General features: G+C 46.8%; 8 protein-coding genes across 11 annotated transcripts in view; 4 read left to right on the forward strand and 4 right to left on the reverse strand.

The window, feature by feature from the left end:
- Positions 1-850: 850 nt before the first annotated feature.
- On the forward strand, positions 851-2,517 carry NRL (neural retina leucine zipper; the record flags this gene model as incomplete). Its single annotated transcript, XM_082649186.1, is given in 3 exon segments — positions 851-1,249; positions 2,186-2,486; positions 2,489-2,517. Coding segments are annotated over 3 exon segments (711 nt in total). The 5' UTR covers positions 851-868.
- Positions 2,518-5,957: 3,440 nt separating this feature from the next.
- On the reverse strand, positions 5,958-12,070 carry CPNE6 (copine 6; the record flags this gene model as incomplete). The annotated part of the gene is made up of 16 exons (XM_082649386.1): positions 11,982-12,070; positions 10,525-10,725; positions 9,919-10,098; positions 9,491-9,565; positions 9,265-9,339; positions 9,022-9,105; positions 8,842-8,931; positions 8,389-8,493; positions 8,078-8,164; positions 7,780-7,839; positions 7,381-7,514; positions 7,250-7,304; positions 7,106-7,157; positions 6,643-6,776; positions 6,294-6,530; positions 5,958-6,095 (listed from the first exon to the last, which is right to left on the reverse strand). Exons 2-16 carry the CDS (start codon positions 10,690-10,692, stop codon positions 5,958-5,960), a joined length of 1,674 nt encoding a protein of 557 aa, XP_082505512.1. The 5' UTR covers positions 10,693-10,725; positions 11,982-12,070.
- Positions 12,071-14,480: 2,410 nt separating this feature from the next.
- CARMIL3 (capping protein regulator and myosin 1 linker 3) lies at positions 14,481-31,167 on the reverse strand (the record flags this gene model as incomplete). The annotated part of the gene is made up of 40 exons (XM_082647964.1): positions 14,481-14,563; positions 14,687-14,797; positions 14,969-15,143; positions 15,235-15,353; positions 16,796-16,885; positions 16,990-17,056; positions 18,028-18,156; positions 18,489-18,804; positions 19,444-19,544; positions 19,943-20,151; positions 20,256-20,319; positions 20,598-20,735; positions 20,876-20,963; positions 21,754-21,929; positions 22,380-22,493; positions 22,683-22,811; positions 23,245-23,343; positions 23,432-23,525; positions 23,736-23,804; positions 24,046-24,218; positions 24,299-24,353; positions 24,502-24,598; positions 24,727-24,808; positions 25,249-25,318; positions 25,413-25,517; positions 25,597-25,673; positions 26,234-26,311; positions 26,437-26,546; positions 26,755-26,841; positions 27,069-27,163; positions 27,610-27,698; positions 27,779-27,854; positions 28,089-28,162; positions 28,266-28,336; positions 28,566-28,663; positions 28,868-28,983; positions 29,069-29,128; positions 29,233-29,283; positions 29,589-29,683; positions 31,128-31,167. 40 exons carry the CDS (start codon positions 31,165-31,167, stop codon positions 14,538-14,540), a joined length of 4,113 nt encoding a protein of 1,370 aa, XP_082504090.1. The 3' UTR covers positions 14,481-14,537.
- An 879-nt stretch (positions 31,168-32,046) lies between these two features.
- On the reverse strand, positions 32,047-43,853 carry LOC309818816 (dehydrogenase/reductase SDR family member 4-like). Of its 2 annotated transcripts, none has more exons than XM_082648764.1 (9): positions 43,745-43,853; positions 43,473-43,633; positions 42,225-42,402; positions 37,842-37,943; positions 35,513-35,583; positions 35,366-35,417; positions 34,875-35,062; positions 34,427-34,482; positions 32,047-32,564 (listed from the first exon to the last, which is right to left on the reverse strand). In XM_082648764.1, the coding sequence occupies exons 2-8, from the start codon at positions 43,601-43,603 to the stop codon at positions 34,449-34,451; spliced, it is 756 nt and encodes a 251-aa protein (XP_082504890.1). In that variant the 5' UTR covers positions 43,604-43,633; positions 43,745-43,853; the 3' UTR covers positions 32,047-32,564; positions 34,427-34,448. The 2 variants fall into 2 exon arrangements, with proteins under 2 accessions (XP_082504890.1, XP_082504889.1); XM_082648763.1 differs by having other exon boundaries at positions 34,928-35,062; positions 43,745-43,851.
- LOC309818817 (uncharacterized protein) lies at positions 43,272-128,625 on the forward strand. 3 transcript variants are annotated; one of them, XR_014296382.1, is made up of 5 exons: positions 43,272-43,416; positions 47,862-48,040; positions 68,477-68,625; positions 69,041-69,155; positions 128,137-128,625. XR_014296382.1 is itself a non-coding variant. In XM_082648765.1 (5 exons), exons 1-5 carry the CDS (start codon positions 45,904-45,906, stop codon positions 74,327-74,329), a joined length of 480 nt encoding a protein of 159 aa, XP_082504891.1. In that variant the 5' UTR covers positions 45,815-45,903; the 3' UTR covers positions 74,330-74,581. The 3 variants fall into 3 exon arrangements, 1 of the variants encoding a protein (XP_082504891.1); XR_014296383.1 differs by lacking the exon at positions 43,272-43,416 and adding an exon at positions 45,809-45,909; XM_082648765.1 differs by lacking the exons at positions 43,272-43,416; positions 128,137-128,625 and adding exons at positions 45,815-45,909; positions 74,299-74,581.
- A 137,568-nt stretch (positions 128,626-266,193) lies between these two features.
- On the forward strand, positions 266,194-273,924 carry JPH4 (junctophilin 4; the record flags this gene model as incomplete). Its single annotated transcript, XM_082648851.1, has 6 exons — positions 266,194-266,233; positions 266,762-267,312; positions 268,056-268,827; positions 271,905-272,023; positions 272,379-272,911; positions 273,841-273,924. Exons 2-6 carry the CDS (start codon positions 266,934-266,936, stop codon positions 273,922-273,924), a joined length of 1,887 nt encoding a protein of 628 aa, XP_082504977.1. The 5' UTR covers positions 266,194-266,233; positions 266,762-266,933.
- Positions 273,925-275,819: 1,895 nt separating this feature from the next.
- AP1G2 (adaptor related protein complex 1 subunit gamma 2) lies at positions 275,820-284,621 on the forward strand. Its single transcript, XM_082647677.1, has 22 exons — positions 275,820-275,850; positions 276,287-276,497; positions 276,914-277,038; positions 277,182-277,323; positions 277,450-277,546; positions 277,720-277,796; positions 277,915-278,010; positions 278,416-278,496; positions 278,790-278,888; positions 279,064-279,119; positions 279,290-279,403; positions 279,589-279,729; positions 279,814-279,868; positions 279,949-280,071; positions 281,661-281,750; positions 281,840-281,967; positions 282,451-282,555; positions 282,886-283,009; positions 283,091-283,226; positions 283,914-284,077; positions 284,302-284,400; positions 284,487-284,621. The coding sequence occupies exons 2-22, from the start codon at positions 276,288-276,290 to the stop codon at positions 284,586-284,588; spliced, it is 2,364 nt and encodes a 787-aa protein (XP_082503803.1). The 5' UTR covers positions 275,820-275,850; position 276,287; the 3' UTR covers positions 284,589-284,621.
- An 852-nt stretch (positions 284,622-285,473) lies between these two features.
- The window catches only part of THTPA (thiamine triphosphatase), a 2,501-nt gene continuing 1,601 nt past the window's right edge, over positions 285,474-286,373 (reverse strand). Inside the window, exon 3 of the mRNA XM_082647676.1 lies at positions 285,474-285,605. Coding sequence (XP_082503802.1) covers positions 285,493-285,605 — 113 coding nt within the window. The 3' untranslated portion in view covers positions 285,474-285,492. The remainder of the gene's footprint in view (positions 285,606-286,373) is intronic.

The following is a 286,373-nucleotide window of genomic DNA, read 5'->3' on the forward strand; positions in this document are numbered from 1 at the left end:
GACCCCTTCTTGGATATGTCTCAGACTTCATGTTTCACAGAACACTCTCTGAGAAATGTTAAAGTCTAACTACCTTCCTTGAACAGAAGGGGAAACAAGGGTCAGAAGGGGAAGGTGACCTGCTCAAGTTCATACAACATCGCAGGTCCTGGATGGAAGGAGGAAAACCAGTCTCGGTTGGTTTCCCTTGGAGAGATTAGACTTGGGGAAAGATGGTCACCACTCTGTCCTGATCTTTCTAGAACTGATTCTTGAAAAGTCTCTTGCTTCTAGAAAAGGGATTCATTGATTAATCCATAGAATGAATGTGCATTGAGGGTCTACTATGTGCAAGGCATTGGCCTGGGTGTTCTGAGAGAGAGAGAGGGATTACAGCATGTTATCCATCTATTTTAAAATCCACAGCATGTGTGCCTTTCCATTGCCTTAAAATATACACATACTCTGTCACAGTTAATTAAGCAACATTTTTTAATTGCTTGGAAATGAAATGATGCCTCTTGAGATGACAGAGACGCTCAGCATGTCCCAGCACTAGAGTTGGGAGTGCTGCCACAGTCTTCTTGTTTTTCGTAGATCCCAGAGGCACCAGTGGGCCAGAGGCTCTGCTATCCTCTTCTTCACTCAGGCTTTAAACTGCTTTCCCCCTGGTCAGGAGCCCCTGCCACCTAACAAGTTGTCCCTCAGCCCGGAGGTGACTGTGCAGGGAGCAGGCTGCACCATCACCCCAGCTTTCCAGAACTCTGTCCCCAGGGCACTTGGGCTTTGGGGGAAGCGGATTTTGGTCAAGGAGGCTGGCAGGCAGCCTCCAGGTGCTCCAAACCTGTCCCCTTTTTTGCAGGTGCACCCCTCCTAATCCAGCCCCAGAATGGCACTGCCTCCCAGTCCCCTGGCCATGGAATATGTCAATGACTTTGACTTAATGAAGTTTGAGGTAAAGCGGGAACCCTTGGAGGGGAGATCTGGCCCCCCGACAGCCTCACTGGGCTCCACACCCTACAGCTCAGTGCCTCCATCACCCACCTTCAGTGAGCCGGGCACGGTGGGGGCCACCGAGGGCACCCGGCCAGGCCTGGAGGAGCTGTACTGGCTGGCCACCCTGCAACAGCAGTTGGGGGCTGGGGAGGTGCTGGGTCTGAGTCCTGAGGAGGCCGTGGAGCTGCTGCAGGGTCAGGGCCCAGTCCCTGTTGAAGGGCCCCACACCTACTACCCAGGGAGCCCAGAGGAGACCGGAGCCCAGCATGCCCAGGTGAGTGATCAGCGAGCTGGTCCGGGGGGTGGGTAGGGTGAGGGAGGAGGCCAGCCCAGAGAGGAAGGAGAGTCCCCGGAGAGGGTTACTTATTGGGAAAGGGGTAGAGGACAGGAGAAGGGAAGAAGGACTTTTAAAAGATATCAGATAGAGAAAACTGTTTTCTGGCCCTTCTTTTTTTCTTTTTTCCAAATAGAGAGAAATGAGTAGGCTGAATCAGGAGGAAGAGGGAGAAGACAAGGTTAGAAGAGGATCGACCAAAAGGGGAGAGCTGAGAATTAAAGGGCGTCAGGAATGGTTGATTAAGGGAGGTATATAGATACTCAGTCTGGGGAACCACGGAAAGGGTTGTGCGTGGAATGGAGCAGAGCTGAGACTGTAGGAACCGGAGTGAAGTTGGCCTTTTCAAGACTTCGTGCTGCCCCAGCCCCCAACCTTCTCAGGAAGGATTGGGACTCATCCTATTAATTATAGACACAGACAGGGGTGTTGAGGGCATTAAGATGTAATCCAAATCCTTTGAGGGTCACAGGGTTGCAGCCTTCAGGACAGGGGAGCGAGGTGTGTTGGAGGGGAAGGGTCTGTCCGGCCCGAGCCCACGGGACACACGTGGGCCAGGAGCCGGATGCTCATGACCCCTCTAGGTCAATGTGGGGTTCAGGGGCGCGACTGGCTCGCCCGACGGTGGGTGGGACACGCAGGGACCACCCAAAGGGGTCGGGGACCCGTGGCGGGGGTGCGGGGCAGGGAGGGCGTGTTGGGACCTGGAACGGGATCTAGACTGCGGGACAGATTCAGGGGAAGGCGCACATTCAGGTAAAGGTGGGAGCCGGGGGCGGAGCATTCCCGAGGGCGGGGCCGGGTGGGCGGGGCCACCCGAGCTTGGAGCAGGGCGGGAGCCGGCGCTGACTCGGGCTCTGCCCGTTCCCTCTGCAGCTGGCCGAGCGGTTTTCGGACGCGGCGCTGGTGTCGATGTCTGTGCGGGAGCTAAACCGGCAGCTGCGGGGCTGCGGGCGCGACGAGGCGCTGCGGCTGAAGCAGAGGCGCCGCACGCTGAAGAACCGCGGGTACGCGCAGGCCTGTCGCTCCAAGCGGCTACAACAGCGGCGCGGGCTGGAGGCCGAGCGCGCCCGCCTGGCCGCCCAGCTGGACGCGCTGCGGGCCGAGGTGGCCCGCCTGGCCAGGGAGCGCGACCTCTACAAGGCTCGCTGTGACCGGCTGGCCCCGAGCGGCCCAGGGCCGGAGGCCACGCCCCCTTCTTCCTCTGAGCCACTGGCCGCGGAGTGGTGGAGTCGGTGGGCGGGCGGCGCGCACCACCCGGGAGGCGGCTGTACCATTCACTAGATGGTTACTGAGCGCCTTCTGGTGCCAGACACTCCTTTGGGTGACCACACAAATATCCCCAAACTTCCTGGACCCTCAAGGCATGCTCTGAGGTTAGATGCCGGTCATTTTCTGGAAGAGAGGTCCCCTTCCCTCACGCAGGACGTGCACAGAAACCCTTCACCTTCTGCTCCACTCCATGACCAGGTCACTGAAGTCTGCAGGAGTCAGTGCCAGGCACTTGGGGGGGGGGCGGGGCGCAAGGAGGTGTGGATGATGCACAGTGAATGGGAGGTGAGGGAATGGTGCAGCTCCCGACTCAGCTTAGATTTTAATTCAAGGTTTTCAACCTGTAGTGCCCTAAGGTGGTAATTAGCAATGAGGCTATGTTTTCATTCCAAGGCTTGTAACCTCCCCATTTGAGGACTACTGCATTTTCAAGATCTCAATTCCCAATATCAAGACAGACCAGGAACTCTATTCAAGAGGCTTTCTTGCAGAAAGCGCGTGGCCTCCAGGGCCCAGAGCAGCAAAGGCCTGAGGAGCTCTGGGGGTGGTTGGTGTGGGCTGGGAGAGAACCCTGGGCAGGAGTCTGAAGCCAGGGCTGCTAGTCTCAGCTCTGCCACGGGATACCTCGCAGTCACCTTGAGCAAATCACTTGCTCCCTGGGTCTCGATTACCTCATCTAATCCTCATGTGAATTGGACGACTTCTGACACCTTTCCAGTTCTGGCCTCTCCTTAGTGTGGGAGCCCCAGTGGTCTCCCCAAGAAGCCCCGAATTCAGCCTCACCAAAGGGACTTTCTGTCCTGCTCCAGCTTGCTGACGGCAGCATAGGCCCATGCACTGGTCCTCTGTTGCTCCCTCCATGCTGCCTTGGCCTCCAGACCTGCATAGGGTGCCCCTGCTCCCTCCTGTCTCTCTGAGGGCTGAGGTGAGACTTCCCCCAGCCTGACAAGGAGCTGAGAGAATGCAGCTTTTGTGAATTAAACTTGAAGTCTAGGCACAACTGTACGCTATTGGCTAGATGTTCTTGCAATTTAAGAAGTGTTTATTCTATATCCTTGCTCCAGGCCTGTGTGTGTGTGTGTGTGTGTGTGTGTGTGTGTGTGTGTGTCTGTGTGTGTGTGTGTGTATGACAGAGAGAAAGAGAGGGAGAGGGAGAAGGAGAGAGGCTGGATAGCCCCCACCTGGGCGGAGTGCAGCATCTCAGTTCTGAAGTCCCAATGGAAATGGGGGGGAGGGGTGGGGATTGGGCCAGATGGAGCCTCCCCCTCCCACCTCCACTGCATAGAAGCCCAGGAACAGTAGTGACCCGGCCAGGCCTGCCTGTGGCTATCCTGGCGGCTCACAGTTGCCATGGTAACCCAGCCCTCTAGTTCAGCAGCCTACAGAGAGAGTGGGTGGGGGCTCTGGGCAGAACAGAGGCATTGGGCTGGGAGCAGTTACCTGGGAGCAGCCTCTGTTGTAGGTCCTCTAAGGGAAATAATAAATGGGGAGAAGGAGTTGGGTGTGGGGGAAGAGGCTCCCATATGTCTCTCTTCCTTTCTGCCCCCTCTACCCACCCCCTCCCCAGCTGTCTCTTCCCATCCCCGTTCTTGTTCCCTCCTCCCCCTCCTCTAGCCAAGCTCGTCCCTCCTCCACTCAGGAGCCTGCCATGGGAGTCCTTTCCTCTATTTCCACCAGGATTTCTTTCTCTTCTCTCCCTTTCCCACTACTGGCTACTGGCCACCCTCTTTGACTCTGGCTCCTCTCTCTGAGTGGCTCACGGCACCTTTAGCCTCTCCTCCTCCATCCCCTTCCACGTGCATCGTTGAAGGGAGAGGCTGGGGCAGGGAAGGTCCTTCTAGGAGCCCAGCTCTTCTTCCCTCACTCTGGATATCCCTCAGATCCTCACCTGCTCTCTACAGCTGTGATCCAGACCCACTACTGCTCTTGCCTGCCTTCCTTAACTGGCTGAGGCTCTGCACGGCACACGTATGGGCAGAGACGCCCATCCATACGCACCTCCACCCTACACACAACCGGGCCATGTTTACACACACTTGGGTCACAAGCTGAGGGTCACACGGATTCACCTCAAACAGAAGTTGCACACTCATGATTAAATGTGGGTCCTTTCGTCAGATGGGCCTGGACTCAGGTTCCAGGCTTACCAGTTCTTCTTTGACCATATGGGTGAGCTTCAATCAAGCTTCATTTGCTTTGTCAGGAAAATGGGGAAAATAATGGTAACTACCTAGTGAGAGTGAACGCATTTAAAACACACTAAGTACAAAGCTTCACACATGCTAAATGGCAATGTTTGCTATTGTTGGCAATGTTATTAAGAGTACACAGGGAGTTCCCTGGCGGTCCAGTGGTTAGGACTCAGAGCTTTCACTGCGGGGGCCCGGGTTCAGCCCCTGGTCAGGGAACTAAGATCCCACAAGCGTAAGGTGCGGCCAAAAAAAAAAAAACAACAACTGTACACAGCTGGACTTCTGAACCACTAAAGGCCACACTCTGGAGAGTCAGGGATATGCAAAGCATGAACACACACACACACACACACACACACACACGTACACACACACATTCACACACCAGGAAAACCAGGCTGCAAAGACCTTAGGTACCCCCTCTGTATTCATAATTCGCTAGCAGACCTGCTGCCCTCCTTCAGTCCTGCACCCCATCCCTCCCGCCCCTTCTCAGGCTGCCTCACAGCTGTGTGAGGGCTGGAGTTCAGCCCCTGGGGGGATCAGCTGGGCTTCTCTGAAGACAGCTTAAGAGGGCATCAACTTGCCCCCTTGACAGCCCCTTATTACCCCTCTATCTCTGGTAATTAACCCCCAGGGGGCCTGGGCCCCCCTGGGGTTGGGAGGTGACGGTAGGGACTCCTCAGATCTCACTGGCACATAGTTGGGGTGAAACTGCTGAGCCACCAGGCTGTCTGGGGAGCTCTGGCTCAGAATTCAAAACGTGCTGGTCCTCATTTCTTAATGGTGTGTGTGGGGTGCTATGGACTGCCCAATGGGCATCTGAGGCATGATGGGTAGAGGCTGAGGTGCTAGGAGTGGTTCCCTTTATTAACGGCCAGAAAGTCAGGATCACTGAAGGAAGTCACTGAGGGGCCACAAGGCTGAGGGGTATGGGGCCTGGAGAGATGGCGCAGGGCTCACCACTCACTTCCAGGACCCAGGGGACACAGCTGGTCCAAGAGGGAGAGGCACCGGTCACTTGAGTCACAAGGGTCAGGACAGGCACCTGGGGGAGAATGGGATAGTCATAAGCACCCTCGTCTACACCACACCCAGCCGAGATGGACTCCACCAAGATCCACCCCACTAGCGTCCCAGGACTCACTGAGAGACTGAGGGAGTGTCGGTCCGGTTGTCGGCTGTCACAGGCTAGGGCTGGGCGTCGTGGCTGGCGTGCAGGACCTGGGAGGCCCGGGGCTGATGCCCTGGCTGGCGTAGTACTCCACCACCTGCCGGGGCACCTCGGCCAGGACGCACTTAGCTAGCGCAGAGGGTGCGGCCTGGGATGGGGACGGGGGTGTGGTTAGGGGCGGGAGAGTGGGGGAAGGAGGGGCTCAGGTAAGAGGCGGGGCTTCGGGTGGCCGGCTGAGCTCCAGCGTCCTTCGCAGGACATCAATCAAGTGAGAGAGACTGGTCAGATTTGGGCGGCAGGAGGAGCTGAGGAGTCCTTCAGCAGGGAGGGGCCTCCGGGCACTCACGTCCTTGAAGTCCCGGAAGGGCACGAACTGGACGATGTCGCGAGCTGCGGGCACCCCTCGGGGGCAGCGCAAGGGACCGTCATCGCCGTCCAGCAGCCGCATGTCGGAGAAATCGGCGTTGCCCACGCCCACGATGATGATGGACATGGGCAGGCGGGAGGCGCGCACGATGGCGGCGCGGGTCTCAGCCATGTCGCTCACCACACCGTCCGTGAGCACGAGCAGCACCGAGTACTTCTGAGGGCAGGCAGAGGGGGAGGAAGGGTCAGCTCTGCGGCCTTGGCACCGGCTCCAAGCCCGGGCCTCACCCGAGGACACCAGGTTGCCCGCTTCAGCTGGGGCTCCTCACCGTGGCTTGGCCAGTGCTCTGCTCCCGCTGGGCTGGCGCCGCCACGCGGTTAATGATGGGGGCCACGTTGGTGGGGCCATAGAGCTGGATCTGGGGCAGGCAACGGCGATAGGAGGTGATGACCCCCGAGATCTCTGTGGGCAAAGAGGTGAGGAGGGCAGAGATTAGCGGGAGCCCTTCCTGAACCCGCTTAAAGCAAGGAGGTGCTTCTCTGTCTGAGGACTGCCCTGCCACCAAGTTCTTCACTAAGCAGGAGAGTTGGACGGTCCAGGTGCTGGCAGAGTTGGGTGGGCAGATACTGGGCCAGGGGCTGGAAGTCTTACCAAATGAAGGCGGGTGTTGGATGGGTGAAGGGGCAGGGAGCAGGGCCCAGGGGAATGGAGTCTGTGCTCCTGCATGGGGTGTACAGGAGTAGGCAAGCTGCATGCAGGGAGGCGGGGCTGGTGGGAATCTCCTCTCTTACCTTCACACTCAGGATTTTCCGGGTCAAAGTTGATAGCAAAGTCGTGGGACACCTGTGAGGGTAGGGTGAGGCCAGCCAGGGCATGTTTTTCCTTCTCGTCTGACCCTCCCAACATCTGCTCCCTTCCCCTCGCACCCAGCCTACCTCAAAGTTGGGGGGGATTCGAGCCCCAAAGCCAAACGCTGGGAACCGTTTGTCACTGGGGAGAAGAAAAGTCTGTGGGGGCCCATTGGGCAAGGCGTCCCTGCCTGTCCAACACCCCGACCTCCTGCTACCTGTCGTAGTCCTGGCAGATGCCTCCCACTGCACGCAGGGCCTGCAGGTAGTGGTTGGGCTGGCGGGGGCTCAGGCAGTGCAGGGACTGGCTGCTCCTCGGGTCCCCGTTGGAGGCGGTGAAGTCAATGGCCACCTGGTGGAGATGGGGAAAGTGTTATGGTGCATCCGTGAGCGCCAACAGAGAGGCTGGGCCAGAGCTAGGGCCTGTAGGGAGGCCTAAGGTGAATCTAAATAAGCCCACCGGTAGTCTCATCATAGAGTCGGGTGAGGGGAACAAGCTGGCCACGCTAAGGCTCATGAGAGGTCCAAGGAGGGGCAGTGGGGATTCTGAGCTCTTTCTGTTCACTGTGGGCCGAGCCCCTCCCCCTTGGCCACGTCCCCGTCCCCTGGGCCTTTACCGTGAAGTTGATCTGGCAGCCGCCCATGATGTAATCCAGGAAGGTGTGCACCTTCTCCACCTGGTGGGAAGGGGGGAGTAAGGTGGAGGGATGGTCCCTTGAGGAGGAAGCTGGGTGGGGCTTCTGCAGCAGAAAGGGTGGGGCCAGAGTTTTTGAGGTTGAAGTTGGTGGTAGATAGGGCAAGGGTTCTCAGTTCCCAGGAGCAGAGAAATGATCTTTGAAATGAGGGCAGGGTTGAATCTGAGGTTGCCTCGGGGGTCGGGGTGGGGCAGGGCTTGAGGCGGGCACTGGAATTTACCGTGCATTGGGCCAGCACTACGGTCCCTGAGCTCTTGTAATTCTTCTTCTTGTCCCGGTACTTGGGGTTGATACAGTCCCACTGCATCTAGACCCCACATACCCCACAAGCCCAGGGTCACATCACGTGACCCTTCCTCCCCCTTCCAGCGGAGCCTCCCAGAGTGAGACCGCCATGGCTCAGTCCTCAGGCTGAGCCCAGGGCTTTCCACCCTCTCCACCTCCTATCACGTGTGGGGGGGCTCTTCAGCATCACCCTCGGGATTCTCCCAGGGATCTTGGTGGGGTTCTGGCTGAGGGTCTTTGTGGCACCTCCTGCCCAGGGTTTGCTGTTCCTTCCTGCATCTCCTGGAAGGTGCTGGTGAACTCGCCAATGAAGTCATGCTTCCCACTGGAGTCATAGTCATACACCAGGAACTGAGAAGGCAAGGGGGGTGGGGTGGTCAGGGTCGGGGAGGCTTTGCAGAGGTTCCTGGGGGCAGGAGGAGGGACTCAGGGTGGTAGGGGCCCAACAGTCACTAGGTCCAAACAGATGTCCTCAACCTGCCTAGAGAAGCCACTTGCTGAACTTCATCCTTTGTCTCAGTCCGGCAGGGACTTTGGCCTCTGCTAGAAGGCACACATATAGGAACATTGAGCTGTGACTGGTTCTTTACCCGCAGCGGGAAGGGGTATCACATGGGGGAGAGGGAGGGGGGGTGGGGGAACGGTCTCCGGCAGAGGCCGGATGCTCCAACGGGCCACCCTTGTTTGCAGGGGCCTCACCTTGAGAGGCCGGTGGACATCGCAGCTGCACAGCGAGTGCAGGGACAGACGGAATGGCTCCCAGCTGGGGTTCAGATTGTTCTTCACCACCTTGAAGAGGCACAGAGAGCTGGTCACCCCTGATCTAGTTTCCCCTGCTCTGCCCTTCCTCCCTCCTTCCCCCCAGCCCCAGGCACCAACCTCTGTCCTCCAGACCAGCTGGTCGCTCTGGTCCCCATTGGTCTTATAGATCTCCATGAAAGGGTCAGACTTGCTGAACAGATCCTGGGGACACGGGGGAAAGCGTCCATGAGCCTGGTGAGGTCTGAGGGGGAGCTGGCTAACACCAAGAAGGGAGCAGAGCTGGGACCTGGGATTTGTCCTGAGTAGGGGGGCTAGGCTCCCTAACAGTAGAGATGGGGACCTGGACTCTGGGTTTCCAACCTTGTTGTCCAGCTTGTGGGCTCTGAAGGTGAGCTGCACATAGTCATTGGTGCCAGATACCTCTTCGGCCACGATCTGCAAGGTGGACACAAATGACGGGATTCCCCCAACCCACTCCCACAAGGCCCTTTCCCTTAGGTGGGAGCTAGCCATGATGTCACCATGGATGTCCATGCAGGGGCATTGAATGCCCTGCCCGAGGGTGAGTACAGGTGACTTTGCCTACCGTGATGGTGGACTTGCCCGCGTTCTTCCCATTCTTCAGTAGCAGCGGCTTAGTGACCTTGGTCTGTGACACAACCTGGGGATGGAGGTGGAGGGGGGCCCAGCTGTGACACCCCCACCTGCTTTGGCCAGGGTACAAGGGACAGGGTAATAAGGGCCCTTTGAGCTCTCACAGGGGCTGCGCTTGGGCTAGGATTGGACTTAATTTCCGCAGCAACCTTAATGGGTAGGCACTGTGACCCGCATTGTGTAGATGTGGAAACTAAGACTCAGAGAGGTTAAATATCTAGCCCAAGGCTGCACAGCTGGTGAATGGTGGAGACGGGGTCCAAGCCCCGACTGAACTAGCTCCAGAGCTTATCCTCTGTCTTTTGGCTTCCAGAGGCAGAGCGATGGGGGTGGGGGTGGGGGTGGGGTGGGAATGCAGACCTGGCCCAAGGTGCACTCGGTAGAGCCGAGGAAGGTGTCATTGCGGGGGCTGGTGGCTCCGTCCTCGGCGTCAAACACGTGGAACTGCAGGGGCTGCTTCTCCTCAAAGAAGTACTCGAGGGCCAGCACCCGGGAGAAGACAGGGCTGGAGCAGGAGCGCAGCACCTCTGTGCGCTCCACCTGCGGCAGAGGGGAGCGTGTCCTCTGGGAACCTGGGCTGCTTTGCTTTGCCCTGGACCGCCCCGGGCTTGCCTGCCTTCCTCAGGCTTCCGCACCCCAGCGACTAGCTCTTCTCTCCCTGGGCTGAACCCCAAGCTCAGGGCGTTGCCAGCCCCCAGGACCATCAGCCCGCTGGGGCTGTCATATTTGGGAGCGGTGCCACTGACTTCGGGGGCGATCTCAGGACCCAGTGGGACTCTGTGGGCTTTGGAATCTGTAAAACGGTCTGTGTGCGTAATGATGGCATCCCCATCCGCGGGGTTACCCACACAGCCTGGAAGAGGGCCCTGGGAGTCCTGACAGTCCCCCACGAGGCTTTCACTGCCCCCACCAGCCTCCTCCCTCTCAGTCCCGGAGGTGAGTGAAGGAGATCCCAGCCGCTCTCACCTCCACCCACTGCTCATCGGAGTGGAGCTTGAGCAGCACGCAGGGGTGGGGCTTGGTGAGCGTGTCTCGGTCTAGGAGGCCGTGGCAGGACACCCGCAGCTCCACTCTCGAGGCCCCCAGCGTCATGGCTGGGGGCTCAGGCACCCATGCCATCTCCGGGTCGGACATGTCACTGTGGGGACAGAGCAGATGGCCTGGACACTGGAAGGGGAACCCCTGCCAGGGGTGGGGTCTGTCTCTGGGAGCCACGGCCCCACCCCTTTGCCCTTCTCCCTGAGGCCCTGGCATCTCATGGACCTGCTTCCCAGTGACCTCGCTCAGCTTCCCCTGAGCACTGAGCTGGCGAGGGTGGAGGACCCGAGCCCCCCACTCCTGCACAGTCCAGTGCTCCTGTCACCCCTGCTGGCCTCATATGCGTGGATGGGGCTGGAGAGGGCTAGAGGGCTGGGGGGGGGGGGTTCCTGGCAGCCTTGCTCCGAGGCCATCAATTGATCTACACTTTCTGCTACCTCAGCACCTTCTGCTATTTCCTGACTGATGTCTGAGTCAGCGCTGCACTCAGTCTTGGCTCAAAGGAGCTAAACTGGGGCAAGGGGTCCCTGCCAGTCTGAAGAAGATGGTCAGGAATGGAGGCTGCAATGGGCAGGAGGAGGCAGATTGGAAGGTACCCTCCGGGGCTGTCCCCATCCACCTCCCCCGACTCACCTTCTGGTTGGCTGACGGAAAGGGAGGGATGGTGGGCTTGCAGAGTGAGAAGCAGAGCCCAGTCCCTGCTGAAATCTCCTCCAGGTTCCTGGCAGTGGCTCCCACTATGACAACGCTGGCTTTCCTCCCCACCTCCCCTGTTCTCACACTTCTTGGCAGCACTGGCACTGTCTCTTAGCGACAGGATTTTTGGGGAGCCTCGGCCCCCTCCATGCTGCCCGTGGGATGCACGCACGCCACCCTCCCCCAGCAGAGGCACCAAGCTTCGGGCAGCAGCAGGCAGGGGTCCGCTGGCCTGAGTTCATGGCGGGGCCATCCATCTATCTTTGTCTGTCCACATCTCAGGGTGAGGCTGTCTGATCCCATGTCGTGCTTCCCCAGCGAGTGTCCGTTGGTGTGTCTGAATGCCCCCACCCCGTGTCTGTCCCCTAGTCGGGTGTCGGTCTTCAGGAGGGTGTGACAGTTCCCCTACCTCCCTCAGAACTGGGACCCTTCCCTGGCTGGGTCCCCCCCTCCCCACAGCGTGTGCCTTTCTGGATACGTGAGGGAGGGTCTGAGTTGAAGGGGTCCTCTGCATTCCAGCCACAAGTCTCCCAGCTCTCACAGGTCCCCTGAGTTGGGCAGGGGCATGTGATGATGAGGGTATTGGGCAGGACTAGAGACCTCTCTGGAGGCTGGGGGCGATGTTGTTATGGAGACTGGGCCAGGCTGGACCGGGCTGGGGCTGGGCTAGGGAGGAAGGGTGGGCTCACCTGGGCTCTAGGCGGGGGCTCCTCTCTCCAGCTCTCTGGCCCTGGCCCTGACTCCTTTGGTGTTCCAGCCGCTGGCGCAGGCTCCGGCTCCGGCTCTGCAGCTATTTATGGGGCCTGGATGGGGAGGGGTGGGGGGGGCCGCAGCACCAGCTCCCCCTGCACAGACCGGTTGGGAGGGAGAAGAGGGGAGGGGCAGGGCCACTGCCTAGGAGGAGCCACAGAGCCGGAGGAGGAGGAGGGCGGGCTGGGGGTGGCTCAGACGCAGGACCCCTGCAGACAGTGACACACATCCTCCCCTTCATGCCACACCCACACCCCGCATCACAGAGATGCACACGTTGCGGTGGTGCGTGCACACACACACATTCACGCCGGGAAATGATGGAGACATATGCACACACGACTCACAGGCTCACACGTATCTTGACACAAACAGGTGCCAGCACATAAACTCACTGTGACACCATGACAGTTACAGCCCTACGCATACACATAGGGAAACACACCCGGTCTCACAACACTCTCTGTATCACATTTGCTAAGGACATTCACAGTCATATAGAAAAGAACACTGGGCTATACTTGTCACACACAACATACTCTCATTCACGCCAACCAACCCGAATACGACAGAATGGAGATCTTCACGTGCTTCTTAAAAACCATCATGTACCATGCTAAGGCTCATAACTTTGAGAATTCAAAGTTCCCTAGCCACCTTTTAACAGGGAGACGAGGAAATGGACACAATCGCTTAAGGGAACACAGTGTCACATCCTGGTCGCGAAGCCCCCTGAAGATAGGGGGAGATGTGCTGGACTGATTCCTGAGGCATCTTCCTGGTACCCACAACTCCCCCCTCCACCCCGAGATTCAACTCATATGGCCACATCCTTGCGGGACGGGCCGTGCCACACACAGATCTCGAGGAAACAAGACAATCATTGTCTAGTGAGGCCAGGAGAAGTGAGCAATCGCCCGGGAAGCTGCACGCCACGCGTGAAGACATTTGGGTACATGGTGATCTGGGATGAGTATGACAGAGGGGTCACCAAGACGTCTTCACCCGCCATCCCCGAAACTGCTTGTGTATTAAGGTAGCAGCCATTTATTGAGCATCTCCTGGGTGCCAGGCACTGTGCCAGAGGTTGGGGCTACACAGGTAATTAAGACCCAGCTCCTGCCCCTGGGGGAGGTGCGTGTATATGGAACAAAAATCACACAGAGATGATCAGCCAATGCACAAATGCAATGAGGTATGACAGGTGCAAAGTACGGACCTATTCAGGATGTAGCGGGCCACAAAGAGGGAGGGCTCAATTTGGATGAGTCAGGGGAAGGCATCAGGAAGGGCTTCACAGAGGAAGAGGCTATTGAGCCCAGTCTTTTTTTTTAATATAAATTTATTCATTTATTTATTTTTGGCTGCGTTGGGTCTTCACTGCTGCACGCGGGCTTTCTCTAGTTGCGGCGAGCGGGGGCTACTCTTCGTTGCGGTGTGCGGGCTTCTCATTGCGGTGGCTTCTCTTGCTGTGGAGCACGGGCTTGGGCTTCAATAGTTGTGGCATGCGGGCTCAGTAGTTGTGGTGCACGGGCTTAGTTGCTCCGCGGCATGTGGGATCTTCCCGGACCAGGGCTCGAACCCGTGTCCCCTGCATTGGCAGGCGGATTCTTAACCACTGCGCCACCAGGGAAGTCCTTGAGCCCAGTCTTGAATGCCAAGCTGGTATTTGTTAGTACACTGATGAGAAACGATTAATTTTAATTATCGATCTTCTCCTGCTCTAGGCACTTCCGCTCACCTGCAGGCCACTCTACTGTTGAGATTTCTGACTACTGATGGTGCCCCCAGGATGACACAATACCACTTAATTCCACCATTAGTGAGCCTGCCTGTGCATAAACATATATATACACACACACACACACGGAGCACACTGCTCCCCAGTCTCTTCCTGGGACACTGGGATCTCCCCAATCCCACTGCACCTCCCCAAAGCCCAGCACACACTGGTGTTGGTGCCCCCGCTGCTCCAGCCAGCCCAGCCAAGACCCTGCACGTAACAGCCACCCTTCTTGGGGACTTCTGAGTCCCCTCCCATCCAGCAGCTCTCCAGCCTTTCCTACCTCTCCCCTTAGAGCTCTAGCCCCATCTCTGGGGGGGATGTTCCCCACTTTTCCCCACTGTGGGGCTTGAGGGAAGGGGAGCAGCTGGTGGGAAATGGGAGCAGAGAATGGGGAGAACAGCAGAGACTCGGGCAGGCGGTGATTTTGGTTTTTTTATTCTATACAAGTGGAGAGAGAGCCCCTGGGGACAGAGGGACAGATCTGCCCTCCCAGGTGAGGAGACACCCCCCACGCCCCAGGTCTGCAGAGCAAGCAGAACCTCTCTCTCCAGGCTGCTCCCTCCCTTCCTGACCCCCAGGCCTCATCCTGCTGTACTGCGTCCGGGGACAGGGGCTGGCAGAAGGGCCTGGAGGTGCGGGGATGGGTGGGGGTCTGAGTCCTTGTGAGGCACATGTCGAGAGGAGGGCTGGGGGGGTGCTGCAGCGGCTGTCACCCTGTTCCTGGCTCGCTGGCTCCTGCTGGGGGAAATCCAGGGAGTCCTGTTTCCCAGGCAGGGAGAGCCAGCCACGCCGTGTGGGCGGCCTCGTCACATGGATGGGTGGGAAGGGGGACCACCCTCTAGCCCCCCCCTCTGGCACCTGTGGGGTCAGGGGGCTGTCTTCTATCAGGCTCCAGCTTGTCACAGGACTGTGCCCGCCGTGTCCTCTTGGGCTTCAGGGGGGCAGTCCGGCGGCCCGGATCTGGGGGCCCTGAAATGACAGTCAAGGCAGGCCTGGCCCATGAGTGGGGCTCACAGGCTGGGCACTCATCCAGGCTATGACTTCTGGCTGTCTGTCACTCATCCCGTGCCCAGGAAGGGACCCGATGTGGGCAGCAAGGCCCCAGAGGTGCCCCACACCCCCTTTAGCCAGGTGGCAGACCTTGGACCTCAGGCTCCTCTTGGTCCTGCTGGGAGCCCAGCCTCAGTCGGGGTTTGTTCATTCCTGGGGCCGCATCCCCAGTCTCAGCCTCCTCCGTGCCCCCTGGCTCCTGGGGGAGCCGGCGGCCCCTGTGCACAGCCACCGGCTTGGGGGGCCGCAGAGCTAAAGGAGGGTCCTGCAGCCGGCACAGAAGGAAGATGCTCAGTCAGTCAGTTTGTCCTTCTGCCTCCTCAAAGTGCCCTCCCCGCCGCCTTGCTGGCTCTCACCTTGGCGTTCCTGGCGGGAACTGTCCTCTCTGGGAACAGGGCCCCCTCCTTCTCCTCCTCCCCATCTTGGGATGCTGGGCTGGGGCTCTGGCAGCTGTGGTTGGGGGCGCTCTCCTCAGCTGGGGGATGGGAAGAGAGAAGAAACTGCAGGAAAAGACATTCTTGCACAGCCCTCCCTGTCCCTTGTTCCTGTGAAGCCCTGGAGGCCAGGACCTTCCCCTCCAAGCCCACTTGCTCCCATGTCTCTGCCTCGGATGTCCCCTTCTGCTCTCATGGTCCCCAGGATCCTCCTGAGCCTGTCACCTCTGCAGGGGGCTCTGGCTGACCCTCTTGAAGAGCAGGGACAGAGCCAGGGCCCGCGGCCTGCCGGTTCCACAGGCATGGCTGCCCATCCAGGGCTGCAGTGCCCCGGCGCCCTGCCAAGGCTGCAACCTGGCACTCCTAGAACTCTCCGCCAGTCTGATTTAGATGGTGAGTCTGGAGGAGAGGTGCCTGGCACCCTCACCATTCCCCCTACCCGGCCTCCGTGGCTTTAGGCACCCTGGACCCCAGGATGTGCCACGTGTTTGGGGTTGTCTGTGTGTGTATCTGTGAGGTGCGGGTGAGGAAGCCCAGGAAGGTGCCGGCGGTTAGGGTGTGTGCAGGGAGCACCCGACAATCACCGTCTCCTAAATGAAGGATGGAGCCCCTCTTCCGGTGTCTTAGCTAGTCTGTGTGGGGGATGGGATCATCAGCGAAGAGGACCCCGGCGCTGGGTAGGCCTTGGAGGACGGGGCAGGAGCTCAGGCACTGCCAAGCCTCGGGCCAGCCTGGCTCCGCACCGCGCCCTTATGCCCGAGCCCTGGGGTGGGAGTGGAGGAGGGAAGGGAGTGTCAACCTCTCCAGGGAGATTTGTCCCTGTCACTGTTGTTGGAGGGTCACCTTCCAGACCTGGGGGAACTGAGGCTGACGCCAAGCTGACCGGCTTTCCTTTAGCTGCTCCCTAAGTGAAAGGTGCTCTGAACCCAGCAGAAGGGAGGTGTCATACTATGATTCCCCCGCCCTTTATTCTGGAAGGTGAATAACCTGTCAACACTGTGGGTGGTGACTGAGCCAGCACTTAACACCCAGGGTGTCTGACCTCCGAGGCAGGGGGCTCTTGCCCCTGCTCTGGGGTACCTTTCTGCGTGAGCGGAGGATGGCCTGGTGAACTATTTTGGGGGGAGACTGGAGTGTTGGAGGTGGGCCTGGTATGGCTGGTACTGCCCACCCTTTCCCCAGCTGGGGTGCAGAGAGAGAGTCCTTCTTTACAGAGGGTGCCGTTCTGCTGGTGGCCCCCGCTCTAGAGAATTCCCCGAACCACCCACGAAGTGTTGTTCCTTGTAGGCTAAGCCTGGCAAAGCCACTTCTGTTCTGTGGGACCTTTCTTTGGATTGGGTTGTTTCTTTTGGATGTAGTTTTGTAGCTATACTGAAGCATTTGCACAGTGTTGACATTTTACTGCTCCCCCTTAGTTGGCTTCTGTCTCTTTGGACATAACCCGGGCCTTCAGAGCTGCTGCCAGAGAAGAGGCTTTCCATACCTATGTGCCACGTGGCCTCTGCTCGGCGCATGGCACTGAAGCTCGGCTTGGTGCTTTGGGGTGGTGGTGGGGGCTTCCAGGCTCCAGGCCCTGGAGTGGAGGGAGGGGATGGGAAAGGGGAAAGGGGAAAAGGCATGTTAGCAGGGGCCCTGAGAGACGGGGCAAAGGAAGGACGTGAGGGCGATCATTCTCACCTGCATCGTCCGAGGAGCGCCGTTTCTGCCAAGGCTGGACGCTGCCCTCCAGGTCTGGGCCTGGGCCCTGAAAGGACAGCTGAGTCAGGTCATTAAAAAAGTCCCTTCTGCGTGGGGACTGCAGTTAGCAAGGGGCTTCTGCTCTAGCATCTCATTAGTCCCTAGACATTCGGACTGTTTTCTCCAAAGAGTGGCACTCATACCACCCCTAGGGGCATAAGAAATGGTTTACACGAATGAACATACGGTTATTTTAATATGTGTTTATTTTATGTGTAGTAGAAAAAAACATGACTAGTACAACAAGCCTGTGATTCTGAAGATGATAATGCTTAGGTCCAGACTGAGTTTAAAAAGGTGAGTTGAGGGATTTCCTGCCGGCTCAGTGGTTAAGAATCCCCCTGCCAATGCAGGGGACACAGGTTTGAGTTCTGGTCCGGGAAGATCCCACATGCCGCAGAGCAACTAAACCCGTGCGCCACAACTACTAAGCCTGCGCTCTAGAGCCCACGAGCCACAACTACTGAAGCCCATGCGCCTAGGATCCGTGCTCCGCGAAAAGAGAAGCCACCGCAATGAGAAGCCCGCACACCGCAACGAAGAGTAGCCCCCGCTCGCCGCAGCTAGAGAAAGCCCGCGCGCAGCAATGAAGACCCAACTATAAATAAGTAAGTAAATAAATAAATAAATTTATCTTCAAAAAAAGGTGAGTTGATTTAAATAAAAATATTATGTAAATAATGCCGTGGTATGTGGAGAAGGTGAAAAGCAGTCATAAAAGTGGTAATCAAATCAAAATTTGGGAAACAGCTCTAGAGGTAAGTATTTTTAGGGCCACACAATTTATAAGGAAGCAGAGGCTCCAGAGTGAGTTGTCCAGGGTTGTGCAGCAAGTGTAGGGGCAGAACTGCAGCTGACACTTTCTACTCCAGAGTGTCACTCTCTCCACTGACCTACCAACTGCAGGGCCGTGGGGAGGGGAGGGTGGTATGCAGGGACCCACGGGACCCTCAGTTCGCCTCCCCAGGTTCCGCTCACCTCTCGTTTCCCATCGAAGCTCCAACCCTTGGCTCTTCCCAACCCAGGAAGGGCGACACTGTGGACCCTTGGCTGCTGTGCTGTCCCAGGGGCCCGGCCCCCCTCCCCAGGCTCTGCCCCGTCGGTGCCCTGAAACAAGGTTTCGGGTTTAGAATCAGTTCCCGATGGAGAAGGGGCTCCACAGGCAGCAAGGGAGCAGGGGAGGCCCCCAACCCCTCAGAGCCCTCTGCCTGGGGAAGCCCTATCCAGACCCTCTGAGTCTTTCCACTGCCCTTATTTGCATGGTGGACTCCCAGCATGCGCTGCGTCACCAGGCTTAGCCCAAGGAGCCCAGGAGCGAGGAACTGGAATGACCAAGTTCCCGAGTGCTAACAATCTCCCGTTAATTGCCTAGCGTGGGGTGCGTGGATGGGCTATGTGTGGGGCAGCAAACCAGGACTCAGCACCCCTGCCTCACTTACCATCTTCTCGCGGAAGGAAGGCCCCCGGCCCCCGCCAAATGCAGGGAGGAGCCTGCTCTCCTCTTCTGGGCTCCAGCAGGGGGAGGAATTATTGCCGAGGCTGGGGGGATCTGGGCTGGGGGGGCTCTCCTGAGTCGGGGGCGGGGGCGGGGGCGGAGGGAGGAGGAGCCCGATGGTGGGGGACCCTGGCCCCCTGTCCCCCTTGAAGCTCCGGGGCCGGCGAAAGTGAAACAAGCCTCGGCGCCTCTTCTTCTGGAGTGGAGGGAGTGGCGGCTCCGAGGGGCCTGGCCGCAGGGTCCTCAGAGTCCGGGGGTAGCTGGGCAGGGTCGGGGTGGGTTAGTGACAAAGTCGTGGGGAGATACCTCGGTCAGATGCCGAGGTCGTTCAGGGCCCAGGGTGGTGCTGGCGTTAGGCCAGTCCTGGCTCTCCGGAACCTCCAGCCATCCTGTCTCATCTAGTCTTTCCTGCCGTTCCATAACCCTTTCCACCTATTCTCAGGGGATGGTGTCCTCACCTTCCCTTGTCACAACCCTCCAGCAGCCTCTTCCCTCCCAGGCACCCCTCCCCCCATCTCCTCTCAGCCTCTCCAAGTGACCCAGTTCCTTCTGGAGAGATGCCGGGGAGTGTGTGCAGGACAGTGACAGAACACACCCTCCAGGCCTGGTACCACTAACCGTCACCCCATTCCAGGGCCTGCTATCCCCCCAACCCCAACTCCGCTGTGGTGGTTCACTCTGGTCCCATTCTTTTCTGCTGTCATGAGGGGATTCAGAGAACATTCAGAGAACATGGGCTAAGGGCTCGGTGTGGAGGAAAGAGAACGTGGGGGAATCTCCCAGAGAGACTGGATTTGGAGCACTGCCATTGGAGAGGGCTCTCTGGGAGATGGGTGGACACGGGAGCCCTCCAGGGCCTCGGGGCCTGCTGAAATTGGGGGTGTGCCTGGGCACCACACCTGGAGCTTTCATCCATAACCCTTCGGCTGAAGAAGTCCTCCAGCCCCTCATCCAGGCGGGTGGCCGTCCCGTTCTCCTGACGGGTCCCAGGTACTGGCGCCTGCTGGGAGGAAAGTCCTGTAGGATATCCCATCTGGGTGAGGAAGCCCTCCTCCCATCCACTCAAGGCCTTCCCCTTTGGACTTGGACTTGCCTCTCCTTGGCCCCATGGAAACTTAGACCTCAGGATACCTGGGCATTTCTTAAACTTGGTGACTCTTGACTCTCTCTCACCGAAAGGAGAACTGCCACTGTCTAGCAGACAGAGATTTCCTATCTGTGACAAGGTCTAGCTCCATCCAATCTGGATAACTCCTCTTCTTCGGTTCCATGGCCTGCCTGGGCCCCTGCCGAATCCCCCAAGGCTAGTACCTCTGGCACTGGTGTCCTAGAGCTAGAATCTCTGGCTCTGGCACTGCTAAGTGGAGTTGGTCCTCCTGTGGGGCTTTAGGGACTCACGCTGGGCCGACCAGGTCCTGGAGGGGTGGTCCTGGGGGGCCGGGGCCTCCCTTGTGTTTGATGCCTTAGTTTGTAGCCATGAGTGGGCAGCTCAGATAGACCTTCCCAAGAGCCACTAGCTGTGGGCTGGCTGCTCCCGAGTCCTGAGAACCAGCCAGGGGGGATCCCCAGGCTCCCCAGCTGGCTTTCCACGTCCTGAGGGCTCCCACCTGTGGGGAGAGCAGCGTTAGAGGGACAGGGAGAAAGCAGGCTGGAGAGGCAGAGATAAAAGAAAGGGAATCAGGGCCATCAGTGCGGAGGCTGGAAGACTCACTGATGAAGGCAGACACTGGCCGGATCTTGCGGCAGCGTTTCTGCTTTTTGATGGCCATGGTGTCCTGCAGAGACGGAGGCATACGGTGGGGCCAGGTGGCAAACGCCAGGAGCCTCGCCTGGAGCCTCCCATTCCTCATAAAGCCTTCTCTTTAGAGTCCATCCCGCTTCCCTGTCCTTAGGCGGCTGAGGCAATGGGACAAGGGAAGAGGCTGGGCGGGATCGGGGCAAGGGGATGAGACCGGCGAGGGGCAGAGAGTGGAGTCCAGGGAAGTAGAAGGGGACAGTGTTTTGCAGGGGCAGGGGCAGGACCAAGGTTAAGGAGGGGAGTGGGGGTGCTCACGATGTTGGTCCCAAGTTCATCATCTGTGGTCTCGTCACGGTCATGGTTCCGGCCTCGGCCCCGGGAGGACAGATCCTGTCCTTGGCACGGCCCCCCTGGCGGATCTGACAGTGTCTTTAGCTGGGCCAGGTGTCGGGCCTAGGGAAGGACAGGTGTGAACAGGATCCCAAGGAGGCCGCCCACCGCCCAGGACCTTGACAGGGAGGGCCGGTGGGGGAAGGTGCAGGCGATGCGGGTGGAGGACATGTCTGGGCCTGGCTGAGGCCCAGAAGTCTTACCAGGCTCTTGTGGGAGTGGTACAGCTCCTGCAGGATCTCGTCTACTATGGAGTTGGTCAAGTAGGTGACAACTGAGAGCTTCACTTCACTGTGGGCACAGGGGCGTGGCTCAGCTCCTCCTTCCCTGCCCCTGAGCCTCTGCCCCAGTCTTCCCCAGACGCCTGAGGGGGCGGGCCAGCCGCCCCGGCTGCCCACGGAGAACACAGCTGCTGTATGAGGCACCTGGGATCCACCACCCAGCTCCACCCACAGCCCTTCCAGCCTAGGCGTGTGTGGAGGCGGAGGGTGGACGAAGACGAACTGAGGGGAAGGAGGGGCAGAGGGGCTCTGGGTCCGGCCCCTGGAGCTCCAGTGGGACAGAGCAAGGTAAACTGAGGTGTTGAGTGAATTCTGCCCGTCTCTGCTGTAAGAGCAGGAACCAGCACTTCTTGAGCTTGGCCATTTCACGGGTTTGTGTAATAATTTTCCTTCATTTTAGTGAGAGGTGGCACCCAGACTGGAATGAGAGAGAGCTCTAGGGGCCGTGAAAACTTGGGGGGATGGGCAGCGCAGTCCATGCACCCCAATTCTTTGTCCACACCTCCGAGGAGGCTGTGCTCTGTTTCTAGAGGTCAGTTCCTGGGGGTATGTGCGCGGCTGTGTGTACGTGTACACATGTGTGCACTGTTCGGACTCCTAAACCCCAGCTCAGCATTTAGACTGCTAGGGCAGAGATGAGTCAGACCCTGAATAGCAAGGTTGCAGTTGGTTAAAGATTCATCCCTCGTAATGTAGATTGTGTCATTCATTATTCATTGCTGATGGCTGGGCCCCCCCAAGTTCCTAAGTGCTCCAGGCCTAGTCCAGCCCCCCCCTCCAGTCCCACCCCCCCCTCTCACTCCAGCTTGTTCTGAATGTCCTGCCCCGCCTGCTCCAGCAGCGCCCCTCGGATGAAGTTCCGGGGCACAGTGACGCGCTCAGCCACATTGCTCAGCATCTTGTTGTGCCCTTCAGCCACCCGCATGGCCACGGGGCATAACTCTTGCGTTAGGCTGACCATGGACTCCAGGATCACCTAGTACGTGGGGAAAGGAGGCCAGAGCCCCAAGGAGGGCGGGGTCAGGGCTGGCCCCACAGTGGAAGAGACTCCAGCCTGTCTATTCCAGCCCCCCGTGGGGAGACTGAGGGGCCGGCCAAGGTCACAGGGCTGGTTAGCAGCAGAGCCTTGGACACTCAGGCTTCCCCACATCCTGGTCAGTGTCCTTTGCATCCTACCACATGGACACATGGACAGGGGAGAGTCAGTCCAAGGATCAGAGTCCAGAGGGAGAGCTCAGGGTTCAGGGGCTAAGGTTGAAACGAGCAGCAAATATCTGAGGCCGGGTCTCTAGCAATGCCTTGGCACAGTGGGAGTGTAGGTGCTCTCAGCTCTGCAACTCCTTCTTGCCCACGGTAATCCTCCCGTGCTGGCCTCGGCCCGTGCTTAGGGCCTTGGTCAGCACCGGGCTCCCTCCCCAGGACTTGCCTGCAGCTCCTTGTCCACAGCCTTGGACACCTCGCTGGCTACTGACTCCAGCCTCTGCCTCACGGGTCCGTCGTTGGCCAGCATGTGGCCCAGCTCATAGAGGCTGGGAAACAGCTGGGGAAGAAAGGGGCTCTGATCAGTAGGTCACAGTCTGGCCTCGCTGGGTCCCTGGCCTAGGAGGCCATGAAAACTTGGGGGGACAGGCAGTGCTGTCCATGGGCGCTCCTGGGCCTGGACACTCCTGGGCTGGCCTTCTTGGGCTCTCTAGACCGTCAGGGGAGGGCGGGGCTGCGGAGGGCTCACCGCCCGGGAGTTCTTGGCATCCTTGATGAGGTCCCGAGCATAGAGCAGCTCATCCTGCACGGGCTCCAGGGGGCACAGCCTCAGCGCCTGAACCTCCTCTTGCACCCGTCCGCACAGCCGCTGCAGCATCTGCATCACAGGCGGCAGGAGTGTCAGGGGGACTCCTGCATCTCCACCTTCCCAGGCGGGCCCCCAGGCGCCCCATTTCTGGGCCCCCTTGGGCAGTGCTACTGGTGCTGGCACCGACAGGGGTAAGGGTGATGTCTCCCGATGGCCTGTTCCCTCTTCTTCTTGGGATGCCCTCTTGAACACTCAGTGGAGCTCCCACAGTCCTGGGACCCCTTGTCTGGGACCCCCGCTGTTTGCACACATGTTCTCTCATGTTTGGGGCCCACGTTCTGCACGTCCTGTCTTTTTGCTCTCCCACATGCTCAATCCACTTATGGGCACCACACGATGCCTCTCTCATGACCCCTCCCGCCCCGACCTGCGCTCCATCACATCAGCCCTGTGCCCTGCATGCCCCACGTGTGCCCCCTGTGTCTCGGAGGGAAACGTTTACTTGCTCGGCGCTGCTGGTCACCAGGCCCTGCTGCAGCCTGAAAGCCTGTTCCTGCGGGCACGTCTGAGAATGGTTGTTCCTCACCAAGTACCACTGGATCTGGAGGTGATGATGGGTGGGTGGGGTGAGGGCCAGGGGATGTGGGCGGGCCCCTGCCCCTCAGGTTCCACCCTGCTCAGGCCGCCACCTTCTGCCAGACGTCCTCGGTACGCTCAGGGGCGCTGCGGTAGGCTTGAGAGATGTCGCTCACGGGGAAGGACATGAAGCGCAGCGTACGGTTGCTGTGGGACAGAGTGGCTCAGCTGGGTGGGACAGAACCTCCTGCTCCCCAGACCCCACCTCTTGCTGACCATTTCCCTCTTCTGTGGTCCTTCCTAACACTTCTATGCAAGTAGGTCAGGTGGACTGGGGTGGGGCTGGCGTAGTTCAGGCCTGGTCCAGGTACAGGGAAGCTGGGGGCTAGCATCAGGGCAGGGCCCTGGTCTACTCACCTCTCCAGGGCCCTTGCAATGTCCAGAAAGCCTAGGGCAGATGTATTGTTCCGATCCCATAGGATAGTTCTGGGGAAAGGGTGAGCATTAGCGTATTACCCCTCCCTCGGGGTCTCTCTTAGGGGGAGGGGACACATCCCCCTCGGGAGCCTTCCCTCTTTTCCTGGGTAATGAGGCTGACTCAGAGATGGTCCTGGGACTAAGGGTCTCCTGGAAGCTGGGGTACAGGCAGCGAGGCAGCAGGGAGGGCATGTATGTGCGTGGGGGAGGGCTAGGGCTCCAGGTGAGAGGGTCCAGGTGTGGGCCCCACCTGAGGGAGGAGTTTATCTGCAGGGCCTTAGACAGCATCTTGGCCCCGATGTCCTCCATGCCATTGCCGCTCAGATCCACCTTCGCCAGGCAGGTGTTGCTGCCCAGGGCGTTGATGAGGATGCTGGTGCGAAGCTTCAGCCGGGAGTCTGCCACTGACAGTGACTGCAAGGACTGTGTGGGCAAGTCGGGGGTTTGGCCCAGTCCCTGCAGCCCCTGTCACTGCAGGTCCCCTCCCAGGCCCAGGCACTCACACAGTCCTCTTCCTGGATTAGCTGCACCAGCTTGTGGAGGATCTCCTCCAGGGTCCTGCGGAGAGTCGGGGCTCAGAGTAGGAGGGGAGGGTGCTGGGGTCATGTTAGTGGAGCAGTGGAGGGGCGGTCAAGGGGAACACAGTGAGCCACAAGGATAGGTGATGATGGAGTGAGGGTCTGTGGGTATAGGCAGGGGCCCTCACTTGGCCTTGACGTTGAAGTTCTTGCCCAGGAACAGGTGCTTGAGGGACTTGTTCTTGCCAAGTGCGGGCACCAGTGTCAGGAGGTCTGAGTCGAACCCTGGCCAGTAGATGGGAGAGGCCTGGCCTTGAGGCCCGAAGCTCACTGGAGTCTCCTTAGGGCTTCTCCCCCGTGCTCTAGGCCCCTGTCCGCACCTGGCCCCCAGGAAGGGAAGCGCCCCCACTCACCATTGTCTGACAGGTCCAGGCTGCCCACACAGGTGACAGCCCACAGCTGCTCCTGCAAAGCCTGGGCTCCAGCTGAGCGGAGCTGCAGGGACAGGGTGTGGGTGGAAGACAGGGCACCTTTAATGCTTAGAGATAAGAGGTGTCATGCCAGGATTCAAGGTCAGACCAGGTCTTCTCGGGTGTGAAATCTGGAGGCCCCTGCTCTATACCAGATCCTTCCCTAGGGCTCTCTCCCCTCCCTTCAGCCAGAAAAATATCCAGGCTGCTGCTCTGGAGACAGCTCGCTCCTGCCATCTGGTGGGAAAGCCTGGTATCTCCCACCCCAAAGCGGTCAGCGAGGAGATCTGGAGACTGAAAATGACCTCTAGAAAGAGGGCCGCAGACCACAGACGGAGAGGGGAAAGTGGGGGTGAGGTCAGGGCGGGGGCGGGTCGCTGAGGGGTAGCGCGGAGGCAGGACGGAGCCAGAGCTTGACTTAGGGAAATGAACGGTGGGGTGATGGGTGGGGGACTGAGGGCTCACCTCACAGCTGCTGAGGTCCAGGTGCAGATCACTGAGGTGACTGTTGAGGGAGAGGCCCTGGAGCAGCGCCCTGTGGGAGGAAGGTCAGCAGGCCCGCCTTTACCCCTCACCCCCTTCTCCCAGGGTTCCCCCTCGGACGCCCCCCAACCCTGCACCCACCCGACCTGAGGGCCTCCAGGGGCAGCCTCGTGGCCGACAGGTTGATGTGGCTCAGGGTGTAGGTGCTGCTGAAGAACTGCTTGAAGGCAGGCGGGGCCTCCCGACCCTTCCTGCGGAGATGCCTGGGGTCAGCAAGGGAGGGGGTGCCCACGACTTGCCCCGCCCCTCCCTGCACCCCTGTGCTCCCACCTGTGGGAGCAGCTGTTGCGCGCCAGGTTGAGGTAGGTGAGGTGGGAGCAGCAGCCGTGGAGCAGGGCGCCCAGAAGCTGTGGGGTGGAGACAGGGTGCGTCTCACCGGGCTGGGAGGGCTTCTGGGAGGGGCGACGAGGACTCCCTCCTCCCCCCCAACCAAGGTCCTGGCGCTTCGTCCTCTGCGGTCAGTCTGTGAGGGCCCCGCTGCGCCTGCCTACTTAGCCTCTTCAAGCCTCAGTTTCCCCTCTGTGGAAAGTGGGTCAACTCCCACCTGCCTGGCCCCCAGGGGGTGAGAGGCTCATAGGCAGTGGATGTGTAAAGCCAGGGTGCCCACAAGCTCATAAGGTGCCTGGTTCAAGTTAGGGAAGGAGTCCTTTCCTCCGGTGGACTCAGCGCTACGCTGGGGCTCACGGCTGAGGAACAGATCCGGGCTGGCTTTCAGGCACAGCCAGCACAGCCTTGGCGGCGCACGGATAAAATGCTGCACAGGTGTGAGCTTTGGCGTTGATTTGTAATTCAGCTGAACCTGAAGCCATCCTGCCAGCTCTGCCCACCTCTGTACTCAAGGAGGGGGTGACCCACCCCAGCCTCCCCGGATCACCACAGGCTGGCTGCCCCGTCACCAGCCCCTCACCAAGTCGATGGCGCAGTCAGTCCCCGCCAGGTCCAGGTGCACCAGGGCATTGGGCTGGGCCAGGAAACTGTAGAGGGCCTGGGAAGGAAGGACAGAGGGGTTGCAAGTGAAGGGGTGACAGAACCCCTCCCCTCCCCAGGACCTCAGGCCCTGAAACCCGAGTGGGCCTCTGCAGGGGCTTGAGGCTATATTCGTGGACTCACGTTGGCCTCATCTGTGGCGAGCAGCCCAGGGTTCTTGCTCAGGTCCAGGTATTGAAGGGAGCTGGCAAAGGCCGGGTTGGCCCCGAAGGTCTGGCCCAGCGCCTGGAGCCCTGAGCACAGCGGGCACTGGGCTGGGTTGGCCACCCCCATGAACTCTTCCCCTTGCATACAACTCTTCCCCACTCTCCAAATGTGGCTCCTTTCCCTTCTTTGATCCCTGGGATGCCATGTGAGTGTATGGGTACACCTCTGGGACTCGACACCCAGGCAGTGCTGGGGGAGGGTCAGAGTCAGAGGTCGGGGTCCCGGGGCAGGTACCTCGAGGGGAAATGGCAGTCTTGGCCAGGCACAGTTTGGTGAGGCCAGTGGGGAAGCAGAGGAGCTGCTGGCTCAGGCTGAGGAAACCTGGGGAGTGGAGAGAGAAAGGGGCCCACTGAGAGATGGGCAGTGGGGGCAGGTGGTGCAGAGCCAGACTGGGCGCTTGAGTGGGGTATGGGCCTGGGGTCAAGGATGGCATATTGGGGCAGGGGCTGGCATCAGGTCGGAGAGCCCCTGTTCAGACCGGGTTGGGCTCTGGGCTGGGATAGGGGTCTGCGTTGTGATGGGGGGTAGGATTCAGGGCTGGGGCTCACCCTTGTCCTCGATGGGGTTGTGGGATAGAGTGAGGGCATGCAGCACACAGCTCCCGTTCTCCCCAAATACCCCGGCCAGCTTCTGGACAAAGTCCCTTCAGGGAAGGGGAGGAAGGATGTGTTTGTCCCAGGCCCTGGGCTTCCCCTCCTCCTCCACCTGCCTGCCTGGCTGGGGCTGCAGCGTTTGGAGGCCCCCGCAGGTGGGGAGCAGCTCGGGGCCTGCCAGGGAGCTTGCCGTCACTCCGGAATACCTGGGAAGTTGTGCTGAGACAAAGCCCAGCTTAGGGTCCTCGAGACTGGAGCAGCGCACTCTGCTCGGTGGCTGACGGCAGAAGGGGACGGGGCATGGAGGTACGGGGGAAGGCTGTGGAGCTGGGGGTCAGGAGGCTTAGGCTGGCTTGCTCTGTGCCCTCTTTGGGCCTCTTCTGTACGGTGAGGAGCTGGATGAGATGGTGCAGAGGCCCGTATCATGCTCTGAGGTTCTGGGGCCCTAAGACTACATCAAGGGGGTACCACTGCCCAAGGAGGAGGCTGGCCTCACGTCTTAAGCCCGGCGTTGTCCAGCACCAGCTCTTCGAGGCTCCCCGACTTGCTCAGGGTGTGTAGCACCTGTTCTAGCACTTCAGAGCCCTGAGGACAGAGGGGGTCATGTGACCAGGAGCCAGAGAGGGCAGTACTCTCCCCTCCCCACTGCCCCTCCTAGACCCTACCAGCCGCAGGTCCTTGCAGTAGAGTTTGGTAAACCATTGGTTGTAGGCCAGGGCTGCCACCATTAGGGCCAAGTCTCTGTGGGGAGATTGAGGGCGGCAGAAAGGTGGTGAGCAGGTGGCTAGGGCCGGGAGGAAGAGACTAGGGCTGGGGTGGTTGGGCTGGGGAAAGCCTAGATGGGTGGAAGGCAGGGGGGGTGGGGGCTGGGAGACACAGCCTGGGCTGTGGGTAGGACCAGAAGGGAGAGCCTAGAAGGGCCAGGGCTGGGCTGGGGCTGGAATGGGGGCTTGAGTCTCTACCCCATCTGCTTACCGGCTCTCCAAGTGGCTGAAATCCAAAAGATTGAACTCCCGGTTATCCTCGGCATGATAGATAGTGTCCACATCCTTGGAGAGGTGGAACTGGCTCACACCTGCTTCCCTCCTCCTCCTCCTCTGCCCCCTCCCTCTGGGTCCCACCTGCCCGCCTGCCGGTCCTGGCCCAACGCACCCATTGCACCTCCTCACGGCAGTGCAGCCCATTGTAGTCGCACAGGGCGGCGTAGGTCTCGGAGAAGCCACCTGTGGGGCAGGAGATGGGCTGGCTCCTTGAGCGGTAAGGGGGTGGGGAACAGGCTTGGAGTTCAAGGAAAGGTCAAGGTCACTTTATGCACCAGTGTCCTGGGTTCATGAACCTCTGAGGTCTGGGAGCCGTGGAGTCTCAGGGCAGGCAAAGGCCCGTACACAGAGGACTCTGAGCAAGGGGCAGGGTGGTGTAGGCCCCACTTTCCTCAAGTCTGCCCCTGCTCACCGCAGACGCTGTGAGCGGTGGACGTGGAAGTCTCAGAGTTGGGGGACGTGTCACGGGGCCCTTCTGGGGTATCTGCATTTCCACGCCGGATTAGACTCCTGGAAAATGAACAAATCCATCCCAAGATGGGTGGAAAGAGGCTCTCAATTCTTACCCTGTTATAGCTTCTGGATCCCCAGGAAAAGCAGGAATAGGGACACAAGAGCTCTTCGCCTTGATGTCTCGGGGGCCCAGGGGAAGGAGGGAGGGAGGAAGGAGGTCTCCTTGTCTGACCCCTGAGAGACTCCTCCTCTGCCACTCACCCAGGGCCAGGGCAGACCTTGGAGAGGGCAGAGCTCACATGTCGCGTCACCTGGTCCACACTCTCGGCCGATGGCAGCCGCATGCTCACCATGCCACGCTCTGTCTCCACTAGGATCTGGGGGAGAGGAAGCAGCAGGGCCTCAGGTGCGGGCTCCCTCCTCCCGCTGGCCCAGGAGTGGGGCCCGAGCCCTGGTGCTCACCTGGTTCTGACTGAGCGTGTTGAAGGCGCGGATCTCCAGGACATTGAAGGAGCTCTCCACCTGGGGGGAGGGGACACGGGGATGCCCAGCTCATGGTCAGGGCCTGGCTGCCGGGCTCAGAGGGGAGCACGCCAGGTGCTCTCCGGCTCATCGGCCCAACTCACCTTGGCTGGGACTTTAAGGGGGAAAAGGTGGAGGCGCCAGGAGGTCAGGGCCTTCAGAGAGGGGAAAAGAACGTCAGCAGCAAACGGCAGCTTCCTGGGCCCTAGTCACCCTGCCCTCTGTTAGCCCCCCTCAGCCTGTGTGCACCCCCTGCCAGCTGACCCTCTGCTCTGGAAGTCCCCCCTCTCTCACATGCCCCACCCTAGGCTCCTAGACATCCACCCCGTCCAGGCTCCCCCTGCCCCCAGGCTATGTCTTCTCAGCTCTCCCTCCACCTCTGTCTCCCCTGTCCCCCCAGGCTCCTTGCCCTCACCAGCCCAGGTGCTCTTGACCCCCCCCCCCGGCCCAGTGTCCTCACCAGCACTCGGTCCTCGAACTTCTTGGGCTTCGTCTCCAGCTTGACACGATGTTGTTGGAGCACAGCCGCTTGGCTCAGGGACCTCCGGATGCTGTCTGCAGGTGGGTGGTGGGCTGCTCAGAGCTCCCCTGACCCTGGCCGCCCCCGCAAACCCGAGGCTCTCCAGGGGCAGGGGCAGAGGAGAGGAGAGAGAATCAGAGAGAGACCGAGAAGGACAGGGACCAAGACCTTTCCTTCTTGGGTGACTTTTCTCTTTCTATTAGAAAGGCAGTGGGGTGTGGAGAAAACTCTGGCTCCTGACGTTCCTGAGTCGGGGGACAGTAGCTGAGTGACACTGTGGGAGAGTGTGAAGGATTTTTCCAACCCGTGCACTCCAGCAGCTGTCAACACATACAGAGTGAGTCAGTGTGTAGGGGTGTGGAGGGTATCCCTTCGGCTGCATTCTAGGTGGTCTGGGTGTGAGTGTCTACCTTTTACTACGCATGTAAAGAAGATGCCAGGGAGCCCGTGTGTGGCATTGGTGGGGATGGGTAAGTGTGAATGAGTATGCTGTGTCTGCAGTTGTGAAAGGGGCACAGAGCCAGCCAGCTCTGGTGTGGGTGGGAGCTGCGGGGTAGGAAGGAGTTAGTGTTTAAATGAGTTCCATACCCATCTGCTGGCAGAATCATCCAGATATCCCAGTGTGTGTGCGTGTGCGTGCGTGTGTGTGCGGCTTCTGTAAAGATGTGTGTACACACATCTCATGATTGTGTTTGTGTGCCTGTGGAGCTGTGGGAAATCGCCACGGGGCAGCGTGCCTCTGAGTATCCTTGAGCGTCCTGGTCTCTGCGTGGGCTAGCCTGTGCTCCTGCCTCTGGGGGTCAGGGTTGGCAGTGCTCAGGGGTCGGGCCTTGGTTTGGTCTGAGTCTGAGAACCAGGCAAACAGGAGAGGCCGTGAGGTGTGGGTGTGGGGTAGAGAGAAGGGGGCAGGCTGGGATGCGGGCTGTGGCAGATAAGCTTCAGCAGACCCTGCTCCTGGTTTTAGTTCCAGTCCAGGCCCTTTTCCCTGACTCCCTTCTTTGCCCCACTGGCCGGGGCGCTAGGGGGGCTCTCGAGCCAGTTCCGGGGCCGGGCCCAGAGGAGGGAGGGTGTTGAGGCCAGAGGAGGTCAGGACCTGGGGCAGCTCCCATCACCCGGCAGGGCTGGCCTGGCCCCGCCCGGCGGGGAAACGGGGATTCTCCGGAGGGGACACTGGATGCTTCGCCGAGGGATGGGCCAGAATCGCTGAGAGTCGGCCCCAGGGAGCGTGAAGGGACTGCACCTGTCACTGAAGATCAGGACGGGCGGCTCTGGGACACGTAGGTTCTGACGGGGTGAGGCGAGGGGCAGCGGAGGATGCTCTGGGACAGCGATGCCCCGAGCTGGGATGCAGGGGCAGGGAGCTGCCTTGGAACCGGATGCATGAGGGGCGGAAGGCACCGGGGTGTACCGCGGGGAGGAACGCACTGGGTCTGGGAGGCTCCCGGACGGGGCGTCCCGGAGACCACCGCAGCCTCGTACCTTGCAGCTCGCGGGTGAGCTCCGCGCTGGACTTGGCCATGGCGGCCGTTGCTGCCGCTGTTGCTGCAGAGGAGCCGCCGTCGCCACCGCCGGGGAGACGCGGCACATGCTAGACCCGGCTCCGGCAGGGCCCCGGCGCTGAGCGCTGCAGCAGCCGCTGAGCCCGCTCCTGTGAGGGGCGGCTGCGCGAGCGCTACTCCCCCCGCCTCGGAGCGCTGGGTCTCCCGCCCCGCCCGGAGAGGTGCCAGACTGAGCATGCGCGCCGCGCCTCCGAGCCGCGTGAGACCCTGAGAGCTCTCGCGCCCACCCCTCCCGCCGGCTCTAGCGTGCTACGCCCTGTGCGTGTCGCCTGCAGCCCGGGCCATCTCCCGGAAGGGGGGCAGCGTCCCCAATTTCCGTGTCACTCACTCCTCGGGCACCGTGAGCAGACCCCACTTCTTTTGTTCGTAGGCCTGGGTACCCCTCGCCGGGTCATCTTTGCAAGGCTCCTCCCTTTTCACTGCTTGCTCGGGACCCGTCCAGCGCGTCCTCGCTGACCCTCGAAGGAAGAAACTCTAGGCCGAGGGCGATGCCGGCAGAGGACATGGTTGAATGTGGGGGACTTCGTCCTTCATTTTCCGCTTGCCCAGCCTCGGGGATCCCTGTGGTGTTCTTGGCACCATCCCCGCGGGTGTGAGGCTGAGAGCAGCACCTGGGAATTCCCGTGCCACTTCCTCCCAGCTGGCAGCTCTGCAAACACCTCCACACCCAGCATTACGCTCAGGTCCTGGAGGCAGGGAGGAGGGGTAGGAGGATCCAGACTCAGTATCTGGGGGGATCTTAGGGGAATCCAGTCCACTCACATTTATGCTCTCTGCTCGGCTACCACACCTATGCACCCTACACTGAAAAACGAACACACTGATTCAAAGCATCGTGATGATCTGTATTTTATTTGGACCTCATTTGCGAGTTGTTAATTTCCAACCCTGTTCCTTCCACTCCAGGTTCCTTCTCTCCCATCTCCCTCAAATTCCTCTGATGCCCAGAAAAAAAATATTAGTCTTTGCCGCCGTAGACTAAGCCCTCTCAGCAGGCCTGCCCTGTGCTCTCAAGGGAAGTCTTTATCCAAGGCCACAGCAACAGTGAGAATCTTCATAACCACACCTTGACCCCAGAGAATGCTGGAGCTTTCCACAGGGCAGAATTGATATGGGGGGGGTGGTTAGGGTGTAAGGTGAGCAGTACGCTAGGCAGAGGTGGGAAAGGCCAGTAGATGGATGCTGGAACAGGACCCAGGAGATGGAGCCCAATCTCTGTGCTGGTGGATGTTCTCCAGGTCCTCAGAGGCGGGATGGCATCCCTCCAGCCACCACCACTGTCTCCCCAGTGATATAGCTGGCGTCTTCGGAGCAAAGGAAAGATACGATGCCCGCACAGTCCTCTGGCTTGCCTATCCTGGGGAGGAGGGGAAAAAAAGAAGGGAGTAAAAATCAACCTGGGAATGAAATTTGCTTAATCAAGAAGTATCAGGTGATTTTTCAGGACCAGTGTACTGCCCATAGGGTAGGGGCAGTAATAGGGTTACCATGAATATAAGCTGTTATAGTTCAGTATAAGCATTAATACTGTACTCTGCAAAAACCACTGCACATTATATTCATATAATATATACTTTGTTTTTTAGAGAACTCAGGACATCAAAATCCAAAGTTATATAGATAACCTGGTGAGCAGCTATTTCACTCTTCAGAGAATTTGTTTCACATGTGTGCATACTATTCGAATGTCAGGGAGTCTGTGAGACGGTAAATGATTTGTTTAAAACGATTCCATTTGTACAGCTTCAATTCACAGACACCTTTTTCAGGAATCTATTTTTGTCCCTTAAAGTCATTTTGTGAGACTGTGCTAATTCTCAGTGTTTGTATCAGTGATCGCATTGTTAGGGAACACTTCAACCTAACTGCTATAGAATGCTCTAGAGGTGGGTAGAGTGGGTACCTCAAACCTAGAAGGCTTGGATTAGTGGTTCTCCATCCTAGCTGCACACTGTAGTCGTCCGAGAGGCTTAACTCTCCCCACCCCCACCCCCGCCAAAGATGCCTAGGTTCTACCTCGGACCAATTGAAAAAGAATCTCTGGGAGTGGGGTCTGAGCATCTGTGGTTTCACAAGCACCCCAGCTAACGTGCATCCAACACTGAGAAGCATGGGGCCGGATCATTCACTACGGCTCAAGGGTGACAATACCCTGACTTATTAATGAGTTGTGAACTAGGCCAGCAGCTCATGCCTGACCTCAGAATGGCTTTGGGAGCACTTGCGGGTGTCTCCCCCCTCAAGCAGGCATTGCTGATGTGTGTCCTTGAGGAGACAAGGCGGAGGAGCTAAAGACAAGAGAGTTCCCAGAAGCCAGAAGCTGGAGAGAGGCAGGGAACTTAGAGGAAAGAGAGCCAGATGAAGGTACCTGAACAGTTCGGCCAACCCTTTGGGGAAGAGGCTAGCTTTCTTAGGCAAGGGGAGTTTGGGGACTTGGTAAAGCTCTTCATTCCTTTTATTTGGATTGTAGGATCGCTAACCTGAGCTTTGGACACATGACTTTTTATTCAAGGGGAACTAATAAAAGCATGTTTTGGTTTTGGTTTTGGTCCCTCATCCTTAGGGATGCCCAGAGGTGGAGGCAAACACCCAGGTGGAGAGAGGGGTCAGGGCCTCCCCCAGGGCTCTGCTCTGCTAAACCTGGATGCCTCTGTGTTTCGTTTTTGCAGTGGAAGCAGACTCCTTGCACACGCCACTGTAGTAATGCTGTGTTCAAGAACTTGTGAAATCTGTGTGTTTGAAGCAGAGGAAAGCATGCCTGTGTTGTCTGCAGGACCGAGAGTCAGCAAGCCGTGGGCTGTGAGGGACCATCTTTATCCCTCCTTGCCCTCCCCTGTGACAGCCTTACCTTTTTTTTTTTAATTAATTTATTTAATTTATTTATTTTTGGCTGTGTTGGGTCTTTGTTGCTGTGCACGGGCTTTCTCTAGTTGCAGCGAGCGGGGGCTACTCTTTGTTGCAGTGCGCAGGCTTCTCATTGCAGTGGCTTCTCTTGTTGTGGAGCACAGGCTCTAGGCGCGTGGGTTTCAGTAGTTGTGGCATGCAGGCTCAGTAGTTGTGGCTTGCGGGCTCTAGAGTGCAGGCTCAGTAGTCGTGGCGCACTGGCTTAGTTGCTCCGCAGCATGTGGGATCTTCCTGGACCAGGGCTCGAACCCAAGTCCCCTCCATTGGCAGGTGGATTCTCAACCACTGTGCCACCAGGGAAGCCCCCAGCCTTACCTTTTGATCTGCATGGTTGCTTTTAGGCTCTCCAGTGTTTCCTGGTCATCCCACAACTGCAGGAAAAAGGGAAATCTCTTCCTGTGAGGGACGGCGAGGGGAGAAACTGCCTGCCCTCACATCAATTGAAAGGGCGATGGAGAGGCACCCCCTGCACTTCCTAGACCTTCCCAGCTCCCAGTCTCTACCCTCTTCCCTCTTCTGCTCCATTCTCTTCAAGTTCTAGTGAGGCATTTTCCTGGCTCGCCCCAGGTCTCACCTACTTAAGGAGATATGAAATGGCCTGAGTGGTATCTGAATTCCTCAGTCTCACTGTGCACCTCAGGAAAGGATCATGTGGGGGTCTGGTCTGGACACATGGCTGGTATGGAGTGGGGATATGGAAAAGTGCAGAGATGGGGGGTAGAAGTGGTTGGGAGCTCAGGACCAAGGAGCTGGGCTTTTCTACCTGAGAAGATGCCTTTTAGGGTCCCAGTGGGATGCAGGACTCCCCTTCCTCACCATACGGCTGAAGCTAGTCTTGATGAGTCCAGGTGCCAGGCAGTTCACCCTAATGTTGCTTTGGGCCAGCTCTACGGCCAGGTTCTTGGTGAGGCCCAGCAAGGCTGTTTTACTAACATTGTAAGGGCCCAGGCCCTGGGGAAAGGAGAGAATGGGTTATTCTCTTCAATTCCAGTTCATTCTTGGTTCTTAACATAAGATATAAAGGGTTATAAACAGATAATAGGGTATCTCTTGTAATGGAGGGTCCCAGTTAGAAAACTGTCTTGTGATTAAACCTCCCCTTGGTTAGTGTTTGTAGAGGCAAGACCTCTATTTTGTTGGAAGGTACTTGGTGATGTGATTCCAAAAGGGGAGACAAATGTCTTAGGGTGACTGGAAGGGTAGAAGGTACAAGATGGAGGAAGGGATAAAAGTAGCAGAAAAGGAGGTGCTTACAGGAAATGGTCTGTAGGCTCCTACGGAGGCCACGATCACCACTGAGCCGCCTCTGGAAAAAGAACAGAATGACCCTCTTCCCATGGACACCCTCCCCTCAGCCTTCATGGGGCCCATCGAACACAGGCTCCCTCTTGCTCTCTGTACCCTCGTTTCTCCATCTCTGGCACCACTGCCTTTGTGATCAGGGCTGTGGCCTTCACATTAATGTCCAGAATCTGAAATAGAGAGAAGAGGGGGAGCGGCATGAGGGAAGAGGGCGGCACAAGGCAGGGCAATGGGGAGTGAGAGTGCGGTTCCCAGGATTTGTTTGTTAGGGCTGGCAGAGATCCTAGGGGTGATCTACTTGGCCTTACAAGTGAAGAAACCGAGGCCCAGGGAGAGGTGGCTTTCCCCGGTTTATTCAGTTAGAGGATGACACATTAGGTTCGGGTGCGGAAGAATGGAGCCCGGTTCAGCTAGTTTCCTAAGTATGGTTTGACCCAGAATGGGGCTGAACTCTCAGGGCTGCCTTGGACGTGAGCTGGATTTTCGGTGTGTCTTCCAACTAGGGAGAGCCTGGAATTGGACGGCTTCCTGGACCTGCCCCGGAGTGCGCCGTGTTTCTCGGGGGAAATGTGGCCGGACCTCAGGCACTTGGGGCCGTTCCAGCACTTTTCTGGCTTCTGAGCTTAGGGAGTGAGATGCTCTTGGCCCTCCAGGATGGATTGTCTGGCTGGACATGTATTGGCAAGTGGGATCGTGAGGAGGCACTTCTGGGGGAGCTGGAACATAGTCTACAATCAAAACCCCACATGTGTAATTGAAAACAAATGCGTGACCCTTGTTTACATTGTTCCAGGCACTGCTGGGATAGTCCCCTCCCATACCCCCCATGCAACTTCTTATTTAGAAAATGTTCACTCTTACAGAAAAGTTGAAATAGAACGACAATGAATATCCAGATATCCTTTACCTACATTTACCAACGGTTCACATTTTGTACCATTTGCCCTAGCTATGTACCTATGCAGTTTTTTCCTTCCCCTTGGAAGGTAAGTTGCAGACATGCTAATGCTCTAGCCCTAAAGACTTCAGCATTATTTCCAAAGACTAAGGATGTTCTTCCACACCACCATCCATTATCACACCCTAGAAATTTAACATTGATAATCATGATTTTACCTAATATACTGTCTATAATAAAACTTCCCCAATTGTCCCCCAAATGTCCTTATTTTTTTTAAAGTCCAAGGTTCAATCAAGGATCAACCATTGCATTTAGATTTGATATACTGTGATATTAAAAAAAAAGCCAACTAAACCGGTTTGCAGGGCAGAAATAGAGACACAGATGTAGAGAACAAACGTATGGACATCAAGGGGGGAAAGTGGCAGGGGTGGTGGTGGTGGTGTGATGAATTGGGAGATTGGGATTGACATGTATACACTGATGTGTATAAAATGTATGACTAATAAGAACCTGCTGTATAAAAAATAAAATAAAATTCAAAAAAAAGCCAACTAAAAAGAAAAATTACTAGTTTTATAACTGATTTTCATGTGGTCTCTGTTCAGACTGCTCATGAAAGATGTTTCTCTACTTTGAAGAATATCAGTCAGGAACTGATTCACTGAAGAGCATTTTGGCACTTTGGTCTCTATGTCTGTGAAACACTGATAAACGAGAATAGTTTAGTATCCTTAAACTTCAGTGTTGAGAAATTATGGATGACGTCAGGGTAAAAAGCAAAACCATGGGAGATCATGAAAAATTTAGCATTTTCAAATCAGGTGGGACTATTAACTTCAGTAAAGAAAGACAAATATTTTAATTAAGGCTTTATAATTAAAGAATGTAGGTGTGTGAAATATATTATAAATATAATGTAATTGTACACATTCACATGAAAACTAATATTCTCGTTCTTGAATTTAGACATCTGGATCTCAGATGTTCTAGACATTGGAGTTACAAAGGAAAAAGCGCAGGTCTTTTTAAAAGGCTGTATGTTATAAAGCAGCAACTTAGTTAATTTCATGAGCATTGATATTTCACTTAACTAGCAGCTATTAAAGTTTTCCAACTAATGAAAAATCATTCTTTTTTGGCAGCTGAAAAGGGGAGGGGTGGCGGGTAAGTCTGAGCGTACTAGTTATTGGCATATTAGCTGCCCTGTCTGCTGGAAATAAACCAGGAAGAAGAGCCTGGATAAGCCCACGGGGTCGGGGGTGGGGGAGATGGGGAAGGGAGGCAGAAGACGGGTTAGCAAGGAGCAAATGAAGACAAAACTGGGGAGAAGCAGAAATGAAAGAGAAGGGCAGGGACAGAGGAAGCCCCCCACCCCGCCATTCGCCCTTTACCAGGTGCACTGCAGGCGTGTGGCAAATTGCAAGGATCCCTCACATTTACACTGCACTTGACAAATACATTCTAAAAGCAGACTGAGTGTGTGTCTTCTGAGGCCCACCCCCTGCTGCTCTCATCCCGTCTCACCTTGTCCCATACCTCCTCGGTGACATCCATTAAGTTTCCAAAGAAAGGCATGACGGCAGCATTGGAGACCAGGATGTCCACGCCCCCGTGAAGGTTCACAGCCTAGAGAGGAGTAAGGTCTGAGTTAGGGCTGCAGGACAATAAGGGAAGTGCATTTACCAGTGTCGATAAAGAATTCCTTCTTAGGAACCGTTGTCAAAATGACCTCTTTTCCTTAAAACATTTTCTCTCCAAAACACCCCAAGCTCTGCTGCTAAAACATTTAAGGTCGTCTCATTTCTTTGGCAGTCTTTTCTTCCTGCCCCCACTTCTGAGGCTGTCACTGACCCTTTTTTCTTTAGACTTTCCCTTTGGGATCTCCTTTATTCTCATGGCCTCAGCTCTCACCTCAAAGTCCATTTCTAGACCCTTCCTCTTTTTTCCCAGCCCCATTTCTCCCAGTGCTTACTGTCCAGTTCTCCTTGAATGAGTTACCATTATCTCAAACTCAGCCTGTCTACACGTACCTGAACGGAGAAACAAGTTTAAATAGACCTATAGGGACTTCCCTGGTGGCGCAGTAGTTAAGAATCCGCCTGCCAATGCAGGGAACATGGGTTTGAGCCCTGGTCTGGGAGGATCCCACATGCCGCGGAGCAACTAAGCCCGTGTGCCACAACTACTGAGCCTGCGCTCTAGAGCCCGCGAGCCACAACTACTGAGCCCGTGTGCCACAACTACTGAAGCCCACGTGCCTAGAGCCCGTGCTCTGCAACAGGAGAAGCCACCGCAATGAGAAGCCCATGCACCACAACAAAGAGTAGCCCCCACTCGCCACAACTAGAGAAAGCCCATGCAGTCACGAAGAATGAACGCAGCCAAAAAAAAAAAAATTAGACCTATAGAAAGTTGCCACTCGGGCCTTTGAGATCACCTAGCCCAATGTCCTCATGGTGAAGGTGATGAAACTGAGGTCCAGGGAAGTTAATTTCTTAAGGTCATATAGCTCAGTAATGACATATCAGGGCCAGCTAAGAAGAGGAGGCCTGCTCATTCAGTCTCTGGGAAAGGTGAAGTGATTTGCTCAGGGCACAAGGCTAGTTAGTGGTGGCAGAACTTACACTCTAACCCAGAGCTAATTCATAAGAGTCCTTCAAAAGTGCGTCGGGGTCACTATGAAACTGGCTACCCAGGAGAGCCAGGATGGAGAAGATGCCGGCCTGGGCTTAAAGCAGTTTCACACTCGGTTATGAAGCCATTTCTCCCTTCCCCCCACCCCTTGCTTTTATTTTTTTGGCCTGGAGGCATGGAAGATTCAAGGCAGAAACTGAGATTTAAACTGGGAAAACTAAGAGAGGCAACATCTCACCTCCTTAATAAATTGTAAGTATGTGGTGAAGACACATGCTGGAGTAACGAGTAGCCAAACAATCTGCCAACATGATGCCATGCTGCAACCAGACTTCGCATTGGCCCAGAATTGGGAATTTTGATGCCTTGGGCAAGCGGCACTAAATGGGCCCTCCACCAACTTTGTGCTTCCGGATTTGGCACACAGAGGTGTGTTATTAACAATCTGCTAGCTCCTGTTTTAACTAATTATTCTTGCTAACTAGGTGCAAAGCTCAGTTGCTTCCACACTACTGAGGGGATGCCTGGGCTGTCAACATGTAAATTGAACAAATTTTAAAATCACATAATCTTTGCAAACCTGTATCAATAGTCTCTTGGCACTCTCTAAATTTTGATGTCCCAGCACAAAATCCCAGTCACCTGCCTTGGCTCTGTGTAAGTTTCATGATGAGGAAAACACGGTATGCATTAGAAAGTGATGTGTGCTGGGCCGTGTGCGGGTGTGTTTGGGGGTGGGGAGATAGTGGATTGCAGCAGAGCCGCCTGGAGCGCTTTCCCACTTCTGCTGTGTATCCTGTCCCCTTCTTTTTCTAGGCCTATCAGCATAGAGAGGAGGGAAGGCTGGCTTTTGCCTGAACAGACAGAGAACACTGGAAAATTAATGGCAAAGCTACTATGACCACCCAGGTGTCTTCTAAGGCTTGCTCTAAATTGTGTGATTGCTACTCTGTGTTCTGACAGGTCCATTTTTTATTTTTTTAATAAATGTATTTCTTTTATTTATTTATTTTTGGCTTTGTTGCGTCTTCCTTGTGGTGCACGGGCGTCTCATTATGGTGGCTTCTCTTGCTGCAGAGCACAGCCTCTGGGCGTGCGGGCTCAGTAATTGTGGCCTGCGGGCTCAGTAATTGTGGCACGCGGGCTCTAGAGCACAGGCTCAGTAGTTGTGGAGCCCCAGCTTAGTTGCACGCGGCATGTGGGATCTTCCCGGACCAGGGATTGAACCCGTGTCCCCTGCACTGGCAGGCGAATTCCCAACCACTGCTCCACCAGAGAAGCCCAGTTCTATTTTTTTTTAAAAAGTAGAATCAAGTGGAAAAGCAGCTAATCTGGTTTCGGCTCATGACACCTTTGAGAAGCTTTGAGGTGCAGATTAGGAGGCCACTGGGGAGTAACCATCCTCAGGGCAGCAGATTCCCTCATCACAGGTAGTGGCTGGCAATAGGCAGGACGCATCTCAAACTGCTAACAAGTATCCTATCATTCTCCACTTGACACTGGCCAGTCAAACTACTTGAGAGTCAATTTTGATTCATCTCTCCTATTTCCTATTTCTTGACACCAGCCAGGAAAAAAAAAAATCTTGGTTGGTTCCCACTAAATGTCTCTTGGGCGCATCTGTTCTGGTCCTACTGCCACTGCTCTTACCTAAGTGACAGCACCAGCTTCCTCCCTGATGTCCTTGGCTCAGAGTCTTCTTTTCTCCAATATATCCTTCCTCCCAGTGCCAGATTATTGTCCTTTAATAACCATTTTCACCTTGCTCAAAACCTCACATGGCTTCTTATTTCCTCCAAGAATGTCTAAACTCCTTTGGGAGGCCACAGAGGCCCCTGTCCCCCATCCTTCCCACCCGGCCCATTTCCTACCAGCCCTCTCAAGCCTGTGCTCTCTCTCTGCTGTGGGTTCACAATGCTCCCCTCTCCCCTTCCGTCCCTGCTTGGCTGTCTGCTCATTTTGCAGGGTCATCTGGAATCCTGGCCCTATGCCATCTGCCCAGCCCCACGCACTCTTCAAGGTCTAGTTCAAACCCCGCTTCTGGGCCAGAGCTGCAGGATGGGTAAAGTGGACCTGGTGAGGGTCCAGAGGTCATTTTCCCAGCAGGATTTTGACACTAAGTGGCCACGTACATGTCATACAGCTAGTCACTAGTTGGCCCAGGATCCCAGGTGGCTCCCTCACCCTGAGGATCAAGGTCTCAATCTCAGGCTCTGTCCAGCTGCCTATGCCAGGCAAGGTGGCTTTCTTGGACCCCCAGTTGGCTCTCTCCAGTGCACATCTGAGCATTTGCCAAATGACTCCTGACAAATGGAATAACCTTATGCTGTCTACTACACCACCACCTACCATCATTTCATGTCCTCCTTGTCTAAGATTACCCAAATTATTTCACCATCTTTCATTCTGTTAGCACAATATCCTTTGCTTTCCATTCTCGGACAGATTCTCCCTTTTACTCCAAGAAGTAAAGGGTGTGCCCTGAGCCTAGGGAAGAGCAGCCTCCTTTGCAAAATGTTCATATTTTCTTGCGCAGCTGGAAGACTGGTGCCAAGCACCAGCTCTGACACTGGCTTAGACACTGTCTCTGAGGCTAAAGTCCAAGTGGGCACCTAACGCCTGACCTGATGGGGAAACGCCTGGTAGTCTGTAGGCAGCTTGGCAATTCTGGGTTGGCTCACAGCTCTTCTCTTACTACCTGTGGGACCTTGTGATGTTGATCCAGCTTTCTGAACCAGTCTTTAAACAGGGAGACTAATCCTGGCCTTGCTTGGGTTGTTGTTTGGAGAGAGCCTGCAAAAGGCTCAAAACAAAGTGCATGGCACACAGTAGGTGGTTGAAACCTGATGGGCTGCCTCCTGTAGGTTCCCGGAGACTGGACTTTATAAGCTGAAAAGCAGGGATTGATGGTTTATTAGCTCAGAGTGGGAATACCTATTTTGCAATTGTATTTACCCTTTTTATCTGCCCAATTAGATTGGAAAGCCAGGACCAGCTGTTTTTTTTTGGGGGGGTGCCCCAAGGCACAATGCAGGGTTGAAACAGTAGCGTGTTTTTTTGATTCTCTGACTGAGATGGGATGATTCTCAGAGGCAGGACAGAAAGGCACACAATAAAAATGTGCTGGTGGACTGGAGTGGGTATGCAGATCGCACTGGTGTGTTTTAGTTAACAGTGCTGGCTTGGATTACACCCGTGTTGTCCAGGAAAGCCTGCTCAGGCTGGCTCCCTTCTGCTACCTCCTGGCTCTGCGCCCATATCCTTGCTGCTCACCGTGGCTACCAGCCGCTCTCGGTCTTCGCCCTTCCCCACATGGCACACGGTGCCCGTCACACTCAGCCCCTCCCCGTGCAGCATTGCCACTGCCCGATCCACGTTCTTCTGCTTCCGGCTGCTGACCACCACGTGGGCCCCATCCTGGGCCAGACGCCGGGCGATGACGAAACCGATCCTGTGGGCAGAGAGAGATAAGGACTTTTAAGTTGGTACAGGAAAAGAGCGTGAGAGCGTGGGCTCCTGAATCAGACTGCCTGGGCTTTGAATTCCAGCTTTCTCTCTGTAGGACCCCCATGTGTTACATAGGGTTAATGACACAGCCATTACCATACAGATGGACATGCTTAGCATATTTTTGGCACTGGTTTACTTATTTTTCTTATGGTTTTGGCCTTCAGTCTAGGTTCCCAGGAAGTGATATCACCTTCCACAGGTGCCACCACGGGTCACAGTCCCCATACCCTGTAGGGACTGAGGAGAGAGAGATGAGCTAGGGGTATAACAAGCAGCAGCTATTTCCGTGACTGGAGGGTCTCAGGTACATGTGAAACTGGGGGTCTCCAGTTACAAACGTAAATTTTTTACATACTCCCCTGGGAGAAAGGGTTACACATTTTGCATTTAGCCATTAGCATTTCCCATTCACTTGTATTTTAGATTTGTGAAGAGCTGGCATCTAGCAGGGTTCTGTGGGAGTGAGAAACAGGGTAGACAACAGTGGTTGGTGAGACACGGGCTGGGCAAGAGAGGCCAAAATGTACTGAACTAAACAAGAATGTGGACACAGGGCTTTCGTGTCCCCTCTAGGTAGGGGCGCAGTTCTATGAGACTAGTGGGGTGCCAAAATGGGGTGCCTGGATCATTTCCACCGTCGGTGCAGGCAGTGGATAGGATTTTTGGAATCTGGACTGTCCTGGAATTCCGGCGTCTGGTCTTCCCAGACTCTAGGTGGAGCTAGTTGACCCGGGCAGCCCAGAACCCTGGGAGATGGGATTGACGGGGGGCGGGCAGCACCCAGGTGGCACAGTCGAGCCAGAGGCAGCAGTGACAAGAGGGCCGGCAATTGCAAGGTTGGGGGGGAGGCGATTCCGAGGGGACTGCAGGCCAACCACGTAGTTCCTTTCTTCCCGGCCCGACTCTGGCCACACGTGACGCCTGAAGATGGGGCACGGGAGGCCAAGGACAAGGGGTTAGTACCTGTTTGCAGACAGCGGGGGCCTCCGAGACTCGGGCTCGGGCACTCACCCGTCAGTGGAGGCCGTTACTAGGGCCACCTTATTCTCAAGCGGGTTCCGGCGCGCCACCGCGGAGCTGGCCATCCGCACGGACTTCCACGTCCGCGCACAGGGACGCAACAGTAGCCCTGCCTTTTGCATGGAGGCGGCCGGTTCAGGGTTCTGCGCCGCCTAGGGGAAGTGACAGAGGGGCGGGGTGAGGGGCAGGGCGAGGGGCGAGCCACCTTCCCGCCCGGCTGCCCGCTCGGAAGCCAGATCCCCTCCCCGCTCCCAGCTCCCCACCAGTTCTAGAGCGGGACAGCTCGTCCCGCTTCGCGCGGGCCCTTGGCGCAGGGAGCCGGCTGTGGCCGCGGCGCCCCTCAGTCCCCTGCTCGGCCCGGCCGGCCGGTGTGGGACGGTTCCGTCGGTTCCGGTTCCCTGGAGGGCTGCTCCCGCCTCCGGGAGTCCGTTAGACTTCCCTGTCCTCCCGCCCCTCCTTCCACATCTGCTTGCCCACGTCTTTTCTTGGGGGAGAGGGGACTTTGAGTTGGTTGCTTTTCCCTCCCAGAACCTCAAGATGGACTTTGTTTTCCAAGAAAGTCTGGGTCCACATTTGTGACAGCCCACAGGAGGGCAAATATTTTGAGATTGCCCATGGGGGTGAGACCCGTAGCCCCCATGGAGCCCACCACGTGAGGGTCTCAGGTGAGGCTGCAGGAGCCTGGGAGAGACACGAAGAGGGGAGCAGCTGGGTAGGCCTGCCCTGCCCTTCACTCTGGCTCAAGTTCTCCTCCATCCCCACAGGCCTGGAGGGCAGATTCTGATCACCAGTGGTAACCAGTGTGCAGAATTAAAGATCCTGATGGGACAGGATCTCTTATACCCTCCACTGCAAGGGGACTTCTCCATTTTCAGGCCCCAGTGGTAGCAAGGAGGCTAGAGAGTCCCCCAACAAGTGGTGGAAATTCGGAGAACTCAGGAGCACTCAAGTTCTCCATAATCACTATGTCCCCAGGTCTTAGCCTCCATTCTAGTTCAATAAATATTTGTTGAATGTAAAAGCACTTTATAAACTGTAAACTACTAAACACATAAGTAATTATTGCCACCATAAAATAATTATTATGTCCGCCACAGGCCAGGCTCTTCGTTTGTAAACTGAGGGTGCTGGAGTAGATAATGGATAAGGTCCTCTCCAGCTATAAATTCTGTGTCCGAGACTTCAGTCTCCGCTTCTGCCAAGTGGGCTGGAATGATCTCCCTCCTGGGTTTCTGGGAGAACTAATAAATCTGTATGGCTTACGATACACTGTAGAAAGGCCCCGACAGACCCAGTGTCAGCATCTGAATTGGTTTAACCCAGTGGCCTCCAAATGCCAGCCTGAGAAGTTGTGCAGATCCATGGCAAAGTTTTCACTAGTTCAAGGCAAAAAGAGAAAAGGACAATATAGCGTTTCATAAATCTAAGCTTATTTAACTTAACAGGTAGTCCTTTATTTTGGGATATGCTTTTGCGCCTTTTTAATTTTTTTGGTGTTAGTCTTTTTGTTAAGAGAAGATGATGAAAGCAGATGGGTAGGTTGAGAAAAGTGTTGTTAGTTGGTGAAATCACCAGTCTCACAACCCGATGTCAGTCCCTACAATTAGAGGAGAGAGAATCCTGGTTTGTGAAATTCAGTTCTGGGGATCGCTGCTTAATGAAATTCATACTTGCTAAAGATTTTTTAGTATACGTGTAAGTCAACTGAGCAGCCGAAAAGGATTTCAGCATTCAAAAGGGGGTGTATGAGCAGCGAATGATATAACAAGCATGCACTGGATCTATAGTTTATTCCTCAAACTAGATGTTACAGCTGTGGTACTCAGCTCATCCTGATGAGATAAGAGAGCTTGAGTCTAATTTTCCCCATGTCTGGGGAAAACTGACTCTCTGACTGGTGCCCCTCAGTCTGAACCTCATGAATTATTGACAACAGAGGCTGGATAGCATGACACTCCTCTTCTTCCTGACTTGTTCAGAGCTAATGCACTGTGGGAACCCTTCCCAGTGCTCTGCACCTGCCTGTGGGGCTGGGGGAGGGGATGTAGGCGGCCTGGAGCAGAGCCTCTCAGGGTTTTAGTTCAAAGGGACAGGCCTGCAGGACGTATTTGATCTCTCTTCACCTCCTGTCCAGAGGTGGACAGCCAGATCCAGGGTTTGAGGTTGGCAGTGGGAGGCTGAGGGAGACCACACCCCAAAGAGCAAAGGGTTTGGGGAAAATAGAATTCTGGCCTGTGAGCTCGTGAACATCACATGGCCCCTCCCTGTCTGGGCGGGGTTGATATTTGGCCTCCAGCACCATTTCTTTTGGGAGAACACAGGGGACATGAGGGAGGGGATCTGTGAACAGAAAAGGGTAGAGGGAAGGCAAGAAGAGTGGGAGTCTCCAGCTCCGACTACACATCAAGCTGGTTTGTTGGAGATGAGGGTAGGAAATCTTTGGGGGAAATACATATGTGTGTAGGAGTCTCTTTGAAATGGGGATTTTAATAGGTAATGGGATTGTTCTTGTATGGAGGTGGTACCATCTGCAGATCTTGAGGAAATGCCTCCATGATTGAGGACTACACTCCCATCTTCTGCAAGGGCTGTGTTGACTTAAAAAAAAATGCACAACATGAGAGTTGCGAGTTAAGTTTTATTTGGGGCAAAATGAGGACTGCAGCCCAGGAGACAGAGTTTCAGATAGCTCTGAGAAACTGCTCCAAGGAGGCGAGTGGAGGAGCCAGGATATATAGGAGTTCTGCAACAAAAGGCAGGTAGTCGGGAATGTCAAAGGATTATTGTTAATTAAAGAAAACCAGATATCTCAAGTTAAGTAATTTAGCGCTTTTCTATGTATGGGAAGATGCAAGAGTCTGGGCTCACTGAAATCATTCCTTTGATATGCACCTCAGCTATCTGGGGCCAGTATCCTGTGTTTTCATATCTTGAGTTTCCTCAGGTCTCAGCATAGGGAGTGGCTGCGGTCTGTTGGCTGCTAGATGGTATTCTTTACAGCCCTGAGTTTCCTCAGGGCTCACCGGCTCCTGTTGGAGGGTTACAATCGTTGATGACTGTGACATCCTCTGTTTACTGATATGGCAGGAAATATTCCATATATAAATATTCCATTCCATTTATAAATATTCCATTTATCAGCTGACTGCAGTCTGGAAGGAAATTCACCTGGGTTGGAATTTAAGTCTTGCATCTTGCAACAACCATTCCACATTAGTCATTGACTCATGCAATATTGACACAAGTCAGGCTTGGGTGGTGTAGGAGGGCTGTGTGATAACAACGACTTTTATTGAATACTTACTAAGTGCCGACAACTGTTGGGTGATTTTTATAAATTTTATTGAATGTGTCTAATCCAGTGAGGTAGGCAGTTTTATTTCTATATATGAAATCAAAGTGAGTTATGACAGCCTGACCTGCTGTCAATGTTGAATAGCTACTTTTAATTTTTCTGACGTTGTTAGAGAATGACAGTTTTCTTGGAAATTAATTTTCTCTTAATTGGAATTTTACTTTCTGCCTCAATTCATTTTTGTTTTAATCATTTTTTAAATTACAAAAATAACACATGTTCACAATTTTTAAAAGAGACACAAGGTTATAGAGTGAAAAGTAAAAAAGTAACTCTTCCCTATGCTTCCTTTACCTGCTCCCCATATAGCTCTTGGTCTTGTGTATCATCCTTCCAGAAGTTTCCTATGCATTTACATACATATTTTCCGTTTAAAATGTTTCCCATGAATGGAATGACACTATACATAATGTCCTTCAAATTGCTTGTTTCTTTTTTCTTCCTTTTCCCCACTTCTCTCTTTCATTTCTTAAAATACATTCTTGGAGAGTGTTCTGAGTCGTACACAATAGATCACCTTTATTCTCTCTCTCCCTTTTAAAAATAGCTGTACAGTATTCCATTGTGTGGATATTCCATAATTTATTTAGCCAGTCTCCCACCGAAGAACGTTTAAGTAGCTTCCAGTGTTTTGCCATTTCAAACAACGCTACAATGAACAACCTTGGATGGATATATATATATATATATATATATATATATATATATATATATATATATATATATTCTTTTTTTTCCGGTGCGCAGTCCTCTCACTCCTTCTAGAAAGGACTCACTCTGGCTGCTGGGAGTCTGATTAGCTGTCGGCTGCCAGCTGGCAGTTAACTCCTTCCAAGGGTGGCCCCAGCCAGTGACTGAGCAGGATGGTGGTACAAGAACCTCACCACTTCTGCCTAACATGGGGCTCCTCTAAGGGGCCATCTTTGCTTTGGAGCTTCCTATTGGGCTGGCGTTGGTCAGATCTGCATCTCAGGGTCTCACGGATCCTCCTTCTCAATCCTGCTTCCTCCCTTTTCCTTTCACAGATGTTACTCCTGAAACCATGCACCTCAGATTGGGACTTGAACCCACGTGGCAGGGACTCAAACCCGGCCAAAACCCACGGTCTTCCAACTGACATCACACACCTGGTTTCAGGACTTAATGAAGCTCAGGTTCTTGATGTCTCATCGCAGAAAGAATTCAGTGAGAGACAAAGTGACAGGTAAGAAGTGGATTTATTTAGAGAGAAACACACTCCACAGACAGAGTGTGGGCCATCTCAGAAGGTGAGAAAGGCACCAGGTATGGGGTTGTCAGTTTTTATAGGGGTGGGTAATTTCATAGGCTAATGAGTGGGAGGAGTATTCCAACTCTTTGGGGAAGGGGCGGGGATTTCCAGGAATTGGGCCACCGCCCACTTTTTAATCGTTATGGACAGTCTGGAACTGTCATGGCGCCTGTGGGTGTGTCATTTAGCTTGCTGATGTGTTACAGTGAGCGTATACTGAGGCTCAAGGTCTAGTGGAAGTTGACTTGTCTGCCATCTTGGGCCCACTTGGTTCTAATCAGGTTATGTCATGCCCTTGGGCTATGTCATTCTTTCAAAGGTTGTGTTCTGTCCCCCTCCCTCTTGTTTCACTCCGACTAAACACTTTGGTCTCCTAATTCCATCTGAAACCGATAGGTGCCGTGCTGGGGGGCCTCCAAGGTGTTCCAGTCCTTTATGTCTCAACGCAGAAAGAAGCCAGAGGGAAAGTGATAGATAAGAAGTGATTTATTAGAATAGACGCTTGTGAGGTTTACAAGTGGGTGGGCAAGAGGTGCTGCCCGAGAACTTAGTGGGGTACAGTTTTAAAATCAAAGGAAAAGTGGGGAGGGAGAAAAGACCACCTTCTTCCTCATTCTTTTTTTAAACATCTTTATTGGGGTATAATTGCTTTACAATGGTGTGTTAGTTTCTGCTTTATAACAAAGTGAATCAGTTATACATATACATATGTTCCCATATCTCTTCCCTCTTGCGTCTCCCTCCCCTTCCTCATTCTTAAGTAGACGTCATGCTTCCATCATCAGCTCCTCCTCCAGGTTGGGCAGGGGAGTTTTCTTGTCCCTACATGGTCAAGTTAGGACTATCGTGGCACTATGAAAAAATTATTTTAGGTCTCAGTACAATGAGAGACTTTCACTTTGAAATGTCCCCTTTCCATAAATTATTGCTTTTTATGTGTACAGAGAACATGTCTTAAGGGTCATTAACTTACTGAGCTCACTGGGCAGGATGTGGGTCTCATGCCACCATTGTTTTATTGTTTTGGGGTATGTCTTGTGCTTCTGTTGCATGGTTTTGTTGTTAAGCAAGCCTGTTTGGCTTTGTGGTTAAGCAAATCTGCTGTCTTGAGTAATCATTAATTTACAGGGGTGTCTCATACTTTTTTCTGCTTACAATCCCCTAGTGAGATTAACTATTTAATTGCCTACTTTGTCACTTTACTCTATCCCAATCACAACCAGGCATCTGCTTTGCTGGGGACTCACAGTTTCTTTCCTTCAGAATCTTTCCAGTGTACACCCCCACTCTCAACATACAGGGGATGTTCTCCTAGAGGATCTGTCCCTTCCCCCCAAATCAGAGCATCAGTGCGCTCTGAAGCAAGAATCCTCTGTAACTGCAGTTCCTGCCCGTTTAAATTTTTCTGTGGGGGCTTGAGTAGAAAATTGCAGGGTGAGCTTTGGCAGTGTCAGGCCAGCACAATAGTGCAAGGCCAGTCCTGGAGCTCCACATGCTTTCCTTGAGATCTCTCCGCTGGTATGAGATGAAGAAATGTTCCCTGCCCACCCCCCACCCCTGAAGTATTTCATTTTCCTGTAAATTTCTGGATCAACTGAACACACACATAAACACACACACACACACACACACACACACACACACACACACACACACACACACACACACACACACACACACACACACACACACACACACACACACACACACACACACACACACACACACACACACACACCTTCCAAGAACCATCAACAATTCCTAGGGACAAGGCAGTCTAAATCCACAAAAGAAAATGAACCATTTCCCTAGAGGGTGCCAGCCTGCCCTCTCTGGAGATAACGTTTGCCATTATTATGCAAAGCAGTTTCACTTACCCTGTCCTGCTTTTAGAGCAGCATAAGAGGCCTGTGGTATGAAATGAATAAGGCCTACCACAAACCTTGCTGAAAGAAAGGACAGAGCAATCTGCTTCTGAGGGCTCTCTCTTTGTTGGGCCAGATCAAATTCTTGAGCAGCATGCATTCTTTTTAATCTCTGCAAAGGAAGTAGGGGTACTTTAAGAATTTCTTCTCCTTCTGTCTCAAGCAAACCCTTAGGCGTGAAGGGGGTGGGTAGGTTTGTCCTTCTAATTACATATGCTTTTCTCACTCATTTTGAATTTAATGACAAAGGGACTGTTCTTACCTTTTGATATTTTGTAAAAAAACCAAGGAATCACACAATACACACTTTCTGCACCTTTTTTTTTTAAACTTTTTATTTCGAAATAATTATAGTCTCACAGTAATTATAAACTCAGAAGTAATACATAGAGTCCCTATGTACCCTTCCCCCAACTTCCCCCATGGTGACATCTTACAGTGGGAACATCTGTAGTACAATGTCAAGACCAGGACACTGGCATTGGTGCAATGCTGTTAACTAGACTATAGACTTTACTTGGTGTCCATCATTTTTTATGGGCACTCATTTGTGTGTGTCAGTGCATGAATGTTCCGTAGCTTATTGGCATGTGTTGGAGATATTTTTTTTTTAATTTTTATTATTATTATTTTTAATTTAATTTTTTTTTTTTTGGCTGTGTTGGGTCTTCATTGCTGCGCGCAGGCTTTCTCTAGTTGCGGTGAGCGGGGGCTAATCTTCGTTGTGGTGCACGGGCTTCTCATTGTAGTGGCTTCTCTTTGTTGTGGAGCATGGGCTCTAGGCATGTGGGCTTCAGTAGTTGTGGCACGTGGGCTCAGTAGTTGTGGCTCGCAGGCTCTGTAGTTGTGTTGCACAGGCTTAGCTGCTCCGTGGCATGTGGGATCCTCCAGGACCAGGGATCGAAGCCATGTCCCCTGTATTGGCAGGGGATTCTTAACCACTGCGCCACCAGGGAAGTCCCTGTGTTGGAGATCTTTGACCAGCAGTCCATACTTCATCATTATTCCTTCTCTCATTATCTGGATAGACAATCATTTATCAGTTACCCACTGAAGCCCACTTCAGTTGTTTATGCCTTTTCTCTGTCGACTTAAGAAATATTGCACAACGTGAGAGTTGTGAGCTAAGTTTTATTGGGGGCAAAATGAGGACTGGGAGAGAGTCCTCAGATAGCTCTGAGAAACTGCTCCAAGGAGGTAGGGGGCAAGTCAGTATATATGTGATTGTGGTGAAGGGGGAAGACATGCAATCAAGCACTTTTTTTTTTTTTTTTTTTTTGCGGTACGCGGGCCTCTCACTGTTGTGGCCTCTCCCGTTGCGGAGCACAGGCGCCGGACGCGCAGGCTCAGCGGCCATGGCTCACGGGCCCAGCTGCTCCGTGGCATGTGGGATCTTCCTGGACCGGGGCACGAGTCCGTGTCCCCTGCATCGGCAGGCGGACTCTCAACCACTGCGCCACCAGGGAAGCCCCAAGCACGTATTTTTTGTAGAAGTTTTCTGCTAGTCGCGTGAAGGTTACTGCTAGTCATGAGGAGCAGACGTCACCATGAAGGATTTTAGTGTTTTTCTAGGTATGATGAGATACAAAAATTAAGCTCATAAAATCAGCTCCTGAAAATATTTAACGATCTGAAGACCTGTTCTGCCAGTTTTTCCCAGAGCACAGAGGGCCTCATCTCTGCTCTCCACCCTCCACACTTTTCAGGGGGTGTTGAAAGTCAGCAGCTGCAGCAGCGCATGATTAATCCTTGTAGAGGTAGATGACGAGTGCCCATGGTGAGTGGCAATTGTAGTTGACATCGCCCATAAATATGATGTTGCAATAGCATCTTTGTTCACTTAAGTAGGATAACTTGTCTGTATGGGCCCAAGTAAATAGTTGAAGCAATAGGGCAGAGGGTATGTGCCTTTGACATTTTGAGAGAAATTGCCAATTGCCCTCCAGACAAACTGTGCCCTATTCCAGTCTCAGACACCCTTCCTGAGAAGGCAGTTCTGTGTGATGGTATCCATTTCATCCCACCCTCAGAGCACTCAGTTTCACCAAACATTTTAACTTTTGCCAATCTGGGCGAAAAAACTATTTTTGATTTATATTTCTTTATTAAGATTACTTTTTCATATGTTTACAGGTATTTGTATTTCTTGTTTCGTAAACTACTTGTTCATGTCCTTTGTCCACTTTTATTGTTTTCTTATTTATTCTTATAAACCCTTCATGAAAGGAAATTAACCATGTGACTGTCACGTATGGCAAATATTTTTCCCAGTTTGACTTTGGAGTTTATGTCTTTAATGTCATGTAGATGTTTTAAATCTTTACGGAATCAAACTTATTTGTCTTTTCTCTTATGGCTTCTGAGTTTTATGTCATGCTTAGAAAGGCCTTTCTTACTCCAAAAATATAAAAAATTCACTCATGTTTTCCTATAGTTATTCAATGTGGGTTTTGTGTGTGTGTGTGAGTGTGTGTCTGTTAAAATCTTTGGGCCACATCTGATATCTGCTCTTGTATGGGAAATGAGGTAGAGATCCAGGTTAATTTTTTTTTCCTAAAGGGTTAATCAGTTATCTCAGCACTGTTTGCATTATCCCTCTATGCCTTGATTATTTTTATTATTCCCATATGTATTTAAGCCTATTTCTGGATTCTGTTTCATTCCATTGCTTTGTCTATTTGTTCCCATGTCAGGATTTTAATAGATACTGCAAAGAGGAAAAAGGAAAGTGGAAAAAGTTTTATAAAATAATTTCAAATAGAATAGCATGTCAATTCAGAGGAGGGAGAGAGTGTTTTTAGTTGGGGTGGTCTGGAAAAGCTTCATGAAAGAGGGACATCTAAGACAAAGCTTGGACAATGAGTGACATTAGTCAAAGGGAATAAAGAGCTGAGGCATGGAGTCAGGAGGTGGTGAACATTTGTGCAGATGCCCAGTGTATCTCTGCAAAGGAGCCCATACTCCACCACTTGTGTTTTTATGCACGCATGTCTTGAATACGTCAAGAACATACAGACATTTTTGTATTACTTTTTCCAGGTATTTTGAAGATATATTTTTTAATCATAATAGCTACAAGTGGAGTACCTACTGTTTGCTAGGGATATCTATATCGATTCTGATTTTCATCACAATGAACAAAGTTGATAGTTATTCCCATTTTAGGAATGAGGAAAACCCTCAAACAGGTTAAATAACAGCTCATAAGTGGCTGCACTGATATTCAAATCCATGGCCAACAAGTTAAAGAACAAAACAAAACAAAACCAGAGTAGAAAACATCACAGATTATCACTCATGTTTAGGGTGTTTGGAGCAGGCGCTGTCCCTTCTGCGACCATGTCACCTGGGATTCCTTTACCTTTTCTTTTTTTAAATATTTATTTATTTTCTTTATTTTTTGGCTGTGTCGGTCAACTGCAACTAAGGTTGCAGCACGCGGGATCTTCGTTGAGGCATGTGGGATCTTTCGTTGCTGTGCATGGTCTCTTCATTGCAGCACTCGGGCTTCTCTCTAGTTGTGATGTGCGGGCTCCAGGGCGCGTGGGCTCTATAGTTTGTGGCACGCGGGCTCTCTCGTTGAAGCACGCGAGCTCAATAGTTGTGGCGTGGGCTTAGTTGCCCCGCGGCATGTGGGATCTTAGTTACCTGAACAGGGATCAAACCCACATCCCCTGCATTGGAAGGCAGATTCTTTACTACTGGACCACCAGGGAAGTCCCCCTTTACCTTTTTTAAGAAAAAATTTTTTTAGAGTTTGGTCTAGGAGAGAAACTTTTTTTGTCTTTTTTTTTGTCTTCACTGCATGGCTTGTGGATCTTAGTTCCCCAGCTAGGGATCAAACCCATGCCCCTTGCGGTGGAAGCGTGGAGTCCTAACCACTGGAATGCCAGGGACTTCCTGGAAAGAATTATTTTTTAAAAAATATTTTATCGAAGTATAGTTGACTTACAATGTTGTGTTAGTTTCAGTCTCTTTATCCTCTTTGTGCGCATCAGCTGAATTCCAGTGTGCGTGGCCCTTGGCCAATGACTGTTGGAGACGGGGATGTACACACTCCAGCTCTATTGCCCTCTCATTGGGATGATTCTGACTGCAAGTCATTGTGACCCACAGTGCCCCCCAAGCCCTCTGTGGGAATGAGTCAGAATTATCCTCCGTGTGACTTGGCTTGATATAGGACCCTTACTCGGCCCCTTCCTGGTGCAAGTTCCTCATTCCTCTCTTTCCCCTGGAAATATTTCCTAATAAATTACTTTCACATGCATCTTCCTCTAAGGCAGTATTGTTTCAAGAAACTTTTGTTTCAGTTATGTGGAGGGGTGTGTGTGTGTGTGTGTGTGTGTATGTGTGTATGTGTCTGTCTGTCTCTCTGTGTATTGGGTTGCCATATAACGTGCATTTCTTACTATGAAGCTAAGAAGTTTGAAAGCCACTGTCCTTTACCACATTAAACTGTCTTTCTATTTGTGTATGGTTCATAGAGCTGGAAAGTCTCCTGGACGCCCCAGGATCAGAACTACAGATCAGATTCTAGGTCTTATTGCCTGTTTGAGCACAGCGACTTAAAATATACTGGATAAAAAATATCTTAGTCACGTGTCTAGAGAATGCCATCAACTTTGACACAACGGGTTAAGCTGTTCTTTGAACTTCTTTGGGCAGTCAAGCCTGCCAATTAGCTTTCAAAGTCCAGATTTCCCTTTGCTAAGGTTGATAAATGTGGTATAAAGGTCATGATGGTTGATTATTAATTTTTTGTGGACCAGCAGAAGCAGGAAGACCAAGTTTGTCTTGTAGCAGAGTCAGATGGTGTGCCTGACCACGTGGCAGGGTTGCCATCCCAGAACCCTGGCCCTAGGTTTGGCTTAGATGGGGAGAGTGGGGTGTTCAGAACTGCTCTGCATTTACCCCCAAAGACAGTGCAGTTAAAAAGGAAAGAGAGCACAACACACACTCACTAACAACCAATGAAACCTAGCTAAGAGGTCAGGCAAGTCTCTGTCGGTCAGATCTGCAGGAATCCTGGGGCAGGCCTGGCTGCAGGGATCCACTGGAGGCCATGAGTGGAAGGCAGAGAGCACCGATACCCAAAGTACAGTGGCAATGAGTTCTGGAAGGCAGGGCAGGGGAGAGGGCAAGACACCCATCTTCCCAGGAAAACCTTTCAAGCCCTGCCATCATCGTGTCAGCTGAAGATCCTTATTTGTCAGTACATATGATGTAAGATTGGTTCCATATTTAGAAAACAACAAAAATATGTTGAAAACCCAATGGCATGATTAAGGAAAAAGGAGGCAACCTCAGCTTGTCAAGTTTAGGATGAAGACTGCTGTGAGTTAAGAAGAATTCATAGGGTCTCTAGTGTTGTCCCAGGGAAGAGCTGTGCTTTCTGGTCGACGTGAGACTCTGGTTACCCCGAAGGTGTGCTGCAGTGTGGGGAGTGGTTGCTCTCAGCACGGTCAAGGTCTGGTTGGAGGACCCTCAGATCTCTCCTGATTCCAAACTCACTCCGCTGCCTTCTGATTATCACTCCAGGTAGGAGGTACGGATCACTGACAACTTTTTCTTATCACGGCAAGGGCTTGTTCCCTACCAAGACTGAGTCCATTGGCTTTTGAGACTAAATCCATTTCATGTGTGTTTGGGGTATGAGCGTCAGTACCACATCCCCTTGAGGTGTTGACTCTCCAAGTTCCTGGCTGACCCGTCTGAGAGCCACGTGGGGCTCAGGACCCTGTGGGACTTAGCCCGCAGTCAGATCTCACAGGCTCCAAGACCATGGAGGAGTGCCAGCTCCTGCCTCATCCTGTCTGAGCTGAGACCCCGGGGTTCGGCAGTACATGCTGATTCCTGACTGGAAGTAGCAAACCTGGACTGTTGGCGAGACTCTGAAGTCCAGCACGAAAGGGGTGTTCACATGGGGGTGGGTGAGAGAGACCTTTGACTCTTGGTAGCAGAGCAGGAGCGGAAGGAAGATGGGGTGGGGTGGGGGTCAGTTTTGTCCTCAGTTTCTGTCTGGCCTGCCGTTCCTAGAAAGTTAGGTGAGAAAGAAGTCTTTGGGCTCTGTCTCCAGGGGAAACTCTGCTCAATTTCAGTGGTGATGAACTTCTCCCTTATTCAGGCTTCTCTGTCAGATGTCCAGGGTGGGGTGGGTGGCTCCTATGAGGCCCAGTACGGGGTGATGTGGGGAGATCCTTGTCTCGTAGCACACAAGTAGTCAATGTTTTATTTATTTATTTAGGGCTGTGCTGGGTCTTCGTCGCTACGAGTGGGCTTTCTCTGGTTGCAGCGAGCGGGCGCTACTCTTCATTGCGGTGCGCGGGCTTCTCATTGCAGTGGCTTCTCTTGTTGCCGAGCATGGGCTCTAGGTGCACAGGCTTCAGTAGTTGCAGCACACGGGCTCAGTAGTTGCGGCATGCGATCTCTGGAGCACAGGCTCCGTAGTTGTGGCACACTGGCTTGGTTGCTCCATGGCATGTGGGATCTTCCCGGACCAGGTCTCGAACCCGTGTCCCCAGCATTGGCAGGCGGATTCTTAACTATCCAGTACTTTCAAATAAACCTTACACTGTAATTGTTGCAAGGATACACCATTTTTTTTCCCCACCAAAGCAGATTCTAATTAATCAACAGTATGCTGATGAAGCATCTGTAGGAGAAGCGCTGGGCTGAACACTGTAGTAGATTAAAGATTTACAGCATAAACAGTCCTTGCGCTCAAGGAATTTACAATCTAGCTGCAGAGATCGGACATGTCAATGAAACACCTAGAAAACAACAGTTTAAAAAAGTACTCAGCTAAGTGTTATTTGCATCTCCTTTCCACCCTTTCCACTGCATCTGCCCCATGGGGAGGCTCTCCCTTGCCCCAGGTGGTGGAACCCTGGAGACAGTGGGCAGATAATAAGCATCTTCCCTCTGTGCCCCACCCCCTCCTCAGGCTGTGGGACTTAGTCTCCTATCTTCCCATTGAGCTTAGCACCCATGGCTGAGAGTAGGGTTTTGTGTGGAGATAATTCCAGAAAATGGACCCTGCAAAGGGGATCCAGCCCAGATGAAAATAGGTTTAATTCTTCGATCATCTTCTGTTAAAATTGGATGGGTTAGGCTAGTTGAATGGTCAGAGGGACAATAAAAGGCCATCAGGAGACCCAGGTGGGGACTTCTTGGGGGCTCCTCTGGTTGTTTTGCCATGTTCTCTCACTATGCTTTAATACCCATATTCTTAAAATAAACATCCCCCCTGCCCCACTTGTGCTAATGCTTGTGGGTGGAACCCTTTTTTTTTTTTTTTTTGGTTGCACCCTGCAGCTTATGGGATCTTAGTTCCCATTCAGGGATCCAACCCGGGGCCCCAGCAGTGAGAGTGCCGAATCCTAACCACTGGGCCGCTGGGGAATTCCCCTGGGTGGAATCATTCGTGTATGGTCCTTTGAATCAGACAGGTTCAAGAGAGTGACCAAAGCATTACTGGGACCAGCTTCTGCTGTTGGGCCAGGCTTTCTCAACAAGGGTTCCAGGAGAGAAGGAAAGTTTATAGAATATTATGAGAGTGACTATTTTCTCAATTCTCCCAAGGACGGTACATAGCTAGTACCATTCCGGAAGCATAAGAGTTACAAGTTAATTCATTACATATAATAGATGCCTTAGGGCTTAGTTCTCTCATGGAACCCAGATTGAGAAGGGCTGCTCCAGGCCCACGTGCCAGGGTCTCAAGCAACACCTGAGCTCCCTCCTTTCCTTGGCCTGCCTTGGTTGCCACAACTGACCCATAACGGCTTCTTGAGTCATGAGTTTTGATGGTGTAGATTAAGTATAATTGGAGTTCGAAGGAGAGACCAGAGACCTGTGGGTGGTAGTATGCTGAGTTACAACGTTTTCAGATGTGCTAAGTTCCAGTATTGACCTACAGTAGGCAGTGAGCTGGGCGTGGGGAGCAGATCCTCAAACTTTGCTCTCTCCCTCCTTCCACACTGGGAGCTCCGGCAAGGCAGGGTGGCTCTGAACGGCCATGCATTTGAGTCATGATTTTCCTCTATAGTATGGAATTGGAAAACCTCCATTTAAAAAACACACTTTAGATCTGGTAAACAGTGATTTAAGTGGCAAAAATGAAGAGAGTATGCCTCTCCCATCTGACACATAAATCCAGAGCTTTTATGATTTGGCAAGAGGAGCCCAGGTGTTGAGTAAATCTGGAATTCTTCAGGATGGCCCAAGATTCTGGTTTCTCCCCTGCCTGGACCAGGCAGAGCCTAATTTTCTTGGACCCCTGAAGGCTGCTGGAATAACTCCATCTCTGCTTCTCTGCCACGACTGTGCACTGAATCCTGCTTGAAACCCCTGACTTTCTTCTTTCACTAGGGACCCTTTCTTTCTCCCCTGCTGGATCCAGGAAGGGTGAGAGGTAGCATTAAAACTTGCTGTGCTGCAGCCACAGCTCATGGGGCTATGTCTTTGTGTAAAGACCCATTGACTTAGGGTTTCTAGTGTCACCTATAGAACTATTCTTATTCTAGGTTAGGTCTCTCTGCTGTATGTTCTTATATACTTCTCTTTTGAAATACTTATCGTGCTACTGATGGCTGGTTTAACATTTGTTTTCCCTGATAGACTATGAGCTCCATGAGATCTGGAATGGAGCCTGTCTTGCCCACTGCGATATCCTTATTACCAAGTACAACAAAATCATCCTGGGCATTTCAAAGAGGGAATTTAAAACAGGGAATTGACTACACAGGAAATGCACAGAGGTGAGAAGCTGAATGCTACTACCACGAGGGCTTGAAGGACACAGGAGAGGGATGGTGTCACCAGAATCAGAGGCTGAGGCTGTCCCATGGCTGGGACTGGCAAGGGCCCTGGAGGGAAGGGCTGTCTGATGGGGAGCTGGAACCACGATAGGAAAATGATGCTCAAAACAGAGAGAGAGGGCCAGCAAAAAGAATCTGGCTTCTCCTTACTTCTCAACCTCCAGTCTCTTGCCAGTGCCTCCCACTGGCCATTCTTGCTGGAAGATAGCTGGCAAGGATAAACAGGAAACTGTTTTTAGGAGAAGGACAGGGAAGAGATCTGAGAGCAAACAGGCAATGACTAGTACAGTATGAACTAATAAGTATTTGTGGTTTGCATGAATGAATAGGCATAGAGACGTGCATTAAACATTGGCTGAACAATAAAGTTGTCACAACTCTCCCATTCTCAGCCTGTCAAAATAATTCCATACCTCACTTTTCTGCTACTAGTTGCCACAGATATCTTTTTGAGACGTGAGTTTGGACAATGTAAACGAAGTGTAATTGAAGTTCAAAGGAGAGACAAGAGCCCTGAGGCTGGCAACTTCATTCTGAAGTACTTGAATTTAAGTGTTTTTCTTCTGCCGGGAGAGCCAAAATACTAGTAAATATGTAGGCCATTTAACATTACCCAGTTTGAAATCCAGCCTAGTTTTCTTGAGCCTCAGATCTAACGGCTGCAGGGATGGTGTGCCTCAGAATGACTCGAGGCACCATTTGCAAGGCAAAGACCTAGGGTTTCAGGTCATGGGTGCCTTTCTGGATGTAGAGAAGGCTGCAGTTCCTCAGTGTGTCCACGAGAGGGCCGCAGGGTCTCCCCTCGCAGAGTCCGGACTGAGCTGAGACTTGCTGCCCCATCCATGCCTTGGCTGCCTGTGGTGTCTACTCTTAGGTACCTCGTGTGTTGGAGTACATCTGGGGATGCAGAGGCTGCCCTGATTCCAGAGGGAGGAATTTCCTATTTACTTCCCTTATTTTCCCTTTCACTGGTTCATTTTATGTTTAATAACAGTTGATTTGAAAAATGTACAAGTGGGGAAATCGAAGTAGGCCTGTGGGGCGTGTGTGTGTGTGCGTGTGTGTGTGTGTGTGTGCGTGTGTGTGTGTGTGTGCGCGCGCGTGCGCGTGCGCACATGCACACAGACCCATATGTACATTTTGAAGGTGGGTTATGAGGAAGTGGGGATAATTCTGGTTACCAATTCATGCTTGAACCTGCAGCTTAAGTATTATTTAATGTAGAAATTCAGAACTGGAAAAAGACCTTGGAAATAATTTAGCACCCCCCTCATTTATAGCTAAAGAAACCAACCAGCCTTTGCTGCTTGCAAGATGCCTGGAAGGTTCAGAATGCAGTTAATAAGTAGAGCTATTAAGGGGTTCGTGGTAAGATCTTATTTCAATATTCCATCCTTGCTCCCCCTTTCTTGGGCCCAGCCTGAGCCTTGACAGCAGCACCAAAGCACAAAAAAGCATCTTCCAGTTTTCTATTAAAAATGCTTGGCTCTCAGTTTTTTTTTTTGCGGTACGCGGGCCTCTCACTGTTGTGGCCTCTCCCGTTGCGGAGCACAGGCTCCGGACGCCCAGGCTCACGGGCCTAGCCGCTCCGCGGCATGTGGGATCTTCCCGGACTGGGGCATGAACCCATGTCCCCTGCATCGGCAGGCGGACTCTCAACCACTGCGCCACCAGGGAAAACCCGGCTCTCTGGTTTTAATCCCATCTTTCGTCTGTGGAATCTTTCCAGACTCTATTGAACCAGAGGATAGAAGGATCTGACACGGTAGGAAAAATTTCCAGGAAGACGGTGGAGCGAGTAGAAACCCAGTCAAACTCCTAATCACAAATTCTATCGAAATCAATCAGAAATTTTACTAAAGAATTTTCAGTAGCAGAGCAGACATCAGTCACTAAGGTAACTTAAGGGAGAATGCAGTAAACTGGAAAAATTAATGTGGACTCCCTGAAAAAGTTTCATTACTCCAAAAAGACCAGAGAGTGTACAGAAAACTTCTTAAAAATTAATTCTGCAAAAGAGCACCTGCAGGGAACCACGCAGAGAATTCAGAAACTGGTTGGAACCTTTTTTCAAAGAAATGAAATGGACTCTATCTCTTCTCAAGTGAGTGAAGGTCAGAATGAAAAAAAATGAAGGTAAAGAGATCATTGCAGAAGACAGACTGAAAATACTGTTTCAGCTGCACACAGCAGAAATGGCACTTAAATAAGTAAAAAGAAAACCTGAGCAATATAACCAGAATTTGAAGAAGCTGAGAAATGAAACATTTCGGGAAGGCAGATCTGGGGTGTAGAGTTCAGCATTGCAATTTCTGAATGGTTAGGCTTCCTGAATAAGCAATCAAAATCAAAGGCACGAAATCAATAATTAAAGATGCAATAATACATTTTCCCAGAACCAGTAAGAGATTGGATCCGAAATAGAGTCATATGGTCTAATAGAACACGTATGAACATTTGAAGAGTGACTTCAATTTACAAGACAGTTCTCCTGTTGCAAGGACCATATGGTTTTTATCCTTCATTTTGTTAATCACACTCATACATCTTTTCTTTTGATCTTCACAACAACTGTGTGAGGTGGACAGATACTATTAATCGCTCATTTTATGGATAGAAAATAACCTCCGAGTGGCTAAATGATTTGCTCGAGGGATAGGACTAGTAAGTGAGGAGCCCTAGGTCAGGTCCAGGTCTTGCTCTCCAAAGTGTGAGGGTCTTATACACATTTTAAACAATACGGAAAACACATCTGCGATAACAAACAAAAAGAGAAGAGTACTTTTAAAAGCATGAAAATTAGAAAGACTATTGCCTTTTCTAGTAACAAAAAAAGAACTGGGTGGATATGGAACGTTAGCACCAAGAATGAGAAAGAGAGAGAGATTGTTCGTTCTTGACCTTGACAAACTGCCCTTCGTGTGGGATGCAACAGAGTCATAAGCTCTTCAAGTTCTTAGAAATCTAACCAGTCACTCACCTTATTCCACTTGGCTCTAGGGACTGCTTCTAACGGAAGTCTGCGTTAAACACAGGAACCTAAGTAGATATGGTGGCAATTGACGCACCTACATTGACACATCATCGCCTAGAACCAAAAACTACTCTAAAAAAATAAAATCTGGGCTTCTCTGGTGGCGCAGTGGTTGAGAGTCCGCCTGCCGATGCTAGGGGAGACGGGTTCATGACCCGGTCCGGGAGGATCCCACATGCCGCGGAGCGGCTGGGCCCGTGAGCCATGGCCGCTGAGCCTGCGCGTCCGGAGCCTGTGCTCCGCAACGGGAGAGGCCACAACAGTGAGAGGCCCGCGTACCACACACACACACACACACACAAAATAAAAGAAAATAAAATCTATTAATTATCCCCCCACCTGCAACTGTAGACTTGTGTATGTTGCGTAAGGAAGTATGTGCAACTGCGTACTGCTGTGTTTTGTGGAGACAAGCAGCGCTGTCTGGAGTGTGACTCTGACTCTGGACCCCTCTCTCTGAGTTGCCTGGCAGTGAGCCAGCTCTCAGACTCACTGTCCCACAGGACTCGAAGTCTCCAAGGTCTGGAAACTGCCGAGGCATCCCAGAGAATCCCCCTAGACAGTGGGCACCTAAGATAAGAACCGTAAATCCCCAGGTGAGGCCACTTTCATACACATCTCATAAAACAGAAGCGTCCCAGGGGTGCGTCCGAGCCTTCTGCGGCTCTTCTCCGTAGCACTTGCCTTTCACTTGCCCCGGCACACCTCTCCACAGAACACGGGGACGCAGGGACCTGGCCCCGCTGACCCTGCTCCCGTTGAGTCCCACCCGCACCAGGGGACACTGGTGGGTGTCCATCCTGAGCCCTTTACAGAACAGCTGTGCTGTCTTAGTTCAGATCCTGAGGAAATACATGATTTCTGTAGATAAAGGGACAAACTCTCTCCTGTGACTTGCGGTATGGAAGTCCATTTCAGCTAGCAGAGGAGAATTTACTGTTTCATCTCATAACACATATATTTTAGTTATTCCCACTACCAAACTGAACAAAGCCCTAGAGTTAAAGTAGAACGAGGATTTTCTGAAGACCTTGTATAATAAGTGAAGTGAAATATTAAGCGAAGTGAGTCAGACAGAGAAAGACAAATATCGTATGATATCACTTACATGTGGAATCTAAAAAAACAATATAAATGAACTTATTTAAAAAACAGAAATAGACTTGCAGACATAGAAAACAAACTTATGGTTACCAAAGGGGATAGCGGGGGTTGTGGGGGAGATAAATTAGGAGCTTGGGATTAACATGTACACACTACTGTATATAAACTAGATAAACAGCAAGGACCTACTGTATAGCACAGGGAACTATATTCGATATGTTGTAATAACCTATAGTGGAAAAGAATCTGAAAAAGAATATATATATATACATAATACATAAATACATACATATATATAACTGAATCTTTTGCTGTACACCTGAAGCTAACACAACATTGTAAATTAATTATACTTAAATTAAAAAATGGTTAAAAAATAAAGTAGTACAAGGATTTTCTGAAGACCTGTATAAGTTCCAGCCATATCGCCCATTCACAGAATCTGAAAGACAGCTAATTAATTTTCTTACTATTTTCAATGGGAAAAAATTTTTTAGATCTCTTTCTCCTCAGGTCTCCTGAATAATGGGGGTGTATTTTCTCTCCAGTGGCATGGAGAAGGCCCCTCTTCTGCTGACTTTATTGATCGGGTTTGAGCAAATGGTAGTGGTTTGTTTGAAGTAGATTTTTGTATGTGTTTGTTTGAGGTAAAATTCACGCCAATAGACAGGTGAAATAGTCCTCTGGGTTCTCGCTGTGACCAAGAAGGTTTTATCTTTTTTTATTCCCCTTTCTTTCCTTTGGGAATGAAAATAACACTGAAAAATCTTAGTTGGCTTTGTAGTTGGTCCAATTATTGGAGTTCAAACAAATCTCATCAATGACATTACTGGGTTTAATATGACTACATTTATATGATGACAAGGACCAGTTGTATTTAAAAAACATTTATTTTTGATGAAAACATAAATACTTTTTAAAGCACTCTGACTTTCTTTTTTCTGGTGACTACTACCTGAAAATATCTCTGAATACTGTCCGTAAGGGAAAATATTTTGGAAAAAGTGAAAAATTATGTGAGAAGATATAGAAATCACATGCAAATTAAAAAGAACCAAAATATATAACCAGTATGTGTGTGTGTATGTTTGTGTATCTATATATAGATATACACACACATATAACTATATGTATATATAATATGCCATATACTTTCTTCCTTCTGCTCTGCAATAGAGAACATTATTCTTGTCTTGTATACTCAGGAACACAATTAGTAATGACGTATTTCTAATGATCCCCTAGAAATCTTGATAAGGTTGACTAAGGGTAGGAACCTGTAATTAAGCTTTGTGTTGGTGGCACGAAATAAAGAAGGTGGCACAGGAAGCTGAGGGCAGGATCCGCTATCTCTTTCTCTACGCTGTGATTCTATGCGGTTCTTGCAAAACCACCCTTAGGCTGATGACAGTAGTGACAAGGATGTTGAACCTGGAGATGAATCAGAATGAGGCCTAGAGACTGAAATATCAAGAGCTCTGCACCCAGTAGAACATGGAGGAAAATGCCAGTCAAACCTTTCTTTTTCTTTTTTCAACTCCCCCACATTAAAAAAAATTATTTTTTTAAGTGTTTTTCTGGGAGGAATGATTAGAATGTCCAGGGTGGAAATGGGGAGAGAAAAGTGGTAAAAAAAAAGCATTTACTATAAAGGGAAATGCAGAAAAAAACCCACCAAAAAACGGAATTGCTCTGTGGTTGGTGGAGTTCTTCCAGCTCTATCTATGAAAAAGACAATGGACAGTTGGGGATTTTCCTTCTGGACAATTATTACTGCGCTACTACTGTGATCAGAAGCATTGCCGCTGTGGATGCCTTTGAAGAGAGTTATTATTGAGAATCATTTGTAATGGGATTTTACTTCTAGTTATGGAAAACTGGATAACCAAATTTATAATACAAATGACTAAAAAGGCCAAGAAATCTTTAATGGCAGAATTTGTTAAATGATGTATTAATCATAAATACCAGTATCTTTCTAACGCATGTGCTTCGCTTGGACATATTGAATGTGTAACCTGTGATCTCTCTGGACTGAACTAGGCCGTGTTAAGACAGCATTCTGGAAGAGACTTTTTTCTCCTGCCCACTACTAACCTGAAGTTTTACTGTAGTCATGTCTAGAAGATATTCAACAAAATTTCTTAGATTGATTGCAAGCATAATTCGACATTTATTAATCTGTTAGTGGGGAAATTAAGGAGTGGGCTGGTCCAGAAAGGGTATGAAAATGGAGGGTTTTAGAGTTGGCAAACAACGTTTATGTAAGCAGCTAGTTTAAAGAACTATGAAAGGTTGCAGTTTCATTTCGAAGGTCACCACAATATCTAGTCTGCATTGTTTGTTGGAAAGGAAGCCCACACAGGATGGCCTGAGATGACAGGCATGCAGACTCCCAGGCCCGGTGAAAGTAACACATCTCAGAAGCAAATGACAAGGGGCTGCAGTATGGCCAGTAATGGAAAAGCAAGATTTGACCCCCAAGTTACATTAGGGCTAATAACCAGCAGGCATGAATGGCATTGAGCCTCCAGGGGAGCCACCAGGTAACCAGGTCAGAATTCTGAGCTGCCTGAAGCCAGTGGTTTTTCTCAAATGCAGACAAGTATGTCCATTTCTTAATTTTGGGACACTTTTTTTTTTTAAACTCCTTTTGACAAAAGGCTTTTTTTTTGGATGTTGGGAGTAGGAGTTTATTAATTAATTAATTAATTTTTGCTGTGTTGGGTCTTCGTTTCCATGCGAGGGCTTTCTCTAGTTGTGGCAAGCGGGGGCCACTTTTCATCGCGGTGCGTGGGCCTCTCACTGTCACGGCCTCTCCTGTTGCGGAGCACAGGCTCCAGATGCACAGGCTCAGTAGTTGTGGCTCACGGGCCTAGTTGCTCCGCGGCATGTGGGATCCTCCCAGACTAGGGCTCGAACCTGTGTCCCCTGCATTAGCAGGCAGATTCTCAATCACTGCGCCACCAGGGAAGGTCCGACAAAAGGCTTTTTGACTTGAAACTGATTGAGAATGACTAAAACAAAATAGCTTGGATTCTGTTTCAACTTGCACTGGTCTGACACCACCCGGTGTACTGCAATCCAGTTGTGATACTAACCCCGTGGAGTTACTGCAGACCACAAGCAGGTGGGAACTCAGTCCTCCAGAAGACGGCCCCCACTTCAGATGCCAGGCATACTTCGGGGGTTCCCAGGTCACCCACACTTTTGACCAACAGGTTACAAATCCAGGAGGTTCCCATGACCCCCTCAGTTTTGTTAGTTCTCTGGAATGACTCATGGAACTCAGGAAAGCACTATCTGATGATAATTTTATTATAAAGGATACAGATCAGGACCAGTCAAATGAAAGACGCACGGGACAAGGTCTGGGAGGCCCCTGAACGTCAAGTTTCCCTGCCGTCTCCAGGGGAATCAGGACAGGTCACCCTCCTGGCACATTGATGTGTTCACCAACCAGGACGCTCCCCTGAGCGTCAGTGTTCAGCTTTTGTTGGGGCTTCATTACAGAGATATGACTGATTAAATCGCTGACCAGGTGACTGAATGCAGTCGTCAGTCCTGTTCCCCACCCGGGGATAGGGCTGGGCTGGTCGCACATCATTTAAAGACCTAACCTTCTGATCGGGTGGTTGGTCTTTTGGGTGACCAGCCCCCATCCTGGAAACCCCCTGAGTCATTTAGGAGGCCCCCTGAGTATCTTACTAATATAAACTCAGGTATGGTCCTGAGTTTGGGGAATTCCAAGGGTTTTAGAAGCTCTGTGCCAGGAACCTGGGACAAAGGCCAGACAAATTCTTCATTATACCATAGCATGGGAATATAGGTAAGGTTAGCATGTTTTGACATAACTTTAAATGTCCTATAGGGGATTCTGATACATGTCCCAAAATGGAACCAGAATGATCTTTTCAAGCCAATATCTAGTCATGTCAGCCCCTGCTTGAAACCCTTCAGGGGCCTCTTAACGATCTTAGAATAAAGAGTAAAATCCTTAACCAGGTCTCTGAGGTCCTGTGTGCTCTGCCCCCCGTCCTCATGGCCAGCCTTGGCTACCACACCCCTCTCCCTTGCTCTTAGGACCTGGCATTTTAGTTTCTTGAATGTAGATTGATTGTTCGGTCTAATTATTCTACTGGAAAGTTATAGGAAACAGACACAGAGAATTAAGTAAATCTTACCTGAGCACACACAGCTAGTTAGTAAAACAGTGGAAGTAGAATACCAAACTCCTGACCTCATAGTTAATGGTCCTTTCTAGTCTACCCCTGAATTGGTTCACATTTGTGAGCAAATGAGTAGAAAATCATGTTGACGATCTTTCTACCTAACAAAGTGTGTGGAACCACAGCAAACATTTTCCTATTAGTTTCACCTCATTAGATTCTTGGACTGCAGGAATGGGAAGAACCAATTAATAGCAACTTTTCTTAACTGTCCCCTTCAGAGGTTCTGAGCAAAGAGACAAAAACCCAGCTCACCCGAGAGCTCCAATTAAAGGGAACTTGACTGCATACCCAGATGTTAAAATTGTTGCCAATCACCCCAAGTTTCCTCTTCAGTGTCCACTTTGTGAAAAGTGGCTGGTGAATTCATCCATACCAGACACTGATAGGTTCATACCTTCAGTTTTTATTAAAATCAATGCGAAAAAGACCTCGGTTTACCCACCTGAGATAAGAAAGGGTTCTAAAACTATCTTTTTATGAATGACTTGTTTATGGACACCCAAAAGGTTCCATAAAAGATGAAATACAGATATAATTTAGGGAAGATGGGAGATGAAGTTTAGGGTTTTATGAGATTAAAAAAAAGGATGCAGAGAAAGTTTCCAGCTTTTCTAGTAGATCAGACGGATGACTGAGGTCTCGATCATCTTGATCTATCACCAGCAGTCTTCATGTTGAAATGAATAAAATAGAAATGATTAACCCAAAAATAGGCAGGTCATCTGACCAAGAGGAAGAATAACCATCTGCCGAGAGGACCTGTCCTACTAAATCTTCTGCATCTCCTCTAAGGTTTAAAGACATTTGTCTTTCTCATCAAGCTTCTCCGGTGTCCTTGCTCAAGCCTTCCTGCCATAGACACCTGCTTCCTTATTCCACATTCACACAAATCCACCAGTACCGTGTTTCATGACTTAGATGGGTTTTTCCCTTTTTAATGAGGATGCACTCAGGATGAGATCTGCAACAGCAGCAGTTTTAGAATTAATCATTCTCCTTGTTTGTTTTTAAAGCCCAAGTTAATAACTCCTTCAAAATAAATCTCAAAACTGAGTAAACCAATTATAATCAAAATTCTGGTGCATAGCTTTGCACATCACAAACCACTGCCTTCCCCAGGTGTGCTTCTTAATCATTATACATTGTTTTCTCAATCTGTTCATGTCATTAATAGAGGCAGATGGAAAAGCAGCTTAGCTCTTTGTCCTTTTCCTCTGTTGGCTCCTGCATTAGTTGTCTTCTTTTTGTCCCTTCAGACCCACTTTCCACCCATACACTCCCAGCCAGGGAGGCTGGCGCATATGGACGTTATCAACATACTCTGATGCCTCCAGCTTCTGGTTGAGATCGGCTGGTGGAAAGCATCAGCAGGACATGGAGATGGAGGACTCGGAGGAAGGTGCAGGTATTTACTACACTGGTTTGTGCCCTTCCGGTTCAAGAGGGATACCTGCATCCCACTTCCCATGGGTGGCCCTTTTCTTGTAGCTACTCTCTGGGTGCCCCAGAGCTCCCTTTCTGAGGCTCTTCAAGCCAGAGGTGGTATCCATTGCAGTATCCATTGTTGGATACTGCCAAATTCAAAAATTCCAAATTCAAATCCAAAAATTCTTCCAAACCGGGAGTTCTCCAGTGTATGACCTCCTCCAAAAGGGAGAGTCACACACGAAAAAGACAAATACAAGACTTGAATGTAGACTAGAGATAGCTAGTGGTTGAACCTTGGGTGTCTCTAGCAACGCTTTTAGGGCACACAGGGTGGTTCTTAGTCTGTAAAGTGAGTGGGATGGGCCACATTTACAAAGTACTTTCCTCTATAGGAGGAGAAGGGGAGAAGGTCCTATTTGTCCCTGCCTGCTGCCCTGATGGGCAGGGTTTCCTCCACGTGGGACAGAGCCTGGCGGCTCTGGCTGTCTCTCCTACGCGAAGGATCAGGTAAGTGAGATGCGGGGGGCCTGGAGAGACAGGAGTGTTGTGCTTGTGCGGACACAGCTGAAGTTCCTTCCCTTGCCTGAAGGGGTCAGCAAAGGCCCAGGAAGGGTAGACACATCTTGCCTCCCAGGAGAGAGAAAATTCCTGATAGGCCATTAGTTCCCAAGGGATAGGCCCTAACTAGCCACTGTGTGATTTCTCTGCTTGGGTGTGGACCGATCCTCCCACAGGGCTCCCCTAACTGCATGGAGATGCTGGCACTGGCCCTAGCTGTTTAAGAACGGGTATCTACGTGGGATACAGGAACGGGAGTGGGCCCGAGGGCCCAGATTGAGGGGGGCCACAAGGGTGTAGAATCCCCCAGCTCATCTCTCTTGGACACTTTCCCTGGGTTGTCTGTGCCCCATCCAAAGCCTGTAATCAAGCCATCAAAACTAATAGTATGATCTCCACATTAAATGAAATTGTGGATGAAGAATGGGGATGGAGGAAACCGACTAATGGTTCTAATGTTTTTTCCCCAACCTTTCACTTCTCAGTAAAGTGCAGTCATCTGACTCCTTTGTGTGCTAAGGAAATGATGAGTCCTCTGAGAAGCTCTTAGCAATAATCATTTTCTTCCTTGTTCCCTCATGTCTATTGGGTGGGTTCAGGCAGGAGAAACCATGGCAGAGATGGGCAGTAAGTCACAGTCTGCCCCTTCGGGGAGCTTCTAGCTTCCCACCAGTTTCACTGCTTGCCATATGTGTAATAGTCAATAATATTTATTTTTTAGTTACAAGAGTATGACAAGAATACTCTTTTCTTTTGGCCACGCCGTGCAGCTTGTGGGATCTCAGTTCCCCGACCAGGGATCAAACCAGGGCCCATAGCAGTGAAATCGTGGAGTCCTAAGCACTGGACTGCTAGGAAGTTCCCCAAGAATACACTCTTATTAAAAAACAGAGGGAAAACAAAAAACTTCTTTTTACTTGACTCCTCTAGTCTATTCCCTTCCTCAGAAGTATCCATCATTGTTGATTTGGGAAATTTCCTTCCTTCTGTATATACGTCATGGTTTGAAAATACATCCACAATTATTTGATACTATTCTTCAAAAGGTGAAGACTAATCCCCCACACCTTAAGTGTAGGAGGTACTTCGTGACTTGCTTTCAAAGCAAGTGGTGGTTTGTGGTGTCTGAGATTAGGATCAGAATGGTGTTTAGTCTTTCTCCTCTTTCTTGCTCTCTGGGACCACCTGCTCTGGGCGGAAGCCAGCTGCCATGTTGCGAGGATGCTCAAGTAGCCCTAAGGAGAGGCCCATGTGGTGGGGAACTGAGGCCTCCTGCCAACAGCCATGTGACTGAGCCGTAAAGAAATTATTATAATATTAGGTTCTGCCTCTGGTGAGGGCACAGGTTCTCTTGAGTCAGGGTTCCCTGTTCGTGGGAATGAGAAGAGGACAGAGCACATAATCCCCAGGGACATTTTTCTGTTGACAAGGATACCTGAGGGTTTATACAACAGGTATATTTAGCTCCAGAGCTTGGGTTATGTGGTGGTTGCCTATATTTGCTGCCCCAATTACCCTTCAGGATTAGAAGATTTATTATCTCAGCTGCTGGGAGAAAGCCCTCAACAGTCAACCCCTTGAGGGATTTCTTTAGCTGAAGAGCGCCCTTCTTCCAGCAGCCCACATCCAGTGATCGATGAATGAGTGGAATGGAGCCCAGCCCTCTCACTCCAGCTCAGGAGAGCTCTGAAGGGTCATCCCATCTTCAGAGCTCCCCGCAGGACTGACTGAGACGTTCCCTTGAGACTGCATTCAGCTAGACTTCATTCTTTGCCCAACCCTGCTTTCCTCTCCTCCTAAAAAACCTCCTACATGTTAATCTCCATCTCAGAATCTGCTTCCTGGGAAACCCAAGCAGGGATAGTGGGTACCCAAGAGTGGTCTAAGAAAACAGATGGTGAGACAGGATTTTAGAGCGGGATTACTGGCCACCCAACTGGCGTCACTGTTAGGAGTCGTTGCCTTTCAGGAATGAAATCGGCAAGTTTTTTTTTTAAAGAAAAATGTATGTCTTTCTGTGATATTTGACTTATCATGTCCATGTATCATATTGCTTTCATTTATAAATGGTTAATTGCAAATGTCTGAGATGTGGTGTTATAAGCCATTTAAATTTTATTCTTTACATTTTTTGTTTTAAAAATGATTGAATGCTATTTAAGAATATCGAGAAATCAGGAAAAGAAGTGGGGAGAGGGTTAATATTTTGTTCCTGCCTTTGGGGCTTCAAATCATATGTCAATTAAATTCTAAAACTTCAGACAGTGCAGCCTGGTAAAGAATCCATTCGTGTGTCTTCACCTGGCAACTTCTCCAGCCCCCACTCACCACCTCAGCCTTCCCAGTAAGAGAAGCCACCTCCTGGTGGGTTCTGTGTGGGTATAAAAGGTGTGCGTGTGTATGTGTGTGTTGAGTGGTGTGGAGAGATAATGCCCTCTCCCCTGGGTTACACCCGGTCAAAGGGTACCACGTAGTGACTGACACAGCCTCCCCCACGTTACCACTCAGAGCAGCCCTGAGCCCTTCTGGTGGGGCATAAACCTGATTTGGGGCTGACAGGGTCAGGGCAGGTTCTGGCATCAGTGAGTCCTCTTTCCACCGCGACGGCCTCCTTCTCTCCCTCCACGATTCTCTCTCAGGGGCTACACCAGTGGTCCTGCCAGCTGGTCTTGGTCAGGGAAACCCCAGCTCCTCAGAGATACTGTAGGAAACTTGGCTGTCCAAGGGACTCAGCTTCCTTCCTCTCAGGGGTCCTGCTTCCGTGTAAATGTGTAAGAGCAGAGAGATATGTATGGGTTTGGATGCCTGAGAGCATCCAAGAATATCATACAATATTGTACATACGTACAATATCATATTCCAGTGGGTATATCAGGGGAGACTGATGGGACACCATTTGCCTACAGAGTCTGAATCCAGGCCCTCATTCAGGTTAATATCCTTTTACTGTTATAACAGTAATTCACAAAGGGAGGACTCACTCCGTTGTTAAATCCTGTTACATTCCTGGTAACCAGGGTTAGATTGGCCAGGAAATTACTAGGTTTGGTCAGTGCCCTCAGGTTACATCTCTCTTTGTCTCCCTGGGAATGTCATGCCTTCCCGGAGAGTATCAATTCCTCAGAGGCCCTGGGGGAAGGTTAATGATTCTGCATCTCCCGCATTTTGGCTCAGACACAGGAAGCATAACTGGACAGTGTGTGGGGCTGGGGAAAGGAAGAGTTCTTCCTTCTAAGTTTGATGCCAGCACTTCATGACTCTGCAGCTGTCTGTGGAACCCCTGCTCCTGCTGTGGGATCAGCTGTCCTCTTTCTGTCTTAGAATTAGTGTGGCCACTGGTTTCTCTTCACAGCTGATTTGGAGATGCTAAGGGTGTGCCTCTAATCCAAGCCCTCTCAATTATCCCTAATGATTCCACAGAAATTTATCAGGTAGCCCTATGTGATGGCCAAATGACCCCACACTGCCTTAGGCTTAGAAAGTTCATATGCCCTTGGTAAACAACATCACTCAAGTGAAAAAACAAGGCAGGTGTCCAGGGGTGGAGAAGGGCATCCAAGAATCTGCTTAGAGCTTCAATGCCTTCAGGGCATGAAGCCACAGGATAGCTAGGATGGAGCTAGGAAGGATCAGGGCAAGCTCTAAATTGGAGGAATAAAGAAATCTACATGTACTTAACTCTTATCCTGGATGGCCTCTGGCAATAGGCTCCCAGCTCCCGTGCCCTGGTGGAGAGCTGTCCATTGTAGTATTACGGGCATCTGAGTCTCTGCATGTGCTTCTCACCTAAAGCTGTGCTTCCTCCTGAAGTTGGTGGCAGGTGGTACCACCTGGGAAGTCAACTGGGGAGGCCATAGCCCTTGTGAGTAGGAGGGATTCCGCCAGAAGGAGAAGTCATGGCCATCCTAGTGACTGCCACCAGGGAGGTGAGAGGCCATTAGGAGACTCCTGCCTCCAACTAAGACCTGCCTAGGGAGTCCAGTTCCTTCCTTTTTCTGGGCTTCAAGGAGTCTATGCTCGAGGTCACTACTAGTGGTGGGGAAAAGTGGCTGCCTGACCCTCCTCCTCCACACTTGCTTATGGTAAGCTAGGCTATGTTAGATAATAGGCAATCCCCAAATCTCGGTGGCTTAAGCCAATAAGAATTTCTTGCTTGTGTCACAGTCCAATTCAGGGTTTGTGGCGCTCCTGGGCAGCTTTTCTTCAAGTAGAAACTCAGCAAGTCTGGCTGTTGCTATCTGGCAACTCCATCATTTCAGAATCCTTCACTTCCAACCATACAAACTGGAGAGAGAGGGTGGACCAAGGTTCTTGTGGGACATTTTAGGGGACAGGCACAGGCAGAAATTGTGACATAGCTTCAATATAGTTGTCAGGGAGGCTGAAGCTGCAGCCTTTCCACGTCTGCGGGAGAGGAAATGGGATGGTCAGCATCACACCAGTCTCTGTTATATGCATGCAGAGGCTTCAGTCCCCATGGTGATTGCAACTACTAACAGTTTTCAGAGGACCTTGCGGACCTGTCTCTCTCTCCATTACAGCGTATGCATTCTTGATTTTTTAAACCTTAATGGCCACCTGTGTACCGATGGCACATCAACATTCGAAACCTAAGGCACAGCGAGATACCACGGCCGCCACATTAGTAGTTGTTTCATGTTTGTTTAGCTGAATGAATGGAGAAGGGTAAGGACGTCTGAGTAGCCGTCTCTGAATCAGATTTGAAGAAAAGCCAGATTTAGAGGTCAGACTGAGCCAAAGGCAAGAAGAGGTCACCACTTCTGCCCGCACGTGGAAATGGCTCCAGAAATCCTAATCCTCTGGAATTCTGCTGTGGCACAGAGAGGCCAGAGTATATGAAGAACTGTGGTCAGTGGCAGACACAGAGAATTCTGGTTTAAAGGTAGTAACTCTTACCTCCACGGCCTTGCACACAGGCCTGGTTATGATTCCCTGTGCTTGAGCCAACCTTGGGTTAATTCTCTTCGTCCTCAACATCCTTTTTGATTTGGTTTGCCCTTGTGTGTGTTGGCCTGGACTTGCTCCTCTGGACTGACTGATACAGAACATCCTTTCTGGTCTTTGTCCGCAGAGTGAGGGCGGGTCCCTGGAGCCTGAGCTAGGCTGGGCCTGGCCAGTGTGAACCTGCTTCTGGCAGGTGCTGAGTTGTAAACCTATTAGTGGCTGCCTGAATTATCAACACATTTGATCTGCCTGCTCTTCTTCTGTACTAGGATATTACTATTACTAGCAATAAGGAGCTTTACCAATAAATGTAAACGGCCAGGATTTAATGGTGTCCTGCTTACCTCTCTGTGGTGTGGGCTTTGGTCCTGTGTATTTTCACATACTTTACTGAGGTATAATTGACAAATAAAATTGTATATATTTAAAGTATAAACGTGACGACTTGATATACATATACATTGTGAAGTGATTACCACTGTAGAGTTAATTAACACATCATCACCTCATGTGACTGCATCTCGGAGGATAACCTCTGAGTACTTGGAATATTCTTCCTGATAAGAGTGTTTTTGCATGCCTGAGGTTTTGGATACACTGTGTTAGTTTGACCTCTGGTGGGTTGGAGGCTGGGTAGCTAAGATCAGTCATGCGAGTGTTTTATGACTGACTCCCAATAAAAACTCTGGACACCAAGGCTTGGGTGAGCTTCCCTAGTTGACAACACTTTGCACATCTTCAATATTGATGCTAGAATTAAGCATGACCCCATACGACTGCACTGAGAGGGGACACCTTGAAGCTTGTACAGGGTTGCTCTTGGACTTCATCTCATGTGCCTTTTCCCTTTGCTGATTTTAATCTGTACCCTTCCACTGTAATAAACTATAACCATGAGTATAACAGCTTTTCTGAGTCCTGTGAATCCTTTTAGTAAATCATTGAGCCTGAGGGTGGTCTTGGGGACCCTCAACACAGTGTGATACCCTTCTCCTGCCTTTACTTTCAACCTTCTTGTATACCTCAGATTTTATTTTTAAAGTCTCATATGTGTTTATATGGTTGGATTCCTTCCTTCCTTCCTTATCCAGTTTGATAATCTTTTTCTTTTAAGTAGACCATTCAGTCCATTTACACTCACATATATATTTGGGTTTATATCCATCCTCTTATTATTTTGTATTTTCCACTTATCCTATGTTTGCTATTTCTTTTTCTCTTTTTTAATATTTATTTTTATTGATTTATTATTTATTTATTTGTTTTCGCTGTGCCAGGTCTTAGTTGCAGTACGCGGGATCTTTGTTGAGGCATGTGGACTCTTAGTTGCGGCATGCAGACTCTTAGTTGCGGCACATGAACTCTTAGTTGTGGCATGCATGTGGGACCTAGTTCCCCGACCAGGGATCAAAACTGGGTCCCCTGCACTGGGAGTGTGGAGTCTTACTTACTGGACCACCAGGGAAGTCCCCTTTTTGTCTTCTTTCTTGATTTCTTTTGGATTGATTTTTTAAATCATTTTATTTTTCGTTGTTATTTTGTAGCTATATATCTTTTGTTTCACTTAGTGGTTACTGTAGAAATTGCAACACATTAGCTTAACTGTTAAAATCTAAGATTAATGACTTGACCATCCTCCTAGTCCAGTTGGACATCTTGTTTATCCTTCCATAACCACTTCCCCCCCTTTCCTTCTCTGCTCTGTGCTCTAGGAGACTGACCTGTACAGGCTGATCAACAGGCTCCCTCTGGCCTCTGGTTGGATATTTATTCCCCCAACTCTGTCTCTGCTAGGTCACAATGTGTGGGCTGGGACTCTTTACCTAAGTCCAGGGCTCCTGTCAGTTGGCTTCTTCCTTACAGCTACCCTTTTCAGTCCCTGCATCTGCTCCCTCCTTTTTTCCTTTGGGCCTAGAAGAGGTGCTGCCCCCTCCCCCAACCATTGGTTTCCTTAAACCTTGACCACACCTTTGTAAGTGGTACTTTTTGTGTGTGTGTGTGGTACACGGGCCTCTCACTGTTGTGGCCTCTCCCTTTGCGGAGCACAGGCTCCAGACGCACAGGCTCAGCGGCCATGGCTCATGGGCCCAGCCTCTCCACGGCATGTGGGATCTTCCCAGACCGGGGCATGAACCCGTGTCCCCTGCATTGGCAGGCGGACTCTCAACCACTGCGCCACCAGGGAAGCCCCCTGTAAGTGGTACTTTTATTAAACCTTCTCAAATCACTCAGTTTAAGAGTTTGTCCGTTTCTTGCTAGGATCTTGACTAATACATAAATATGAAAATCTAAAATACTCTCTCTTTACTCCTTTCCAACTTATATGTCATTTTATTTGTTATTTTTCAAATTATGAAATCTTTTATTTGTATTACAATGACTCAAAGCCAAAGTCCTACTCACACCTATTATGTTTTTAACATTTAATTGAGAAACATGATATATGTACAAAAAAGTATGTAAAATATATACGTAGAGCTTAATGAAGTATTATAAAAACCAATGCCTATGTAACTATGTACCAGGTCAAGAAACTGAAGTGGGGAATGTGAGACCCTGGAGGGAAAATAGTCAACATTAATGTGCAAATTATCACTGTAACAGGGCCTCATTCTTGCCTGGCACTCTCTGAAAATCCAAGTGGGGAGGCTGGCATTGATCCATCAACTCCCATCCTCTATTGGTGAGGGTGACCTCTGCTGGTGTTAACTCCTCTGTACTTCTGGCTTGTTATCTGTGTACAACCAAGCCATCTCCTATTGTGCTAGGGATGTACAGGTACTTGAGAAACCGTCAGTGTGCCAGGAACTGCCCACAGCTGCAAATGGGCTGAGGCCATACCCCTTCTAGATTCCCTTCACCCTTGGTCAGCATGTCCTCTGGTCTAGGCTGCTCACCTGATGGCGTGGCCCAGACTTCATCTCTGAGAATGCTGCTCTCTTGGTAACTATGCTGTTGTTAGGCCATGGTTCCTAATAACCAAGGTGGGAAAGGGGTGAAGAAAAATGAAAATACTCAAAGACAGTTTTATATTGTAAACTTTCTTTTCTTTCCTTTACTATTTTACCCTCTGGTGATTCTGAACTCAAAGTGTGTATATTGAGCACAGGCTTGTCATTAATAGAGGTTTTCCAACACGGTGGCCCAGAACCACATGGGGCCTTCACATCAAGAGGCAAGCCTGAGCTCTGTGCTTATACCCCTCAGAGGTGGGGGAGAAGTTGGGCACCATGATGTTCTTGCCAGTGATGTAGCTGGCATCTGAAGAGCACAGGAAGGACACCAGCTCTGCCCAGTCCTCAGGCCACTCCACTCTGCACAGAAAGAGGAGGTGGGGCTGAGAGTGGTGACACCTCCCCATGAGCTCTGGGTTCCTGTGGGATGCTGTGAAGTCAAGACCCTCATGGGGATGAGTGGAGGGCTGCAAATGGAGATATTTGGGCTCTGCAGGGACTTATACTCATCCCAGGGCTAGGCGGGTGATCAGATCTCAGAAAGAGGAATGGGTAACAGCCTGCAGAGTGATGGCATGTGATCTTTTATCCATCACAAAGCTTCTAAGGTCACGTTAATCCAGATCCGGATGGATACTGCCTCATCACAACATACCTCTGTATTCCATGGAATCTTTCCAAACAGTTCCACAGAGTTGGGTCCTCAAAGAGCTAAAGCAAAGAACAATAATAGGTCATTGTGACTCAGACAGATGCAGTTACATTGGGAGCCACACCATGCACGTGCCCTTGTGGAAGCATGACTCTGCTCAGAGGTGAGGCAGGTGGGGGAACATTCCCTGCCCCTCCCTTAAAGAATCAAAACCCTAAAATTGAAACCCATTCTCCTGTATTGTGGGCAGAAGCTGCCAAGTCTCAAAGCTGTGGACCAGAATCTAGGTGTGTTGGGCTTGAGGATAGAACTCCACGTTTGTGAGCGTGGGTCTCTTTGGCTAAGGTCTTGCCTGGGGAAGACAGCAATGGGACAGTGTGGGAGGGTCCAGGAGCTGCCTTTAGTCCTCACCATTTGACTGCAGTCTGTGTTGATGATTCCTGGCACCAGGAAGTTCACCCAGATGTTCTTTGATGCCAGCTCCACTGCCAGGGTCTGGGTGAGTCCCAGCAGGGCCATTTTACTGACACTGTAGGCTCCTGTTTTCTGTGGGCAGAAAGGGAAATAGATAAATAACCTAGAACTGAGAATAAGGGAATGTCACTTGGATCTCCTGGGTTCTGCCTGGGAGTTCATCCCAATAGCACCTCCATATCATCACAATGCCTGAAAAAGAGGGTAAGAGGCTCCCACTAAGTGCATTTATGTAAAAGGCAAGATCTGTGACACCCAGTGATGTCATGTCTGCATGTGGGGAGTCCTGAGGAGCAATTGTCAAACCTTGGATATCTCTATGCACCCAATCTTCCAGATGAAATGAGAGCAAGTTTCCTCTTGGCTCACCTAGAGCCACAGACAGTCATATTTACGGCAAGTGGAATATAGGCTGCCACTGAGGAGACCAGGACCACTGAACTTTGCCTGGGAAGAGAAAGATGGGGTGGCATGTGAGCTGAAGACACTTGTGTGTGACTGAGAATGGAGACTATGTGGATGAGGGGGAGGACTGTGAGCGTGAGAGAGGTTGCTGGTGCAGGTATATCTCTCCTTTTCCTTTTAGGTCTTCAGTGATGTTTCTCAAGTTGTATTGCCAGTAAAGACATTTGTGTTTGGATTTTGTTTTTGGAGGAAAAAATTTGACTATAGATCACATTTATCTAATGGTAATATCATGTAATATAATAGGTATATAATTTTAAAGAATTTGTCCATTTCAATGCAATTCCAGTTTAGGTTTGGAATAAAGATCTCTGTCACTATCATTCTCTTAGTGCCTTTTTATTGTCTTCAGGATCCATATGATGTCTTTTGTTTTTTAATTCCTGATACTGGTTATTTGTGCCTTACCTCTTTTTTCTTGATTAAACACACCATAAACTTGTCAAAATCATTTGTTTTTTTAAAAAATAAACTTTTGGGGACTTCCCTGGTGGTGCAGTAGTTAAGAATCTGCCTGTCAATGCAGGGGACACGGGTTTGATCCCTGGTCCGGGAAGATCGCACATGCTGTAGAGCAACTAAGCCATGTGCCACAACTACTGGGCCTGTGCTCTAGAGCCCGTGAGCCACAACTACTGAGCCCGCATGCCACAACTACTGAAGCCTGCACACCTAGAGCCCGTGTTCCGCCATAAGAGAAGCCACTACAATGAGAAACCCATGCACTGCAACAAATAGTAGCCTCTGCTCACCACAACTAGAGAAAGCCCGTGTGCAGCAACGAGGACCCAACACAGCCAAAAAAAATTAAAAAAATAAACTTTTAGTTTTCTTAATCCCTATGTTATATTTTGTTTTCTTTTCCATTAATTTGTGCTCTTTATTATTTCCTTTCTTCTTTTTTTCTTTTTTCTTTATTTTTTCCTTCTTTTTTTGTGTGTGTGTTTCCTTTTCCCCCCCGTACATTCCAGTTTTGGTTTTTGTTTAACATTGACAATATAATACTCTGCTAACCACTATCATTTACAACTCAGAGATATATATTTACTTCAATGTCTGTAAAGAGGAATCTAAAATCTGTATTTTAAGCACAGCAGTTGAGCTGAGTACATTTTATATAATGTACTGAGGTTCATCTGTCCTAGTTCAAACGACTTTTTTCTTTTTTTAAGTTTTTAAAAATTAATTAATTAATTTTACTTATTTATTTTTGGCTGTGTTGTGTCTTTGTTGCTGAGCGTGGGCTTTCTCTAGTTGAGGCGAGCAAGGGCTACTCTTCGTTGTGGTGTGCGGGCTTCTCATTGTGGTGGCTTCTCTTGTTGCGCAGCATGGGCTGTAGGTGCATGGACTTCAGTAGTTGTGGCACGTGGGCTCAGTAGTTGTGGCTCACAGGCTCTAGAGCACAGGCTCTGTAGTTGTGGTGCATGGGCTTAGTTGCTCCACAGCATGTGGGATCTTCCCGGAACAGGGATCGAACCCGTGTCCCCTGCATTGAAAGGTGGATTCTTAACCACTGTGCCACCAGGGAAGCCCAAACAACTTCTTGATTCCTAGTTTTTTCTAGAATTATACCTTTGCTAGAACTACAAACTCAATAGTCAACAGAAATGAAAAACTTAATAAAACATATCATTGTTGTCTAAAGTAATCACATTTCCCCCTTGTCATACGGTACTTTTTAGGTTGGCCAAACTATTCAGTGTAAACTGATAGCTTACTTTGAATGAACACAGTTTGAAATACTTTTCCTTTATAAAACTTTTTTTTTTGCCATCATGACAAAAAAAAAATAGCCTCACATGTTATGAACATAAGGAATATCTTAAATAATTTCACTGTAGTGCTAAAATTTGACAATCTTAAATCCCTTAAGAGAAGACCAGTGTTTCTGGCCTGTCCTATCCTATATAAAATGGTCACGAATTTGACCACTTGGGGTTTAGTTAGCTATTATTATTCCAGTGTCTTAAGATGGATGCCTAGCACACTAATTTTCTTTTGTAAATAAGCATTTAAGGCTATCAACTTCCTAAGAACAGCTTTAGTAGTTTATGTATACAAGAGCAATTTCATTGAGTTCAGCAGGAGACGGCTCACAAAGCCCGATTGGATTGGTCCAGGAAAGAATTTGGGGTAGGGGAAAGCAGTCAGGAATTGAACACTGACAACTTTTGAGAAGTTTTTCCTAAAAGGGAAGGAGAAAGGGGGTCACTCCTGCAACAGCAGTGTGCAGAGCTTTGCATAAGCTCTCTCCAGGGAAATAACCATGAATGGTGAAAATTATTCTTAAAAAAACAAACTGGAAATTGTCCTAAAGGCATATAGAGAACGATGAGACCTTCATTCAAGAAAAATCTACTGTCTTGGTAAGAACTCCATGAACCCAATGAAACTGCTCTGATCAAGGTTGCCCGTGCCTTTCACATGGCTACGTTCAACAGCCCAATCCCATTTTCATCTTACTTGGCAGCAGTATTTGACACAGTTGATCTCACCTTGAAGGGCTTTCTTTGCTTTTGGGACACTACACTGTCCTGCTTCCTAGTTCCTGGTAGTTTTCTTCCTGCCTCATTTATTTCTCCTTCTCGGTCTCCTTTTCTGCTGCCTCAGAACCACTCCTTTGACCTCTCGTCCTTTTTATCTACGCTCACGTCCTTGATGATCTCATCCGGTCTCATGGTTTTCAATAATCATCCATTTGTTGATGGTTTTCAAATTTGTATCTCTAGACCAGGCCTCTTTTCCGGACTGCATACCCATAATATACTGCTTACTTGACATCTCCACATGGTTGCGCAATAGGCTTCTCAGACTATTTATCTACAAAACAGCTCCTGATCTTTCCCTCCAGGTCTGTTCCTTCCAGTCTTCCCCATCATTGCAGTTGCTCAGAAACCATGGCGTGTCATTGAGATTTTTCTCACTCTGTGTCTAAACTGTCAACAAATCCTTTTGACTCTACCTTCAAAATTTATTCAAAATCTGATTTCTCCCAGTCTCCACTGATGCTCCTTGTCTCTTGCTTAGATTATGTTGAGAGCTGCCTAAGGGGTCTTCCTGTTTCTACCTTGCCCCCCTTAGGCTGACTCTGAACAAAGCAGTCAGAGGAATCCAGCTACCTCTTTGACCTCATCTCCTGTTGCTGCCTCCCTTGCTCCAGTCATACTGGCTTTTTCACTGTTTCTTGAATATACAAAGCACACATCGGCCTCAGGGTTTTTGCGTTTGCTGTATCTTCTGCCTGGAGCACCCTTTCCTAAATTTATCCCCATGGCTCATGGCTCACTCCCTCATCAGGACCTCTGTCAAATATATCTTTCCCTCTGGTCTGAAATTCTGCAATAAGAGAATCATCTTCATGGACTTTATAGGAATTTCTTTTCAAAATCAAATATACTTGGGGGACTTCCCTGGTGGTCCAGTGGTTAAGACTCGGTACTCCCAATGCAGGGGGCCCGGGTTCGATTCCTGGTCAGGGAACTAGATCCTGAATGCTACAAATAAAGATCCCGCACTTGGCAACTAAAAGCTCCGGTACGCGGCAGCGAAGATCCCACACGCAGCAATGAAGATCCTGAGTGCTGCAACTAAGACCCGGTACAGCCAAATAAATAAATAAATATTTTTTAAAGAAGCTATTAAAAATCAGATATATTTGGGAGGGATAACACTGAATCAATATTAGACATAATACCCTAACATTAAGAATTTACTGTATTGCTTTTTCTTGCAGATAGCTAGCTGAGAGCAGAGTAAGAATAGAAATTCGGTAAATTTTTTTTTTTTTTTTTTTTTTTGCGGTACACCGGCCTCTCACTGTTGTGGCCACTCCCGTTGCGGAGCACAGGCTCCGGACACACGGGCTCAGCGGCCATGGCTCACGGGCCCAGCCGCTCCGCAGCATGTGGGATCCTCCCGGACCGGGGCATGAACCCATGTCCCCTGCATCGGCAGGCGGACTCTCAACCACTGCGCCACCAGGGAAGCCCGAAATTCGGTAAATTTTGAATGATGCTCTTACCCAGTGAGGATGAAGAGTGAAAAGCATGAATGGAGGACCCTGGGCAGACAGTGAAAAAAGTACATGGGGAATAAGGGAGGTCATTGGGTTAGAGGAAGTCTCAGAAAAGGAAGATGGAGAGAAGATGGAGAGAAGAAGGATGTGGAAGACACACTGTCCCTTCTAAGACTTTCTACACCACCACTTTAGCATAGGGAGTATAAACAGCATATTAGAAGTATAGATGCTCCAAAATCCTTTGAGGAAAACCAGGTAAAACTAAGAAATAGATTAAAATGTATCAAAAGTACCTGAAATTGGCTCCACAAACTGTGGAGGGCAAGTTTAAGTTCTACTTATTTTGCTACTGTGTAAGCCTCCCAGTTCTAGATTCTGCCATATATATGTCTCTTGTTTGGCCGGTTCTAATTTGTATTCTTTCATTATAATAAAACTATAATCATAAAAATAGTTTATACATATTTTCCTTATAATTCAGTTCTAGCTATTTTCTAATTTCAATTATAATTACCAAACATATGAAGTTTTAAAAAGTAACTTTGTTATTTATTTCTAGTTTAATTGCATTGCAGTCAGAGAAACTAGTACTTTTTATTCAATAACTTGAAGTTTGTTGAGGCTTCTTTTATGGCCAACATTATCAAATCTTGTAAATATTCTCTCTGTGCTTGAAAAGAATGTATATTCTACAGTTGTTGGTACCTTTTCTATGTGCATTCATTAGGTCAAGTCTGTTAATCATGTTATTTTAATCCTGTTTATTCTACTGATATTTTTGAGGGTACGGGCCCACTTGCTCTAATTAACTACTGAGAGAGAGGTGACACTATCTAGCCCACTCTAATTGTGGATTTTTCTTCTTTTCTTTGTACTTCTGTAAAATTTTGCTGTATATGTTTGGAAGCTGTCAGTGTATATAGAGCAATTAAAATTTTTATATCTACTTAGTGAATTGATCCTTTCAACATTTCTATCTTTAGCAATGACCTAATATCTCTTCCATCTCATATTACTATAGGGATACCAGCTTTCCTTTGATTGAAATTTACCTTTCATTTTTGTCACTCTTTCCTTTCAACCTTCAGTAATGGTTTTTTTTTTTTTTTTTTTTTTTTTGCGGTACGCGGGCCTCTCACTGCTGTGGCCTCTCCCGCCGCGGAGCACAGGCTCCGGACGCGCAGGCCCAGCGGCCATGGCCCACGGGCCCAGCCGCCCTGCGGCATGTGAGATCCCCCCAGACCAGGGCACGAGCCCGCGTCCCCTGATTGGCAGACGGACTCTCAACCACTGCGCCACCAGGGAAGCCCAGTAATGTTTTAAAAATATATTTCTCTTGAACAGAGCATATAGTTTGATTAAGAATTCTAGCTCGGCTATCTTCGTATTTTAACTGTAATTACTGATACATTGGAATTAATATCTAACATCAAATTTTGTGTTTTATTTTTTATTCCCCAGTTCTTTGTTTTCTTTCCTTTTCCTTCTTGTTTTCTTTTGGATTATTTTTCCTTTTTCCATTTCCCTCCTCTACTAGTTTGAAAATATATTGCGTACTCTCTTGCCATTCTTGTAGCTGTTATCCTAAAAAGTCAAACAGGCCTGTTTACCTTATTAGAGTTTAAAGGTAATACCCTTACTCTCTCTCTCAAAGAACATGAAAATCTTACAACACCTTAACTCCATTTCCATTCTCCTGATTTGAGTATTATTTTCTTTGTATATTTTTATAAAACATTATTATTGCTTTTTATAGTAAATGGTTATATTTGTTCATACGTTACTATATTCTGTGCTTTTCAATCTTATTTTCATCTTAGATTTTCCATATGGGCTCTCATTTTCCTTTCTGCCTGCAGTACATCATAGACTTTCTTTTCATAAAGGTCTTCTGAAAGTGAACTCTGTTTTTGTATGCCTGAAAATGTTATTACTTTGCCCTTGTTTTTGAAATATATTTGTAGGTATAGAATTCTAGGTTGATAGCTATTTTTTTCAGCATATAGAAGATCTCATTTCATTCTTTATGATTTCTTTTGTTACCAATGAAAAGGCAGTCTAACTACAGTACCTCTGTTCCTTTTGAAGGTAACCTCTCTTTTCTTTTTGGGTGTCTTTTAAGATCTTTTCTTTTTCATTTGTGTTCTGAAATGGCTCATGATAATTCTCAGAATCATTGTGATTTAAGTGTAGAATTTAAAAATATATATATTTTGCTTGACATTTACTTCTTGGATATGTGAATTGGTAATTTTCATTAGATCTAGAATTTCTCAGATATCATCTCTTCAATTATTGTCTCTTCTACTTTTATTTTCTGTCTGTTATCATTGTGAGTATTACTTAGATGTTAGTGTAACTTTCTTGCTTTCTCCTCCATGTCCTTAACATATTTATCATATTTTCCATCTTTTTGTATTTTTGTTTTACATTCTAGAGTAATTTCCTTAGTTCCATCTTTCAGTTCACTGATTCTCTCTTTGGATGTGTCATATTTGTTCTTAAGTCCATCCATTGCATTTAAATTTGAATAATTATATTGAAAATTTCTAACATTCTTTTTCTCTACATTTCAAGTTTGCCTGGTCATTCTTTATAGTTCTTTTGTTCTCTTAACACATTTCCTAGCTTATCTTTTATTTCTTGAAAAAGAAGTATATTTAATTATTTTATAATCTGTGTCAGATCATTCAATTATTTAAAGAACTTGAGGGTCTGTTTCTGTTGTCTGTTGTTTATGCTAATTTTTGCTTCTTGCTCTCTGTTTTTTTTTTTTTTTTTTTGCGATACTCAGGCCTCTCACTGTTGTGGCCTCTCCCGTTGCGGAGCACAGGCTCCGGACGCGCAGCCTCAGCGGCCATGGCTCACGGGCCCAGCCGCTCCGCGGCATGTGGGATCCTCCTGGACCGGGGCATGAACCCGTGTCCCCTGCATCGTCAGGCGGACTCTCAACCACTGCGCCACCAGGGAAGCCCTTGCCCTCTGTTTTAATTATTATTTTGAATGTGAGCTGATCTTACCTTAACATTTTATTTTTAAGAACTATGTAAGGTCTGTGATTAAGGTAAGTTCATTTAAAGAAGTTTTTCTTTTGCCTCTGTTAAGCACCTGGGGCCAATATTCGCCTGGGATAACTTTAAATTAAATTTTTTTTTTTGGCTGCGCTGGGTCTTCATTGCTGTGCGCAGGCTTTCTCTAGTTTTGATGAGTGAGGGCTACTCTTCATTGTGGTGCACAGGCTTCTCATTGTGGTGACTTCTCTTGTTGCAGAGTACGGGCTCTAGGCACGCGGGCTTCAGTAGTTGTAGTACATGGGCTCAGTAGTTGTGGCTCGTGGGCTCTAGAGCACAGGCCCAGTAGTTGTGGTGCACAGGCTTAGTTGCCTCACGGCATGTGGAATCTTCCTGGACCAGGGATCAAACCCGTGTCCCCTGCATTGGCAGGTGGATTCTTAACCACTGAGTCACGAGGGAAGTCCCTAAATTAAATTTTTGACTTCTTTTTTTTTTTTATTGCTTGTTTGTGTGTATGAGGTGTGTGTGTGTGCGTGTGTGTGTTGAGTCATCTCGGTAGCAGGAATTTAGACTAAAAATCTGCATGAGAGCATAACTTGGGGTCCAAATCCTTAGCCATGTTTTTCTTTTCCCCTCCATTGGTTTCTAACTTTGCAAAAGCTAATTTTCCTTGTAGTCTTCCAGGGGTCTATTTCTAGTTCATCTTTTAATTGAGGGGTAGTTATTTGAGGTCCCAGCTTCATGACTGGAGTGTCCCCTACTGGACTTTCTTCCTTGGGCAGGCCTTTTTTTGGTCTCCTATATCCTGCGAGGCCATGGAAACAGAAGCTAAAGGGTTTGGCATTTGTCAAACAGGATTTGGAAAATACCCACAAGGCAAAAGCTGACTGCAGGGCTCAGCTTACTTCTCAAGGCTCCTAGTTTCACTTAGTTTTTTGGTTTAAGACTGTTTAACTTTCTTGCTTGTGTTTAAGATGATACATTAAAACTTTTTTATCTTTGATTTTTAAATTATTTACCTCTGCTACATTGTGTCCTTGTGGTTTCTTCCTCTTTCTGGCTGTTTATACTGGCTCCCATAACCAAGGTCCTTTTTCTCTTCATACTTAAAATTTAGAAGGATGGATGAAATATGCTCAAGATTATTAAAATACATGATCACGTGACTTCTTGCTAAAAAAGTCAGAGCCTCCTCCCTGCCTACTGCATAATACCTAGACACCCAGTATTAATACTTGTTTCCTTGTTTCACGCTGTCTGACCACTTCTTTTTATTTCCCAGTGGTTTTTCGGGTTGCTCTTTGAACCTTCTCTAAGCTTCCCATTATTTTTTCAATTGTTTCCATTTATTCTTATCTACTTGTCAAAATCCTAACTACCCTTCACAACCCAATTTAAATAGAGCTTCCTTCATGAACTCCTGCCTTGCCCACAAGGCTGGAGAAAGTAAGCTTTTACTTGCTCAGATCCTGTAACTAGTAAGAATAGTAGTGGCCCCTGTGCTTATGCCCCTTCTAGCATTTATCTCACTAACTCTAAGTGACTGTGTTGCATTTATCACTTTTAACAGGGTGCCCACCACCTAGTAATTGCTTAATAGATATTTGTTAAAGGAATGAAAACTATGAATGAATTGAGATTTGGCTGCAGTGAGATAGTGATGTTGTAGGGGCCCTCTAGACCCATGAGTTAAATTCCTTCGCCACACTCTTCCCCTCTGCTGTCCAGTTGTGTCAGTTCAGCTCTGATCTGGAAACATTTACTTTCAAGTAGCCATTCTTGGTTTTTAAGTGCTCAGGCTTTGAATGGCATCAGGACTTGTGTACACAGTGAACTTGTGTTTTCCTGATGTTTAGGATTCTGACCCTCTGCTCAAATCTCCACAAATCTATAGCTATGAACTGATTTACATAAAACCAATTCCCTTATTTAAGCACTTAAACTTTAGTAAATCTTAGGCAAATGTCAAAGCAGATAATGCTTTCGAAGCAAATATACACAAATTCGTAATCTTTTTTCTCAGAAACTTAGCTCCTGTGGTTCCTATTCATTCATTATGGTTCCTTACCTCTCCTTCAGCCAAGGATTCAAAATAGAAGGGTTTCCTTGTCCTCCTGCTTAACTTTTTCTCAGTGTCACTCCAGGCAGTTTATTCTTAAATCTCTGGGGCTTCATCTTGTCCAAGGACAGAATCACTTTCTCACCTTTCCCCAAACCATTTCTCAGTCTTTCTGACAAGGAAGAATCTGCTTGGGGGAAGCAAAAGGCTAAGTATTTCTTTTCTTCTCTCTCTCTCTCTGCTTCTCTGCTCCCATCACATCTTTATTTTGGAAAAAAAGATACAGAATCTAGGAGTACTAGTTTCTTCATTCTTTCAACAGACATTTAATGGGAACCTACTATGTACTGGGCACACAGAATATAAGGATGACTCTATCATAGTTTTAGTTTTGGTACTCAAAGCTCTCATGTTCTGAACTGGGCCTGCAGACACAAAATGGTAATTATCCATTGTGTTAGGAGATAAATATGATTAACACAGCTTTATGGGGACAAAAGGGAAGGAGGGGTACCTCACCTAACCTTGGGGTTGGAGTGGTTAGATAAAATATCCTGGGGAAGACAATACCTGAATGGACTCAGGAAAAGGAGCTTCTATTATTATTATTTTTAACTTCTTTATTGGAGTAAAATTGCTTTACAATGTTGTGTTAGTTTCTGCTGTATAACAAAGTGAATCAGTTATATGTATACATATGTCCCCATATCTCCTCCCTCTTTGCATCTCCCTCCCACCCTCCATATCCCACCCCTCTAGGCGGTCACAAAGCACGGAGCTGATCTCCCTGTGCTATGCGGCTGCTTCCCACTAGCTATCTCTTTTACATTTGGTAGTGTATATATGTCCATGCTACTCTCTCACTTCATCCCAGCTTACCCTTCCCCCTCCCCATGTCCTCAAGTCCATTCTCTATGTCTGTGTCTTTATTCCTGTCCCACCCCTAGGTTCATCAGAACCTTTTTTTTTTTTTTTAAATAAATTTATTTTATTTATTTATTTTTGGCTGCGTTGGGTCTTTGTTGCTGCATGCGGGCTTTTCTCTAGTTGTGGTGAGCGGGGGCTACTCTTCGTCCTGGTGCACGGGCCTCTCATTGCCGTGGCTTCTCTTGCTACGGAGCATGGGCTCTAGGCACGTGGGCTCAGTAGTTGTGGCTCTTGGGCTCTAGAGTGCAGGCTCAGTAGTTGTGGCGCACTGGCTTAGTTGCTCCACAGCATGTGGGATCTTCCTGGACCAGGGCTTGAACCCGTGTCCCCTGCATTGGCAGGCAGATTTTCAACCACTGTGCCACCAGGGAAGCCCAGAACCACTTTTTTAAGATTCATGCTTTTTTACAAAAAAGGTTCACTGTAAATTTTTTTTTAAATATTTGGGAAAATTCATGAGAAAATTCAGGGAAAAGTTGTGAAAGGCTTCAAAGTGGATCCCAACTTTGAAATGGGTTGGGTGTCTTCAGTGGAAGACCAGGCTTTGCCTAGCATACTCTTCCAGGTGATCGGATCCTGTGGGGGTCACTACACCTTTCATTACCTTTGAGCTATTTACAACTCTATGAGTTATAGATAACTGATAGCCATGCAAATGATTCCCATCCATAGATGCAAATAAATGGTATCTGGAGCAGAGTCAATTGGTTTCCCTCCCCCACTGTGGAAGAAATCAGCTTTGCATCTATTAAGCAAATTTATTTTAGTCTTCCTTATGGTCTCTCTCTATGTGTGGTTCTTTGAATTAACTTTTGAATCATTTATAATATCTTAGTGGTTCCCTTCATGAATTATTGAGTTAAATAAAAATTTTGGTACTTGTTCACATTATATTTGCATGACCGTCATGACTTTACCTTTTAAAAAATTATCCTTCAACAGAAGAAAGTAAAAATTTGATGTCATGTTAAATATTGCTTTTTTTTTAAAAACAATTCCCCTAGTTACCTCTCTACATATCCATTCTCTTTTTTTTTTGCGGTACGCGGGCCTCTCACTGTTGTGGCCTCTCCTGTTGTGGAGCACAGGCTCCGGACGTGCAGGCCCAGCGGCCATGGCTCAGCAGGCGGACTCTCAACCACTGCGCCACCAGGGAAGCCCTCCGTTCTCATATAATATCCATGTATTCAATTTTGCAGAAAGGGTCATAGTTCTCATGGCTTTTCTTTGTTCCTTTCTCCATCCCTCCCTCCCTCTTCCTTCCTTTCTTTCTTTCCATCCTTCCTTCCTTCCTTCGTCCTTCCTTTCTTCTCTCTCCCTTCCTTCTGTCCCTTTCTCTCTCTCTTTCTTTCTTTTCTTCTTTCTCTTCCTTCCTTTCTCCCTCTTTCTCTCTCCTTCTTTCCTTCCTTCTTTCTTTCTTCCTTTCTTTCCTTAGCTGGTTCTTCTTTCTTTTTATTTTATTTTATTTTTATTTATTTATTTTTGGCTGCGTTGGGTCTTCATTGCTGCGTGCAGGCTTCCTCTAGTTGCGGCGAGTGAGGGCTACTCTTCGTTGCAGTGCGTGGGCTTCTCATTGCGGTGGCTTCTCTTGTTGAGGAGCACGGGTTCTAGGCGCGCGGGCTTTAGTAGTTGCAGCATGCATGCTCAGTAGTTGTGGCTTGTGGGCTCTAGAGCGCAGGCTCAGTAGTTGTGGTACACAGACTTAGTTGCTCTGTGGCATGTGGGATCTTCCCGGACCAGGGCTCGAACCCTGGTGTCCCCTGCATTGGCAGGCAGATTCTTAACCTCTGTGCCACCAGGGTAGCCCTCCTCAGCTGTTTCTTAAACGAAGAATGAAATACAGAGTTTGGGAATACAGGAGGGCACATCAAGCAAGGAAGGTAGCATGAATCGAGGCAAGGAGAGAAAAGCACAGTGGGAGAAACTACAACAAGTTTGGTATTCCTGGAACATCCAGTGTGAAGTGGGGATAGGCTGGAGATGAGGCTAGAGAATTAGTCAAGGGCCAGATGGTGGCAGTTATTGAACGCTGAGACAGAGAACCTGGGCTTTATGTAGACGGCAGAGGGAGACACTGAAATTTAATAAGAGCGGTGAAAGGGTCAGATATTGACATGGTTAGATTTTTGCCTTATAGAAACAACTTCTGTGTGAGTTTGTGTGTGTGTGTGGGGGGGTGCGTGCGCCCACGTGCGCACGTGCGCACACATGCATACACTCATGCACAATTAAACTTTCCATCTTTTTTTGCAGAGGTGAGAGGTAGGAGGAAAACCAGGCATTTGGCATCCCCAAAGTCAAGTGAAGATAGCATCTATGGAGAAGAGTTATCAGCTGTACCAGATGCTGCTGGTAGCTGAAGTAAAAGGAGGACTGAGTACTGACCCCTGGATTTTGCAAGGTGGAATTTACTGGTGACCTTGACAAGAAAGGTTTCAAAACATGATTGGAGTGGGTTTAATAGAGAAGGGGAAGATAAAAATAAGAGACTGTAGTCTTTCAAGTAGTTTTGTTGTTTAAGAAAAAAAAAAAAGGCAGAGAAGTAGGGCAGTTGCCAGATGGAGAAGATGATTAAGAGGAGAGAAAAATCAACACATCTGTAAACTGATGTGGATGGTCTCAGTGATCCAGGATAGAGGGTAAGATGATCAATGTAGGAGAGAGAGCAGATCACAGGAGGAATATCCTTGAACAGGCAGGAGAAGATGGGACCTAGAACACAAGGAGTGAGCTTTTAGCTAAGAGCACCTATGATTCATCCGGGGTAAGAGGAGAGAAGATAAATAGGAAGAAGTGTGCTGGGGGCTTGTAGAAGGTCTCTCTCATTGCCTAATTTCCTCACGGAAAAATGAAGTGAGGTCTTCATCTGAGAGTGAAGTGCTGGAGGTTTGAGGAGAAAAGAGAGAATGAAACAGTTGTCAAGAGAGTGAGAGAGTAATGGAACTAGAGTATGATGATGGGCAGCGTTAAGGGCTCGCTTAAGATTGGTTAGTGATAGTGGCACTGGATTATGTATTTTATGATGCAACTTGATAAAATAAGCTTTAACTTATTTTAACTTATTTAACTTTCTGATAAATTCATATTGACTCTGAAGAAGACAGTTGGAATTTCTATTCATGGCTTTTATTTAATATATCTTGAAATTTTGGTAGTATTAGAAAACAGTCTAAAGAGACAAGGGTCACTAAACAGTTCAGCTTCATTCGTCCAAAGGTGACTTTTTTCTTAGTAATGACACAATCTAGGGATTGAGTGTTGAGAAGAGCTGAAAAGAATTTTTTTTTTGGCTGCGACAGGTCTTAGAGGCGGCGCCTGGGCTCTTCATTGTGGCGCGAGGGCTTCTCTCTAGTTGTGGCATGAGGGTTTTCTCTCTCTAGTTGAAGCGCACAGGCTCCAGGGCTCGTGGGCTCAGTAGTTGTGGTGCGTGGGGTCCAGAGCACATGGGCTCTGTAGCTTGCAGCACCCGGGCTCTCTCATTGAGGCACGGGAGCTCAGTAGTTGTGGCGCAGGGGCATAATTGCCCCATGGCATGTGGGATCTTAGCTCCCCAACCAAGGATCAAACCCGAATCCCCTGCTTTGGAAGGCAGATTCTTTACTAATGGACCACCAGGGAAGTCCTTGAAAAGAATGTTTATTTTTAAATACTTGGAAACGCTAGTTTCAGCATTTGCTATTTTGTATCAATGCTATTTTTGCTTTGCTCCTGTAGAACTCTCCCCCATTATGTGTTCCTTGATAAGAACTGAGGTGTGGAAAAGTGTTTAAATGAAAATTGTCCACACACGCACTGCCCCTGACAATGTATCTGAATTCAGAACATCCCAACACAGGCTAAAACACTTAATTTCTAATATACCAGGCTACACTCTTAACAAACTTAAGTATCAAAAAGAGAAAGGTAAGAAGCCCTAAGGCATTTAAATATTAAATGAAGTATCCCAGAAACCAATATGTAGAACAGTCTTTGTTGGCAACTGGGAGGTTTTCTCATTCTGAACCAATACATCATAGTAGAATAATATAACTTTCTTCCCTTTTCGAGATTGGCTAATGGTAAGGGGAGGTAGGAAAGGAAATTTTACATAACCTTGCACATAGGTGCTTTCTCAGGCAGATCGTTTTTAGAAAGGACCACATCTAGAAGGTGAAGATCTGGAAGTTGATTTCTTTTTTAAAAAAATTTATTGAAGTCTATTTTACTATAAAAATTAAGTATACAATTGAATCATTCTCAGTAACTTTGCCAAGTGGTGCAGCAATCTCACTAAGACATTCTTAGAACATTTTCATCACTCCAATAAGATTCTACAAGCCCTTTACAGGTAATTCCGTTCTTACCCCCAGCACCAGGCAACAACTGATTTACTTTCTGCCTCTTAAATTTTATAAATTTGCCTTTTCTGAAGCTTTCATATAAATGAGAAAATTGATTTCTTAAAAGATATGTATGCCTACTTGTAAAGTCTTTACATATGTATTGTTCTACAGCATTCTGTTGCCAAAAGGATGGGACACTTGTCTCAGGCATATGGGGTTTTGGGAAGAATATATATCTGTATAAAATATTCTATATATACTTTAAAAAATATTTATTTATTTATTTATTTAGCTGGGCTGGGTCTTAGTTGTGGCACATGGGATCTTTAGTTGTGGCATGCGGACTCTTAGTTACAGCATGTGGGATCTAGTTCCCTGACCAGGGATGGAACCTGGGCCCCCTGCACAGGGAGCGTGAATTCTTAACCACTGGACCACCAGGGAAGTCCCGATGTATACTTTTCTTACCTTGGTGGTGAGTCCCAGGTGCTTTGCTCGATGCCTGGGGAGAATCCGTGTGATAATAATAGCTCTCAATGTCGTGCAGGTCCTCGGGTGTCTGGGCTGCTGCCACTCCTCTCCATGCTTTAGGTCAGGCCATCCCTTTCTCCTCCTCCCAGGACACACCCACAAGATCTCCATGTCCTCTTTCCAGCCTTTACTTTTTTGAGTCATCAGAGCCCCAAACTAGGATGGAGGTTCCTATTGAAAGACACAAAATCATGTTCTGTCTGTCCATCATGTAGGGCCTCTTGAACACCTTCCCTTATCATCACAGCGAACAGTGACCTCTGTGACTTTCTATAGCACTGTACTCATCTGCTTCCAGGACCACTGTTTCTTTTCTTGTATTTTATGTTAACCACTATTCATTCAGTTGTCCAAGTCAGAAACTTCAGAGTCAGCCATGATTCTCCCTCTCACTTCTTCCACATCCAACTGTCACCAAATCCTGCCAATATTATATCTGCTCTACTTAAGTCAATCTTCTCCCCATCCCACTGTTGCTATATCTTATTGCGGTGGTCATGTATCTGGCCTGGAGTGTAGTTGTAGCTCTTTTCTGCTGTTACTTCCAAACTAAGCTGGGGTGATCTTTCCAAGGTGAAAAACTGATCAAGTCCATCTTGTTGCTAAAATTCAACAATGGCTGTCCATTGACTTTTATGATAAAGTTTAAATTCTTGGCTTCTTGTACTAAGATTTTGTTGATTTGTCCCTGACCTCTCTCCCTAGCTTCATTTCCCTTTGCTTTCACAAGCTCCTTTTACTAGAAACATAACAATTTCCCTGTATTTCTATGCTTGTATCCTCATCATCTGGGTTGTTCCTACTCTTTCCTCAAGACTCAGCACAGGCATCATCTCCTCTGGAGGCAGTCACGTCTGCAGAGAAGCCTTCTTGGATACACCTATTTGGTCTTTCCAACCAAACTCTGTGTCTCAGCCCTGTGCCTCCTCCCACCCCCACGAGGCTGATAGCACCTTAAGGGCAGAGTCAATGTTTTATACTTCTCCAGAGTCAGGTTTGCATTTATTGTTTGGAGTTCTCTTTTTAAAAATGACGTCTCTCTTCTCTGTCGATGCCTTGAGCCTCTTATGACATCATGAGGCTTGTGTGTTGTGACCCAGAGAGTCAAAGCCTGAGATTCAGCTGGAGAAAGTGGGCCTGTGGCCAAGCTGATATTGTTTTCTGTTACAATCAGCATCTTTCTTCCTAAGGAGGGTCGAACAGCACTTTTTTTTTCTTTTGAGTGCTTACTGTGTATCAAACTCAGGTTCATTAGGTGTTTTCATCTTTATAAAAACCCACTGAGGTATTGATAGGTGATACTATCCCCATTTACACACAGGGAAACTGAGTCATAGAGAGAAGTTAAATAACTTGCCCAACCACATGTAATCACTGTTCATCAGCTGTGGGATTTGTCTCCAAGCCCCATGCTCTTAACTTCTAAGATATCTATTTATATATATCTATGTGTGTGTGTGTTTTATGGGTCCAATAATGAAATGGATCAAATGTTGTGAGCTTAAACTGAAACAGTTTTGCATCCTGACCCAACACATCTTTGGACGTAAGAGGGTGTCTAAATGTGGGCTGAAGATGAGAACCAAGGTAACTATGGGGCCTCTTTCCCTGTCCTGCCTTCATGTGGGCTCAGCCTGGGCTTCCCTTTAAGGGTTTGCTTGCCTACCCTTTTCCTAATTCCTTGATATAGGAATTATACCTGGAATAATTCTGTTCTTTTTCAAATATTGCATGTCTAAGTCTTGTAGCAAGATACAGGATTCTGCAGCCAGTTTTAGAGTCAGGCTTAAATATACAGAGACAATCCTTCTATATTAGACAGTTTCTTGCCAAAGCATGCCTAGTATAGTTTGGCTTTCCTGCTATGAGTCCACATATGCTTTTTTGTTTGTTTGTTTGCTGCTTTTTTGCGCCACGCAGAATGCGGGATCTTAGTTCCCTGACCAGGGGTCAAACCCGTGTCCCTCTGCAGTGGAAGTGTGGAGCCCTAACCCCTGGACCGCCAGGGAATTCCCCACATATGCTGTTGAGAGGAAGATGATTTGCATCCTTGGCACCTTGACAGGTAACTGGCATTATAACCTACTCTTGCAAGTATTTGTTTTCTTTTTGATTATTTTATTCAGAACAAATAATAATATGACTCAGGTCATGAAGGTATAACTGTGTTCCTACCCCAAGAAAGGACCAGTTTGTCCCATCTTCAGGCAGAGGACTCCTAGGAATATCATATAAAATTATATATAAATATATAATTATATCTATACATATACATGTACCTATATACATAATATATACATATATACACACATGCATACACTGTAATTTTTTATTTAGCAGCTCTCATCCCATTTGCTTCATTTAACGTTCTTATTTTTCTTATAATTGCTTTCTTTTCCATGGTTCTTGATGAGGCAATTTTGTTCCTTCTATTCGGTCTCTGCCTCCAAATTTACCTTTAGCTTCACCTCTATGTCTCTGAACATATAATCAGCCAGGAACACATGTAACTATGTAACTTGGTATGTTTATGTAAATGTGTTTACATGCTATACACCACTTTGTAACTTTGCTTTTTTCATGTTATAAGGTGTCCTGGAAATCTTTTTGCATCAGCATTTAGTACATTTACCTCATTTAATAGCAATTCTGCCCTTTTTGGCTGAAGGAGCTCGTGAGACTATACGGAGACTAGCAGCCATGTTTCAATCCTGCAGTAAACCTGACGTCCAAGTGGGTATTGGTGCTCAAGTTGGACAAAAATCATATTGTAATGGGACCTGGGCTTGGCTGTCAGTGAAACTGTTCTTTAGAACTCTTAGCGATTAGAAAGTGAGCAAACAAGGGGCACAGAAACCTGTCACACTGACACAGTGGCAGTAGGGTCTTAGGGAGGCCATTCTCAATCTTTCTACCTTCGAGGAATGCTTGAAATAATTTTCAAGGGAAGGTCTCAAGGAATTCTGGCATAAACACTGTTATATCTGAAGCAGTGGTTCATTACTATGATAGTAAATTACAGATATAATAATCTAATATTAATAGTCAATGTTCTTTTGAGTAGAGAATCATACTTTCTGTGGATCTGTTTACTATGGCCAATTTATTAGCCTACTATTTTTGTGTGGTTTCCCTTCCCCACAAAGAATATTCACTCTATTGCACATAAGTAGTGCACCCAAGGAGACTTCAGTCTTCCCTTGATTAAAAAAAAAATCCTACTTGATTTAAAAAAAAACTTAACTAAATAGGTCTAAAAGTTTTATCACACCATCATACTGTAAGAAATACTAATGAGGTATGGTACCTGGTATTTAATATATGCAAGAGTAATTATTTCTCCTATTTAAAGCTAAAAAGATTTTTTTTCTGTTTTTTTTTTTTTTTTGGCCAGTGTATCTTGAATAGAATCAGGTAGCTAAAGATTAAGTAACCTTACTTGAAATTAATCTCTTTCTTTCCTTTTCATAAATTTTAAAAACTTTTAAGGCAAACATAATACATTTCTGTTAAATAACTGGCTTAAATCAAAGTGGGGATTCAGTTTTTGAAAGGTCAGCTTGATAGATTTAACTTAAACAAGGGTTGTAAATTTATTTTAATTAATGTTATTTATAATACAAAAACATTTGACAGTTTTGAATAGTAAAGCCATTAATCACAAGCCAAAGCAATATGAATAAAAACAGCCTAAGACACTATGTTATTAAGACTGAAAAAGAAATTTCTCACTAAGTGACATGATCAGGCTGAAATACAGGTCTAGCAATTACAAAGTTATTATGCATATATATAAGTTTCTTGATCTCTTCTGTAGGCCTATATATACATATAAAGTGTTATTTTTGAAGCTGAAAAGAAATAATAAAATCTGTGTTTTTCATTTAAAACCCGTGCTGGAAAATTTATGCTGGGACAGCAGACACCACGTCTACAACCTCTAGTCACCAAGGAGTTTGTCCAGGTTGGAAGAGGGCAAAACGAAGAAACTACTGAAACCAGAGGGCAATAGCGTGAAGGAGTTATCTCATTTTGTGAATCAATGTCATCAGCTTCCTCAAAAACGTTTACTAAAATGATTGTGAGAGTGACTAATTTAGGGGCAGTTTCCTTGCTTTTGAATACTGCAGCATGGAAGAACACATTGGGATTGATGTAGGACCCACAGCTCACTACTAAACAAATACAGATATCTATGCATGATCCAGACACACGGGAGGTTGTTCCTAAGCCTGGTGGACTGTATAAAAGCTGCTCTAACACTTGTTTACTCTGAAGAAGGGGGATTATTCTCTTGCTATAAATGCCTAGTGGAACTCTCCCTATGAAGGGGCTGATATACTTTGTATGAAAACCATGGTGGATTAGTTTTATGGTGATCATGATATTTATCTCAATTGACAAGATACTGTACCAATTTGGACCACCGAATAACATTTCTTCAGATCAAGGACCGCACTCATCCTCAGAGTAATTTTTTAAAAATTATTAATTAATTAATTAATTTTTGGCTGCGTTAGGTCTTCGTTGCTGCTTGCGGGCTTTCTCTAGTTGCGGCGAGCGGGGGCTACTCTTCGTTGCGGTGCGCGGGCTTCTCATTGCGGTGGCTTCTCTTGTTGCGGAGCACGGGCTCTAGGTGTGCGGGCTTCAGTAGTTGTGGCTCGCGGGCTCTAGAGTGCAGGCTCGGTAGTTGTGGCACACGGGCTTAGTTGCTCTGCGGCATGTGGGATCTTCTCGGACCAGGGCTCGAACCCGTGTCCCCTGCATTGGCAGGCGGATTCTTAACCACTGCGCCACCAGGGAAGTCCCAGAGTAATGGTTTGATAGAGAATTGGAACAGACAATTGAACATTGTTTGCCTAAAATGAGAGGGAGATAGAGCCTTGAAAGGCTGGTTTGTCTCCATCATGAGTGTGTGCTCAGACTAAACATGGGGCGGGTTAGGAGGGACCCCACTAGATAGATTCCTCCACTGTTCCGGGGGATCTGGGGAGGCATGATGGTATGACTGTACAATGTTTCCCACGGTGGGGAGGATGTTTCCCACGGGGGGGAGGATGGTGTGATCAAACGATTTTCCCCCATATCACCTCAACTTTTTTCTCTTTTCTACACATCAGCTTTCTTTTTTTCTACCCCATGCAGTGATCCCAGTAAGCTAACTTTCATACTTGCCTACTCTCTTCCTCACTCTCAAGTCCAAGCAGCAGCAGAAACACTTTAAGATCTCCTTTTACAGCATGATTTTTCCAAAGATTCTAGTTCCTTTTAAATCTTATTAATTGAAGCCAAAGCATTTTTCCCAAGCGCTTTCATTGGCTTGTTCAACTGGCTCATGTGATAAAAAAGGATCTGCTAAGTAGGCGTGTTTTTGGAGCCATTCTTATCTTTAAAGCACTCAGCAGAATCTGGCCCACGACTTTCTGGAACATACACCAGAAATTCACCTTTGAGCTCAAATACCCCATTAGAGGTCTTCCTCTGCTGACCCCGGAAGTTTCACTATGTAGCAGAGATTTTTACCCTTTCTTTGTCCAGGTTTCCCCACAGCTTTAAAAACAAACTTGAGTGACCTGGTCTTTGTTAATAAAGTTAACCATTTTTGTACCACCATCCAGAACTGTTTTTCATTTAATCTCCTAGACTTTTTGACACCATCACCTCCCCGTGAAGAAAGCAGTGTGTTGTGATGATGTCAGGACTGTCTTATTTTACACAAGGGGCAAAGCCTTTCACAGAACCAACCGTTTATAGGGCGCCATCAGTACAAATGCCAATATCCTCCGAGATAACCTTTCGTTTCTAGATACTAAACAAAACATGAAATACATCTTGGCCTTTGCTTGTTTCAGGTAACACTTTGCAGTAGAAATTTTTTCTTGAATTTTACCATTATTTACACGTTAATAAATGTTGCAGCATGACATTCATTAGTGAAATCTGTCGACTTACCAACCTGGATATAGAAGAGGTTGTTTTCAGTTTATTAGATAAAAAGCTTTTTAACATCATGTGACAAGTCATAGATAACATCAACATATCCTGCTACGGAAATTTTTCAGTGTCTTGTATTGTATCTGTCCAAGTATTTTACTCACTATAATTTTACATCCTGGAATTAGGAGCTTTTCATCACCTCTGTAATTTTTCCTTTTTAGGCAGTAAGTTTGCTACTCCATCACTTGCTTCCTGAGCTTTTCCACTGACCTTTTTTGTAAACAAAAGTTTTTCTCTGTTTGCTTTGAGATTCCAGTAGCCATTAGAAATATTCAGCACTTTTCTGGGTCAAATGGTTGTGATTTATCGTTAAGTGGCTTTTCCATTTTGCTGGAGCCATTGCTGCATTTGTAAGTTGTTTGCCTCAAGTGAAGTACATGCACTAGGACAACTTGGATTACTAGCATGTGTAAAAATCCATTGAGGGGGACTTCCCTGGTGATCCAGCAGTTAAGACTCTGCGCTCCCAATGCAGGGGCCCAGGTTTGATTCCTGATCGGGGAACTAAAATCCCCCATACAGCAACTAAGCCCGCACACTTCAACCACTGAGCCCATGTCCTCTAGAGCCTGTGTGCTGCAACCAGAGAAGCCCGAGTGCTGCAACAAAGACCCGGTGCAGCCAAAAAAAAAAAAAAAAAAAATCAATTGAGGGGTAGTTTTCATTGTAAAGAGGATATTTTTATAGACCACTTTTTACAATGGTGCAGTGGAATGACTCAGAAGATTATAATTCTTCATCACTAATCTTATCAGAATTGTCCATAGGACGTGGCCTAGAATTCTCCTCTTCTGTCTCACACCTTATCTTCAAAAATTGCCCCATTGGACTTATTTATGAAATACAAATGCTAGTAAAATATAAAACAGAAGGGCCTAATAACTTAATGAGAGAATTGCAAGAAACAAAAAATCCACAGTACAATTCACTTCTAGCCTACGTAATCCAAGTTTGTAACATTTACAGTAGCAAAGCTCTTGGGGGGCATCTGTGTGGTATGAAAATTTCCTTCTGATTTTTTGTCAGCCCTGTAGAGCTCCTTCACTCCTGCCAGGTGGTCAGAGTTGTGTCAGGGAAAGTTGGAGTGGTAAATCCAGAGGGAGGTGGTGACGTCATCAGCTACCCCCTCCCTTCCATGCAATATACAGTGCTTACCAATTATCAGTGTCCTTCCCTATCTCGAATCAAAAACTGAGGATGGGCTCAACCAAATGACCACAGTTCTACCCTCACTGCCACAGGGAGCTTCGAAAGTATTCTAATTAAATTGCTAACGGAGCTGCTCTGTCATTGGCCATCACTGGCAAATTTCAGCATCACCCAATTTGCAAAGTTCAAAACTTGTTTATTATTATTTGTCAATCTTTTTAAAAAATGTATTTTATTTATTTATTTTTGGCTGTGTTGGGTCTTTGTTGCTGCATGCAGGCTTTCTCTACTTGCGGCGAGCGGGGGCTACTCTTCATTGTGGTGCACGGGCTTCTCACTGCAGTGTCTTCTCTTGTTGTGGAGCACAGGCTCTAGGCGCACGGGCTTCAGTAGTTGTGGCACGTGGGCTCAGTAGTTGTGGCCCGTGGGTTCTAGAGCACAGGCTCAGTAGCTGTGGCACACGGTCTTAGTTGCTCCATGGCATGTGGGATCTTCCCAGACCAGGGCTCGAACCCGTGTCCCCTGCATTGGCAGGTGGATTCTCAACCACTGCACCACCAGGGAAGTACTATTTTTCAATCTTAATCTCTCTTGGAAACTTGATTGAGAAACTCAGACTGAGAGGTTTACATTATAAGTATGCCCAATTTTGCCAGCTTAATAAACAATGACACCCTATTTTGAAATGTCTCCAAAGACCCAGATAATTATGAATTTCAGTTACCTGGGGAGGTCCCTTCCCTGCTGTGTCCGGGAAGAACTAGGCATGTTTCTCAGGTCGCATGACCAGTCTGGGCTGCTTACCGGTGTAGCTAAGAGCTCTCCCATTAAGTGCAAGGATCCAGGAGGCTCTGCTGGGATGTTGCTTCCCTGGAATGGGCCCCAGTTGGGCTGCTATTTCTGCTCCCACTAACACCCCTGCCACCTCTTTGTTTAAATTCTTTGTTCTGCCTTTTGAAGTTGCAACTGCCTCCGCTGCTCCCCTCCTCCCTCTTCACCTCAGACACTTTAATCAATCCTCTCAGAAACTTCCAAGTGACAAAATAAAATTTAAAATATCTGTTCCCCAGAAGGCATAAAGGAACAGACTGATAAATCTGTATAAAAATTTTAAACTTCTGTTTGGCAAAAGACAAAGACAGACTGTGAAAACGTAATTGCAGAACATATGATAAAATGGCTAATTGCCTTATTTTGCAAAATAACTCTCATGCAAATGAATGAGAGAAAGTAAAACAACTCAAAAGAAAATACGCAAGTTATAAGAACGGACAGTTCACAGGAAAAGTATAAATGGTCTATAAAATTATGGAAACATACTCATCTCACTCACATTTTAAAAACATGGAGATCAAAACATCAACAAGATACAATCTTTCAACTCTTAGATTGGTAAAAAAGAGAAGCTTCATAACCCAGAGCTGGCAAAAGTATGGGGAAATAGGTACTTTCAGATGTTTCTGATGGGATTTTATTTTTTTTTAAAGATTCTTTTGTTGTGGACCATTTTTAAAGTCTTTATTGAATTTGTTACAATATTGCTTCTGTTTTATGTTTTGGTTTTTTGGCCACAAGGCATGTGGGATCGTAGCTCCCCAACCGGGGATCGAACTGGCATCCCCTGCACTGGAAGGCAATGTCTTGACCACTGGACCGCCAGGGAAGTCCCTGATGGGATTTTATTTTGTTGCAACCTTTGGGAAAGCAATTTAGCCTATCTATCAAATATTTAAGTGTGTGTATGTTTTGACTGTATTGATTGAGAAATTTCAGTACTTGGGGTTTACATCGTGAATATGCTTGCTAAAATTTCCCCTCAATTTATGTGCAAGAATGTTTGCAAGACATTGTTTAATAACAATTTAAAAAGCAAATTTGTTTAATAGCAAACAACTTTAAAAAAAGCAAACTAATATCTATTGGTAGGACATTTAAGTTGGAGTATATCAATATAATACAGCTGTTAATAAAGGAGATAGATCTGTAAGTGCTTATGTCGTTGGTTTTTTTTTTTTGTTTTTTGGCTGCTTTGGGATTTTTGGCTACACGCGGGCTTTCTCTAGTTGCCGCAAGCGGGGGCTACTATTCCACGCAGTGCGTGGGCTTCTCATTGTGGTGGCTTCTCTTGTTGTGGAGCACGGGCTCTAGGCACGCAGGCTTCAGTAGTTGCAGCATGCGGGCACAGTACTTGTGGCTCGCATGGGCTTAGTTGCTCCGCGGCATGTGGGATCTTCCCGGACCAGGGATGGAACCTGTGTCTCCTGAATGGGCAGACAGATTCTTAACCACTGCACCACCAGGGAAGTCCCTGTAAGTGCTTAAAGGGAAAGGTGCCCAAAGTATATTCTGAAGCAAAGAGAACAAGGTAGAGAACAATGTGATAGAAATAAAAATTACCCGTCCATACAAACATGTCCTAGTAAATGCATTCAGCATTTTTCTAAAAAAATGTGCAACACACACACATACACATTAGCAGCAGATTCCATGGAGAGAAAAACTATGGAGGAAGAAAGATTTTATTTTTCATTGCAAACCTTCCTGTTCTCTTTGAGGTTTTCCTCTTTTTTTTGAGGGAACTTTGGACTTAGAGGGTTGAATTCAGTACAGTCTTTGGTTCATGGAACTCATTGGTTGGGGCAGGACCCATAACCCCAATCCCCAGTTTCATTTGCCTCTTTCCCCTTACAGACAACCATCCAGTTAAATGTATATGCGTTCAGTTGTATGTGTTCTTTTAAGATGTGTATTGTCTGTTGGGTATAGTGTATTAATTTATATAAGTGCTATACACTCTAGATCTCATTATTTTCTTCCTGTTTTCTCTCGGCATGATGCATATTGCTCTGGTACGTGTAATTGTTGCTTCTGACTGCTACACGGTACTCCTTATTTTCCAGTTTATTTCTTGGATAGACTCTGGATAACCTCCAGATCCTTACCACCACAAACAGTGGCATAAACCTTCTTGGAGATGTCTTCATGTGAATTTGAGTGGGAATTTTTTGGAGAAATATATCCAGAAGTGGGGCTTGCTGGTCACGAAATACAATGATGTATAACTAAGAACTGTCTGATTGCTCTCCAGGGTGGCTGCACCTGTCCACACGCCCACCAACAGCATAAGAGGTCCTGCTATCCCCACATCCCTGCCAACACTTGGTATTCTCAGCTTTATTATTTTCACCAGCTTAATAAAGTAATATCTTATTATTTTAAAACTTTGTGTTACTCTGATAGCTAATGAGTTTGAGCTTCTCTTCACATGTTTGCCAGCCTTTTTGATTTCCCCTTCTACAAACTGTCTTTTCATTTCCTTTGCCCATTTATCTTTTGGGGTTCCTGTTTTTTAATCTTTTTTTTTGGTCGGTACACGGACCTCTCACTGTTGTGGCCTCTCCCGTTGCGGAGCACAGGCTCCGAACACGCAGGCTCAGTGGCCATGGCTCACGGGCCCAGCCGCTCCGCGGCATGTGGGATCTTCCCGGACCGGGGCACGAACCCGTGTCCCCTGCATCGGCAGGCGGACTCTCAACCACTGCACCACCAGGGAAGCCCAATTATTATTATTTTTAATGATATGTTCTTTTTTTTTTTTTGGCCGCACTTTGCTGCTTGCAGGATCTCAGTTCCCTGACCAGGGATTGAACCCAAGCTACAGCAGCGAAAGCCCAGAATCCTAACCCCTAGGCCACCAGGGAACTCCCTAGTGTCAGCCTTTTAAATTCCCCCAGAAGTCTCTTCAACCAGCAGAGGAGAGGCTTGCAATAAAGGGGGGAGGTGCAATAACAATGACTGTTTGCCTCTTTGTCTGCACTTCTGTGATCAGAAGTAGCAATCAGCAGTCAGAGCACTGATCCCTGATATTTGGAGGATAAGGTCCTTTTTGCTCACACTGGCTCCTGGAAGCTGTATACAAGCTCCTCCAGGAACAAATGCACAGCTGTCAACCTACCAGGTGGCTAAGAGTGGGGGATGGGTACTTGCTACTGTGCTAGGAACTGAAATTAACTGCAATTTACTACCCAAGCCTTCCCCTGGCAGATTCTGCTGGTGCAGTTGTTGTCTAGGTGGGGATATAGATTCCTGGCCATCTTCCCAGATTCCTCTCTGTGTATACAGTTTTATAGGCTGCAGATACCTCCAGGAACCTTCTGTGAATCCAAGAACAAATACGGAAAATAGAGATTCGGAAAAGATGTGAAGACTTCCCTGGTGGTGCAGTGGTTAAGAATCTGCCTGCCAATGCAGGGGACACGCGTTCGATCCCTGGTCCGGGAAGATCCCACATGCCGCGGAGCAACTAAGCCCGGGTGCCACCAACTACCAAGCCTGCACTCCAAAGCCCGAGAGCCACAACTACTGAGCCCGCGTGCCATAACTACTGAAGCCTGTGCACCTAGAGCCCGTGCTCCGCAGCAAGAGAAGCCACCACAATGAGAAACCTGCAACGAAGAGTAGCCCCCGCTCTCCGCAACTAGAGAAAGCCCGCGCAGCAACAAAGACCCAACGCAGCCAAATAATAAATAAATTTATAAAAGAAAATAAAGCAAGATGAAGAAATATAATACTTTCAACCATTTTTAAAAAAAAGAAAAGAAAAGATGAAGACAGTATTGTCAACCTTCAGGGTTTCTAGCATCTCATTCTCTGTTCCTGCTCTGTATCACCTCTCTAGGGTTACCTCCTCCTTAGCTTTTTTTTTTTTTTTTTTTTGTCGGTACACGGACCTCTCACTGTTGTGGCCTCTCCCGTTGTGGAGCACAGGCTCCGGACGCGCAGGCTCCGGACGCGCAGGCTCAGCGGCCATGGCTCACGGGCCCAGCCGCTCCGCAGCATGTGGGATCTTCCCGGACCGGGGCACGAACCCGTGTCCCCTGCATCGGCAGGCGGACTCTCAACCACTGCGCCACCAGGGAAGCCCTTGTAACCATTTTTAAGTGTACACTTCTTTGGCGTTAAGTACATTCATGTCATTGTGTAAGCATCACCACCATCCAACTTTTTCATCTTCCCCCACTGAAACTCTGTGCCCATTGGTAGCAAGTCCCCACTCTGCCCTCTTCCCTCCACATCTTCCTTCTCTTAAAAAAGCACTTTGTAAAGTGTCAGAATCTTGTACTATGATAAAACATTTACCACAGTTAAATAGACGTGATTTCCCAGAATCGATGGGCAACAACTTTGCTGGCATTCAGTCAACACACAGAAGTGCCAGGTGTCCTGTCTCCCAGCTCCATCTCTCCCTCCCCATCATTAACACCCTCCCTAAGGTGCTGCTGAAACCGCAGAATGCATTTTGGGACTTAGTAGAGCATAGGTTCTTCTGTTTCAGCACAGAAGGAATTCAGCAAGAGGCAGGGTGACAGGTAAGGAAAGAGTTTATTAGTATAGGACGCTTGTGAGCGATACAAGCGGGCAGGCAAGGGATTGCGCACCGAGGACTTAATGGGTTACATTTTCATAATCAAAGGAAAAGTGGGGAGGGGAAGAAGGCCACCTTCCTCCTCATTCTTGAGTAGATGTCAAGCTTCTATTGTCATCTCCTCCTCCACGTCGGGTGGGGGAGTTTTCTTGTCCCTACATGGTCAAACTGGGGCTGTCATGGTGCTATTCAGAAGGGTGCTAATAGATGCTAAGATATGGTAAATCATCTCAGGTTTCAGAATAAAGTCACCTTTTCCCCTATATTTTTGTTTTTAGTGCATGCAGAGGAGCGTGTCCTGGGAATCATTAACTTACTGACATCACTGGGCAGGATGTGGATCTCATTCCACCATTGTTTTATTGTTTTGGGCATGTCTCATGCTTCTGTTGCATGGTTTTGTTGTTAAGCAAGCCTGCTTTCCTGTTTCTTTTTTAATATTTATTTATTTGGCTGTGCCAGGTCTTCATGGCAGCATGCTGGATCTAGTTCCCTGACCAAGGATGGAAGCCAGGCCCCCTTCATGGGGAGCGTGGAGTCTTAACAGCTGGACCACCAGGGAAGTCCCTACAAGCCTGCTTTCTTGAGTGATCGTTAACTTACGGGGGTCTCCCATACTTTTCTCTCTACTTACAATCCCCTAGTGGGATTAACTATTTAATCACCTACTTTGTCCCTTTACTCTGTCCCTATCACTCCACAAAGGGTTCACGGTTAAAAGGGGAGAGTGATTCCACTGTCTTTCTAGGGTGGCAGTTGAAATCCCTGCTTAAGGGGCCTCCTTGTTACTGCCTTGCCTACCTGTTGTCTGCTGAAGGCGGCCTGATGTGGTGGAAAGAAAAATGCCTAGTGAGTCAGGAGGCCTGATTTATTCACTTGTCCCGCCACTAATTAGATGTCTCCTTTGAGCTAAATCACCTACTTCTCAGGGCTGTACTTTGCTAAATTATTAAGTAGAGAGTAGGCAGAGTGTTTGATGAGCTTTAAAATTCGGTGGCCTGCTTTTCCCTGAGTGGGCCTCTTTCCTTTCAATCTCGGAGAGATACCCCTTTGTTTTCTTAAACAGATACCCTTCTCTTTCTCCATAGTTAGTTTCATTATTCACTCACTCCCCACAAACCATGTCAATCTTGAAATATTAAAAATACAACACTCACCTCTCCAGAAACTATAAAACATTTCTTCTTGGTTTTTCTAGCTGAGGTTAAACCTCTACTTATTTTTTTTCTAACTCAGTAGCTAGAAGTATGAAGAATATTTTCAAAGGCCAGCAAGTTTTGTTTCGTCAAAGGTGAAGGTTCAAATTCATCTTTGCGGAGCAGGGGCCTTGCTTTTTTGACACTGAAAATATTTCAAAGGCCCTTTGGTTATGCCAAGCCAAACCAAAATACTACTCTAGGGTGGAGAGACAGGAAAGAAACAAACTACTATGCAAACAGTGCAACTGTTTGTTTTCATTGTGGGTAGATTTGGCATCTCTGTAAATCATTATACGTGGTGGAAAGCTAGCCTTAAACTTAGATTTTCTTTGTTTCACTGGAAATGTGTTCCCAGGTACAGAAATAACCCATCTTTGGCCCGTCTCTGGCCCCTGCAACTTTGCTGCAGATTGGGGTGGGGGTGGGGGCAAAGGAGAGCACTGGTTAATCTCCTGTGGATGGTCATAACATAGACAATCTAGGAGCAGATGCAACTAGTTACCTGTTATACATTTTCTTTTCTGCAGCATGAATTGGTCCTGTTATTATATAAGGCTAAAGCAAAGTTTCGTGAAATGTTATGCCTGAGAAATATAGGAATGTATCTGTGTCCAGACTTGAAAGAAAGTGGTTTGAGGGGAAAATGGTCTGCGTGGAGAAGCTAGTGATGAGATGGAAAGACTGTCCTGTGCTGGAAATGAGCAGCAGTCCCGACCCAGGCAAGGGGGCAGGGGAGGCAGAGACAATTCGGATGGATTTGTGGGATCTTTAAGCATTCCTTGGGGATAGTCAGAAACATCAGGGAATCTTGGTAAAAGATGGGGTTTTCTATGAGTAAGCAGGATGGGGATTCAGGGAGACTATCCTAAGGGAAGTGTGATCCCTGGGTTACGTTAAAAAATAATCGCTTGATTACCCAACAGTGGTACATACACTGGTAGGTTACACCCAAATTTGGCAGGAGAGGTAGTTTTGGGTTAGGGCACAGCAGATGTCAAGTCCATATAACTGCTAAAGGGAGAAAAGAGAAAGGTTTCCTCACCTCCCCCCTACTCTGACCTCCAAAATGCGAAGGGTGCACTAGGAAAATGCTATGTACTCAGAAAACAAAGGTTTAAACTCTCTCCTGGTTTTGCTACGAACCAATGTATAATCTTGACTATGTTCTATGATCTCCTACTCATCAATTTCTTCATCTGCAAAATGAAGTGAAAGGTCATAACTAATATCCTTGTCTAGTCCCATTCCCACAGTCTACGATACTGACTGTAAGGGAAAAAAACCCCCAAGGCAGCCTTTGCCTCTTGGGTGGAACAAGCATGGCCCCCAGGGGGACTCCAGGGCAGAGATTTCAAACTCTAACATTTTATGGAGTTCATGTAAATAATAAAATGGGTGGACATTTAGAGTTTTATGTGGATTGACGTGATTTCTAAAATGTTGACAATTAATTCAAATTTTAAAACCATACTTTGGGTCTACAAAACACATCTGGCTGACACACTGCCAGTTTGGGGGTCTGTGTGCAAGGAGGGAAAAGGGAGGGAGAGAAAAGAAGTGCTGGTGTATTAGGGCCGTGAAAGCGCGGAGTCCTAACCCCTGGACCGCCAGGGATCTCCCAAGAATTCTTATCTAATATAATGTGTCTTCTCATGACTCCTCTAGAGTAAGCCTCCACGATATTATCAGGCTCATACACCCAAATGCCCCTATTCCTGCTCCCGGAGCTCTCCTGAGAACTCCTCAAAGGGCTTTGAGTAAAGAGACCTTTGAAGCCATGCATTCAATCGTCATTGCAATTCCATCACTCATATAATTAAATACTTATTTTCAGCACATTCTTCCCTCCGGCTGACGGAGGTGAGGTCTCTTTAAACAAGCTACAGAGTCCTTCTGGATCTCACAGAGTGACCTGTGTTGTTATTTGGCTAACCTGGGCTTGTCATTTTCTTTCTACAAGGCTTCTAAAGCAATTAATAAAAGCTGGCAAACTCTCAGTCCTTATAATCATAACTGCCTTCATATCGTTCAAGTGCCTTAGCAACCTCGTAACCCAACACTTGACCTTTACCCTGCGCTCATCCCCATCTTAGGAATCTTGTGACCGCTATGGCACACCAGGGGTCATGCCCATTCCACGCTGTCCGGCAGTGGAGCCCTCACTTCCATTTGAGCAGAGAGTGATTCAGATCCAGGATCCTACTCTAGGGTCTGCTCTCTACCATTTCTGTTACCAACGCTCCTAGCCTCCCCCTCCCCAATCCCCCCCAAAAATTAAAAACAAAGCCCAACACAAGGCTTGCATATAGGCAATTTTGGGGGAATAATCTCAGGAGAAGGAGGGAGGAAGTGGGGAAAGTAAAACAGAGAAGAAGGGAAAGCCAATGCAAAAGTGTGTTTTCCAGTTGGTCACCACTGTAGGAGGCTGGGGCTGAAGCCACTGGGATCCTCTGAGAAGCCACATAGAATGCACCTTGGATTCTCCACTCAGAAGGTTGGGAGGGGGTGCTTCCCTGGTGGCGCAGTGGTTAAGAATCCGCTTGCCAATGCAGGGGATACAGGTTCTATCCCTGGTCCAGAAAGATTCCCACATGCCGCGGAGCAACTAAGCCCGTGCGCCACAACTACTTAGCCTGTGCTCTAGAGCCTGGGAGCCACAACTACTGAAGCCCACGCGCCTAGAGCCTGTGCTCCGCAACAAGAGAAACCACCGCAATGAGAAGCCTCCGCACCACAACGAAGAGTAGCCCCCACTCGCCGCAACTACAGAAAGCCCGCGCGCGGCAACGAAGGCCCAACGCAGCCAAAAATAAATAAATAAAAAATTTTTTAAAAATTAAAAAAAAAGAGTTTGGTAGGGGGATCAGTTGTTCACCAGCACCTTCCTGCATTGGTCAAGGGTTGTCCCAGGGCTTGTTAATTCCTTTGCAGTTTCAGACCACCCATGAGTCCCATGCCCCAGCATTAGAGACACACTGGGAAGAGAGCAAGAGAAACACAGAGCGCTGAGGAAGGTGGTGTCAGTTTACACCCACATGAAGCTTATAGCTGCAGCAATGGAAAGAATAAAAGGGGAGCCCAGAGAATGTATCCAATTCACTGTCCTTTGTGGTTATCTTCTTTAGACTGTTTCTGTGCACTAAAAAAATCGAATGCATACTATTTAAAAATATCTAGCTGGGACTTCCGTGGTGGCGCAGTGGTTCAGTGGTTGAGAGTCCGCCTGCTGATGCGGGGGACACGGGTTCGTGCCCCGGTCCGGGAAGATCCCACGTGCCGCGGAGCGGCTGGGCCCGTGAGCCATGGCCGCTGAGCCTACGCGTCCGGAGCCTGTGCTCCGCAACGGGAGAGGCCACAGCAGTGAAAGACCCGTGTACCGCAAAAAAAAAAAAAAAAAAAAAAAAAAATCTAGCTGTATTAAAAAGCAACAAAGACCCAACGCAGCCAAAAATAGTAAGTAAATAAAATAAATTTATTTTTTAAAAAAATAATCAATTCTTAAATATTTGTCTCCTGTTTCTTAAAACTGATTTCAAGTACTTGAGAAATACCTCAGCGAGTTTAGACATTGGCCAAGACTCAAGTCATCACAACTAAACTCCCCAACTGCACAAACTCTCTCCTTTGGATGATGACCAGTTTAAAAAAAATATGGTGACGTCAAAGGGAAGTAAGACTATGTTGCTCTTTCTCCCGTATTCTATGACCACAAGGATTCTAGAAAAGCAGCCTGACTTTATTAGACCTGGAGGCTCCCCAGGAGCTGGTAACAGAGCAGGAAGTATAGGAGAGTTCACACGCTAAGGGTGTGAGTGACAGGAAATGGGAAGGAGCTGACAGGTAAAGTTGCTGTCCTTTCTGTCCCAGCCAGACTGTTGTGAGGCACTGTGATTCTGCCCAGCCTCTCCCAGACATCGGGCATGACCGAGCAGCTGGAGTGTTTCTGCTGAGGCTGTGGACAGCTCTGTAACATGCCCCGTTGTATATGTTTGCCCTCCTTCCCCCATTCACTGCCCTCTGTCCTTCACTTTTGCAGCCTGGACCCTCAGTAAAGTGTTAGCTTACAAGCTTTGCCTTGAGTTCTGATTTCTAAGGACCCCACAGAGACACAGCTCTCTAACTGGTGTTGGAGTGGGGTTGGACCTTTAACATAATGACGAAGTACAGTTGCAGCCTTCAAGTTCTGTCCTGTGAGTTTCAGCTCCCCAGAAGAGGCGGGTACCAGATGGTCAGTGCATCTGCATCCCAAAAGCCAGGCCAGCTCCAGTGAAAGCTCAGCCCAGCCAGGGTCAGCCTAGCTCAGGCCTCGGAGTTTTGCCTTCCTTCAATGGAGACAAGGGCCAGCAAGGGTCTTCTCTGTTGGGTATATTCATGGGAGAAGATCCAGGCCAGCATCACAGGTATAGTGTTTTAGCCAAATTCAAAGGGAAGTAGGGGACCAAGATAACTAACCACGTTTTGTCTCTGACGTGGGGAAAGCACAAGGCAGGGGAGGGGAAGGAGTGAGTTTCTTTCTTTCTTCTAAACCAGAATGCCAACTCTAGTTGACCACAGCACCCTCGTGTCACGTGGAATCTTCTTTCTGCATCACTGCAGTTAGCCAAGGGATTAGCATTTGTTAGCTCATGGATTTGGTTATGGCAGTACCAAAAGGAATTTTAAGGGTCTGGGGCCAGGACCCCAGGCATAAATGGTCTTTTCTTCCTTTTGACTCAGTCTGACCCTGACTGTCTTCTCCTCAGATCTGATTTGGAAACAGCTTCAGGTAAAATAATTTAAACAAGTTTAGCCTTTCCCATCAGTTCAATTCAATTCAACAAATATTTATCGAGTGACTCCTCTTTGAGGACCAAGTTATCACACTCAGTATCGTAGGCCTAGAACATGCACCCTGCATTTGTAAACAGTTACAGTTGATGTGGCAGAAGAACGGAGGGAAGAATGTGGTGGAGAGGAGACAGATCTGCAAGGGTTCCCTTAGGGCATGAAAGGCCTGGAGGCCTTTCAACAACAGTGAATCTGGAAGGGCTGGGGAGCTTGCCCAGTGGTAATTTTGTTGTGTATTCTCAACAGGAGAAATACAGAGAATCCTGGCTCCAGGGCATTTTGGCTTCCTCTACCTGGCTCTCCTGCAGACAGCTTAAACTCAGTGTGTCTGACTGAATTCCCCTTCCTCCTCTATTTATTTTTTTTTAAATTTTATTGAAGTACAGTTGATTTACAATGTAGTGTTAATTTCTTCTGTACAGCAAAGTCACTGTTATACATATATATATATTTTTTCGTATTCTTTTCCATTATGGTTTTTCACAGGATATTAAATACACTTCCCTGTGCTAGGCTGTAGGACCTTGTTGTTTATCCATTCTATATATAATAGTTTGCATCTGCTAATCCCAAACTCCCCTTCCTTCCCTCCCCTACCACCTCTCCTTCTCGGCAACCACAAGTCTGTTCTCTATATCTGTGAGTCTGTTTTTGTTTTGTAGATATGTTGATTTGTATCGTATTTCAGATTCCACATGTAAGTGATATCATATGGTATTTGTCTTTCACTTTCTGACTTACTTCACTTAGTATGATAATCTCTAGGTCCATCCATGTTGCTGCAAATGGCATTATTTCATTCTTTTTGATGGTTGAGTAATATTCCACTGTGTGTGTATACACATATATATATAGCATCTTTTTACATACACATCTATATATGTATATGTATAGCCATGTCTTGGCTATCATAAATAGTGCTGCTATGAACATAGGGGTGCATGTATCTTTTCAAATTATAGTTTTGTCTGGTATGTACCCAGGAGTGAGATTGCTGGATCATATGGTAGCTCTATTTGTAGTTTTTTGAGGAACCTCCATACTGTTTTCCATAGTGGCTGCACCAATTTACATTCCCACCCAGTGTCAGAGGGTCCCTTTCCTCACCTTCCTCCTCTCAATCTCCTTTGCCTCCTGTACTTACGATACCATCATCTCCCCAGTTAGACATCTGAGAGTGTAACAAAATGAGGCCCCTGCTACTGTGTATGCTATGTCTTATATGGTGAATGGTCATTTTTTTGCACAATGCACATTTTTTTGCCCTGTTCTGAGGGGCCGTAGGTTCACACCATACCCTTCTGGTGTCACTGAAAGCACATGGCCATGGGTGTTCATGTCAATTTTCAGGGAGGCTCTGGACCCTACAAAGGGATGCCCTAGGGAGGACCTAGGGGAGGAGGAAACTCCTTTCTCTCTCTGGACCTTGCTCTCTTGGACTTGGGCTTTGAGGAGTCTTGTTATGCTTGAGGGCACTGCCAGGTTGAGGAAAGATAGCCTGTGTTGCATGGGGGTTACGTGTGTGTCAGATCCATATCTGAGACTTCCAGGCAGTTTGACATTTGAGAAGGAAAGAGAAGCTGGGTGAATTATTAAGCCACCATGTCTGTCTGTGCTTAATTTGCTCTAGGGATTCTGCCCAGAGTGTCCCTGAGGTTCTGTACTAATATACGAGGAATCATGGGCTTTGATGGCATCTTGTGTGCCTTCTACCCTCGATATAGGTGTTTGGCTTAATTTGCTTGTACCAGATTATCTTTGTCAATTCAATATCATCCACACCGCTTTCTCCATTCTCTGCATTGCAAGGAAGTCTGGAGCTCCATTTCCCAGGATCACCTTCCTGTATTGGGTTACAGTCTGCCAATTAAAGTTGCTCACAGGACATGAGGAAGGCAGAAGAGTCAGTGTGTCTGTTGGCAGTTGTGAACAAACGCTTGGACATATGATAGACATATGATTTGCTGCAGCTTCCGGCCCCCTCCTGAGAATCCCCTGCTTTGGTGTTACAGACCCAGCTGGGATTGTTGTCAGCAGTTTCCCTAGGATCCACCCCTGCTTGATTTCATGAACCAGCTAGTTTCCATACTGTTTCTCCAACCCTTCAAAGCATTGTGTAAGCTTCTAACTAACTCCTTTCTCCTTGAAATACAGAAGTGCTTCTCCTTTAGCAAGAGAGCCCTGACTGATAGAACATTGCTGTAGCACCTGCCTCGTGATGGGGGTCACAGTGGTGGTTGGAGGCAACTTTCACTCCTATTAATTATTAACGTGTAAGTATATTAGTATTAGTATACGTATATTAGTATTAGATTTATTAGTATAATAGACCAGGAAGATTCTGGATGATTCCTTCGGCACTGTGACCAGAGGTCCTTGCTGTATGTGTTGTACTGCAGCACTCGCTCCTGATGGAGCAGGACAAACACGGTCAGTTCTTATTGCCTCTTATCTCGAGGCCTTTCATTTGCTGGAACTCTGTGAGATTGAGCACCTTCACTTAAGATGGGCTGGTTGGCCTATCGATGAATGAATGACATTCCTGTTTGGGGAGAATGAGTGGAAGGTGATAGGTTTATACAATAAAAGTGCATAGTGAGTTAAGTAGTATGGAGTAATCATCACAGACCCTTAACTGGGTATCTGGGTTCCTATCCCTACTCTGATCCTTCTGTTCCAAATTCCCACCAGCTGTCTTGGTGTCTGACCCATGATAGGACAGAGTAGTGTTTATGATAACTATAAAGTCTGTAGAGAAAGAATATTTATTTAAAAGTGGCCTCCAACGTGCCCACCTGGAAACAAGCGTCTCTGGGGATTCAAGATGGGTAGCATCTTGGGGGTTAGTCACTTCTCTAGAACAAGGGTTTTCCACAGGGGGTCACGTTCATGCTTCCTAAAGAGCCCCTTCATCTTCTAAGGACCAGGTAAGAGCAGTGCAACAGTGTATAATCCTGTTAGTCCTTGATGTTTTCTATGCGACACAACAACCCACCTGCATTTAAATCGCTATATGTTTCTTGGAGAATTTATAATTTTCCCTACTGTCAATCAAGCACATCCGCCATCAAAAAACCTTGACGCTGGAAGAAATCTTGGAGTTCCATCTTTTTAACCTCTAAATTTTAAAGATCCTGAGCTCAGGGGGGTGAAGTGCTTTGCCCACAGTTCCTATAATTTAGGAGCAAAGGGGGGACCTCAATCCAGCTTCCCAACTCTCAGTTCAAGTATTTTTCCCCCCAGCCTAGCCCATAGCTGTGCTATTTCCGGAACAAAATTAAACAGGCAAAGAAGACTTTGTTCAAGGTTATTGCAACAGGGGCTGGGGTCCTCAGCTCAGGCTGAGCTCACCTCTAGGGAGACAAAGGGCAGGAGAGTTTTTAAGAGCTGGGGTGGGGAAGTTCCAGGCCATCTGTGTTTGTTAACTGGCCTTACCCAAAGGAAAACTAAACTTTATTGCATCTTCATGACAGGAGGTAGTTTTACAATTTGGAGCAAGGTGCCCACCTAAATTAGGCTCCTATCCTCCCACAGAAACTGGGAGATAGGGATGCTGTCTCCCTTGATGTTTATATTTCAAAGGGATGGCTCCCTGGTCCTTGAGAAAGGGTTGTAAAACTGGCAAGATGCTTTTTAAAAAGATTTACAACTCAAAGGGGCAGAAAGAATTCACAGTGACAGGTTTTGAAAAGGAAACTCTAAGAAAAGGGAGGTAAGGGCTTGGAGTCAGGAAGAAGCCTGCCTAAAGTCCAATCAAGCTGAGGGGAATGTTGAGGCTCTCTTGGTCAGATACCACAATATCTACTACTTACACTCACTCCGAGGCTGTCCCTCTTCTATGTCTTTCAACTCAGCTACACATTGGCATATATTGCCAACTTCCCAATGGCTCACCTTCAGCCATCACGGAAGAGCAACAGTGGCATGGCATGGACCATCCATGTCCCTACCAGTGGCACCTCCCATGTGAATCTCCCTCCCTATTTCCCTCCCCCTCTCACTTCCTTCACTCCTTTTTCCTTTCCAAAAATTACAGTCACAGAAATTACGTCAATAGTAGACAGAAGAAATATGTCCACCTATTATCTAATAAAGAAAATGCATATACCTGAGGCAGGAGATAGATGGGCCACAGGGTAAGCAGCAGGAGTTCATTCCCTGTGGACAGAAACTCCAAAATATCAATAACAGGACAATCGAGAGAGGAGGCTGAGCCTTGCCCAGATAAGAGATAAAAGACCACATATTCCTCATCCTCAAAGCTAAGGAGACCTTCCCGACTACACATGCATAGAAAGGCTCCTTGGAGGTCAAAAAGGGAGGGGGCACCACCCCATAGTAAGTGATGTCAACTTACCCATAGGTCTCTTCACTAGAATCCCTCTTGGCTAAGAGATGTGCATGCACACAGAGGAGGACCCTGTAATATACGAAATATGGACTTAGAACCAGGCAAAGCGGGACTTTCCTGGTGGCGCAGTGGTTAAGAATCTGCCTGCCAATGCAGGGGACACAGGTTCGAGCCCTGGTCCTCTGCTGCGGGAAGATCCCACATGCCGCGGAGCAACTAAGCTCGTGCGCCACAACTACTGAACCTGCGCTATAGAGCCTGCAAGCCACAACTACTGAACCCACGTGCCACAACTACTGAAGCCCGTGCGCCTAGAACTCGTGCTCCGCAAAAAGAGAAGCCACTGCAACGAGAAGCCCGCGCACTGAAAGGAAGAGTAGCCCCCGCTCACCGCAACTAGAGAAAGCCTGCGTGCAGCAACGAAGACCCAACACAGCCAAAAATAAATACATAAATAAATAAATAAAAATGTAAAGAAACTAGAAAAAATAAAAATCCATATGAGATAAAAGAACCAGGCAAAGCAAGATGATTGGTCAAAGGAAACCTGGAAGAAATACCCCGTAAAACTGATTCAAACTACCACGAGGGCATGACTTTCTCTCTGAGCGCCCCCGTGTGTCTATCCACATGTACTGTATGTACTCTTTTTCCTCCTAATAAACACTTTACCTACTTCACTACTTTCCATCTCTATGTGGAAATTCATTTCTACACAGCTGACGGGCCAGGGTCTTGTCACTGGCCACTGGTTCCTTGTGGTCTAGTGACTAAGATTCAGCGCTCTCACTGCTGCTGCCTGACCTCAGTCTCTGGCTGGGGAACCTAAATCCTGCTTCAAGCCGCTGCAGCTCAAGGCCACCTGAGATCATACTTTACCAAGAAACATCAGTTTAAGTACTAAAGCCTTAAAATGAATGGAGAATAGATCATAATCCTGTTTGCTCTTACTGAAAAGGCTGATGACTTTCTAAGTTTTCAGGAAATAATTGCTGTCACCCCAGATTCAAGGAGCAGGAATAAATGTAAGTCCGTCACCAGCGTCGGTAACTCTACATGTATGATTGAGCACACACTCAAGTCTAAGGGCAGGTGAGCAAAGACTTTCAAGGAAATATTTACTGTCTCTATTGTGAATGATCAGAAGACAAAATTTTATGTTAGGATGTCCATTAGGTGGGGAGATCAATATGTGGGGGGAACCATGCTTTCAAATTCACTGAAATTAGAGTCATTGCAACCAGTGCTGTGCTGTATCATGATCATTAAAATTTTCGTAATAAAAAAATTCTCAGTACTTAAAAAAAATATTAGTCACAATCGTCACTGTTTCCAGCCCCTTAAGTAACATACTTTGAGTCAGTTGTGTAAGCAGGAGTCAAGCCTGTCCCGGTGAGGAGAATAGTTTTTGGCCCCAGAAAATTCGCCTCCCTACCCAGGGGGATCCTACGCTGAGGTGGAACTGTGGTACCACCATGGTGGCCTACTCTGCTCTTGAAAGCCTTTCCAGCCTCCCACCTGCCCCACCAGAGACAGCGAGTCTTGGTATGCATGCTTGGTTGTTCCCTATCCTCTCAGGGGATATCTGTTCACGGTATTACATTCGTATTACAAAACTGGCTTAAATCCCTGTGCAAATGTCTTATTTATTTTTGTTCATTATTCCATTCAAGAGGTTAGTTTTTTTTCCCCTGAAATTTCCAAAGATTCTTTCACTGAGGCTTAGCACGTAATAGACGCTAAATAAATATTGAATGAATGAATGAATGGATGGATGAATGGCATTATTTGTAAAACTTCCAGTTACCTCACATTTCTAGGCCTATATAGCTAAGAATCTGTTGGCTAGTCATTAAACAAGCATTTGTTTAAGGGGTAAGTATTTACACGTTACTTACAAGTGTAAGTAGAAGAAGGAAAGAAGGCACATTGCATCAAGTTTCTTTTAAATGTTTTCACAACAGCAGTGTTTCTCTGCCTCCTCCACCTCCCTTACCTCAACCTACAGAAAACAAAGAACATTTTCCATCACAACCCACTACACACGTGCACACACACGAAAATTTCACAAATCTCACCCACGCTATAATTTCAGTGTACTCTGATATTTTCTATTTCATTTCTTAAAAAATAAATATGAATTGAGACCCACTATATAAGTTTTATGACCCATTACTAATTGAGACCTACAATTTGAAAAACATTGCTCTTAAAACTACTTTAAAAATAATAGGGGAAAAACTGCTGAATATATTTTTATGAAAGCCATTCCTGGGAATATCTAAAATGTTGAAAGTGCTAAATTCTAAAAGAGTAATATGATGTTGGAGTCGGTGAAGATAAAGGGAGATTGGATCCATAACCCTTAGGGTTACAGGGCTCCAGACTTGAGGGTTTAAATTTGGGAAGGGGAAGAAAAATGGGAGTAAAAGATAAATGGCACAGATAGGAAATAGATTGAAATACTAATAACTTCATTTGACAAATTCTGCTAAAAGCAGTTGGCTACTCCTGAGTCAGGGGACCTAAAAATGTCTAATTCCCATATGGTATCACCAGCACACTGTGAAACAATATGTTCTTTTAAAATTAATTCCATTCATTTATTTTTAATGACAAAGTAATACATAAATACATTCTTGTCATTAAAATTATATAGAAAAAAAGTCCCTCTTGACACTGTTTCTCCTCTCTGATCCCAGCGAATTTTCAAGAACTATTTTCAATTTGAATATACTTCCAGATCTTTCTAATGCATTTATGTTGGGCTGGAAATACAAATGTACATGGACATACAGGAATATATAAAAAACTTAACTGGTTTATAATGAATGCTTTGTTCTGTAACTTTTTTTTATATAACAATATGTCCTAGAGACTCTTCTACATTAGTGCATATAGAAACAGCTTATTCTTTTAAATGTAATTATTGGCATGTTTGGGTTTAGGTATACCATTTTATAAATTTGTTTTTGCTTGTTCCCTCTGTGTTTCACTCCTGTTTCCCCTTTATTGCTGTAATGTTGTGGTATAATAAGAAATATATAGTCGGTCATCTTCCCCAGTTCCTGGCACGGAGTCCCTAAAACTCTTGGAACCTCCATTGTGATAAGTCTGTTTATATGCTAATGAGATGACTCTGGGAGGCTGGGGGTGGTTGCCAGAGGCACAGCCACCTGATTAAAGGGTTGGAACTTTTAGCCCCGCACCCGACCTCCAAGGAAAGGAGAGGGGTTGGAGATTGACTTAATCGCCAATGTCCAATGATTCAATCAGTCATGCGTACATCATGTAATTTCTATAAAAACTCTAAACTAAGGGGTTCAGAGAGCTTCTGGGTCAGTGAATGCATGGAGGTACTGAAAGGGTAGCGTGTCCCAAGAGGGCACAGAAGCGTCACACTCCTTCCCACACGCCTTGCCCTGTGCATCTCTTCCATTTGGCTGTTCCTGAGTTGTATCTTTTATGATAAACTGGTCATAGTAAGTAAAGGGTTTCCCTGAGTCCTCTGAGCTGTTATAGAAAATTATTGAAACTGAAGAGGTGGGTGTAGGAACCCCTGATTTATAGCTGGTTGGTCAGAAGTATGGGAGGCCCAGACTTGCCATGGGCATCCGAAGTGGGAGGCAGTTTCTGGGATGAAGCCTTTAGCCTGTGGACCTGCACTTACTTGGGGTACTTAGTGTCAGAATTGAATTAAATTGTAGGATACCCAGTTGGCATCCATAGACAGCTGGAAAACTACTCAGTGTTGAAAAACTGCACATTTTATGTCAGAGTGTTCTGTGTGTAGAAGAAACTGGTTTTCTTACATTTGCCTTCTTTTGAGTTATTTGAATATCTTTTAAATATTCCATTTTAATTTATCTATTGGGATTTCATTATATATCTGTTACAGTTTTTTTTTTTTTTTTTTTTTTTTTTTTTTTTTTTTTTGCGGTACGCAGGCCTCTCACTGTTGTGGCCTCTCCCGTTGTGGAGCACAGGCTCCAGACGCGCAGGCTCAGCGGCCATGGCTCACGGACCCAGCTGCTCCGCAGCATGTAGGATGTTCCCGGACCGGGGCACGAACCCGTGTCCCCTGCATCGGCAGGCGGACTCTCAACCACTGCGCCACCAGGGAAGCCCCATCATTTAATCTTAATTGCCTCCTTAAAGACCCTATCTCCAAATACAGTCACATTTGGAGGTACTGGGGGTTAGGGCTTCAACATAGGAATGGCAGGGGGGTGGAGTGACAGTTCAGCCCATAAAAAATATTAACCTGTATGTTCTTTTCTTCTCTCTTTGATTATCCCATTTGGCCATGAGACAAGATGTTGCCAATTTCCTCAGTGTATTAATTATCTATTGCTGAGTAACAAATTACCCCAAAATTTAGAGACTTAAAACAACAAATATTTATTAGCTCACAGTTTCTGTGGGTCAGTTTATCTGGGTAGTTCTGGCTCACAGGCTCCTGTGTTGTTGCAATCAAGATGTCAGATGGGGCCGAAAGGGATTGGAGCATCTGCTTCCAAGATGGCTTGCTCACATGGCTGTTGGCAGGCATCCTCACTACATGGGCTTCACATAGGCTGCCTGAGTGACATCACAGTATGGCAGCTGGCCTACCCCAGAGTGAATGGTCCAAAGGAGAGTGAGCAGGAGTACCTTTTACGACCTTTCACGACCTACTTTCCCAAGTTATACACTGTCACTTCCACAGTATTCTATTCATTAGGAGCAAGTTACTAGGTTCAGTCCACACTCAAAGGGAGAGGAATTTGGCTTCCATCACTTGAAGGGAGGTGCACCAATGAAATTTTGAACATATTTTAATACCACCACACCTAGTAAGGAAGTAGAAGGTTGGGAAATTTCACATTTTTAGCCTCTAAGTTCGAGAAGTATAGTCCAAGTCTCAGACCAAAAGAGACTTTAAAAAAAAAAAAGTAAGCCAATAGAACAGACTAGAAAATTTCTATGAGCTGGTGTAAGAGAAGAATTTGGGGCAGAGATGCAGAGTGGGAATGGTGTAAATCTCCTGTCCCTGCCTAGTCTAGAGTGGGGATAACTAACAACCTGACAAATTCTCCATAATGTTTAGGGTCCGAGAATAAAGAGAACCCAGGCCGTACTTCTGATAAGAATAGATACTACACCTGATCTTAGCCAAAAGGCCGAGAAGCAGTTGCCCAGGCCATACTTCAGAGCAGCAGGCATCAGGAAGAATACCTGTGCTATCAGGCCATGGAATCACACAGACAAAAGGTGTTTTGCATGTGGGGCAACAGAAGGTCAGAGACAGTCTTATGCTTTCCAAGCCCTGGGCCAGTGCGGGAACAGGTGAGGAAGGCCTGGGGTGTGTCATATTTAGAAATTAACTGAGAGGAGAGCCACAGGCCTTCAAGGATGTCCTGATTTGGACGAGGAAGTAAATAGAATTCATGATGGCTCCTGCTGACCGAAGAGTAGGAACGTTTAAATTTTTAATTGTTTTCCAAAAATATTGTATAAAAGTGTAGCCCATAACTGCTATATCTGCCAGCATTTGTAACAGCAATCTTTCACATTTTGGTCATTCTGATTAGTGAAAGATGATATATAAATTATTAATTTTATTTTCCATAGTTACTAGGAGTTTGAGGATCTTTTATAATTCTTTTTACTGTTTGAGTGTCCTCTCCTGTGAATTGTCTGCTCCTCATTTGGCAACATTTCCATATTGTCTTTTCCTTACATTTGTAGGAGTTATTTGTCTCTTTGGACACTACTCCTTCATCTGCTACATATGTTGCAAGTGTGCTGTCATAGTCTGCCACTTGTCTTTTAAATGTGTTTATAGTGGCTTTTGCCAAACAGAAGTTTTCAATTTTAATATAATCAAATGTATTAATCTTTTCCTTTATGGTTTGTACTTTTTGTGTGTGCTTTAGGAAGTCCACCCATTGCCAAATCACAGAGATATACTTCTATATATTTTACTACTAGTTTAAATGTTTTAATTGATCTAAAATTTGGTTTTTCCACTTATAAGATTGTGATCTAATTCTATTTTATTCCAAAAGATGAGCCAGTTTTCCAAGACTTTTTTTCTGAATAGTTTATCTTTTCCTTGGTGAGTTTTAATGCCTTCTCTAGTATTCACCCACATGTGCATGCTGTGTCTGGGTTCTCTTTCCTATCCCACTGATTTATTTTTCTTCTCCTGTAATGATACTACACTATTTTATTTATTTTTAAAATTTTTATTGTTATTTATTTTTGGCTGTGTTGGGTCTTCTTTGCTGCGTGCAGGTTTTCTCTAGTTGCGGTGAGCGGGGGCTACACTTTGCAGTGTGCAGGTTTCTCATTGTGGTGGCTTCTCTTATTGCAGAGCATGGGCTCTAGGCACATGGGCTTCAGTAGTTGTGGCACATGGGCTCAGTAGTTGTGGCTTGCAGGCTCTAGAGCACAGGCTCAGTAGTTGTGGCGCACAGGCTTAGTTGCTCCGCGGCATGTGGGATCTCCCCGGACCAGGGCTCGAACCTGTGTTCCCTGCATTGGCAGGTGGATTCTTAACCACTGCGCCACCAGGGAAGTCCTATTTTATTTTTTAAATTGAAGTACAGTTGATTTATAATGTTTCAGGTGTACAGTAAAGTGATTCAGTTACATATATATATCTGTTCTTTTTCTTATTCTTTTTCATTACAGGTTATCACAAGGTATTGAATATAGATCCCTGTGCTATACAGTAGGTCCTTGTTGGTTATTTCATATATAGTAGTGTGCATCTGTTAATCCCAAACTTCTAATTTATACCTCCTCCTTCCCCCTCCCCTACACTGTTTTAAATTCTAGAGTCTTCAATATGTCTTGTCTAACGGGGCAAGAGACCTCCCTCACACACACATACCTGTGTTCTTCTCTTTCAAAACTGTCTAAACTATTAGTGTGCCTTTACTTTCCCACTGGCATTTTAGAACAGTCAAGTTGCCTAAAAATCCTGCCGGGATTTCAATTGAGATTGCATTGAAGTTATAGATTAATTTGAGAGATAACTGACATCTTTATAATGTTAAGGTTTCTCATCCAGAAACCTAAACATCTGTTTATATTCACCTTTTGCTCTATATCTTTCAATCAAGTTTAAATTTTTTCCTATAAAGATTTTTGTGCTTTTTATTTAGGTTTATTTCTAAATATTTTCTATGTATTGATTGATGTTGTCTACGTGATGTCAGTTTCCAAAATATGTGTTAGGATCTTCTCCTATGTTTTTAGATTTGTCTTTATCTCCCTGTAATTCTATTTTTATTTTGTATATGTAACAGGCTGTTAAAATTGACATTTTGTTCAAGGCACCAAAATACTCTAGATGAGAAATTCCAAAGCCAGGTGATCATATACAAATATTCAAAGACAATGTTTAAAAACTTGTTCTATGACTTTTAAACCTCTCACCCAGTTTTAGGACACAAAAAAGGAATCAGAGTACGGAGGGGAACATACTCCATTTCCGAAGAGATCTGTGAAGAGATTTCTTTGGAAAGAGATGACCCTTTGCTATTAATACCCACCCCACTCCAAACTTTGGGAAGAGGAAGGAGGTGCTTTACCTCAATTTTCTTTAATTTAAACAGCGTCTACTTTCCCCTAAAACCCTAAATTTCCAAACCTGCCATCCAATCCCCTCCTCAAAGGGCTTTATTTTAAATTTGCAAGTAGTATACACAGTAGACATCACAGGACCACAGCTCAGCTCCCAAAGCCTCACGTGGGATCGGGAAAGGGGTGAAGGTAAAGGTGACGTCCTTTTTAGCGTCACGATCTCCTCACTACCGCATCAAAATAGTTGAATGCATAGAACATCAGGCTCTTCCTGTAAAAATGTGATGGAGAAGTGGCTGGAAAATGTGTCACTGACTCGATTTAGGTCAGAATGGGCTTCTGCTCCGATCACCTCAACACTAACTCAGTGTATTCAACCAGGAAGGCTAGAAGTTAGAATGTTTATGACCCTGTCAGGCAGAAATTTTAAAATGTAGAGTGTTGGGACTTCCATGGTGGTGCAGTGGTTAAGAATCTGCCTGCCAATGCAGGGGACATGGGTTCAATCCCTGGTCCAGGAAGATCCCAGATGTCGCAGAGCAACTAAGCCAGTGCACCACAGCTACTGAGCCTGCATTCTAGAGCCTGTGAGCCACAACTACTGAGCCTGCGTGCCATAACTACTGAAGCCCACGCACCTAGAGCCCGTGCTCTGCAACAAGAGAAGCCACTGAAATGAGAAGCCTGCGCACAGTGCAACGAAGAGTAGCCCCCACTGGCCGCAACTAGAGAAAGCCCGCGCACAGCAACGAAGACCCAATGCAGCCAAAAATAAATAAATAAATTTTTTAAAAAAAGAAAAGAAAATACAAGGCTTAAAAAAAATAGAGAGAGTGTTTGAGTTCCTTGCACCTTTAACAAACAAGGTCTCTCACACAGTTAGATTTGGAATTCATGATGACTAAATCATCGGGGAGAAGGGCTATTGCCTGCAGGAGAGCTCTAGGGAGACCTGTGAGAAATAAGAGACTACAGACAAAGAGCCTGAGCTCTTTCTTTCCCCAAACAGCCTTTCCCCTGGGACTCCCCATCAGGCTGAGAAGCCTGGGACAGGTTTCATGTTTCTGCGTGTTAGAGGCAAGAAGTGTGAACACTTATTCTAGAAATGCATTAGCGCCTGTAGCCAAAGTATCAGAGCTAGTGGAATGTTTCCTGTCTTCACCAAGGCTCTGGATGAGTGAAGGGAGATGTAGGAAAGAAAAAGGAGGAAAAGAAACAGACAAGCTGCTAATGAGTAAGAAGATTTCTATAGAACACTTCACTTAGTTAAAGTGCAGTCATTTGACTCTTGTTTATTTGTTTAGAAAATGATGACCCATCCAAGAATCCATTAGAGATGATCAGATTGGTTCAAATTCCCTTGTGTTTCGTTGAGTGTGGACAAGCTAGGGAAACTGAAGCACCATTGGGTGGGAAGAGGCATAGAAAGAATGAGTGAAAGCACGCGTTCACAGAAGTGATGCGTACATTTTAGAAAAGCACTCAAGATAAATGTCTGGCTTGAAGGTGAGTAGTTTCTCACTTTGATTCATAGGTTGCCACATTTTCAGAAGCATTTTTGTGTCACATACCTACAGGAGCTTACAAAAAATTCATGGAAGCTTAAGGGAAAAAAAGAAAGGGAGTCTTTCTTGTTTCAGTACTATGTTTTTGCTGGAATGAATTTTTGCTACTGTGAACTCTGAAGAAAGCTAGTTAGAAAGAAGCCAATTATATTAGAAAATGTTCATTGAGAGTCATGAGCCCGAATGTCAGGGGGACTTTGCTCCTCGGGATCCCCAGGGACAAGAGAGACAGAAAAAAGAAAGCAAAACCAGGACATTTGCTTATTGATAAAGTACCTTTTGAAAATGTATGCACATTTCTTCAAAGTTATTCATTGCACACCGTGTTCAACCTGTCCTGTAACAGTTATGAGAGTGTTAACACCAACATCTGGTCCAGCTCTTGGGTCCTATTCCAATGAGCTTGTCTCCAGTTGTCCAGAAATTGCAGCCACTTTCAGGGCATGATTCTGTGCATCCAGAGGTCAGGTTTACTCAGAGAGCTAAGAACAATGGGTGAGAAACCAAGAAATGCATATGTTAAGGTTTTCCAGAGAAATAGAACCTCTATGTCTATATCTATCTCTCTATCTCTTTATCTATCTACCTATCTATCTATCTATCTATAAAGAGAGGGAGAGGGAGAGAGATTTTAAGGGATTGGCTCAAGTGATTGTGGAGTTGTGGTAAGTCTAAAATCTGCTGTGCTGCAGATCCAGGGAAGAACTGATGTTGTAGCTCAAGTTTAAAGACAGTCTGAAGGCGGAACTCCCTGTTCCTTGGAGTCCCTTAGGCTATTTTCTCTTAAGGCCTTCAACTGATGGATGAGACCCATCCACATTATGAAGGATAACCTGCTTGACTCAGAGTCTACTGATTTAAATGTTAATTTCACGTAAAAAAATACCTTCCCAGCAACATCCAGACTGGTGCTTGACCAAATATCTGAGTACTGTGGCCCAGCCGAGTTGACACACAAAATTAGCCATCACAGCTTACTAGTTATGTACTTAAGTTTTTTTGTTCCGGTACGCGGGCCTCTCACTGCTGTGGCCTCTCCCGTTGCGGAGCACAGGCTCCAGACGCGCAGGCTCAGTGGCCATGGCTCACGGGCCCAGCCGCTCCGCGGCATGTGGGATCTTCCCGGACCGGGACACGAACCCGTGTCCCCTGCATCGGCAGGCGGACTCTCAACCACTGCGCCACCAGGGGAGCCCTACTTAAGTTCTTTTGATTGCAAAGAACACTCACCCAATCTGGAAATTACCTTAGAACAAAGGCCGTTCTCAGGGATGGTGAATCTTTTACTCACCCTCATAGCTGGAATGTCTTCTCCCTCATAGCGGGGAGTGTCTATTTGGTAGCAAGAGAGGAATGGAGCAGAGATGCAGAGAGAAGCAGGTACAGATCCTCTTAGGGAGCAGTTTTCAACTGGAGGAGCAGGTCAGGAATGCCAGTGGAGCTTTATGAAGATGACGATGCTCAGGCCCCTCCCTAGACTTCCTGAATCATAGCCACACCCCATTTCTTGAGGATGCACAACCCCTAGAGGCAGGCTGTATTTGGACAGAAGCAGCATCTGATTCGGGGACTGAGAGAGGTACATTTGTATTGTAACGTGAATTCAGGAACATTCACTGCAAATGTTGGACTATAAGGATGAAGAAAGGGAGGAAAGAAAGTGGGTGAAGGGTGCTATCAAGTATTAATAATTCCAAAGAAAGAGAGAAATACATTGATAAGAAGAAAACTAACATAAGAATTGAAGATGATGGTAGAAATTTAATAAATTATGCATAGGAGTCATATGACTCAATGACTAGGGAGCAGCCAGTTTTAGTTTTTGCTGGAACCAGGACCTCTAGACTTGTAGAAATTAAAGTCACAGGGATAAGAAGCACAGATTAGCCAAGTGAGTTGCTGGGGATGATGTTAAAATGGACTCCTCCTACTTTGATCCTGGACACATGTGTTCTGTCTGTGGGGACACAGCATCGTTGGTTTAATGACCATTGGTTTAAGATGTACACTGCATCCTGAAAGACAGCATCTTATCTCCATGCTGGTGCCTTAGCATCCCTTCAAAAAACAGTTACCATGCTCTTTTATATGAGCAGCTTCTGGGTGACATGGCATATGGTAGAACCCATAGATTCTGCCGTCATGTGCCCCTTGTCACACCCTCTTTGACATAAAGTGGGTTTTTTGCCTAGGGTAACATTATGTGGAATGTCACGGTGGTAAATCAGACACCCTGTGAGTCCTTGATTGATGGTGTTGGTGCAGAAACAGTTAGTAGGAAAAGCACACCTCTTACCCAGAACACATGTCAGTCACCATCAGGATGCATTTTTTTTTCTTTTTTTAAAAAATTGAAATATAGTTGATTTACAATGTTGTGTTCATTTCTGCTGTTCAGCAAAGTGATTCAGTTATACATATATATATATATATATATATATATACATTCGTTTTTTTTTAGGATGAATTTCTGAATGAAGTGGCCCAATGTAATCAGTTTCTCAACCAGCCAAAGAGTGGGTTGGTTTTCTCAACAGAAACAACAGAAGCCAGAAGACAACAAACAGATATCTTCAAAGAGCTGAAAGAAGTCCGGAGCCTGTGCTCCGCAACGGGAGAGGCCACAACAGTGAGAGGCCTGCATACCACAGAAAAAAAAAAAAAAGAGCTGAAAGAAAATAACTACCAACCTGGCAAAAGTCTATGGCCGGAATGAAGGACCATAAAACAAGTCTCAAAAATATTGAAATCATATCGAGCATGTTCTCTGTCCTCAGTTCAGTTGTGCTAGAACTCAACTAACAACCGCCAAAAACTAGAAAGTCTACATATGTTTGGAAATTAAGGCATACATTTCCACATAACTCATGTTAAAGAATAAGTCATAATGGTCATTTAAAACTATTTGGAATTGAATAATCATTAAATATTCCATATCCAAACCTGTGTAATAAAGCTTCTTAAAGGGAAATTGTAAGTTCTGAATGAATTATACAAAAAAGAAGAACAGCTGAAAAATAAATGAACTAAGCATCATTTTTAGAAATTATAAAAAGAACAGCAAAATAAACTCAAAGAAAGTAGATGAAAGACAAGAATGAATCAAGAGATGACCGTAACGGGAGGAACAAAAAAGCCAAAATTTGGTTCTCTAATAATACTGATAAATGACTGATAGAAGAGAGAGGATGCAAATAACTAACATTAGGAATGTAAAGAAGCATCTCTATTGATCCTGCAGACAATAAAAAATAATAGAAGAATATTGTAAGTAATTCTGTGCCCATGGCATTAAAATTTAGATGAAATGAAAAAAATCCCTAGAAAAATACAACGCACCAAATTTTATATCAGAAGAAATAGAAAAATATGGATAACAATTAAAAAAATTAATCCCACAGAGAAAACTCCAGGCCTGTGAATTTTACCAAACATTTATGAAAAAATAATGCCAATCTTACACAGATGCTCCCCCAAAATGAAGACAGAACACTTTCCAACCCACTTGATAAGGCCAGCATAAACTTTCATTTCAAAATCTGACAACAATATTATAAAAGTAAATTTCAGACTAATCTCTCACGAACAGAGATGTAAAAATCTTAAGTGAAATATCAGGAAACCAAATCGAGCAATATATTAAAAAAAATACACTACAAGTAAATTGGATTTAACATTAAGAAATCAATCGGTATAATTCACGATAAAGCATAATAAAGGACAAACACCATCTTATCTCAATAGATGCAGAAAAAGGACAAAAACTGTATCTCAGTATATACAGATAAAGGATACCTTGTAATCAAACACATTATATTTTTGCAGCAAAATATATAAGTATTCTCCTTGAGGAGGATAGACTATAAATAGATTCCCATCTGTTCATGTCAAGTTTTGCTGCCAAATGAAAAAAACAACTTTCTTTTTGGATTTCAGAGTAGTGGATAAGGGATTATAGGCTTATATCAAAATAATAAAGAAAGATAGCAGATTGAGAATTCATAGAAATACACACTTAAGAAAAATAAAACCATAATGCTAAGTTCTTGACTTACAACAAAAAAGAACATTCATTGATCAGCTTAGTATCTTGCTAGAGATAAAGCTACAAGAGAAGTTAGTTATAATCAGGGTTGTTTGGTGGTCCTGGAATCATAACGGCTAATGTTGTCAAAGGTGATAACCAGATACACCTTTTGTGACAATAAGGGCACCGTTGCCCTGCACACTGGCTGAGGGCACCTTCTCCCAGAGATATGCTGTCAGCACACACACGTATTCTGATTCAGGAAGCATGCTAATCTCAATATTAGCTCAAGTGAGAGACCAGGAGCAGAAAGAAAGCAATAGGAAGGATCCATTCTACTTTTGACATTTTAAAATGCAAATCGGGTCATGTCTCTTGTCTACTTAAGGCAAGGTCACGTGCAGTGGCTTCAGGGCCACCCTCCCACTCAGATACTGAACTCTGAGGCAGGGTGGAGCTTTCCTTCCCCTTGAGCCTTTCAAAGTATTTGAAAAAAAAACTCAAAAAAATTCTGTTTCATATCTTAAAATATTTTATGAATCATTCTTAATTCAAAGCTACTGCATTAATTGCAATTTGGGGCACTTCTTTTTAAGAAGACAAACAACATTGCCCTTTGGGTCTACACAGCTTGTCGCTTCTCTTAACTTTTCTTGTTCTTAAGAACCTGAGTTCCTCCCCATCCCCCATTATTTTTTCTCTTTTAGGTTGCTTTATTTGCTTTTAGGCCTTACTGATTTTGAAGTGGTGCACCTCAGATTGGGACTTGAACCCATGTGCCAGGACTCGAACCCAGCCTAAACCCAGATTGGGACTTGAACCCATGCAGCGGGGACTTGAACCAGGCCAAAACCCATGGTCTTCCAACTGAGATCACACACCTGGTTTCAGGACTTAATGTAATGAAGTTCAGGTTCTTGATGTCTCATCGCAGAAAGAATTCAGTGAGAGACAAAGTGATAGGTAAGAAGTGAATTTATTTAGAGAGAAACACACTGCACAGACAGAGTGTGGGCCACCTCAGAAGGTGAGAAAGGCACCCGGGTATGGGGTTGTCAGTTCTTACAGAGGTGGGTAATTTCATAGGCTAATGAGTGGGAGGAGTATTCCAGCTCTTTGGGGAAGGGGCGGGGATTTCCAGGAATTGGGCCACCGCCCACTTTTTGATCGTTATGGACAGTCTGGAACTGTCATGGCGCCTGTGGGTGTGTCATTTAGCTTGCTGATGTGTTATAATGAGCATATACTGAGGCTCAAGGTCTAGTGGAAGTTGACTTGTCCGTCATCTTGGACCCATTTGGTTCTACTCAGTTTATGTCATGTCCTCGGGCTATGTCATTCTTACAAAGGTTATGCCCTGCCCCTTTCCTTACTGTTTCAATTCCAACATTTAATGAAAAATCAGTTACTTTTCTGATGACATTTGGAAGTTATTACACATTCTCTTCAATAAAAATAACTATATACCAAGGTATGTTATCTAATTACAACATTTAGTATTTTATCGTGCTTCTTTGAGCCCCCTTTTTATAAGGCTGTTGGCTGAGTTTAGACATTACAAAGAGTCTTTCTTCTGCCTTCCCACAGAAAATGAAAAATGTCACTTTTAAGTCACACCTTTCCACTCAATCTTCAAGGGAAGATGCCACCCCACCATCCTCTGGCACTGCTAGTGAGAGACAGGAAATCCAGAGCTCAGCCTGAGGGCTTGTTCCTGTGAACACTACCCATATTTTCTTTCTTAGAAATGTGCCAGTTTATCTTTCCCTGTAGTTGAAAATGTTGAAGAAGCTGTGTCTCAGAATTTCTTACTTTTCCAGAGACACTGTTGGTGTGATTTTCAATCTGTGATCTTTTTTGCAATTCTGGAGTTTTTTTCCTTCTCTTTAAAAAAAAATGAATTCTACTCCTATTGTTCTTGTGTTATTCTTTTTGTAAACTTCTGCTAATTGAGAGTTGATCTTTTTGTTGGATTTCTATGTTGGCAACATCTTCTGAAATATTTCCATGTTTTTATTCATTCCTTTTTAAAAATTCTGAAATAGTTTAACAAATGGTGAGATATGATAGAATTGTAATGGATAAACAAGAGACTTTATTTTAAAGTTTATTTGTAGTATTTGGCTGCCAAACCAGCAATCAGATGGGATTGGGAACTGAACTATCCTGTCCTCTTTCGGTGAGACCCCTGGGCTAACAGTTCTCTCTCCTTTGGTGAAGACAGGTGGGCACCTACTGCCTAGTGAAGACTGGGAAGGCAGCTCACACAAGTATGGAGTTTTCAGAAACTGCTCATGCATCTTGCCAAATATATCAGATAAAGATTTATTGATATTTTAAGGAATTGACTCACACGATCGTGAAGCTTGGCAAATGAAAATCTGATGGGGTAGGCCAGAAAGCTAGAGATCCAGGGAAGAGTTGCAGTTTTAAGTGCAAAGGTCATTTGTTGGCAGAATTCCTTCTTGCTTAGGGGAGGTCTTTGTTCTTTCAAGGTCTTCAATGGACTGGACAAGGCCCACCCATATTACGGAGGGTAATCTGCTTTACTCAAAGTCCACCAAGTTAACTGTTAATCTCATCCAAAAAACACCTTTGTAGAAACATCCAGAATAATGTTTGACTAAATATCTGGGCACTGTGGCCCAGCCAAGTTGACACTTAAAATTAACCATTACAAGCCGTCCCTTTGTCAACGTGGCATCTCTATGCTTCTCCTTAAAACATACTTAATCTTTAAATAAAGACAATGACAAAGTCATACTTCTACCGAACATGATATAACTCTTCTGCATCAACTGAAAATGCACAAATCCTTTCCCTAGAAGAGGATGCAAAGTCCTTGGGTGATGTTCACTCTTCTCCTTGATATCCTGTAACTTAAATACCATAATGTAAAGTTAACAACACTTAAATACCATGATGTGAAGTCACCTCTCTTCTGTTTACTCCCCTTGGCCCATAGGAAGAAAATGAAATAAAATGATTTGTCTCTTTTCCTACCAACACTCATCAAGTACATCCTATAAAAGCATAAGTTTTCCTTCTTCCATTCCTGGCACAGCTTTGGGTATGGGAGAGAACAAAGAAGAAAGAAATAGAAAAAAATGTATGGAAGAGAGGGAAGAAAGTGGCGGAGTGGTTCCGAAACCATTTGACCCTTCAAAAAGAGAGAGTAAAATTGATGCCATCAAAAGAACAGACACTTTTCTCCCTCCTTCATTCTTCACCTCTCCTTCATTGCACCAACTCATTTCTTTCCTTTCTTCAGCCCAAATGTATGCAGGCATGAGTTCTCTCTTCACCATCAAGAGTATTCAGATTGTGGATATAATCAGGTGTCCAGTGAGCTCCTCTGTCATCACCCACCTTTGAGGGAAGAAAGGGATGGGAGTGGGAGACAGCATCTTTTCTTGTCCTCTAACTCTTTTTAAAAAAAAAAATTAATTAATTAACTTTGGGCCGCGTTGGGTCTTTGTTGCTGTGCGTGGGCTTTCTCTAGTTGCTGCGAGCGGGGGCTACTCTTTGTTGCGGTGCACGGGCTTCTCACTGCAGTGGCTTTTCTTGTTGCGGAGCACAGGTTCTAGGCATGCGGGCTTCAGTAGTTGCAGCCCTCAGGCTCAGTAGTTGTGGCTCGTGGGCTCTAGAGCGCAGGCTCAGTAGTTGTGGTGCACGGGCTTAGTTGCTCCACGGCATGTGGGATCTCCCCGGACCAGGGCTAACTTTTTTTTTTTTTTTTTTTGCGGTACGTGGGCCTCTCACTGCTGTGGCCTCTCCCGTTGCGGAGCACAGGCTCCGGACGCGCAGGTCCAGCAGCCATGGCTCACGGGCCCAACCGTTCTGCGGCATGTGGGATCTTCCCGGACCAGGGCACGAACCCGCGTCCCCTGCATCGGCAGGCGGACTCTCAACCACTGCGCCGCCAGGGAAGCCCCTCCTTTAACTCTTAAAACACTCCCCTACCTGCCTTCTTCAGACACCTGTGGCTAGGGAAAGGCTATCGCTAGCTGTGGAGTGAGGCAAAGTCAGACAGGGAGAATGTTTTTACTTGCCTTCCTCTTTCAGGAAACACCTCTTTAGGTTCTCTTTTTTCCCTCCACATCCTGTTTGCTGATTCATGAAAGCATCAAAATGGATCTGAGTTTTCCATAGAAACCATATGGTGTTCTGCTCTCTCAGGATCAGGGATTAGGAGCTGGGATTCTGCATCGTGGAGGTGGATATATTCTCTTTTTCCAGGAAGAGACACGGGGTTATGTGACAAGAGAGAGTTTGTGCTATAGACTCAATGCTTCTGTCCCCCTGACCCCCAAATTCATATGTTGAAACCCTACCTTCCAAGGTGATGGTATTAGAAGGTGGGGCCTTTGGCAGGTAATTAAGATTAGATGAGGTCATGGGGTTGGAGCCCTCATGAATGAATTAGTACCTTAAAAGACTCAAGAGAGATCTTACTCCTCTCTGCCCTTCTGCCACGTGAAGACACAGCAAGAAGTTGGCCATCTATGAACAAGGAAGCAGGCCCTAACCAGATATCAAATATTCTGGAGACTTGATGTTGGAATTCCCACCTCCAGAGCTGTGAGAAATAAATTTCTGTTGTTTATAAGCCAGCCATTCTATGGTGTTCTGTTATAGCAGCCCCAAAAGACTAACACAGCTTGCAAGCTCCATTAGGGTAGAGGCTATGACTCTCGCTCATCACTTATACTCAGGAACTAGCTCTGGCACAGAACAAGTGCTCAATTAATTACTGTTAAAGAACAAGCTCTAAGACCCATGAGAAGAAGAAGTTTCCTGGGAAGAAGCATAGAAGTGTGGGATCTGATGGCTGTAGTACCTGAGAATTTCTTTCAAGATGGATTAGACGGAGCTACATTTTCTGTGTGCTGTGATGTCTGACATATAGAAATTTAGAGGTATGTCTATATTATGGGTCTCCAGATGTCTATAATGCTATCTATAAAAGTTATTTTGAGCTTTTATAAATTTTAAAATGTTATGCTTATAGTACTGTACTAATATATTTTGTATATAAAAAATTTTTAAACAAAAACATAAATTCTTAAAAGATGCAATAAAAATAAATATAAAAAAGAAGTTATCGTTTTCCCTGCACTCTCATGGATGATTTTAAGTCTCCCCTGAGTTTAGTTAGTTCTTCCTATTCGAAAAGAAAGTTTGCAGAGCTTCGGGTGAGGTGGGGGAGAGACCAGCACGAAATATACTGGAGGGCTATGGTTGATTCTAGAAAGGCTAACCTATACTCCAAGTAATCAAGAGAATCTCTGGCTCATCTCTACCACTAAAATGCACTTTTGTAATGACTGTAATAAAACATTTCAGCTAATTACATGGTTATTCTTATTTCTGCTAAAAGTTTATAAGGGTCCAAGGAAGGGAAGTGCTTATTTTCTCTCCTGTATCATCATCCTGTTCATCATATAATTTGTGGGTAGTCAGAAAGCTTTTCCTGGCAGGATGCATTGGCTAACTTTTGCTGCATAACAAACCATCTCAAAATTTAGCAGCTTAAAACAGCAAGCATTTATCATTTATCTCACAATTCTGTGTGTTGTCTGGGTTGGCAGTTCTTGTCTAGGCTGCCTTGGCTGGGACTGGGTAACCTAGGATGACTCACAACTGACCTGCCAGCTGACTATAGACACATGGGTGAGCTAGTTAAGATAAACCAAGCATGGCCCAGATTAGCAGAGTCACCTATCCACACTGCAGATTACTGGGAAATGACTAAATGATTGTTTTAAGTGACTGAGTTTTGGGATGGCTTGTTACACTGTAACAGCTAACTGATACAATTCTCGTGATGGTTCCTAGGTGTTCAAGCAAGTACTATCATTACTGGAGAAGTACAGGCATACCTCTTTTTACTGTGCATCACAGATACTGTGTTTTTTTTTACAAATTGAAGCCTGTGACAACCCTGCATCGAGCTAGTCTATTGGTACCATTTTTCCAACAATATTTGCTTACTTTATGTCTATGTCACATTTTGATAATTCTCACATTTCAAACTTTTTCATTATATTTGTTATGGTGATCTGTGATTAGTGATCTTTGAAGTTACTATGCAAAAAGATTATGGCTTGCTGAAGGCTCAGATGATGGTTAGCATTTTTTAGCAATAAAGTATTTTTTAATTAAGGTATGTATATTGTGTTTTTTTGACATAATGATATTGCACACATAATGGACTACAGTATAGTGTAAAGATAACTTTTACAAGTACTGGGAAACCAAAACATTCATGTGACTCTTGTGATATTCGCTTTAATGTGGTGGTCTGGAACTGAACTTACAACATCTCTGGGGTATGCCTGTAATCAATCACATTGTCTGCCTGAGGATGGAGTCATGTGCGGGCCTTCAGTCTGAAACTATTCTTCCTAGAATAACAAAAGCCTTGATTGGGTGATGTTCTTGGACTTTGCTCATAGATGTTTTGCTGTTCATAGGTATAATTTTTTTTCTAATTTTTCTTTTTTGTTGTCTCTGTTTTTTTTTAAAATATAAATTTATTTATTTATTTATGGCTGCGTTGGGTCTTCGTTGCTGCGCACGGGCCTTTTCTCTAGTTGTGCGAGCAGGGGCTACTCTTTGTTGCAGTGTGTGGGCTTCTCATTGTGGAGCACAGGCTCTAGGTGCACAAGCTTCAGTAGTTGTGGCACGTGGGCTCAGTAGTTGTGGTTCGCGGGCTTTGTTGCTCCGCGGCATGTGGGATCTTCCCCGACCAGGGCTCAAACCTGTGTCCCCTGCATTGGCAGGCGGATTCTTAACCATTGTGCCACCAGGGAAGCCCCTCTGGTTATTTTTTAATGTGCCAAAGTTTAAGTAGTTATGATTTCAAATCTCTCTTTTATGTTGTCTGTCTTTGCATATTTTTTAGGAAGTTTTACAATACTGTGATTTGATAAACATTTACTTATTGATACTTTTTAATTTAAGTAGTTTTATGGCTTTTATTTCCATGTATTGTAGAGCTGTTTTTAGGCTCATATAATTTAGGTTTGTTATATCTACTGAATAAATGGGTCCCTTTATCATTGTGAAATGATCCTTTTATCTCCTAAAATACTCTTTTTTTGAAGTCCACTTTGTTATTAACATTGCCACACCAGCTTTCTTATGCTTAGCATTTTGAGGATTCATCTTTTTTTGCGGTACGCAGGCCTTTCACTGCTGTGGCCTCTCTTGTTGCGGAGCACAGACTCCGGACGCGCAGGATCAGTGGCCATGGCTCAAGGGCCCAGCCGCTCCACGGCATGTGGGATCTTCCCGGACTGGGGCACGAACCCGTGTCCCCTGTGGGAGTCGGCAGGTGGACTCTCAACCACTGCGCCACCAGGGAAGCCATTGAAGATTCAACTTTTGCTATCCTTTTGCTTTCAATGTATCTGTGCCTTTGTATTTAAGTTGTGTCTTTTATAAATAACATATAATTGGGTCTTGCTTTTTTATCCCTCTGACCATCTCTGCTTCTATGGACTGGTTAATTCCTGAACATTTAATGTAATTATAGAAATGACTGGATTCGGGTCTACCATCCTACTATTTGATTTCTATTTGCCCTCTCTGTTCTTTCCTCTGTTCCTGCCATTTTTGGGTTAGTCAAGCATTTTTAAAACTATTTAATTTTATCTCTTCTATTAGCTGTTAAGCAAAACAAATTGTATTACATTTTTAGTGATTGCTATCGCAATTACAGTCTGCATTAATTTATTATAATCTAACTTGATTTATTATTACACCACTTTACATGTAACATAAGAATCTTTCAACTGTATAATTTTATTTAACTCATCCTCCCATCCTTTGTGTAATTGCCATCATGTATTTTACTGCTACATAAATTATAAATCCCATGTTACCTTGTAGGGTTTTTTTTTTTCTCTAAGCAGTCAACTATTTTATAGAGAATTGAAGAAAAGTAAGGAAAAATGTTTTTATATTTACCCATATATCTACAGTTTCCAGTGATCATAATTTTTTCTTATAGTTCTAAGTTTCCATCTGGTATCATTTGCCTTCCGCCAGAATTTTCCTTAGTGTTTCTTATAGCACAAACTTTCTAGTGATGAATTCTCTCAGCTTTTCACTATCTGAATGTCGACGTTTCTCCTTCAATTTTGAAGGATGTTTTTACTTAATGGAATGATAGGTTGATAGTTTTGTTATTGTTTTTCTCTCAGCACTCTGAAAAGTTTGTTCTATTGTTTTCTGGCCTCCATTATTTTATTATTTATTTACGGCTGCATTGAGTCTTCGTTGCTGCACACGGGCTTTCTCTAGTTGCGGTGAGCGGAGGCTACTCTTCCTTTTAGTGCGCGGGCTTCTCATTGCGGTGGCTTCTCTTGTTGCGAAGCACAGGCTATATGCGCGGGCTTCAGTAGTTGTGGCACGTGGGCTCAGTAGTTGTGGCTCACGGGCTCTAGAGCGCAGGCTCAGTAGTTGTGGCGCATGGGCTTAGTTGCTCCGCGGCACATGGGATCTTCCCGGATCAGGGCTCGAGCCCATGTCCCCTGCATTGTCAGGCGGATTCTTAACTACTGTGCCACCAGGGAAGTCCCCTGGCCTCCATTATTTTTTATGAGAAGTCAGCTCTAATTCTTACCAGTGTTTCTTGTACATAACGTGTCCTTTTTTTCTCTCATGGCTTTTAAAATTTTCTCTTGATCTTTGTTTTTCAGAAGTTTGATTATGATGTGCTTAGATGTAGTTTTCTTTGTAATTATCCTACTTGAGGTTCACCAGGATTTTTGGATCTGTGACTTGATGTTTTTAGTCAAATCTGGAAAAAAATTTGTCTGTTATTTCTTCGAATATATTTTCTGCCCCATTCTCTCTTCTCCTTCTGGGACCCCAGTTATGACTACTTAAGACTGTTCCCCAGGTCCTTGTTCCAATTTTTTTTTTCTCTGTACTTCAATTTGGATAATTTCTACTGGTCTATCTTCAAGGTTATCAGTCTGTTCCTTTGCATTGTTCAATCTGCTATTAATCTCATCCAACAGATTTTTAAAGTTTATGTATTGTATTTTTCTGTTCTAAGAGTTCTATTTGGTTCTTTTTAGGATTCTCGGTTTTCATCCATTATATCCACCCTTCCTTTAAATTCTTTGATAAATATTTATAGGTTTTAAACATTCTTGTTTGCTAATTGAAACATCTAAGTGGTCTGTGGGTCTATGTCTAATGACCACTTTTTTTTTTTTTTTTTACTATTGGTCCCATATTCCTGCTTCTTCACATATCTGCTAACTTTTGACTATATATTTTCTACATTTTGTATGATACATTGTAAGAGACTATGGATTCTCTTATCTTCCTTTGAAGAGCACTGGATTTGTCCTAGCAGCTGTTAAATCATTGGAAGATTACCCCGATCTTATGGAGGCTTGGTCTTAAGCTATATTAGAATGGGGCTATTTCAGTTTTATCCTTTGTCCTAGAGTAAAGTCCTTTGTCCTTGAGCATGATCCTTGTTCTTAAGACATGGCCCTTCTGGAGGTCAATAGAAAGTCCCTCTCCAGAGCACCAGACAACTCCTGAAATCTCTGCCACTAACCCCAGCTGTTGCTTTCCATTGAGCTTCTTAGATTCTTGCCCTGTTCAGGCACAGCCAAGGATTTGAGGGAAGTTTTTATCATTTATTTATTGATAAAGTCACTTTTATGAAGCCATAGTTTTAGGAATGAGGAAAGTTTTTATGCTATGACCCTCAATATAATTTTATTTTCCTCTGAAATGGCAGATTTATCTCAGCTTGCGTCTGGATTATGCAAATACTGCAAATTATTTTCAATGAGCTTTTGAGTACTGCAGGGAATTCAAGATAATTGTTACATCCATACTGCAAACAATTACAACCAACTACACTTGTCCTGGTGTCATTGTTCAGGACCTTCCAGACTCATAGTCCAGTCCATATTTCCTCCAGAACCTAGGATCCTGTGGCAATACATCCTCAAGCCTTAGAGCTCTGGAGGAAAATGCAGCCACAGTGATGCTCTCTAAGCACCTGGAGAACATGATATGGTCAGTCTACCATTGCTCAATCCTGGATGATCAGTGAGAAGAGCTGGTAACCGATGAGCTCTGGGCACTGGCTCTCTGCTCTGGACGCAGGGCCTAGCACACATTCCACCCTTGGGGTCCTGCTGCTCCAGATACCTCAAGGCACTGGCTGGGGTCCACGGACGGAAATGTTACTCAGCAGTACCACTTTTGTCCTCTAGTCTCCAGCCCCAGATAATGCTGTCGCAAACTTCAGAAAAAGGAATGGCCACTGAGATGGAAAGGGTCTCATCATGTCTCTTCTTGAGGCTGTGCCTTCTCCCAACTCCACAGAGACAGATGAAGCTACAAACCCTACTTACTGCTGACTCTTTGGTCTCAAGAGAACAGGACTCTAGGAACGAGGCTGCATATAGAGCCCACTATGAAGTCAGCACTTCTGGTTCCTGACACTGCTCAGGTCAAAACAAGGAGGGCCTGTCAAACCTTCTGGATCAGCTAGGGTGGATCTGATGGCAGGTTATTTATTTATTTTTTTTGAAGATGTTGGGGGTAGGAGTTTATTAATTAATTAATTAGTTAATTTTTTTGCTGTGTTGCATCTTCGTTTCTGTGCGAGGGCTTTCTCTAGTTGTGGCAAGCGGGGGCCACTCTTCATCGCGGTGCGTGGGCCTCTCACTATGGCAGCCTCTCTTGTTGCGGAGCACAGGCTCCAGACGTGCAGGCTCAGTAGCTGTGGCTCACAGGCCTAGTTGCTCCGCGGCATGTGGGATCCTCCCAGACCAGGGCTCGAACCCGTGTCCCCTGCATTAGCAGGCAGATTCTCAACCACTGCGCCACCAGGGAAGCCCCCTGATGGCAGTTTTGATATGACCGGGAGACTGGTTTGAGGAGGACTAGGTAGCTGGGGAGTTCAGTCTTGGAGCTGAGAGGTTTCCCTTTGGCATATGGATTGAAGGAAGGGCAGTGAGCACAGATTACCCACATTTTTTCTCAGAGCTCTAAAGGTGTAAGTCATTATAGAGACTGAGGGAGGGGATGAAAATGCAGCTCCAAATTCTCCTCTTCTCCCCATTTGCTTGTTCCCAGACCTGAAAACTGTCCTTTCATGTACTCTGGACTGAGAGATTGCTTCAGAGCTTCCATATCCTGAAGTGGTCCAGACAGGGCCTGCGGTTCACAGTGTGGAAGAAAAATATAAGAGTTTATTTAACAAAACAAAACCAGGGCTTCCCTGGTGGCACAGTGGTTGAGAGTCCGCCTGCCGATGCAGGGGATGCGGGTTCGTGTCCCGGTCTGGGAGGATCCCACATGCCGCAGAGCGGCTGGGCCCGTGAGCCATGGCCGCTAAGCCTGCGCGTCCCGAGCCTGTGCTCCGCAATGGGAGAGGCCACAACAGTGAGAGGCCCGCGTACCACAAAAAAAAAAAAAAAAAAAAAAAACAAACAACTGACAAAAACACATAAAATTAGAAATATTAATTTTTCCTTTAAGAAAGGAAGTCAGTTTTTCTCAGTGAAATGCTTGCTGCCAGATTTGTTAGGTTAGAAACAACATTTACATGTTTTTTCCTTGCACCCTATTTTCTCTAAGCTGCTATATTCACAGAGAAAATATCAATACAAACTCCTAGGACCCACTGGCTAGATATATATATATATTTTTGCTTCTAACATTTACTGTAATGGTATCTATTGCTTCAGTTAGTTTTAAGGTTTGTGAAGAATGTTTATATAACAACATATGTTCTAAAACAATGGCTATTGTGAAAAATAATAAATATTCAAATTGTATGTAAATGATTCAGCAGTAAAGCTTACCAAGCTTTTTCTATAGATGCATTATCTAAAAAGCTATAAAAATCCCAGGGCAAAGTCTTGCTGTTTCAGACGAATAATTTCACTCTTCCTACTGTAGCAGAGCTGTGTTGTTCTTTTTATTTTCTAATATAGTGATATCTGGCACTTTTTCCTTCCAAAATCTAGGTATAAGCTAGGTTGTGAATTACAACCTCACAGTGGAAAATGAAGCAGCCTGGTTAATGTCACCGACTCCACCATCACCACACTTCTGAGAGTTCTCTGCAGCCAGCCTACCCAACAGCCATAGCTCCTTGGGGAAGGTAAGCCCATCCCCTAAGAGTGAAGCATAGTTGGTCCAAGTAAATCATGGTAATTGCATTAACTAGTGATTTGCTTAGAGGTAACCCTATGACCCAGTTCTGGCCAATGAGACATCAGGAAATATGCTGAGAGGCTCCTAGGAAAAAATTTTCTCCCTGATTAAGCTTAAAGTTGGAGACATCATGTAATTAACATTTATTGAACTTTGGAGACATTAAAATAATTAAGACATGATCTTTACTCTAGGTGTGCTCAATGCAGGAGAGAAATATAAACATATACAGTATGATTTAATGAATATCATATACAAAGTGCTCAGGTAGAATACGGAAAAAAAAAAAAAGCTGTCCAGGATGAGGGTCAGGGCCTCCCAGAAGAGGTGATTATTGTAGGTGTTTGGACCATGTTATCTAAGAAATCTTTGCCTAGCCCAAGATCACAGAGATTTTTCTCTTATATTTTTTTCTAGAATGGTATAGTTTTAGATCTTACACTTAGGTCTAGGATCCTTTTTGAGTTAATGTTTGTATATGATGTGAAGTAGGGGTCAATGTTATTATTATTATCATCATTATTATTTCATATATGGCTATCCGATTGTTCCAACACCATTGCTGAAACGGCTATTCTTTGTCTTCTTCATTTCCTTTACATCATAGTCAAAAATCAGTTGTCTATATGTATGTGGGTCTCTTTCTTGACTCCCTAGTTGTCTATCTTTATACCAACTGTATTAATACCATTGTATTAATTACTGTAACTTTATATAGGTCTTGAAATCAGTGTTAGTCCTCTGACTTTGTTCTTTTTTTTTTTTTTTTTTTTGCGGTACGCGGGCCTCTCACTGTTGTGGCCTCTCCCACCGAGGAGCACAGGCTCCGGATGCGCAGGCCCAGCGGCCATGGCTCATGGGCCCAGCCGCTCCACGGCATGTGGGATCCTCCCAGACCAGGGCACGAACCCGCGTCCCCTGCATCGGCAGGCGGACTCTCAACCACTGTGCTACCAGGGAAGCCCTCTGACTTTGTTCTTTTACAAAGTTGTTTTGGCTTTCTAGGTCATTTGTATTTCCATATAGATTTTAAAATCAGTCTGGCAACTTCCATGAAAAAAGCTGTTGAAATTTTTATTGGATTTCATTGACTCTATAGGTCAGTTTGGGGAGAAATGACATTTTGCTCTTCCAGCGCATGAACAGATTCAGAGAACGAATGTAAGGACACCAAGGGTGGAAAGTGGTGGTGGGGTGGGGGTGATGAATTGGGAGATTGGGATTGACATATATACACTAATATGTATAAAATGGATAACTAATAAGAACCTGTTGTATAAAAAAATAAATAAAATTAAATTAAAAAGTCTTCCATGTCTCTACATAATTTTGTGGACGTATGGAATACATCTATTTAATATATTATGCTAATTCTAACATCTCTGTCAACTGTGTCAGTTGGGATCGATTGATTTTTTTTTCTTTATTATGATTGGATTTTCCTGCTTCTTTGCATGCCTTGTAATTTCTGATTGGAAGCTATACATTATGCATTTTATCTTCTTAGATGCTGGATATTTTTGTATTCCTATTAATCTTCTTGAATTTTGTTCTGGGATACAGTTAAATTACTTAGGAGCAATTTGATCCTTTTGGATCTTGCTTTGAATGTTCGTTAAATGGGATCAGAGCAGTGCTCAGTCTAAGAATGATTATTCTTCATTACTGAGGCGAGTGAGACCCCTCAGAGCACTCTGCCCAATGCCCCATGAATTATAAGGTTTTCAATCTGCTGATGGGAACAGGCGCTATTCCTGGCCTTGTGAGAGCAGCCGGGCAACTTTCCAGTGGTTCTTTCTCTGGCCTTGGTTAGTTTTCTCACATGCATGTGCTGATCAGTACTCTTCTGAATACTCAGGAGGCACCTTCTGTAGATCTGTGAAGTTCTCCTCTGCAGCTCTCTCCTCTCTGTCTTTTGTCCTGCAAATTCTAGCTGCTTAGTTCTTCCCAAGCTCTCAGTTCCATCTCCACAACTCAGAGACCACAGTCATCACAGTTTGAAATTTTTTTTTTTTTTTTTTTTTTTTTTTTTTTTTTTTTTTTTTGCGGTACGCGGGCCTCTCACTGTTGTGGCCTCTCCCGTTGCGGAGCACAGGCTCCGGACGCGCAGCCTCAGCGGCCATGGCTCACGGGCCTAGCCACTTCGCGGTATGTGGGATCTTCCCAGACCAGGGCACGAACCCGTGTCCCCTGCATCGGCAGGCGGACTCTCAACCACTGCGCCACCAGCGAAGCCCCACAGTTTGTAATTAATAAATGAGTGTGATTATCTGATTAATGTCTGAGCCTTACTTTACAATCACTGTCTCCTTGAGAACATGGTCTTGGTCTGTTTTGCTCATCATTGTATTTCCAGTGCCTCACACAGTTTCTGGCTGATAGTAGGTCCTCAATAAATACTCAGTGAATAAAAGAATGAACATTAAACCCAATCATAACACATGGAAATACTAAGTTCCTAAAGGCTTCGTGGACATTAATTACAGTCTGAGTGTTGATGTCCCCCCATGTTAGGAGGTGGGGTTTTTGTGTTTTTTTTTGGCGGTACGCGGGCCTCTCACCGCCGTGCCCACTCCCGCTGCGGAGCACAGGCTCCGGACGCGCAGGCCCAGCGGCCATGGCCCACGGGCCCAGCCGCTCCGCGTCACGTGGGATCCTCGCGGACCAGGGCACGAACCCACGCCCCCCGCATCGGCAGGCAGACTCCCAACCACTGCGCCACCAGGGAAGCCCCGGGAAGCCCCGAGGTGGGGTCTTTGGTAGGTGCTTAAGTCACGAGGGCAGAGCCCTCATGAATGGGATTAGTGTCTTTATAAATGAGACACCAGAGAGGTCTCTCACCCCTTTCACCATGTGAGGACACAGCAAGAAGGCGCTGGCTATGAACCAGGAAGAGGGCTCTCACCAAAAGGTGACCATGCTGGCACCTTGATCTTAGACTTCCGTTTTCCAGAAATGTAAGAAATAAATTTATGTTTCTAAACCTCCCAGTCTCTGGTATTTTGTTATAGAGCCTGAACAGACAAAGGTAATACATAATCTTTTTTTCAATTATCTCTTTTTTTTCTCTTTTAGATTTACTGAAGTTAAAATGAGTGGCTCAGAACTACATTTATTAACATGGATAAACCTCACATAATGCTGAATGAAGATAGCAAGTTGCCCAAGAATATGTTCAATGCGATACCATATGTAAAGTTTAAAAATATGGAAAACATACTGTATATAGTTAAGGGATACATATATCTAATTAGTGTATGAAAACATGCATAGGAATAAACTACACCAAGTTTAAGATAATGGTTCCTTCTTTAGAGGAGGAGAGGGGAGTGATAACCTGGGAAGGGGGTATAGAAGGAACAACTTTTGATCCTTGAAACTCCAGGTGTGTTCTGCCAGACCAGCAACATCATCATCATTTGGTAACTTGTTAGAAATGTAGAACCTCGGCCATCACTCCAGACCCACTGAATCAGGAGCTGCATCTTGACAAGATCCCCAGGTGGCTCACATGCATAGTAAAATATGATAAGCACTGTTTCTGGTGGAACTATAGGATTATTGTTAACTGTCTCAAGTGTGAAACTGATGAGTATGGCTCTGTCAAAATGCTTTAATTCTTAGGAGATGCATGTTGAAGTATTCAGGGGCAAAATGACATTGCTGTCTGCAACTTACATTCGAAAGGTTCAGAAAATAAAAGTAGTTGAGATGAAGTAAATGTGGCAAGATGCTAACGACTGGTAAATTGAGTTGAGGGGTGTACAAATGTTCATTGCACTATTTTCATCTTTTATGTAGATTATACATGTTCACTATTTCAAATGTAGAATATGTTTAATGGAATTGCTTTGAATTTAAAAATCTGCTTGGGGGAAAATTAACATCTTGACAATATCGAATTTTCTCATCTGTGAACATGGTATGTCACTCCACATGTTCAGGTTTTCTTCTCTGCTCTTCAGCAATGTTGAACAGTTTTTTTCATATAGATTTTATTCATTTATTGTCAATTTACACTTACTCCTAGATATTTGACAGCTTTATTGTCACAACTGTGAATGGATTCTTCTCAGTTGTATTTCTGTCTGTTGCCAGTATATAGAAAGCTATTAATTTCAGAATATTTATTTTCTAATTTGTTACTATACTACACTCTTATTTTTCTAATAATTTCCCAGCTCATTTTCTTTTTTTTAAAACAAGTTAACCTCTTTTTAAAATTTTTATTTATTTTATTTATTTTTGGCTGCATTGGGTCTCTTAGCTGCGGCATGAGGGATCGTCGTTGAGGCATGCGGGATCTTTGGTTGTGGCGCGCAGGCTCTTTGTTGAGGCACACAGGCTTCTCTCTAGTTGTGGTGTGCAGGCTCCAGGGAGCATGAGCTCTGTAGTTGTGGTGTGTGGGTTCCAGAGAGCATGGGCTCTGTAGTTTGAGGCACGCAGGCTCTCTAGTTGAGGCGTGCAAGCTCAGCAGTTGTGGTGCATGAGCTTAGTTGCCCCACGGCATGTTGGATCTTAGTTCCCTGACCAGAGATTGAACCCGCGTCCCTTGCATTGTAAGGTGGATTCTTTACCACTGGACCATCAGGGAAGTCTCCTCCCAGTTCATTTTCTTGAAATTTTTAGAAAGACAATGATAACATCTGAAAATAGTGAAAAGTTTGTCTCTTCTAATATTTTTAGAATTTTTTTAGTTGGCCTATTAAATTGATTTCCTGCATGATTTAAATAGCAGTGATGGTGAGTATCATTGTCTTCTTCCTGACTTTAATGGAATGGCTGCTAGTGTTTCACTGTTAATGTAATGTTGCTTTTAGTTTCTCTTATATTCTTTTTATTGTAATACATTAATAACTTTTATTGAATTAGAAATGCCTGTTAAATTATATTAAGTCCCTTTTTGGCATCTTCGGAAATGATTTCATTGTTTTTTCTCTTATAATTTATGAATATAATAAATTGTTTATAATAAACTATATTTTCATTTTAGAAATGAAACTCCTTGGTCATTATTCTTTTAACATAATGCTGAATCTACTCTTACTAACATTTTATTTTTTTCCATCTATATTCACAACTAAAACTGGTCTATGATATTCACTTCTTTTGCTTTCTTTGTCATGTTTTAGGATCAAAGTCTTAACATAAACCATGATATTCCTCACTGCAGGTTGCTCAGTACACACTGGTGAATTGAATTGAGTCTGGCTGCTGTGGTGTTTCACACCTAGCTCCCTGTTCATTACTTACACACAGAAGCCCAAGAACAAACATCATTAATATTCCTTTGCCGTGGGTGAGACAAGCCAGGAAAAATACCATCAGATCATGAGCATCAGCTTAAGACCATAGGCTTTTAAAAACTCCCCGTAGAAATACGTACTGGACAGGAAATATCCAATTGAGTTTTGAAAATCAGCTTAGTAATATTCCATTGCTAAAAATAAAGACAAACTGAATATAACCCTTCTAGTAAAATGGATAAAAGACTGTTACATAACCAAACCTTTAAGGAAGGTAGGAAAATTTAGTACATGGGTAGGAAAGACCATGACTAGCTCTCAGAATACTTAATACACATTCACAAAGCACAAGTGGTATTTTGACTGTCTTGTTCATTTTTCATACCAAGTCTGACCCAGTGCCTCCCACCAGAGAAACTCTCAATAAGCATTTTTTGAAGGCACCAAGGAGAGACGATTCTTTGTTGTCCAGCTATCACATGGGGGTCGTGAGTGCCCACAAGCCAAACTACAGTGCACTGGAGATCCTCCCAGTTCTACGCTGATGCGCTGAGCTCAGAGTATGATGCCTAGTCAACCTCTTTTCAGCCACTGCACACATGTCTGTACCTCGAGGTACAGGGGAGGCGGGAGGGTGGGGGACCCCTGGGCTCTGCCTCCTCAGCCATCATGGCTGCCATGCCGTGTGCTGGGGTGGCTGCGGAGGCAGGTGCACCGGGAAGGCTGGCCGACTCCTGCTGAGAAGCAGGACCACGTGATAACTTATCATGTGCTGTATGTGCCGGGGGACAGGAGCTGGGGCACACACCAGCAGCTGTTTTCCTGTGAAACCTATATCTTAGGAACCTAAGTACGTGAGTATAAACCATAGTGTTTAGCAGGAATGGACACACAAGTGGCATTCTAGAGGTATTTTGAAGTCAGTCCAGCCTCTGGGGTCCCTCAGGAGTCCCTTCTCTGTGTCACGCTCCCTCCACAGCTGCTGGGCATTTGCTGTTGGGAAATCTGGCTTGAAAACAGAACTGGAAAGTCTTTGGGGTGACTTTGGAAAAACCACAGGTTGAGAGAGTTGTATCAGAGTTTCAGAGTCTCCAGGTGAGGTGTTACTAGCATCTGTGATGCACTTGTGACCCAGCAGACTACCTGCTTTTGGAACAGCATTTTGTGAAAAGCCAGATGACACGGAGCAGGTGTGTCTCCCAGCCCTTTGATACAGTGAAGCATCCAATCCGTTATCGTCTGCTCCTCCACCTGCTAAATGTAACTTGAAAATGCCTATTTTTCTTTATCCCCACTGCCACTACCCTGGTGCAAGTCACTGTTTATCTACAGCCTAGATTTCTGCAGAAGCTTCCTCACCAGTGACGCGGCCATCATAGCAGAGCTCCAGGATGAACTTTAACGTTGAAGCCTATATAGGCAGCCCCGCGCCCAGCACACCTCTATTCCCACAACAGGTTACAATAAGAAGATGCCCTTAAAGTCCTGCTATGCTTCCTGCCCGCTGCTCTCCCTCCTTCTGTCTCCTTCCTCGGATCTATTTTCTCTTTGTGATTTACTATTAGTTTTGGAATGTTTCAAGCAAATAGAAAAATATAAAGGGTAATATAATACGCACTCACGCACCCATGACCCAACGTTCTCATATTTTAACATTTCAAAAAATTTTCTGGAGTTAGATAATCTAAATGAATGTTTATTATGAAATACAGTTGACACAATGCAGGGTTTAGGGGCACAGTCGAAAAATCCGTGTATAACTTTTGACTCCCCCAAAAGTTAACTACTAATAGCCTACTGTTGACAAGAAGCCTTACCGATACTATGGTCAATTAACACACATTTTGTATTACATGTATTATATACTGTATTCTTATAATAAAGTAAACTAGAGAAGAGAAAATGTTATTAAGAAAATCATAAGGAAAAGAAAATACACCTACAATACATATACGTATTTACTGAAAATAATCTGCATATGAGTGGACCCATGTAGTTCAAAGGCCTGCTGTTCAAGGGTCAACTGTATATTGCACATAGGGAAGAATATATATAATGTAAATGAACATATTATGCGCCACTCAGCTTAAGAAGTAGAATATTACCAAATGCCTTTAAGCCTCCCATATGCCCCTTCCAAACCAGAAGCTATGTCATGCCTCCCAGAAGTAACCACTATCATGAATTTTGAAATAATAGTTTCCTTGCATTTCTTTATATTTTAACATATATGTATAGCTCCTTAATGTTTTTTCTTAGTTTTGCCTGGTTTTGACGTTTGTATAAATGAAACCAATCTGAATGCATTCTTCTGTGAATTGCTTTTCTTTTTTATTTTTTATTTTTTGCCTAGCAGTCTCTTTTGGGAGTCATATCCATTGTTACGGGAGGCTGTTATTCATCGGCTTTCACTGCTTTCCAATCTACACTTTGCATGCAGCCAGAGCAGTCTTTTAAAGACAAAAATCCAGTTATCTGTCACCTCACTGCATGAAACCCTTCAGAGGCTCTCCAGTGCTCTTGGAACAGAGTCACAGATCCCTGGTGTGGCCTACAAGCCCCCATGTGACCTGACCCCACCACCCACGTGCATCTCATCTCGCTCCCTGGGCTGAAGTCCATTTCAAGAATCTCAGCAGGTTGCTCTCTCCCTTTTGGTCTTTGCACATACCTGGATTCTTTCACTCTTCACTGGCTAGTCCTGCCCAGATTTCAGGTCTCTGATTAAACCTCCCTTCTTCAAATGGATCTTCACTCACTACTCAGTGTAAATTAGATGCCTCTGGTCTTACCTCCTTCCTGCCCTGTTTCTTCAAGCACTTACCACAGTTTTGTTATTCTATATTTATTTGTGCATTTATTTTTTTTTTACGTACTGAGTGCTTGTTTCCCTTAAGTTTTATTGAGGACAGGATCACATACATTTTGCTCATAATGGCATATCTAGTCTTAGCAGAGCCCTGGCAGGTAGTAGGGTTCAAATAATTACCATTCAATGAGAACTGGAGCCAAGAAAAGTTGATGCAGTCATGACAAAAAAAAAATTGTTCAGCTCATGTATTCTGGGACAATTCTCTGCTGGATAAAAATTGTTAAAAATGAAGGTGTCAAAGCATTTTCAATAAAGCATGTTAGGTGCGGTATGATCAGAGGCAGATGTTAAGCTTTTGTATTTGTCCTATATGCTGACCCAAAGAAAGTGACTGAGAGGCAACTTTTTTTTTTTTTTTTTTTTTTTTTTTAGTGGTATGCAGGCCTCTCACTGTTGTGGCCTCTCCCGTTGTGGAGCACAGTCTCCGGACGCGCAGGCTCAGCGGCCATGGCTCACGGGCCCAGCCACTCCGCGGCATGTGGGATCTTCCCGGACTGGGGCACGAACCCGTGTCCCCTGTATCGGCAGGCGGACTCTCAACCACTGCGCCACCAGGGAAGTCCAAGAGAGGCAACTTAATGTAGCATGTGCTATGCTGCATTTTAAACATAAAATATATAACAATAACGAAAAAGTATTGAGCGCTTACTTGTGCGGGCACCAATTTAAGTGCTTTGCAGGAATTCATTGATTTAATTCTCATAAGAACCCTAAGAAAGAGGTGTTTCCATTATCCACATTTTTACATTATCAGGAAACTGAGGCACTGGGAGATGAACTCACGTGCCAGAGTTTATACAACTAGTAAGGGGCAAATCCTGGCAGTGGTCCCAGGCATTGTTATTCCAGTTTTCTTCACTATTATGCTATATATATCACCTTTTAGTAATTTTGTTCAAGAAATATTTGTGGCAAGAATAAACGATGAGGTTTATATCAAAGTTCAAGCAAACTGCTATAGGCCTAAGGAATGACAGAGTTGGATTCCATAGATGGCTGTCTGCTGTAGCGTTTCAGATGGTCCCTGGGAGGCAGATGGGACTCAGAGGAATGGATGTGGGAGAATGATGCTGTCCACGACCCAAGACACGTCTGCAGAGTGTGAGACACATTAGGGAAGGGGATGTGATTTGGTGTCAATGGACAACAGGTGGTGTGAAATGGATGGAAGTTTGTAAAGAAAGACCCCTGCCAGAATGCGGAGGGTCTTGAATGATACTTTCAGAGTTCCTAAGTTTTTAAGCAGGGCTTGGGCTTAGGCAAATGCAGTGTCGTACTGAATATATGATAGAATCCTGTCCCGGCAACAAGTGGAGCTCAGATGTTGCAGGTGAGGAAGACTGAATGATGCTTCTCCCCTGTCTATATGTAGCCATTTATTTCCATAAGGGCTGAAGGGCCCCTGAGATTCAGATATACAGAAAAATGTCTGATGGCTGGGGGGACCTCAAAGGAGAAAAGTTGCAGGAATAGACATCAAGAAACATAGAAGAGAGTTCACTGTACTGGACAAAGTTAGGCAAAAAGAACTAGGATCAGTATTGATGCCTCAGATAAGAGGGCATTGCTAGGTCTGGGCTCGCTGGGACCTGATCACCTCCCCAGAGTGTATGTGCCATAGGAGAGAGGGGCTGTGGACACTATGAAATAGATTCATTCTAATACTTCATCAGAGCCTGAGTGTGACTTGTGGTGTAGCCTGGCCTTTGGTGTTACTAGTTTCTCCAGCCTTGTGCATCGTGAATTCTGGGCTCAACCAAACATAAGTGGGGCAGGGGTGATGGGAAGTTCTAATCCTGGAAAGCAAGGATGGGTTAAATTCTGGAAAGCAAGGATGGCTTAAATTCCTGGACACTTATATGCATCCCATGGGAACTCCTTGGAGAGAGAGCTTGTACAGGAGACTAGAATTCCTATAGTCATAAAAGTGGTAGATCTGGGGCTTCCCTGGTGGCGCAGTGGTTGAGAGTCCGCCTGCCGATGCAGGGGACACGGGTTCGTGCCCCGGTCCGGGAAGATCCCACATTCCACGGAGCAGCTAGGCCTGTGAGCCATGGCTGCTGAGCCTGCGCGTCCGGAGCCTGTGCTCCGCAACGGGAGAGGCCACAAGAGTGAGAGGCCCGCGTACCGCAAAAAAAAAAAAAAAAAAAAAGTGGTAGATCTGAACCCACAAAACTTGGGAAATAATAATAATGGGACTAAATCTATTGTCCCTGGATGCTGAAACCTGAGACACTTGGGATACATAACACTTCAGCTCAGATTTCTCTACTAAGCTCTGCTCTGGACATCTCTACTTGGACGTCCCACATTACCAAAACCGCAACATACCAACAACTGAACTCATTGTCTTTCATCTACACCCTTCTCCTCCACTGGCTTCCTTATCTTAGTAAATTGGCACCATTTTCTCTCAGTTACTCAAGCCAAAAACTTTTGCATCATATTTTATTCCTGTATCTACTTCAACGTCTATATGCAATCCACAAAATCTTGCCTAGTTTACCATCTAAATAGCTCACTCACCATTTTTCTCTCATATCTCACATACCATTCTTAGCCCCCATACAAGCCAGCAGCATCTCCACCTGGGTGACTGCCACGCCAGCCTCCCAGTTGGTTTTCTTACCTTGAAATCTGCCTACCCAAATACCCTCCCAACTGGTTCTCCAGCACAATTGTTCTAAAATTCAAATCTGAGCATGAACCTCCCTGAACCCTTTAAAACACTTCAGTGGTACCTTACCGCCCTCACCATAAAGTTCATACACTGGTGTGTATCACCAGTGCCTTGGACCATGGCCGGCATCTAGCACACACCCTGTAATCATGTGTGCATGGAAACTGGAATGAGCTTGCATGTCTCCTTTTAACTTGCTGTGAGGACGAAGGAGGCTGAGTTCCCTAGACTGTAATAGCAGCAGAAACTTATATGTGTTACACGTTGGTCATCTGTATTTTTACTTTGCCTGTTTATTTTCTCCTGTGCAGAAGTGTTTAATTTTATTATAATCACATCTATAGATTTTTGTAGTTTGGGGGGTTCAAGTTATACTTAGAAATTCCTTGCCCATTTTGAGATTATAAAAACATTTTCCTATATTTTGACCCAGCAATTCAATCATTTCATTTTTCTCATTTAAATATTTAATCCTTTTGGACATATTTGTATATATGATGTCAGGCAAGGGTCTAACTTCATTGATTTCCCATTCAGTAGTCAGTTTCCCCAAACAAAGAATCCATTCTTTCCTCACTGATCTAAAATGCCACCTTAATCATTTATTAGATCCCCATATACACTTGAATCTGTTTCTTGACTCTCTGCTCTGGTAGTTCTACTTTTCAGTTCCTACACCAATATGAGACTATTTTATTATTTATGATTTTTGACACAGGGAGTTTTGACTATTTTAAAACAAACTTTTACCATGTGATTTCTTCCATTTAAAAATGTAGTCCCTCTATTTTACTTATTGAAATTTATGTGTGAAATAACTCGATTTCACATATGCATTTACTATACAAGGACAGATGAATTTAGGCAATATTTTTAACATTCACATGCCTCCCAGCTTATGTGATTTCTTCAGAATCTCCTTTCAAGGGAACTGTTAGAAAAGTCATCTTTTCGTGCATACCAATCGAGGTATTTTTCAATTTTACTATAGGATAATATACTTTTCTGAAAGTAATTTCATTATTATTGATGAGGACAGTCAACAATGTTTGTATGGTGTTAACTATTGTTTATATACTAAATGCCCATATCTCCTTTGAATTTATTCATTTATTTTTAAATCACCTGTGTACAGCTTTGGCAAATTAAAGTTAGAGAAAAATGTTTGAGATCCTCAATTCAAAAGCATTAAAGTTTATTATAACTCTTTATTGGAGAATGATTTGATTAATGCATCTGTACCCAAAGATGTTATTCCTCTCTTCCCCATTTAAACACAAAACACAACAGACTAAAAATAATCCCAAACGACAGGTCATATCTCCATCATTATCTTAATAGCCTTGTGTTTTAAACACTTCTTAAAGAAAAATGAAATCAAAATTTGCATTTTATATATTTCTGAGCATACCATTAGAAAGCTCATATAATTCTTTATTAATCAAAACCAGAGTGTGGGAGTGAAATAAAACCATTTGAATAGCATAGTTCTTGCATAAACAAAGCATAACAAATGCAAAAATCCTTAGCTAAAGGATTTAAAGCAAACATTACTCAATTATTTTGTGTCAGAATTTATAGGACTAACATATGATTCAGCAGTCTCTCAGAACTCATCCTACAGTAACTCAAAAGATACAAGGATGTTCACTGTAGCATTGTTGCAATAGCAAAATATAGAAGCAACCTGGAAATTTAACAATGTGAGAAAGGTTTAGTAACTTATAGTATCCATATAACTAAATACCTATGTAAATGAGTTGCAAAACAATATATTTGGTTTTCTCCTCCACCCTTTTTCTGGCAAAATTACGCCGATGCACCATAAAACACTCTGTGTTTACAGAACAATTTCAGCATTTGTCTATAGCACAATATTTGCCATTTCTTCCCAGGCATTGTTGTTTACTCTGTTCTGAAACACTAGTGGAATGATCTGCTTCTGAAATTTCTTCTCACAATAATTTAACAATATCTGTTTGTTGTCACGTTTTGCTTTCCACCAAAATCATCATCTGTTGATGCATCAGATTCTCCTTTTTCCAAGTTTTTCTCCTTAGTCTACTAACATTACAGTAATAAAATTAAGGTCATGCATGTTGGTTAAGTTTCTAAATACATTCTCCTTAATGAGGCTCTGTCCCCATCTTTTTACAAACAATGCCAAGAGGTGATTTGACTTTTCGCAGTTCATCCATGATTCAGGACAGAGAGAGTCCATAACCTCATCATTTTTTGCTCTTCAAAATTCTGTAGTTTTATCAGTTTTCTTCGCTAGTCAGAATCCTTCCCTCTTTTTTTTTCTTTATTGAAGTATAGCTAATTTACGATGTTGTGTTAGTTTCAAGTGTACATCAAGTGATTCAGTTATACATACATATATACGTGTATATATGTATGTATATTCTTTTTCAGATCCTTTTCCATTATAGGTTACTACAAGACATTGAATATAGTTCCCTGTGCTATAAAATAGGTCCTTGTTGCTTACCTATTTTATATACAGTAGTGTGTATATGTTAATCCCAAACCCCTAATTTATCTCCCCCGCCCCCCTCTATCCCATTTGGTGACCATAAATTTGATTTCTATGTCCGTGAGTCTATTTCTGTTTTGTAAATAAGTTCATTTGTATCATTTCCTCTTGACTGATGACTTCTGTTTGTTCAGGATGAAGAGATAAATAACTACTGGTATAGAAATGGAAAAAATTGTGTGCATTGTGGCTTTCCACAGCAATTCTACTCCCTGATTTTCAGATTCTGGAAATCCAGGGGTCTGGCCTGCACACACAAGAAAATGTCATGGATATTTTCTTCACTGGTCTATTTGGCCAAAGGCAAATCCTCACCGAGCGTTTCTCACGCCAGAACCAAGATAACACTCCTTGATGAAAACATCCATCCCAGCAACTTCTGAAGATGGACCTGATTTTAGACAGACTCACTAAGACTGGAATTTAAGTTACTTGCGAAGATAAAGCTTGCAGCCGTCCAGCGCACACAAAGTGTCTGGGACAACTCACTGGCTGCTGTATTGTGTTATAATTGCAAAGCAAGCTCACTGTCTGCCAGGATTTATTTAAAATATCCTTTCTTCTTCTTCGCATTTATAGACATGATTCTAGTTTCCTATCAGAATCTGGCTTCCTTCCTTTCGTGAGGGAGTCTTTGGGTCTCTGGTAACAAGTGCCTTGTTCACTGGAGCCCCGGGTTACTGTCCAGCTAAGGGAATGACACCAGGGGTCCCTGAAAAAATTTTTCACATGGAAGGCATAGTTTCCAGTAGTTTTTAGATGGTTTATGCCACTGCCTCGTAGAAATGGAGGAACATCCAATAAACACAGAAAACTCTTCTTCCTGAGGATCTACTTTTTTTTTTTTCATCAAATACTGACATCTCTCATTTCTTCATAATTTTGTTTTCTTCTGGCTTGAATTTCTTACTGATATTATTTTTGCAGATACTGGTGCCTTTCAAATATCTCATTCACCCAAACCTCTCTTCTACGTTTTAAATCCAAATAGCTAATTTTCTTACGAAAAGTTTACTTCAAAATCAACCTGACTAAAACCAAATTTGATATTTTTTGGTAAATTTACTTTCTCTTATTTCAGTCAATGACAATGACATCCACCAATGCCCAAACCAGGGATCACAATGTCAATATAGATAGCTCCACCTCTCTCACCCTCAATGTCACAGTAGGTCCAAGAATTGTCAATCTTACCAATCTCTTTTATCCATCCTTTCTTCCTCTTCCTCATCTTCACTGCCTTTTAACACTTCTCTTTTCGTCTCATCTCACTTCTGTCATTTGACCCTCCATGTTGGTGCCAGAACAGTCCTTTTAAAACACACGTATTACTGAGCTTTTACGCTACTTAAAACCTCGCTGCATCTATTGAGGCCGTGCTGTGTGTCGGGCTCAGTGCTAATTTGCTGATGATAAAATGATAAACACGACCTTGTCTCTGTCTTCAATTATCTCATAATCTGATGAAGACAAAGACAAGCAGTTGGAATTCACTGTGATGTAAGCAATGATCTCTAGGTTCCTCCTTACCTAAGGTAAAGGTGCCAAGTGTCAGAGAGGAAGAGCCCCCTAATTCTCCTTGGGAATCAAAGAAATTCACAGAGAAGGTCAGGGGAGGAGGAATTTGAAGCGCTTCACAGGAGATCACCTCAAATACCCCCATAAAGCTGGGGCACACACAGGAAGTGTGGGCGCCTTGCGGTGAGGCAGGTGGACTTGAGGAGGGTGTGGTGTTCTGCTGCAGACCTTGTGGGAAAGGGGAGAAAATTTTACCAAGACACTTGAAAAACTTACCAAGACACTTGAAAAACTTACCAAGACACACTTAACAAAGAGGCTGAGTTGGGGTTCTGGGCTGACAGAGTTAGAAACACAGAGGGAAGTGTCAGAGGCGTGAGGTCAGGATGAGCCCTTAGGGTTTCTGGGCTGAGCAGGAAAGTGCCTGGTCTAATATAGGGGAGGTCCCTGGAGACAGAGAAGGGAGACAAGGCCCAGGTTCTAGGGAGTCACAGTATGAAAGTCTTGGCATCATCGGAGCTGGGAGAGACCATGAAAGCCTTGTTTCGTCTTCCTGCATCATACAAATGAGGGATGAAAGTACAGGAGAGCTTAAGTAAACAGTTCCAGATGCTCGGCAGGCAATAGAGCCCTAGCTCTGCCGTGTGACCTTGGGCAAGGTCGTCAACTTATCTATAAAACAGAATCAATAACGGCACCTATTTCATGGGGTCACTGTGAGGATTTGATGAGTACAGTGTATAAGATGCCTGGCATGCTGGCTGGCCTGTGGTGGGTTTCCGTGACAATGTGTTATTATTCCTACTACTAATGAGGTCTCACAGCTCACTCAAGGCAGAGCCAGGACTAGAGCCAAGGGTTGGCTTTGTACTCTGTTCCTCCGTCCTCCAGGTTCCTTCCTGGGGAGAAGAGGAGAGGATTGTTCTGGCAGCAAGAACCTACAGTAAAGTCACCAGTGGACAGTGACCCAAGCCTAGAGAGAGGAGGGTGGGAAATCCTTGGAGTGAGGGATTATAAGGACCTTCTCTACTTTCTATCCTTCTCTTTAACTTCTGGAGTGATAGGTATGGTGTGTGTGTGGGTGGGGGATTTAGGGATGCACGGCTCTAAAGGACTATAGAAGGCACCAGTAGAACCCACGAGCTGGGGTGATTATAATTGTCCTAGAACCTTGGCTTTTAGGCAGAAAGGAGAAGTGGAGTTTGGGGCTGCTTTCTACATATCTTGACCCAGGTCAAGAGGGAAGGAAGGATTTCCCTGGTGGTCCAGTGGCTAAGACTCCATGCTCCCAATGCAGGGGGCATGGGTTCGATCCCTGGTCAGGGAACTCAGATCCCACATGCTGAACAGTGCAGCCTAAAAAATAATAAATAAAAATAAAGTACACAGGAGGAGGTATGTAGGTTAAATACAAATACTAGGCCATTAGAAAACAAAAAAGAGGGCAGGAAAACAGACAGGGATCACAAGCCAGAAGCTCTGCTCCTAAATCGAGTTTAGGACCCTACAAGGGACAGGAGGGAAGTTACTGATTCGTATAAATTGGAAGGCCAGTAGATGTACATGGTAAAAAATTCAAAACATACAAACAATGAACGGTGAAAACTAAATCACCTTCCCACCTACTCCCTAGTTTCCCCTCTCGGTGACAGACTCTGTTATCAAATTCTTTATTTATCTTTCCAACAATATTCTGTGCACTTGCTAACAGACGCTCATACACATGGGCTGTTTATTGCACCAAATTTTGCATGCTAGTGTCTTGCTTTTCCCACTTAAAAATACATCTTGGGAGATGATGCTGTATCTGTAACTGGAAGCTGCCTCTTACTTTTCAAAGCCTAAATAGTATTCTATTGAGTGGATGCACTGTAATGCATCCTTTATCAATAGGCGCTCACATTATTTCCAAACTCTTGCTTTTACAAGTAGAGCTACAATGAATATCTTTGTATAGACATCTCTCTAAACATGTACATATGAGGTAAATGCATAGAAGTAGAATTGCTGTGTAGGAGGAAATGTGAGGTTTGTAAAATTTATTTATTCTTTTATTTATTTGGATCATAGTTGATTTACAATATAGTGTTAGTTTCAGGTATACAGGAAACTGATTCAGATATAGATATAGATAGATAGATAGATAGGATTATTTTCCATTACAGGTTATTACAAGATATTGAAAATAGTTCCCTGTGCTATATAGTAAACCCTTGCTTATTTATTTTATGTAGAGTAGTTTGTATCTGTTAATCCCATACTCCTTATTTATCCCTCTCTCCCTTCCCTTCCCTTTCTCCTTTGGTAACCATAAGTGATATCATATAATATTTGTCTTTCTTTCTTTCTTTTTTTTTTGACTGTGTTGGGTCTTCGTTTCTGTGTGAGGGCTTTCTCTAGTTGTGGCAAACGGGGGCCACTCTTCATCACGATGTGTGGGCCTCTCACTATCGAGGCCTCTCTTGTAGCGGAGCACAGGCTCCAGACGCGCAGGCTCAGTAGTTGTGGCTCACGGGCCTAGTTGCTCCGCGGCATGTGGGATCCTCCCAGACCAGGGCTTGAACCCGTGTGCCCTGCATCGACAGGCAGATTCTCAACCACTGCGCCACCAGGGAAGCTCTAATATTTGTCTTTGTCTGGCTTACTTAGTATGATATTCTGTAGGTCCATCCATGATGCTGCAAATGGCAATATTTCATTCTTTTTTATGGCTGAGTAATAGTCCACTGTGTGTATATACACACACACACACACACACACACACACACACACACACCACGTCTTAAACCAATTGCCTGTTGATGGACACTTAGGTAGCTTCCATGTCTTGGCTATTGTAAATACTGCTGCTATGAACATTGGGGTGCATGTATCTTTTCAAATGAGAGTTTTTGTCTTTTCCAGATATATGCCCAGCAGTGGGATTACTAGATCATATGGTAGCTCTATGTTTAGTTTTTTAAGGAATCTCCGTACTGTTTTCCATAGGGGCTGCATCAATTTACATTCCGCCCAACAGAGTAGGAGGGTTCCCTAGGAAACGTACGTTTTTAATTTTGATGGAATAATAGGATATTAGATGTGACATTTCCTGTTGTCTTAGATTTTCAGCAAAGGCCCCAAAGACCAAACTAAGTCACGAACTACTATTCAGGAGCTGGGAAGAGATGGTAATACCTGTTTTCTTTCCACCTTTAGCCTCATCTCTGCCTCAGGGTCATATAAGAGAAGGCCAGGAATTCATCGAGAGGCAGAACACATGTTAGAAGAGACGGTTTCTTTAGAGAGTGAGAAACTGGAGAGTTGTCAGAGCAGCGTGCTGTTTCTCCTTTCCCGAGTTTGTTTCCCTCTTAGTTTAAGGCAAGTCGCTGGGGAGGGTTCATAAGAGCAACTCAGAGACCTTGTCACGAATCCCGTGGAATTTGGGGGATGTAGGGTTTAGTACCTGAGTCACTGCTGGGGAAAGCTTCTGAAAGCCACAGTCTGTGGCAAAGCTGCCTCCGTGGGCAAGGCGAGAAGAGGCTGCCATGGGAACAGCGGCACCCTCCCCGACGCTGGGGAAAGGTGTGTGTTTCCTGTGACCTGCTGTGGGCCCTGTGGAAGGGAGCTGGAATTGAAAAGGATCCCACCAAGAACAGGCTGGAGGCGCCGGGGTGGGGATGGAGGCAGGGTGCCAAGGGCTGAGTGTGAGAGCCACAACTGTCAGCAGGAGAGTGTCGGTGGGGTCAGGAATGCTCAGGTTAAGGTCTCCAATGAACCCCAGAATCATCCCATAAGAGACAAGCATTTGGGCACTGGTCACACACAGAGGGTACCAAAGCCAGATTACAACTGTCCCAGTCATCAAAGACCTTTTCCACCCTCTGCGTGTCTCCTCTCCCAGCGTCAACCCTAGGGGAACTGGAGCTCACAGGGTCAGGGAGAAATGGAGGGAAAAGAACAAGGTGAAAGAATGAAAAGCCAACCAGGACCCCCTTTCCGGGCTTCAGGTTTCTGAGCCTGAGTCAGGACTGATCCAGGGATTGTGGAAAAGGTTTAAATTGCAGGAGGTTACAGCTTTGATGTGAAACTGGTCTAAACTTGTCAATACCTGGAAAATGAGACTATTCACTAACTGAAAGCGACTACATATTTAAAGTATAAGAAGTAGAAAAATATTTTTAGACATCTTTGAATTTCTTGTTCTTCCCACTTATTAGTATTGTTTTTAAAAGCCAATTAGAAGCAAAGTTTATTTCTTTAGATTTCTTTTAGCTTTTTATTTTGAAATTATTTTAAATTTTCAGAAAAATTGCAAAACTAGTACTCACAAAGTTTACATATGCCTTCCACCTAGCTTTCCCTGTTGTCTTCTTGCATAATCATGGTATGATGATCAAGACCAAGAAATTGACACTGAGGCAATGCTATTAACTAAACGCCACAGTTTATTCAAATTTCACTAGTTTTTCCTGGCCCAGGATCCCATACTGCATTTAATTGATCTGTCTGTTTAGTGTCCTCCAATTTGTAATAATTCCTCAGTCTTTCTTGGTCTTTCATGACCTTGATAATTTTGAAGAGCTCTGTTCAGTGATTTTGTAGAATGCCTGTCAGGTTTGCCGGATGTTTTCTCACGATTAGATTGAGGTTGTGCATTTTAGCTAGTATCCCACAGAGGTGACGTTGTGCCCTCCCCAGGGCATCCTAGCAGGGGGTACATGATGTCAATATGTCTTGTTACTGGTGATGTTGACCTGGATCACGTGGCTAAGGTGATGCCTGCCTGATTTCTCCACAGTTGTGGAGACTATTTCTCCCTTTGTAATTCATAAATATCTTGTGCAGAGACACTTTGAGACCATCAAATTTCCTGTTTCTCTTCAAACTGTTGCTCACTAATTTTAGCATCAATAAATGGATTTGCCTTCTCTAGGGTCTAATTCCCTTTCTGCCTGTATCAGTGAAGCACAGTAATAACTCCACAGTCTACTTTCCAAAGGCTGGGTTATTTTGCCTAAACTAATCATAAGCACTTCAGCAGGAAGTCTGGTGGAAATTTGCCTCCAAGTCCTGCCCTCCTGCGGGCTCCTGCCATTGTGAGGCCTATATGTCTTCTTATTAATCCTAATCATCTGGTAGACAACTACTGATCACACACACACACACACACACACACACACACACACACACACACACACACACCTCCCCGGGACAGGCATTAATTCTCAGAGACTTTAGAGCCTAAATTAATATTCATAGGCAGAAACAGTTTCCTCGAGGCAGCATCAGCTCCTCAGCCTCCCCAGGTGAGACCTGGCCTTTTGATATACAGAGCCCCGGACAGTCCCCTTTGCTCACACACCTTCTTTCAGCACTTGCTCCAGGGCTTGACAAATGAAGGGTTTCAGGGCACGTACCTTTCCACATTAGAGCTTTTCTTTATTTGAGGTGCAGGGTCAAACTCTTTCACAGAATCCCTATTCTCTGGTAATCTCTGTAGATGGAAGGGGGTGGCTCCTTTGAGGATATATTATTCTCTTGTACAAAAAAAAAAGCTATAAATGAGTGATATTGTTTTTCCAGTTACCTTAATATTAATCCAAATGAGAAAATTACTACCTGTATAATGATGCCTAAGAAAGATCTATTTCCAGCCTTAATATTCACATTCACCATTACACTAAATGAACCAGAGTTCGTGGAAATGCTCAAAAGTTCACCAAAGGCCTAGTGAACATTATCCAATGATGTTTTAATAATTTATATCAAGATTAACCCTCTCTGGTCAGTGTTACCCAGTTGTAGGTTTTATGTATGTCTGCCTCTTGATCCCACAATAGTATTAAGTTAGCATACAAGTTTGCAGAAATATTAATAGCCAAGAATATACATCTTCTGTCCATAGAATCACAAAAAAGGTCTATGATAGATCAGTGAGAGTGAAAAATAGTCTTTTATTGGGCTTGGTTCAGCTCTCTGTAAGATGAAAGAAAATATAGCAATGGAAAATATCTTATATTCCTACTGTTTATTGTTTCATCATACCATTTATTGAATATTGGTGTTTTTATTATTGAAACTTTATACTATGCTTAATCAATTTTGTTTCCAACTCTATTATCTGATATTAATTTTTATCAATTTTAATTTCTTTTTTCTGTTTTAATTTGTTTTTACTGTTTTTAAATGACCTATCTTGGACCAACTTTCTAACTTTAACGTTTTGGAGTATTAATCTTGCTTGATTTAGGCAGAAACTGGCTTTTAACGGTAGGTTTAGATGATTTATATTAAATCTGGTATTTGGTACATTTGGTTTTCATTCTTTCAATGTTTAGGATCTGTCTCTTTGCTTATATGAACTATATTACCCCCTTTATTTTTGAAAAAGTTTTGGAAGACAAAAAAAGCCCTATTTTAAAGACATACATGAATATCGTAAACCGTTCTGTAAGCATTCTAATGATCTCTTTCCCAAATCAAAAGCCTGTTCCACTCCCCTTCATGGAAGAAAAAGGCTACTATTCTTTTTGTCTGTGCTTCTTGTTCCCTACGCTAATTTCCCATTCATAATTAAATATGATATTTCTCACTGTTTTCTCTTTCATGTTTCTTTTATGCTTTCTGTGTCTTACTTTTCTTCAAATAATTAAGCTGGTGTCATAAATAACCCTTCCAGAGTTATCCTTACTTCTTTAACAATAGTTGCTATCAATAATTATCACGGGTTCATTTTTTAGCCATTAGCCATTCAAAATTTCTACCACTAATTTTAGCCTTGCATAGTGTACATTGTGGCTTTGAGCACTTTTCAAACGAGGCCCCTGGCTGCCACATTTCTTTTGAAATTGGGCCGATCTGAGAATGTCTCTCTGTTGCCTCCCTATACAAGTGGCTTGATGTGGCCCATTATTCTAGAGTTGCAGCTTATCCCTTCCACAGAAGATGTCATCACCATGTCATTAGGCATTTCTCCTTGCAGTGGAAAAAGCCAAAGCTAGTCTGATATTTCGCTCTTTGAAAATGACCTACTTTTTCTACTTGGAAACTTGCAGAATTCTCTTTTTTTCCCTTATAGTTTTAATTTTTTATGAAACTATGTCATGGTGTTGCTTTTGTTATTGATTTTGCCTGGAGCTTTGGACGTACTTGCTGTAATTTTTTTTCAAATATAATGTTTTCTCTGAGTATTGATTTTATCCTTTTGTTTTTTTTTTCACCTTTGGAAACCCCTTTTATTTGGAAATCAGATCTCCAAATTTAACAACTTCTCTTGAATTATTTCCTTACTTTTTTCACTCCTTCTCAATTCTGAATATTGTAATTATGGATAAGGAGGGGGTGAACAGTTGCTGTTTTTTTTTAATGTAAAGAAACCACGAACAATGACAATTGTCAAAAAAGGAGGCCTTGTTTTAATGAAGAACAGTTGACACCTGTTTGGCTGAATCAGGGATGACATGGCAGCTGGACCATTTTGTCCATTTTCAAACAGAGCCAAGGATTTATGGGTTCCTCCTTTGGTGAAGGTGGTAGCAACTGCAGCTAAACACAGAGCAGGTGGAATCTGTCACAGATCTCACTTCTCTACAGACTGAGGAATTTTTTCATATAATCTGCAGAATAAGTCAGAAGCAATTAAAAGACAACAGCGGTAAGTTCTTGATATGAGGAGCCCCCGCCCCTGCCAAAGAGGGCTCCGGAAGTTCAGCTCAGAGTGTGAAGTCAAGTGTACAAAGAACACCGCAAACGGCGTGAGTTACAACATGGCTCACAACAGCAGCTGGGGAAAGGGAGAGGGAGATTCTTCTGGTTGTTTGAGGACCAGGGATCCCCTGGGGCAGATATTGTGACTTAAGATATCCATCCACAGGCAGCAGGATCTCTACCTGTCTGGGGTTTAGCGTGAGCCCTGACCTAGATCCTGGACCAGTGATTGTTTGGAGTCTAGGCCTGGGAACCAACAGAGGCCCTGGCTGACAGGTTGTGCCAGCCTGAAAGGAAGGAGGGTGGTGGGAGGGCTGGACCCATGTTCATGTGGACTGACAGGGATAGAGATGTGGGAAGTAAAAGGGAGTGGTCAAGGCTGGGCCGAGGAGGATGAGTTCGGACTGAGATCACTAATGCTGTACTTGCCTCGGTGGCAACTGATATAGAAACAAGGGTTGGGGGGCTTCCCTGGTGGCGCAGTGGTTGAGAGTCCGCCTGCCGATGCAGGGGACACGGGTTCGTGCCCCGGTCCGGGAAGATCCCACATGCCGCGGAGCGGTTGGGCCTGTGAGCCATGGCCGCTGAGCCTGCGCGTCCGGAGCCTGTGCTCCGCAACGGGAGAGGCCACAACAGGGAGAGGCCCGTGCACCGCAAAAAAAAAAAAAAAAAAAAAGAAAAGAAAAAGAAACAAGGGTTGGGCTAAGACTGTAGATGGCATGTCAGTGGCCCTGGCCATTAGGAGCTGAGTAATAGAAGTCTTTGGGAGCACAGAGGCCATTTTTATGAATCTGGAGGGACCTATTTTCCTTATTTTATCTCTCTACCAGAGTTGTTTGACAAATGCCTTTAGTAATTACAGGTCTTTTCTATGTCTAGGCTTCAGATCTGGCCCTTCCTCTATGATCAGACAGGAGGTTATGAAACCAGGAACTATATTTGTTGTAGTGATCTTCTTGAGGACGTTGGCAATGACATATCTCTTTCCATTTGTTAGAGTTATCTGATAAATTCTTTCAAAGAAAAGTATGACTTCAGAGGGGGTACCAGCCCCTAATGGTCCTATTTACCTTGCATTTACGGATGCTCCTAACACATACGTTTGTTCATTCTTTGCAAATCCCAAATCCACTAAGCTCCCCTTTCTTATCGAAGATCCTCTCATTTGAAGCCCAGAAAAAGTAGAAACAATTTGAGCCCAATTAATTATATAGCATTGGATTTCCAGTTCCCACGACTTTCCACTGGACATGATGTTAGATGGTATTGCTGCATTTCCACCCCTTCAAAGCATTTTGAACATAAATAACTACAGTTATTTCCATCGAGGAAAACAGCTTGCTAAATTCATCTCCATGTACTTAGAATTCTAAGTTCCTCACTTGCCAGTAAGTTATTAAAATTCACTCATTTTTAAATAGACTTCCACCTTCCTAAGAGGCTTCTATATATCCTGTCATTACTTTTCTGCTGCTTTCCACAACGGGTAGATAACTGATTTGATGGGAGAAATTAATTTGACATTTTATCCTTAATCAGAACGTTAAATATCCTCCTAACCATAGTCTTAGTCATTTGTGTCTTGTCATCATACAACGATTGCACTTTCTTCTCTAGATCCATAGTTAAAGTTTGAAATTGAAGGTACACGAGAGATGAGGACCTCATTTTAGAAACTCATTTGCTATATCGATCTAGGAAAGATGGGCTTGCTCCCTCCTGTCCAGAGACTCAGAGACCCTTGGGTGTCACCAAGGGAACTGCGCTAGAGACAGGAAAAGTGCAGGATGATTTTATTTTAAAAAACAAACAAAAACAAAACCTCTGCTTTTCTGGGATATCGCTGGCATTTATGGAAACACGCCCCCACTTCTGAAGAATTCTGCTGTGGGACTTGAAGATAATCTTCGAAGGTGACCATGTCATATAAGTCTGAGTTTCGAGCACGCAACAGCTAAAATTACCTGAAGGAACAAAGGTCTTCTGGGGAGTGGGAGAGGGTGAGGGAAACTGGAAGGTGGGGCAGGGCTGGGTCAGGAGCAGACCAAGCCCACAAGCCTCAGTTTGCTCCTGTTTTCAGTTATCAGCCACCATTATCTATCTTCACCAGCGGTGAATGGAAGAGGCAGTGCAGCAGAGGTGCGCCCGGGGCGAACCAAGTGCCGCCCCAAAGTGCAAGTCAGAATTCAGTGAGTGTCCTGGGGGATAGTCTGAGACTAGACTGCTCTTTAATAGAAGTTGTCCCCCTTTCCGCATCTGCCCCCATGGCCCCTTGTCAAGCTCAAAACTTGTCCTCAGGTTCTGATTGACTTGAAAGTGGTTTTGCAAATACATCTCTGTTTCTTTCTGTGGACAGTAGCTTAGAATTACTTAGCCCAGTCTCTTATTTGATAGATTAAAAGAATTAAGCACAAAGAAGTTCAATGACTCGCCCAAGGTCACTTCTTGTTGAGTTTAGAGCCACCATCTTTGTATTATGAAAACCATCTCCAACATTTCCTAGATTATACACGTATTTTTTAAACTTGTGTTGAACTTGGACATAGAATGTCTTATGGCTGCCTGGCACCTTTTGAAGACAGTTTTAATATTTGAAGAATTTTGACTAACGATTCCCCATCCATAATCTCTCTAGCCAAAAAGGACTCTTCCCACCTTCTCTGCAGTAAGACACAGGCACTGGTGCCACCAATCAGAGGGCCTCACCTAAGACTGATTCAGAAGGAAATGAAATAAGTTCCTCATTCTGCTGCAACTGTGGCTTCAGAGCCAGCTGGCTTTCGGAGGCTGTGGTGGTCTCAAGGTTGGGTTCCTGACAGAGGCACAGCACTGATGTGGCATCGGTGGCAACTGCAGTGATGTCAAGTCCCTGGTATTCAGGTCAGAGCAACCTGGAACATTTGGGTTCCGTGGTGACAACAGTCAAGCCAGTGTTGTGTTTTGGTGTGGGCAACGTACCTGGAGCTTTCGTCTCTAGCCCGGTTCTCCAGCCTTCCAAGGTTCTAGGAGCTCCCTAATAACCTTTTAATAAAGTCATTTTTTGCTTAAGCTGACTCCATGGGTCCCAGTATTTGTAAATGTTATTGGCAAGGTGAACGAGCAGGATGAAATCAGAAAAACACCTTTGTTGTTCCCTCACCCCATTCCCTATTCCAATGCTCTGCCCTGCCTCTGGATGAAATTCCTCTTAGATGATAAAAGCCCTCTGTTCCCCTTCGGTCACAAGAATAGTCTCATGTTAGTGATTATTGGTCCAGTCCAATATGGTAATAACAATTCTGTAATCTCTTCTTAGTGAGAGCTTCTTCCCTCTCCAGCTTGGGTGTTGGCTTTATCCTGGAAGCATTTATCAGAGGAGGGAGCGTGGTCCTCTTCTCTCTCTTTCCCCCTCCAGGACTTCTCCTTTCCCTCTTACAAGGCTGCCTCTACTCCCCCAGAATTAAAATGAGCAGGAGGGAGGAGAGACAGAGGTGGGAGAGCACTCACAGGGCCAGTGCAGACGCACCTGGTCTTGGTTTCCTCTGGCCACGGCACATGTTTAAAGAGATCGTGTATTCAAAAGGTCTAGTACAGCATACGACAGATGCTTAATAAATATTTACATTTATTTTCATTAGGTGTACATTTGATGTTTCCACTCTATTAGACAGTAAAAGAAGAGGGACTATGCCTAGTCTTTGTACTATTGTCACCTATTTTATTGTGATGTATCCTGTTAAGCTCCATCATTACTGGGATACTGATAAAGTCATCAAGGTTTAAGCCTCTTAAAAGACTACACTCTGGGGGTTTCCCTGGTGGCGCAGTGGTTGAGAGTCCGCCTGCCGATGCAGGGGACGCTGGTTCGTGCCCCAGTCTGGGAGGATCCCACATGCCGTGGAGTGGCTGGGCCCATGAGCCATGGCCGCCGAGCCTGCGCGTCCAGAGCCTGTGCTCCACAAAGGGAGAGGCCACGGCAGTGAGAGACCCGCGTATGGCAAAAAAAAAAAAAAAGATTACACTCTGGTTATTTGTGCACATGTGGTGATCCTACTGCAAACACCAGCTTTCTAAGCCGGGGGCATATTGTGGGAGACAGATGGCTTTCCACCAAACACCCTGATTCCCCTTCAGTAGAGCTATGACTAGAAGGTTGCTTCCCAGCCAGCTCCAACATTTCCTAGACTCCCTTGTGTTTAGATGGGGCCATGTGACTGAGTTCTGGCTAATGGAATGTGGATAGAAGTGTTGTTTGACATTTCCAGGCCTGGCCCATAAAACCTTTGCACGCTCTCTCTGCCCTCTTAGCTTCCCAGATGTTGGTGTTAGGGTTAGCTTGGAAATCATGTGTTGACGATGGCAGAGCCTCCATCAGCCTCAATTCTGTGGAGCAGAACTCTCTGCTTCCAACTGGACTTTACATAAAAAAGAAATAAACTTCTACTATGTTAAGTCAAGGGTCAGCAACTTTTTCTATAAAGGGCCAGATAGTAAATATTTAGGCTTTGAAAGCTGTATGGTCTCTATTGCAACTACTCAACTCTGCCATCTTGGTGTGAAAGCAGCCATAGGTGACACGTAAATGAATGACACAACTATATTCCAATAAAACTTCTTTTTTTTTTTTTTTTTTTACAAAAACAGATAGCAATCTGGTAACTGTGGGTGGTAGTTTCTGACCCTTGGATTAAGCCACTACAATTTTGGATTTTATCTGTTAGAGCAGAATACTACACTAATCAATTCACTTTTCTTATTCAATCTTGTGTCAGCATTACTCAGGGTGATGCAAGGCACAGAGTAGATACTCAGTGATGAGTGAATGGAGAGACTCGAAGCACAGAGTCCGGAGTTTCAACAACTGTCTGGGACAGAAGATCATGCCTCAGGCCTGAACATGGCCAGGAACTTAGTCTGAGTTCCTTGCATAAAGCTGGGAGACACAAAATGTTGGATAAGAAAGCTCCCTCTACTGTCCCTCCGTTGTCTTCAAGACTGTGTCCAGTTCTCCCACCTTGGCATTGAGGGATTTCTGACTCTGGCTTCTGCTCTTATCTCCATCTTCTTTTCCCACTGCTCCTTCTTCTTTGTGTCTGAGCCCCAGGAATACCAAACCAAGTTCCCTAAATGTTTGGCAATTTTACACATGCCGTTTCCTCTGTCAGGAATGTCATTCTCCTTCTTGTTTCCCTAGCTTAACTCCTCCATCTCCTCTTATCCCACCTAGACTGGGAGGTGAGAGTCGTTGATGTGCTTATCGTCCATATGGCCACAAATCCAGCTCATCCTTCAGTTACAGCACTTATCATGTTCTGACGTGTCGATATACCTGTCTACGTACCTGGTTGGGTGCATCCTGAGGTCAGGGACCACTTTGTTTTCCATACCCCCAAACCCTATGGCATACTTGGCACTTACTTGGTTCTCCGTAGAATCTGGTGAAAGAGTCAGTGAATTAATATGAATCCCAGCCTTAACGAGTACAGCAATAACTACATATGTTGAAGAGTTGTTTTACTCTTGGCATTTACAGATATTTGATTCAAAAACACTACCAACTAAAAATGATATATCACGGATAACATAATAACTTACATTGGATTTACATTTCCAGTAGCTGGTAAAGAATGTCCATTCCTTTTGCCTCTGCAACAAAACCACCCTTGGTTGCACCTGAGCCCAGAGCAACTGAGGTGCTCAAGATTGCCCAGCACAGAACAAAAAGGCTAAAGTCTTATTAAACAGTTTGGGCTCTGCTGATGGCGCATGGATCCTCTAAAAAAATACACAACTCTGTGACCCAGATTTTCCAGAAAAGTCCCACTTTCAAGTGTTTGTTCCATTTTTCCCACAAATAAGCATACATTTTTCAAGCCATATGTCTCTATTTTGTTTAAGAAAACATGACTGCTGTTAAATAGCCAACTCCAGCCCTGAAAGGTACATTAAGTTCATGATAAACAGCCTTATATTTAACCCAGCATCTCACCTAAAGACGTTTTTTGAATTTACGCCTATTGAAAAAATTTAGAAATGTCACAGTACCTAAATTTTTTAAAAGTCTCCATCTGACTATATATAAAACTTGGCTACAATTTTTAACATTGTGCTAGTAAAGCTGAGTGAAATGTATTCCTTAAATTTGGAGCTTTTGAACCAGCTTTGCCTTTTGGCCAATTTGGCATCCATTGGGCTAGTCTTTTGCCTCTGACTCAAAATCATAATGGGAACTTTGACCTCACGTCTAGCAAGAAGGATAGGAGCAGGCCTTAAAACTGAGGTATCCCCACCCCAAATGCAACCACAGTGTTTCCAGTGCTTACCTGGTGGGAGCCCCAGGGCAGCCTGACTTGTCACCAGGGGAAAGGAAGACCTGGAATATTCTGGGGGGGGGGGGTAGGGGGGAAGAGATGGTGGCTCTTGTTCGTTTGACTGACTGCTGCTTGCGCCCAGGACGAGCCAAAAGCAGAAGAGAAGGAAGCAAAAATAGCCTCTGATAAGGACCTAGATCCAGAGGGGAAACCACTCAGGAACAGAACTGAGGTTTGGAGACGGTGCTACCCACCCCTCTTCCTTTCACACACATCCTCGCTTCCTCTTCCCAGGGCCATCCAGCCTGTGAACCCCCTCCCTGCTTGTCTGGGCACTCCTGGTCCAGCACTTGTCATCCTCAATGCCAGACACATGCTTGGCAGGGTAGGTGAAAGATGGGCAGGTGGAGTAGCCTTGGAGCTCAACTCAGGAGGCCTTCACCACTCACCTCCATAATCCCTTTTACGAGGAGCAGGTGGGTCCTAAGGAGAATGGGTCCTTATCTGAACAGATTGCAGGATGGATGAAGGGACAGATATTTAGTTGAATTACAGGAAGTTGCCAGTTATCTAGACAGATAAATAGATAATTTAGGTATAATAGATGGTGGATAACAATATGTACACCTAGGTAGATATAAAAGCAGATAGTGATAGAGATGGCAAGTTAGGAATATACAGATCAATTTAACTGTACATCAGTTATTTGAGGCACATATGTGCTTCTTTCTAGAAGGAAAGGATGGTCTGAGGGATATCAAGGACAAAAGAACAAGATGTGCAGACATCTATGGGAGCAGTGTCAGCCCTGGTAACAGCCAACCCATGCCACAAACCCTATTCCTAACCTGCTCCCATCTCGACAATTACAGTAAAATCCCCAGCAGAGCAGAACTGTCAGAAATTGAACTCTACGAAATGGTACACACCACTTAGGTACAAATGAGATATTTTGTTTTAAGATAATCCATAAGTACATCTTAGGGTTTTGTAAAATAGCTCATAAACTATGATTTATACACTGACTGGAGCTAATCTGCCCCCATGGACTCACAGTTATTATTTATCACTTTCTCCCAAACTGAAATATAAGTATTCCGGACCATTAGTTATTGATCACAGTCCTCTCTTACACCAAAGGGGACAGATGGAATCACAGTCAGGGTCACCTTCATACTGTTAATGCTAAGTTAGAGAACAAGGCTTTCCATTACCTCATCTTTAAATGGAAGGTAACTGGCAGAGTAGAGCAGACCTGATGTGCCCAGCAAGTTTCAGGTCAAACGTCTTCAACCCAGAACAGAGACATGGCAAGCCTTGCTCACTAGAGACTAGAAAGGTCACTTGAGCCCACCTAAGTGTAGGTGGCCCAAGGGGAAGAGACAGGGGACACTGCCTTGCCTTTGTAAGCCCCCATCGGTAATGTGGACCAATCAGTTTATCTACTCCTCAGCCTATAGGGAAAAGTGAATAAGGCAGCAGAGCGAAGGGTGTGTGTTTCCCCACCGACACTTTTGAAAGGGCTGAGTTCTACAAAGTGTCCTCTTTTATGAGCAGAAGCAACAATGTGTAGAGAAAGGTCCTTCCTGCAAAAGTCTGTGAAGCCAATGGAGCTCCTTGGGAGCTGATGGGAAGATAGTGATTTGTAACTCTTGTTATGACCCTTCTTCTACATATACACATATAGATAGCTTGGAAATACCAATCCATATTTTGGAGGCCCTACTGAAGGGATTCCAATATTGTAAATTCCCTTGTTCCCCCAATGGGTGTGAGGTTTTCCACTTCTCAGGTCCAGGCATGGCTCCTTACCATGGTGGCCAAATGCTTCCTGGCTGGGGCTGTGGGATACTGATTGCCCCTTCATGAGCCTTGGGATACCCACCAGGGGAGAGCTGGGGAAACTACTTTGCCCGGTTGGAGCCCCAGATGGACGACTAAGGCCCCAAAATGTCAGGCCAAGAGAGCCTCCCCAGTTCTGTGGGTAGCACACTTTAAACTCTCTTGAGAAATGTCACGAGTGTGTCCCGGAAGCCTGTCTGGAAGGTGGCACTTATGGACACTAACTTGTTTCCAGAATCAGAAAGGAGATCCATGGCAGAAATCTCCCCCCACCCCCCAATCCCCAGATATCTAAGGAAAATTTCCTTGACGCAGGACTCAAATGACAGAATAGGTGATCGGGCAGGCCGTGAAACCCATAGGCGGGACCCTGTAGACTTAGTGCAGAAATGAAGAATTTCTGAGACAGAAAAGAAAAAAAAACAAAAAATAAAATAGCAACAGACTTAGAGGCTTACTTCTGTGACTGTGGAAGAACCCTTGAAGACCCTGCTGAGTATCTGAGTATGTGGAGAGCAGCAGCGATCTGCATGTTAAATTCCTAAACACCCCAAAAGGCAGGAAAAGAAAACTTCAGCACGCACACTGATGATGAGAAAACCCCCGCAGAGGGCACAGGAGCAAGGAACTATTACAGCAAGGAGTGAAATAATATAATGGCTCCAGGATAATCAGAGATATGAGTTTTGTTTGTTGGATGATTTTGTTTTGTCTTTAAACCTCTGAGAGGTTGAAGCTGCAGATAAGAGAGAAGAAATTTCAAGGAATGAGGTGCCTAGAGGGGTGGGAGTGAATGAGATCCCAAGTGGGTAAGGAAGGAGTTCCCTGGAGAGAGAAGACACACGCACCTCCTTCACTGATGTGTGGGCTTTCGGGGAGGAATAGAAGCAATGCAATTAAGTTTTAGACCAGAGTGGGGAAAGGTGATGAGTACCATCTTGTTGAAACCATGCAACTCAGATTGGGACTTGAACCCACGGTCTTTTAATTGATATCACATTCCTGGTTTCAGGACTTTTTTTTTTTTAAACATCTTTATTGGAGTATAATTACTTTACAATGTTGTGTTAGTTTCTGCTGTATAACAAAGTGAATCAGTTATACGCATACGTATATCCCCTTATCCCCTCCCTCTTGTGCCTCTCAGGACTTAATAAAGCTCAGGTTCTTGATATCTCGTTGCAAAAAGAAGTCAGTGAGAGACAAAGTGATAGGTAAGAAGCAGATTTATTTAGAGAGAAACACACTCCACAGACAAGAGTGAGGGCCATCTCAGAAGGCGAGAGGCCCCAAATATGGCATGGTTAGTTTTTATGGGCTGCATAATTTCATAGGCTAGTGAGTGGGAGGATTATTCCAACTATTTTGGGGAAGGGGCAGAGATTTCCAGGAATTGGGCCACTCCCCACTTTTTTTAAAAATTAATTTATTAATTTATTTATTTTTGGCTGCGTTGGGTCTTCGTTGCTGCAGGCAGGCTTTCTCTAGTTGTGGCAAGTGGGGGCTACTCTTCTTTGCAGTGTGCGGGCTTCTCATTGCGGTGGTTTCTCTTGTTGTGGAGCAGGGGCTCTAGACGCGCGGTAGTTGTGGCTCGTAGGCTTAGTTGCTCCATGGCATGTGGGATCTTCCCAGACCAGGGATCAAACCCATGTCCCCTGCACTGGCAGGCGGATTCTTAACCACTGTGCCACCAGGGAAGTCCCCCACTTTTTGATCTTTGATGGTCAGCCTTGGAACTGTCATGGTGCTGGTGGGTGTGTCATTTAGCATATGCTAATGTAGTACAATGAGCATATAATGGGGCTCAAGGTCCACTGGAAGTCAAATCTTCCACCATCTTGGACCTAGCTGGTTCTAACTAGTTTTTGTCATGACCTAGAGCTACGTCATTCTCTTAAAGGTTGTGCCCTGCCCCCTTCCCTCCTGTTTCATTACTGCCATTGTTCTCTCTGTGAAGTGCACAGCAAGGTCCTTGCTCAGAGTGAATAAAAGTGAAGCTGTAAGGAAAGAGTGGTGGCAGTTTTCAAAAGCCATTGGGGAAAACTGGGGGCCTGGGCCAGCCATGGAGGCGTGTGAGGGAAGGTTCACGGCTCGGTGTTGATGAAGGTGGTGGAGCTGGTGGTGTGAATTCTGAGGAGGATGTGGGTGAGGACTGGAGTGTAACAGCCACTTGACTGGAAGGGCACCCCCTGTGTGGGGTGAAGCTGGGGGTCTGTCTGAGCCACCTCCCCTTGAGGGACCCAGATTTCTCCAGCTTCCTTTGCTCCCTGATAGGAACGTGTTTATGAGAGAGGCCATAACCTTGCGGTGGTGACACGGCTCAGAGTGGCACATGTTGAGGGGAGCTGGAACCACCGAGACCACTAGGACCCAGAAGCTAGAGGGTCAGGAAACAGAGGGAGCCTCACAGAAAAATAGAGGGGGGCAGGGGTGGGGGCTATTAATCCAATCCGTTATTTAATAGTTGAGAAAAATGAAGACCAGAGAAGGTAAGACAGTGGCAGAGGAGGACTCTTAGCAGATCATCCATTCCTCATCCAGGTTATTTCCATGGCTCCCAGGCAGGGAGGTGGGGAGGGAGACATCTAAGAGGAGGTGAATCTCCTCTTGGAGCCACTAACCATGTGAGGGATAGGCTCTTGGGTGTGCTCCTGGGAGACTGGGCAAGACATTTAATTACCACCTCCCTAACTCCCCAGGCAAAGACTTTTTTCCGGCATCTCAGGATGAAACAGGAGGGAAAGGGGTAGTGGTGAGGAGATGGACCACTGATGCAGGGATAGCATTTGCAGGCAAAGCAGCTGAGGTTAAGAGTTTCAAAACAAGTTCATCGCCAGTAAAAAAAAAAAAAGAAAAAAAATCAAGACTTCAGCTCAGCAACTGCTCAGCAGCAACTCTGTCTCCCCACCTCCATACCCTACACTAGATTTGTCTTAGATTTCACCTACAACACCTCCTAGAGGCCTGGCCTTCATTCTCCTAGCCAATCACCATCTGGTTCCCAGGGCGAAATGCAATATCCAAACCCAGAGCAACAGCCTCCGGTCCTGGTGGTGGATATCAGAGCCTCAAGGAAAAGCCAGCCATCACAACGTTCTCCCCAGTGATGTAGCTGGCGTCTGGAGAGCACAGGAAGGACAGAGTCCCCACGGTCCTCTGGCTGCCCTGCCCTGCATGGAAGGGGAACAGAACTGCAGTCTCAATGCCTGTGCTAATGAACTCTGACCTCTGTCTCCCTGCTGACCTGGCTGGAGGGCCCAGCATACCTCCATCCCTGTTTCCCACCTCCCAGGCTCCTCCTGTCCTCCAGCTCCCGGCTCCCAGGCTGTGCAACCCCAGACTCGTTGAGAGGAATTTCTGATAAGCCAGGATGCAATCAGAGTCCTGTCTCCTCTGGGGACCCCACCTGCCTCTGTGATCCACAGAGATTTTTAAAAGAGTTTTGCACAGCCAGATTATATTCAACCTGAAAAAATTCAGAGAGTCAGTGCTCGATAGGATTGTGAAAGGCAAAAGCCTGGCTACTCTTGCCAGATGTGTGCCTTTTGGCGAAGATGACCCTGCTTAGGGCCCGGGGCTGGGGATTCCACTGGATCTTCTCACAGAAGCCAGAGCCCTGATTCTGCTACAGAGGAGTGAGAGGCTGCTGTTCTCAGAGCCCCGAGCGGCTTGCCCAGCCAGGGAAAGCACAGGGTGGTTGGCATGGGAACTGCAGGCAGCTGCTGAATCCTCACCACTCGGCTGAAGTCAGTCTTGACAAGTCCTGGAGACACACCATGCGCTCGGATGCCCTTATGCGGCCAGCTCCACAGCCAAGGACTTGGTAAGTCCCAGTGGGGCAGTTTGCTGGTGGTACTGGTCCAGCATCTAAGAAGGAAAAAGAAACAGTAAAAGTACACTGCCAGTGAGGGGAGGAGCTCTTGCTGAACCTCCAGCGCTGTGGAGGATAAACCTGCTCTCCCTTAGACCCAACTCAGACGCGCCTCCCACTCCACCCCTGGGAATTACCAAGGAACAAAATTGAAGCAGGAGCAGGATGAAGCCCGGGCTTAAAGAAAGGTCAGGAAGGCAGAAGCTATGTTGGTCTGTGCTCGACCCAGAGAGAAAAGCTTAGGTGCGAGGTCAGGGAATGGGACTGAAGAGACCCAAGGCCAGACCCCTGCTGTACCATGACTTGGTCGACCTTGGGCAAGTCACTTAAGATCTCTAGGTCTCAATTTCCTCATCTGCTATGTGGTTTATAAGCGCTGCCTGTCCATAGTCACAGGAATGCCATGTCTCTACTGCCCCCTGGTGTGAGTTTTTAAAAGAACTCTCCTTTGAGCCCATACAGCCCCTCTGGTGCCAGACTTGGTGAATGCATGTTCAAGATACCCCTTTCCTTCAGGAGAATAGAGTACCTCTCCAGGGTGCGTGGCTTGGCGAGCAGAGCATAGACTGGATTTCAGCTCCCACTTGTCCCTGTCCCTACACCTGGTGCCTTTGCACAGTGAACAACCTGTACAACTGTCCACGGCAGCCCTGGGGGTGTGGGGTTTGAATGAGATAAAGGCAATGAGTGTGATTTTAAGTGTGGACCAGAGAGATGTTCAGTGTTTGTGCACTTGGATATTTTTATTACACAGGATCAATATTCACTTCCCCAACACCCTGGCATCCATTCCACTGCCCCCTTCCAAAGCTCCCCACTCACTGTGTGGAGGTACATAGACAGCAGCAGTGGCAATGAGCACCGCAGAGCCTCCCCTGTGAGGAAACAGGTGTGATGAGGTAAAAGGTGAGCACAAATGTGAAGCAGATGCTCCCAGAAAATGGGCTTCTGACGAGGCGACGGAGCTGAGCTGTAATGGGAGAAGAAGGGAAATTGGGGGTGGGGCCAGGGTCTCTGGGGAGAAGTAAAATCTTGTGGGCCTGAGAGGGTGCTGACACAGCCTCCCCTGCTGGGAAAGCCCAGGACTCCCTGGAACCAGTCACAGGGGCAGGGCCAATCAGTAGCTGGGTCTCTGGAGAACAGAGCTGGGAGCCTGGAGGCAGCCGTCAGGGTGAGGTCGGTGCAGCCCAGGGGACAGCCACTCCCATAGGAGAGAAATGCGTTTAGAGTCAGCTGAGTTTCAAATCTAGAACTGTTTCTGATTCAGACAAGAAGAGGTGAAAAGCAAAGGGGGGAAAACTTGGCTACCAGAGGCATGCAGGGAAGGGACTGAAGGGGCTTCCTCTGGCCTCTTTGGAGGGGTTTGGCTCTCTGGGTTACACTACCAGGCCCTGGGCCTGGCATCTGGCCTGCCATTTTCAGGGGACACAGCCTGTCAGGGGTGATTGGGGCTCTTCTGTGGTTTTAGAATTTGCCGACCACATTCCTTCCAGACAGTCCCTTTCGCTGTGTTGGCCACATCCCCGGGGACAAAGCAGCCTGCAGACGTGGTTCAGGAGGCGACGGGGACAGACCCTGGCAGCCAGATCACACTCCTTCTACCTCCTCTCCTTGGGATATTCCACTGAGGGCTCCTTCCCCAAGTGTCCCCTTGGTGTAGAGGACAGCAAGGCCGAGTCCCCCCAACTCCACGGGCCCTCCCTGCCCTCCCCCCTTTTCTCCACGAGGGGCAGCAGCCGGCTCAGCAGCACAGCCAGGACCTCACGTTCACGACCAGGATCTGCAATCAGAACAGGGTGGGGAGGCAGCCACCTCCGCTCCCTGGAGTCCCATGGGGAGGAGCTGGGGGTGTGGGTGCTCTTCTCCCAGAGTGCGGAGGAGGGTCTGAGGGACCTGCTCGCCCACGAGGAGCACTTGGCTCACGAGCCCTTCACTGTCATTCACGCCAGACTCTCCTCATGGCATGTCACCCTCCAGAGAACGAGGTCAGTGAAAATAGTTATCAGGAAAGGACATTGGGAAAGCTGGGGTGTTAGTGCCTGCTTTAATGAGGAGAGGTGAGAATTTGCACAAGGTAAACAACGGTGCTGTTTTTAGGGGCAGATGCGGAAATCTGACTTTCCTAGAAGAGCCTGAGGCTGGGCAAGGGAGGGAGGGAGAGGAACTTGGCTGGGAGAGCCAGGGAATGTGAGAACCAAAGAGAGAAAGTGGGGCAGGGTCTGCAAGGAGAGGAAGGAAGGGGTGGTCAGCGGAGGAAGACTCGACAAGGAGGAAAGAGGGAACGGCTCTGCCTGATCGCAGGACCCACCTCTGCGCACATCGGGGGAGGGATCAGGATGGTGCCCTCAGAACAGCAGGGGCAGGGAGTCTGCAGAGGCAGCAGGAGTCCCTGCTGTGCTTAGTGTGTTCCGTCTGGGATGCCGGGCAAGGGTCCCTTTTCTCAGCCGTGTCTGAGGACAGGTGAGGTGTCCCTGGGACAGCCAGACTGGAGGGATCAGAATGGGTGCCAGTGAGTCGAGACTACAACAACCTCAGGTTTCTGAGCCAGGAGAGAGGATCTGGCCCTGAGCGGGTGTGTCCCGTCACACCTTGCGCTTGGAGGAAGGCTGAAGTAGAGAAGGTCTGCAGCATCATTGGCCACCGGGGCAGATTGACCCAGGTGTGCTCTACCCATTGGGTCCGGGGGCTGCGGTTCCAAGGAACAGGGGGCAGCTGGGAACACGTGCAGGTGTGTGAGTAGACTTGGGAGACGGAGAGAACCTCACAGCTCCATGCTCCCTGGGCCTCACCTTGTCCCCCACCAGCTTACCGGCCCCCAGGGTGCTCCCCACCAGGGGGTTGACTGCAGCACTCACACCAGGAATTTGATGCCCCCAGGACTCTAGGGCCTGGGGGGAGACAGAGGCAGCACAGAGGGTGAGGAAGAGACGAAACTGTGGATCAGAAACCTCCTCCCTTTAAGTCCCATGCACCTGGTGTCTCTTCTCTGGAAAACATAGCTGGCTGATTCCCACTGTCCTTTAAGGCTCTTCAAAAACAACCTTTTCCCTGTGAGCCCCCAAGAAGAGTACCCACTCCCACAGTGACCACGATGGGGTCCCCAGCCTGGCATCTCCCCTGCTCTGGTCCACAGACCAGCCCCTGTCATGGGCATTGTCCCAGCTTCACCAGGCTTCGGGCATCTGTACCCTGCAGGGACCTGCCAGGGGCAGAGCCACAGTCCTGCTTAAGAATGTGGGTTTGGGGGCTTCCCTGGGGGCGCAGTGGTTGAGAGTCCGCCTGCCAATGCAGGGGACACGGGTTCGTGCTCCGGTCTGGGAAGATCCCTCATGTCGCAGAGCGGCTGGGCCTGTGAGCCATGGCCGCTGAGCCTGCGCGTCCGGAGCCTGTGCTCCACAATGGGAGAGGCCACAACAGTGAGAGGCCCGTGTACCGGAAAAAAAAAAAAAGAATGTGGGTTTTGGAGTGAGGCAGAGCTCGGTTCAGAATCATCCCTGACACTTAAGGTCTGTTTCCCACCGTAAAGCTGTTATAACAACATTGAGCGCCTCACACACTAATGTGATGGGGTGTTGGTATATGTCTGGCACTGGGAAATATCCAAAATTATCTTAAGGAGTGTTTTGACTTCCCTAGGCTGGGTCTGTGTGTTCTGATCTCTGCACCTGTATCACCCCCATCCCTGACCCCTCAGCATGGACAACAGCCACTCCCACTTCTCAGCCTTCCCCACGTGGCACACAGTGCCCGTCATGTTCAACCGCTCCCCCTGCAGCACCGCCACCACCCAGTCCACGTTCTGCTGCTTCCAGATGCTGACCACCACGTGGGTCCCATCCTGGGCCAGACGCCAAGGTACGGTGAAGCTGATCCTGCAGCAGAGATGGCTGTGATGGCTTCAGCCCCTTCCCTACCTCCACCTGGGAGCCTGATCATGAGACATAAAATGTATTCCCCAGTGTCCCAGACTCCAAATCTGTCTGAGAAAAAAAGAAACTAACTTTTACTGAGCACCTACTATGTGCTGAGCTTTCACAGTGTCCTAGCATCCATTCTATCATAAAGGCATTATTATCCAAGTATAATATTTTACAGAAGTGGTTAAGTCAAGTCACAAACTGCCCAGGGAAACAAATCTGGAGCCCGGATTCAAATCCACGTCTGAGTCCAAAGCACCTGCTCTTTCCAGCTTCTCACTCTGCCTCCTGGGAAATGGGAGTGTTTAATGACAGAAGCTCACTCTTGGAAAGATGATAGTTTCCAGAGCTGGGTAACAGGATAGTGGATTGGGCAGGGATGTGGGAGAAGGAAATTGAGAGCAGATCCACTCTGTAATGGGGATGCTACATCCCTTGGATGCATCCCAGTTGGGTACTCCCGTTACTCAGCTACATGTGGACTCGGTGACCACAGCCATTTTGGCAGCCAGTGCACAGCTCTTGTCTGCCCTACTGCCGTGCATTCTCATTGAGAGAGGGAGTGGCCCAATATGTATGCCATCTGTATGCTCTGGACTCCCAAATTTATGTCTCTAGCTCAGACCTCTCTCTCGAACCCCAGACTAGCGTATTTAAATGTCTACATTTTTACAAAATTATTTTATTGAAGTATAGCTGATTTACAATGTTGTGTTCGTTTCTGGTGTACAGCGAGGTGATTCAGTTATATATATATAGTTTTTCCTAATCTTTTTCGTTATAGTTTATTACAGGATACTGAATATACTTCCTTGTGCTATACAGTTGAACCTTGTTGTTTATCCATTCTGGGTAATAGCTTGCATCTGCTAATCCCAAACTCCCAATCCATTCCTCCCCCACACACCCTCCTTGGCAGCCACAATTCTGTTCTCTATGTCTATGAGTCTGTTTCTGTTTCGCAGATAGGCTGATTTGTGCCATATTTTAGATTCCACATGTAAGTGATATCATATAGTAACTGTCTTTCTCTTTCTGACTTACTTCACTCAGTGTGATAATCTCTAGTTGCATCCATTTTGCTGTAAATGGCATTATTTCATTCTATTTTATGGCTGAGTAGTATCCCATTGTATATATGTACCACATCTTCTTTATCCATTCATCTGTCAATGGACCTTTAGGTTGCTTCCATGTCCTGGCTATTGTGAATAGTGCTGCCGTGAACATTAGGGTGCATGTGTCTTTTCGAATTAGAGTTTTCTCCACATATATATGCCCAGGAGTGGGATTGCTGGATTATATGACAACCTTATTTTTAGTCTTTTGAGGAACCTCCATACTGTTCTCCATAGTGGCTGCACCAACTTACATTCCCACCAACAATGTAGGAGGGTTCCATTTTCTCCACGCCCTCTCCAGCATTTATGGTTTGTGGACTAAATGCCTACTTGACATCTCCACTGAGATACCTAGTAGATACCTCAAACTTAATACACCTGTGACAATTTTAAAACATGTCCACAAACTCTGTGATATGCTTTCCTTCAGAAGTGGAGACTAATTCCTCTGCCCTTCAACGTGGGCTGGTTTTAGTGCAGTGAAGGTGATGGTGTGTAACTCCAGGGACTAGGTCACAAAAAGGCACTGTGGCTTCCATCTTGGTTGCTCTCTCTTTCTCTCTTTCTTGGATCCCTTGCTCTGGGAGAGGCCAGCTACCAAGTTGTGAGAACACTCAGGTAGCTACAGAGAGGTCCATGTAGCCAGGAACTAAGCCTCCTACCAACAGCCATGTGAGTGCACCATCTTGGAAGTGGATCTTCCAGCCTCAGTTAAGCCCTCAAGCCCCTATTGACATCCTGACTGGAACCTTAGGAGAAACCCTAAACCAGAACCACAGCTAAACCACTCCTGACCCACAGAAACTGGGCTAATAAATGGTTGTCTTAAGTCACTAAATATTGGGGTATTGTGTTATGTAGCAATAGATAACTAATAAATATCAAAACTAAACTTCTCATATTTTCCCCAAACCTGCTCTAGCTTCCGCCTTCCCTCTCTCAGATGATGGTAACTCCATCCTTCCAATTGCCCACACTTAAGAGTTTGGAGTCATCCTTGATTTCCCTGTGTCATACTTCACATCCGATCTCTCAGAAAATCCTGTTGGTTCTAACTCACCATGTATCAAAATGTAACACTGTCACCACTTGCACTGCTACTACCTGGTGGGTGCCACTGTCATCTCTCTCCCTGTTTCCATCCTTGCCTGCCTAAAGTCTAACCTCAACACAGGAGTCTTAGTGAGCCTTTAAACATGTCAGCTGGAGCAGGTGTCTCCTCTACTTAAAAACTTGCAGTGACTCCCCATGTCATTCAGAGTGAAAGCCCATCTTAGTCCGTTCCGGTTGCTGTAACAAAAATACAATAGGCTAGTAGCTTATAAACAACAGAATTGTAGAATTTAATTTCTAACCTTCTGGAGGCTGGGAAGTCCAAGATCAAGGTGCCGGCAAATTTGTTGTTTGGTAAAGGCCCACTTTCTGGTTCATAGACAGCTTCTTCTCACTATAGCCTCACTCAGTGGAAAGGGTAAGAGAGTTTTCTCAGGCCTCTTTTATAAGGGCACTAATCCCATTATTCATGAAGCCTCCACCCTCAGAACCTAAGCACTTCCCAAAGACCCCACCTCCAAATATCATCAACATGAGGTTTAGGATTTCAATATATGAATTTTGCAAGGGACATAAACATTCAGACCATAGCAAAACCCAAACCCTTGCCATGACCTAGAAGGCTCTAAGTGATCTGTGCTCCCCCTTGCATCTCCAACCTTACTACTATTCTCCTCCCAGCCACAGTGGCCTCCTTGGGTTCTTCAAACATGCTGAGCACGCTCCTGCCTTAAGGTTTCTGCACTGGCTGTTCCTCTGCTGAAATGCTTTTCCCTTAGATAGCCACACATCTGTCGACTTCCCCTTCTTCAAGGCTTTGCTTGAATGTCACTTCTCAATGAAGCCAAATTTGGCCACTCTCTACTCCCCTCTCCTTCCATCACTCTGGATCCCTCTTAACTTTTTCTTTTCCACCATACTTATCACCTTCCAACATACTATGTCATTTACTTTTTTATAATGTCTCTTGTTTATTATCCACACGCCTTGCCTGGACTATAAGCTCCAGAGAGCACTGATCTCTATCTGCTTTGTTCACTGATGTACCTCAAGAGCCCAGAGTGACTGACTCACAGTAAGCACTCAATATATATTTGTTGGGACTTCCCTGGTGGCGCAGTGGTTAAGAATCTGCCTACCAATGCAGGGGACACGGGTTGGAGCCCTGGTCTGGGAAGATCCCATGTGCCGCGGATCAACTAAGCCCAAGAGCCACAACTACTGAAGCTTATGTGCCTAGAGCCTGTGCTCCGCGACAAGAGAAGCCACTGCGATAAGAAGCCTACACACTGCAACGAAGAGTAGCCCCTGCTCACCAGAACTAGAGAAAGCCCGTGTGCAGCAATGAAGACCCAACGCAGCCAAAATAAATAAATTTATTTAAAAAAAAAGAAAGGACATTTTAAAAGATTAAGGCAGAAATTATTAAATTTAACAAATCAACAATAAATTTGAAATGAAATTTACAAAAACATCAAAAGTAATTTTCTTCTGATGGAGTTTTGATGGGTGATGGAGCTTCAGGTGTTTTCTTTCCCTTGACTTTCTACTTTACTTCTCTTACTAGATTTTCTAGGAATAGTATTGCTTTTATAATACAAAGACTTTCTTTAAAAAAAAAAAAGTCCTGTAGGGCTTCCCTGGTGGCGCAGTGGTTGAGGGTCCGCCTGCCGATGCAGGGGACGCGGGTTCGTGCCCCGGTCCGGGAGGATGCCATGTGCCGCGGAGCGGCTGGGCCTGTGAGCCATGGCCGCTGAGCCTGCACATCCGGAGCCTGTGCTCTGCGGCGGGAGAGGCCACAGCGGTGAGAGGCCTGCCTACCGCAAAAAAAAAAAAAGTCCCGTAACACTTACCACAGAGGATTTTGAAAGACTATCTTCAAATGGCAACACATTTAAATCTCCAGTAGTAAAATCTGCTTTTTAAATTTGATGACCTTGGCTAAGTTGCACACTTAAACTGTATGAAAACTGGCCTGTTCTTAGATTTCCTGAACGATTACCGTGGTCCTAATCAGCTGTCAGCAAACGTCAGCCACACTTCCTAGACATAGGGATCAGTAGGAAAACTCTAGAAGGAGTTCCCTAAGGGATAAGATCAGGCTTCCTCTCCCCCACAGCAGAATCCTAAGGAGCCTCGGCCCAGCCTGACCTTGTGTTCTGAGGAGAGGAAAGCCCAGAGCCTCCGAAAGTGGAGAGTGGCCGGCCCAGTAGTGCCTCTTTGATCAGTGGCTATTGGCTTCTGCAGCCTGGACTGGAGATTTGGAGTTTTATCCTCAGGGATTAAAAAGAAAGAAGGAGGTTTGTAAATCAACTATACTTCAATTTAAAAAGAAAGAAAGGAAGAAAGAGAAAGAAAGGAAGGAAGGAAGAAAGGAAAGAAAAGGAAGAAAGAAAGGAAGGAAGGAAGGGGGAAAGTCAGTGTTCCCTTGGATAAGGACCTAGTACCCAAAGGCTAACCAGGGAGGGCCAGAAATGAGTCTTTAGAAGAGCACAGGCATACACACACACACACACACACACACACCCCCTTACTGCAGTCTGGGCTGGACTATGAACAGCCCCTCACTGGCCACACTCTGGTCACTCACGGTGGTGACCAAGGCACATCCCTCACCTCTAGGCTCCCGCAACACAATCCTGGCATCTTGCGGGATAGAGGGGAAGCTAGACAGAGGTAAATTCCTGTCTAGAGTCCCAGCCCTGGGGGAATATTCCCACCCACCTTTCCTAGGAGATAAGTTACCTTTCTGGAGAGCACAGAACCTTCCCTGAGATGTGGATCCTAATGATCCTTCTTTGATTTATGGATGGGGAGTTTCGTAAAGCAACTGCTCCTCTCTGTAGATTCCCAGATACTGTCTCCCATGGGCATAGACATTTAAGGCTTAGCTTCAACCCCCATTCCTTCGTCTCTCACACCCCCTTCAGAATATTCCGATGAGCTCAGCCTCCCCTCCCTATTCTACCTCCTAGTCTTCTTCTAGAGTCATTAGAGCATCAGAACAGACTTTCTGTTTGCACAAATCACACACATGGACATAGCCCAGACCCAAAAAAAGGCCAGCCCTCCGAATCTGTCTACAACTGGCTCCATCACGCTCAGACGCCTTATCTTTGGAGGTAGTAGGAAGGGAGGTCGAAGTAGGGGTCACTACCATACGATAGTGGGAAAGCCCCAGGAGGGAATGAGTGCAAAATTAGGGGAGGAGAATGGGTCACCCATGGAGAGATTTTAGGAGGTATGTGCATCCCACATCAAGAGTGTCATTTGATGTTCAAGCCACCAACACAACCATGATTCTCCATATTACTCAGTGCACTTTGTAACGGCTGTAATTATGTTTCAGTTGGTAACATACTTATCTGTATTTCTGACATTGCACCATTCAAATCCTTTACTGTGGTGACTGCTTATTCCGAGTGGTGTCTGCCACGCCCAGAACATTGTTCTGCAATTCTAGCTGATTGACAGACTAGCAGAACGAACCACATCCTCTGCAGAAGCACCAATGTCCTTACTTATGCGATGAACTTTGCCAACACCTTCTCCTTGAATATCTAGTTTTTACAACTTTGTAGTTGATCCTAGTGTTCTGTGATGGTTTGTTTCATTTTATAACTGAAAGTCTAAGTAGATATTAAAGCAACAAACTTCCAGGCTACAAAGTATTTTACCCCACAGCACTGGAAGTATTTTGAAACCCATGCTTTTCTGTTTCGTGTTTACCCTTAATATTATATCCTGAGCAGTCTTCATGGCACTAGTCTTTTAAAATATGATTTTCAGAAGATTGTATATGCCACCTAATAGATGATCTACAATTAATTAACAATTTCCTGTTGTTGAATTATTTATGTTGTTTTCAGTTTTTCCTTATTATGTATAATGCTGTGTTTATCCTTGTTGATAAAGCTTTGCTCCCCTACCTGATGAAACCTTTAGGCTGAAGGCAGATAAGTAGAATTGCTAGGAAACAGATATGAATATTTTAAAGTCTTAATGCAGCTGTCGAACTGCTTTTCAAAAGTCTGTACCATTTTACCCTCCAGACAACAGTGTATAAGGGCCCATTTCCTTCACTAATGGTAACGCTTTTTAAGTATTGCTTATTTGGGTAATAATGTGTATAGAAATTCAAAGAAAGTGTGCAAACCCAGTGTGGCCATGTCTGGGTTATGTGTCCTGGCAAAAGTCATCAGGCTTTGTTGTATTTGAAACATAAAAGTTTATGACTGCTGTATCTTCTTCAGGAATTATAAAATTTTATCAGTGGAAACATCCTTGTTTAAATGCATTGTCTTCTAGCATCCGTTATCCCTGACAAGAAATCTGATGACAATCTAATGGTTATTCTTTTTCTATATTACCTACTTTGCTTTCTATGCGATGAAAAATGGATGAAAAGTTAGATATATTATAGCACATCCATTGAATAGATTATTATGCAGCTTTTCAAAAGAATGAATTATGTATGTATTATTTACCTGAATGGATGGTCCTTATATATTATCAAGTGAGAAAAGCAAGTTGTAGAGAAATATATATCATTTTTATAAAAACAAACATCAACTACAAAACTCTATACGTTTGTAATCATATTTTGTATACATTTTCTAGTCTAGAGAAAGGAGCAAAAAGGTAGAAACCAGGCTATTCCTTTGTTTTTTTCTATTTTTTGTCCGTGCTGTGAGGCATGCAGGATCTTAATTCCCCAACCAGGGACCAAACCCATGCCCCCTGCAGTGGAAGTGCAGCATCGTAACCACTGGACCGCCAAGGAAGTCTAAGGCTGTTGGTTTAGATTCCTTTTTATTTAGGAGAGAGGGTGAAGATTATGGGGTACATTAATAACATAATTAACACTACTAATGTTATTTCATATCTGCTTAAATTTGAATTTTCTTTACTACTAGAGGTTAGGAATCTCTTCACGTTTATTAATCATTTATTTGATTATATTCTTCTGTAAATTTTCTACTCATAATTTTCCTACTATTCTATTGGACTGTTTGGGGTTTGAGGGGAATCAATTTATAGAAGCTCTTTATATTTTATCAATAATATGTGTTGCACATATTTGCTGCAGTATATCATTTGTCTTTGACTTTGTTTATGGTGCCTTTTGCCATGCAAAAATGTTAAATGGTTATGTAGCCAAATATATTTATCTTTTTCTTTTATCTTTCTCATATATAAGCTCTGAGTTTCATGCCATGTTTAAGAATGTCTCATCCGTTTTAAGATTATTCCTAAATATTATTTTAAATTTTGTCTACATTTAGATCTTTTTTAATTTAATTTTTATTGGAGTCTGGTTGCTTTACAATGTTGTGTTAGTTTCTGCTGTACAGCAAAGTGAATCAGCTGTACGTATACATATATCCCCTCTTTTTTGGATTTCCTTCCCATTTAGGTCACCACAGAGCATTGAGTAGAGTTCCTTGTACTGTACAGTAGGTTGTCATTAGTTATCTATTTTATACATGGTAGTGTATATAAATGTCAATCCCAATCTCCCAATTCATCCCAACCCGCCCCGTTCCCCCTGGTATCCATATATTCGCTCTCTACGTCTGTGTCTCTATTTCGGCTTTGCAAATAAGATCATCTATACCATTTTTCTAGTTTCCACATATATGCATTCATATACAATATTTGTTTTTCTCTTTCTGACTTACTTCACTCTGTATGACAGTCTCTAGGTCTATCCACGTCTCTGCAAATGACACAATTTCATTCCTTTGTATATACGTACCACATCTTCTTTAACCATTCCTCTGCTAATGGACATTTCAGTTGCTTCCATGTCCTGGGTATTATAAATAGTGCTGCAATGAACAAAGGGGTGCAAGTAGATCTTTAATTTTATGGGCTATATCTCAATAGCCCTCAACACATGGGTCAGAGAACCACTGTGGAGATTCTGCAAGTTACTAATTATGTTTATTGCAATTACACATTTAGGATGGGGAAAATAACAACAGAGTGAGTCTGTGGACCAACTAGACCTACTGTGAGTCACACTTGAGCTCAGACTCTATTGGTCACTTGACCATCATAAGCCCCTACTTTAACTAGTAGGCACAGTGGTGTTTTGGGTCCCTAGGAATTAGCATCAATTCAGAGCTAGTGTCTTAGTAATCCCTGAAATGTCTGGGTATTGTCTTTCTCCAATGAATAGTAACCTAAAATATGATCACAAGTACTTTGGGGGAAGAAGATTTATGGTATGTATAAGTGGAAATGATGGTATGTACTTTTGGAAATGATGCAGAACTATTCTTCAAGGGGATCCAGCTCCCTTCTCAATCAAAGGGCTCTGGATCTATAAATTGACTTAGATCTGGAAACTGAGTAAGAGATCATGACTCTCCACAGAGGTGACTCAAGTCAGGTTTTTTTTACTACCAGACTAGAGTTTTTCCTTTATATAGATCAAACAATCCTCTAATGAGATGTCCATCTATTTTGTTCCTATAAACACTGTGATCAGTTAGCTCCTGCCAAAATCTCTGCGAGCCAAGTCATTCTGATTACTGGTATATCCCTGTTGCTCTTTACAATAGATACACTGACTTTATCTTTGGAGCCAGGAATAGGAGATGTAGGGAGCAACCACTACCCCAGGGCTGAAGCAGAGCCCCCAAGGAAGGAAGAAATCTGGAAATTGGTCCCCTCCCCCAGGACTTTGATCCAGATATGGTTGGAGAGAGCATGGCTATGGCTCACTGGATGGTGAATTCAGCTGAGGTACCATGCCAGGAAGACTTACTGGAGAGTCACCTTCAGGGGTGCCAGGGGGAACCATCTCAGGAAGGTTCTGAGCCTCAGAACTCACTGCAAAGCCATCAGAGAGGTGCTGGTGGAAGCCATATGTGCAGAGGTGTGACACTGTTGGAACTTACTGGAAAACTGCATTTTGGAGCTTCAGGAGAAGCAGTGTGTGGGGAGGTGCTGGACCACAAGAGCCTGCTAGAGCAGGAGGAAATACCCCTTCCTCCGCTAGTGTCACTCCAGTGCCCTGTGATAAAGTCTAACAACATGGCAGCTGGCAAGGGGGCGATGTTTCAACACCACAAGCAGGGCAACAATGGGTGGGTTTGGAGCAGAAAGGCAATGGATTTATAACTGACACAGTCAGCTAATGACCTCCGTCTCCTTCTACTCACTTCACTTTTATGTGGATGGGTTTTGTGCTTCTATACTGTTATTTCAATAATGGTTCCAGAGTCAGTGGAGACAAACACATGTACTCAGCCTGCCATCTTGAACAGGAAGTGTCATTTAAAAAAAAAAAACATCTGTAAAGAAGCGCTGGGAAAATATGAAGCACTGATACCAACATGGTTTTTGAAAAGGGGTCACTTGAGTTGCAAGCCCATCACCATCATTAGCTGAACAGCCAAGTCGTTGAACTTACAACTTAGGTAGTTTAACTTCAAAAGCCATGCTTCTGCATAAAAGTTCCCTATGTCTAAAACGAAAATAATGCTTTCCTGACTGTGGGACTGAACTGACTAAGTGATGTAATTGTGTGAAAGTGCCTAGCATGGTGACTGACAATGGAAGGGACTCGACAAACGCTAAGGGAGCGAATGGCAATCAATAAGTAATATTTTCCCTTCCCTTCCATCTTCCTGATAGATGTGACTAGAATGGCAAGCAGGTAGTTGACAGATGCCAAAAAATTATTTTTCTTTTTACCATTTTCTTAAAATTATTGAGCATTTAATAGGCAGTGACATGCCAAGCCCTGAGAATATACAGATAAATAACTCAAGGTTTCCTCCCTTAAGAAATTCACACCTGATGGACAAGACTGATAAGGAAATGCATATTTCAACATAGTGTAGTATGTGCTGTGATAGAGGCAATGTAAGGTGTGATTATAAGACCTCTGAAAGATTACAACCCAAACTGGGGTGGTCTGGAAGATTAACCCTAGGTTGCACCTGAAAGGATAAATAAGTTAGCAAGATAAAGAGTGATATATTTTCAAAGCACAGGGAGCATATATGCAAATGCAGAGGGTAGGAAAAGCATGGGACATTTGGGGAAGCCCAAATATTTAGTAAGGCGAAAACATAGATAGTTAAAGTGGTGAAAAGTTAAGGTGGAAAGGTCAGGCAAGCAAAGAGATTTGTAGCAGAAAAGTGACATACTCCCAGTTGCATTTAGAAGAAATCTTTTGCCACATTTGGAGAAAAGATTAAAGAGAAATGAGCCTGGAAGTGAGGAGAATATTAGAAAGTTGCAGCAGCAGTAAGCTAAGTGAGAAGGTATGAGGGTCTCCCCCAGGACCATTACCATCATGACTCCATTCCCCATGATGTCTAGGGATGGTTGCTCCTGGAGCGGTGCAATGCAAAGCCTACATAGTCCTGGACCAAACAAAAGCAAAGGCGGTATGATGTGCAGAGACAGATTTGAGAAATATAATTGTGAAGTTTGTGAAATATAATTGACAGAATTTGCTGAGAGAGCAAAGAAGAGGAGGAGTCAGCAATAATATTCAGATTTCTAACAGAGGCAAACACTTAAATGTGGTCCTAGTCACTGTGATAGGAACCTTAGGACAAGGGCATATTTGGGTAGATGAACAATGAGATTCGATTTGGGAGATGTTGTTTTGGAGGGGTCTGAAGCACACCTGAGAAAAGATACCCTGGTAGGCCGCGGACTATATGAGTGTAGAGACCAAGAGGCTCTAGACTATAGATGAGGATCTTGAAGTGTGTAAGTAGAGATAGAAGCTCTGGAAGTGAATGGATTACCCCGGGAGAAGTTGTGTAATGAGACCATAAGAGGGTCAAGAATACAGCACTGAGGAGCAAGTCATCTTAGAGATAAACATTGGTCTGGAAAATAAGTTGAGGAGACAAAAAAAGTTAGAAGAAGAAAAACAAAAAGAACCACATCTCTTAAAAGGCAGCGGAGGAGAATTTCAAGAAAAAAACATTATAAGCAGCATCAGATTCGAGAACCAGGATGGTAAAGGGTTCATCAGATTTAGAAACTAGACAGTCAAGAGTGAATGGCAAGAGCAGTTACGGAGGAGTCGGGGGACAGAAGCCAGGTTGCCTCATATGAAAGACTGAATGGTTAGTTCCTTTATGAGTCAGGATCGTCTCTGTTTCAAGTGTCAGAAACCGAACTCAGACTCAGCATGGAAATGGAAAGTACAGAATAGAATTGGCTTCTATCATAGTTATTAATAGATCCAGGGACGCTCAGAAATTGCTTTTCAGAAGATGGTCAGAATCTCTATCTATCTCATATCTCCTTTTTCTTCCTTCTCTCACCATCTCTCAGCTCTGCTTAAATCTGTGTGTTGGCCTCTTCCTTCAGATAGACTTCTTCCAAGAAGCATGTAGCTAGCTACCGCATTTCAAATACTCTCAGAATTATAAAATCAGAAGAATGGGAAAAATCTTAGCTCCAGGGCAATCCAGCAAGAATTCTGATTGGTCCATCTTAAGTCATGTGCCCATCCCTGAATCAAACCCTGTGGCCAGGTGAATGGAGTATTCTTCTTGCATAGCCTATATTCAGGGGAAGGATGTTTCCCCGAAAGAAGAGATTCTGGATAGAGAAGAAATATATATCTACCATATTCCACATCTTAGCTGCTTAACATTCCGTTTGCCCATATGTACAGAATCAAAAATGTCCCCACTTGATACGATGCAGCCATCCCCTTTGCAAATGAAAATGCACCATTTCTTGAAGAGAAACAACTGAATGTCATGTCTAGTTATTGCATCCAGATCCTTGAAACAAGTGCATTCCTCTTACTCTCAAATCTTACTCTTTCCGTCTATGCAACCTTTGACTGATACATTTCAACACTCCTGACAGATTAAAAAATGATGGAGGAAAAATAGAAAAACATTTTAATTAATTAACAAAAAAGCTATCACCTGGAAAAGGAAGGGAAACAAACAACAGTCACCAATCCAAAGTATATATTTCTGGGCAGGGGTAGGATGGAGGAAGGAGTTTATTAGTCAGCCAGTATGACTGCCTGCCACCCCGCCCACTCAAAGAACTCTTTTGTCCATTGCCCTCCATGGCCATGACTGAGAGGGGAATAGAAGAGAGTCATCAAAAAGATCCCTGTTAGAACGTGAACTTCTATAGTAGCCCACTTTCTGCTGGCACAGTTTATGAGAGGTGGGGGTCTAGGGTCGCCTTTGAGACTGAGGAAACATACCCTCCTCTTTTGTCCAGGGTTGAGGTTTCATTGCTAGTCAACTCTCCCAACACTGTATAGACTTTAGAACTGTGTGTTCACAGAACTGGGCCCTACCCTTGCTGTTCTCTCTCTTAGCCATAAGCCTTGGAACTTTGCCCTTAGCCCCAGGCTTAAATGCAACTGTGAAATAATAAGTGAGGCAGAATAACCTGTACCTGTGACCAGGCTGCAGCCCACTTGCTGGCCTCATATAGAGAGAAGGATTACTGAGACAGTTCAAGGAAGGAGAGATGTGGGAAGGGACCAAGGAATCTGGTTTCCTTCATTTTTCTGGCCTCTCAGCTGTCCCAATTTTATCTCCCTGCTGATTTCCCATCTCCTTGACTTTTATGCTAATTTTAGAAGGGGCAGAGATTCTGGGTTTTGCAATTCTGTGAGAATCACGGTTAACCCAGCCTCAGCAATCCTGTCCACAGGCGGAGGGGGTCTCTGTGTTGTCCCTTTTCTGCTTTCAGCCAGCTCAGCTCAAATCAAAGCTGTCTCTGTTTTGTAAGACCTTACTAAACAGAGACACAAGAAACAGCCAATATTTTCTACCATCCTGGTATTTTTCTACCAAGTTTCCTAAAGCTCCAGCTTCAATAGCCATTCGGTCTGAGACAGTTAAACTGCAGTGAGAAAGAGTTTAACCAGTTACATCAGTATCACCTAACACAGAAAGGGCCTCTCACTCAGCCAATTTCACATTTTGGAGTCTCTCTACCCTTTTAAATCTTGATTTGATTCAAGGTTCTTCTTTCTGTCTTATTTTTAGAAACATGCAATAACTTGCAGTATAATGAAATGTAGAATTTAATTGGGCTTTAAAATTTAAAACCTTTTTCAAGGCTACTAGACAATGATGAACTTTGTAGATAGATTGACTTATAATCGAGATCCTACATAGAATGTTGGATGATGATAAGGTCTAGGAAGAAAAATGAAGCCAGGGAGAGGAGTATGGGTAGAGGGGTGCACTTTTAAAAGGGTGTCACTAAGAAGGTGACATTTGAATAAAGACCTGGATGAGGTAAGTTTGCAAACCATGCAGGTATTGGGTGAAAGGTATTCCAAGGCGAGAGAACCGAAAGTACAATTGTCCTCGTGTTGGACAAAGCATGGCTGCCCAGGAAACAGCAGTGAAGACAATACGGTTGAAGTGAAGTGAACAAGGGGGGGCGACGGGCAGGATACACATAACAAACAATTTCCTTATTCAGGGTCATTCAGGTTATTTCCGATATTTTTATTTTATAAATAGTTTTGCTCTCAACATTTCATAAATTATTTCTTTAGAAGAGACTCCCATAAATGGAAATCCTGGATTAAATGGAGTCAGGTTCTTGATTCATAATGTCAAGTTCACTTCCTAGAAAGGTGTAGAGTTTCCACTTTCACCAAAAATGTAGGAAGGTACTCATCTTATCTCTCATTACCATTAAGTGCTTTCCTTTTCAAATATTTGTCAACTTGGTGGGCAAAAATAGTAACCCATTATTGTTTTATTTATAGTTACTTGATTACTAATTAAATTGAAATTTTTATATGTTTATTGGCTGGTTAGATTTCCTTGTTATGCACTGTTTTTCATAAATGTTGCTCATTTACCTACTTAGGCATTAGTATTTTCCTTATCCATTTGCACAGTCCCTTTGTTAAACTTACTGTGTTAGTTCAGGCTGCCACAGCAAGTACCATAGACTGGGTGGCTTATAAACAACAGACATTTATTTCTCACAGTTCTGGAGGCTGCAAGTCTGACATCAGGGTGCCAGCACTGTCAGGTTCTGGTGAGAACACTCTGGGGTTATAGACTGCTGACTTCTCATGGTATCCTCACAGGGTGGGAAGAAAGCAAACTAGCTCACTGGCCTCTTCTCATAGGGCACTAATCTCATCATGGGGGCTCCACCCTCATGACCTAATTACCTCCCAGAAGCCCTCCTCCAAATAGCATCCCATTGGGGACTAGATTTCAACATATGAATTTTGGGGGGACACAAACCTTTAGTCCATAACACTTATTAAATCTTGTTGTCATTTCTACAGGATCTCCCAAAATAATATGCAGGAATAGCTCAGGGTCATGAATACGGTGCTTGTTATCACTGCTCCATCACCACAGTGGGAGTCTCCAGCAAGGTACTGCTATATGTAAGATTCAGGCTCATAGAACTCTACACTTTGTCTCTCTCTTTCGAGGCCGGCAAAGCATCCTATCTCCTTCCTCCAACCGCCCTTGCTGTCACTCAGCTCCTTCCTACTACAGGTTCCACCCTGTTTGCTGTTCAACTCATTAGTCCATATTTTACAGCAGTCTTCCTCATTATAACATGATTTTTTTTTTTTTCCACAGAAAGGGTCATGTGTCTATGGTGATGCAAGAGAAAGTCTGTGCAGGGACGTTGCAACTTTCACTTATTTTAAGAGCTGGTTAAAGCTGATTGAGGTAAAGAGTCAGTGGAAATCCTTAAAGGGCCCAGCAGAGGCCAAAACTTTGCAGCAAAGTTAAAAGTAGGAAAGCATAAAGAACTCATTTCTTGTCATTGCAATTACCTCTCCTAGGCATGAAACTTTTCACATGCATCTCACAGTAACTTTCCATATTCAATGATGTTTTTCATGTATTGCCTTACATATTTGGTCTGAGGCAAATTTTTAGACAACTTAGACAACTTTTTATTCATTTTATTTTTAAATAAATTTATTTTTGGCTGCATTGGGTCTTCGTTGCTGCGCGCAGGCTTTCTCTAGTTACGGTGAGCAGGGGCTACTCTTTGTTGCAGTGAGTAGACTTCTCATTGCGGTGGCTTCTCTTCGTTGCGGAACAAGGGCTCTAGGCATGCGGGCTTCAGTAGTTGTGACACGCAGCCTCAGTAGTTGTGGCTTGCGGGCTCTAGAGCGCCGGCTCAGTAGTTGTGGCACATGGGCTTAGTTGTGGGAACCTTCCCGGACCAGGGCTCGAACCCATGTCCCCTGCACTGGCAGGCGGATTCTTAACCACTGCACCACCAGGGAAGTCCCACACAACATTTTAAAACCACTTTGTTAAGGAAAAGGTAAGTATTGTATGGCAGCTACAGAATGATAAAGGATTACTGGGAAAGCTTTCTTTTTATAAATGAGAGAGAGTTTAAACATTTTTCATGTGAAAGGTAAACAAATAGTAGGAAGGGAGAAATTCAGCAGCATAATTAATAAAAATGGTTCTACTGCAAAGTCTAATAGCCTCTCCCTTTTGTTTACCCTCCACATGCAATAAATCAGTCTTAAAGTATAATTTTCCAAAAAATGATATCATGACTCTCATACAAATATAAAATGAATAGGTGTCAAAATCTTATTCAACTCATTAATTAACGGAAGAACCAATAAGATGTTACAACCAGTTCAAAGGACATTTGAGAAGCTAGGTATTTATAGGAAATGTTAGAATAAGATTTGGGGGTTAGACAAAAAACTGATTAATGTCCAACAAGACAATAAACCATAATCTTTGGGATTATCAGTTCTAATAGACAGAAATTATCTGCATCTCCAACAGATGAAAATGTACACATTAACCTTTGCTCGCAACATTTCATAAATTATTTCTGAGATACATTGTTGCCCTGCTTGTGGTGTTGCCACCTTTTTGGGGAAGCAGCCGCATAGCACAGGGAGATCAGCTTGGTTCTTTGTGACCACCTAGAGGGGTGGGATAGGGAGGGTGGGAGGGAGACGCAAGAGGGAAGAGATATAGGGATATATGTATATGTATAGCTGATTCACTTTGTTATAAAGCAGAAACTAACATACCATTGTAAAGCAATTATAATCCAATAAAGATGTTAAAAAAGAGAGAGATAAGAAGGCAGAAAAAAAAGGCATTTGTAAGTAGTTTGTAATAGTATGGAAATGCTTCAGTTAAAATGCTAACTGAAAAATCATGACACAAACTTATATACGGAAAGGATGAAATTATACTAACATAAATGTCTACATATAAAAATGCTTGAAAGTAAATAAGCTTGGAATAAAAGTGACAGATTAAATATGTACTTATCAAATTTCCCACAAGCAGTATACATTGCTTCTGTATTTAAAAATCTACTATTTTTAAATGCCTAGTTATTCCTTGGAGAAATGGCTGATTCTAGGGCTGGAGCAGGGAAAATACAATATGAGCCTGGAGCATATTGTACGGCCAGAAAGTAAACAATTGCTAAAAAAGAAAAGCAAGAAAGAAAGGAGGGAAGGAAGGAAGGGAGGGAGGGAGGGAGGAAGGGAAAAAGAAAAAAGAAAAGAATAGAGATGGAGGGATGTCAAATGGACAGAGGACCCCAAACTGGAACAAGTGAGTAAGAAAATAAATAAGGTAGCACTGAATTTTAATCTAGAGTAGAAAATTAATATACATGTATCCATACTGATACCAAAAAATGACTGAATAAATAACTAAGCGACAGGGGTGCCGATCCCCTGTGCAGTCGAAAATCCATGTATAACTTTTGACTCCCCCAGAACTTAACTACTAATAGCCTACCGTTGACCAGAAGCCTTACTGATAACATAAACAGTCAATTAACATATTTTGTATGTTATATGTTATGCACTGTATTCTTACAATAAAGTAGAGAAAAGAAAATGTTTTAAAGAAAGTCATAAGGAAGAGAAAATACATTTACAGCACATATATGTACTTATTGAAAAAATCTGTGCATAAGTAGAGCTGTGCGGTTCAAACCCGTGCTGTTCAAGGGTCAACGGTAATATACGTAGATGCTTTCTTTTCCCAGAGGTGGAGACTTGATACCTCCTCCCCCACGTGAAAGGTGGGCTGGACTTGGAGTCTTGCTCCCAGAGAATTGAGTGTAGAAAGGGAACAATAGTAACTTGAGAGTGGAGAAACCTGGCAGACACTTCCCTATCCAAGTAACCAAGGTCAACACCACCATAAATGCCATGCCGCTGTCTTGTACTCCCTGATAGGATGAGATAGGAAGTACACTTCACCTCTGTGTTATCTTCCCCAAACCTATCATCCCAGTCTAATCATGAGAAAATATCAGACAAGCCCAAATTTAGGTACATTCTACATGGTCTTGACCAACAGTCTTTAAAACTGTTAAGGTCATAGAAAACAAGACTGAGAAAATGTCACGGACAGGAGGAGATTCAGGACATACCAGGATTAAATACAGTGTGGGAGCCTGGATTGGAACCTGGAATAGAACCTAGAACAGTGAAAGGACATTAGTGGAAAACTCGGTGAGATCCTGGGAATTCCCTGGGTGGTCCCATGATTAGGACTCTGTGCTTTCACTGCTGGAGCCCAGGTTCAGGGAACTGATATCCCACAAGCCGTGCAACCAAAAAAACAGAAAAAAAGAAACTTGGTGAGATACGAATAAAGCAGATAGTCCAGTTGTAATATGGTACCAGTGTTAATTTCTTAGTTTTGATAAATGTGCCATTGTTTTCTATAAGATGTTAACATTAAGAGAGACTGGGTGAAGAGTATATAGGAGCTCTATCTTTGCAACTTTTTAGTAAATCTAAAATAAATCCAAAATAAAAAGCTAATTTTTATACGTACCTCAGCGGATTTCAAGAGACTCTTTCTTAAACTTTGAATGTAGAATTTGGCAATGATTATTACAATTGTGAAGAGGTAAATCTGTTACTAAAATTTCACAACTTTAAATTAGCTATACATTTAGAGATTTTAAGGTAACATATGAGAACTGAGTTGTTCTTAAATTTTCTGAAAGAATATGTTCCACTTTCACTGTGGAAACCTCTAGACACACTTCCAAGGCAGCAGGATTCACAGGAGGGATCAGATGGAACCCCCTCATCCCTCCTGGCCTAGCCCTGCGGGAGCCCTCCTGAGTCTCTGAGGGTGGGGCCATTTAGGCTGGTGGTGCCCCTGGCAGTGGCTGATGCTTTTGACCACAGCAAGGAATGGGGATTTGACCTGATATCTCTGGGTACAAAAGAAATAAGGAGGTAAACACTTCTCTGATAAGAACTTGACTCCTGGCCTTAAGACTCTCCCTCTCTATACTCTGGCCCTCCCGGTGGTGACCAGTGCAGGTCACTGACCACTGCCTCCCTGCCCCCCAAAGCCAACCTTAAGCCTTGCCGAGCAGGAATTTTGCCGAGAAGAGTTATGTGTCACCTAGAGGACTCTGGCCTCTCCAGTGTCTACAGCCCTCTGTCCCCAGGGAATCCCCTGAAGGAAATAAACATTCCTACCTGGGACTGATGGACTCAGATGCTTTTGTCTGTTCCTTGAACAGAAGCCTGGGCTGCAGCAGGCACGGAGCTCTGCTGATCATCCTGAGTGTTCTGCTGTATAAGAGCGTCATCCTATTTCCTCTTGTCTCTTAGGACTCTGCCCTTAAGCTCACCTGGTCCCTGCCCACCACACTCCCAAGCCCTTTGTTGAGTCATGAAAACATCTAAGCAAAATGTGATAGCCTTAGAGTCACATGTAATATCCCTGAGTGACCCCTTATAAGGCAACATCCTACCTCCAAATTTGTCCCAGCTAGGCTTCTGGTAGCACAAAGTCCTGGAGGAAGACCTTTCTCCAGGGGTTCACATTCCCAGGAGAGTGCAGGCAGAGGGGCATGGGGTGATGACTGCAGGAAGAGGAAGAGGACCTAGGAAAGGGAGTGGACCATACAGGGGCCGTGCATATGTTTGCACTCACGCAGGCACATTGCCTGACACTTAGGAGGCCATCAGTATCTATTTGTCAAATACTTATATATTACATATGTGTGTGTGTATATATATATATATATATATATATATATATATATATATATATATATATATATATGGCACAGAAAAAGGAGAGACATGTATCCAAATGTCCCTTAATGGCTCAGAGAGAGCCTGGAGGAAAGCAGTCACATATTGAAGAACTGGAGAGCTATGGCCATGGAGAAATATTTCAGTAGGTTTTTGTCAAATTCAACCCATTCTAGGCCAAGCCACCAGCACCACCTCCTCTTGATGCACATTTGTCATGATGAATTATATGTTTCTATGAGTTGCATGTTCAGATCTCTGACATCTGTTTGAAAATTCTGCTCATTCTCTGCAGGTGTCCTGACACGGAGAGCACTGTTATGCAATTTTTAGTGCTCCAGAAATGCTTGTAATTTGACAGACTGACACTGAACAGTGGGCTTACATGAGCTTTAAAAATGTGTTTATCTGATCTCAGATAGTGCTGTCATCCTACATAAGCCATGAAATTTTTCTATTGCGAAATATTTCAAACGAATGGAAAAGAACAGCATAATATATAGCCAACACCCACGTTTCACAAATATTAACATTTTGCCCTATTTGCTTCACCTTTTTTTCAAAACTAAAACATTCCAAATTGAATAGAAAGCCATTTTGTGCTTCTCCAAGATCCCGCTCCCCTCTCTCCACCCTCCCCAGAGGTGGCTTCTGTCCTAAAGTTGTGTGCCTCTTTCAGGCCCATTTTTTTACATTTTTACTCTGTATATATGTTCATAAATAATATATCTTGTTTTGCTTTTTGTTTTTTCTTTTGCTGTACGCGGGCCTCTCACTGTTGTGGCCTCTCCCGCTGAGGAGCACAGGCTCCGGACGCAGCGGCCATGGCTCACGGGTCTAGCCGCTCTGCGGCATGTGGGATCTTCCCGGACCGGGGCACGAACCCGTGTCCCCTGCGTCAGCGGGCGGACTCCCAACCACTGCACCACCAGGGAAGCCCTGATTTGCTTATTTTTAAGCTTTACCAAAAGTGGTATTTCCACACTGTACCTATCATGCTGCAATTTACCGATTTTCATCAGCTTTGTGTTTTGGGAATTGAATCACAGCACATGTCTCTAGTTCATTCACTTTCACTGCATAGAATGAGCATTCTCATTGTTTGAATAGACACTGTTTACTTACCTGTTTTCCTGTTGATAGACATTTGGGTTGTTTTGATTTTTATCTATTTCATATAATGCTGCCATCTCCTTCCCCACACACGTGTGAGCTTTTCTGTAGAGTTTATATTGGAAGAGGGGAGCTGGGTCAAAGGGCACATCCATCTTGATCTTTAGTATATACTACTAAATTTGTTCTCCGAAGCCATTGTACCGATGTGCACTCGTATGAGAGCTCCTGTTCCTCCACATCGTTCTTAATGCCTGTGCTCTCAGACACTTCCATGTTTGTCACTCTGATAGATGTGAAATAGCATCTTGTTTTCCTAACTACCAATGCAGTTGGTCCTCTTTACATGTTTGATGGCCATGCAGGGTTCCTCTTCTATAAATTGCCTGTTCGTTCTCTGTCCACTAGTTATTGGATTGTATGTCTGGTTTTTATTGATTTTAAGGGTCATTTGAATATTCTGAATGCTAATCCTTTTTGATAGACTACTCTCTTTCCCCCTACTTTTTGTAATCATCTGATGTCCAGGTTATCACTCTTTATTCCTTGTTCATCCTAAAATTTTAGCACCTTGTTCATTGTCTCTCTTTCCAGCACGAGCACTGCCTTAATTATTAGGGACTTCAATATTCACAAGGATGATCTTCTTAGTTCCTGATCCCCTCCCCCAAGCCACACACTCCACAGTCATGCCACAGACCTTGCCATTAGCATTGCCTTCATTATCTTGATGACAAGCATCCCACTCCTTCAGTGTTTATCCTTCAACACACTCTCTCCAACAGCCCGACTTCAATAATTCTGCAACCCTAATGGAACCTGCTATCCATTGACCTGCCAATATTTTACATCCCCTACCCCTTCATGTCCCCACCTCATACCTTATCTGGCTTAGAATCCACATTCCATCATTATAGTCACTTCTTTGTATGTGTAGTTGTTCCTTTGCTCCTCTCTTCCTCCCTTGAACTTTTCTGGAAAAAAAAAAAAAGAACCAACATTGAATAAACATTACATAATATTTGATAATAAAAATTACATAATTTAAAAGGGATTAAATTATCAAGAAGATGTAACTATCCTAAATGTGTATGTATCTAAAACCAGAGCTTCAAAATAGATAAAGCAAAAACTGATAGAATTAGGAGAAATAGGAAAATCTGCATTTATAGTTCAAGACTTCAACACTCCTCTCTCAGTAACAGATAGAGCAAGTAAATGGAAAATCAGAGAGGATGTGGAAGACATGAACAATGCTATCAACCAGCTTGACCTAACTAACATGTATAAAACACCCTACACAGGAGTAGAATATATGTTTTTTTTCCCCAGGCGCACATGGAACACTCATCCTGATAGATCATATTCTGGACCATAAAACAAATCTCAAGAAATTTAACAGGATTGAAATCATACAAGTATGTTCTCTGGCCTCAAGAAGATTAAACTAGAAGTAAATAACAAGGATACCTGGAAAATTCTTAAATGTCTGGACATTAAAAAATGTACTGCTAAGTATTCAACATCAAAAAAGAAATCATCAGAGAAATTAGAAAATATTTTAATAGAATGAAAATGAAAGCAGAATATATCAAACTTTGGTGGATGCAAACTAGTATCATAGTTCTCTCACGTGTGTTCTCTCTCCCCTGCAAAACAGTTTGTGTATAAAAAAAGAACGATCCACTTCTAGTTGGCTAAATACGTCTATAAAACCATCTTGTCATAGTGCTTTTATTGAGAGGAAGCAGGGAGACTGAATTTGACTAGTGATTCTTTTTCTCTAATTTTTTTTTCAAGTTCTCTTGGTACCAAACAATCTGTTTGTTCTGCCACTGATAAGATTGCTCCTACATTTGCACTTAAGGTGGTGCTAACAAGGGGAAGAGGACCCTCACTGGAATGCAGACCACTGCGTGGGCACAGCAATACCCAGCAAGCCTCTATGGGATGACGAGAGGGTCAGGGGACTCCTGCCTTCTCTCGACAACTCGGCCCTGTAAGTGATCCCTTTCCCGATGAAGTCTACTCCTTAACCCATTCTAGATGACGTGGAATTCATCCACAACCTTGACACACAACAGGTGGGCACCAGCGATGGACACATCTCGCCAAATACTATTTGTACCTTCTCTCCTTTCCTTCCTCTGGTTTTCCCAGAGGTTTGTCATTAGTCATCTTTAAAGAAACAGCGCTTAGTTTCGCCCATCATCCCTACAATTTCTTCTTTCTAAGGAGATGGGAGGATGCTGGTCGTGGTTTGGTTTGGTGTTGTAGTTGCTTGGTTTGTTGGTTAGTTGGTTTTCAGTCTCCCTCCCACTCCATTCCACCCGCCTCTCAGTTCCCCTCACCAGTGGCAACTAATGTGCTTATATGAGGAACTACATACATTTATCAATCACACTTATATAGTTTTAACTCCTTTTCATAAAAGAGCAACATACTGTGCACACTGTCCCACCCATTATATATTTCACTAACTAATATATTTTGGAGATCATGATGAATCACTACAAAATGAGATTCCTCATTCTTTTTAATAGTTACAAATAGTATTTGTATTTTATGGATGTTTGCTATAACGGACTCAATATTTTGCTTTTATAACTACTGCAATTAATAGCATTTTTCATACATAATTTTGCTGTATCTATAGAAGAAATTAGGAGAAATAAAACTGGCAGGTCAAAAGGTATACGCTTTTGTTATTTTATTAGATATTGCCAAATTGTCCACCATAGATGTTATACCAGTTTGCACTGCTGCTTGCAATGTGTGAGACAATGTTTCATCACACCCTAAACACAGGCTAACCCAGTGTTTAATCAATTTATTGGATTGTTACCAACCCGATAATTTTTTTTTTTTTTTTTTTTTTTTTTTTGCGGTACGCGGGCCTCTCACTGTTGTGGCCTTTCCCGTTGTGGAGCACAGGCTCCAGACACGTAGGCTCAGCGGCCATGGCTCACGGGCCCAGCCACTCCGCGGCATGTGGGATCTTCCCAGACCGGGGCGCGAACCTGCGTCTCCTGCATCGGCAGGCGGACTCTCAACCACTGCGCCACCACGGAAGCCCCAACCCGATAATTTTTAAATGGTATTTCAGTTTAAAACTACATTTCTGGAAATTCCCTGGCAATCTAGTGGTTAGGACTCTGTGCTTTCACGGCCGAGGGCATGGGTTCAATCCCTGGTCAGGGAACTAAGATCCTGCAAGCCGTGTGGTGTGGCCAAAATAATAATAATAATAAAAAATTTTTTAAAACTGTATTTCTTTCTATACTAGTGAAATTGAACATTTTCTGTGAATGCCCATTCATTTTCCTTAACCATTTTTTCTAAGAGTTCTTGTTTTTTTCTTATTGATTTGTAGAGGTTCTTTATGCATTAGGAAAATTAGGCCTTAGTCTATAATATGAGTTGCAAATACTTTCCTCTAGTTTGTTATTTGTATTTTAACTTTTCTTGCAAATAAATAAAGCCCTCTTGGTGGACTCTTCCCTATAGAATTATGAATCATGTGCTATCCCTTTTTATTCTCATTAATTCTTTATTGTCTTAAATTTTATATGGTCTGATTTAATATTGCTACTCCGGCTTTCTCTTGGTTAGTAATCACCCAGTATATCTTTTTCCATCCTTATGTTTACAACCTCCACAATCACTCTTTCCACTCAGCCTCCTGTAATCAGCATATAACTGGATTGTATATTCCTTTTTAAATCTAACCTGCGAGTTGTTTAATAGATGAGTTTATCTACTTCTCATTTATTGTGATTAGCAATAAATTTACCATATTTTATTGTGTTTTCTGTTTATCAACTGTAATGTTTACCTAGGGCTGCTCTAACAAATAACTACAAACTTCAAAAAACAGAAATTTATTTTCTCACAGTTCTGGAGGCCCGAAGTCTGAAATCAAGGTGTTGGCATGGCTGAGTTCCTTCCAGAAACTCTCGGGGAGATTCCATTCCTTGCCTCATCCAGCTTCTGGTGGCTACTGGCATCCCTAGAATTGTTGCTACATCACTCTCATCCTGCCTCTGTCTTCATATTACCATCAACTCCTCACCCTGTGTGCCTCTGGACAGTTATCACTGGGTTTAGGTCACACCCAGATAATTAAGGATGATCTCATCTAGGGATCCTTAATTTTTTTTTTCTTTCTTTTTTTTTTTTTTCTGCGGTACGCGGGCCTCTCACTGTTGTGGCCTCTCCCGTTGCAGAGCACAGGCTCCGGACGTGCAGGCTCAGCGGCCATGGCTCACGGGCCCAGCCGCTCCGCGGCATGTGGGATCTTCCTGGACCAGGGCGCGAAGCCGTGTCCGCTGCATCGGCAGGCGGACTCTCAACCACTGCGCCACCAGGGAAGCCCTAGGGATCCTTAATTTAATTACATGTGCAGAGACCTTTTTTTTGCAAATAAGGTTGCATTCACAAATTCCAGGAATTAGGACAGGGACATATCTTTGGGGGAGGGGCTATCATTCAAGTCCATCCTTATTCTTTCTTCTTTGCTTTTTAAAATTTTTGGGTCTTTTCTTGACTAATGTCAGGTTGATAAAGGTTTATCTTTTTACCTCTGATTGTTCAGAAGCTATGGCTATTTACATTAATTTTGGTAACTGTTCTTAAATTTTAACATATAGATAGCCATAAAATTTTCTAATAAAATCTAATTTTTAAAGTATTTCTGTCCTTTCACAAAGTAGACCCCAAAATTAGCGTACTTTCATTTCCCATTGAATAACCCCCAGCCCAATCCTCTTTGTTATTTTGTCTAGAACACTGGTGTCCAAAAATTCCAAATACCCAATTAATAAACTCTGAGCATACAGCTGCAATGTATGTTTTTGTTTATTTAGAGTTTATATAATGTATCACTTAACATATTACATAAATTATAAAATATATACAAAAATATAAAAAAGAAGAAATAGGATATAAAGATAAAAATTCTAATATTTTTCCTGAACACCAAGAGATCATTTTGCTAACCCTCTGGGGTGCATGCACTCCATTTTGGATACCACCTGTTTAGAGACTTTATTTTACTTTCAAAATAACACATAAAGTATATTAACAAGTAATTTCCTGTCAATTAAAAATTACACTTACCAAAATATTTTACAAAATTCAATAATTACCGTTGCTTCTTTTTTTTAAAAATAAATGTATTTATTTTTTTTTTTGGCTGCATTAGGTCTTCATTGCTGTGAGCGGGCTTTCTCTAGTTGCGGTGAGAAGGAGCTACTCTTCGTTGCAGTGTGTGGTCTTCTCACTACAGCGTCTTCTCTTGTTGCAGAGCATGGGCTCTAGGCATGGGGCTTCAGTAGTTGTGGCTCGTGGGCTCAGTAGTTGTGGCTCACTGGCTCCAGAGCGCAGGCTCAGCAGTTGTGGCGTCTGGTCTTAGTTGCTCCGCGGCATGTGGGATCTTCCTGGGCCAGGGCTCGAACACGTGTTCCCTGCATTGGCAGATGTATTCTTAACTTCTGCGCCACCAGGGAAACCCTACCATTGCTTCTTTTTTCCTACACCTTCTCTCTCAGTTTGCCTTCATTTAGTAATGTCTTCTGGTTTTCCAGTAGACATATTTTGAGACTTTCAGACTTTTCTTTTTTTGTGTCTGCACCATAGGATCGTCTCTACTGTCTCTCTTTGACTTTTAATTCGCAAGTATTTGTTCTTTTTTTCTAATTCTACTTTCAATGTAACAGTGTAATGAAGTGATTAAGCGCTATGGAATCAAATTGCTACTCTGTTTTTGAATCCTTGCTCTACCGATGACACCCTGTGAGAAGCTGGGCAAGTTATTTCACCTCGGTTTCCTCATTTGTGTATGATAATAATAATATTCGCACTTCATGGGATTATCGAGCTGATTAGATGAAATTTTATGGCTTACTATGTTTAAAGCATCAAGATTTGTGCCTGGCCCTTATTAAGTACTTAATAGAGTTAGCTATTTATATTTCTAATTTTGCTGAACTGAAGTCAGAAGACATAGTTGGTTCTCTGTCTCTGTCTCTCTCTCTTTCTCTGTCGAGTGGAAAATTTTATTGACATTTTTCTGTGGCTTGATTTGTAAAGAATTCTGTGGGTATATTCTTGTGTATTTGGTTTGCAGAATAAAGAGCTGCAAGCAAAGCCAAGATCAGCTCTCCCTCTAAGGACTAGAAACACCAGACAAAATATTTTTTATGCATTTTAAGGTATTAGAAAGCTATCAAAGTTACTGGGCTCAGATCTGGGGATCAATAGGAGAATAGGTAAATACAACTTGGAATATATCCATAAAATGGAAAAATTATGCAGTATTAAAATGGAGCAACTAGATCTGTATGTATCAACATGGATAAATTAAAAACATTAAGTGAAAAGTACAAGATGCAAAATATTATATGCAGTCTGATGTTAATTATGTAAAACATCATACAGTTACTATATATTTTCTGTGAATACAAATATTTGAATAAAAAAAGGCTTAGGTCTGGAAGGAAAAATACTAAGTTCTTGAGTTTGGATAACTTGGGTGTGAGGGAGAGGGATGAGAGAGTGGGAATGTTGCCAAAGGGGATTTAGTGTGAACAGATAGGCAAAATGTGGTCTATACATACAATGGAATATTATTCAGCCTAAAAAGGAAGGAAATTCTGACATATGTGACAATATGGATGAACCTTGAGGACATTGTGCTAAGTGAAATAAGCCAATCACAAAATGACAAATACGGTAGATTCCACTTATATGAGGCTCTTAGAGGAGTCAAATTCCTAGAGGCAGGAAGTAGAAGGATGGTTGTCAGGGGCTGGGGGAGGGGAGAAATGGAGAGTTATTGTTTAACAGATATAGAGTTTCAGTTTTACAAGATGAAAAGAGCTATGAGGATGAATGATGGTAATGGCTGCACATTATGGATGTACTTAATACCAATGAACTGTACTCTCAAAAGGATTAAGATGGTAAATTTTATGTTATGTGCCTTGAGCAACAATTTTTAAAAATTTTTAAAGGACTTAGCAGTATCTATAATATTTTAAATTTTTTTAAACTAAACAATTTTTAAAAGACTGAAATGAAAATAGAATAAAACAGGTAATTATGTTACACTTAGCTAATCTATAAAGTGCTGTTAGAAGTATAAAGGAGGGCACGACAAAATGTACCCTAATGGGATTTGGATATACCATCAGGTTATGGGGGCCACAGGGAGGGGCCAGCGGAACCTGATGTCTGCTTATTAATGACAGCTACATCTGTGAGGACTTGTTATATGCCTTATTTTCTGTATATCCAAGGCTCTGGGTTCATTATCTCATTTAATTCTCACGGCAGCCTTTTGAGTTAGGTATTACTTTTGTTCCCACTTGACAGATGGAAAATCTAAAGATCAGTGAATATAAATAATTTGTCAAAGTGACAAAGCAAGTAAGCAGTGGAGCTATAATTTATATCCAGGTGTGTCCAACCCCAGCCTCCTAACCTCTCTGCTACAATTTTGGTTTTCTTGTAAACTGAAGTAAATGTCCATACACTTATCATGGCATTAAGATATAATCCAGGGGACTTCACTGGTGGTTCCGTGGCTAAGGCTCCATGTTCCCAATGCAGGGGGCCCCGGTTTGATCCCGGTCAGGGAACTAGATCCCACATGCCGCAACCAAAAGTTTGCATGCCTCAACTAAAGATCCTGCATGTGGCAACAAAGATCACGCATGCCACAGCTAAGACCCGGTGCAGCCAAATAAATAAATATTTTTATATACAAAAAAGGGATATAATCCAAAGCAATAGCTATGGAAGAATATGTGAGATATTTGTTCATTAACATGACTGTGTCCTTAGACCCAGAAAGATAAAACTTGTAGATGCCTGCCCTCTGAGACTCAAACCAGTAAAAAGAAATCTTTAATGGATGAGAGTAGCTAGCTAAAGAATTCACTTTAGGGAACAGATCAAAGTCAGAAGAGACAAGTGCATGCACACTTCAATCAGGATGTCTAGAGTGAAGTCACGTGAAGGCATAATTGATGGGAGCGATTTGGATTTTTAAATGTTTATATTCTTTGATGCAGTGATTCTACTTTTTGGAATCTATACTAGAGGCATAATACTAAATACTTAAAAGAGCTTAGTCCATAAATACATTCACCATAAAATGATTGATAATAGTGAAAATGAAAGTCAATCTAAATATCTAACACTAGTACAATGGTCAGGAAAATGAAATCCCCATATGATAGAAAGTATGAACCTCCCATACACACACACACATATATGAAGAGTTTGTTATTGTTAAACAACTTGTGTTGTTTATATTGTTATACACGTGTAAAAGACAACATGCAAATTACATGAGGAATTCCGATCAGAGCCAGGGTGACCCTCCTGCTAACAAATACAGAGAGATACTGCACAACAGATAATAATATTAGAAATATGTAGTTGAGGAAGGAAATTAATAAAAAGCAATTTTATGATAAAATAATAGGAATTAATAAATAATAGGAAATTTTCAAGTCCCAGAAACAAATAGGGAAACCAAAGCCATCAGGTAAAGAAGGTGAAACTAGAGCCATCAGTGGAGTGTTGGACCTGGAGATAGACCCTTAGGGTCCAGGGTTGGGGCTTTAATATCCACATGGGGATGGAAATGAGGCTTCAGGTCCATGAAAATCAGGGACCTTATTTTGACCTAATTCCCTCTAAAACAGAGGCTAAAGCAAGGAGGAAAGAGTTCAAGCATTATTTGGTGTATTAGTCAAGGTTCTCCAGAGAAACAGAACTGATAAGATGCGGATTTACATAAAAAGTGATTTATTTTAAGGAATTGGCGATTGCAATGATGGGCTGACAAGTCCAAAATCTGCAGGGTGGGCCAGCAGGCTGGAAGCCCAGGGTGGGGTTGATGCTGCATTTCGCTCCAAAGGCTGTCTGCTGCAGAAACCTCTCCTGCTCAAGAGAGGTCAACCCTTTGTTCTCTACAGACCTTCAGTTGATTGGATGAGGCCCATCCACATTATGGGGCAGAGTCTGCTTTCCTCAAAGTCCACTGATTTACATGTTTATTTCATTCCCAAAATATCCTCCCAAATATATAAATTTATCTCCTCACAGAATAATGTTTAATCACATGACTGGGCACCATGGCCCAGGCAGGTTGAAGCATAAAAGTAACCATTACATTGGGGAAGTGCAAACAGAGGGCAGCAAGGCTGAGAAAAGGAGAAGCGAAGCAAGGAAACGTGAGGAGGTGTGAAACGGTGCGCTGTCCTTCTGGCTGACACTTTATGCTAAGCCTCAAAGATCACAGAAGGTTACTCAGCAAGCCTGTCTGGCTGGCATATGGTTCTTCTCCCAACAGGCTGCGAAGAGACATGATAGCCATGGGAGGGAGGAGGAAGGGGAATTTATCTGCCAATCTCCCTCTCATCTCTTGCTTTCCATTAGTGAAATTTCAGTCCACAGGAAGTTGACTCCCCAATGCCCCCTGGGGTTGTCAGGTGGCTCTTTCTGCAGTGAGAGTCAGTGTGACGTTCCATCCAAGTCTGGATGTGGTGGGAGGAGCCAGAAACTCTGGGTTCATGGATGTTCAGCCTGGCTGTCTGGTGGCAATCAAGGTGAAGGACTTACTGTTCCCAGAGAAAGTGATGGTCAGCCCCTGGTAGTGTCAGCAGAGGCCAGGAGGCTGTCGGTACCGAGGAAATCTGAGGGTGAACATAGATTTGAATAAAATATAATCCAGCCCTTGAACCACTCAGAGTCACTCATTCCCATCGTATTGACTCCCATAGTACATTGTAGGGACTCCATTTCTTGTGAGTACAAGATGCTCTCACTCCTTCCCCAAGCAGGAGGCATGGGGTCCAATCAGTAGTCACAGAGTCCCTTAAGGTGGTGGCCAGTTGCAATCCCCTGGAAGAATTCAGATACAAGAGTCAGAAACAAGAGTTTTTGCTGTTGCACCTGTTCCCAGGCCATAACTGATAATTATCATCTCTCTCCTCCACCACCCATTCTAAATATCCCTTATCTCCTGACCTCATTTAGGCTGGTCCAGATTGATTGCCAGGTAGTGTAACCCAGACCTTCAGGCTCCTTTTCTTCCTGCCCTTGGTGGGTTGTAGTTGCTGTGATTCCCATGATTATTCCCATGGTTATGTAGTTGCTGTAACTCCTGTGTTATTATAGGAGATAGGAGTACTAAGGGACACCCAAATCAACACCCTGAGTTCTGGAAATTCTCTTTGCTGCTCCCTTGCATAGAAGTAACCCTAGTTCCTCATGACAATCAGGATTGATCACCCAACCAGCACAATAAGTCCTTCCTTTGCTTCCTGGTCCACTGTGGCCAGGTAGAAAAGTGGCCAGATGATATCTACCACTCCTGATTTGGGGGACCCATTCTCAGCAAGGTCACATTCCTGTTAGGTGACCCTTTCTTTCCATACAGCTACCTCCTCTGGGTTCCAGTAGCTGCTCCCTGCCCTTGCCCCTTTATAATAGGCAGAATAATAGCACCCAAGGATGTCCATCTCCTAATTCCCAGAACCTGTGAGAATATTAGTTTATATGGCAAGGGGAGGATTAAGGTTGCAGATGGAACTAAGGTTGCTGATCATTTGGCTTTAAAATAAGGAGGTTATCCTGGATTATCCAGGTTGGCCCAGTGTCATCAGAAGGATCCTTTAAAAGTGGAGGAGAGGGCTTCCCTGGTGGCGCAGCGGTTGAGACTCCGCCTGCCGATGCAGAGGACGCGGGTTCGTGCCCTGGTCCAGGAAGATCCCACATGCCGCGGAGTGGCTGGGCCTGTGAGCCATGGCCGCTGAGCCTGCGCGTCCGGAGCCTGTGCTCCGCAACGGAAAACATGAAAAAAAAAAAAAAGTGGAGGAGAGAAGCAGAGAGTCAGAAGTGGGGAAATGACATCATTGGAAAGCCAGCCATTGCTGGCTTTGAAGATGGAAGGGGGCCGGGAGCCAAAGAACGTGGAAGAATCAAGGAAACCATTCTTCCTTGGAACTTCCCAGCCCTGTTCACACCTTGATTTTAGCCCAGTGAGACCCACTTCACAATTCTGACCCCTTAAAAATGTGAGACAATACATTCGTGTTGTTTTAAGGCACTAGACTTGTGTTAACATTTTATAACACCAACAAATATATCCCTTAGCATCACTGCAGGCCCAAGGGCACTGCACCATCCTAGTTGGTTTCCTAAACCCCTTAAACCTTTGAGGGGTGTTTAATAAAAAAAACTGTTTACAATTACCCCGTTTGAGTTATTACCCATTTCCTGCTGAGACTCTAAACTGATACTGAGCCCAAAGCATCATTGCCAGGATTCGAGTGTCCTCAGCCACAGGAAGGGAGAAGAAACTTGTCCAAAGAATTAAAGGGGCAGCTAATTAAAGTTCTCGCCGAGGTGTCCTAAAGGCACCCGTGAAAAGCCTAGCCCTCAGGTAGCCAGTGAACCTAATTTCACTCACCCCTCTCCTCCAAGTCTCCCACCTCTCTTCTTGCAATCTCGAGGAAAGAACCCTGGACTAAGAATCGGGAGTTCTGCTCTATAATCTGGCCTTTGCCATTGAGTGTCTTTGGGAAGAGCAGCTGATTTCTCTGCGCCATGACTATTTCATCTGTTAAAAGGTGAGCTTGGAGTCATAGTCCCTCAGCAAGCCATTCCATCTCTGACATTATTAATCTGTATAATTTCATATTACCCTGAACCTTCCATCCTCTCCCCTGTGGCCCACGGGACTTCAGGTTTCATTGCCGAGGTCCTCCCGGCAGCATTAGCTGGGCTGTGCTGCAATAACCAGCCTTCCATGGTTTGGAGAACAGGGTGTTGATTTCTCTCACATGTGTCACTCCAGGGCAGTTCCAGGTCAGAAAGGCTGGGTTGAGAATGGGGGTGGGAGTTCTGTTCCATAAAGTCACTCGGGTACCCAGACTAATGGCAACTCTGCCATCTTCAACCCGGAGGTTTCACCATTGTTGTGGTTGTTTCCATCTCAGTCAACCAGACAAGGGAAAAGGAGCAAGGAGGAGAATTTGTTGGAGTGTTTTACGGGCCAGGACTCAAGTAGCAGACGTCACTTCTGCTCCCATTCCTTCATTTAGAACTCAGTCACATGGCCACACCCAACTGCATGGCAGATATATTGCTGGGAGCCTAAGAAAGAAAGAATCAGTGGATTTGGTGAACAACTGGGTGTCTCTGCCACAAAAGTTCACATGGAACTCTTTCATCTGTCAACTCAGGCCCCTCTGAAGAGCCCAGGAACCCTTACCCAGCTGGCTCCTACCTCCCTCTCTGATCTAATCTAATCTAATCTAATCTCCAGCCACCCACCCACACTCACTCTGTCCCTGTCTCATGGGCCTTCCTCGGATTCCTGAATCCCACCTAGTGCTTGCATTATCCCTTCATTCCACCTGGAATACTACTGTCACCAGGAGGGCTCTTCCTAGCCATTTACATCTTGGCTCCCACATCCCCTCCACAGAGACTCTTCCGTGACCATCATATGCAATGTTATCCCCATCTCCATAGACTTCTATGACATTGTCCTGTTGAGAAATATGGCTGAGACTCTCCAGAATTGAAGGACTACACCAAATATCAAGCGACATAATTAAAGATGAATGCTCACCTCTGCTGGAGACATCAGAGTGCAATCACAGGGCATCAGAGAGAAAGAGCAACTTGAAAGAACTTCAGAAGTATCACCTCAGCAAAAAGAAAATGAACCAGAAAGGAAGAATAGAATGCAAGAGGCGGTAGTGGGCCAAAAGCACAATAAAACACATTGGCACATCTAATCTTTGACTGATGGTAAATCGTAACTATTGAGAGGTTAAACGCATACAAGAATTTAAATACTAGACAACTATAAGGTAGAATTTAAGAGGAAGGATTGCAGAGGGAAATTAAGTCATGTTACATCTTTAGTGGAGGAGAAGGATCATCATTTTTATTAACTTTTGACTTTTATAGAAAAATATAGTTAGGTATGCACAGTTTTTAAAGTTTTACCTAGCTGCAAAAATGGATGTATAAATAGAAGTCACTACTTCTGATCAGTGAAAGAGACAAGAAAACTTCATTAATCCAACAAAAGGCAAGAATGGAGAGAAGAAAAAGAGAAACAGGGGAGAAAAGGCTGGTAAAGAAAAAACGTCTAAATACATCAGGTATGGCAAAAAAAAATGCAATCAAACTAAACTCACCTATTTAAAAATGGGGTGTCTCAGGTCAGCTTTTTTTTTAAATCCAGCTCAATGCTGTTTAAAGAGACAAGCCTTAAATGAAGTGCCTCAGAAAGGTCGAAAACAGGAAGCTCATCTATCCTTTTGGCTTCAACCATGACCTCCATGGGAATGACCCGCGTGGAAACCACACCATCACCAGAACCTGCAGCCACAGGTTAACAGGGATAAGCCCACTGTTAGTGGAGGGTAGGGCAGGAAAGGCCAATGACCCAAAAAGTGGGTGAGTCGGTTCAGATTGTGCTTTCTTTTCTGACCAGAGAGTGTAGCAACATGAAAAGCTTTGCTGAGGATGGACAATTGATAATGGTCTGTAAAGAAAATGACAAGCAGTAGTAAAAATCTGTCTCCAGCAGCATGGGAGACAATTTATCACAGCAGTTAGGATGTGAGCTTTGTCTCGTCTGGGTGTAGCCCTCCTCCCGAGTTTTAGGAATAACTTAGCAAGTTGTTTATCCTCTCCACGCCTGTTTCTTCACCCATGGAATAAAGACAGTGATGCCACCTCTCTGAGTTTGGGGGAAGGCTGAATTAGGTGACAGTGCCTGGACATGGTAAGCCTTCGGCAAACAGCCTCTATTACCGCTATTACCGATTACCAAGTCAAAGACTGGATACAGGGCTTCCCTGGTGGCGCAGTAGTTGAGAGCCCGCCTGCCGATGCAGGGGACACAGGTTCGTGCCCTGGTCCGGGAGGATCCCACATGCCGCGGAGCGGCTGGGCCCGTGAGCCATGGCCGCTGAGCCTGCGCGTCCAGAGGCCACAGCAGTGAGAGGCACGCGTACCGCAAAAAAAAAAAAAAAAAAAAAAGACTGGATATAACATAGTAGTGCCACTCCCAGGGTTAAATACCTCAGGGGTCACCTCAGCCAGGACTTAGTTCTCAGCCCTGATGGTCCAGAATCTCATTTTTTTTCACCTCCAGCAAACCTAATTTACACAAGTGAAAATTACAAGAAACTATGTGCAAACCCAAACATAGTTTTAAGTGAGTATAAGTGCCAAGTAGACAGTGTCTCCCCAGATTCAAGAAGAAATTTCCCTTTCTCTCTCCCTTTCCTTCTCCTAGGGAATCAGGTCCATGGTGTGGCAGGACCACTAAATTCACAGATTGCTTAAAGGTCCTCTGTGGGGGGAAAGGTGTGTCCTCTGTACCTTTGCTTCTGGTGTCTTTTCTTCCCCTCCATGGAAGCCGCCCTGGGTCAAGATTCACTCCCCCTGTGACAGGGAGATGGATGCTCTAAGCACCGACCTGAGCACAACTCCACTGCTACCTTGTCCCCGTTTATCACCCTGAACCCTGTAGATAGAGCTTCTTATTTGTGTGCTCGGGGTTGGTGGGGAACGGTTAGAAGTATCTGCCTGAGCCTGATCCCTGCTAGGATTCAGTCATGTCTGGACATGCCAGGCCACCCAGGACCTTCTGTTTATAAGAGATTCGATGGTAAGGGCACGAAAGAGCACTGGACACTATGGGGGGAAATTAAGAACACAGAGCAGGGTCTGTCTGGAAGATTTATCCTCTGGCCCAGACTCACTGCAGAGAATGCCTGTGCTATTATCACTGTGACCTCTGGGAGACACAGACTCCACTCAGTACTGATACCCAGTGACCAAGTGACACACTCAAAACCTTGGAGGGATTCTCCTCCACAGAATACAACTCTGCACGCCGTGAGTCCACAAGACACAACTTACACTGACAGCTAAGACACATGCAGGATGACATCAATAGGTGTGGTGGGCAACCTCCAAGATGGTCCCAATGACCTTGCCTCTTGGTATCACACCCTTGTCCCCTTCCACATGTGCCATGGTTGAACTCTGTGACCAATAGCATATTGATAGGGACAGAGTAAAGGGACAAAAAGTAGGTGATTAAATAGTTAATCCCACTAAGGGATTGTAAGTAGAGAAAAAAAGCTGGGAGACCCCTGTAAGTTAACGATCACTCAAGAAAGCAGGTTTGCTTAACCACAAAACCAAGCCGTCTTGCTTATCAACAAAACCATGCAATAGAAACATGAATACATGCCCCAAAACAATAAAAGAATTGCGACTGAGAACCACATCCTGCCCAGTGAAGTCAGTAAGTTAGTGATTCCTAGGACATGCTCCTCTGCGCACAGTAAAACAAAAATATAACGAAAAGGTGACATTATACTGAAACCTGAGATGATTTACCATATTTTAATATATGTTACCACTTTTTTGCTCATTTCCATTGCACCATGACAGTCCCAGTTTGACCATGTAGGAGCAAGAAAACTCCCCCACCCAATGTGGAGGAGGAGCTGATGATAGAAGTGTGACATCTACTCAAGAATGAGGAAGAAGGGGACTTCCCTGGTGGCACAGTGAGTAAGAATCTGCCTGTCAATGGAGGGGACACAGGTTCAATACCTGGTCTGGGAAGATCCCACATGCCACAGAGAAACAAAGCCCATGTGCCACAACTACTGAGCGCACGCTCTAGAGCCCATGCGCCACAACAAGAGAAGCCACCGCAATGAGAAGCCGGCACACCACAGTGAAGAGTAGCTCCCACTCTCCACAGCTAGAGAAAGCCCATGCGCAGCAACGAAGACCCAACGCAGGCAAAAATAAAAATAAATAAATAAAGCAATTGTACTCCAATAAAGATATTTTAAAAAAAGTTTTTTTAAAGAATGAGGAAGAAGGTGGTCTTTTCCCCCTCCCCACTTTTCCTTTGATTATAAAAATGTAACCCACTAAGTACTCAGAGCGGCGCAATGCTCACCTGTCTGCTTGTAAGCCTCACAAGCGTCCTATTCTAATAAAGCATTTCTTATCTATCACTTTGCCTCTCTCTGAATTCTTTCTGTGCTGAGACATAAAGAACTGGAGCTCCTTGGAGCCCCCAGAGACACATTTCTGCAGTTTCAATATGGCAGGAGCCATGGCATGCCACTTCCAAGGCTTGGCCATAAAAGACCAAGATCATGGCTTCTCCCTCGCTCCCTCAGATCACTCACTCAAGGGAAAGGCAGTTGTCTGTCTTGAGTAGCCCTATGGAGGAGGCTGCTTGGCGGGAAACTGAGGCTCAGCCACGTAAGTGAGCCCTCTGGAGGTGGACCCACCAGTCCCAGTTCAGCCTTCAGATGGCTGCAGACCTGGCCAACGTCTCTACTGCAACCTCATGGGCGATCCTGAGCCACCAACTAAGCCAGCCTTAGATTCCTGACCCTCAGAAACTGTATGAGATAATAAATGTTGGCTGGTTTAAGCCACTGTAACAATAGATAATAAAATAACATGCTTCTAACACAGTTATAAACAAATGGAATTTAATGTAGTAAATCCTACTATGTAAATATGGACAAAACTTTAAATGTATGTAATGGAAAGTAAATGTTTAATAATGCTAAGATATATTCAACATCATGGTGGGGGGAAAGTGTATTGTCTAACAGATATATTGGGAGGATTTAAGAGATTTCTTTGGAGAATGCTGATACTTTCTCATTCCCCAATCTCCAGGGAAAGGAGAGAAAACTACCTTCCAATGTAAACCTATTGAGAGATGGCTTCCAGGGCCCACTGGAGAGCCTGGTGTGTGTTATCTGCAGTTGGAGGGGATCCGAGACTCCTGCCTAACTCAGGCCTTAGAAAGCTGAAGCTGCCTGTGGCCACAGGACAGGGGACCTGCATTGCCAGGGTTTGTTAGAGGGTTGAGGGTTTTCCATACAATAAATGTTTGCCACTCAGCAGAGGGGAAGCCAGGCTGGAACCATTTTAAGATCTTCCCAAGAATACCACGTGGAGAGTGAAGAGGTTCCAACTGTTGGTGTATTGGTGACCACCGGATCCAGATGGGGTGGGATGGGGGCAGCAGCCAGAGGAACAGAAGCCAGAGGAGGTGGGAGAGTAGGAGGAGGGGAAGATGGAAAGGCGGAGAAGAAGTCTTACCTACGAATGCAGTGTGAAGTGTCGATTATCATCTTGGTTGGACATTTAAGTTTTTTTATTATGAGGGTGTTTCAGCATGTCAGAAGACCCATCACCTAGATTTAATGATTGTTAGTGTTTGTATATTTGCTTCATCTTTTTTTCTAAGGTGTTTTGGGGTAGCTTGCAGACATCAGGGATTCCATATTTCTAGATACTTGAGACTGCTTCTGCAGAGAACAGGGGCGCTTTCTTGCAGCCGCAGCAATACTGTCACACCTAGTGGGGTTAATGGTGATTCTCTGGAGTCTCCTGGTGCCTGACACATATATAGTTTCCTTAACTGTCTCCGAAGTGTCTTACATATATATGTATGTGTGTATATATATATATATATATATATATATATATGGTTGGTTTGTTCATGTACAGAAAGATAAACAGGAAACTTTTAACTTCTAAATTGAAGCTGTTATTTGTGACTTAAAGTGACACAAGACTTCCCAAAGAAGGAGCAGAATTCCATTCAGGAGTGGAGGAATTTTATCCCTGCTGAATAAATCTGAAAGAGATGACAGAAAACAAGGGGAAATGTGTATTTTCATAATTTCCTAAAAAAGAGAGAAGTTTGCATTTTGTGAAGGTACAGACACTGCCAGAAAGATGCTGTAATAACTTTATTCACATCTTTGTAACCCAGGTGTTCAGACACTGCACAGGAGTCACATACATTGCTGATATGTGTGTAAATTGGTACAAAGGCTATGCAGGGTGACGTGGCAGTATCTATCAAAAGCATATGCTCTTTGATCCAACAATCTCTTCTCTAGGATTTATTCTGTACATATCCATGCCATGTGAAATGACCAAGTAAAAGGATATGCCTTGCAGCATTGATTGCAGAAGATTGGAAACAATTTTCAAGTCCATCAGTGAGGGATTTTATATATATATATATATATATATATATATATATATATATATATATATATATATATATATATATATACACATATATGTATAATTTACATATACCTATATTTACATCATCTATATATATTTTGGCTTCACCATGCAGCTTGCGGGATCCTAGTTCCCCAACCAGGGATTGAACCCAGGCCCCAGCAGTGAAAACACCAAGTCCTAACCACTGGACCACCAGGGACTTCCCATATACCATATATACTTATATTTACATGGTATATATTATTATATATAGTATACATATATGGTATAGTGTTCCAGAGCAGGAATACTGTAGAATGCTCTAGGCAACCAGAAAGAATGAAGCTAGATGTACAGATAGACTCTTAAGTGCAGGTGGAGGGGCTGAGTGCACGTGCTGGTGTCATACCACAGCTTGTCCTCCTTACCCATCCTCCCCTTCTGGCCTCACTCTCTTCCTGAGAGTACAGGCTCTCTTGTTCTCCGGCTCAGGTTGGGTTCAGCCTTTGGGACGCAGGGAGGGAAGAGAGCATGGAATGGGTATTTAGCCCCTGCCTCTTCCCTGGGATACCCCAGCTGGCTGTGTTGCTCATACTGGGTCACTGCGCCATCTCACTCAACTGTTGCTGGCCCTGGCTGGTTACTGCATTCTCCCTGGGCTTCTCCTATGTCCTGCCCACACTTTCGTAAGCAGTCCATTCATTAAAGTCAACTCAAATGACTCATTATTTGTGCCACCTGTTTTTTGTCAGGGTTCTGACTGATACAGTTTTAGGCACTTATGTAAAAAAAAAAAAATGCACGTTGGTGGGGGGCACGGGGGGACATGCGCTTATATATGCTTAGAACATCTCCGGAAACCTGCACAGAAACTACTAACAGTGGTGTCTCTAGGAAGTGGTGGCTTGGGGAGCAGAAGAAAGGGATATTCACTTTTACTGTATAATTTTTGTTCCTTTTGAATTTTGTACTATATGCATGTATTACTTACAAAATAAGTTTTGTGAATATTTTAATTGAATGAATGTGACATGTAACATTGTTTGTTTTTTGTTTTGTTTTGTTTTTTTGCGGTACGCGGGCCTCTCACTGTTGTGGCCTCTCCCGTTGCGGAGCACAGGCTCCAGACGCGCAGCCTCTGCGGCCATGGCTCACGGGCCCAGCCGCTCCGCGGCATGTGGGATCTTCCCGGACCGGGGCACGAACCCGTGTCCCCTGCATCGGCAGGCGGACTCTCAACCACTGCGCCACCAGGGAAGCCCATGACATGTAACATTGTAAGTATAAGGTGTACAGTGCGTTACTTTCATACATTTATGTATGGTAATATGATTGCCGATGTAGCACTATGTATCACATTATACAATTATATTACAATATTATTGTCTGTATTCATTATACTGTGCATCAGCTCTCTACAGCTTATTTTCTACTTGTTTCAAGTTTGTACCCTTAAACACCATCACTCTTATCAGCACCCCCATCCCCGGTCACCATCACTTTACTCTCTGTTTTTTACAGGTTTCACTTTTCTAGATTTCACATATAAGTGATGCCACCAGTACTTGTCTCTGCCTGACTTATCTCACTTAGCATAATGTATTCAAGGCCCATCCATGTTGTCACATACGGGAGGATATCTTTCTTGTGGCTGAATATCAAAAATAAATTTTGGGGCTTCCCTGGTGGCGCAGTGGTTGAGAGTCTGCCTGCCGAGGCAGGGGACACAGGTTCGTGCCCCGGTCTGGGAAGATCCCACGTGCCGCGGAGCGGCTGGGCCCGTGAGCCATGGCCGCTGAGCCTGCGCGTCCGGAGCCTGTGCTCCGCAACGGGAGAGGCCACAGCAGTGAGAGGCCCGTGTACCACAAAATAAATAAATTTTAATTTTTCTTTTACAAAATAATTTAAAAAATAAAGACTGCAGAGGGACAAGGTGACAGAAGGCATCACATGCAGCTGTCCCTGCAGTGCGCAGAGCCCTCCTTCTGTAGGAGCAGCTGCCTCTCCTGGCAGATACTCCAAGCTGCCAACTGAAGAAGGAAGGAAGGAAAGGGGGAAGGGAGGGAGGAGGGAGGGAGGAAGGGAGGGAGGGGGGAAGGATAGAGGGAGGGAGAGGGGAAGGAGGGAGGGAGGGAGGGGGAAGGAGGGAGGGAGGGAGGGGGATGGAAGGAGGGAGGGAGGGGGAAGGGGGGAGGGAGGGAGGGGGAAGGGGGAGGGAGGGAGGGGGAAGGGGGAGGGAGGGAGGGGGATGGAAGGAGGGAGGGAGGGGGAAGGAAGGAGGGAGGGAGGGAGGAGGGAAGGCAAGCATAATTAGCAGGCTTCTTACACTATACACTACAGACAAGGGGTACAATGTTTTGAAAAAAATTGGTACATTTACTCAGAACATTTTCTGATTGATGCTCATTGGCAGGTGAGGGGCTCAAGCTAAGGGCAGGAATCTCACAGCCCCCATCAGCGTGCATGTTGGACACACCTTGTCCATCCCCTGTGGAGCTCAGAGTCACAGTGACCAGGATAGAGTCTGCTCGGGATGCTCACTCAGGCCCACTCTTTAATCCCTCTCTGACATCCTTACCACCCCACCTACAGAGCCCTAACCAGCCTTGGCCTGTTAGAGTCATAGCGACAGAGCAGGGAGTCTGGCTGGGGGGCCCCGGTCCACCTGCTCCAGGCTTGTCTCCCCCCTCCCGCTTCTCCACCGCTGCGGCCCTTTACTCAGCAAGTCTCTATTTTTATCGCGCTCATTATACTGCAGGGCTCTTCATTTTCATCTCATTATTGTTGGCAGGGTCATCCAGAGGCTTCGTTACCCGGGAGACAGGGAGGGAGGCTGCACACTCAGCTCTTCCCCAGGCGTGGCTAAATCATCATCTGACAATCAGGGTGGGCTCTCTCTTTTCTGACTGTAGGGTGACCGCCAGAGCCCATCAGCTGTTGCAGCTCTTCCTCCTTCCAGAGCATCTGGTTCAATCACAGTTCCCTGCATTGATCCTTCCCTGCTTATCCAAAAAGGGAGAAACGTGTCTATATTTTATAGGCAGATATATAATTGATAGAGAAAACAGAACATCCATACAAGTCCTCGGTGTGAATATTTCAGAGAAGGAAAGTGTCTAGAGGTAACAAACTGCAGTATTAGGAGCATGTGGAATAGAAACACGCCTGCCCTAAAGAGCACGTGTTGCTGCTACTTCCAAGGGCTGTGGCTAGACGAGAAGTCTCCAAAGCACATTTGCAGAAAGGCCCCTGGTGCTCTTGCCCCAGACTCCACTGCAGCAACTGGAAACAGACGATGATCTCTAGGAGGTGGCCACGAGGAAAAGGAGGGGCCAAGGCACTGCTGTTGAGAGGAACTGGTGCTTCACCTCTGTCCCCAGCACTGTTTCCATCTGAGGGTCCTGCCCCCACCCTCTCCCTCACACTCTGCTCTCCTATGGCAGGGACAGAGGGCCCCAAGCCCTCACACCTGTGCCTCTCCTCGTGTGCTGTCTCTGCTGGAGCTGCTCCTTCCCATCCTATAAAACTCCCACGGCAAATGTCGCTTCTTTAGTGAACCCTTCCTGGACCCCTACCCTATACCCCTCGGGCAGAGTTAAACATGCTTTCCTCTGAGATCCTTTGTTCCAGGATTGTTATGGTTGGTTGTTTGCTGCCTGATTGTCCCACTGCTTTTTTTTTTTTTTTTTTTTTTTTTGCGGTACGCAGGCCTCTCCCTGTTGTGGCCTCTCCCGTTGCAGAGCACAGGCTCCGGACGCACAGGCTTAGTGGCCATGGCTCACGGGCCCAGCCACTCCGTGGCATGTGGGATCTTCCCGGACCGGGGCACGAACTCATGTCCCCTGCATCGACAGGCGGACTCCCAACCACTGCGCCACCAGGGAAGCCCTGTCCCACTGCTTTTATATCACCAGACTTTGCTGGGTGCTTGACGCACAGAGCACAGCTTAGTTGAGTAGTACTGCACCCAGCATGGTAATTAGAGACAATTATGTAAAGCGCCTAACAACGAATGGTCCGCTTTGTGCCAGGCACTGTGCTGAGAACTTCGCAGGCTCTCTCCCCCTTAATCCTCAGCACAGCCCAAGAGGTGGGTGCTCTTACTCCCCATTCTACAGAGAAAGAGAGTAGATGAAGGTAAGTACCACACTCAAGGCCACGCAGGTAGAAATGGATAGAAATTCAACTTCAGTCCAAGTCTGTCTGATTCCATAACATTTGCTCATCTCTTAAATATTTAAATAAAGAAATAATACCCACAGGTGGTGAGGAATAAGAAGAATCCAAACTCCATTAAAGGGTAAAAAGTAAGCCATCCTCCTACCTAGATCAACAATCCCACTCCCAGAACCAACCACTCTTGTCAACTTCCTTTTTCCTTCTAAAAATAATCTCTGCACACACCCTTTTATAGCTCTCCTCTCATTGCACACGCAGTGGCACACTCTATACACTGTGCCACACCTTGCGTTTTTCCCTTTTAACTTTTATCTTGGAGTTTTTATCTTGGAGTAGTTACAAACCTATGCTCATGTTTGTTTTTTTTTTTTTTTTTAATTTTAAAGATACATTTCCCTGGAGGTCCAGTGGTTAAGACTTCACCTTCCGATGCAAGAGGTGCAGGTTTGATCCCTGGTCGGGGGAGCTAAGATCCCACATGCCTCGCGGCCAGAAAACCAAAACATAAAACAGAAGCAATATTGTAACAAATTCAATAAAGACGTAAGAAAAACAAGATACAGAGTAGTCCATAAGTGGATGTATTATAACTTATTTAATCATCCCCTGTTAATCATGGCCTATTGTTGGGCACTTAGGTGGTTTCCTGCCTTTTACTATTATACATGGGGCTATAAAATGTGTTCTTGTCCATAAGCCGCAACACAAGTTATATTACTTTACATGTAAATCCTCGGTCCTTCTGGAAAATTTGGCATAACAAATGGGGTAGGGGTCCAGTACAGATCTTGGCCACTGTACTCTACTATGGCCAATTATCTTACCTGGGACATAGTAGGTGCTTGTAAATGGTTATCAGTGACAACGATGACAAAGATAATTACAGCAGCATCCACTGGAGCGTATCATCAGGCTGTGTTTATTGAACATATGAGCATACAGTTAATCCACATTAAGCATTAAGGATGGCTACCCGGAAGCCATCTGAACGTTGGAGTGACTGAGTTCTAAAAGTCACTTACCCGTCAGAATGAATGAGTTTGCAAACTTCCTAAGAGCAGGTTTTGACATGGGGAGAGGAGGAAGACAGCACATGGATACAGTGATAGGATGCACCAAAGAGTGATGACCCAGGGTGGAGGAGCTTCTGAAGACAGACTCTGGGTGATTCATGTAAGGCATGCCTTGTGGACTGGTTCAGAAGAACCACTGCTAAGGGTTAAAGGCTAATTGGACAGCTGAGGGCTGGAGGAAATGGAGGCATGTACTTGCACTAGGTGAGGTGTTGGGCAAAGAGGTAAGGCCACCAGCTGTCAAATCAGAGCACTGAACACAGAACTCATCCCTAGGTTACATGAGAACATAAAGGGCTTATGATGGGCAGTTGGAGGCTTGTGATCTGTGCTCGTAGGATAGAAGATGGAGGATGCGGGACTTCCCTGGTGGTGCAGTGGTTAAGAATCCGCCTGCCAATGCAGGGGACACGGGTTTGAGCCCTGGTCCGGGAAGATCCCACATGCCACAAAGCAACTAAGTCCATGTGCCACAACTACTGAGCCTGCGCTCTAGAGCCCGCGAGCCACAACTACTGAGCCCACATGCCACAACTACTGAAGCCCGTGCGCCTAGAGCCCATGCTCCACAACAAGAGAAGCCACTGCAATGAGAAGACCGCTCACCACAAAGAAGAGTAGCCCCCGCTCGCCGCAACTAGAGAAAGCCTGCACGCAGCAACGAAGACCCAACGCAGTCAAATAAATAAAATAAAATATATATTAAAAAAAAAAAGATGGAGGATGCCACAAGAAAGAATTGTAATCCCCGTCACCTGTAAGGATTGTCTTCGTGAGATGCTCTCTTATCTAGGTGGGTTGAAGTGCAAACCACACCAGCAGGGGATCCCTGGGAGATGAAGATGAATAGCTCTGGGCTGGGATTACCAATCTCCACATAATAAGTGTACACGGTGGAAGAGCAGGGCAGAGGCTGCTCCCCAGGCCTGGAGTTGATGGAAATAAGCAAACCCCCTGCTGGGCAGGCATAGGAGCATCTGCAGAGAATAACTGAACAGTAAGTCGTGTTCCCAAGCTCTGTATGAGGACTTGGTAATAAAACATGATAATAACAGCTAAAACCTACCATAAACCAGGCCCAGCTGTTAATTCATTTAATTCTATTTTACACATGAGAAAACTGAGTCAAACAGAGTTTGACCCTCCAGAACTGGAGTCATGTCTTGCATCTATTATAAAAATTTGGTTATGAGTTTAGTCCTGAGGGTTGCTTTCACAGACCACCTTCTCTCTCTTAAGATGTGGCCTTCACCAGGATAGCCACCAGCAGGATGAGCAGACCTTAGGTCATGTCTGTGACTTTCCTAAGACACTCCAGGCACAGAGAGATCTCAGTACCACTCTGCTCCTCTCTAGCCCTTCAGGGTGAGGCCTGCAGTAGAGACACAGGCTGATTCTTTGAATAACCCAACCACGGAATAGTGAGGTAAGAGCACTGGCCTGGGAGTGAGGAAGCCCAGGGCCAGGGGATGGATAGACTAGAGAGAGCGCCTGGGAGGAAGGAAGGAGGTGGGCAAGGCTCCTGACCCAGCTCTGCAAAGTAACCAGCTATGGGCTGAACACAGAGGTCACGGGACCCACCTGTGTCTGGCAGACTCCAGCAGGAGTTGGGCAAATGCTGGGGACAAGCAGAGAGCGTGCACAGGCCTCTGGCCTCATACTGCCAACACCTTGCCATCGGCAAAGCCAGGATACCCCAACATGGGAATTAGGAAGCTTCACTTCAAGTTGGCAGCAAGTTGTTTGTCTCCACAATCCTGGGAGGGGTGGGGTGATTTCTACAGAAGAGCACTTATTTAGTTGTGGGTCATTTCCTAGGAATGTGCTGCTTCCTCCTCTCCGCCCCCTCACCCCACCCAGGGCTGGACAGATCTGCCCTGCTCTGGCTTTGTCACGGCTCCAGGCACATATCAGCTGGCCTGGCTGGGGGTAAGCAAAATACAGAGTCAGAAGAAGAATGAAGCTGAAAAGAATGGGGCTTCGGCAGCCCCAAACCTCAACACCGCCAGCCCTAGACCCACCTGTCACACCCGTCCCTCGCTCACTGCTCACAGAGAGAAGGCAGCGAACAGTCAAGCTGTCCCCTTTCATCAGCCACACTCGTGACAATCATACTGTCCCCAGGCCTCCGTCCTTGCTGTGGTCTGTGAGGTGCTTTGGAGCTGTCCTTCCAACCCCCACAGGTTGTCATGGTGCCTGCTGTTCAGACTCTTCATTGGACAGAGCCGCAGACTGTCTCCATGGCAATAAAAAGAATCTGTGGAGAAAGGATGCTGGCCTTGGAAATTTACTCACAGGAACACTCCTGGGAAATAAGCTCCTCTAAGGGGGTCAGGAGACATTCCCCTCCTGAAGACGCAGTTCCTCAGCCATTCCACTGGCCTGGGGAGCCCGGCTCTCTAACGGCGGTGCGCCAGCCACAGAGAATTCCAACTCCAGATTCCTGGCTGCACCAGCAAAAACTGCAAGTCAGGATAGCATGGTTGAGAGACAGAACACCTGCCCTTCTCGTGCTCCACAGCCAGCGTCCCTGCCCACCCCACTCCTCCTGGGACCTCTCCCTGCCACCCTCTCTCCCCCTCTGACAGGACCCTCGGCCTCCCTACTAAGGTGTGAGCTGATACAGCTGAAAACAATGTCTCCCCTCCTCCCACATACCTGTGTGTTATTACAGAGCCTTTGATAACGAAAGAGATCTCTACTGGTCCACTCCAGTCTTTGGGAAACATTTCAGTTCTTAACCCCCAACAAGTGAAGGCAAGAGGGGCACTGAGTCTCCCTGAAATGTTTGCCATGGAGTTAGCTGGTGCACTTTAGGAGTACGGGGAAGAAAGGAGTGAGAGGAGGATTCTGAGACGACTCAATCTGATATGGGCTGTTGGGGTCTGTTGTGAAGTTGGGTGATAGAGATGATGGTTTCTTTTGCTTGGCATCTCATACTCCTTCCTGGTGCCTGTTAAAAGGAACTCTCCCAATGTGAGCCAACTATGCTCTCCATAAGCTGTTTGGCCACGGGGACCATTTGCTTTAGATGATAAAATCTAACCCAGGACACTCAAGACCCAAAATGCCCAGTGCTCTGGTCAAGATTACTGTTGAGATATCCAGTGGTTAAAGCCCAAGGCTCCACATCTCAGTCCCACACCTGAGGTGTATCAGGTCACCAAGGCCCCAGTCTCACCACCAGTGTCTTTTGTCAGTTGTCTCCAGAAGCTGGGTCAAAATGGGACAAAAGGTGCCCTGTCTTCCTCCCCTCCCAGGTCCTCACATTCTAAACTGTCCTGATTTTTACTCAGGGAAAAGCAAAGGGAGTTGTTAATATGTAAATTTCACCATATTAAGTGTTGCATTTAAATGATTCTTTTTTTTATTTCTTTTTGCGGCACACAGGCCTCTCACTGTTGTGGCCTCTCCCGTTGCAGAGCACAGGCTCCAGACGTGCAGGCTCAGCGGCCATGGCTCACGGGCCCAGCCGCTCTGCGGCATGTGGGATCTTCCTGGACCGGGGCACGAACCCGTGTCCCCTGCATCGGCAGGCTGACTCTCAACCACTGCGCCACCAGGGAAGCCCTAAATGATTCTATTTTTTGACAAGTAGAGCATTCGCTTGTTGAAAGACCCCAGCCCAGCTCTATTAGTGTGTAATGAGTTTATTCTGAGTTTCCTCTCAGATCTTCCTTTCCTGCCTTCTCCTCATTTCAATCCTCTGCTTTCTTCTGGGAACCCCACGGGACAGCCACGTGGACTGCTCAAACTATTAACCATAGATCCGTGATCTGGCGGCTTGAAAGCCTCCAGTGAAAATTTCTGAAGGCTATCACTTGGGGGAAGTGGACTAATTGTTATTTGCGGAAGAGGAGAGATTGTGTTTCTTCCTGGGGCCTCACTGGAGCAATGGTTGAGTGTTTTGTCCTTGAAACATATCTGAGACCCTGGACGGTTACTTCCTGGAAACCTGTGGTGGACACTTTAGGCGCCCTGACTCACCCCTCCCGCCTTCAGCCTGATTTCTGACGTGGACGGGTGGATTGTACCTGTGAGCCTTGCTACACTGCAGAAAGCATCTTTCTCTTTGACTGGAAGTATGGGGGTGTTGATAAACCCAGGGGCCGCTCTCGATGGATGGGAGATGAAGCACTCTATTAAACGCTCTGCTACCAGCCTTAGGGTGGACACTTCCCATCTGAGAGGCATTCCATATTCTCCTTGGGCTGTTGGAAGGTGGGGAACAGAGTCTGTGGCAAGCAGTACCACCCTCCCTGCACACCCCTGTACGGGCTTTTTTGTTTTTGGTCTTAGCTACAGCAGGTGGGCTCCTTAGTTGCAGCACACGGGCTCCTTAGTTGCAGCATGTGGGCTCCTTAGTTGTGGCATGCATGTGGGATCTAGTTCCCTGACCAGGGATCGAACCCGGGCCCCCTGCATTGGGAGCATGGAGTCTTATCCACTGCGCCACCAGGGAAGTCTTTGTATGGGCTTTCCTCGCTTCCCTGATCACTCATCACTCCCTCCCTCCCTCCTGCTTCCTCCCATCTCCTGTCCAAAAGCCCTTGTCTCTGCTTTCAAGAGAAACCAAACTAAGACAGACCTGCAGAGAGAAGTGGGCTGACAGAGCCTGGCCATCACTTTGTCATGGAGGGTGGTTGAGAGACAGACGGGGATTCAAATCTCAGGCTTGCCTTTTACAAGCTGCACGTATGTAGACAAATTAACCTCTCTGGAGCAGGTTGCAATTGGAAAACATCAAAGATTTATGATAAAATGATCAGCAAAGGGAGACATTTTACCCACTGGGATTCACAGGGACCCATCCTGCAGAGGGGACAGCATCTTTTGGCCTTCAATGCCTAAGGCAACGGTAACTCTAAACTTGAGTCCAGGCACCCAGGGCACACACAACAGCCCAGTCCAGCATGGCTCCTTCAGTCCCTCTACTGCCTCCACACGGTGTCCCATCCCCACATGTAAGGAAGCCCCAGGGTACGCTGTGGCCTGTAGCCTCAGCTCTGAACCTTTCCCCTGATCACTTCTGTCCTCCATTCCCATCCTATTCTCAATCTTTCATTTATTCTGTTAATCAACTAACGTTTGCCCCGCTGCTTACTTGGCCAAAAGGACCATTCGCTTTGGATGAAAGGATTCTTCAACTTCGTGGTAAAATCTGACCGAGGATCTTCGCTGGTGAACTCAGCATTGACCAAGCATAGCCTCAGGCATTCATCTATTTTTGCCCTCACCTCACCCCACAGAACCCAGCCTCCACGAAAACTCATGTGTTTGACTCTTCAGCCCAGGGACACCGCCTCAGGCCAGCCAGGGACACCCCTTCTGCTCCAGTGCAGCACCAGGAGCCTCTGCCCGGACACTGCCCCTCCAGCTGCCCTCCTGCCCGTGAGCCCAGCCCCACAAGTGGGACCCGGGCAGAGGCAGCCAGGGATGTCAGCACAGGGGTGAGGGCTGCATTGTGGTGGGACAAGGGACCCACCATCACAGTGGTCTGGGATAAAAACAAGAGAAAAACAGCCAGGGTCTGGCTCTGGTGCCACTTTTTATTCCCAGGCCGCCCAACATCCAAACAAGACTGGGTACCCTCAAGGGTCACAAGACAGAGAACCCTCAGGCTGGAATGCCGTCACCCCCGTTTATCATAATCCTCACCTGTGGCCATCCCAGGATGCCCTAGAATTCCCCCTTGCCCTAATAGTTCTTTCCAGATCTTTCTTAAGAGATCAGAGATGAAGAGGTTAACTTGAAATGTATAAATACAGACAAAATGTTCCCAGGTAGAGTTGGATATGCCAAGCGCCCAGTGCCGGAGCCTGACCCATCCTGAGGAACCCCCTCCCATTCCTGTGGGAGCTACAAGCGAATTAGCCCCTGTGCCCTGCACCCCGGGCCCTTCCAGCACACAAATACCCGCAAAACAGCAGGAACTCTCTCATGTGCCAAACTCGGTGTTTTGTTTTTCACTTATTAGCCCAGGTGAAAGCATCCCAGTACCTCCCCAAGCGCTGTCAGGAACCAAAGAAATACTGAGGTTATTTATTCCAAGGAAGCGCTTGTGTCTGATTATCCACAGTCCACAGCCTCTGGCTGGAAACTTGGCCTGAGGAGGACTCTGGGGGAAAGGGATGGGGAGACCCAAAAAGTCCAGTCCGTGTCCTCACCCAACCCGGGCAGCCGCCTTCCTTGGAACCCCTGTCCTCTTGTGAGGCTGTGAGGTGAGGGCAGGGTGAGTGGTGGACACGAGGGCCTGCCCTTCTCTTTGCCCCACTCCTCATTCTCCCTATGCCCTCCCCCTCCCCCTCCCCTCCCCCTCCCCTCCCCTCCCCCTCCCCCTCCCCTCCCCCTCCCCTCCCCCTCCCCTCCCCCTCCCCTCCCCCTCCCCTCCCCCTCCCCCTCCCCTCCCCTCCCCCCCTCCCCTCCCCTCCCCTCCCCCTCCCCTCCCCTCCCCTCCCCCTCCCCTCCCCTCCCCTCCCCTCCCCCTCCCCCTCCCCTCCCCCCTCCCCCTCCCCTCCCCCCTCCCCCTCCCTTCCCCCCCATTCGGGACACACCCTCACCCCACAGGGCTCTGGACTACTTGAGCCCAGGGTGGGCTTTTCCAGACGCTTCTCAACAGAAGAAGGGGCAAGGGCCATAAATCGAGTGCAAACCCCCCCTCTGCACCCTTACCCTTTCTCCTGTACTCTCCCCCAGCCCTTTCCATCCCTGAGGTCTCCCCACCATAGCCACACACACACAGGCACTGCACACACACAAATCCCCTCTCTGAGCGTTGCCTTATTGGAAGCAAAGTTCTCTTCTCTCCAGGCCTCAAATCCCTGCCTCTTGCTCAGGGTACAGAAATAGGGCTTTTTTTTTTCTTGGTGACACCCCTCCCCACTCCTACCCAGGAAGTCAGCACCTTCTGTTACTCATTGCAGGAGGGTGAGGGGTCAGCAGCCCTGACCCTGCTGTCAGCCTGCTGTTCCCCGCCCCCTCTCTGCGGCCTCTCTCTCCTTGGGGGCCCCTGTGGTCCCTCTGCACCACCCTCAGTGTCTTCCTGCAGGCCTCTGGGGCACTGGCCTGGCCTGCCTAGCAACTTCCCTCACTGTCTTTGCACTCAGCCCCTGTGGAGTGTGGGAGAAGGTCTTGGGGCTGGAGCTGGAGATCCAATGGCAAGGTTCTGCCCATGGCCTTGGCTATTAAAAGGTTGTGGGACACCCCAGCAAGTCACCTCTCTGGGCCTGGCTTTCCCACTGAAGCAGTCTGTCCTGCCCTGCCGGTCTGCATCTCCTCAGCACACCTCACTGCCCACCCCCCATGGCCCCAACTCTTGCAGGCCCGTAAAACCTGCTCTGCACTGACTGAAACCTTCGGCCCCAGAGTCTTATGCTCTTGGTTCATGGGTAAATTCTGATTCCCCACTTCACAGCCCTCAGTCAGGCTGCTCCAGGTGGCACCCTGCCCTGAACGTGTGGCCTGGACCAGTCCCAACCCCAGGGAAACCTCATTGAATTTCCTAAGTCATAGAAGTGGTAAATGTGTCTTGATATTCATAACAAATCCCTTTCAACTACACCTGAGTTTGTTAATAGGTAACTTTTGGAAAATACCTAAGGATGGGGACTGGTTGCTAGGGGAACCAACTATGTGATTAGAGGGTTGGAACTTTCAGCCCCATCCCCCTGACCTCTGGGGAGGGGAGAGGGATTGAAAGTTGAATAAATAGACAATGGTAACTAACACAACATTGTAAAGCAACGATACACCAATAAAAATTAATTTTTAAAAATTACCAGTGGTCGGGCTTCCCTGGTGGCGCAGTGGTTGAGAGTCCACCTGCTGATGCATGGGACACGGGTTCGTGCCCCAGTCCGGGAAGATCCCACATGCCGCGGAGCGGCTAGGCCCGTGAGCCATGGCCGCTGAGCCTGCGTGTCCGGAGCCTGTGCTCCGCAACGGGAGAGGCCACAACAGTGAGAGGCCCACGTACCGCAAAAAAAAAAAAAAAAAATTACCAGTGGTCAATGATTTAATCAGTCATGCCTATGCACTGAAGCCTTCATCAAAACCCAAAGGGCAGGGTTCAGAGAGCTTCTGGGCTGGTGAACACATGGAGATTGGGGGAGAGCAGTGCCTGGAGAAGGCATGCAAGTACTGCGTCCTTTCTGTATACCTTGCCCTGTGCATCTCTGCGGAGCTCTGTGAGTCTGAGGAGGGTGCAGAGAGTCTGCAGAGTCCTTGGGGACGGGATGGAGGAGAGGTGGATGGGGTGATAGATTCAAAATTTCCCAGCCAGCTGGAGAGAATGGGGTCTACCTGAAGGAAGTGCTCAAAACGGCCCATGGATAAGATGAGCGGGAAGAAATTCTCCTCACCGGGCACCTGCTGAAAATCGTATTTGGGTGAAAACAGAGAAACTCATTTTTGTGAGCATTTCCCCTCTGAGGTGGTGGCAGATGTGATGGGGGGAAGATTTCTGTCCAGCTGTGCAGAAGCACTTGTAGAATAGCAAGCCCTTGGAGAATAGGGGAGCAGCAGAGAAGGCTGTCATCTAGTGCGCCCAGCTTCAGGAGGGAAGATTTCAAACAGTTCCAAGAAGAGTCATGATCCCATGAACTGAGACGCTAAAAGGGAAAATGACTCAGGAGAGTTAGGAGACTGTCAGCAATGAAATCCCAGCTACAGATTCACAAATGAGGCTTAGGAGACATTAAGGAAGCTGAAGAGCCTGGGGAGGCCACAGGGAGCTAGGATTTCAGGCCATTTCTGAGGGTAGAGGGAAGGGCATCCGGCCAAGGGCAGACACACAGGAGGGACCAGCCCAAGAAGGATGTCAGCAGAACCCAGAGAGCTGGGGAGGCAGAAGGACAGCTTTGGCCTGTGCTTGGGGCAGCGGGGGATGCTAACAATGACAGGAAGAACATGACCCCATCACAGTCCATGTGGTCTGTCAGAGGGGCTAAGGGAAAAAACACAGGAGTGAACAGAACCGAAGTCGTAGGAGAATAACAAAGCCAGAGATGAACCTCAAGGCATTTTACGAGGTCTGTCCCAGATCCTGGTGGACCAGGTGGCAGGATGGCTAAGTGGACTGCAGTGGGTTGGAACATCCAAGCCCATGGAAAGCTGGTGGGAGGGTCCAGGTTTGACAGGTGCAGCAGATTCATCTGAGGGACAGTGAGAAGCCCTCGTCTAGGAAAGGTGGAGAACCTCAGTGGCGGGTACGGTCACCAAAGAGGAGCACGACCACCAATGTACGTCCCCACCAAAGGATGTGAAAAACATAAACTGTTGGCAGAGAGCAGACACCTTACTATGCTTGACTCTTACCACAAGCAGAAACTTAATCACACAGCTCTACCCCCAGAGCTTGGAACAAGGCCTGGCACATAGCAAGTCCTCGATAAATATTTGCCGAATGAATACATGCGAAAGGGACGGGAAGAGAAGAGAGAGCAGAAAGAGTGTAGGAACCAGCTTTAAAAGCACACAGGCCAGAAAGGAGCATCACAGCACATTCCAGGGGGCACGTGGTCAGCGCCTGCTTTTACAGTAACGTCAGGAGGGGAGAGGAGGGTCTGGGTGAGGGAGCACTTCAGACCCCTCAGCCAACTCCCAGGGGCAGCCTCTCACCTTGTCCCCCACCTGCTCAGTGGCGCCCAGGGTGCTCCCCACCGGGGGGGCTGACCGCTGAGCTGCACACCAGGGAGTCGACGTCCCCACAGTGTTCCAGGACCTGGGGGGATGGGGGGACATGAAGGGCTGGGTGAGCCTGGAGATGGCCTGAGGAGGCCTCGTCCTCCCTGAGCAACCCTGTGCATGGGACATTGAGGCAAAGCTTGTTAATTAGGGGCTTCCCTGGTGGCTCAGTGGTTAAGAATCCATCTACCAATGCAGGGGACATGGGTTTGAGCCCTGGTGCAGGAAGATCCCACATGCCACGGAGCAACTAAGCCCATGCACCACAACTACTGAGCCTGCATCCTACTAGAGCCCACATGCCACAACTACTGAACCCGCGCACCACAGCTACTGAAGCCCGCATGCCTAGAGCCCATGCTCTGCAACAAGAAGCCTGCGCAGCGCAACAAAGAGTGGCCCCCGCTCGCTGCAGCTAGAGCAAGCCCGCATGCCGCAATGAAGACCCAACACAGACAAAAATAAATAAATAAATAAAATAAATTTATTTAAAAACTTGCTAATTATATACCGTCTCCAGCAGGAATGGTCACAAGGCTCCTGTGTGAACCAAACTCTCAGTGAAGGTAAGTGCCCTGGACAGGCCCAGGGGTAGGCTCTCCGGGGCTGAGGGCCTCAGGGGAGGAAACCCCTCTGGGGACTGGGGATGGAGAAATCCCTTTAGATCCCTCCTCAACCACAGATCTCCCAGGACGGGTAGGAGTGAGGTCCTCCCGTGAACAGACCCCTTTCCAGAGAACCGGCGTGAGCAGTGAGGTCCGCCCGGTTAGACTGCGAGCAGCTGTGGCCTCAGACCGCCTTCCAGGACCTCCAAGCCCCCCTCCTGGCCCCTCCCCCTCCCAGGGCTGAGCAGGCAGGGTGTTCTGCACACTCTCCTCCCTGTGTCCTTCCACCCCTGGGGCCCCTTACTGTGGCCACCAGCTGCTCCTGGTCTCTGCCTTCCCCTGTGGCACATGGTGCCCACAGTGCTCAGCCCCTCCTCCTGCAGCGCTGCCACCGCCAGGTCCACGTTCTGCTGCTTCTGGCTGCTGACCACCACATGGGGCCCATCCTGGGCCAGACGCTGAGCCATGGCGAAGCTGATCCTGCGGTGGAGATGAACGGAACAAAGCCTCAGCTCCTCGCTACTATTCTCCTTCCCCCCCAGCCCTGGAAATCAACAAAGCTGTGTCCTGCTCTATAGCCCTGAGGTCCTTTTGAGCAAGTAAGGGTCCCTGTGAGGGGTCAAGACCCACAGGGCAATAGGATACTCAACCATCAGTGGACCCTGTGACCCGGCTACCTGATTGGCCAGAATGCCACTTTGTTCTATCCCACTGCTGCTCAGCAGCACAGAGAGCCCAGCACAGGTACAGAACAGGCCCCGGGGCACCCAGGCCCTGCACGGCGGCCAGTGACTGGTCTACTTCCTGCTGAACTCGGCCCTGAGGGAAAGAATCAACTTCATTTATCACTGACGCCATCAGCAAGAATGATGATGATCTACCCCCAGCTCCTCCGGACAGACAAGGCCAGTGGCAGAGAGTGGGAAAGAGTCGGGCCAGTCAGGGTGAATTTCAAACAGGTGAGCCTCAGGTCAGGGTAACTTTCCTGAAAATTCTCTATTTATAAAAGGGGCAAATTAGAATGTGAGATCCAGAATTAAGTAGACATGATTATTTTCCCATTCATTCCATAAGCAAGCAACCGTGGCCCCCAACCTCCACCCATGGAGCTTCCCAGTAGAGTGAGAATGCCAGATACCAAATTAATAATGACACCAATGAATAATTTTAATGAGCTGCTTATAGTTGAAAAAGTAGAAATCAACGAAAGTCTCAGTCAAACCTGGAGGGAGTATAAGCACAGCCACTTTGGAAAATGGTTTGGCACTGCCCAGGGAAGTTGAACAAACAGCCCTCTGACTCTGCACTTTCATAACCCAGGAGTGCTGTCACACGTGCACCACGAGCCTGCACACGAGTGTTCACAGCAACATGCTTTGAAATAGCCTCAAACTGGAACCAAGCCCAAATGTCCATTAATGGTAGAATAGATAGATAAATTGGGTTGCACTTATATAATGGAATACTATGCAGCAATGAAAATTAGTGAACTGAAGCTACACTGAACAACATAAATGAATCTAAAAAATGATATCATTGAGGGAAAGGAGCCAGACAAAAAATAATCCTTTATTATGTGATTCCACATACACGAGTTTCAAAAGCAGGCAAAACCCCTCTATGTTGTCTAAGAATGCAAACAGGTGATAAAACTGCAGAGAAAAGCAAGGCAGTAATTACCACAAAAGTCAGGAGAGTGGATATTCCTAGGGTAAAAGAGGGGGGACGACTGGAGAGTGGCAAACCGAGGGCTTACTGGGGTGCTGTCTGTGTTCCATTGTATGATTCCATGGTGTCCACTAAGATATGTGTGTCTTGGGGCAGGGATAAATTAGGAATTGGGGATTAACAGACATACACTACTATATATAACATAGGTCAACAGCAAGGACCTACTGTATAGCATAGGGAGCTATATTCAATATATTGTAATAACCTGTAATGGGGACTCCCCTGGTGGTCCAGTGGTTAAGACTCTGCACTTCCACTGCAGGGGGCGTGGGTTCGATCCCTGGTCGGGGAATCCCTCATGTGGATCCCGCATTGTTCCGCATGCCTCACAGCGTAGCCCCAAAAAAGAAAAACCTGTAATGGAAAAGAATCTGAAAAAGAATACATATACATCTATATGTGCATACACATATAGATATATATATATCACTGAATCACTTTGCTGTACACCTGAAACATTGCAAATCAGCTATACTTCAATAAAAAAGGTTTTAATTGGGGGCTTCCCTGGTGGCGCAGTGGTTGAGAGTCCGCCTGCCGATGCAGGGGACACGGGTTCGTGCCCCGGTCCAGGAAGATCCCACATGCCGCGGAGCGGCTAGGCCCAGGAGCCATGGCCGCTGAGCCTGCACATCCGGAGCCTGTGCTTCACAACGGGAGAGGCCACAACAGTGAGAGGCCCGCGTACCGCAAAAAAAAAAAAAAAAAGGTTTTAATTAAAAAATAAATTAAAATTTTCAAAAAGAATACACCTCCACAAGAGAAAAAGATACGTGTGTCTTGCGTATGTACATGTATATACATACATATATACTTTTTATGTATTTGTTATATTTCACAATCAAAATGTTTAAAAAGTAAAGATTATCTGCTCACGGTAAATTTTTAAATTCAAGTGGTTCAAAACTAGTTCAAAAACTAAGTCTCCCAGTTCTCTTCTTGGAGGCAAACTTCCCAGTGTCTCAAACACTTTCTCAGAGATGTTCTGTGCAAAGGGCTTTGTTTGAAACAACAAGCTTTCGTGTATAAACGCTCAATCCACAAAGGTTTTCCTGGGAGCATCCTGCCAGATGGTGGAGGAAGCAGAGGCTCAGTGGGCTCCTTGAGGGCAGTGCCACTTGCTCCCTCTCTGGGGCCCCAGAGCCTTGCCGGGCCTGAGTCCAGGGGTGCTCGTCAGTCCAATACATTACAGGGGTGCACAGCTCATTCTGCTCAGGCTGGGAGAATCATCACTAGGGAGGCTGCAGATAAACAGGACCTGGAAGGTGAAGGGAGGTCTGATGGGGGAAGCAGCGGGATAGGTGGCCTGTGCTCTGGTCCAGGGCACAGACTGAGAGGAGAAGCAGAGGGGTGTGAGTGTCCATGGTGTTTGGGAGAGAGCAGGGCCACCTCTGTGCCTGGGGAACAGAGAATGGAGGACTCCTGGCTGCAAAACCTGACTGGTTCCGAATGCCTGCATGATGACTCCTCCAGGCTGTGCTGAAGTGAAGCTCTCTGAAGGGCAGCTGTGAGGAACCCAGGCAGCCAAAGGAGCCCCAAGCCAAGCTGCTGTGTGGAGACCCACGCACCCAGCTCACCCTTGGGAAGGGAAGAGGCGTGCCACCCTAGCTATGCGCAGGATGAAGAGTGGCATGGGAGACTCAGAGAGGAAAACATTTCCCTGTGAACTGCAAATACATCAGGGATGCTTGCCTAGGGGACCCTCTTTCCGCCCAACCCCAAATTTCCCAGCTCCAGGTCAGTGTGAGCCCAGAGGCTCCTGCCTCCCCTGTGGTGAGATTCACGTTCGCCTGCTGGAGAGCCCTGCCCCTTCTTGAATCTAGCAATCTGATTAGCTTCCTGCCAAGGGAGGTGGGGAAGGCATGGTTGGAGCAAAGGACTGTTGAGGATACTCAAGGACTTGAGGTGTACTTTTTGGGCAAGGCAGTGTCAGGGAGCTGAAGAGAGGCAGGCTCTGGCCGCTCTGGGCCCAGGGGCCAACGGACATGCCCTTTCAGGAGGCTCTGGTGTGAGCTGACTCTGTCCACAGATCTTCATCTGTTCCACACCTGCTCTGGCCACTCCATCACAAAGGGACTCTGGTTACTAAGCAACCCCTGCCGTACCTACTGCATCTCCCCTCGTTCCTTAGCAACCTTTGCATAACTCAGTTCCCTGGAGTTAGGTGTTGGTATCTATACATGATAAGAGAATGGGTGCTGCTCAGGAATTGTGGAGAAATTTCAGATGAAATATCAGTCTGTATCAGTGTCATAGTGCCATAATGAAGGTGACCAACTGCTCTGCTTTGGGAGGGACAGCCTTTGTTTTCAGTTTATGTCTCTTCTGGTACCCTATTTCCAAAACCACCCTTTGCAGGTCCTACGTCTCCTTGCTTTTTTATCCCAGCTGCTTTCACTCTGTTTGCTCTCTCTCTCTCATGCTCTCTCTCTTCCCTGCAAGGTCATATTTACAGGCTTTTATTCAGAGGGATGAGGGATTTCAACTCCTGATGGTTTTACCTTTCTTAAACAGGACACCAGATTCTAAACACTATTCTGACCCCCAGGGGACTCCTCTCCCCCTAGCTGTGAGCACAGATTAACCCCATCAAGTGTCGGGGGAATCAGTCTCTTTGGCTGGGAGGGCAGCAGGAAAAAGAAGACTTGCATTTTGTCGGGACAGGACATCCCCTGCTGGAAGGCTGGAGTTATAGCACCTCTGAGAAGCTGTTCCCATCTCTCAGCAAGCCGGCGTCCTACAACACTTGCTGTAAGGTGGTTTGCCGGAAAGCTGCCCTACTTGTAAGGAAAAGCAGATCCAGGCTATTGCAGGTGAAGTGCGGAGAGACTGGTCAGGCCTCATCTATCTCTTTTTTTTTTTTTTTTTTTTTTGCGGTACGCGGGCCTCTCACTGTTGTGGCCTCTCCCGTTGCGGAGCACAGGCTCCGGACGCGCAGGCTCAGCGGCCATGGCTCACGGGCCCAGCCACTCCGCGGCATGTGGGATCTTCCCGGACCGGGGCACAAACCCGTGTCCCCTGCATCGTCAGGCAGACTCTCAACCACTGCGCCACCAGGGAAGCCCTCATCTATCTCTTTTGGTTCCCCTTCCTGTTCAAGTCCCCCTAGACCAGGGCCTGAGATTGAGTGGCTTCCAAAGGCCCAGGCTCTGGCACCCTCTCCCCTCATTCATCTTTACTTTGAAGCAGTCAACTGGGCCAGAGTTGAATGCAGGTCCTGGGAGCTTGGAGTGGCCTCTGAACCTGGCACTGCCCACTCTGATTCCCCTTTCCATGCTGGTCAATTCAGATGCCCAAATGTGGAAGATGGGAAGTCAAATACACACACCTCAACCTAGTCCCAATGTTGAGGTAGGTGGCCTTCTCTTATCTCTTGGGTCCAAAGAGATAAGAGAATGGTAAAGGAAAGAAAACAAAGACTAGGGAGAGACGTACAGTCATTAGAAACATCGAAAATCAGGGAAGAGAGGGAATTCCCGGCGGTCCAGTGGTTAGGACTCTGTGCTTTCACTGCTGAGGATCTGGATTCAATCCCTGGTCAAGGAACTAAGATCCTGCAAGCCACATGGGAGATGTCAACAGAAGCTGCGTGATCTTGGGTGTCTGTTCCCCTCTCTGGCTCCATTGGCACCTTGGTAAGAAAAGTTGAGCTAGGTGATCCTAAGGGCTCTGATAGCCCCACGAGCTTTTTTTTTTTGCGGTACGCGGGCCTCTCACTGTTGTGGCCTCTCCCGTTGCAGAGCACAGGCTCCGGACGCGCAGGCTCAGCGGCCATGGCTCACGGGCCCAGCCGCTCCGTGGCATGTGGGATCTTCCCGGACCGGGGCACGAACCCGTGTCCTCTGCATCGGCAGGCGGACTCTCAACCACTGCGCCACCAGGGAAGCCCCCCACGAGCTTTTTTATGACAATCAGAGAAGAAATCAAGACTGAGCTGCAGGGACTTCCCTGGTGGTCCAGTGGTTAAGACTCCAAGCTCCCAATGCAGGGGGCCAGTTTCGATCCCTGGTTGGGGAACTAGATCCCGCATGCATGCCGCAACCAAGAGTCCATATGCTGCAACTAAGAAGCCCACATGTTGCAACTAAAGATCCTGCATGCTGCAACGAAGATCTCATGTGCCACAACTAAGGTGCAGTGCAGCCTAAAAAAAAAAAAGACTGAGCTGCAGACAGAGCCCAGGAGAAAGAAGCACCAGCACGAAAAGTAAACAGGAGTGAAGGTGGGCAGTTCCGGCATCACGAACACCAACCTGGGCACAGCATCCCTGACCTTAGGCGGCGTCAGCTCAGCCTCACCTGGCTGTGCTCCTGGCTGTCCTGAGCACTGGTCAGGGGCCCCTCCGCCGTGGAGCCTGCAGCTGAGTGCGAGAACGTGAGTAGGCAGCAGGCTGGGTTTCAGGCACTGCTGTTTCTATCTGAAAAACTCAAGGATTCATGGACTTTACAGTCCTAGAATTAAGAAAGTTGGAGGTGAGAAAAGGCCTCCCCCACACAGCTGGTGAGGCAGCCTCAGGAGGGGGAAAGTGTAGGAAGTACTTGTCTGAGTGAAATTCTGCAGAATACTGCACAGACCACTTACCAATGACCCAGTCCTGCCAGTCCAGCTGTCCCCAGACTCTCACACACAACAGAAGCAGACAGACCCGTGGGTCCAAACAGGCTCCAGACCCCACACTGGGCAGGGGGTGGAGGGGAGTGAATGAAAGGACGGGCAGCCTATAGGCTCAGCTGGCTGGGAACGCAGAGCTGAGTACAAAGTCAGCACCAAAAAGAAACCATAGACCTGAGTCCTAAAGCCAGTGATCCCACCCTTCCCTGTTATATCGGGCCCCTGGCACCATACAGGACTAATGGCTGCAGAGCTGCAGATGCCCACTACCCAAGCTGTCACCTGGGTCCAAATATTTGATGAGCACCTGCTTCACGCTAAGCACTGTGTTAAGTACCAAGAATATCAAAACACTGAAGGCCTAATCCCTACCCTCAATAAACTTACAGTCTATTAGAGAAATCAAATTAATGCAGTGCAGAGCACTACATGTCAAATGGAAGGAGGTTTGAGACTCAACCTCAAACCCAAGGAGAGCAGAGGATAAGCCACGTAGAGTTGCCTGTGGGATTTTTCAGAGGAGGTACCCAGGCAATTGGATAAATCGTTCTGGCGCTCCGGAGAGCAAGTTAGTAATCAGAAGATCATAGGTAGAAGCAGCCTCATAAAACGGATGAGATATTCCAAGAAAGTGAATAATGTGGAAAGAGAGGACAGCCAAAACCGGAGATGTGGTTGCCAGTCTCTGAGATGGTCTCTGGGACCCCTGGGGGCTGGCGTTCACTACCTTGTATAGTTCCCTCCCACATCATGCCCGGCTTGGCAGAAGTCATGGTACGTCACTTCTGAGATTAGGATATATAAAACTGAACATTCCGTCTTGGGCCCTTGCTGTTTCTTTCTTTCCCTCTTGGATTAGTCCTGGCTGCCATGTCGTGAGCAGCCCTATATGGCAAGACCCACGTGGCAAGGAACTGAGGGCTGCCAAAAACCACATGGCTTGGAAGCAAACGTCTCAGCCCGAGTTTTGAGATGACCGCAGCCCCAGCTGGGAGCTTAACTACAGCCTCACCAGACACCTTGAGCCAGAACCCCCAGCTACACTTCTCTCATTCCTGAGTCTCAGAACCTGTGAGATAAATTTTCGAGCTGCTAAATGTTAGGGTAATTTGTTATGCAGTAACAGATAACCAGTACAGGAACCTTGGAAAAATTTACCTCATTGAAGAGATAGAGCAGAAAATCCTAAAATATAATATTTTTGCAAATAATATAGTCACAGTTAAAACAGTGTTGTATTGATACTTGAACAAACAAATCAAAGGAACAGAAGGGAAGGTTCAGAAAGAGATACAAACACACTTGAGAATTTAACATGTGATAAAGGTGGCATTTTGAATCAGTGAGAAAAAAGATACATGTAGCAATAAATGATGTTGAGACAACTGGGTAGCTCTCTGGGGAAAAAGAACTTAAATTAGACCTGTGCCTTTCACACCACACACCAAAATACATTTCAGATGTATCAAAGATTTAAATATAAAAAATGAGACCATAAATACAAAAAATTACAGGAACCTTTTTTGCTTCTGCATGGAAAAGAAAACTACCTAAGCCAAGCCAAAAGAAAAGTACAACTTAGGGCTTCCTTGGTGGCGCAGTGGTTAAGAATCCGCCTGCCAATGCAGGGACACGGGTTCAAGCCCTGGTCCGGAAGATTTCACGTGCCGCAGAGCAACTAAGCCCGTGCGCCACAACTACTGAGCCCGCGTGCCTAGAGCCTGAGCTCTGCAACAAGAGTAGCCCCCGCTCACCGCAACTAGAGGAAGCCCGCACGCAGCAACGAAGACCCAACGCAGCCAAAGATTTTTTAAAAAATAAATAAATTAAAAAGAAAAATACAATTTATATAAAGTTCTAGAATAGACAAAACTAATATATGGTGGTAGAAATCAGATCAATGGTTGTCTGAGTGTAGGGGCACAAGGGAACTTTCTAGGGTGATGGAAATGTTCTGTATCTCAATTGGGATGGTGGATACACAGATATAGACATTGGACAAAATCCTAGGGACTGTACATTTAAATTGTGTGCATTTTATTTTATCGACAGTATACTTCAATAGAGTTGATTTAAAAGAAAGAAAGAGGGAATTCCCTGGTGGTCCAGTGTCTAAGACTCCTTGTTTCACTGCCAAAAGCATGGGTTCAATCCCTGGTCGGGGAAATAAGATCCCACAAGCCGTGCCGCGTGGCAGAAAGAAACCGGGGTTGGGGGGGGTGCGGGGAGGGAAGAAAGAGAGAAAGAAAGAAGAAAAGAAAAGAAAGAAAGAACGAACTGAGGGCAAACACCAGTAGGTCTGAGTTTTTTAAAAAGCAAGATTTCTCCATGAGACTTGTTAGTCCTGGATCCTGACCTACACTCAATCCCTTTCCTCTCTAGTGGTGACCCTTCCCCAGCTTCTCCTGGGCATAGGTGATTCAAAGCTGATTTCCTACAGAATGGGAGACTCTCTTCATAGAGTTGAGGTCTATATGAAGCACAGCATCACTTTGCTTTGGTCTCTGTACCAGGTTGAAGCATCCTCCAACCTTTGTTTCTGGGATGGTGCTGCCAACTGAATGTCTGTGTGTCCCGCCCCCCCAAAAAATTCATATGTTGAAACCTAATCCCCAATGTGATGGTATTTGGAGGTGGGACATTTGGGAGATGCTTAGGTCATGAGGGTGGAGACCTCATAAATGGGATTAGCGCCCTTATAATAGAGACTCTAGAGAGGTCCCTCACCTCTTCCTCCATGAGGACACAGTGAGAAGACAACAATCTATGGACAGGGAAGAAGGCCCTCACCAGACACTGTATCTGCCATCACTGTGATCTTGGACTTCCCAGCCTCCAGAACTATGAGAAATAAATGTTTGTTGTTTAAGTCATCTAGACTATGGTATTTTTGCTATAGCAGCCCAAGCAGACTAAGACAAGTTGGTCAGCTGGTTTAGTAGTTAGTTGATTTGTTGTTTGGAAGGTTGGTTGGTTCACAAATTGCAGAGATGATAAAAGCAAGAGAGATTTTTCTATGGGCAAAATCTGAAAGAGAAGGAAAGAAGGGGGGAAAAAACCTTAAAAAGAAGATAAGAGGGACTTCCCTGGTGGTGCAGTGGTTGAGAATCCACCTGCCAATGCAGGGGACACGGGTTCGAGCCCTGGGTCGGGAAGATCCCACATGCCTCGGAAAAACTAAACCCATGGGCCACGACTACTGAAGCCCACACACCCTAGAGCCCAAGCGCTGCACCTACTGAAGCGTGCGTGCTCTAAGGCCCGCATGTCGCAACTGCCGAGCCCGAGTACTGCAACTACTGAAGCCCGCGCACCTATAGCCCGTGCTCTGCAACAAGAGAAGCCACCTCAATGAGAAGTCTGCGCACCACAACAAAGAGTAGCCCCCACTCGCCACAACTAGAGAAAGCCCACGCACAGCAATGAAGATCCAACACAGCCCAAAATAATTTTTAAAAAAAAGAAGAAGAAGAGAAAACCCAAAGAAAAGAAAGAAAAAGCTTAAAGGTCTTTACATTTGAGGAGGATATTGACCATAGTGAAATTTCTTAAGACAAAAGTGAGAAAAAGAAAAATTGGGAAAAATGGCATATATACATTCCCCTGATGGGGAAGAAAAGAGATTATGGGGAAGAAAGTTCTGGAGTGACCTTTTACCGCCTCAAGAAAACCCCCTCAGTAGCCAAGGCCTTTGGTAGCCATGGGGTAATGTAGAAACAGGGACCTGCTGGAGCCCAGAAGCACAGGACATAGTACCAGTCTCATGGTGACTACAGAAGAGTTATGCAACCTAATGCCAAAGGCTACATCTTGTGAAAGTTTATATGTATTTAAAAGCAAAAATTCCCATTGCAACATTTTATAACCTCCCTCCAATTCATTCCCTGCTCATCCCTTTCACCACAACATCTCACAACCTTGACAAGCTGCAAGGCATTTATCAGGAGAAGAGTGAGTTTGCCAACATTTCTTTGCCCCAATATCCTCCTCTCAGAGCTTCTTATCTTATCTTCCAGGTAGCTTTGGCTCACAAAGATGTCCAAAGAGCACCAGCAAGCTGCCAATGGATCTGGGTTCTACTCCACAACTTGGCACCTAAGGGTCATCCCCCATATCCCCTTTATGAGATTGACAAACAGCAAATTTTAAAAAACAGATGCCCAGTTAAATTTGAATTTCAGGTAAACAACAAACAATTTTTTAGTATAAGTATGTCCAATATTGCATGGGACATAATTATACTAAAAACGTATTCCTGGTTTATTTGAAATTCAGACTTACCTGGGTGTCCTGTATTTTACCTAGCAACCATACCCTTTCACCCTAGTGATAGTGATTCTCCAGAGAACAATGACAGCTGTCAACTTATGAACTGATCTGAAAAAAATACCAAAATTGTGTAAATTTTACATATCACCCAGGAGAAAGATGAAGACAAATTATTATATAAAATTAGCTATTACATAATATATATATAATGGGGTTTTTTTGGCTTGGCTGTCATACAATGCTTCCCAAAAGTAACCACAGTTAGCAGCGTGTTCTTCTAGAACTTTTCTATGCATTTGCATACATATATGTAAGTACAGAATATGTAGAGTTGTTTTGTGTGTTTGTATGTATCATATTGTAAATGCTATTCCGTTGTTCTTGTTACATGACAGTACATATAGATCTACCTCATAGCTTTTAAAAGCTGCATAATATTCCACAGAACAAACATTACCCTAGTTTAGCAGATCTCAGAGTGTGGTCTGGGAACCACTTGGGAGATCCTTTCAGGGGGCCTATAAGGTCAAAATTATTTTCATGATAGTAAGACATCATTTGTCTTTTGCACCCTCACTCTCTCACAAATGTACAGTGGAGTTTTCCAGAGGCTCCATGGCCTGTGATGATGTCATTGCTCTGACAGCTAGTGAAATATGTACGTGTACTTCTAATATTTTCCAAAATGTTCTAAAGAAGTAGAATTAGAGTATAAATGTGTGCATTTTCAAGAGGTGAACTCAGTTTGTTCTTGAACTTTTACTGTGCTATTCCTCACTAACTTCAATTGTACCTGTACTATTATCCAATATTGTTATTTTGAAATTCTGAATTTTTCCTTGGACCCCTAGGGAAACACGAGAAATAAGTATGCTTCATCTTGTTTTGCAATAATATTTTTTAATGTTTCTCAAAAAAACTTCCTAAAATTTGTAATTTTATGGGACTTCCCTGGCAATCCAGTGGTTAAGACTCCGAGCTTCCACTGCAGGGAGCATGGGTTTAATCCCTGGTCGGGGAACAAAGATCCCGCATGCTGTATGGTGCAGCCAAAGAACTTTTTTTTAATTTTTAAAAAAATAATAAAATACATGTAAAAGAATGAAATTAGAACACTCCCTAACACCATACACAAAAATAAACTCAAAATGGATTAAAGACCTAAATGTAAGACCGGACACTATAAAATTCTTAGGGGAAAACATAGGAAGAACACTCTTTGACATAGATCACAGCAAGATCTTTTTTGAGCCACCTCCTAGAGTAATGGAAATAAAAACAAAATAAACAAATGGGACCTAATGAAACTTAAAAGCTTTTGCACAGCAAAGGAAACTATAAACAAGACGAAAAGACAACCCTTAGAATGGTAGAAAATATTTGCAAATGAATCAATGGACAAAGGATTAATCTCCAAAATATATAAACAGCTCATGCAGCTCAATATTAATAAAACAAACAACCCAATCCAAAAATGGGCAGAAGACCTGAATAAACATTTCTCCAAAGAAGACATACAGATGGCCAAGAGGCACATGAAAATCTGCCCAATATCACTAATTATTAAAGAAATACAAATCAAAACTACAATAAGGTATCACCTCACACCAGTTAGAATGGGCATCATCAGAAAATCTACAAACAAGAAATGCTGGAGAGGGTGTGGAGAAAAGGGAACCCTCTTGCACTGTTGGTAGGAATGAAATTGATACAGCCACTATGGAGAAGAGTTTGGAGGTTCCTTAAAATAATAAAAATAGAATTTACCATATGACCCAGCAATCCCACTACTGGGCATATACCCAGAGAAAACCATAATTCAAAAGACACATGCACCCCACTGTTCACTGCAGCACTATTTACAATAGCCAGGTCATAGAAGCAACCTAAATGCCCATCGACAGACGAATGAATAAAGAAGATGTGGTACATATATACAATGGAATAGTACTCAGCCATAAAAAGGGATGAAATTGAGTCATTTGTAGAGATGTGGTTGGACCTAGAGACTGTCATACAGAGTGAAGTAAGTCAGAAAGAGAAAAAAATATATCATATATTAACACATATATGTGAAATCTAGAAAAATGGTACAGATGAACCGGTTTGCAAGGCAGAAGTAGAGACACAGATGTAGAGAACAAACGTATGGACACAAAGGGAGGAAAGCGGGAGTGGAGTGGTAGTGGTGGGATGAATTGGGAGATTGGGATTGACACATATACAGTAATATGTATAAAATAGATAACTAATAAAATCCTGCTATATAAAAAAATAAAAAGTTTTTTAAAACTTTATCTAAAATAATAATAAAATAAAAATTTTATCTAAAATTGCTACTTTGAAATGTAATAAATGTAATAAATGTAATAATGTAATAATGTTTTATTCTAACACACATCATCATTTCTTTATTTTTTTAATATTTATTTATTTATTTATTTGGTTGCGCCAGGTCTTAGGTGCAGCAGGCAGGCTCCTTAGTTGTGACATGCAAAAACTTATTTGCGGCCTGCATGCGGGATCTAGTTCACTGACCAAGGATCAAACCTGGGCCCCCTGCGTTGGGAGCGCAGAATCTTAACCACTGCGCCACTAGGGAAGTCCCCATCATTTCTTTACAATATATTTCTTCTTATGTTCAAGAATTTATCATTGGCTTAAGAAAGACAGATTAGAAGACTTGCTTCTTCAACCCACCTCTACACCACCTATGCCTAAAAATACTGAAAAAGATGAAATTGACATGTCAGAGTTCTCTGACTAGTGGAGAGGAGGGATAGACTCCAAAGCAACTGTGCAAAACTAAGTAAGAAACAAAAATATGATGAAATCTGTATTTCCCTCAACTATATAGATATTAGTTGTTTATCTTATCATGTCTTACGCAACAGAACATTTTGAATAGTATTATAGCACTAGGTAAGTTGCAGCATCATTGTGAGACCAATCATTCAGAGTTTAGAGAAAAAGGAATTGCTTAGTTTAAATGTAGATATGCTGAGCTCTTCAAAAGTTAAAAATTGTTTCTTTCAGCTTTTCAAAGTAGAAATGAAAAAGTTACTGAAGCGTCGTACAGGATAACTTATCACACTGCATTCGCTGAAGAAGTGAACTCAATAGCTGAGAGATAATAAAGCCTCATACCTTGACATAGCTGAACACCTGCTAGATGAAAAGTCGTGAAAGAAATCTGAGCTTCCACTTAACAACAATACAGTCACTCGTCATATTAAAGATTTAGCAGCAAATATGAAGGCTGAGTTAATCTCTTGCCTGAAGAATTGTACTTGTGTCTCATAAATGAATGAATCAACATACACAGGAGAAACGTGCTGTTTTCTTGTATTCATCTCATGTCAGCACCAACTGATCGTTAAAGATCTTCTTCTATGTGAATACTTGGCAAAGAACAAATGTGGTGGTGAAATTCTCAGTGCTGACTAACTTTTTTGAATGTCATGGCTTCTCCTGAAACAACGGTTTTGATATTTCCACCAATGGCACAAAAGCAATGGTGGGTTATTTGGTGCCACAGATAAAGCAGTGGCACAAAACTGTCCAAGTAGTCATTAGATTCTTCATAGCACACACTCGCAGTTTAGGGAAAAATGTCAGTGTCACTTAAGATCATTTTATTAAAGCTTGATCCTTTAAAGAAGATATGGTGTATATATATATATATATATATATATATATACACACACACACACACAATGGAATGTTACTTGGCCATTAAAAAGAATGAAATAATGCCATTTGCAGCAACATGGATGGACCTAAAGTTATCATACTAAGTGAAGTAAGTCAGACAGAGAAAGGCAATATCATATGATATCACTTATATGTGCAATCTAAAATATGATACAGTGCTCGTTTCGGTAGCACATCTACTAAAATTGGAACAATACAGAGAAGATAAGCATGGCCCCTGTTCAAGGATGACATGCAAATTTGTGAAGCGCTCCATATAAAAAAATAATAAAATAAAATATGACACGAATGAACTTATTTACAAAACAGAAATAGACTTTCAAAGAAAACAAACTTATGGTTACCAAAGGGGAAGAGGGGTAGGGATAAATTTGGAATTTGGAATAAACAGATACACACTACTATCTATAAATTAGATAAACAACAAGGACCTACTGTAGAGCACAGGGAACTATATTCAGTATCTTGTAATAACCTATAATGGAAAAGAATCTGAAAAAGAATATATATCAGTTTGCTGTACACCTGAACCATTGTAAATCAACTATACTTCAATTTTTTTAAAAAAGCTAGTTAGCACACCCAAAAAAATCTTGAATATAAAACACATTCACATTCTTTGTGAAGAAATGGGAAGTATACATAAAACACTGTATACTGTGAAGAAATGGGAATTACACATAAAACATTGCTGCTGCATACTGAAGAACAATGTTTATCTCAATAAAAAGCACTTGTGCAATCATTTGAGATGTGAGCTGAACTACCTGCTTTCTTCATGCACCACTCTTTTTACTGGAGAGAATGACTGATAGGCAAACTATGATTCATATTTGGGTATTTGGCAGATATTTTCTCAAAAATGAACAAAGGAGGGCTTCCCTGGTGGCGCAGTGATTGAGAGTCCGCCTGCCGATGCAGGGGACGCAGGTTCGTGCCCCGGTCCGGGAAGATCCCACGTGCCGTGGAGCGGCTGGGCCCGTGAGCCATGGCCGCTGAGCCTGCGCGTCCGGAGCCTGTGCTCCGCAACAGGAGAGAGTGAGAGGCCCGCACACAGCAAAAAAAAAAAAAAAAAAAAAAGAACAAAGGAGACTGTCACTTCAAGGAAAATAACTGACAATATTTGCTGCCATTCATAACATTTGAATTTTCCAGCAAAAATTAGAGTTGTAGAAAATCTACATCTGCCATCCTGAGTTTGACAACTGCCTGACACTATAAGAGTTTTCCAATGAGATCAATATTGATATTAATAAATGTGATTTTTTTAATATTGTGCAATAAAGTATATCAACATTTGGAGGGTATGCAAAGTTCAGTGAACCAAAATTTTCCAGGTGACCAATGCATGACGTTACAAAGTCACACATGGATGAACAATCCACTCAAAGTGCAAGACAGACCAGAGCAATTTTAATGTAACAGAGTAGAAAAATTAGTTGATATGGTTTCAGATTCCACATCACAGCTAACCTTTAAGAAACTACCAGTTGTCAAGTGTTGGTGTAGTATCAAAGAAAAATATTCACAATTATCTGAGAAAGCTGATACACCTCTCTTTCCAACTGCATATCTGTGGGTCCAGATACGCTTCATCTTCTTCCATCAAAACAGCATATTGTAACAGATTAAACGCAAAAGCAGGTATGAGACTCTAGCTGTCGTCTATTAAGCCAGATATTAAAGAGATTTGTGAAAATGTACAACAATGCCACTCTTCTCACTAATTATTTATTTTAGAAAATATAACTATTTTTCATTTAACATGGTATTTTATGAAGAAATGTCTAGTGCAGCCACTATGGAAAACAGTGTAGAAGTTCCTCAAGAAATTTAAAATAGAACTACCATATCATCCAGTAATTCCACTTTTGGGTAAATGTCTATAAGAAATAAAACCATTATCTTGAAGAGATATCTGTACTCTCATGTTCATTGCAGTATTAGTCACAATAGCCAAAGTATGGAAACAATCTAGGTATCCGTCAACAGATAGATATATCAAGAAAATGTGATGTATATGTATTTATATAGACACAGAATATTTCAGCCTTAAAAAGAAGAAAATCAACTATACTTCAATAAAAAGTTGTTTGTTTGAAAAAAAAAAGAGAGAGAGAAAGAAATACTGTCATTTGTGACAGCATGGATGAAACTGGAAGGCATTATGCTTAGTGAAATAGCCAGACATGGAAAGACAAGTACTCCATGGTATCACTTACATGTGGAATCTAAAAGGAGAAGTCAAACTCATAGAACCAGAGAGTTAGAAAAGTATTTTCCAGAGGCTGGGGGATGGGGAAATAGGGAAAGGTTGGTAAAAGGGCACATTTTCAATTATAAGATGAAAAGTTCTGAGGCTCTAATATATGTATAACATGGTAACTATAGTTGATAACACTGTATTGTATAACTGAAATTTGCTAAGAGAGTAGAACTTAAATATTCTCACCAAAAAAAGGATAATTATGTGAGATGATGGATGTGGTAATTAACTCAATGGGGGGAATCGTTTTACAATGTATACATATATCAAATCATCACATTGTACACTTTAAATATCTTACAATTCTTTTTGTCAATTATAACTCAATAAAGCTGAAAATGTTATTTATGTGAACATTTATTGTTTTTAATGAATAAGTTAAAATTTTTAATTTCTCAGTTTTAATTTCTATTTTAGTAAATATTGACAGTTATAACTCACAATTACTGAGGACTCTTTGGAGTCCTCTGTAATTTTTAAGAACCTACAGGGCCCCTGAGACAGAAAAGTTTGAGAACCCTGCCTTCCCTGGTTTATCTATTTGCCTATTGATGGGCAATTTCTGAATGTTCCCTTTTGTCCTGTAAGCAATGCTGTAATAAGCATCTTTGTACATATCTCTTTGTGCACAGTATAAGAAAATCTTTTTACTCAAGGAAAACATTCTAATACAGGGGTAATTAGTGGTTATCACAGGTGGCTTAGATTCATGTATCAGGGGAAAGGGCAGGGTGACAGTGCCTGACATTGGATGCAGATAAATCAGGAAGCTTTGGGGGGAATACCCTGGCTGTCCAGTGGTTAGGACTCCATGCTCTCAGCGCCGAGGGCCCAGGTTCAGGTTCAATCCCTGGTCGGGGAACTAAAATCCCATAAGCCACACGGTGCAGTGGCCAAAGAAAAAAAGGAAGTCCTGGGTTTGTCATCGTCAATAGAAAGCACAGTCAGAACGGCTATGCCAGACCCACTGTGACAAGGCCTGCAGAATCAGACACGGTGACATTGGCACAGGTAAACAGAACACACTGTTGACAGGATGAGAACATTAAGAGTCTCAGCACATAGGTTTCCTCATCTGTCAAATGTAGGGGAGGTGATGATATGGCCAGCATTATTGCAGGGCTGAGTCAGGTAATGTCTGAAGCACCAGGCAGCGTGCTTGGAGCGTACCCAGAATTGATCAGACGGTAACTTCTTCTCCAACTCTTTTCCCTACATTACACGGCCAACCCCAATACTTCTGGCCACCCCATGCTGGAGCCTGGAGAAGGTTCCGTCCCAGACTCGCCCTGTGGTTTGCAGTGAATCGGGAAGATGCAGTCTCCTGCCTTACAAAAGATCAGAGAAGGGAACATGGTGCCATTGCCCCCAAACTCCGTGAGGCCCATGGGGTGGAGGCTTCCATTTTCTCTAAGATGTTAACCTCCCAGCCTATACCTGCCTGAGACTTCCTGAAGCCACTCCCCATCAGCCTTCCTGCCCCCAGCCTCTCAGATCTAAGAAGTCCACCGGGCGACCTGCCGGGCAGAGCAATACAATAGCCTTGCGACAGTCCAGAGCGGGTAGCCCGGGCAGAGAGCCAGGCCCTTGACAGGGCTCCCCTCAGATTCCCACCACCCTGTTCCTGCCCCAAGGAAAATTACTCAGAGGGCAGGCTCCCTACACGGCCACCACTTCCTGCCATCCCCCCACAGACAAAAAGCTCCACCCTCCTCCTCTCCGAGACTCTACCCTAACTATTATAGGGTAGATAATCCCTATCTACCCCAAGGCCTCCCCAGCTGAGTACAGGTCAGGCCCCTGGAAATTACAGGTCGTTAAGGAGAAGGCTGTTAGCCTGTCCTCCAAGGCTGCATATCAAGGACTTTCCAGAGCCTTTTACCCCCATCCTCCTCTTTCCTGAGAATATATTCTCCCTGTCAATCCTAAATATTGACTCAACAAACTGTCACCGAGTCATATATTATTTTTCTAAGAATCAGTAAGGTGTTCATTTCACAAGGTAATATAAAGGATGTCCCCAGGACTCTACTCACCCCCTGTGCTCCCTCCTGCCCTCCCACTCTCAGCTGCTCCCTCCCAGGTTCCCAGCTCCAGGTGTGTCCATTAAGTCAACCTGCCCCTAAACCTCACACGGTACACAAAAATTAATTCAAAATGGCACACAGATTTAAAGGTAAAACATGGGGACTTCCCTGGTTGTCCAGTGGTTAAGACGTTGCCTTCCAGTGCAGGGGGTGAGGGTTCGATCCCTGGTGGGAGAGCTAGGATCCCACACGTCTCTCGGCCAGAAAACCAAAACATAAAACAGAAACAATATTGTAAAAAATTCAATAAAGACTTTTTAAAAAGTGGTCCACGTCAAAAAAGAAAATCTTTAAAAAAATAAATAAAGGTAAAACATAAAACTATAACACTTTTAAAACATAGAACAATCTTCCTTAGTCTGTTAATATGGTAAATTACATGGATTGATATTTGAATATTGAATGAGCCTTGTATCCTTGGTTGACTATGATGTATAATGGTTTTTATGCATTGCTGAATTCTATTTGCTAATTTTTCATTAAGGCTTTTTGTACCTATTTTTGTATCTATATTCATGAGGGTTATTGAGCTATAGTTTTCTTTTTCTTTCCTTTTTTCTTCCTACGGTCTTTGTCTGATTTTAGTATCAAGGTAATAGTATCTTTATAAAATGAATTGGGAAGTTTTCCTTCCTCTTCCATATTCTGGGAGAGATTATGTAGAATTGGTCGAATCTATCTAGTATACTCCAAAAGGAACAGGGTTCTCTTTCTTTCTTTCTTTCTTTTTCTGTCACAATGGTTAATGATTATCTGGGGGAGGTGAACCACTCACCTAATATGAGGTTCAACTATGTCCTACTTGTTTTTATATTTCTGTAATGCTAGTATAGCTAGTACAGCTTTTACTATGTGCCAGAAACTACTCCAAGCATTTTGTAAATATTAATTCTTTTACTCCTCATACAACCATTTAAGGTAGGTATTATAATCATTCCTATTTCACAAATGAGAAAACTGAGACACAGATAAATACTCGCACAAGGTCACACAGCCAATATAGGCATACCTCAGAGATACTGCAGGTTTGGTTCCAGACCACCACAATTAAGTGAATATCACAATAAAGTGAGTTACGTGAATTTTTTGGTGCATCCAAAGATACATTTACACTATATTGTTAAGTGTGCAATAGCGTTATGTCTTTAAAACAAGTACAGGGGGGCTTCCCTGGTGGCGCAGTGGTTGAGAGTCCGCCTGCCGATGCAGGGGACACGGGTTCGTGCCCCGGTCCGGGAAGATCCCACGTGCCGTGGAGCGGCTGGGCCCGTGAGCCATGGCCGCTGGGCCTGCGCGTCCGGAGCCTGTGCTCCGCAACGGGAGAGGCCACAACAGTGAGAGGCCCGCGTACCGCAAAATAAATAAATAAATAAATAAAACAAGTACAGGGGTGGAGGAAAAAGGAACTGGATGAAGGCAGTCAAAATGCACAAACTTCCAGACATAAGATAAATAAGTACTAGGGATGTAATGTAGAACATGATAAATATAATTAACACTGCTGTATGTTATATTTGAAAGTTGTTAGAGAGTAACTCCTAAGAGTTCTCATCACAAGGAAATTTATTTTCTATTTCTTTAATTTTGTAACTATATGAGATGATGGATGTTCACTAAACTTACTGTGATCATTATTTCATGATATATGAAGTCAAATCATTATGCTGTACCCCTTAAACTTATACAGTGCTGTATGTCAAGTACATCTCAATAACACTGGAAGAAAAAAATAAAAACTTTTTTAAAAGTATATACCTTAAAAAAAGAAAAGTATATACCTTAATTTAAAAATACTTTATTGCTGGAACTTCCCTGGCAGTCCAATGGTTAAGAATCCACGCTTCCAATTCAGGGGGCATGGGTTCAATCCCTGGTCAGGGAACTAATATCCCACATGCCCTGCAGCAGCACAACCTATATATATATATATATATATATATATATATATATATATATAGTTGCTAAAAATTGCTAACCATCATCTGAGACTTCAACGAGTCATAACTTTTTGCTGGCGGAGGGTCTTGCCTCAGTGTTGATGGCTGCTGTCTGATCAGGGTGGTGGTGGCCGCTGAAGGCTGGGGTGACTGTGACAATTTCTTAAAATAAGATAACAATGAAGTTTGCTGCATCCATTGACTCTTTTACAGACCATTTCTCTGTAGCGTGCGATGCTGTTTGATACCCACAGCAGAACTTCTCTCAGAATTGGAGTCAAATCTCTCAGACCCTGCCGCTGCTTTGTCAACTAACTTTGTGTCGTATTCTAAGTCTTTTGTTGTCATTTCAACAATCGATTAAGTTCACTGTCTTAACTGGGCCCAGTTCATGTTGCCCCAGAACAATTACAATAGTAACATCGAAGATCGCTGATCAGAGATCACTACAACAAAATAATGATTAAAAAGTTCAAAATATGGCAAGAATTACCAAAATGTGACACAGAGACACAAAGTGAGCCAATGTTGTTGGAAACATGGTACCGATAGAACTGCTCAATGCCGGGTTGCCACAAATCCTCAGTTTGTAAAAAATGCACTACCTGTGAAGCACGACAAACGCGAGGTGCACTAAAACGAGGTAGGCCTGTAAATGGAAGAGTTGGGATTTAAACCCATTCTCTCCAGCACAGGAATCTTCTGCCCCTGGAGACATTAGTATTATTTTCATACTCTAGATAACGAAACTGAAGATCACAGAGCTTAAGTGATTGGACATGACAAAAGTAGAATTCTTGATTCCCACCCACACCAAAACCTGGCTTTCCATATCTCCCCATCTCAGAAAGGAGTTCCAGCCAAATGCATGAGAGCTGCCTTTGAGTTTTCTCTGCACCTGAACTCCCACAGCCAATCCATCAGCCATGGGCTTCCCTGCTGGCGCAGTGGTTGAGAGTCCGCCTGCCGATGCAGGGGATGCGGGTTCGTGCCCCGGTCCGGGAAGATCCCACATGCTGCAGAGAGGCTGGGCCTGTGAGCCATGGCCGCTGAGCCTGCGCGTCCGGAGCACAGGCTCCGCAACGGGAGAGGCCACAAAAAAAAAAACAAAAATAAACAATCCATCAGCCAGTCCTGTTGATTTCACGTCCAAAACAGTTCAAATCCTCTCTTCCTCTCCACCTCTACTGTCATCTCTGGTCTATACTATGAATGCAGTGCTCCTAACTGACCTCCTTCATTCTCTCCTAAACCCTCATAAGCCATTCTCCCTCCACCCTGCAACTAGAGTTTTTTAGTTTTTAATTAAAAATTTTTTTTATTTATTTACTTATTTATCTATTTGTTTATTTATGACCACACATGGCGTGGCTTGTGGGATCTTAGTTCCCCAACGAGGGATTGAAACTGGGCCCTCGGCAGTGAAAGCACAGAGTCCTAACCACTGGACCACCAGGGAATTTCCTAGAGTTATCTTCTTAAACATAAATCTCCACTGTTTAAAACTCTTCAGTGGCTTCCCATTGCACCTAGAATCCACTTAGAATCAAAACTTAAATCCTTTCCCTGACTCACAAAGCCGTGCAGCCCCTGGCTCCTGCGTATCTCTCAGAGCACCTCATCCGCATTGTCCCTCACCCCCGTGCTTCTTTCTGCCCCAAACCTGCCCTCGCCGTCTTTGCATCTGCTATTCCTTGAAAGCTCTTCCCACAAACATTTTATGGTCGATAAACGTCACCTCCTCAGAGAGACTTTCCCTAACCACCTGGTACAAGGGGACCCTCGGCAGCAGTCTCTCCCACCATTCTCTTTTATTTTCTTCATAGCACGTGTCACTGCCTCACATTTTTTTCTTGTTTATTAGTTTACTACCTCCGCTACTGGAGCATAAGCTCCCTAAGCAAATAATAATAACACTTATGTAGCTCTTATTTTATACCAGGTACTGTTCAAAGCACTTTTACACAGGTAAACTCATTTAATCCTCACCACAATCCTAAAAAGTTGCACTATAAACATCTCCTTGTTTCAGAGTACTCAGGAACAGAGAGGCAGAGCAACTTGCCCACAGTCACACAGCTTGTAAAGGGTGAAGCTGGGAGGCAAGCCCAGGCAGTCTGGCTGTGGAATGTGTGCTCCTAACTCTCCTACTTTATGGCCCTCGTAAGAGTCCCATGTTCTGTTTGGAGAGCCGTCCAGAAACTTGTAAGAGTGTGACAGACAGGGCTCTTCAAGGGTAAAGCTCATAGAGACAAAGGCCCAGAAATCAAATCTGAACCAAGGCAAAGACAGAGGGCCTGGTGTGTCATCAGCCAAAATGAAAACTGTCAGACTCTCCTGAGTTGTTCAGGGCTCTCCTGGGAAGGGTTTGGGGCCACAAATCCTTTAACCATCCTTCCCGTCCGCAGCCTGAGGTCACCACTGTCACTAGTGTCTGAAGGCCAGAAATAGAAAAGAGACACTTGGCCTTCTAATGTGCTTAATCTAATGCTTGATTTATTAAAGATGAGACAGTGGCCTTTTGCAGTGGGAGCCTTACTAGGCACTGGAGCTGCCGGATGTGGCATCTGGGTCCCAATATTCACGTTGTCCCTGCGTGATGCTTTCTGCTATACTACAAGGTCACGCTACTCCCTCACTCCCACCCCAGGACTTTGCTCTGATCGGGGAGAGGTACCAGGATCACCACTAAATACTAGCAATAAAAGCCAACTTAGTCTGCTTTTCCTGTAGCTTATCAGCACAGGGACACAGTGGTGGGTAAGGTGAAGGGTAGCCCAGCTCCAAGGATGGGATTATGACCTTAGACATTTCCCCAGTGATGAATGTCCAGTCACTCTGAACATATTCAGGGCAGCTCCGGCCCTACCTTACACACAGCGCTCACTCAAGCAGAAGGGGACCTGCCAAGAGTCCAGTGAGCAGGAGGTCAGCACAAGAGAGGTCTGGCCACCAGGGACGCCGGGGAAGGGTCCTCGGTCCCTAGGTGGTCTGGAGCATGAAGTCACAAGGACAGACCTGGAAGCACAAAGGAACAACAGGATCACGGCAACACCAGCCACCGCGTGGCCTTGAAGCCAAGTTAGCCAATGAGCACCATCGCTCCTCCCATCTGCAGGGTAGGACCAGGATGGTTCCCAGAACTGAGAGCAGAGGAGAGGGTGGAGTCGTGCTGTTAGGCAGATATTCCCAACAGGGTGACGGAGCCACAAGGAAAAAGAGCTGGGAGGCTGGGACAGGTCTTTCCAGATGGGGAGAAAGCTATGGGTGTGATGAGGGAGATTAGAGAGAGGCTGACTGCCCTCCTCACCCAGTGCGTGCCCCCCCCACGGGCAGGGTTTCGGGGGAATCTTCATGGAAAAGTCTGCCATGAGGCGGTGTGTGCAGTGGCTAAAAAACTCAGGCTTTAGGGAATTCCCTGGCGGTCCAGTGGTTAGGACTTGGTGCTTTCACTGCCGGGGTCCAGATTCGATCCCTGGTCAGGGAACTAGGATCCCGCAAGCTGTGCAGTGCGACCTAAACAAAAAACAAACAAAAAAACCCCACAGTCTTTAGAAACCAAAGAAACTGCTCTAAAGCCATGACTCTACACTCAGGAGCTGTAAGGCCTAGGGCAGTGGTTCTCAAAGTGTGCTCCTTGGTCCAGTAGCATTAGCCTTACCGGGGAACTCAGGAGAAATGCAAATTCTTGGGTCCCACCGCAGCCTTCTGGATCACACTCCGGGGGTGAGGTCCCACACGCTATGTTTGATCAAGCACTCTGGCTGATTCTGCTGCGTACCAGAGTTTGAGAACCGCTAACCTAGGACAGAACTATCTGTTAGTTAGTACTGGTTAGTACTAACTGGTTAGTACCAACCGGTTAGTACTGGTTAGTACTAACCGGTTAGTACTGGTTACTACTAACCGGTTAGTACTATCATCTCCCACCTGGTCTGAGAAACAAAAAGAATCCGGATCCTAATGTTGCCCTCTTCCTGGGTCACCTACTCAGTGTCACTTTCAAGCAGCCAGTGCTAACAGGAAGATACCTAATGCACCTCTCTCTCAGGGGGGTGCTCACCGCGTATCGAGGGAGGGGAAGGGGCTGGGAGGTGCCCTGGTTCAGGCCCCAGCTCGAGAGCTACCAGCTGTGTGAAGCTGTCAGGTGTGAAGCTTCCCTTTGTACCTCCCACACCACGGAACCAGGAACACGGTGGCTGCTCAGTCCTCACTGAAGGGTGAAATCGACCTCAACTTCTCCACGTCTCACATCATGATCAGCCTGCACCACCACCTCTTCCGGAGTTGCTGGAAAGCCATGACTCAAATTACAGATTGAATAGGTAAAGGTGCCTGTGCAGAGACACTGTTAGGCAAAGCGGAGGCGGGGAGGCTAAACTAATGGTGTGAATGCCCTTGCTCTCCCACCTAAGGCTACTACAAGGGCACATTCTACTCTCTATGGTTCCCAAGAACAGCCTGGTCCAGGAGGACCAGAGCGTAAACAGCAGGGACTGAGCCTGTGGTTGTCACGTCTGGAAGGAGGCATCGCACAAGGGCAAAGGGAGGAAAGCGTGGCGTACCTTTCTGCCAGCTCCAAGGGGCAGAAGGAGAAACCTCTTTACCTGAACATGAATTTCACGGAGAGGCTTATCTCCCTGCATTTATTCCTGGCACACGGTGTTTTGAATCGTCGTTCCCGTTTTATTTCGAAGATGTCACTTTTAAAATATATTTTCCATTTTTCTATTTTCATCCGAGAGAAAGAGTCAACTAGATGTTAATCTGTCTTTCACACATGCTAATTTCCCATTTAATGAGGAAATTCTGTGGGAAATAGCAGTTGCAGCTGCAAGAGGTGAAATTCCACCCTGGAGGATAAGATGAGGGGGCAACTGAGTGCGGAGTGAACATCAGATACTGAGGCGCCCGAAGCAGAAGGCCGTGTATTCACACCCGTGTGATAATTGTGGTTTAGCCACGAGGTCTCTACTGGCTGCCTCCTCCTCTGCTGCCAGAAAGGGATGTGGGTAATGATCATGATTTGCTGTATCCTCAGGTTACCTTTATGTACAAATATAAACCATTATTATGAGATAAACCAGGGTATTCGTGTGGGATTTAGGAATGCTCAGGTTTTTCTTCATATCTGATGTGCTGGATGACTCTAGCCTTGACTCTCAGCCTCTCCAAGCCCCCAGCTCCTCCCTCTGTGGTAGAGCCAGCCTGCACTGCTCTGGGGATCTTGGGGGTCCTAACCCCATCTCCCATCCACACATGTACAGGGGCTAGGACTTCGAGCAATTTGTGATGAAATAAGACACAGAGCAGTGCCCTGGTGGAATGTCACCTGGCTGGTTTCTCTACCTCTTGGGCATCTTACCCTTGCCGCCACCCATGGCTCAGAGGTACAGGCTCCAAGACCAATGGCCTGGGTGATCCCAGGCCTTGCTTCCCCTGATCCTTTGCTCCCCGCACAGATCATTTAAAGCATACAATCATGTGCCCCTCAGTGTGAGGCATGGTACCTTAATGTGCACCCAAATCCAATTCAGTCCCAGTGACTGCCCGTCTCCCTTTGTCCTCCCCATCCCATCCCAGGGAAAATTCAGACTCTTTCTCTCAGCTCCATTGAATGATGTAGAAGGCCCAACCCCGTAGCATAACCCCCAGGACTATTTCTCTTTCCAATACCAGGCTGCTCCCTTCACAGCCACCATAGGAAACAAATGGGCTTAGGACGGATGAGGGGGGTACCAGAAGATGCTGGACTTTGCTGGGCATGGATGCCCCTTTCAGAATCTCATGAAAGCTATTGTCCTCTCCCCAGAGGGGAAAAAATGGATATCCATGCTCCATTTGCCCATTTTCAGAGGGTTCACAGTCCCTAAGGCCCATCCTTGGGTCCCTCAGTTCATAGACCTTGGGTTAAAAATCCCTGCTCCGTAGAGAACCCAGTCCCACAGAGAGTGTGGAGAAAGAAGCAGAAACGAGTTCTCAAACACCGTTTCCCTTCTCAGCAAGCCAAAACCGGGAGCGGTGAGAGGCAGGGGTGATCACGCAGGGAAGAACATTCTGGAACCATGATCTGATAGGCAGAGGGGAGCTGTGTGTCCTGCCAGCAGGGGCCAAATAGAGGAAATGCAGTGTCTGGCCACGCAGGCCACTCTTACCCTCTCTCCCACCATGGGGATCTCTGGCCCCATCCTGACCCCTGGTGGCTGCCGGTGGGATGAGGTGGGAGAGCTTCCCAAGCTCCTCCCTGCCCTGCGGGGGAGAGGGGGCAGCTCAATTGGAAGATGAACCCTCAAGCCTACAGGCCCTGGCTGGGGTCCCCAGGAGGTATCAGCATGTTTCTAAGGGTCCTTCAGGGGGTTCACTCCACTGCAGTGCCTTCTCAGTCTAAGCCTGGCAATCAAACAGATGTGCATGAAAAAAAGCACTTTTCACCTGTCAAGTTGGCAGAAGGGGTGTGTGTGTGTGTGTGTGTGTGTGTGTGTGTGTGTGTGTGTGTGTGTGTGTGTGTGTGTGTGTGTGTGTGTGTGAAATACAGGTCAGGGTGCAATATGCAATAATACCAGCACTCTCACTGGGTGAGTACAAATTTGTACAACCTTTCTGGAAGCGATTCTAGCAAAATAAATCCAAAATCTTACAAAGTGTTTCTATCCTCTCACCCAGCAATTCTGGGTCTTTTAATACTGTTAGAATCCAACTTCAAGAAACCACAGACTGAAATAACATGATACCTAAGTTTTGAAATAAATGGCAGAAGAGAAAATAAGATTAGCCAAAAGTGATAACTGCTGAAGTTGAAGGATGGGCACATGGGAGTTTTTATTCTACTTTTGTCTATCTTGGTATATCTTTGAAATTTTCCATGATAAAGCATTTTTATTTTTATTTTTATTTTGGCTGGGCCGCACAGCTTGTGGGATCTTAGTTCCCCCACCAGGAATTGAACTTGGGCCACCACAGTGAAAGTGCCAAGTCTTAACCACTGGACCCCCAGGGAACTGCCAGAAATTAACATCTTTTATACAAATCTTTGTATCTCCGATGCTTTCTTTTAAAAATGCTTTGGGAATCTCCTGGCAGTCCAGTGGCTGGGAACCTGCACTTCCACTGCCGAGGGCATGGGTTCAATCCCTGTTTAGGATCCCGCAAGCCCTGCTGCACAGCCCAAAAACAAAGATGTTAATTTTTAATAGCAAAAACTGTGCAAATGGCATAAAAGTGCTATGCTAGAATGGTTAAACAAATTATGCTGCATCCAAACAGTGGAATATTATGCGGCCATTAAAAATTCAAGGATGTTTTAATGACATGAAAAAATGCTTACAGTGTAATGCAAAGCAAATAAGTAGGATACAAAATTGTCTATGAATCATTTAGCTGATTATGTTAAATAAAAAATGCGTAGAAGAGAAGACGATATGAAAGTACGCTCAAGTGTTTGTCAGGCGGTGAGACTATGCGTGATTTTTACCCTTGACATTGTGCTTTATTTTCCTATTTCTACAATCAGCATGTTTTACTTTTAGAAATAGGCCCCCAAATTGCATTTGTTAAAATAATACTCACTTGGGAGTCTGATAGATATTCAACTCCAAACGCTGCCATATATTAGCTGTGCAACATTGAGCAAATTAACCTCTGGGTCCCAGATTCCTCACCTATAAGACTGGCATAATGCCACCTATTTTTCAAGCCCCATTTACTGGGCATTTACTATGTACAAGGCACTAGACCAGGTGCTTTTCCCTCTGTATATAATCACACGTGCTATTCATACATGATCATTTCAATCCTCACCATAAGCTGGGGGATAGGTTAGGGTGTTCCCATTTTAGAGATACACAAACTGCAGCTTGGAAAAGTTAGGGAATGTGCTCAGGTTTACCCAGCTAGCAGGCAGTAGAGTCAGGATTCAGACTGAGGTCTGTCCATCTTTGCAAGCCCAGCTCTTGGCCTCCAGCCTGGGCTGCTCACAGCTAGGTTTTGTTGTGAGGATTGAATGAAGGAATGCAGGTGGAGGACCACCCACAGTGCAGCTCCAAGACCAGAGCTGCTTCACTTCATGTTGCTTTCCTTTTCTATGACCCCCAGGCATTGGTAAATTGTGGCAGAACAAACCAGTGCATCCTCCGAAAGGAAAAAAAAAAAAAAAGCATCTTTACCCTAAAAGAAGGGATTATAGGACCTGTAGGGACAGACCAGAGAGTGGTTGGAAAACTGCCTCTCTCAGGGCAATATGGGGGGGCTAAGACTTGTGAGCCCCACAAGTGCCAGGGTAGTTTTGCTAGTGACTTCTTCAGGGTGTCATCAGACCTATACCTTGATTTGCAGCTTAGAATTCAGTACCGACCCATCCTACCAACAAGCATCGCTCCCCACCCTCCACTTACTCTGCCATCCTTCTTCCCTAAAGAACAGGGCACACATCTCCTCAGGTCCATAGCTTTGTTTTTCTTTTCTCGTTTCCTCACAGCCCCCCCCCACCCCCACTTTGTCTTTTTGGAGAAAAGGGGAATCTTAGGGTCTGAATAGTACAAGGCACTGTGTGGAGAAGAAAGGCCTGAATATCTAGGGGTGAGTGATGCGATGCAGCTGGGCCTGCCCCAGTACTCCTTCTGGATTCCTCTTCAATGCCTCTTTCCCTAGGGAGCCAGCCGAAGTTAGGTTCCACCCTATTCTCTATTTCTACCCCTGTCGTAACACAAACTACTCTAGCGTTGCTTGTTAGTTGTCTGTCTTCTCTACTAGACAGTGAGCTCCGTGAGAGCAGGCACTGCAGTGTTCACCGCTAGATCTGTAGCCCAGGGCAATGTGCCTGGTACACAGTAAACTATATAAATGTTTGATGAATGGAGAAAGGAAGGAAGGAAGGGAAGGAGGAAGGAAGAACCTCTCCACCACCACCCTTGTCCCAAGTAGACCCACAGTTGCCCTGTTCCATGCTAGGACATGTTCCATGTGCTGCGACCACATCCTTAGAAGATGTGGTCCCAGCCCTAAAGGCTTAAAATTTACATGTTTCTCAAACCTCATATCCACCTTTAGAAAAACAAAGTGCAAGGGAAATTCCTGTTTATTCCAAACCTCATGCTCTTTATTTTACCACCATAATCAAAAATAGATCTCCTGAGTTTAAGAGAGGTTCCCAAGTACAAGGAATTCTGGGAAGAATTACAGGGTTCAAAAGGTCTGAAGTCTGTTCTAATCCTAGCTCTGCCACCTCTACTGTGTGACCTCGGGTGAGTGATCTCCCCTCCTGGGCCTCAGTTCTCTTCCAGTAAAATGATGGGGTGGACCAGACCTGGTATGAAAATAAACACACTTCAGAGAATTCCTTGGCAGTCCAGTGGTTAGGACTCGGCACTCTCACTGCTGGGGCCCTGGGTTCAATCCCTGGTCTGGGAACTGAGATCCTGCCAGCGGCCAAAAAAGAACGAAATAAAGAGAGAGAGAAAAAGAAACAAAGAAATGAAGAGGGGGAGAGAGAGAGAGAGAGAGAGAGAGAGAGAGAGAGAGAGAGAAAGAAAAGAAGGAAAGGAAGGAAGAAAGAAAGAAAAGGACCTGAGTGCATTTGACTACCTACCCTGTTGTAATTGGATGGTGTCCTCCTTCCTAAATGCTTAGGGGCAGGGTAGATGCAGCATCTAAGTAAGCTGAGGGGAGGGAAGACAGTATGTGCCTACTTCTGTCTGTAAACGGGAAGGCCCAGGATGTGCTGCCCCTCGGGTGAATGGTCAGGGAGCGGTGGAAGGCTGAAGAGGGCCTTGCCACGATAAGGCCCTCCCCAGATGTGTCTTTGCCTCTAGGTTTGCAAAAGAGACGACTCCAAAGCCCCAGCATCTTGATGGCGCTGCCAAACATGACCCCCTGTTCCCCATTCAAACCCAATACACCCCCTCATGTCTGCCCACCTCTGTCAGAGGGAGAACCCAGGGAGAAAGAGCTGGTGCGGGGCAGAAGGTGGTGCAGCCTGGAAAAGCACTGTGGGTCCGGGCTTCCTGGAAGGGTCCCATTTCAAGCTTGCTCAGAAAGCACAAGTGGGGAGCCTCCTGGTCCCCTGCAGCAGTTTCTTAGGGAGGACAGTGGACTTGGTGGACACAGGCGTCCAGGCCCAAAGGCTTCCTGGCTTCAGTCCAAGCAGCTGGCAGGTTCATCCTTCTCCCCAGGGCCCCGGAAACACCACTTCCGGCCCTCCAGCCCCTGCTTGGGCTCTTCCTGGCTAGATAGATGTCTCTGCCCAAGCCCGCCTTCCCTGTGCAGAGCTTTCTCCCTCCCTCACAACCCTTATTTTGCTCTCTTAGTCTCCATATCTATTTCTTCTCCCTCCTTCTCCTCCTCCCCTGCCTCTCTTCTCCTTGCCATCCCTCACCAGCCCCAGAATGGGTCTCCCTCCCTTTCTCCCTCTCCAACAGTATCTCCCCCTGCCTTAGCTCTCACCCCTGCACCTCTTTCTTTGTATTCCTCTCGCCCTCTCCCGGCCTCGCCAGCATCTCTCCTCCCCCCGCTGGCTTCGACCTCCCCCAGCCTCCCCATCTTCAGCTCAGTCTCCTCCCCCTGGCTCCTCTCCCCTCCCCTCAGCCTCACCCCACTCCCTGCCAGCATCCCAGGGTTTCTTTCCACCCTGGGGGTCTCTGTGCCTCTCATCCTCCTCTCTACTTGCCTCCTCCCTCATCGCAGGTTGAGCAGGCACCCATCCTTTTCTGCCCAGGCATCCCCGCCCCCCAACGCTGTCACCGCCACTGTCTCTTCTTCCTCGTCTTCTCCTCTCCCCACCCTCTCCTCTCCTCTCTTCTCCCTGCCCCTTTAAATCTGCCTGGCCCAGCCTCCCCCGTGATGCTGGGATGGAGCAAACATTGATTTGCGCTGGGATGGAATCAGAATTTTGATTTTTTTTTTTCCTCTCCCAACCATAAGAAGAAGAAAATAATAAAAACACCCCCTCTTGATAGCCCCCTCTCTCTTCCCATCCAGCTCCCAGCTCCTCTTCCTGACCTCCATCCAAGGCAGATTTTTTTCCCCTACACTATTCTCATCTCCCCCTACCCCTGCCACCACCTCGCGCGCCCCCCACTGCCCGCTCCTCCGGCTGGGGAGAGAGGGGACTCTCTCCTGCGGCTCCCCCACCTGGGCTCTCCGGGTTGGAGCAGTCTCTCCGGAAGGGGAGGGGGCTTGTCTTGCCTGGGCGAGGTGGGAGTGGAGGTGTCCTGCCATGGATGCTGTGCCTGGGAGGCAGCCTGAGCCCCAGTCCACATGGTGAGTAACCTGCCCCCTCCCTTCTGCCCGTCTGCCCATCCGCACCCTCGCCTTTCCCCTGCAGAGCCTCCCCCATCCTTTCCCCCACCATATCCTCTGCCCACCTTGCTCCGATCTCCCCCCTATGTTTTCAACCCACCCACACCCCCGACCTTTGCCAGGGAAGCCAAAGAACCGGGGTAGAGGGGTCCTGACAGCAGCCAGGGAAGCGGGTGGCTTACGATTCTGCCCAGCCCCCTCCCAGGACACCCCCCCCCCGCAACTGTCATCCTCACTCGATGCTTTGGGGTTCCAGGTTGGAGAAGTGGCACTCCTGCTTGGGGTTAGGACCCCAAGCCCTGGGAGGGGCCCTCTACAAGAACGGAGGATGGGGGAGCCCCGTGCCTCCAAAGCTTGGGAGCTGCTGGAAGATGCTGCTGAAGGGTGGGGGGTTGGGGGGCGGTGCTGAGGCTCCGGAGCCACTGGGCCAGGGAGCGACGGGCAAAGAGGAGGGGCCTCGCTCGCCACTTCCCCCCTCTTTCTCCGCAGCCACTCAGGATGAGGGTCCGGCCCTGCCTGCCCGCGCTGGGCGCCCCCTGCCTGGCCCCGGTCTAACTGCCCCCGCCCCCAGGCCTCGCCCGGCTCCCAGGCCCCCAGCCGGCTTCTCCAGCCCCAGGATGCGCTGAGCCACCGGGGGGCTGAGGCCGCGCCAACTACATGCATGTCCCCCGGGGGCAAGTTCGACTTTGACGACGGGGGCTGCTACGTGGGGGGCTGGGAGGCGGGGCGGGCACATGGCTACGGCGTGTGCACGGGGCCCGGCGCCCAGGGCGAGTACAGCGGCTGCTGGGCGCAGGGCTTCGAGTCACTGGGCGTCTTCACGGGGCCCGGCGGACACAGCTACCAGGGCCACTGGCAGCAGGGCAAGCGCGAAGGGCTGGGCGTGGAGCGCAAGAGCCGCTGGACGTACCGCGGCGAGTGGCTGGGCGGGCTGAAGGGGCGCAGCGGTGTGTGGGAGAGCGTGTCCGGCCTGCGCTACGCCGGGCTCTGGAAGGACGGCTTCCAGGACGGCTACGGCACCGAGACCTACTCCGACGGAGGTGCGGGGCCCTGCCCACTACTGTCTGTCTGCTCGTCCGCGTGCGCCTCCCCGCTGGCCTGCCCCGCGTATGCCTTCCCCAGCCATACAACCCCCGGTGCCCCGCTGTTATCCTACACGCCTCCCCTATCAATATGCGCCCCTGCGCCCATCTTTCTGCCCTCTCCTCCCATCATCACACACGCCTTCCTTATTTGTCTGTCCCCTGCCTGATTTTCCCTCTCCCCAATCTGCCTGCCCTCACCCCTTCCCTGTCTGCCTGAGCCTCACACCCCGCATCTACCTAACCCTCACACACACCCTGTCTGCCTGTCCCACACACCTCCCCTCTCCACCTGCCTGTCCCTAACACCTCTGCTCTGCCTGTCCCCTCACATTTCCTCAGTCAGCCCTTGACAATTCCCTTTGCTTGTCATATGCCATCTATACACCCCCGTCAACCTGTCCCTCACACCCTCTGGACTGTCTGTCCTTCACACACCCCAGCCTGTCTGTCCCTCCCCCTTTCCCCTGTCTACCTGCACGGCCCTAATCCATGGATCTCCCACTCCCTGCCTGTCTTCCCTCTGCTCTTCCACACCTTCCGACCCCACCTGGCCTGTCCCCGGCTCCTAGTGCCCTTCCCCGACCTCCACGCCAGTTGCTCCCACCCGACTCTTAGGCTTCCAGGGGCGCATGGGGCTGGGGGTGGCAAGGAGCGGCGGGTCCTGACTCTTTCTCTCCCTCCTACCCCGCCCCGCGCAGGCACCTACCAGGGCCAGTGGCAGGCTGGGAAGCGCCACGGCTACGGGGTGCGCCAGAGTGTGCCCTACCATCAGGCGGCGCTGCTGCGCTCGCCCCGCCGCACCTCCCTGGACTCGGGCCACAGCGATCCCCCGACGCCGCCCCCGCCCCTGCCCCTGACCGGCGACGAAGGAGGCAGCCCGGCCTCCGGCTCCCGGGGAGGCTTCGTGCTGGCCGGGCCTGGGGATGCTGACAGCGCGGCCTGCCGAAAGCGCACCCCCGCGGCCGGCGGGTTCTTCCGCCGCTCGCTGCTGCTCAGCGGGCTTCGGGCGGGCGGGCGCCGAAGCTCCTTGGGCAGCAAGAGGGGCTCCCTGCGCAGCGAGGTGAGCAGCGAGGTGGGCAGCACGGGACCCCCAGGCTCCGAGGCCAGCGGGCCCCCGGCCCCGGCGCCGCCCGCCCTCATCGAGGGCTCGGCCACTGAGGTGTATGCGGGCGAATGGCGCGCCGACCGGCGCAGCGGCTACGGCGTGAGCCAGCGCTCCAACGGGCTGCGCTACGAGGGCGAGTGGCTGGGCAACCGGCGGCACGGCTACGGGCGCACCACCCGCCCCGACGGCTCCCGCGAGGAGGGCAAGTACAAGCGCAACCGGCTGGTGCACGGGGGGCGCGTGCGCAGCCTTCTTCCTCTGGCCCTTCGGCGGGGCAAAGTCAAGGAGAAGGTGGACAGGGCCGTCGAGGGCGCCCGTCGAGCCGTGAGCGCTGCCCGCCAGCGCCAGGAGATCGCCGCTGCCAGGTGGGCACCCGGTGCAGAGGCCGTAGCGGGGTTAAAGGGAGAAGGTACCCTGGGGATAAGGAAGGGGGCGATGCCTAAAGGAGGGAGGACCAAGACACAAGGCCTAGGGCCCGGTGGGGAAGAGCAGGCCTAGGGCCAGGCATTTGTAGCCCTGGGTATTTGAGGTGTTTATATCTGAGGCTACAGGTGGACGTGGGTGTAACTGTGGGTGGCTGGGTATTTGAGGAAAGCCCTGTTAGACTGTAAGCGTGTCTCAGTGTCTTTTGTGGGGATGTGTGTCGTTGTGTGTGGGAGTAGCAATGAGCGCTGCCTTGTGCCGGCCCAGGAAACCTCTTGGAACTCAGACATGTCGCTAGTCTTCCTCTTCTTGTAGCTGATCCGGCCTCCAGGACTCTGCTGCTGGGAGCAGCAGCCCCCAGCAGAGAGACAGGGAGCGTACATTAGTAACCACATCCAAGCCAGCCCACAGTCTGCTATCATTTCAGCCTTAGGCCTTGGGAAGGTCTAGTTTGTACAGCTGATCTATCCACCTGAAAAGATAGTCCCTCTCAGCTTTGTCTCTTCTGCCTCCCTTAACCCAACGGATAAAGGTTGAAGGGGAGGAGACTTGCCTATAAATGAAATTTTCTTTCTGCAAATCAGATTACATTTCATGCATCAGGAACCTCATTATCTAAAGCAGTGCAGTCCAGTAGGAATATAATGTAAGCCTAGTACATAATTTTGAATCTTCTAGTAGCTGTATGAAAAAATTACAAAGAAACAAATGAAATTAATTTAAATAATATATTTTTATTTAACCCGATATATCCAAAATATTATCATTTCAACCTAAAATCAATATGAAATAATTAAGGAGAGATTTTACGTCCCCCCTCCCATTTTTCTTAAGTCTTTGAAATCTAATATGTATTTTGCACTTAGAGTACATCATTCAATTTAGACTCGCCACATTTTAAGTGCTTAATAGCTGCATATGGCTTGTGACTAAAGAAAACCAAAAATCTATTTGTGAGGAGTTCGTAAGCCCCTGATTTATACAATTTACACATAGGAATTTTTAGATATTGGTTTTTCTTTAAAAGGGAGGGCACAGTTGAAGGATCTTGTTTGAATTTGAGAGTGTTTCAGAGGATGAAAAGTCAAGATACGTCCAAATATGCTTCAGTGAGTTTGTAAAATGGGTGACAAGGGGTGTGTGTGTGTGTGTGTGTGTGTGTGTGTGTATGTGAGTGAGTAAACAGGTCATATCCAGAGTAGATGCCTGAACCAGAGAATGTCTATCTGTAGATATATCCAAGTGTCTGGATGGTTAGAGTCCAGGGCCTTAAGCCAGGGAAGGGGGAGGGCAGAGCACCAGGGAGCACTTCAGGCTGGATGGGGAGTGGGCATGTGCAGGAAAAACTGATCTCAGTAGCCAGAAAGATCAGGCAGTGGGAGGAGGCTGGTTGGTCTCCCCAGCAACAGGCCTGGCAAACCTGATTGGCTGCTGGTTGCCATGGAAACAGCAGGGCCCCAGCAGTAGGTGCCTCTGCCAGGTAGCCTGAGCCTGGCCTGATGCCTGAGCACTGACTGGGTCTACTGGCTAGGATTTGATCAACCATACCCTCCAAAGTCAAAAATACAGGACCTTGTCAATGTTGCAGTTTCTTGGCTGCCAACAGAACTCAATGCAACCCAAAACTGTGATCCTCATCCCCTGCCTTAAGCTCTGAGACCAGCTCAGTTTCAGGACAGGGCTAGGCATATAGATCCTGAAAGCCCTAAGACAGAAGAGCAGGGTTATCTGAGATCCCTCCAAGCAGGTTCTAAAGGTCTTGACCCACCAGGTTTGAGGGGAGGAGGCTGACCATATCTCCCAAGGTATATAGAGAGGAAGTAGACCTAAGATGACAGGGGACACCATGACCCTTCTCCCTACCCCCATACGTAGATTGCTTTCTTAGACCAGATACAACAGGCCCAGGGCCAGAGGGAGTCATGGGTCTTGATGCATTCAAGCCCCTGGCAAGTATATCTGATTACCTCTACCTCTGATCCTTTACGCCCCACCTTCAGTCAAGATTACAGAACTAATTTAGTAATTACAAGGCATCGGGGTGGGATAGGGAGGGTTGGAGGGAGACGCAAGAGGGAGGAGATATGGGGATATGTATATGTATAGCTGATTCACTTTGTGATACAGCAGAAACTAACGCACCATTGTAAAGCAACTATACTCCAATAAAGATGTTAAATAATAATAGTAATTACAAGGCATCTATGATTAACAGCAGAAGGTAAAAGGGAAGGGAAAATTGAGCAAACATCTGACATCAGATGGAGAATTGAGAAAAACCAGAGGGGAAAGGATTGATAATGCTTCAAGGTTACCTGTAACTAAGGAGCAGAGCAGGGTTGAAGGGGGGTTGTGGAAGGGAGATGAAGAGCTCACCTCTTAGAAGGTGTAATCACAATGGTGAGAAAGCATGCATGTTAGCAGGGAGAGGGAATAGACAGTAGCAGAAAGGGCAGACCCAGCCTTACTCCAGTTCCAGAGCTCAGAAATGAGGAAATGGGGCGGGGGGGCAGTGGCAGTGATCGGGGGCAGGGAGAACGATGTGATAACAGAAGTGGCTGAAGAAAACAAGATGTAAAATTCTCATAACAAGAGGTAGCAACACAGCAAAGAGGCATAGCTTGTGAGCACCAAGCAGGTGCAGCCGCAGAGAGATGTGCTAAGAGAGTGAGGCCTCATTTGTCACTGGGAGGGAGCAGGACAGGGATGGAATAACAGAGTTGAGGGCAGTGGGGAGGGCCTGGCCCTGCAGCTGGAGGAAGGGAAGTGTTACTACTGGATGGAATGGTGGAGGGAGTGAGAGAGGAGCAGGAAGGTGTGATGACAGCAAGCGTGGCCCAGATCTAGGGGAGGAAACCGAAGGCCGGCTGCCCTGCCGGGGAAGGGGAGCAGCTGGCAGAGTGTGAGCAAGGGTGAGGAGTCCAGAGGTGAGCTCAGATCTGGGGGGTGTGATGCAGTGGGGACCTGGGCCAAGGGACTGGAGTAGGTCTGTTAAGACAGTGTCCCTGGAACCCAACAGGGCAGCAGACGCCCTTCTAAAGGCAGTGGCAGCCAGCAGTGTCGCCGAGAAGGCTGTGGAGGCAGCTCGAATGGCCAAACTGATAGCCCAGGACCTGCAGCCCATGTTGGAGGCCCCAGGTGAGGCGTGGGCAGCCTGGGGCGGGGCCGGGGGAGGGGGTGGCTTCCTGGGGAGCTGGGGGGCCTGGGCATGGAGAAAGGGGAAGGGAATCCCTGCAGGGGACGGGGGCGGGAAAGGCCAGGGTATGAGGATCTACGGGGACAGGGGGTGGGGACCAGGCCCAGCTGTTTGAGGAGCGAAGTAGGAATTTATGAAATAGGGTCATAGGACTAGGGGGTTGGGGTCTGGCAATGAGAGGCTGTAAACCTGGGGGTACCAGAGTCCTGGGAGGCGCCCAGGCAGGGGGATACAGCTGTAGCTTCTGCAGCCCAAGGCCAGTTCATCCCCTCTGATTCTTAGCTATCCCTGCCCCAGGCCGCAGACCCAGGCAGGACTCAGAAGGTTCTGACACAGAGCCCTTGGATGAGGACAGCCCTGGGGTGTACGAGAATGGACTGACCCCCTCAGAGGGCTCCCCTGAACTGCCCAGCAGCCCTGCCTCCTCCCGCCAACCCTGGCGACCCCCTGCCTGCCGGAGCCCACTGCCTTCTGGAGGGGACCGAGGTCCCTTCTCCAGCCCCAAAGCTTGGCCTGAGGAGTGGGGGGGCCCCGGTGAGCAGGCAGAAGAACTAGCTGGCTATGAGGCAGAGGATGAGGCTGGGCTGCAGGGACCAGAGCCCAGAGATGGCTCCCCACTCCTCGGAGGCTGCAGCGACAGTTCCGGAAGTCTTCGAGAGGAGGAAGGGGAGGATGAAGAGCCCTTGCTCCAGATGAGGACCCCAGGGCGCTCGGAGCCGGAGCCCACAGCCTTGCCAGTCCTGATGGGCCTGTCCTCGAGGGGTCCTGAAGCCGGGTGCCTGATGGAAGAGGCTGAGGAGGCTGCTGCGTCCGAGAGGCCCGCCCAGCCGGTGAGAGACCCTCCCCTCCCCGACTCTGCCCTGTGCCCTCTGAGTCTCCCATCCTTCCTGGTCCCTCTTCTCCTCAAAGCCTGGCCTCTCATCCTTTCCAGACTTCTCTCTGATCCCCTGAGGGGCTTTGATTTGCACTTAGCTTCCTTTTTGCCTGCCCCGTCTTGGACTATATCCCACCTCAAAAAAATAGAGAATTTGCAAGCTGGAAGGAACCTTAGAGACCTTCACGTCCAACTCCCTCATTTGACACACGGGAGGACTGAGGCACTTACAGTAACTCACCAAGGTTACGAATAATTAACAGTACAGCCAGAACATCTTTGCCTGCTCTCCTTTCATATCATTTCCGGCTCCTGGTTTCCTACTCCACCTCCACCCCCACCTCCACACTTTCTCTCTTTGGTGCCCAGAAATAAAAAAGGAAAAGCTTGTTCCCTCCCTACCCTGACTCTCCCTCCCTCTCCTGGGAAGAAGAGAAATAGGGAAGAAGGCAGAAAACAGGGAGGGGTGGAGTTTCCCCAGTACCCTCCACTCTGATTGGACTCCAGGCCTTCTCCTGTCTCCTAGCAACCACATCCTCACCCCTTCATCCCCTCTCTGCTTCACTGCAGTAAAGGCTGCTGCTGCCAACGTCTGATACTAAGGCCAGGCACCTTCTGCCTGGGCCACGTGCTGCAGGGAGGGGAGTGGAAGGAGAAGGGAGGATGGGCTGACTTGAGGGAGCCAGAGGGAAGGTGGGGCCCTGCCTGGGAGCAGAGGAATGTTTTGCAATCCAAAGCAAAGGTTGGAGATTTCCCTGCTCTGGCCTCTGAGGAGAGGTGCCTGGGACCCTTCTGCTCTGCCACCTCAGCCAGGGCAGGAAGGTGGGACCCGTCGCTGGACCCGGTCCTCAGGCACTGAGACTGCATTTTCCCCCATCTCTCTAGGGAGCTGCCAACCCGTTGGTGGTGGGAGCCGTGGCCCTCCTGGACCTCAGCCTGGCATTCCTGTTCTCCCAGCTCCTCACCTGAGGCTCCTGCCTGGCCTAGTTCTGGCTTTGGTTTGCTGCCTCTTCACTCCTCTGACCTGCCTTTTTCTCTTTTCTTCCTCCTGGTTGTTTTTTCTCTTTTCTTTCTCTTCTCGCTTCCCTTTCTTTTCTGTCCCCCTCTGGTTTTCTCTCTTGTTTTTTCTTTCCCTCTCTCCTTTCAGATTCTCTCATCCCTCCTGGCTCTGTCTCCGTCCTCCTCACTCCCTTCCCCACCCACCTCTTCTCTCTCCCTCTCTCCTCTCTCTAGATTGTTTACATATGAAGGGCTTTTCTCGCTCAGAGTCGCTCTCTTCTCTGAGACACACAATTCTAAGTCAGACCATTGCCCCACACCCTCCCTGCCTTTTCTTTAGACCTGAACTTGGATGAGGGTTGGGGTTTGGTGTCCTGAGGAGTCTCCCAGAAGCTGAGCAGAAAGGAAGGAGAAAATGGAGAAGGGGTATACTCTAGACGGGAGAAGACTGTATCCTGGGCGAGGCACTGGCCGTGCTGCTGTGACTCCCTGACCCAAGGGGCCTGGCGTCCCTCTGAGGCCTAGTGATAAAGCTGGAGGGGGTGCAGCCTCCATCTCTGACGTTGGAGGATCCTACCTCACCTCCAAGCACTGAGCTAGGTTCTTCCCGAGCTCCATCCTTCCCTGAAGGAGATGAGGGGAAGGAAAAGTAGGATGGCTCCCCAGCATCTTCTCCCTCTTTCTTTCCTCAACAGCCAGCCCCTCCTCCAACCCCCTAGGGTGGCATGCCACGTCAAGAGCAACGTGTAAAGGAAAGAGAATGTCCAATGCAGCCAAGCCCACCCTCTCCCACCTTTCTCTCTCCCCCTAAAAGTTTGTTTGGTTGGTCTGGACTCACGTGTGGCCTTTGATTAAATTTCTAAGGGACCTGAAGGAGGCATTTCTACTGCAGAGGGTTAGAGGCACCTGAGCAAGGACCCCACTCCCCAACTCTGGCAGTAGTGGCTGGGAAGGCATTTCTGGAGAACAAACCAGACAAGCTAATAAGAAATCACAGGGCAGCAGAAGCTGTTTAGTAGTCCCTAAGTGGGTTATATCCCTTCCCCCATCATATCAGAATCTTGTGAAATGGGAAACCAACAGAAGGAGGGGATCAAAGGAAGCCAGTCTCTCACACACTTTCCAGGCACAGCAGAGGTGAGAGTCAAACCCGGGCGAGAGGTGGGTGGAGAGCCCTGTTTGAGGTTGTGGCTGATCCCTGGTACTAGCTTTTCCCCTGGGGGCAGGAAGCCCTAGGAAGAGGGTACTGTAGGGTCCCCAGAGGATCTTTCCTCCCTCCCCTGCATGAGGCAGAGGCAAGCTGCCTGCCAACCCCCTCCCTCAAGGAATGGCCTTGCCTGGGAATGCCCACCACACACAAACTCTTCTTTTTTTCTAGTCAAACTCTGTTTACTCCTTGGCCTGCCTCCCTCTTCCTCCCCTCTCAACCTTTACTTCTAATTTGTATTTCATGGAATTTGGGATTGAAGTTAAACTACAACAGTGCCACCAACACCAAGTCTTGCAGGAAAAAAAATATACAAAGAAATTTAACAAAAAAAAATATATTAATAAAAAATTTCAAAAAAAGGGGGGGGAAATTGTCCTCTCCTTTGGGTGTGATGGCTTCAAACCAAGCTCTCAGAGGCTCTCCGGGTAAAGGAGCCCTCTTGGGGACCCCCAGGCCTGTTATTACACTCTCGCCGGCCCTAAATAGTTAAGAGTTCTTTCCCCTCAACTCCAAACCAGGAAGGCCTGAGCTAGAGGATTCAAGATTGCTCTGCTGGTCGGCTCAGGAGGGGCGGGGTCCCGTGATGGGGGCGGGGAGAGGGAAGGACCAAACCAAGTGCCAACGCTCGACGGGGCTAGTACCAGGAAGCGCTGTGGGGAGAGGAGCGGAGTTGAGACTGAAGCCAGGTGAGGCTGGCGTTAGGGCTGGCGTCCTGGTGTGGGGAAGCTGAGGCCGCCTGAGAAGTGAACGGCGGTTCCGGAGGAAGAAACAGCGCTGGGCTCTAGAAGGAAGGGAATGGCTAACCTAGAGATGGGAAACCAGGTGTACACGGAGGGAAAAGAGGTGGGGCGGGGGGGGGGGGGGGGAAATAGGCGGGGTTCCGGCGCATGCTCGGTAGCAACGGGCGTGGAGTGGGGCGGGGACGCATGCGTAGTGGAGGTCTCCTCCCGCGGTGAGGAGGGGGCGGAATTTGGGGACCCGCGTGGGGAAAGGGCTCAGTTTTAGGGTAGCGGTGGGACCCAAGCCCTCAGGAACTTGGTACAGGGCAAGCCTGTGCAGAAAGGCCAGACGCTTCCAGCCGGAGGGTTAAAGCCCTCTCCGCTCCCGGGCTTTGCCCCCCAGGATGGTGGCGTCCTCGTCCTTGCTGAAGCTTCAGGATCTAATCCAGGAGATTCGTGAGGCCAAGACCCAGGCCCAGGAGCGGGAGGTGATCCAAAAGGAGTGCGCCCACATCCGGGCCTCCTTCCGCGATGGGGACCCTCTGCACAGGCACCGCCAGCTGGCCAAACTGCTCTACGTCCACCTGTTAGGCTACCCCGCCCACTTTGGACAGGTACCGGGCAGGGACGCCTCCCTTCTAAGTTTGATGAGAGAAGCTAGTGGAGCACCGTCTCGGACCCCCCCACCTATTTGTGTCCCGATTTCTCTATTCTACAAAGCTTCTGAGCCCTCACAGTATGCACCGCAGACCTCCTTCCGCAGTATAACCCCAACTGGTCATCAGCTGGGCTGAACCCTTCATTCTCCGGCCAGCGCCATTTAGGGCACTTCCTCCTCTCTTCCCATCCTCCTGTTTCCTTGCAACTACCCACTAGCTGAATCTCCTAGACCTCTCTTCTTGTTGACAGGAGGGTCATGGGATATGCTGCCCTCACAGATTAATCTGGTGTAAAGGAGGAAGATGGAAAAGGGACGTTAGTGCCTCTGGTTTCACCCCTGCCCCTTCCTGGTCTGCCCCCTTCCCTGTAGATGGAGTGCCTGAAACTGATCGCCTCCCCCAGGTTCACAGACAAGAGGGTGGGCTACCTGGGGGCCATGCTTCTACTGGATGAGAGGCAGGATGCCCACCTGCTCATTACCAACAGCATCAAGAAGTGAGAGAGTTCTGGGAAGCGCTTGGAATCAGGGAGATGGGAGAGTGGGGAACTGGGAAATCCCAGGGGGTTGCCTGCTGTAGGTACTGGGAAGGGCTGGCTTTTTCAGAGGCTTGACTGACCATCCTCCCAAAACTGTGCAGTGACCTGAGCCAAGGGATTCAGGCTGTACAAGGCCTGGCCCTGTGCACTCTGAGTGCCACGGGCTCTGCTGAGATGTGCCGGGACTTGGCCACTGAGGTGGAGAAACTGCTCCTGCAGCCTAGCGCCTATGTGCGCAAGAAGGTGAGATGGCAGGTTCTAGGCACTTGCGCCTCCAGAAACTGTCCCCTGTCTGCCACGTGGCAGAGGTGTGGAGGGCAGTCCATCCCAGCAGACCCCTGCCCCTTCTGAGACCCCTGACCTCTGCAGGCTGTTCTGACTGCAGTGCACATGATCCGGAAGGTCCCTGAGCTCTCCAACATCTTCCTCCCACCCTGTGCCCAACTGCTTCATGAACACCACCACGGTAAGGCCATGGGGCTCCTCGTCCCCTGCCTCAGCTCTGGCTGTGGACAGAAGGGAAACGTGGGATGGGAACAGCAGCTCCTAGGAGAAGGGTAGCACGTGCACACAAACACACGCACGCAGTAGACTCCCCTGTACTCCGGCCCACCACTCACTTCCCCCGCCCTGACCCAGGCATCCTGCTGGGCACCATCACGCTGATCACGGAACTCTGCGAACGAAGCCCTGCGGCCCTCAAGCACTTTCGAAAGGTGGGCTGGCGAAGGGGTGGGCCCCGGGCCAGGAAGAAAAGGGCAGTAGGGTTGGAATGGGGCTGAAGATTGAGAGGATTAGGAAGAATCCTCAGACCAGGCACTGCCCTCTCTCCAGATGGTGCCCCAGCTGGTGCACATCCTCCGGACTCTGGTGACGACGGGATACTCCACAGAACACAGCATATCTGGAGTCAGCGACCCCTTCCTGCAGGTGGGCTGACCCTTCCCTGCTATATCCCTAGAACAAAGAGCTTAGTAAGCCCATGGCTAGTGGTCGCTTCCCAGAGAACACTTGGGCTCAGTCAGTGTCTTGGGCGGGAGGGTGGCAGGCACCAGGTTCTGCCAGGACCATTGTGGGGAGGGGGATGCCTGAAGGCCAGAAAATCCAGTTTGGTAACAATATGTTTAAAAAGCCTGTCCTCAAATCCCTTGGCCTCACACACCTCTGAACCCTTCCCAGGGCCCAAGGGACCAGTGGAGGTGGGGGAAGGGCCAGGGAGGTTCTCGGGAACCAGCCAAACCCCTCACAACGCTCTCCTCAGTGCTGGACTTTTCTCCTCAGCCCCACGACTCCTTCCCCTAAGAACCCCCCCCCCAACCTTTAACCCAATTTCAGGTCCAGATGCTTCGTCTGCTTCGGATTCTGGGCCGGAACCACGAGGAGAGCAGTGAGACCATGAATGACTTGCTGGCCCAGGTGGGGGTGGGGTTGCCAGTTAAGTGTGTTGCTCTGTGATCCCACTGGCCCTGCGCATCCCTCACACGACCACTCACCATGCGGTGGCCATATGATAACGTCTCCATTTCCCTCTGGACCGGGATCTCCCTGAGGACAGGGACACAGTCTGTCTCAGTGCAGTAGCCCCTGGCACATAGCAGGAGCTCAGGGAACCTTGTTAGCTGTTTGAGGGGTGATATGATGGAGACCTTTCAGAGACCTGAGGAGAGGACGGAGCCCCTTAGAATGCATCTTCTCTCGCATCCACACAGGTAGCCACGAACACAGACACCAGCCGAAATGCGGGCAACGCGGTCCTGTTTGAGACGGTGCTCACCATCATGGACATTCGCTCTGCAGCAGGCCTGCGGGTACCCTTCCGTGTGCCCCTCCCCCCTGGGGCCCCTCCCACCCGCCCCAGCCAGGCAGAAAGGTCCTGTTCACTGGTTTCTCCTCCCCACCCTGGTCATCCTGTGCCACGCAGTCCCCACTCCTGAATGAGCAGGTTGCTCCTTCCCTGACTGTCCCCAACCTCTGCCTCCATAGGTTCTAGCTGTAAACATTCTTGGCCGCTTCCTGCTCAACAGTGACAGGAACATTAGGTAATAGGCCCAGGTGTCTGGCTGGGCTGTGTCACTGAGCCCTGGGTCCTCTGCCCTCCTTCTTCCAGAGTCTCCGGATTCACCAGCCTCTTATTCCTATACCCAGGGCAGGACGGGGTGGGGGAGGGCTGACGGCCATGGCATGACAGGGCCTCTCCTGCTCTGGCCAGGTACGTAGCCCTGACGTCCTTGCTGAGGCTGGTGCAGTCTGATCACAGTGCTGTGCAGCGGCACCGCCCCACCGTGGTGGAATGTCTACGGGAACCTGATGTGTCCCTCAGCCGGTGAGCAGGACAGAGGAACGAGAGGGCGGGGCAGAGGGCCCAGCACCTGGTGGCCAAGACCCAGGCCAGCTCAGAGCAGCTGGAGAAAGGGGACTAAGGAGACAGGTGCCTGGGGAAGCGGGGGCCTGAGGCATGTCATAGGGTGACCTGGGTTACCTTGTATAAACACACCTCTCTCCTGCCAGGCGGGCCTTGGAACTGAGCCTGGCTCTGGTGAATAGCTCCAACGTGCAAGCCATGACACAGGAGCTGCAGGGTTTTCTGGAGTCCTGCCCCCCTGATCTACAGGCCGACTGTGCCTCAGGCATCCTGCTGGCAGCAGAGAGGTGAGGGGATGGGTGCCCAGGAGGCAGAGAGGGTGGAATCCAGGGACCGTCAGCACCAGGACTGAAGAGCCATATGTCCCCTAGGTTTGCCCCAACCAAGCGGTGGCACATAGACACCACCCTACGTGTGCTGATGACGGTGAGGCGGGGGCTGGACTGAGAGCTGGGCGGGAGCATGCAGGGTTCACCACACTGACTCAGCCACGTTCACCCCTCCAGGCAGGCACCCATGTGTGCGATGACGCAGTGGCCAACCTGACCCAGCTGATTGGGGGCGCCCAGGAGCTCCATGCCTACTCTGTGCGCCGTCTCTACAGCGCCCTGGCTGAGGACATCTCCCAGGTACTGCTCCCACCACCAGGCCTGGGGCTGCCCAGCCCTTCCTGGGCCACCTGCTCCATATATCTGATTCCCAACTGTTTTTCCCTCAGGGTCACAGCTCTCTACTTAGCAGAGGAGACACTCAAAGACAGAGCCCTGTTTGTAGTTAGAACACCTGGACTTCTGTCCTGGCTCTGACACCTACTGTCTGTGCAACCACAGATGACTCATTTACCTTCATGCTAGGTCCACTCCGCATTCTACCCTGCCTATCTCCCGGAGCTGCCTTGATCAAATGAGATAGATAAAAGCTCTTTCTGCATGTATTAGGTTTTTTTTTTTTTTTTTTTTAATGTGGGATCTTAGTTCCCAACCAGGGATCGAACCCGTGCCCCCTGCATTGGAAGCATGGCATCTTAACCACTGGACTGCCAGGGAAGTCCCCCTGCGTTGGGCTGCGTTGGGTCTTTGTTGCTGCGCGTGGGCTTTCTCTCTAGTTGCAGCGAGCGGGGGCTACTCTTCGTTGCGGTGTGCGGCTTCTCATTGCAGTGGCTTCTCTTGTTGTGGAGCAGGGCTCTAGGGCACACAGGCTTCCGTAGTTGTGGCATGCGGGCTCAGTAGTTGTGGTTCATGGACTCTAGAGCGCAGGCTCAGTAGTTGTGGCGCACGGGCTCAGTTGCTCCGCGGCATGTGGGATCTTCCCGGGCCAGGGCTCGAGCCCATGTCCCCTACATTGGCATGCAGATTCTTAACCGGTGTGCCCCGGTTTTATTATTACCTTGAATGCTGAGTGAATTCACAGATGCCAACCAGTATAGCCCCCTTTCCATATTACTTTAGTAGGCTAGGCAGAAACCACCCACCCCTTTCTCAAGGGAGGACCCCCCGTCACTTCTCCCCATCCTTGCTGCACCCCTTGTGGTTAGGCCATGTAGGTTTGTTTTTGTTTTTACATTACTTTCAGAATTTTATTCTAGGATACTTTTTTAAATTGAAATATAGTTGATTTACAATATTGTGTTAGTTTTAGGTGTACAACAAAGTGATTCAGTTATACATACATATTTTAAGATTACTTTCCATTATAGGTTATTACAAGATATTGAATATAGTTCCCTGTGCTATACAGTAAATCCTTGCTTATTTATTTTACATATAGTAGTTTGTATCTGTTAATCCCATACTCCTTATTTATCCTTCCCACTCCCCCTTCCCCTTTGGTAACCATAAGTTTGTTTTCTATGTCTGTGAGTCTGTTTCTGTTTTGTATATAGATTCATTTTTATTACTTTTTAGATTCCACATACAAGTGATATCATACAATGTTTGTCTTTCTATGTCTGGCTTAATTTAGTACGATAATCTGTAGGTCCATCCTAGGCCATGTAGTTCTGAAACTTGGCCACCAGAGGGCAGAGGAAGCCCAGGAGCCAGGACAGAGCTGGGAGCGAATTAACAAAACTGCTCATAACTGCTCCCTGTGCTGAGGCCCCTCCCTTTCCCCACCCCTCCAAACTCCACCATCTCTGCACTGCCTAAAGGATGTCATGGGGTCTGGAAGTGAGGAGGGGACATAGACACAGGCCCATCATGTTTCTCATCCCATGCAGCAACCGCTGGTGCAGGTGGCAACCTGGTGCATCGGGGAATATGGGGACCTCCTGCTGCAAGGGAGCTGTGAGGAAACTGAGCCCCTGCAGGTAGGTCCTGCATTGAGGATACACTGAGGAGGGACATACCAGGGGAGGCAGGGCTGGCCCCAGGGTCACTCCCTGTGTCCCCCTGGAAGGTGGAGGAAGAGGAGGTGTTGGCACTGCTGGAAAGGGTGCTGCAGTCCCATATGTCCCTGCCGGCCACCCGAGGATATGCCCTCACAGCCCTCGTGAAGCTCAGCACCCGGCTCCGTGGGGACAACAAGTAAGAGTGGGTCCCAACCCCTCCCACAGAGCCTCTTCTTGGTGCCTCCATTGAGAGATGTCCCTTCACTGTGCCCCCCAGTTTCTGAGTTTCTGTCCAGGCCCACACCCCGATCCCCACTCCTCCGTCCTTAGCTTCTTCCTTTTTTTTTTTCTTTTTGCAATATGCGGGCCTTTCACTGTTGTGGCCTTTCCCGCTGCGGAGCACAGGCTCCGGACGCGCAGGCCCAGCGGCCATGGCCCACGGGCCCAGCTGCTCCGCAGCATGCGGGATCCTCCCGGACCGGGGCACGAACCCGCGTCCCCTGCATTGGCAGGCGTACTCTCAACCACTGCGCCACCAGGGAAGCCCAGCTTCTTCCTTTTGAGCCAAGAATCATGGGTATCTCCGTGGTCTGTGGGGCCTCTTCCTTTCTTGCCTCATCCTGAAGGTGAAGGGCATGGCAGACGAGCCTTCCCACTCACGCACCACCCTGCGGCCCAGCCGCATCCGCCAGGTTGTGTCCATCTACAGCAGCTGCCTGGACGTGGAGTTGCAGCAGCGGGCGGTGGAGTATAACACCCTCTTCCGGAAGTATGACCACATGAGGTGTGTGCGCCACTCTGCCGCAGTGTGGGACCCAACCCCTGGCCCGCTCCCCGCTGTCCCTTTCTGGGTGGAGGGGTCTCATCCTCACCTGTGTCCTTCCTCATCCAGTCAGAGCCTCCTACTCACAGTTCACTGAAGCTAAGTGGGCTTCCCCCACCATCCTTGTTCATCTGAAGGCCAGCAAGACTGTGCCACCTTAGGAAATCAGAGGGGCACTTCTGACCCACCATGTGCCCAGGACTCCCCGTGTTCTTACCCCTCCTCCCACGTGCCTCTTGCGCAAAGCCCAGGGTCTACCCAGAGGGATACACCTGCATTCCATCCTCCCAGGGCTGCCATCCTGGAAAAGATACCTCTTGTGGAGCAAGGTAGCTCTCAGGTTGATGAGGAAGCAAAGGAAAGCAAAGAAACAGCCCAGCTTTCGGAAGCAGCCCCTGTCCCCACAGAACCCGAGGTGAGGAGGCCGGGAGTCCCAGGGGGAAGAGCATGGTCCAGCTTCCATACCCAGCCCTGACACTTCTGCCCTCTCCCCTAGGCCTCAAAGCTCTTGGATCTGTTAGATCTCCTGGATGGCCCTTCTGGGGACGCCCAGCACCCTCCCCCTCTGGATCCCACCCCAGGAGGCGCTTTGATACACCTCCTCAACCTTCCCTGTGCTCCCCCACCCCCTGGTAAGCCTCAGCAAAGGGGAGATGTCTTAAAGAAGGGGCGGTGGAAACAGGCTGCTTCCCCTTCTAAGCCAAGGACAGGTTGATACCCTCTTCCCTGCTGTGTACCCCCATCACATCCCCATCTTAGTAAAAGGCTTCATTACATCATGCCAGTCTCCTCCTGGACACCCTCCAGTATCTTCCCTTTGTTCCAGACTTCTTACCCTGGCCTGCGGGCCCTGCTTCCTCCCTGCCCACCTCACATGCTTTCCCACTACCCGCTCCACTGGCCCCCTCTCAGCTCCTCAGGCCCTCTCACCTCAAGCCCTTGGCGTTCCTATTCTTTTCACATGGAATGTCCTTTCCCCAGCACATCAAAATGACTGGCTCATTCTCAACCTTCAGGCCTCAGCTAAACTGTCAGATGCCTTCCCCTACCTCTCCTATTTCAGTTAGTTCCCCCCAGTTATCCTGGCATAGTTTGCTTCCTTCAGAGCACCAATTACAGTCTGTGATTGTCTTTCTTGTTTATTGTTTCTCTCCCCCCGACTAGGCTGTTAGCTCCATCAGAGGCCGCATCTTCTCCACTCTGTCACTAGCATCTCGAGCAGGGCCCTGCACCCAATGGGTGCTCGTTTAATTTTTATTGAATGAGTGAACCGTTATCTTCAGCCCATACGCTGAGCCACTTCTTTCTCCCTGCTGTAGCTCCCATCCCACATCTCAGAGTGTTTGAGCGCGAAGGACTACAGCTGGATCTTTCTTTCGTTCGACCCCCTGGAACCCCTACTTTGCTGTTGATCACTGTCACTGCCACCAACACCTCAGGGGGTGATGTCACCCACTTCATCTGCCAGGCCGCTGTGCCCAAGGTTTGTAGAAGACTGGGATTCAGAGGTGGCCTCGGTACTCTAGGAGAAAAGGCCACTAAGTAGAGGAGGTGGGTGGGGGAGAGGATGAGATGAGAAGGGAGTGACTTGCAGAGACAGGCACGTGGGGAGTTATGGGAAGAGGGTTGAAAACTGTTGGGTGTGGAGGGGTTACCTGAGCCCAGCCAGCTCCCTGCGGTGTGCTCCATCCAACCTCCTGTGTTCAGAGTTTCCAGCTGCAGCTACAGGCTCCCAGTGGGGACACAGTTCCAGCTCAGGGTGGCCTTCCGATGACCCAGCTCCTCAGAATCCTCAATCCTAAGAAGGTGAGCTCCAGGAGCCCCTCGAGGCTAAGACCCAGTGAAGGGGGAGTCACTGGCGCTTACCCTGGTCTCTGCTCTCCTATTGCTAGGCCCCCTTGCGGCTGAAGCTGCGCCTCACCTACAACCACTTTGGCCAGTCGGTGCAGGAAATCTTTGAGGTGAACAACTTGCCTGTGGAGACGTGGCAGTAACTCGGCCTCCACTCACAGCCTGAAACCCTCCTGCGTCCCCAAGCCCAGGGGAGCCACTATCTGAGGACAGCCAGCAGGTGGCACTCTGGTCCTGTACTTGCCACTGGGGTGGGGGGGCTGCCCCCAACCCTACAAATAGTGAAAGCCCAATAAAGCCTGAGGGGGGAAGCCATATTTGAGGTAGAAAACGTGTGTGAAGCACAGCCAGGGAAGAGCCTTCTTACACAGGAAGTAGGTATCTTGCCCTAAGCCTTTGGAACTGGTTTCAACAAAGAAAGGTTTTCTTTTTACCCCTTTCCAGGCTGGGGGGCAAATGTGCCCCTAAACTTCCACAGGAGGCACTCTACCCTCTGGGCCAGAGCAGGGCACAGGGGCAACACCAAACCAGAATTTCTAGATTTCTAACAGGGACTCCCACCCATTTCCCCAGCCTTCTGCTATTCCCCATACCCCAGGGCAGGGAAGTCCCTGCTGCCTCCCCTCATCTCTAACTCAGCTGTAAGGCGGTTTAGGAGCCGCTGGCAGAATCAATGGCATCGACCAAGGGAGGGAGGGTGGCAAGGGATTTTCCTGTGCTTAACTACTGATCACGGCTAAGTGGAAATCCTATAAACACGAGCGGAAATCAATGGAGGCTGCTTAGCGGCCAGGGGAGAGGGGCGGCCCACAGATTGCATCTGACGGATGAGGGAGAGGGGGCAGCCAGGGAGGGCTCCAGGAAGGATAGCTGAGGGTAGGGGGAAGGAACAGGCGGAGCTGGAGAGAGAGGAGTCACCGTGGGAAGGGGAGCCAGAGAGGAAGAGGCACAGTGAGCCCAGGAATGAACCTCATTCGACCCGGAGCTTTCTTCCCCATCGGGCAAGTGACACCCTAGCCCAGTGTCACGTCTGGATCTTCCAGTCCCCTAAGGCTTCTCTGTGGAGCTGTACACTTCTAGCAGGCGCTGATAGTCCTGAGGCCGGAAGCGCTGTAGGTACACAATCAGCTTGGCTGGTGCCGTCTCCTGCGCCAGCACACCTACAGGCAAAAGGAGAATGAGCAGAGAACCAGACAGAGCCGAAAATGCTTTGACTCTCCCTGCCCACGCAGCTGGACCCCAAAGTTGTTTCCAAGGCAGCACTGGGATTCCGAACACCGTCCAACCAGCTTCTCTAACTTGCCAGCCCACTCCCTGATTAGCCTAGGGAAGCGGGGCCTAAGAGGGCCACTTGAGGCAGCAGTGGGCCTGGGAAGCCAAGCATGAGCCTCTCCTCCAGCAAGAAGTGGTGAAAGGCACTCAGGCACCATGAAGACAGAGGGTGCCTCAATAGCGACTCATTTCAATTACTGCGTCTGCCCCCCAATCAAGATTAAAGCCTATCCAGCCAGGCCAAAGCTCATTAGCTTGGTAATGAAGCACATGCAGAGATGCACACAGAGAGAGAAACCAAGGGATGTAGGAAGAAGAGACGCAGCTACAGCCATGGGGTGGGATTCACGGGGAATTCTAGCCTGTGTGCTGTGGAGTCACAATAAGCCAGTGTCTGAATGTTAGTGCCTGGCAGCATGCCGGGCAGATAGCAGGGAACTCGCTGTGGGTTTGCTGGGGAGGCAAGAGCAGCGTTCCAGGGCTGTAAGGCCCGACGGCATGCACGACACTATACTCCTGTGGATGAACTGTGTACAAGGGAGCTAAGCCTGGGAATGGAAAAACTAATCTGCTAACGTTTGCCCCACAGTCACATAGACACAACGTTCTCGCCTTTTACTCAAGCCAATAGGACAAATTAAATGAGGATTTAGTTG

The sequence above is a fragment of the Grampus griseus genome (assembly GCF_964374135.1).
Source record: "Grampus griseus genome assembly, chromosome: 2".
Taxonomy (NCBI): domain Eukaryota; kingdom Metazoa; phylum Chordata; class Mammalia; order Artiodactyla; family Delphinidae; genus Grampus; species Grampus griseus.

Bases quoted from the DNA above. Each gene is read 5' to 3' on its own strand.
- LOC309818816 (XM_082648763.1), bottom strand. From the start codon at position 43,603: ATGCAAAAGGCAGGGCTACTGTTGCGTCCCTGTGCGCGGACGTGGAAG. The intron at 42,403-43,472 runs GTGAGTGCCCGA...CTCTGCCCACAG, and splicing joins GTAACGGCCTCCACTGACGG to GATCGGTTTCGTCATCGCCC. The intron at 37,944-42,224 runs GTGAGCAGCAAG...ACTCCTCTCTAG, and splicing joins GAGAGCGGCTGGTAGCCACG to GCTGTGAACCTTCACGGGGG.
- LOC309818817 (XM_082648765.1), top strand. The intron at 68,626-69,040 runs GTATTTACTACA...TTTCCTCTATAG, and splicing joins GGACTCGGAGGAAGGTGCAG to GAGGAGAAGGGGAGAAGGTC. The intron at 69,156-74,298 runs GTAAGTGAGATG...CTTTGTCCGCAG, and splicing joins TCTCCTACGCGAAGGATCAG to AGTGAGGGCGGGTCCCTGGA.
- AP1G2 (XM_082647677.1), top strand. From the start codon at position 276,288: ATGGTGGCGTCCTCGTCCTTGCTGAAGCTTCAGGATCTAATCCAGGAG. The intron at 277,547-277,719 runs GTAAGGCCATGG...GCCCTGACCCAG, and splicing joins GCTTCATGAACACCACCACG to GCATCCTGCTGGGCACCATC. The intron at 278,011-278,415 runs GTGGGCTGACCC...ACCCAATTTCAG, and splicing joins TCAGCGACCCCTTCCTGCAG to GTCCAGATGCTTCGTCTGCT.